At 34.8% G+C, this 235,041-nt stretch overlaps 4 protein-coding genes and 1 long non-coding RNA gene across 9 annotated transcripts; 4 read left to right on the forward strand and 1 right to left on the reverse strand.

Annotated features, from left to right (window-relative positions):
• The first annotated feature begins 13,473 nt into the window (after nt 1–13,473).
• On the forward strand, nt 13,474–49,490 carry LOC149784722 (solute carrier family 22 member 18-like). 2 transcript variants are annotated; one of them, XM_089932752.1, is made up of 10 exons: nt 13,474–13,547; nt 16,152–16,440; nt 21,678–21,921; nt 24,125–24,257; nt 31,570–31,673; nt 36,092–36,196; nt 37,823–37,935; nt 39,870–39,971; nt 45,693–45,813; nt 46,676–49,490. In XM_089932752.1, exons 2-10 carry the CDS (start codon nt 16,210–16,212, stop codon nt 46,840–46,842), a joined length of 1,320 nt encoding a protein of 439 aa, XP_089788878.1. In that variant the 5' UTR covers nt 13,474–13,547; nt 16,152–16,209; the 3' UTR covers nt 46,843–49,490. The 2 variants fall into 2 exon arrangements, with proteins under 2 accessions (XP_089788878.1, XP_089788879.1); XM_089932753.1 differs by lacking the exon at nt 13,474–13,547 and adding an exon at nt 13,576–13,997.
• Nucleotides 49,491–53,610: 4,120 nt separating this feature from the next.
• On the reverse strand, nt 53,611–102,170 carry LOC149784723 (phosphatidylinositol 4-kinase beta-like). The gene is made up of 14 exons (XM_089932751.1): nt 101,343–102,170; nt 93,331–93,448; nt 87,462–87,596; nt 84,173–84,303; nt 80,542–80,699; nt 78,605–78,695; nt 76,680–76,816; nt 73,709–73,939; nt 72,535–72,687; nt 67,882–68,064; nt 66,771–67,036; nt 65,281–65,416; nt 60,549–60,669; nt 53,611–59,680 (listed from the first exon to the last, which is right to left on the reverse strand). The coding sequence occupies exons 1-14, from the start codon at nt 102,154–102,156 to the stop codon at nt 59,496–59,498; spliced, it is 2,859 nt and encodes a 952-aa protein (XP_089788877.1). The 5' UTR covers nt 102,157–102,170; the 3' UTR covers nt 53,611–59,495.
• A 124-nt stretch (nt 102,171–102,294) lies between these two features.
• On the forward strand, nt 102,295–120,303 carry LOC149784724 (uncharacterized). The gene is made up of 2 exons (XR_016413943.1): nt 102,295–102,390; nt 120,030–120,303. It is a non-coding gene; the product is annotated as an uncharacterized LOC149784724 (long non-coding RNA).
• A 10,033-nt stretch (nt 120,304–130,336) lies between these two features.
• On the forward strand, nt 130,337–172,865 carry LOC149784725 (F-box only protein 9-like). 2 transcript variants are annotated; one of them, XR_016413942.1, is made up of 14 exons: nt 130,337–130,468; nt 134,810–135,016; nt 142,769–142,826; nt 144,381–144,467; nt 146,099–146,132; nt 150,234–150,324; nt 153,415–153,516; nt 153,991–154,052; nt 157,634–157,719; nt 158,320–158,433; nt 160,632–160,855; nt 162,549–162,631; nt 166,443–169,028; nt 169,491–172,865. XR_016413942.1 is itself a non-coding variant. In XM_089932754.1 (13 exons), exons 1-13 carry the CDS (start codon nt 130,466–130,468, stop codon nt 166,558–166,560), a joined length of 1,269 nt encoding a protein of 422 aa, XP_089788880.1. In that variant the 5' UTR covers nt 130,337–130,465; the 3' UTR covers nt 166,561–172,865. The 2 variants fall into 2 exon arrangements, 1 of the variants encoding a protein (XP_089788880.1); XM_089932754.1 differs by having other exon boundaries at nt 166,443–172,865.
• A 4,493-nt stretch (nt 172,866–177,358) lies between these two features.
• On the forward strand, nt 177,359–217,851 carry LOC149784726 (signal transducing adapter molecule 2-like). Of its 3 annotated transcripts, XR_016413945.1 has the most exons (17): nt 180,458–180,585; nt 184,045–184,129; nt 186,724–186,799; nt 188,912–189,010; nt 190,846–190,931; nt 192,917–192,983; nt 193,344–193,419; nt 195,631–195,758; nt 197,863–197,948; nt 200,801–200,895; nt 201,830–201,915; nt 204,242–204,332; nt 206,859–206,913; nt 208,473–208,635; nt 209,674–209,849; nt 210,312–217,550; nt 217,615–217,851. XR_016413945.1 is itself a non-coding variant. In XM_089932756.1 (16 exons), the coding sequence occupies exons 1-16, from the start codon at nt 177,400–177,402 to the stop codon at nt 210,523–210,525; spliced, it is 1,626 nt and encodes a 541-aa protein (XP_089788882.1). In that variant the 5' UTR covers nt 177,359–177,399; the 3' UTR covers nt 210,526–217,851. The 3 variants fall into 3 exon arrangements, 2 of the variants coding, with proteins under 2 accessions (XP_089788882.1, XP_089788881.1); XM_089932756.1 differs by lacking the exon at nt 180,458–180,585 and adding an exon at nt 177,359–177,442 and having other exon boundaries at nt 210,312–217,851; XM_089932755.1 differs by having other exon boundaries at nt 210,312–217,851.
• Nucleotides 217,852–235,041: the final 17,190 nt, after the last annotated feature.

A 235,041-nucleotide genomic window follows, 5' to 3' on the forward strand; every position in this document is an offset into this window, starting at 1 on the left:
GACATTTCGCTTATGGGTTAACATATGGCTGTTGTAAGGACAAACGGGAATTGACATTTCGCTTATGGGTTAACATGTGGCTGTTGTAAGGACAAACGGGAACTGACATTTCGCTTATGGGTTAACATGTGGCTGTTGTAAGGACAAACGGGAACTGACATTTCGCTTATGGGTTAACATGTGGCTGTTGTAGGGACAAACGGGAATTGACATTTCGCTTATGGGTTAACATGTGGCTGTTGTAGGGACAAACGGGAACTGACATTTCGCTTATGGGTTAACATGTGGCTGTTGTAGGGACAAACGGGAACTGACATTGCGCATATGGGTTAACATGTGGCTGTTGTAGGGACAAACGGGAATTGACATTTCGCTTATGGGTTAACATGTGGTTGTTGTAGGGACAAACAGGAACTGACATTGCGCATATGGATTAACATGTTGTAGTCTGTTTTGGGGACAAACGGGAAAATCCTATGTTTCAAATGGCCATATATACTTCACATGTCATCTTTGGGGAATGTAACCTTGTAACGCTCTGGCTCTGTTTGGCTAAGAAATGCAACATGATTGGTAGATCTGGTCACGAACGGAAACCCTGTTTAAAATGTCCACACGTTTAACATTGTGGGGCTACAAATGGACAAAGGGGAAATCCTGTTAAAAATTACCATAGGTTGAACAATGCATGCCTACCTATGGCATAATGGGAAATGTAACGTTAAAACCACACCTATAATCCAATACCTATTTTTGAGGTACTATCCAACACCTAACTTCGGTATACTATCAACAACTAATTTTGTTAAACTATCCAACACCAAATTTTTTATATACTATTGAACACGCCATTAGAGTGACCTAGATCCGTATAATAACTAACCAATGAGAACAGCAGGAATGCTTACACACGTTATACTTTTAGGCACATTAGAAGAGTGTGATTTAAAAAGAAGGTGAATGAAACATACAAACACAATCGAGAGCAGGAGTGCGTATGTTCACACGATATCCACAAACAAACATAAGAGCGGGTTTTAACTTTTAGTTGGTTGTAAACAAAGACATACACAAAGACACAGACAAATATTGGCAAGGACTGAATCATATTTTTATTTCTAAGAAAACTGGATAGCCCTTTAAAGAGCCTTTGGCGGTGATTAACCAAAGAGGGTTAACACAGGTGGCACCACTTGACTGTTCTTCTCTGCAAGTTTCTCCTTACAGTTGGTCGACTTATTAATCCTCGCTTGAGATATTTGCATCTTCAGATTCTAAATGCTCCTTGTTCTCTTTTTTTCTTGGGACACTGTGAGGACTTGGGTTCTTTTTCTTGAGACTGACAACGGGTATCTTTAGTTTTGTCTTTCTTGTCTCCTATATCGCAGGTTCCAGTGTTTTTCTTTTCTGACATTGTGGACATTCCGTAGCCCAGTGTCCTTTCTCTTGACGGAAATAACAATGAGCTTGACTTTTATCTTGAGAAGAAGAGTCAAAAGTCTCTTTGGAAACGTATTTTCGAATGACGAGAAGTGTCATCCGTTGTGACTCTTACGTCCTTGCATTTTTAAATCCTCGTATTATATAAAAATAGATTGCTCGCGGTATATAAGTATTATAATATATTCTTTGATTTTGACTTTGCACACCCACGCCATCTCCAATAATGGTTTGCTCCCCCACGCCATACGCCCATGTAAATGAGTTTACTCCCTTTAGGTGGATGGGTGGGGGGCTCTCTATATTCGGAGAGAATGTGTACACTAGTCAAACTAAAGTCTGAATCAACATGAAACAATCAGACCTTTACATATAGCAACCATAAGCTAATCGAAGACGACGACTCATACGCTGAGACAAGTGTTGGCAGAAGTTCTCGTAAGCGGTTTTGAGGAAGACACGAATGAGTCTGATTCAATACCATCTATCTCTACCACAAAGCCGAGAGTGCAAACATCAGCTAACAAATAAAGTCCTTCGGCAGTTCCTAACGATTATTTGCACATTCGAGAGACCGCAAAGGTGACTTCCAGAGGATTTACAACAGCTGCTTAAAAGTATGCTGTCAAATTTAAAACTTTTAAGCTCAAAGTGTCTGCTGAGTTATTGGACTCAATACTAAATGAACCGAAACGACAGTGTCAAGTTTATTTTCATGATCGTTGAAGACAACTCATCACTCACAATAATTTGAGATCTAGTGCGTGGATATAATGTAATTGATTTCTTCCAAAATCTTGGATAATATTCAACGCAACCAAAATACAAAAGATGAATATGACTAGAAAGATGGTAAAGACACTCTTCAAAATATGCAAGTTTCACTTCCGTGTGTAGCGGACAATGCACAATAGTATTATTGATGGTTTAATTTCGCACTAACAATCTTGAATTTTTCCGATGTCAAAATGCTGTCTATCCTTTTTTTTTTCTCCAATTTATTTGCTGTTTTCTGGATGGAAACACATTTGTCGTTCCTGCCAAAGACATCAACAACAACGACCGATCTTACAAATATTTTCGCCACCCTACCGAATAAGGTTTGTGTAATCCGATGTCGTTGAGTACAACGTCTTCGAGTACAGGGTTGTTGAAATAGCTGCCCCGTTGTTAAATCATTCCTTTCACACAAGATTTTGTCACAGCTCCTTACGTTTACCGAGAATTTGTACATCCTCGCTATCTTCATGTCCGTAAATTGTATAGACAGTGTGAATAATAGCATAAAAGGAAATCTGGAACTGACTATTATAGTCTTTAAATGAAATGTTACCCTTAAATACCCTCTCTGAAAACGAATCCAAACATAATTATAACAGGCCCTGTGCACCGAAGAGAAGCTCGCATGATGAGAACATTGTTTAGGACAGAGGTCTCCAACACGCGTCCCTCTGGCCGCATTCGGCCCATCAAGTCGTATCCTGTCGCCAGCAAAATGATTGATATCACAAGGTGTCATGAGAAATAACAAAGGTGGTACGGTCCTTGGGCCGTCGAACATGCCCTCATGAGGCCCTCAGGGTGGATTGAGTTTGAGACACCTGGTTTAGGTGATATGTTTCAATCAGCTCTTCGTACAGTAGTATCCATCTTAAAACATATGGTCGCTCGAGGACTGCATGCTTTTAAAAATGCAGCCTTGACGTAAGGAAAAGAATTCCTTCAAAACATAAAGATCAACAGTCGGAGAGTTGATTATTTAAAAAGAGAAAGAAAACAAACATGACGCTGCGAGATTCTTGTGAAATGTTCAAAGTTAGAACGAGACCTGTTTACCATGCCACAGACGATGTTGACAATGCTTTAATCCCAATGGGTAGATTTTCATCCCCTGTCGTCTTTGACTACTTCAGCTCCTCTCTAATTTGAAATCAAAGCAGAACCCGACGATCAGATTAATCTGAATGGCAGCTATTTGTTCCTGAAAGCCAACGTTTTCAAAAAGGATGGTACGAGTCCAGTGCCAGTTTAAGAGTAGCTCCAGTCAATAGTATCATGCATTTGTTATTTCACGAAATGGATTGAAACAACAAACTATTAGTAGCTGCATGGACACTTTATTCTGACCGAATTTACTCGGCATTCTCTTGACGTACGAAAACGAAGAAAAGAACATACATCTAGCATGGTGTGGAACCTCGACACTTTGAGCAACTTCAACGACACATCTTTGACTGCGGATGATGATACTCCCAATATTGGATTTAATGACCGTCAAAAGAAAATGAAACGATGACGTAGTTTAGACATGATGGTTGTTTTGCATTTGGATATGTGGTTGCAAGACAAGTATTTGTTGAATGGTGTATATGTAGTTCTGAGAGTGAATAGAAGTCGTACAAGGTTCCATTTGGGGGAAAATGCATAGAACGTACAACGAACATGGAAAAGCCAGACTCTACATAGAAATTGTGGAAGTCTTACCTAAATGTGAGACACGACGTTAGTAAAGTTATTAAAAGAGCGACAGTCAAGTATTCTCAACGACGATTAGATGTTAAAACATTGACTGTTGCCTCTTGGCTCTGATCCAAGATCGAAGATCATGTTTTCCGATGTGAACTGCCAAAACATGTACTAACTAGGACTGGCAGTGATGGAAGTAAAGATCAAAATACTTTCGAGTGCCAACTCGTCAACGTATCCAGTCTAGAAATCACTGGAGATGGCCAGACGTTTTGTACCGGACATTTTGATCCTTTGTCCAAAAACTTTAATTTTCATCTTACTGGACACTGTTTGAAGCAACATGACAATAAGGAACCAACAGTAACCACGACATTTCGTACTATGAGTATGCAGTAGGATATGCTTTGTGGGGATTTAATTTCACTCAAGAGCAAGCAACGAAGGGCATTTCCACACTGTAAAATCCGGTCAACTCCATGCGAAACTTAAGTTTAGTGTAACCTTGTACGGTGAATACATTGAACGTCGTCTTGTATGCAAATTCGAAATATTCTGGGAATCAATAGTGTAAAGGAAGTTGCCCAAGACTGTTAAAAACATGGAATACAAACCCATGCAGATCGGTAAGAATGGTGTTTTCTGTCCAGAACATCAGTCACAGACGAGAAGTGGGCAAGAGAATGATACAGTCATGATGCCACGATGGCCAGAACAAGAACAACAATTAATCTCGTTTTTTCTACTCATTTAGCTAACGGAATCACACTTCCAATCAAAGAACATTGTTACGGCTGTCTAACATATCACCCCTGTAAAGTGAAACATGAGCAGTGTTTGATGATGTTTCACGAAGAAAGGATGGCAGAGAAGTTGGCAGAGTATCTGAAGGAAACATGGACCCACATTTCAGAAATGAAGAGTCGTATGAAGAATGGCCAAAAGTGATATGAAGATGAAAGTGACAATTCCCTAATTCCAAAGACTCCTTTGAAGATGGAACATCATCAAAGCTCTCTCTCTACAACCTCCCGCTCATCGACTTACTTGACAGGTCTTTTTAAGGGAAAAGCAAGTGTGAATGCATTGCGTATCATTACCGGTAAACAATTAATACCTGGGAACTTCATTACCTTCTGTCTCACAGTTCATACACAGCTTCTTGGAATCCCTTGGTGTGAGCTAAAAATGAACTTCCTCGTGGAAAACCTAAAGACGTTCGAGCTTATGTCATCAGCACAAGCGACAGTTATCCTCCAAGATCCCATAAGACAGCTGTCTACTTTCCCAACGATCATAGTGTAGACTATTTTAATTCTTATAGATTACCTCCTCTGGAAGAAAATATTATCGACTTTATGAGAAAATGGTATTCAGTTTAATAATGTGAGATTATTAGGAACAGATTCGATAGTGTGGTGCATATTTTCTTCATCAGCGAAGTCTTGAATTTATTTCTATTTGAGCATATACTGTCTTATTTTAGAAGTGGTTTTTCTCTGACGAAGAGAAAATAGGAAAGTGGTTTTGTGAAGAGTATATGTATGTATGTATGTATGTATGTATGTATGTATGTATGTATCTATCTATCTATCAATCTATCTATGTATCTATCTATCCATGTATCTATCTAACTATGTATCTATCTAACTATGTATCTACGTATCTATCTTTCTATGTATATATCTATGTATCTATCTATATATCTATGTATCTATCTATCTATGTATCTATGTATGTATCTATCTATCTATGTATCTATCTATGTATCTATCTATCCATGTATCTATCTATGTATCTATCTAACTATGTATCTATGTATCTATCTATCTATGTATATATCTATGTATCTATGTATCATCTATATATCTATGTATCTATCTATCTATCTATGTATCTATCTATCTATCTATCTATGTATGTATCTATCTATCTATGTATCTATCTATCTATCTATGTATCTATCTATCTATGTATCTATCTAACTATGTATCTATGTATCTATCTATCTATGTATATATCTATGTATCTATCTATCTATGTATCTATCTATCTATGTATCTATCTATCTATGTATCTATGTATCTATCTATCTATCTATCTATCTATGTATCTATCTATTTATGTATGTATGTATGTATCTGTCTATGTATCTATCTATCTATCTATCTATCTATCTGTGTGTGTGTGTGTGTGTGTGTGTGTGTGTTTTAAATACAGAAACGTAATGTCTATCGATGGCAAAATGACTGTACTAATTCTGTGGAAGTCTAGTCTTATTCTCCAGCGATGCCATCCGTATAAATATTCCATGTTTAATATTTATTTGTTGCTCTACATAAAGAGGAACGGATTATCCAATTTTTTCTCTGTATTTATTGATGTTTGAATTGGCGGGGCTTATTAAAATAATGTTGATTTTAAAAACAAATAATGTTAGCTTGTTTGTTGCTTTTTTGTTTATTGTTTTTAAAAAAAAACACTTCCAAACAGATCTTTTGACATATTCGATCATATTCTTTCTGTCTGTTTTTGTTTCTAAGAAGATTGATTGATTGATTGATTCTTTAAATAAAAGTGGCGTGCGCACAATTGTGCATATGCCATTGGTTAATGCATGGACCGCAGGCTGTTAATTATTCCTGGGGGAAGGAATCAGAGCCACACACCCCTTGGGTTAATGCACTCAGAGAGTGCTGTTAATGAAGCCGTCAGGTAGCTAAACAAGGAATTCCATGCTACCTAAATGATAGGCTATCATGAGTAGGAATAGATCAAACACACAATTATGTTTCATTCCGCCTCTCTCAAGTTTAGTAGATGAAGGGGAGTAGTACCAGCACTCACTCATATATTTCGTTGTAGAGGTTTTCTTTTGGTATAATATTTATGCGCGCATTGCACGCTGATTAATTGGTGTCCGGCCGAGACATGGGAGGATGTAGGGCAGAAGGCGGCTTTGACTCCAGGGTGTTGTCCTAAAAATTATATCTTGCACGAATTTTGAATATAGAATTGCCGAAAATTTACTGAGAATTTTGAAAAACTCTATGCTGTTTTGTGTTTGTTAGTTAAGAGGTGATACCTTGGATGACAACCATTTGTGTGCTATTTAAATTTCTGGTTTGTCACCTTGTCTTGGACTTGGACCACCTCATATGAGCTAAAGTTTTGGGGTCTTACATAACCTATTGTGGTTGGCCCCGATGGTCTTGGGTGTTCGGACCACCTTATAACATTAGGTTTTGGGATCGAGAAATTTCATAGTGAGGTGGCTGTCATCTTTTAATTGAGAACTGTTAATATGGTAGGTTTAGAGTAATTAGTTAGCAGGTTAATTGAGATAAATAAGGTAGAGAAGATTTTTTTTTGGTAATTTTTTATACTTGGTTTAGCAAAGGTTTATGTGGTGCGTTTTATGGAGAGGAATTATTGTGGACTTTGATTTTTGATTAAATATAGTTATTGTTTCTATTTAGTAGTTTTCCTATTTAGAGGCGGGTATCTTTGCTGAGTAAACAAGTCTCTTATGACATATCAAAGACACCCGTTCCTCGGCTATTGTATTCCCGCTTAATGCCTGACAGGTTAGTGTGTTATATTTTTTCCTTGAGCCCAGTTTCGTCCAGGAAGTTTAAGGTGTTTTGGTATGTTATATTTATGTTGGGGTTGTTATCATCAATGATTTCCGGGTATGTGATAGGGGACCAAATTCCTTTTTGTGCTCGTTGGAATTTAATTCCTGCCAACTGATATTTAGTACAACTATTGACTATATGATGGAGGTCTTATATGGTATGGCAATGGTAGCAGTTTATGTTCGATGGTTTGGGTCCTAAATGTTTACCAAAACTGCCAGCTAATTTTGTGTTGCCTATCATAATACGATTAATGACTTTTTGGTCCGAGCTGTTTATTTTAGGTGGTTTAATGGACCTGTTAACGTCCTTCAGGGTGGAGTATAGCTTTCTACCGATATGCTATACTTAGGTGTGGCAGGGTTTGGATCTCCTAATTTGCTTTTGGCGACTTTATCAGCTTGTTCATTACCTAAGATTCCTATATGCGATAGTACTCCTTTTAAATTCAACTATCTGATTTCTAGTCGATAATTCTTTTAGCAGGTGATAGGTCTTAGTAAGGAAATTTTCTCTTGATTTAGTGTTATGGGCTTTTATTGATGTAATTGCACTAGCAGAGTCGCTGATGATTACTGATTTTTGGATGTTGTTATCTTTAATCCAGGTTAATGATTCAATAATAGCCCGGAATTTTGTTTTGAATATAAAGCAATGATCTAGTAGCCTGGTTCCCATTTGAATATTATATTCTGGGATTACTTCTTCAGCTGCTGTTATGGGTGGTTCAGGTGTTTTGGATCCATCAGTATATATTTTTACGAAACCAGGGTAGGTGTCTTGTATGTCCATTGCAATGATGGGTTTTAGTTTTAATTCTTGTTCCAGTTTGTTTCCATATTCGGTGGCGTTAGTGTTTATCTTTGGTTTAGAGTTTATCCAAGGGGACTGATCAGGTTTTTTGTGTATTCCTCCTATTGATCTAAGATTTTGAGATTTTTCCTTTGTTCTAAAATTTGTTTACCACATGGTGTGTTTGGAACTAGTTTGCGACTAATAGTTGTGCTGCATTTGCTGATAATTTATGTGGGATGCGTATTGGGGTGTTTAGTTAGTCGAATTGAATATCTGAGGAACATTTGTAAAATAATCGCTATGATATGGAAAGATTGTAAATAACAGCAACATCAGCACTAAGAGTTCATCATTCCGATGGACGTGGATTGGGAAAATGAGGATAGCCATCCTCACTTAACTCTACCTAGCCATTCATCCTCGGTCTAGGGATAGTGGCAGCAGTAGATGTGATGCTTGGGAAGCCAGACCCGGAAGGAGCAGTTACTTAAGTCAAGTGCGGCAAAAAATCAAACGGACCTTTTAAGGGCCTGACAGTTGTCTTGGAAATAGAAATGATATTTGTCATTGCCAATATTTGCTTGTATGTATGAGTATGTCTTGTTCACAAACAACTATACCTTAACGCCACTCATATATTTGTGTGTATAGTGTGTATATAAACATTCTGACTCTTGTTTCTTTGTGACCATGTGTGTAGATTTAATCCCCTTTTACATCCAACTCCTTTTGAGTGAAAATATGTTCGTGTGTTTATAAGTAGAGTGTTGGAATGTATGCAAACACTCTTAACTTTATTTTTGGTTAGGATCAGTGCGGGCCTTTGTTACTCTCACGACGGGGTGGATAATGGATGTAGTTTTAACATTACATTTCCCTTTACTTTCTCGTTCGTCTCCATTTATACCAGGCATGTCGGTTAAGCGATCTTTAAAGCCACCCGTTATGACGTAAATAAGCGTATAAAACCAGATCGCGATATAGGTCCGGTCTGCGGGCCCTATGTTGCGCACGCATGATGTACGTCCCACAAGGTTAAACCTATGTACATATTTAACATAGGGTTTCCTGTTAACTGCCAGACAGACCCACCATGTTACAAATGTTACATTTCTCCGCCAAACAGATCCATAATGTTACATTTACCCAAAGATGGGTGGGACATAATTCTACATGTCTGCAGCAAGACGTCCCCAGTGCAAGACATTATTATAAACAGCCAAACTGCAGACGTCGTAGCAATATGACTGAAAAATTGTTAAGGCTACCTTAAAAATCAAGATCACAAACACACACAATCTAAATGTATCAGTCAGAAAGAATTATGAAAGGTGAATTTAGTTGCATACAAGCTTATAGTCCATCCACCCTGCTTCGCCGTCAGCTAAGAAAGTACACAGTCGTTTCGAAACTTTTGGTGAATGCCTTTTTTGACATCATTTATATTATAACTGCATAGTATTTATGATATCAATACTGTCTCAAGAGATGTGATAATATGAATCCCGCGTGATGTAATCGAATTGCAAAGGGTTACGTTTTTGTTAGTTTAATAGCAGACAGATAAATACACATTCTCTATGCAGTCTGTTAAGTCCAGACGAACGTGTCCCCATGAAAGCTTTACAAAACAGACATGTGGTCCCGGGTGGTCGCGTGGTACGAAAAGCTTGTACAGGTCACTCACAGGTGTCATCTCTGTCTGCGCGAGTTAGAGTCTTGGCTTGACCAACATGAATATGTCAAAAAGCTTGCCAGTAGCTTCCCGGGGTTCTGCGTTTCTTCCCGGGTTCTTCCTCCACTAAAATATAAGTCAATGAAAATTGGCGTTAAAACCCAATAACCACCCCAAACCCCTCCCCAAAAAAAACCCCCACAATGCTTCGTTTATTTAAAACAACGACGGAGTAGCAGTTGACACTTCTCTGTAATCTACGTATCATACCTCTAAGGCATATTTTTGTTTCGCAAAAGTAGACAAGGTTATTCGAATGCCAGTAATTCTACCCAACCCCACCTTGCAGAGCTATAATTTGCGTCACCCCGCCTTCTTCGGCTTTCATTGTTATGAAAAGGATGCCAAGACAGGAGTTGGAAAAATATAAAAGTGAAAACAAAACAAATGCATATCAGACTTTTGGGTGCTAGACAGTACTAATGAGTGTTTCTTAAGGCAAAATACATTTTTATAATGTGAAATTAATCGTGACTGTTCACTGTTTTAAGACACAAAAGAAAAAATTATACTAGTTATGAATGTTGTATGATCAATTTCTTTGTATTTAAACAATACTTTTCACGCCATGATTTTAACGCCTGCTCAAGAGATGAGATGAAAATTATAATCTTATGAAAAAATAAAATTGGCAAAATGGTGACAAATTTTGAACTATTTGCCTCCAGATTGAGACCGGTTGTTCTTGAATACAGTCTGGTCAGATCACAAGCGGAAATAAACTATGCCTGAACGAGGATTTCCCATACTTTGCAAACGCGATATGATTGGCTAGTAAGATAAAGAGACGCAATAGGACTATTTTACATTCGGATAATTTGAAGTGGTGACGTGAAAACTATTGATCCTTCAAAAAGTCATCAAGTTTAAGGGCCCTATTTTTCAGTCATTCTATTATACTCTTAGTTGTTATGCACTAATGATGCTATTATACTCTTAGTTGTTATGTAGTAATGATGCTATTATGCTCTTAGTTGTTATGCAGTCATGACGCTATTATACTATTAGTTGTTATGTAGTAATGAAGCTATTATGCTCTTAGTTGTTATTTAGTAATAAAGCTGTTACGATCTTAGTTGTTATGTAGTAATGAAGCTATTATGCTATTAGTTGTTATGTAGTAATGAAGTTATTATGCTCTTAGTTGTTATGCAGTCGTGACGCTATTATGCTTATACTCGGACCCTCGTAAGGCGAAGATCTCACAGCGCCGTCACTACTTTATTTTCAGTGCAAAGCATCATTAATGGACGGTTTTTACTTCCGTGTATTTTGACCTTATTCCCCATTCGCTTGGTATGAAAAGTTGGTCTTTATAATTATTTCCGTCCTTATGACCTTATTTGCAGTACATGCCTTGTTATTACTGTATTAATGTCCTCTCCCGAGTGAACTGCATTTCTCCTTTTGTATCACTGATGTCATACGATGTGGGCACGCGGCAAACGTACCCGTGGAACTGATGACGAAATTTCTATTTGACATTTCAGATAAAATGTTTGAAAAGAAGATTACACGGCGATGTTCACACTGGATAAAAAGATTGTTTAGCGATATACGTCTTTAGTGATATATGAGCCAACTATTACTGACCTCATTTTCTTTTAAAGACTGGTTAGACACGCATGGAAATTGATGAAGTAAAGTGACACTATTTTTTTCAACCAAAAAAAAACAACAAAAAACCCAACAAAAAACAAACAAGAAACAACTAAACGATATGATAAGGTTTTCTGAAACGTATGTACTCGTCACTTTTAACCTTTACTCTCATACAAACAAGTGTGCAAGCGCACACAGATTCACAATAATATACCCATCGGGGTTTAACAAGATAAACCGGGTTGGGGTCAGATTACAATGAAGACACTATGTGTGTGTGTGACTTATATTTTTAACTTAGCTTTAACAATTTTTCAGTCATATCGCTACGATGTCTGCAGTGTGACGCTTTATAGCAGAGGTGGGCAAACTTTCCAGGGCAAGTGTCGCATACACAAATTTACACCTTGTCGCGGGCCGCATAGCTCATTAAGTAAAATAATTAATATTTGAAATAGCAAAAACAAAAGGTTTTTCTAAATAACATCATAATTAATTTTCAGTTAATATGTCGTTAATATTTTATAAATGAAACTTCAAAAGAAGCACATTTATTTGATAAACAGAGTAACATAAACAGAGTCAGTGCGAATGATGACTTGTTCCTAGGCCGCATGAAAACCCTTGGCGGGCCGCATGAAAGCCCTTGGCGGGCCGCATGCAGCCCGCGGGCCGTAGTTTGCCTACCCTTGGTTTATAGTGATGTCTAGCACTGGGGCATCATGCCGCAAACATGTAGCATGATGTCCCACCCGGTCACATTATCCTGACAACAGGCCGACCAGTCATAACACTAATCTCTTAAGGCTGAGCGCCAAGCGAGGCAGCTGTTAGTACCATTTTTTGTAAGTCTTTGGTATGACTCGGCCGGGGTTCGAACTCGCGACCTCCCGCGTAACTCTGTACACGGAAAAGAAACCCGAGTATATTGTATTTGTTCCAAGCAATACATGTGCACAATTCCGTGACACAGGGTACCCTGAATCGTCGGTTAAAACATTTTAGTGTTGCGTTGCTTTTGTATGCAGTGTAGATCATTTCGTTTGACAACAGAAGTCATCTTCACCTTTTTCTCCAGGACTGTGGTTACTGGAGTAAAGCCATTGTGTACATGCCCAACAATTGTCACAAAATGATTTAGGATCCTTCCATTCCCACTTGGGTTTCCCTCGTGAATTTAAGTTTATACGGTCGGATTCCTCTGTATTAGTCCACATTATTGTTATTAATCATTTTTCGAGGTCTGAAAAGGGTTGAAGGTCGTGTTCATGTACTCTTAATACATAACACTTAGATACATAGATACATAGTACGTACTGTTTGCTTGTAGATCCAAAATGTCATGAAAATGTTTGCTATAAAAATGCATTGGTCACTGTTTTTTTTTAATTATCTTTTATTTTAAAAAAAATCGTTTAATTTGATAAAGACATAGAGAAAATACGAGTTCTTTTCACACTTGTTTCTTCTTTTCGCAAACCAATTTACATACCGCCGTACATACTGACTGGCACAGGCACTTGATTCTGTGTAAACTAATGTGTACACTCACCATATAACACTGGTGAGTGTACACATTAGTTTCCACATAATCAAGTGCCTGTGATTGATCAGTGTGTTTTGTTATCGAGTTTCATTTAGAAAATGAACATGCTGATGAATTTGATAAAGACGAAATGAAAATATGAATTTTTTTATCGCACTTATTTCTTCGTTTCAAGTAAAGCTGCTCTTGTCTTTTAGTACACCGGTAGGATAATATCTTTTATATGAATAAAAATAGCTGACGCCGGTTATGGTCATACTCGTAATACTTCTAATTTCGCGCACCTGTCAACAAAGAGGGTTAAGAACGTGTACAACGAATTTCAGTCCGTAAAATGCCAGAAAGATTGATTATAATAAGAAATGCATTTTTTTTTATTGTTTATACATATCTGTCCAAACAAATAATTAGATACGCATTGTTAACAGAATGTTTAAGTTTGTTTCGGCCTGAAAGGCATGATTGATGCAATGTTGGGTTGCTGACGACACGTTGACATTTAGAATGCATATTGTTACGTACTATTTGCCAATAGGATTACATCTGAGAATTATTTGTTGATCTTAGATATCACTCGGCTGAGGTGAAGACTCAGCCCTTATCCTCATAGCATACAAATTTGCGACACAGGTGCTCGACGCGAGCTTAAAGTTTGAAGAAAGCAAGAACCTAAAGGGAGACCAAAAAATCATACCAAGTGACAAAATTTCCTCATATTATACCCATGACCCGTTCTGATATAGGACTATGTCTATCATACTATGAAAGAGACAAGGTAAATAACTTCTTTGTTTTTTTTTAAAATCGTTCTACGCCTTACCCTCGATCAGCTGCTGTTTTCGTCTCTTGTATATTATGATAGGGTCCTATACCATGGGCACCTGTGGTTTACGATTTGTCATATGGTATAAGACGTCGTCGTCTACCCTGATAATGCTTAATGGGAGTGGGTGGGTGGGTTATCTTACAGCCTGAACAATCTGTGCAGTATAGCTTGTTTCCAGGTTAGAATTTCTCACATGGCTGGCAACCCATATTGATACTGTTGCGCAGCTTGAAAAGTCGAAATGCTTTAGTTGTACTATGCGCTAGCACCAATACAATTTTCTTTACTAATATACTATACCCACTTAAAAGTTACATCCAGCAGCAAAAAAAACCCAAACAAAAACAGACTTGATCATGATCTGCCATCACATAATGTGCAGGCAAATCAGGGTCAGAGTTTGTTTTAATACTGATATTAATACCCCTACTTCATGGATGAGATGCAGAAGTCATTTGATGTATGGGTTAATTTTCTTTAATGAAACAAATATGACTTACCACATTTGTCCCAATGTTATCAGACATATTAAAGAAAATATATCAGAAGTTAACCGACATTGTCATTCCTTTGTTACCATTGCTTTTGGCTGCTTGATATGTCGTTGAACAGAGTTTGAAAAAACTTGATTATGCATGAAATATACTTGAGTGTAAACATATATCAACTGTCCTTTAATATTCTTCCAAAAATAACTTGAACAACAATTAAATAATGCAAAAGATCCAAATACCTGCTTTAGTGTTTCTGGCACAATCGTTTTTGGTCAATCTCTCCTCTTTATCTCACCTCTGGCAAAGGTCAGCAGAATTTTATAAAAAGGCTTGAAAGCCATCATACACCACCTTTGATCACTTTATTATTTATAACACATAAAACATCCTACATTTAACTTCTCCAGATTACAGCTGTAAGGTAATTAATTTATATAACAACTTGTTGTGTGCATATGTTAGCCTTCATAATCTTATTCCTCAGCCACACATGATTGCATCAGAATAAAATTTCTGGTCCCCAGAAGTTTGTTTGCCACTGGTTTCTGTAATGTGCAGATAGAATGCACAATTATACAGATTTGTTTGCAAAAGAAATCTTTTATTATTAAAAAATGCAGCCATAAAATGGTATTACGAAATTTACAGTAGATGGCCTTTAAAACAGTGGCAAGGTATTGAACCTGTGGTTCATGAATTGTTAGTCCAGTACTCTGCCAACATATAAAGGAGGTTGAAGGGCATTGGGCAATACAGGAAAATAAATGCTGCATAAAGTTCTGCATATTATTCAGTATCATTGTAGGAAAGTAAAGCATCATTTGAGAAATAATAAACTTGATGTTTGATGAGTTCCCAGAAAACTAAAGCATTATATGCAACAATTGAGATTTGATAGACTTGAGGTTCAATGAATTCCATGGAAAGAAAAAGCAAACAAATAAATATCCTGAAAAGAAAAAATATAAAGGCATAAATTAGAAAGTCCATTTTAAATGTTTTGTTGATTAGCCATTTAATTTTTTTTGTAAAATATGTGCAAACATAGGCTTGAAGAAGACAGGCATGATGGTATGTTCTTTACAGAGTAGCAATGAAAGTGATAGACTTGTAACAAAACACCATTTCTCTGTATTTTCTCAAACAATTTTGGTTGGTGGGTGGTTGGTTTCTTTAATAGTACTTTCGCTACTTTTTTTTTTACTATCACAGACAGAAGTTTGAGCTAAGTGCCTTTCCCAAGGAGACACTGAGATAGCCAACCTGGGCTGGCGGGGAAGGTATAATAAAAAAAGTGGCCTTGTTGCTTGTTCTTGACAACTGACTGGAATATATTTACAAGTGAATGTTTCATGTAGGGGCTTGTTGAGATCTCATTAGCTGGTGGCAAGGTTGGGAATTGGGTTTCACTTCTACCAGGGGTGGATATGGGTATGGGGTGATGATTGTAATGGCTGTTGTATAAAAGGTCGTGTAATAATCAGTCTTGCATGATATGTACACCTGACGGTGAGACATACAAATCCACTTTGATTTCTGAACATGATTATGAGAATTTATCTACTTCCTGTTATACAAGTAAAAATATTTGTTTCTTTTGTTCTTGCAGCCATTCAAATACCAGAAGTATGGTTTGTCTTGGAATACAAGTTTATTGATATAATAATATGACTAAAAAGAGAAATTTCATGGCTGATGGAAAAAATGGATCTAATCACTTGCAATCTGTCATGGAGAAGGCGAGGGAGGACAATGGGCAACAAAGCACAGATTTGCCATTAAGAACTGTGCATAAGATCCGACTATTTGGTAGAGACTTCAATAAAATAATTCTGGTGACACATATCAACATTTTCCTGTATGCAACATGTTTCTGGATTCAAACAGGAACATTACCAGTAAGTTTTGTATTTTCTCAATTGTAAAGTAGTAAACGTTTAAAGATGAAAATGGGTACAAACAAAACTGGTGGCCAGGATCAAAATCTAATGTTAGAGGAAACATTGTGCTGCCATGCAAATCAAGAAGTGAAACCAATAACGTTTACTCCAGAACATTAGTGATCACTCCATTTCTAATGGGCTTGTACACCAATACATATCATGAGAAAGAGAAGAGCAGTGAGATTGTATTTTTAGGAATAAAACATCTGAATAATTTTTTACAGAAATAGACATGATTTTTCTCCATTTTAAAAGCGGAATTCCACATTTCTCCTGACTTGAATCCGATTTGTCTTGATATAGTCTGTCTTTTTATATCATTTCTGATTTGGTTTTTAAAAAACGGTCTGTCCAATCCCATTCTGCAACAATCCTTGCAAATTGTTTGTTTCATATATTAGTTAACACACGACTCTCATAAAGAGTATTCTGATTGGTCAAAGATTCAAATTCATCCAATGAATCTTCATGTAATGGAAACTGATGGCAATGGAAAGAAGAAGCATGCTTGCAAAACATGGTCTCCTAAGTTGCTGAGAGAGCCCATGACATGAAAAGTTTAGATAAGGGTTTAAAAAAAATGTATGGAAATGGGAATGGTTGGAGCAAAAAGTCAGCAGACATTTAGTTGGTCAGTTTATAAGAAAACTAAATGCTAGAGGACTGGCATTTTGTGACCTCTGCAAGAAAGATCAGTATTATAGTAATCACAGTTGGAAGAGCTTGGAACAGCACCAAAAAGAAGCTGCATACAGACAAATTGAAGCTCAGAAGGCATCTGGAAAAAGTGCATTTAATTACTATAAGAAGAAAGCTTTCTTGCATGAGAGAACAGGTGTAGCCCTGTCAGAATATGTGCACTGCATGTCGCCAATACAAACACCAGCTTGAAAGGATAAAGGCTCTCATTGAGAAGGAAAAGAAATGATTGCACATTGAGTAAAAAATGTCAGTGGTGACAAAAAGGAGTTTAAATGCGTTTTTGGGCCTTTAGCCCCCAGGATTCCCAGATTGGGGGTGCTGCCCCTCGATACCCAATCGGGGGAGGACTCCCAAACCCCCATTACAATTGTTTTAGCTTTTTTTATGGAACACCAAAATCATATCTGAAGAAAAAATAACATCACAAAAGAAAGTAAATGTAGACAAGTAAAATGGCATTTATGAAGTCTTAGTTTACATATCACTTATCTGCCCAGTTACCTGATGTCCTTACCTTAGATTGTTCTGGTTGGTCTTGAGTTTTTGGTTTATCATACATGTATAAGGAAACTTAATTTGAGTGAAATTTAATAGGTTTTCCAAATCAGACTGCAGTTTTAAAATTCTATCATGAAATGTCCTGTGATTGACACTGAAAATTGTCCTGTGATTGACAGGAGTCTTGGTAGGATTTTAAAACAGGAGTCCATGACTCCTATTTTGGGAAAAATAGGTGTCCCACCAGCAAAAATTGCAGTCCACTCCCGGAAGCATATTGGGTATACCTGAAGTGGCTAAATTTCCAGATGAGAAGAACCATTGGTTGCCATTGAACTAAATTTTCTAATTCTTTACACCACTGACATATAGCTCTTGTTTGTCCCTTAGAGTGAGACTAAATTATGTCAGGCGAAGGATTGGTCTTATTCTATGGACACACTTTCTTAGATCTGGCTAGTGTTCCATGTGAACTTAGCAGTTCTAGCAACTTTAGCAATCTTCTGAATCTCATTACAATTTTCATCAATTTGCCGTTTAACCCCAAAATAATTATCCAGATTCGCAACAGCGTTTTGTCTAAGTCTTAATGTATCATGATTTTGAGGTCATATGCACTACATATTCAGTTACACTTGGAAAGGAACACAGTAATGAAAGCTAAAGTTGTTCATTTGATGTACTGTTATAATGGCCACATGTACATCACTGGCTCTTTCTTCCTTTGAATTCAGTCCTTGTAAATATCACCACAATTTCTCACTAAGAAGCAGCTAGTCAAAGTCTTTGAACTTGCCACCCAGCAATTATATCATGTTTTTCGGATGTACTCTTACAATGTCTAAGCATTTCCGAGACACTTGATTGACACTTTGGATGATTACGTGTGAATCAGTCAAGAATTTATCTGCATGAAAACTTATGTTTTGCAGTGACTAATGGTCAGTCATCCAAAATCACTTAAAAATGCAGAGGTTTATGCGCTTAATTGGTTGACCATCTATCTGCATGAAGTGTCGTTATATAAAAAGGTATAGGACAAAATTAGCCTAATTGTTTATAAGATAACACTTTATACAGAGATCACTAGGTTTTAATGACCATTCTATTTTCTGTTAAATTTCCTATATAAAAGTCGTGTACTGGTATGTAATGGTCACCTGTTGTACATGTGTACATGATCAGTACCAAGGTGTCTCTTAGCCAGATGTTTTCTCACTGCCTTAAATTGTCATTGGAGTGTATCAACAGTAACCATTCTCTGTATGCAGATGAAACATTTGTTTCATGAGGAAGTTGATAAAGGAATGTCATGTGAATCGATGTGTACACATTCTTATCTCACATATACTCACTGTACTCAAGTCGCTAGTGCAAGTGTATAAAATCTCATTTGGAGTAGCAACCCAAGTCTGATATTGAAATAACTGCAAACACTTGATTTCTTCATATAGACCTGTTTAACAGCATTCCAAAATAGTTTAATTTTTTAAAATATCTCTATTAGAAATAAAGTTATGTAATTTTTAAGTTCCAAAATATTTACAAATTTCTAGAGTTTCTGTCTTACATAAATGTATTTGGCTTATGTGGGAGTCATGAAAATGAAGAAAAATGTTCTTTCCATGAAAAATGATTGCATTTTTCCTGCTGAATTCTTTTCTTTTTTTAAAATCTGTTGTCCAACTTCAGTATTTTCACCTATAAATGAAAAGCATGTAAACATTTCATAACTTTTATGACATTTAATTTAATACAAATATATCGCATTAGCAATAGTTCATATGCATGTAAAACAACTTCGAAAAAAAATGCAATGTTTATTCATAATTGTCATTGAAACAATGTTGTAAGACCTAATTTCATGAATTGGATTCAAGTATGTTTCATCTTCTAATTCCTGTCATGTTATATTTAGGTCCTTGCAGAATGGACCAGGAAATGCTGCCATCTTTCACTTGAAACTAATGTTTCAATATCATACACCTGCAAAATAATTTATCACTTTTAGACTGTATTTTTTTGTATTGTATTTTGAAAACATTATTAATCCTATCAAATGTTTTCAATGCAGTGGGAATTTAAGAACCCACTTTAAGTATGCGTGTGGTTACTTTGCTACACTCGTCAAAGGAAAAAAATTGTCATACTGAAACTTTGCATTTGTCTGATAGTGATGCTTTTTTTTTCATTATTGCTTCAGACAATATCCCATTACAAAATTTAAATGAATGCAGTAACATAATGAATATAAGGTTGAACATATTTTAAAACCAATGACTGTTTGTCAGTTCAGATATTTACAGCATCGACAACTTGAGCCTATTTGTAGTGGACAAAATCTATGCTTTGTGTGTTCATTTTGCGACTGTACATTGTACAAGCATTAATACGATAAAATCTATATAAAAAAATCATCTTAGCATGTTTTTCTGGCACACCAGTTTTGTTCAAAATTAATAATAAGTTTAGTTTTGGAACATCAGTTGTGGAAAAGTTGACACCGTTATCAGCTGTTAGAAAATTCAAATATGGCGGACAATGCCGACATGGGGAAATTCATATGTTTTACAAATCCAGTGCTTGTTGCGGTTAATTTATAAACATTTCTGATTTATACATTTGGTAGCAACATATAGCATGGAATATGCCAATTTTGATGATATATGATGAATTTATAACATTTGTTCAAATCTGCATAAAGTTTGAGGGATTATTTCTTTGTGTAGGAATATCATAGGAACATGCTACAACCACTGACTGAATTGTTAACATCTCCTCTGATTGGATTGAAAATTCCATGAATATTCATGAAAGTTTAATAACCTGCATTTTGCAACAAAGAAGAAGGGTGTCACATGACTATGGCATGATCAATGCTTATTTCCAATGACACGGGAAATCTGTTACTTTCGATGATTATAAAGTACTGTAATAATTCCATTAATGTAGCCGCAAATATAAAAAGAAAACTTATATCAAATGTGTTGCAATCAGATGACATGTATCGATGCTGCAATGAAAATTCTACACTTGGTGATCAGTTTCATCAGATTTCCGGGTAAATTGCCATCTTGTCTGTGGTTGATATTTGGAGCTTTTAGTGTTGCAGCAATGATTTTAACGAATGTTATAATGATGATGTTACAGGATGACATCTTTTCAAGCTGTGTAAGGTATGATGATTTTACAAGAGCAGACAACCACTCTGGTGTCCTAGTGGTTAGAGCATCCGCCTCAGGTGCGGGAGGTCGTGGGTTTGAACCCTGGCCGAGTCATACCAAAGACTTATTTTAAAAAATGGTACTAACAGCTGCCTCACTAGTTGCTCAGCATTAAGAGGTTAGTGTTAGGACTGGTCAGCCTGGTGTCAGGATAATGTGACTGGATGGAACATCATGCTACATGTCTACAGCATGATGCCCCAGTGCTAGACATGACTATTAACTGCCACACTGCAGACATCATAGCAATATGACTGAAATTTTTTTAAAGCTGCATTAAAAATCCAAATCACACACACACACACAAGAGCAGACTACCTTAAATCACATATGACTTCAGTTTCAAGGAAGATTTTGCAGCCAAACGGTCCCTGTGTAAACATCCCATTTGATGAGTGACCTGGGATGTAAATACTGGACATGTTGAGAAAAAAAATCAAATTTTAGGTACTTTTGATTTTCACATAGTACAGTTTGTTTAAGAAGTCCAACATTATAGTAGCTTTTAAAGAGATCTCTGTAATATTGAAAATAAAATGCCAAGGCCATATTTTTCAAAAACCTGAAAATTCAGTAGATAATACAAAACTCTAATTTTTATAAACACGGCCTTTGAATAATCACAAATTATCTCAACACATAGCTGCTGCAAGCACGTGTTGCTGTTGTATTTGAAAGCGATACATTTTTTAAATTTGCCTACCATCACCAATAAACCATCTCCAACTAATTTTTTGCTTACATCCAATATTGATTTATATTCTGCAGTACCTTTCCAAGAAGCTTGGCGTGAATCCCGTCATGTTTGGATACCTTCAGACAACATTTGCCATTGTTCAGTTAGCAGGGGGGCCACTGTTTGGAAGATTTGGTGACATTTTTGGAGGCCGAGCTGCCATGACCCTAGCATTTTCTGCATCGGCATTAACCTATCTCCTTCTTAGCCTGTCATCAACTGTTCCGCTTCTCTTCCTGTCACGGCTTCCATCGGTTTTCATGCATGCTATGCAAGGTAAGTGATATATTGCTAGGACAGTGATTTTTATATTGACTGATATATACATAATATCCAATACCATGTTGCCACTAAAAGATTATGTATATGTATATATATTAATAATATTTAATTAAGAACTAATACTGATGTAAAGGAAGCTGTTTTTACATGAGTTTAATAATTATAATTATCTATAATATGTTTGACCTCTAATATAATTTTGTATTATTATTAATATGGTATAGCTTTTTGTCTATAATCCATTGTCAATTGTGTTTTTTTGTCAATCCTTTTTTCCAGAGGTTATGTCAATGTCATATTTCTTATCAGATTTTTATAAGCTGTGGTATGTTACAGCTTATATTAGCATGATCTTGGTTGAATTGTTCATGATTTACCTCCATGCATATTAATGATGTGATCTTACTTCCAATTGGCTAGGCTTGTGGATAGTCTAGGGAGCATATTTAAATCATTGAGGTCATGTATTGTTTCGGTTAAGAGCAACATCCATGCATGTTAATGAGATGATCCTGCATCTGATTGGATGAGCTAGAGGCAATATTTATAATCCATTTTGATATTTACAGAACAGCTAATGTGATTGTTTTGTTTCTCCATATATTGCTTTGGGGTTGGAAAGAGTGCAGAGAAGAATAAGAGAATGTCCCTTCACCATTTTCCTATTTGTCCTGACAGTTATCATGATTTCTTGCAGAAAACAGTTCTGCGCATCACACTTTGCTGACCACCACTGCAGAGTGTAATGTTATTTTGCGAGGACATTAACAGGACTATGCATGCTATGTTATTTTGTGAGGACATCAGCATGACTATATAGTAATGTTAGTTTGTGAGGACATCAGCATGACTATATGCTATGTTATTTTATGAGGACATCAACAAGATTATGAGTAATGTGTTATTTTGTAAGGACATCAACAAGCCTATATGTGTTATTTTGTGAGGACATCAACACGATTATATTTAATGTGTTACTTTGTGAGGACATCAACAGGACTATATATAATGTGTTACTTTGTGAGGACATCAACAAGACTACATATAATGTGTTATTTTTTAGGACATCAACAAGACTATACATAATGTGTTATTTTGTGAGGACATCAACAAGACTACATAATGTGTTATTTTGTGAGGACATCAACAAGACTATACATAATGTGTTTTTTTGTGAGGACATCAACAAGACTATACATAATGTGTTATTTTGTGAGGACATCAACAAGACTATACATAATGTGTTATTTTGTGAGGACGTCAACAAGACTATACATAAGCAATAAGAATAGGCAAGAATAGCATTAAGGTGCCTAAGGCTGTTGTCCAGAACATATATAGAACTCTGGTGGCCTAATTCTAATGTCAGCAGTGATAAAACTCGCATTTCATGTTACATTTTTGTTGGAAATATTTGTCGGGATTATAAAGCATGTAATAATAATGACTGAAAACATACACCGTACCTATCCAGACATTGTGATATATACCAAATTTATCAGAACATTGTGTGACGTAGACTTAGACTTAACCTGCCAGTAAACTGTGACAAAGTCCGAATCTGCCAGTGCACTTTGTGACAGAGATCTAATCTATCAGCATATTATGACATTTATCTAATCTACCAGCACACAATGTAACATAGACCTAATTTGCTAGCACAGAATGTAACATTCACCTAATTTGCCAGCACACAATGTAACAGAGACCTAATCTGCTAGCACACAATGTAACAGAGACCTAATCTGCCAGCACACAGTGTAACATAGACCTAATTTGCCAGCACACAGTGTAACATAGACCTAATTTGCCAGCACACAATGTAACATAGACCTAATTTGTCAGCACACATTGTAACATAGACCTAATTTGTCAGCACACATTGTAACATAGACCTAATTTGCCAGCACACAATGTAACATAGACCTAATTTGCCAGCACACATTGTAACATAGACCTAATCTGCTAGCACACAATGTAACATTCACATAATTTGCCAGCACAGTGTAACATAGATCTAATCTGCTAGCACACAACATAACACAAACTAATCTGCCAGGATACAGTGTAACATAGATCTAATCTGCCTTCACATTAAGGGATTATAGATCTTGTTTATCATGGTTTGCATCTGGATATCATTTATACATGGGTAAATATGAGATTGATTGATTGATTTATTGATTGATTTTCCCAGGAGGTCAGATGATAGTGACAGACCTTGGTGAGGAGGGTAAGAGAGCGGATTCTCTGGGAAAGCTGGGATTATCCTACGGAGTAGGGATGGTTGTTGGTCCGGCTGTCGGCGGCCTGATAACCAAGCATCTAGGGTAAGTAATGTGCCTTTGTCTAGGCTAAATATGCTGACATTTGTTTTCATACAATATTATCATTATACATTTTTACAAATGCATTATTTTTAATTCTGCGTCAGGAAGCCAGTGCCGTATTTTTAGAATACTATACAATTCCACTAAGAGTTGGTAAATGTGACCTAAATTTTATATTCATGTGACCTTTTGTTTAGGTCAATTTCACAAGCATATTTGATGAAGGGAAAAGCTCTTCCCAACCTTTCCTGTTACCTCTCCTCACCAGGGCTAGGTGCCTGTGGTTCTTTACCAGCTTTTAGCTTGACTGGTACAGTATACATCATATATATTATATCTTAAAGAATCTTAGCTAATCTTGTGTATTATTGAACATTCATCAACAAATAAATCAATATAGTATTGAATTTACAGGTATTCCCTACAATAAAGTCCACATGGTAATGAATGTAAAGGCATGAACTACAACAAAGTCCGTATGAATGTAAAGAATTATTTACATGTTACAATCATTATTTTGCTAAAGTTGTTGATATTACGTGAATTTTACACAGTTGTTGAGCACTTTTTTTTACCTTGTGTTCCATCATGGTGTCATTGGTGCTCATTATTAGTTGTTTATTTACACGTTTTGTAATTTTGGTTGTTTAAATAACAGTTCCGGTTATTATTATATATGAACACTTTAAGTTTGCCATTTTGAGCTTTTTCATCATTTTGTTTCTTTTCCCATTAATAATTAACATAAAATAAGCTATGCACATGATTTCAAGTTGACAGAGTCTATAAATATGTGCATTATTTGCATCTTCTTGCACAAACTTTTCTTCTAGTGTCGTTCTTGTTGTATGTGAACACTTTAGGGTTGCTATTTCTCTTTTTTGTTGTTGTTCTTGTTATTTGATATTAAACATTGGGATGCTATGTGCCAGTGTTAATTGTTGTTGTTGTAGGGTTTAACGCCATTTTCCAGCACAAGATAGGCTGTACATGGTGGCCAGTATAGATGGTGGAGGAAGAACCCGGGAAAATCCCAGAAAGAAAGACTGTCCCATGAGAAGCTACTGGCAAGCTTCCTCATGTGCCCACGTTAGCCGAACCCAAGACTCAAACCCACACAGACAGAGGTGAGATGGCAGTGATCCGTAACGGTGAGAGCTTTAGACCAGTCAGCCACTTGTGGCCCCTGTCACTGTTAATATTGATGCACATAATCATCAGTGTATGTGCGAAGTGGTTAGAAGAAATTTGATTTTTTGAAAAGGCTTGAAGAGTCAAGTCTAGGGCAGTGGAAAGCAATATAATCTCCAGTTTGAGTTGTACAGTGAGTGGCATTTCATATTTCATTAGTTCCGTCTGCATGTTTGAAGATGACTTTAGGGTCTTTAAGTCCTGGCACATGATATATTTTTAGAATGTGGATGATCTGTTATGAATCCAGGCCATATATTGCTGTTTCGGTCCAGCTGTCCAGGCAGCCATACTTAATAATTAGTGAGCTGGAATCTGTGACTATAAACTGCTTGGTCAACACACTGACATTTCAAACTGGTAAAAGCAAACAATGACACTTACCTGGCCATGGGTGCAACACACTGACATTTCACACTGGTAAAAGCAAACAATGACACTTACCTGGCCATGGAAGCAACACAGATGTTGTTACATTTAGATGGCTTAAATCTTGATGGCCTATTCTTTTATGGAGATATCAAACTATATACAGGGATGATAGCTCAGCCTCTTCACTATCACCCTAGATGTTTTATTTAGAATTGATGGAGTGCCTAATGTTGACAACCTCACACTGAGTGTGGAGACAGCTGTGACACCTTACTGAACTCAGATCCTTCATTGGCTAAAGAAATCTTGGACTGCCTAACGGATAAAATACAGGATCCAGGTAATTCCAAGGTGTTCTTTTCAGAAAATCTGCTACCACTGTATTTCTCTCCATGCTGATATGGTACACATTCAAAAATGTTCATTTCTGAGCTGATGTCTTTGGACAAAAAGTATGATGCAGTCAGTATGACCAGCCCTCAGTTTTAGAGCAAACATGATCACTACCTCCTTGATGCTAGATTTAGCTTTCCTAGCATATTTTTTACTTCAATAAAGCAAGAATTCACTGCTCACATTACCAAGGTGACTATCAGAATCACACATCACAAAGTGTCCAAACAACTTTGGCCAGCCAGGATTTCATGAGATGAGATGCCTGCTCACACTTGTCCACCCTAAAGCTGCATCATGTCATGCCTTGGCCTAATGGTCAGCACCATTTGGTATACCATTGCTTTTGACAGAAAGTCTGATGAAGCTCACAGGCGGGCATCATAAGAAGTGCCTCTTCAGTTTGCTGCTTGCACCAACTTTCAGTCCAAGCCAGTCTCAGCTGCAGCAAAGAGACTGTCAGTGCCAAAAGGAAGCTGAACAATCCTACTTCAGGCAGCAACAGGCAACTCATTTCTAAAGGCAGTCAAATAAAGGGAATTGGAAACTAGTTTTCCCCTTTCCCAAGCCTTCTAACAGCAAACATTGACTTGCCACTCTAATTGCCCGCAGACACTCCTTCATATTTTAACCACATGGATCAGCCTGTTTCCAGCGAATTAATCCGATCTGTTGGAGGGTCTTTGGAATTAATTTATACAGCATGTTCTACTGTTTGACTATCCATGATGGAATTGCTGTCCATTCTGGAGAAGGCAGGAATTTGATAGTAGCAGCTCTGGTTGTAACTTGATGATTCGTCAGTGAAGATATGATTTTACTCCAGGCTATTTCTAGTACCATAGACCAATGGGGATCTCAGACCAGTCATAGACCTCAATGGGAATCTCTGACCAGTCACAGACCTCAATTGGCTCAACAAGTACATAGCTGTGTGGAGGTTTAAAACAGATATAGCAAGGTCAGTATGACTGTAGCTGGGTCAATATGACTGTAGGTAAAATGGATGAATTTGCATTCAGTTTGAACTTAACTGATTTATACTTTAACAGCCCTGTACACACTCATCCTCATGCAAGTTCCTTTGGTTTGGTTTCCAGGAAACCATTATCTACTTTAATGCTCTCCAGTTCAGCCTCAGTATTGGCTACTGATCTTTTACCAAGACCGTAAACTCTGTAATCTCTCTTCTTCAGTTGACCTCGTTGGCAGTGATGATGGCATATATCGACAACATCCTATAAAAATACATGGTTTAATTTATTTTTAGTGAAGGCATAAATAATACTTCTCTAGGGTACTTGATCAGTTTGGACAACTCAGACCTTACTCTATCACAGCATTTTGTCCACCTGGGTATGGAATTGTTTAGAAATCCCAATCTTGTTTACCTTCCTTAAATTTTACGTGGTATGGATTACTGAATTTACAGTTTATTTTCAACAGGATGAGGATCTCAAAGAAATTTTGTAACACCTTGGCCTGCTCAATCCAGTGGCAGATTTGATTTTCTTCATTTGCCATTTCCTTTACTTTCTGCTATTTGACAGACCAGTGGCATCCCATTTTCTGGTAGACTGTATCAACAAATTATGACCATGGTAAAGGTAGGATGCATAGCATTGCCTCCTTCTGTTACCTTATCTACTAATGTTAGTGTGATCAGGGAATGTATTCAAAGGAGAAAGCAAATATTCTAGCAATTTATGTTTCTCTCAGAATACTTATTTGATCCCATTATACCTCCTCAGAATATTTATTTGATCCCATTATACCTCCTCAGAATACTTATTTGATCCCATTATTGTTAAACCCTCCCACACCTCCTCACAAATGTGAGAATCCTCATTGAGATATCACTCAAGCATGGTGATGGGAGGTAAAGGGGAGAGTTGACAAGAGTTTCTTCTGTTCATCTATATAGAATATAAACAGGAAAGACAGATGTTTTGTATATCAATTGCAGGTTTTGAGAGGGAGCAGAACTTCTTCCTAATGTTAATGTGAGTGGGTAAGTATCTTCAGAGAAACATTAATTTACTAAAATGTTTGCTATTTCAGACTCATTGATAGGTTTTGGTATGTAGATACAGATTGACAAAAGTAAATCAACCATACCAAAATGATGTCATTGTGACCCAGTTTTCATGCTGTAGTGACTTTTGTATTTTCAGCTTTCTGTTTGTTACAACAGCATTGTCATGGTATGCTATTTCTTATGAAAATTGGTATGTGATTGTGTCTGGAGTCTAAAGTTAACTTTTTCCTTGTACTAGCATTTTTGTCACTTGCATGTTGAATGCAATTTATATTCAAATACATAATAATAAGAAATTGTCATCAAAGTTATTTTTTAAAGCTATCAATTTAGTAATTTTGATTAGCATATTGCAGGCTTCCTTTCTTCAGTTTTTAACCCTAGCATCTCAAGGAAAGAGACAAAGTTATGAAAACTATGTCAGTTTGACACAGTTTTCATGCTTGAATGACTTGCATTGTTAGCTGTTTGGTCATTACATCATCAGCATCTTGGACTTTATTTCACCTACACTCCATTTCACCTACACTCCTGAAAATTTATAGTAGATACATCTTGATTAGAGTAGTTCAGCTAGGTCATTATGATCTTGACTTTTGTGTGTTCAGTTGTTTGTTACACCTCCTATATCTTGGACCTTATTTCACTTCCATTTATGAATATTGGTATGTGATTTCATCTTGATGACAGTAACTTGACCATACCAATACTACTTCAGTTTAACCCAATTTTCACATACTAGTTTCTTACGTATTTCCAGCTGTTCATTTGTTACACCCTCAATATCTTGATCTCCATTTCGCCAACAGTAATTAAGTTATAGGGATACATCTCAGTAAAGTAACTCAACCACACCAAAACTAGGTCATTAGGACCTAATATTCATGAGGGACATTTGTAGTTTAAGCTTTCAGTTTGTTATAGCCTCAGACTATATCTTGGACTTTTTTTCACCAACAGTCATGAAAATTGTTATGTGATTGCATATCATGGAAAGGAACTTATCTATACCCATAACTAGGTCATTGTGATGTAATTTCAAATTCTTAAGTCATTTTGAAATTTCTAGTGATTTATTCATTAAAGCTTCAGTATCTTGAATCCTATTCACCTACATGGTGGATGTGTGTGTGATTTGGATTTGTAATGTAGCTTTAACAATTTTTCAGTCAAATCACTATGATGTCTGTAGTGTGGCAGTTTATAGTGATGTCTAGCACTGGGGCATCATGCCGCAGACATGTAGCATGATGTCTCACCCAGTCACATTATCCTGACACCAGGCCAACCTGTCCTAACACTAACCTCTTAATGCTGAGTTCCTAGCGAGGCATTTGTTAGTACCATTTTTGTAAGTCTTTGGTATGACTGTATCTTGGGTCTTAACATTGTAAACAAACCAACACAAAGTCATACTCTAGTGACTTTTATTTCACCTTCACTTATGAAAATTGCAATATGGATGCATGTTGAGGTTATGAATGCTACCACATAAAAACTAGATAATTTTCACAATTGAGTATAATTTGTGTTAGTTTGCTATATATTCAAAACTTGATAAGTGCAGTTATCAGAAGAAAAAGATTAGTTGAGCATAACCAAAATGAGGTCAGCATAGCCTGTTATAATCTAATTTTCATGTGCATATTGCAATGTGGATGCATATCTGGGTGGGTAACCAAACAAAAAATGTAGGTCACTGTGACCAGATATTTGTGATTATGCAACTTCTGTGCACACTCAGCTGTACGTTTATTTTGTATTTTCAGCTATCAGTTCATTACATCTTTGATATTTTGATTCCAATTTCACCGTGACTCAGCATTAAGAGGTTAGTGTAAGGACTGCTCGGCCTGGTGTCAGGATAATGTGACTGGGTGGTTCGTCATGCCATATGTCTGTGGTATGATTCCCCAGTGCTAGACGTCACTATAAACTGCCACACTGCAGACATCCTAGCAATATGACTGAAAATGTTTTAAAGTTACATTAAAAATCCAAAAACACACACCAGTCTATATTTTGTTGGCTGTTTCAGATATGTTTCCATCGTCATTGTAATAAGTAAACACCCTTTCATGTTAAAGACAATTGGATTGTTTAATTTCTGCTAGAAATGCCAATGTGGATAGGGTTATAAACCTAAGATTTTCTTTCACTGTGTAGCATGGACGTTGTTATTACCTTTCTATTGCATTGTTGTTGTTGTTCCATCTACAATAAATTTGACATTTAGTTCATGTTCTCTTACACTGTTGTATCCACAGTTGTAAAATCTAAAAATTGTATTCATCATGGAGTTTACTGATCATTCATTACAGGCAGAGTTGATCACAGTAACCTGGTTTTCTTGCTTCATTAATTATGTTAGTTTTTGCATGTTACTCAGTTTCTCAGACACTTGCATGTATTGTCACAACACCTGATGGGTGCCACAGCAAAGCAGTTGAGACATAGCATTTATTCAGAATATTGTCTCTAAAAATTCTCCAATCCTATGGCATTAAAATACCGATAAATCTTTTTTTCCATATAAATAAATTATATATTATATATGATTAAACTTTGCATCACTTCAAAAGCTAGGTTTGTGAAAAATAATATTCCAGTATTGTGGGATTTAATGTGCATTTATTATAAATATGACATGATGACATCCAAAACAGCAGTTGGACCAGTCATTTATAAATATGACATCCAAAACAGCAATTGAGCTAGTTATTTATAAATATGACATACAAAACAGCAATTGAACCAGTCATTTATAAATATGACATTCAAAACAGCAGTTGTACCAGAAATTTATAAATGAATCTAACACAGCATTGTACCAGTCATTCATAAATATGACGTCCATTTCATTTTGAGTTGAACCTAAGGTGCTGATGAAATTTCAAGGAAACTTTTATCAAATAAACTAGAAGTGAACATTTTATATTGTGGCTGTATAGTTCTGGACTTGTTCCAAATGAATACTCCAATTATATGTCAGTGAATTTTTTAAAATTATACATGTAAAGGGTAATGCAGAAATAGAACATAAAGTGGAATGGTGCAATTTCTTTTGTGTGTCCTTTTTCATGACATTTATAAGCACTCCCCTTATTTTTGTTTAGATTAGTCTCACATTTTTCTGCTGTGAGTACTTATCCCAGCACAATACAAATGTGGAATTTACACAATTATTGGTGAGTGCAATAAATTTTGCTAATTGTAATCTCTATTTGCTACTTCTTTGCCTTTGGGTAAGTTGACTAAAAGATTGGGTGGTGGGGCATTTGTGTCGTTTCTGAATTTTTTACATTTGATTTCTCCTAGGGAAGAAGCCTCAGCATTTACAGCCTTCCTTGGTTCCATCCTCAGTATTTTATTGGTACTTAAGTTCATTCCCATTTATAAGAAGAAAGCACACCAGTCTGATGGTAAGTCAGAGGCAGGTAATTCATTTTTATAGTGCGATCATTTAAATAATGTTCCATAATTAACTACATGGGTGGGTTTGTTGGGTGTGGTTGGGTTGGGTAAATGGTTTTAAAAGACACCATCACTCATCAAAATTTTAATTGGTGATTTAAAACAATCTCGATTAACCCCACCTACACACTTCCACAAGCCTCCTCCTTTGTGTTTAATTCTGGAATGGCCCTAACTAGGCTGGTCAATCGAATCCAGAATCCATATTGATTTTAAGTCTGATTCTATAAATATTTGTTCTGGTGTTTTACTATTATATGGAAGGAAAGATGACCAAACGGTCACTTTCTAACTAACACTTTTGAGCTACTCAAGTGTTCTCAACTAACTTGATTCATTTTAAGAATTTATAGTAGTCACTCACTACAAGGAGTCAGTTCGTAACATGAGGTCATTGACTCCATTCTGGGATGAATGTAGTTAGGAGATTGAGCATACTCAATGAGACTGAATGTACTCAATGAGACTGGATGTACTCAATGAAACTGGATGTACTCAGTGAGACTGAATGTACTCAATGAGACTGGATATACTCAGTGAGACTGGATGTACTCGATGGTAAATAAAGACTACAAAGAAGAATTAAAGTCCCACTTCCATGAGTGGTATGCTAAACAGGTCACGGACGCCATTACAGAAAAAGATGTTACTGGTGACAACCAGTGCACAGTATTAGTAAACCTTGCAACCTCATTAATCAAGCCAATCACACTGAATGGATAATTGCAGCTCACAAGACAATGAGTGAAAGATCGGACCTAATTATCAATGGTTTTGAGAAAGCTGGACTTGTTTAATTTGGGGATTATTTACTTGAGAAGCATTTGTGAGTACCATGAGACTTGATTGACGCAATGTTGATACAGTAGCTTTGTTCAAAAATCTGTGAAGTGTGAGCTTTAATTCTCTGCTCTAACTAGTGTATATACGTAGTGTTTCATTAATAATAGTTTTTGAAGAAATAGATATAGTTTTTGTAGTTGATTGTTGTTTTTTTGGATTAAAAATGCATGGATAAAATTAAATATGCTTTCAGAAAGATTTAAACATTTCAACAATAGTTGTACTCGAATGAAGGATCAATTTGAATAAGTATTAAATTTAATTTTCATATACTGTTATTTTGTGTTATGTTTTCCTTTCATTTTTAGTATTACTATAATTTGAATACCTTATGCTTTTTCTCTATTTTCTCTCTAACCTTACTTACCTCACATATTAAGTTAAGGTGGTGAGTGTAAAATTACAGCTGTCAGATACCTTATTAAATGTTTGCATTGAAATAATATAAAATGATTTATAATTCTTGCCTCAAATGGTTACAATAAAAATAAAAGAAACATAAAAACTAATATTTAATTACCAGATCACAGTATTGACCATGATTTATCAGATACTAGTAACTGTGTTAATCTCTAGGAATGAAACACGGTAAGAAAATGGTGGGGGGCATCTACCTGTGTGGTTCATTTTTTGTTGGAGATTTAAAATTCGTGGTTTGGGACAATAACAAAAACCACAAAAATTGGTCCCCCATGAAAATTGATGATACTACAGTACTCAGTGAGATTGTACTGAATGCACTTGACTAGACTAAGTGTACTCAGTGAGACTGAATATACTCAGTGAGACTACTGAATGCACTCAAAGAGACTGAATATACTCAGTGAGACTACTGAATGCACTCAAAGAGACTGAGTGTACTCAATGAGACTACTGAATGTACTCAATGAGACTTCTGAATGTATTCAAAGAGACTGAGTGTACTCAATGAGACTACTGAATGTACTCAATGAGACTTCTGAATGTACTCAAACAGACTGAGTGTACTCAGTGAGACTTCTGAATGTACTCAAACAGGCTGAGTGTACTCAGTGAGACTATGATGAATGTACTAAGTGAGACTAAGTGTACTCAAGATAAAGTGACCTCATTTAAAACATAGCAGACATTTTTGAATCACCTTAACAGAAAATGGAGGAAAACACCATTAGGCAATATGTTGGATTATATCATAAGATTCTACCCTGAATATAACACTTTGTCTCTGAAAAATACAATGAAAAGAACTTTCTAAATGCATGGACAGAATGCCTTGGAATTCCCAGCCTCCAATGATGGAATACCTACACAGTTATCACATCAAATAACTGTATTGTGGAACTGATTGGAATCCCATACCCCATTGGTGGAGTTGTTGTGGTTATCAAACTATGTAAACATGTGGTTGGAAATGCTTGGAATCCACACTGTCCCCCCCCCCCCCCCCCCGACGATAGAAAGCCTACAGTTTTTGCAGCATGTAACTGTATTGTCAAATTGATTGGAATCCTCTACCCCATTGGTAGAACTCACATGGTTATCATACCATGTAAACACATAGTTGGAAATGCTTGAAATCCCTGGTGCCCCCCACTGACAGAAAGCCTACACAATCATTGCAGAATGTAAACACATGGTTGGAACTGCTTGGAATACTCAGCCACCATTGGCAGAGAACTAACACAGTTGCCACAGCATGTAAACACATAGATAGAAAAACTTGGAATCAACTGGCAGCCCAGCTGGTGAATCGCCTTCACAGTTGTCACAGCATGTTTACAGTTTCCTGTCCCATTTTGAGGAGAGGCTTCACAGTAATACAAGTACATGGTTGGAACTGCTTGGAATCCCCATTTGCAAAGAGTCTGTATGGTTATTGCAACATGTGAATGTAAGATTAGGACAGTGAAGAGTTTATTGTTATTGCAGCATGGCTGGATCTGTTTTCAATTCCCAGCTTCTATTGGTGAAGAACTGAGTTATGAGGAATTAGTTTATGTACATTCTGTGCAGGAATCCTTGTTGTGACTGATTGCCCTATGGTGACCTTCATGTTTTGTAGTGCTTCAAGTGGTGACTAATTGCCCTTTCACGACCTTCAGAATTGTAATGTGGCAATTGGAAAATTGCATGAGCACTTCAGACTTCTAAGTGTATAAATTTTTATGCTGAAACATAATTCACAACATAATCTTTTCATTTGTAAGTAACTGTCTTTACATGTGTCGAGTCTGGCTTACAGGTTGTGAGTGACCAGTCTGTGATATGACCTATGTAGTCAACCTCAGTTAATGGTACAGTTCCAGAAACTGTGGACATAGATACAAATGCTTACTTGTAAGTCATTGTCTTGCCCTCGTGTGATGTAATACATGCTGGAAGTGAAACATTATCGTAGAGCTTTATCTTTACATTTGGGAGACTGCTCCGCTGGCATATCTGGTTAGATCAGCTGCCTCTGATGCCGGAGATCATAGGTTCAAACTTCTGCCGAGTTGTAACAGAGACTTATCAAAATGGTACTAGCAGCTGCTACTGCCACACTGCAGAAATTGTAGCAATATGACTGAAAAATTGTTAGAGCTACTTTAAAAATCCACACACACACACACGTTACATTGAGAGTGAAACATCGTTATAAATCTTTATGTTAACATCTGGAACTGAAAACATTGTAGATCTTTATGTTTATATTTTATGCCTGTTTGAATTCGGCAAATTTAACATAAAAGATTTCTTTGCCAAAACATATATAACTTTTTTATCAATTATTGTTTCTGGCATATGGATCAGATGCAGTGCTCGATTATTCAGATAATCATGTAAGCACTAGTTATAGCATTGAATGATGTAAATCCTTTCATGTTTGATGTGTCAGTATTCTTTAATTGTCACTAAAAGCATGTATTGAGTTCCTACTCTTGTTTTGTTCCCACATTTATGATAAGGCCAAAACAATCCATGTGTTTCCCCTGTTGCACTGGTTTTAAAATTAGGGTTGTAGTGATATGTAGTGATTTATAAAAAATTGTTTAACTTTCTTAACACACACACACACGCACACACACACACACACACACACACACACACACACACACACACACACACACATATATATGATACTAAGCACATAAAGTTCTGGGCTAAACTCAGTTAAATGCACAAATTAATTTTGTTTAAAAAAATAATTGTATTGAATTTTGTTTTAACCCAAGGGGTGTGTGCTAGGGTCAGCAGCAAAAATAGGGATGGTTGGTTGATCGGAAACACATATTATTTTTTTTCTATCAGTTTAATATATTTCTCTCATGTTTGGTTTAACAAAATGTAACTAAATAACAAAACAATCTGTAGAAAAACAGAAACAAAAACCCGCTTTGCTTATGTCTTACAGCAGTCATTACTGAATATAACTGTAATCCATTTATGAAAGCACATTGTGTATAACTGCATTATTTAAATGTTATGAAATTGCATAGTGTATAGTCAGAATTTTTTGTTTGAGGCTACACTGCGAAACTTCCTCCTCTTTTATTCATATTAGAAAGCAGCAGTAGCAGCAGCAGTGAGGTCTTCAGTCTTAGAAAGTGGCTTTCTCTGATCATGGCACCTGGAGCCTTCTTGTTGCTGGCGATTAGATTGGCATCAGGTATGCTTTTTGGTCAAAGATTATTTAGATGCATATTTTCTCTTACGGAAGATCAGGATTGTTAAATTAGTGTACTTTGACCCATCCATTGACTCATGATTGCCCCTGCATTTTCCCAAATTATTCATTACATAAACTTTAGATGACCTTTCATTTTATACAGTTCATTTATCCCATTAAAAAGCTGCCTTACTTAAAATTGCTCCTGTGGTAATGATGAAATATAATGGTTGTGATAGTATTATTAGTAGTCACTTTTGGTTACCATAAATACTTGCTTTTGACTCAAGTCCAACTGCATACTGCACAGACCCAGATCTGACATTGCATAATGTGTGGGCAGATCTGGGTCTGTGCAGTTTGTTATGAATAATCAGCAGATCAGACAGTGTAGACCATGGTTTGCTGTAACATTATGCTTTGTCAGATCTGGCGCTTTGGTTTTGCAGCCATTCCAGAGCTAATGCACAGTGACCTATTTGACAGTAAAATCAAGATTTTTTTATTTGTTTGTATGGTTTGGAATATACAAGTCTATCTATTCATATCTATTTCACATATAATGAGACAATGTTATGCCCTACCATGAATTTGGGAAGGGTATATAATTGCTCTTGTCTGTCCATTTGTATGTCTGTACCTCACATTTTTTATGTTTTGTGTTTGGGTAAGCTTCTTGGGAATTATAAATTCCAGAGTCATGCAACATACCAACCAAAAGGAGCAAATGTAACATAAATTTCACACTTCAGTTTTGTGCTCTGGTCAGTTTCCCAGAATCATGTAAGATTGGTATATAGATGCATCTTGTGGGTCTACATCACCATATTATAATGTAGATCAATGTGACCTCTATTTCATTCTTCATTGACTTTTGTTGTTTTATGTTTGGGTCAGTTTCTCAGATGCTAGCTTGAAGCATGCAACTTATGTACATGCATCATAGTGGACTGCTCTGATGGTCTAATGGTTAGAGCGTTCTCAGATGTAGGAGGTCATGGGTTTGAACCTCGGTTGAGTCATACCAAAGACTTATTTAAAAAAATGGTACTAGCAGCTACCTTGCTTGGCACTCAGCATTGATAGGTCAGTGTTAGGGTTGGTCGGCCTGGTGTCAGGATAATGCGGCTGGGTGGGACATGATGTTACATGTCTGTGACATGATGCTCCATTGCTAGACATCAATATAAATTGCCACATTGCAGACATTAACATTATGACTGAAAAGTTGTTAAATCTATGGTAAAAATCCAAATCACACACACACACCTTAGTGAATGCAATACAAATGTACTATAATAGTTCACTTTGATCTACATTTCTTTACTTCATTGACATCAGTTTGCATTTTCATTTTGCTCAGTTTCTCAGGCATGGTTTGAAGGTTACTGTGACATACATTTCAAGTTTCAGTGATCTGGGTTAAATTTTTTGTTTAGAATTCACTTGTTGTGCACATTTGATTCATGATCATATAAAGGGGATGTTGCAGGGTATTCATGTTTTTTTAATATATTTCGAAATTCCATTTATCTGAGTATATACAAGTCTGTATCTTTGAATTGTAAAAACTACATCTTTTAAGAGATTACATGTGCAAATTTAAAATCCTTGTTTTCATTACAGGTGTTCCTATAGGGGTTTTTGAGAGCATGTTTCAAGTTGTGGCCTTAGAAACCTTTAAATTACCTCCAGATCAAAATGGATACATTATGTCCTATATAGGGATCTTGACCATGGTAAGTAATTACATTATGCTCTACATAATTATGGTGACTGTAGTAAGTAATTACATTATTTTCTACTTAGAAATCTTGGCCATGTTAAGTAATTACATTATGTCCTACACAATTATCTTGGCCATGGTAAGTAATTACATTATGTCCTACACAATTATCTTGGCCATGGTAAGCAATTACATTATGTCCTACATAATTATCTTGGCCATGGTAAGTAATTACATTATGTCCTATATAGGGATCTTGGCCATGGTAAGTAATTACTTTATGTTCTACATAATTATCTTGGCCATGTTAAGTAGTTACATTATGTCCTATATAGGGATCTTGACCATGGTAAGTAATTACATTATGTCCTACATAATTATCTTGGCCATGATAAGTAATTACATTATGTCCTACACAATTATCTTGGCCATGGTAAGTAATTACATTATGTCCTACATAATTATCTTGACCATGGTAAGTAATTACATTATGTCCTATATAGGGATCTTGGCCATGGTAAGTAATTACTTTATGTTCTACATAATTATCTTGGCCATGTTAAGTAATTACATTATGTCCTATATAGGGATCTTGACCATGGTAAGTAATTACATTATGTCCTACATAATTATCTTGGCCATGGTAAGTAATTACATTATGTCCTATATAGGGATCTTGGCCATGGTAAGTAATTACATTATGTTCTACATAATTATCTTGGCCATGTTAAGTAATTACATTATGTCCTATATAGGGATCTTCACCATAGTAAATAATTACATTATGTCATACATAGGGATATAGACCATGATACCCAGAATGATTTATTTGCATGATCCAATGCTTTAATTTGACAGTTCTGACTAAGTATTCATGGGATCTAATATTTAGTTTTTCCCATACATTTCAGAACTTGAGATTTATCAGTGTAACATGACACCTCCACCAATATAATACAGTTGAAAGGCAATGTTGTCATTCTAAACAAGGACTATAACTCTGCAAAATTTAGAAGAAATTAATGATTATCAAACTTGATCCAGATCTTCTGAATGCAGACATTGTACCATAAATGGTTTAAATCCACAGTCGTTTTAAAGTTATTGATTGTAAATTAAATTTGGTTTAAATCCGTAGTTGCTTTGAAGTTATTGATTGTAATTTATATTTGGTTTAAAACCTTAGTCGTTTTGAAGTTATTGATTGTAAGTTATATTTGGTTTAAAACCTTAGTCATTTTGAAGTTATTGATTGTAATTTATATTTGGTTTAAGTTAATGTTGTACTTCCAGAAGTTATTGAGTATGTAATAAATTTGTTATTGGCAGGATTGGGCAGACAGACATGTCCTAAACCATAAGAAATGAACATGTCTGTGATATTGGCTTTATAAAGCACCCTTTTGCAGAATTATCAGCAGTGTAGTCTGCCAGTTAACAAACATGTAAACAGTGTAGTCTGCCATTTAACAGACATGTCAGCAATGTAGTCTGCCATCTAACAGACATGTAAACAATGTAGTCTACCATTTAGCAGATGTCTGCAAAAGAAGGTTCTGTATATATCAGTAAATTTCATAAGATTTAAAAAATAAAAATATTAAAATACAGTAAAATCTTAAAAACTGAAGACACTGTGGACAAAAGTTTTCATTTGTTTGAAATTTGTTGCAGACTGAATCTGAGCAGATCATCAGCGACTAATGTATGAGCCATTTAAAGTGTACTGCACAATCTGCAAGTTTAGATTTAAAAAAGTTAGCTTCAGTTGTGATACATATTAATTTCAATCTTTAGTTGTTATATTTATAGAATTTTGTTTGTATGATAAATTTGGTGTTGAGATCACAACTTTAGATATCTAAAATAAAAATAGAATAAATGTGGTATTTTAATAATAAATTTCCATATTTATCGAGCAGTTTGATTTTGTATTCTATATTTCAGATAGTACAGGGCCTTGGAGTTGGAGTTTTACTGAAGAAATTCTCAGAAAATTCAATTTTGAAATGGGCTTCATTTATATTGATCTGGTCATATCTTATGTTGGTAAGTCAACAATTTGTTTTACTCTTCACATGTATCCATCTTTTACTCTTAAACTTCACATTTATCCTTCCCTTACTCTTAAACTTCACATTTATCCTTCCCTTACTCTTAAACTTCACATTTATCTTTCGTTACTCTTAAAGTTGACAATGTATCCTTCCTTTGCTCTTAAACTTCATATTTATCATTTCATTACTCTTAAACTTGACAATGTGTCCTTCCGATACTCTTAAATTTCTTACATATCCTTCCTTTACTGTTCTTATTAGTCATCTACACTCAGAATTTGTCATTTCCTCTATGGAATATTAGGACAAATATATTTATATCTTATTCCCACACTTCAGTAAAGAGCATGTATATTGCCATTGCTTCTCTGTATCCATCTGTCCCACTTTAAATCTTTTCGTCCAAGACAATGTTTATCATTGCTCCTCCTCCCACACTATGCAGAGGATTTTAATTAAACTTTTTATGCTTTAAATATTGTTTGTATTGAAACACAAGGTTTTCCTTTTTTCCTATGGACCATTCTTGGGGAAATTTCTTGAAAAGTTGTCAGCAGGAGGGAGTTTGTTGTAAATGATTAGAAAAGTTAGCTCATCCTTGCTTTTTCCCTTGCATCACCAGCCGGGATATTTTATAAATTTCTTTGCTAGATATGCGATTGGTGTATATGTGCAATAAGGTTTTACTTCTTTCTGTTGGCCTCTTTTTGGATACCTTTAAAAACTGCATAAAAGGGAAGATGTGAATAACGTTATTATTGCCTTTCTTCCCTCACTGTTAAAGGGTCTTATTGCAACTTTTTGGATATGTATGTGATTGGGTAGATGTGCGACTATGTCTTCTGTCTTTTCTCTGGTCCATTTTGAGGAAAATATGGAATATTTTTGGTGAAAAACATGTTTTTGGGAATTCAGATCTTCATCATATCTCATCTCAACAGGACACAAATTGTATCTGCAAATGGAATACACTCCAGCCCAGTTGATCTATGTTGTGGTGTTCCACAGGGGTCTGTTCTTGAACCTGTTCTCTTCATTCTGTACACTCAGTTGCTCTCAAGTGTCATAGATCATCATCCAGTGTCTCACCAATTGTACGCTGATGACACCCAAATATACAAATCTAGCCACCAACTGAAGTTGATGCTACCATCCAAGGTGTAGAGAGGTGCATTTCTGATGTGAAATCATGGATGACATGTAACAAGCTGCAGATGAATGATGATAAAACTGAGGCCGTTCTGATCACAACACAAAGACTTTCTCATTCACATCCTTTTACCTCAAACAATAAATATCAGCAATTCCAACATTAAATTCACACAATCAGTACGAAACCTAGGTCTTACTCTGGACGGTACTCTCACACTGCACCAACATTTCATGAACATATGCAAGGTTGCATATCTTGAGCTGAGATGCGTCAGCTCCATTCGCAAATATCTTTCAGCTGATGCCACTAAAACACTTGTGTGTTCATTAGTACTTTCAAGACTGGACTATTGTAACTCAATTCTTTCTGGTTCATCTCAATATCTGCTCCAGAAACTTCAAAAAGTTCAAAACACAGCTGCTCGGATCATACTTAGAGTACCACGATCAGAGCACACCTCCCCGCTGCTCTGTACCCTACAATGGCTATCCATTTGATCCAGAATCAAACACAAAATTTGTTCCCTGTGCTACGTTTCACTGTCGGACTCCAATCCAACATACCCATCTGACTTCACCCATGTGTACACACCAGCAAGATACTTATACTATTCATTATTCCCACTATGAAAACAAAGTCATATGGACAGCATTCTTTTGCATACCAGGGCCCAGCAACGTGCAATGAATTGCCTACTGAACTCAGACACAAAGACACAGTGATCACATTCAAGAGTGCTCTCAAAACTCACTTATTTCGATTGCAAGAACAAACTTAAAGACTGAATAATGTTTCCTACCTTAATCATTCTCAGCATGTTTTTCAATGTTTTCTAATTTCATGGTATTTGTTTTTGTAATCATAGCATTATATGTTTTTTATCTTATAGGTGTTGTCTAATGTTGTAAAGCGCTTAGAGCTTCTAAAGATTAGGCGCTATACAAAGTCCTCATTATTATTATTGAACGTTGTTTGGATGATTTAATTGAAACTTTGTAGGCTGGATATATGGTTGGTGTAGTTGTGGAATAAGATTTTACCATTTATTCTTTGGTCTATTTTTGAAATATTTCTTGTAAAATAATAGAGTGTTTTGGGAATCGAGTTTGATATAGCTTCCTTTCTCACACTGCTCGGAGGATTTTTGAAACTGTAATTTAGATACTTGTGTGGCTCATGTAAATGTGCAGTAAAGTTTCACTTTTTGGGAAATGTTTTGGAAAAAGTGTCTAAAATGAGAGTTTTCTAAATATAAAATGTCATTGCTTCCCAACCTAAAATGCTTGAATAATTTTATTATTCCTGCACTTCATGGAAGAGTGGAGATATGGTCACTGCCTCCATGTTTCATACTGTCCATCTGTTTATCCTCCTGTCCATCCAATGATCTGTCCATGCATTCGTCTGTCCATCCATTGGTTTGTCCCTCACATCAATTATAAGATTTTAATGAAACTTTAAGGACTAGATACATGTTGATCTAGATGTGCGATAAAATTTTACTTTGGTCTCCATTTTTACATTGTTTGAAATATTGTCATAAATAGTGTATTTTGAAAATTCAGTTCATCTGCACTTGCTCACTAAGTAGATGACTTAACTAAAACTTTGTATGGTGTTGATGTGCATAAAGGTTTTACGTTTTCTTGTTTTTAAAGAAGGGGCCTTGAGTAGTTGAGTGGTCTAAGATGCTTGTCTTTACAGATCACGGACCTTGCATGTGTAAGTCATGGTTTGACCATTGTGGGTATGTAAGAAATCTTGCCCACACAGGTCTGAATCATGGATTGACCATTGTGGGTATGTAAGAAATCTTGCCCACATAGGTTTGAATCATGGATTGACCTTTGTGGGTATGTAAGAAAGCTTGCCCACATAGGTCTGAATCATGGATTGACCATTGTGGGTATGTAAGAAAACTTGCCAGTAGCTTCCTATTGAAATGACAGTCTTTCAGACATGAAACTGCCGGTCAAGAAATGCAACATCTATTCTGGTATCACGGTGCCAATTGTTTTTCCGTAGACCTCAATGCTAATGTTTTGTAAAATAAATATACTTTCATACCTCAGCATGCATGTCACACATTGTCATAGAGAACAATGCTAGATTGTCAATTTGACAAGGACAAAACCAGGTAATCCGTTGCATTTAAGAGAGATACCTCTACTGGAACTAGACAGGGGTAAGAATTATTTAGTCGCACCAGACACATTTTCAGCCATGTGCACCACATTTGAACAAATCATAAAAAATACAAAATATGATCAAGATAGGAATTAACATAATCTCACATGTTGCCAACAGACTCAACTTTTTTTAAGCCTAACAGAAAGTACAACTCTTACATAATGTACCAATCACAGCTAGTGTTGTTCTTTATTTTTGAATACAATGTTCCCTACATCTTAAGCTCCGCACACCTGGGGGTTGTACAGTTGGTACTGTTATATCTTCTTCATGTTAGCTTATAATGTAATGTTCAAACAAAAAAGGAAATCATAAAATTGGATTTAAAATAAATGTACCTTGGTGACTGAAACTATCATATGAAAGCTTTTTTGCACCAAAATGATCTGAATTTACCAAACAAATAAAATCTTAAAAATAAATTATTAATTTGTAGGACTGAATAGGACAACTATAATGAATGCAGCATAAATATTGTTAACCTGAGTTTGCATCAAGGGCAGTTCCAATATATGGAAAAGTAACTCATGATTTTGAAGGGCAGAATAAAATCTTTCATTTAAAAGCTGTCAAGACTGAATAATTTCCCTCCAAAACTAAGAATAAAACAAAGTGAGTAGTTTGACTGTTTTATTCTGGGTGATTGAACAGTTACAGTCCAGTTATATATAAACCTTGATGGTTGGTAATATAGCACCGTGACAGTGTGGTACTCTATTACCTTGGACAAGTAACCATCTATCACTACTGTGGAACTTGGTGGAAGAATGATTTTTTTTGTCTTCTTTTTGGCTAATTCCTATTCACTTAAAGGAAAGTAGAGAATGGCTAAGTACCAGAATGTAAACAAGTAAACAGTGTAAAAATCTTTCCCTATTTTGACTCTTGCTCATCTCCATGTAGTGCTGAGGTACATTGGTACCCAGCAAAACTGGTACAGTGGCATTATGCCTGCATTTGGGAATGACAAGTATTAACAATATTTGACTTGCTAGTCTTCTAAACCATGAGTGGCAAGGGTCACTTGTGTTTAACCCAGGTTGGGCAAAATCTGGCGTTCTACTCATTCTTTGTCAAGAATATTTTTCAGGGTTGACGAGGTGAATTGGACAAATGTATTTAAATTTTTTTTGGACTAAATGTGTTCACTTTGGAGTCTGTATCAAGCAGAGCTTTTATCAAGAAACCACTGATGTCAGTATTTGCCTCATTGCTATAGCCACTAACCTAGCAGCTAAATTCTTCTTAGTGTAATTTCCGTAAACATTTTTATAGTGACTTGTATTAAATGAAAAGCCTATGGATGGCATACCATAAACAGATTGCTGTAAAACTTTTGGCAATGATTCAGACCGACATGGCATACCATAAACACATTGCTTTAAAACTTTTGAAATGATTCAGACCAACATGGTATACCGTAAACAGATTGTTGTAAAACTTTTGGGAATGATTCAGACCGACATGGCAGTCATAAACACATTGCTGTAAAACTTTTGGGAATGATTCAGACCGACATGGCATACCATAAACACATTGCTGTAAAACATTTGGCAATGATTCAGACCGACATGGCATACCATAAACTCATTGCTGTAAAACTTTTGGCAATGATTCAGACTGACATGGCATACCATAAACACATTGCTTTAAAACTTTTGGCAATGATTGAGATCGACATGGCATACCATAAACACATTGCTGTAAAACTTTTGGCAATGATTCAGACCGACATGGCATACCATAAACAGATTGCTGTAAAACTTTTGGCAATGATTCAGACCAACATGGCAGCCAAATATGGGCAACAGTGGCAAATGGTCAGTACCTGTTTTGTCATGGCCTCGAGATTTTTGTTAACAGCAAAATTGAAACTGTCTAGGGATATCTGGGATTTGCTTTTGTGTTTCTGTTGGCCAAGTTTTCAGTGTGGAAACTTCAGTTGATATTCGGGCAATCATTCCTTTTATATGCATGGTATTGGACTTAATAGTCATCCTTATGGCTGGTTCTGTCTTCTCAACATTTCATGGTAATACTCAAATAAAAACATTTGCAGATAAATTACGCTAATTAAACTTTATGAGCTCACTTTACCAGATGGAATGAAATAGCATATATGAATTATGCACAAATTAAGTTGACATCAATAGATAAAAATTTCCTTTTGTTTCTGCAGCTCTAACTTTATTTTATACAAAATGAAAAGATGTCTGAAAATTAATAATGTTAATAATTGGTTTGATTTGTGATTGTTTTCGTTTGACTTGTTACTTCACAACCTGGTATTTTTTTTATTACATCAAGCATCAAATTATAGAAAACTTACACTTTGTTATATGATGTTGTATGTTTCCACTTCTCTTCCAGTCTTATGTGACCAATGTGTGGCAGCTTTATTTGGTGATGGCCCCACTGGTGACAGGTTTAGCTTCACAAAACATTGTGATAAGTAGTGCTCTTACCAAAACAGTGGAACATACAGATACAGGTAAAACATAATGTACAGGTAAAACATGTAACATACAGGTATAACATGTAATGTACAAGTATAACATGTAGTATACAAGTAAAACATGTAATGTACAGGTATAACATGTAATGAACAGGTATAACATGTAATATACAGGTAAAACATGTAATATACAGGTGAAACTTATAATATACAAGTACCTTGTACTTGTGTATAAATCTTAGCCATCTGCTAGCTACATAGACCCAGATCTATGTCATCTGTTGGGATTAACTGAACAACAAGAATGCTGATCTGCTGGTAGATTATTTGACAGCAGATCAGGGTCTTTGTTTGTTTGTAGTTGAACTTGACTTTTATGTGAGGATATACAGTATGACACAGAGTGCATGAAAGTTTTGAAAAAGATGAAATCATTGATTGTACAAATATACAGTAAGTATAAGTAATTGAATTTTAACTGATCTATATTGCACATTCTATTCCTAATATAGTTTTATCACATTTGACTGTTATTTTGAATTTAGAAATTTACAAAGTCAATAATATAATCACATTTTTGTGCCATTTTTGAATAGCCTTTATCAAATATGTACAGTTATCATGCAGGAGTAAATATTCTGACCATTTAGTCAAAAGTACATTCATTTGTATTAAGTGGAGATCAGGTCACACCTGATATTGTACATGTCTTGCACTTGATATTGTACATGTCTTGCACCTGATATTGTACATGTCTTCCATTTACAGATGTTTGTCCATGACATATATTTTTCTTTGGTGAAATAGAAAAGAAAATATCATTAGTAACAAAATTGTGCCAAGAATTTTCTATGCGGATGATTATAATAAATGTATCATATTTCTCTTTCTCTTTCAGGTGCCATGTTGGGGTTAAACATGGCTGTCAATTCTCTCATTCGAACAATGTCTCCCACAGTTGGAGGAATCATGCTTTCAAGTTATGGATTTCCCGTTTTTGGTTATTTTGGATTTGGCATTTCCATCCTTGTCACATCTGTACTATTTGGAAAACTGAGAGATTGAGATAATTTTAACATTGATGTTTGTTTCATTTTACTAGACTGTATTATGTTATCCATGAAATGCAATTTTTATTTAACATTTCAATGCTGATAAATCTTTACAAGATTTTTTTTTGGATATAAACAAGACCACTGTGGCATGGAGTCTGCTTCCTTGTAATAGTACACTTGGATAACACAAAACACACTTATAATATGCAGTCAGATGTGACTCACATTTTCTTATTGAAAGTACCAAAGGAATTGGCCACTATTTGTCAAACGTGATGAAAATTGTGATAAAAATTAGTAAATTAAACCTTGACAGAATGTATTTTATCATCAGACATGGTGGTTAGGGCCTGGAAATTCAGAATCAGTATCATGAAATTCACAAGATTTCTTTTTTAGAAAATTAATATTTTGTTACATTTTCTGGGCAAAAATATATTCTCAATAAACTCGGTGTGTGTGTGATAAGGATTTTTAATGTAGCTTTAAAAACATTTTAGTCATATTGCTACGATGTCTGCAGTATGGCAGTTTATAGTAATGTCTAGCATGTCTAGCACTGGGGCTTCATGCTGCAGACATGTAGCATCATGTCCCACCCAGTCACATTATCCTAGCACCAGGCCAACCAGTCCTAACACTAACCTCTTAATGCTGAGCGCCTAGTGAGGAAGGTGTTAGTAGCATTTTTGTAAGCCTTTGGGACGACTTGGCTGGGGTTCGAGCCCATGACCTCCTGCTTCCGAGGCGGATGCTCTAACCACTAGGCCAACGGAGCGGTCCAATAATAAACTGTAAGTAGGAATATATGGGGAAATATTAATCAATAAAAAATTTTGGTTAATGCTAGCAGTTGGCAACACAATAAGAAATTAACATGAACTAAAGATGTCAGGTGAATTTTGTGTTCCAATCTAATCTTTTAACTACAATCATGATATGATATCTTCTGTTAAAACTTATAAAGAGTCTGCTGAAAAAAGTGAACACTTATGTGAGAACCTAATTAAGTGACAAGTGTGGTTTGATTTGCAGCTTGTGGAAGTGCTTGTTGCATTGTAACAGTTGATTAAAATAGACCTGTTTTGTGTTATGTAGTTAATTATGTATTTTGTATCAAATCAAGTAAGGGAGGTAACAAAACGTTCACAGTCATGCAGATCCTACATTCATAAGCTCTTGTGAACACTATTGTCTCAAAAAAGTTCATTTCATTTGACCAATCAAACATAGTTTCAGATTGTATGTAATTAACATCTTAAATGAGAATGTGTGTGTGTGTGTGTGTATATATATACATCAGTAATCTATCCATTTGTAAATGAGATCATTAAGAAAAGGGTACCAAGCAAAAGGCATTATAACATGAGTGAAAAGTTTAGTGTCATAGATAGAATTCATAATGGAGAGAGAGACTGAAGGTTTGTACTGAAATTAAACATTTGGAGTTGACACAAAGATGAGTAAAAATTTTGGGATTACATTATGCCGATTCTGATGATGGGCTTCAATGGAAATAAGCATGGACTGCAAATGATATAAAATTAGATGATGCTGTGTATACATCTAGTTCACAAAGCAGCATGAATAGTTCTCAAAGCCCAGAGAGAGAACATGTCAAAAACTATCAATAATGACTCCAATTTCATGGCAAACAATGGATGGCTTTGGGGATTCCAGTTCACTGTATGGAGAGATATGCTGAGTAAAAACAGCATTCAGTTAACCTATGCAGCTTGGATAGGTAGTCAACTGCAAGGATATGCAGAAAATGAAGTTTACAATTGGGATGAGGCTGGTCCATGTTATTGTACAAAACTCTAGCTCCCAAAGATGATACACATAAGGAGGACTTTTAGTAGAAGAAAGATGGAACCAGTGTCAATACTTGGAGAGGTTTTTCAAAAAATGATCATCCCAGATGTCAGAAACTACCTACGATTTTGAATCTGTTGTATAATTGCTCTGCCATGCTGTTTGACTCATAATGAGATAGACAGATCCAGGTAGAATATATCTCTAAAAACATAACATCTTTGATCCAGCCTTTGGATCAGGAAATAATTAGTACTTTTAAAGCAGATCTACCATCAGTGTTATATCAGTCAATGCAGAGGATATTTGGGACAAATCTGCAAAGATCCATGGTTCTGAGATGGGTCTTATGTTGAGGAGGGGTATGTGTGGTGACGAAGACGGTTCCATGGTTAAATATGTGTCAGAAGAACAAATTGTCAATCTGGGAAGAAAAAGATTCTCAAAGGAGGTCGATTCCAACTGGAGCACCACTAGTGTTGAGAGTAATTCATACATTGCTTCTACTCCATCTCCACACAGAAAGCACTTAAATTTTTCAATACTGCCATGTGGTGGCTGGAGATCCAGAGGTTTGGTTGTGTAAAAAAATCATGTAGTTACCAATCTGAGACTTTACACAGCAGTGTAGAAATAAAGGATATCACAAAGAAAATTACCTGATTTCAAAATGTGAAGTAATATTTGTTTAGTGTACAAAAAACTGTAAATATTATTGTGTATTAATTCATGTGGGTATTTTTTTTCTTTCATTTACGTTATCTTTGCATTTGTTATTTGAAACATTGTAACTAAATTGATCTTTTATCTATTTAATAATAAAAAAATAAATATTGAAAATGATGCAAGTTTTGATGTTGTTTTTGTCAAATACATTATCCAAACACAACATTAAGAATTACTTTCTGCTACTTTTAGAAACCAGACAGACAGAACAAGCTTTGCAGACTGATGGTACTAATTCAGTTCCCTTAGTAAACCTATGCAAACACCATGAAAATAAAAATTCAATAACTTAAAATTTTTGAGTGCCCATTATCAAACTTATATTTATCAGTATAGATGAAACCTAGATGTCAGCTTCTGTGGAGAGAAAAGGATATGAGCGTGGCATTTTCTGGACCTACGTGTTTGAAACCTGTGCTTTCAATTCTGCACGAAAGAGTCCAGTGCTAATTTCAGTAATGAGTGTTCCAAACTCAAGACTGTTAAAGGACTGAAATTACATCAACAAAACAATGTCTATTTTTTTTCATTTACAACTAAGATAAGCTCTCATAAGATTCTTTTTCCTAAAAAATAACTTGCATTATTAACCAATCCTGGCAAGCTAAACACATAAAAACTCTATTTTATGTTTCCCCATTTCCAGGCTGGTTCCAATTTTTCTTTACAATAAGTACTGTGTGCTATGTCCACCCTTGATTTTCTTGACAGCCCCAGGAATAGTAAGTAGTTCAATACATAAGCAAGCAATGTGCATAGTTCTGTTTGTCAAAGATTACATTAGTGAATATTAAATTATATTGCAAATTCATGTTTATCTATATAGCAAAGGTGAATTGCAGGGAACATTTTAAGTATTTGTGCTTTAAGAAAATCAAAAAATATTAAAATAAAGCTAATAAGAGTCACCTTTTTTAATATCACCATTTAATCTCATTTCAATTTGATACTGAAATGTATTACCAGCCTTGTCATATTATATAATTAATGAGTAAACGGGCACGGTGACCATCTAAATGTACATGTATTATTACAGAGGAGATTTAAATGACAAAAATTAAAAATAATCCTCCCATAAGACATAATTTAAAACTAATAAAGGTAGACATAAGTCCATTAAAATGCAAAATATGAAGTTTCAAAACATTCACTAAAAGAAATTAGTGGGATGCAAAAGTCATGAGAGGTCATCATCATTAAGCATGGTGGAAGAGACCCAAGTGATCATGTCAATAGCAATGTGTTTCAAAACACAACTAGGAAATATAATGTGTAGATATAAGCCAAAGTGTAAAATACTCCAGCAAATTTACACACTGTACCCCCTCCCCCCTTGGCAACATATACATATAGACCATGGGAAGAAACTCTTCTAAATTATCTCCCCTGATTCCAGGTAGGTGGACACGTGATCAGGATTTGGTACTTTATGGCATAGAAACACAAGTGGGTTATTTTGTGCCAGAGCAGTTGGAGTAAAGTGAATTGCTGAAGGACACACCATCACAGCTGACTCAGGCTGGTCTGATGGTAGGATTCAAACTTTGTGCTAAGTATTTTACACCATCCATAGTGGTGAAGCAAGTTAAAATATTTATACAACTAGTATAATCAGCAATTTTGCATTTGACGGGGAATTTATTTGTGCTCCCAACCCTCCAAATCTGACAATCTGGCATCTGTGCAGATGGTGATGTCTGGTTCTGGGGCTTCTGAAGGTATTTCTGCCACCTGTCACTCTGCCTTGTCATGGTAGGAATTGTTTGAACTCAGCTGATATTGAGATTTGGTGGTTTAAAGAACCCGAAAATGGGTGCCTATGTACCAGAAAGGACATCTTCATAAGGCATACATAAGGTGGATGACATGCAAGAGATCCTCTGACGCATCAAACAAACCAGAGTTGAATAAACTCCCTTGCAAAAATAGATGAAGCTTGATTCACACCACAGATGCATTACCAAGGTTATGGTGTAAATCTTCCCATGGGATAGTTATAAATTAAGGAAGTTCTTGGGCAAATTACATCTCTAAGTTTTCAAGAAACGACTATGCATAATTTTCAAACAGATTAAGGTACATGAGCTGCGGGAAAGTCACGGCTCATGGCACCCGCAATGCTGTAAAAATAAGCACAGAGGCACAAACTGTTTGTTATTTTTTCATCATAAATTACTTTAAAATGAAAGCACATATATTGAATTGGCATAAATTGGTGTCATATGTAACCTGAAAGAGGTCATTTCCATACAATAAGCTGTTTTCTTGATGCATCAGGGAGGAAGATGGACATGGTTGATATAAGTATAAAACTCCATACCCAAGTGAATAAAATTCATTGGTGTAGTGCTAAATAAAGAAGTGAGAAAGTGAAAAATGAAGCAAGGGAACGCACATGACTCTGTTGCCAGAGGGGTAGGTGGAGAACGGTACATCCAAAACAGTAAGAGAATGACACTGACATTCCCACAGCACTTCACCTCATAAAAGGTATTAAAAAAAACCCAGACCAGTTCTGATTTTGGATACCGACTATCCATCCTAAACCGTGAATTATGTAGAGAAATTTGTTTATATGGTGGACCAAAGCCAAACTGGTACACTGAGTAGAATATCCAGAAGTTGGATATGGTGTTCTGCAATGCTTTGGTGAAATCCCAAGGGCTAAGAGTGAGACAATGGAAGGGCACAGAACTGGTAAACCGCCCCAAGATAGTTGAGGTGAAGGTATTTACATGAAATTATGTGGATTGGAATATGGAAAATACATGCTGGCCAAATCTAGACTGATTGCATATTCACTGCATAGGACAAACAGATGGATGGACCTAGCAGTCTCCATAATGAACTTTAACGCAATAATAAATTGGTTAAGTCTGTTCAGGTCTCTTACAGGTCTGACTTTTCCATTGGCTTTCTTGACCAACTTTGTGACCAAAAGGGTGTGAGTTTGAGTCCAACACAGAAGCCATAGTGGTTCCATAGTTAGCATGCCAACTTTGTGACCAAAAGGTGTGAGTTCAAGTCCAACACAGAAGCCATAGTGGTTCCATAGTTAGCATACCAACTTTGTGACCAAAAGTGTGTAAGTTCGAGTTCAACGCAATGTGGAATGATCCCAATATCTGATCTATCCTTCACTGAAAACGAAACTGGCAAAACATTCAATAGAGCAAACCAACTGGACATGGTCCACTCATAAGCAACTGCTGGCAAAGTAAAATGTGGGCCACATGATCTCACTTTCCCAAAATCACTACAAAAATATATGATCCAGTACAAACCTGACTTAATATCATGCACTATGATATCACAATGAAAGCTGCTTGTGTTGTGAAAAAATTCATACTACCTTGTTATTTGTTACAATGGATACTTGACCCAGTCTCAGCCACCACTGTAAAGTTTAAAGTGATCAGTAATTTTCATCTAATTTTTCGGATGACATTTAAGGTGCCGAGCATTCAACAATCAGGACTGAATAGACTAAAATATTATTCAATATCTGAACAACTATTAAATTTGAGGACCGCTCCGGTGGCCTAGTGGTTAGAGCATCTGCCTCGGATGCGGGAGGTCGTGGGATTGATCCCCGACCCAGTCATACCAAAGACTTATAAAAATGGTACTAACAGCTGCCTTGCTTGGCGCTCAACATTAAGAGGTTAGTATTAGGACTGGTCGGCCTGGTGTCTGGGTGGGACATCATGCTACATGTCTGCGGCATGATGTTCCAGTGCTAGACATCACTATAAACTGCCACATTGCAAACATAGCGATATGACTGAAAAATTGTTAAAGCTACATTAAAAATCCAAATCACACATACACATTAAATTTGAGGAAATGCACCTACATGACCATGTTGACATGTGGTATACTCTGTAACACTGGAATAATTATTCAATTCTATTTTTGTAACACTGGAACAATTACAATAATCAATTCTACTTTAGTTTTTAACACTGGAGACTACTTTAGTCTGTAACATATGACACTACTTTAGTTTTTAACACTGGAGACTACTTTAGTCTGTAACATATGACACTACTTTAGTTTGTAACACTGGAGACTACTTTAGTCTGTAACATATGACACTAGTTTGTAACACTGGAGACTACTTTAGTCTGTAATATATGACACTACTTTAGTTTATAACACTGTAATTATTACAACAGTCAACAATGAAGTTATACAATAATAAACACTTCATGAGAAATAAAACACAAATAAAATCTTATGTTTATTATAATTTATTTCTGTAGACTGTATTGTGTGACACAGGATACAATAGACTGTATTGTGTGATACACAATACAATAGGCTGCATTGTGTGACATGCATGATACAACAGGCAAGCACTAAAAACTGGCACCATCAGCAAAAAAATAAAACTATTGAAGGATTATGGTAGAATTTTGATGTATGTATATGTAATACCTTACTGAAAAATAATGCATTGATCATTGCTTTTGGAACCATCAAATTTCAGTGAATTTCCATCTCCTGTCTAACACAATGAAGTCACAAAGTTCACAATAGTGAAACCTATGACTTTTAAGAATAAGCTGTAAAGACAGTACAAGCAATCAAGCCCTGTCTTGATAAGCATTATAAAAGTTAAGAAAAAAGGGTTAAAAACAATAATCAGTGACTTTGACCTCGAAGAAAAAACCTGTTTGTTTTCTTGGTCTTAATGGCACTTTTAACACAATATCAGTGACATCATACCAAGGACACACCAAGAAAGCTGATGTGGGCTGACCTGTTAAGGGATTGAACCTGCAACCCCTGGATTATGAGCTCTAGCAAGCTACCATGGTTCCCTGATAAAAATCCTTGACTGATACATGAGATGCTGATGAACTAAGTGTACCATGGTTTGTCGCTGTACAGCAAACGGCTTTAGTGATATAAAGCAGAAACAAAAGAACTTTAAAATATTGACCTATGACCCTGACCTTGAGTATCAAAGCTCCAACATGCGATGCAACACATCTTCTAGTGGCAATATATAAGAATACCAAGATTCATCCTTTCTACAGAACCACCCGTAAGGATGAGGTAGTCATTGCAAGAATTAGAATTGATCATACTTATATAACCCAATCCTATATATTAATGGGTGTGTCTTTTGCAATAATCACTTCACTGTGAAGTGTGTTATGATAGATTGTTTCAATGTCTAACCTACACACGATCGTTACTACAAAGTTCAGCATATGAAGGAACGGTAAATGTGAGGTATATTTTAAATCTCTTGAAGGAAGTTAACATCGATTCAAACGTTTTAATAAAAAAAATTGTACAGTTAATCATCATTATTTAATTTTTCGTTATCTTTTTACAATTTTCAAAAAAAATTTATTTACATCCCCTGTTGATTGGGAACCCTCATCTAATTTCACCATTTCATCCTTGTATTTTTGTGATTTTATCACTCTTATAATAGACCATTTTGTGTATTCGTTCTCCTCATAGAACTTTTTGGTGGCATTAAATAGAAATGCTGCTAACTTAGAAAGCACTTCAAATGTGACTGAAACAAAACTATTGTCCTGTGACCTTGACATTGAAAACAGGACCCTAATGTAGTATGCATCACATTTTAGAATGGTACGTAGTAATAACAAGTTTCATAACTGAATCTCAAATGGCTTCAAAAGGTATGGAGAAGATGGGAAAGTGTGATAAAAAGTGTATAATATTGAGATATTACCTTGACCTTGAATGATCTCCAAAGTGAAACATGTCACATCCTCTAGTGAAAAAGCATACCAATTTTCATCCCTTAATATCAAATGGCTTTAAAGGTATAGAGTGTAAGGAAAAATGACCATGACCCTGAAGACAGGATCCACACTGTAAGTGTGTGATACACCTAGTGAGGATACGTATGCATGCTGTAGTGATGATACATAAGCATGCTGTATTTCATCCCATAATACCAAAAGGATTTAAAGGTCAACTGACACTTGAATAATTAATCGATACTTTATTCTGTAATACTGGAATAATTATTCAATTCTAATTTGTAACACTGGAATAATTACCATAATCAATTCTACTTTAGCAGACTGAAAGGAGAAGTATGATGGATGGGCAGACAGACAAGCAGACATTTGGACAGATGGGCATACGGACGTGCAGACATTTGGACAGATGGGCATATGGATGTGCAGACATTTGGACAGATGGGCATACGGACGTGCAGACATCTGGACAGATGGGCATATGGACGTGCAGACATTTGGACAGATGGGCATATGGGATGTGCAGACATTTGGACAGATGGGTATACAGATGTACAGACATCATATCCCTCGCTTTTCTTTGAAAGACAGGGAACCAATACAAGAATTGTTTTCTTCTAATGCCTATCAAATCAACTGATATTAAATTTAAAGTCAACTAAAATCCGGGTCATTTTTTTAAAAATATGGCTCATCCGGTATTTTTTAGACCATTTCACTTGATAATCGCTTCACACCATGCACGATAAAGTCATTGATTCGCCTGAACATGTGAACCTGGTGTTGCGGAAAAGGATTATTTCTTTATGCTTACTACAGTATGAACCTTTTTCTATAACTTAAATTGTTTGCACTGACGTCCTCCAAACAGTTATTGCATTTATGGCGTTTATCACGAAGACTATTCTGTAGTGCAATATCATAAATGTGATATTAGCAATACAATAAAAATTAGGTTTACACTCATGATCACTAAATACATATAAACAAATCATTTACAAGCTAATTAATAATTAGTAGGAGTTAAAACGTATATAAGGAGATTGCTTTACAACACCAATCTATCCGGCACCAATTTACATCTTCGGAATTGTACGAGTATTAGCAAATTAATAACTAGCACGAGTTAAAACTTATACAAGGAGATTGCTTTACAATAAAACCAGTACCAACTTACAATTTTGAATGATGATTATAAAGATAATTCTACATAATGGGTTTCCTCTGTTTAGCCAGCGATTTCATAATTATGAAAAAAATTCAATGAAAAATCGTAATATTTTTCTTATGCTGTTAAATATCTACAGCCAGTGAATTCAGTGTTTCTGCAGGGTAACAATTTTGCAAGTGTAGTACAGATATTAATGTATCACCAAGTTACATGCAAATAAGTTTGTCTTTTTTCATTACATTTATGTGGTTTATGGTCACAAAATTTAACATTGTAACAATGTTTGTAATTACAATACAAGAAATCTCAGCACACACCATTGTCTAAAAATATTAACATTTCTCACTCTCCTGCTCCCTCTCTCTGTCACATAATGATTACCATACAGCATTTTAACATTAAACGTTATAACATCTGAATCTGTCTTGCATTTTTAGTTGCTGATAAAATATAAATAGAATGTGGTACGGAATTTCAAGCACACAATGCGATGCATTAATAATATACAAATATAAATTATCAATTTACATACTTGAGTGTTTTTACACCAATATGTCTTCTTGTAATCAAGCATACAACACAGAAATGGACACGGATAAAATTACATGAGTGGGGAACAAACAATAATACTATCCTATTAAAAATACCCTGAATATGTCAATAATATTTCAATAGTACAATACTTTGCCCGGCAGCCCAGTACATGTTAAAAGTTTTGCTTGGCAGTTAAAATTTTATACAACTTATCAAGAATTTTGTAAAACTTTAAAAATACATGAATTCTGTTGAGTTATTTCATGAAAATCTTTAAAATATTTAAAGTGTTTGCAGCATTATAAGGTAATAAGGGCTGTTCCATTTAAATATACATGGCAACCTAGGGAAGGCAGTTTTTAAAAAAGATATGCCAGGGAACTTTGATTTCACAGTGTTCATATTAAAACAATAAGACAATTATAAATTGCACATATGGGTGATTACCCCACTTTAAAAGTGCCTTTCCTTGGTCCCATGTACGTTTTTGTGGAACAGCCCTAAAAATATTTGCTGGAAATTGGACCTTTTTATTTGAACAGGCAAAGGTCTTATGCTTGTTCTATAACATTAAAGAAAAACTGGATTTTAAACTAAGAATTTAATAACCACATTTCACCTACATTTTGATCTTTCATTAAAATGATTCTGTTATTCAGGCAACAATATGGAGGCATGCATACCTCATAAAAAGATGGGGGTTGGGTAATATACAATGCAGTGCTTGACATACATCAGCCTGAATCAAATTTATAAAAGTATATATTATTTTTGGTAACTGCATTTTTACAAGCTTCAGGAAAACAACAATTTCAAGTCATTAGGAAACTGATAGGAGATATGTCAAAGTGAGATATTTAGGAAGAGAACTGACGTGGAAACTGGAAAAGACGTGGAAACAAACATGTCACTAACTTTATATGCAAAGCAATTATTATTAAAAAATCAATTTTATACAGGTTTATAAGTTATCACAAACTTTAAGTTGAAAATGTACACAAACATTTTTTGTTACAATATATGACGACTTAAAAAGAATACTGACAAAGTTAATGTCATGTGAAGGAATTGTCTGAAATATCTTACAAGTACATTTCGCATATTACAATCAATGACACAAACACAACACTTTCAGTGTCTCATTAACAAAGTCATTAAATTTCAATGATCACTTTTCTAACAAAATTTAATTTCTCTCAAAATACGTGCCTTATGTATCATCACATTTTCCTGGAAAGAAACAGGCAAAACATCTGGTAAATTTTCCAAATGTTCTGCAAGTAGTTCCACAGCTGTGATTTCAAAATCTATTTACTTCTTGCAAAAAAAATTTATTTTTAAAAAAATGAACAGCTAATTATAACCTCCACTAAATCAGTTGACCAACTTAAGAAAAAAGTGAATTGCACCATGATTAGCAATATGGGACTGGCCTATTCTATTATTGTTAATCGGTGATTGCTCTATTAATCCGTGCAAATAGTTCTTTACCATATGAATTTCTCTCGGACGAAATATCAAGTTGACTGATACAACTTTTACGTAAAAATTTCATGAAACTGGATAAGAAATGTTGCAGTTCAAATGATCAAAACTGTAAATGAAAGAAAGTGTTGATTCCACCTCCAGTTAGCCCCTATACACTAGCCTAAGGAGTGAAATATTAACTATGAAAGTACAAGTTGGCCATATTTAAAACAATGGCACTGGCCATCTGTAATATGGTGTTGTCCTTATTTAATAACATGGTGATGGCCATAGTTAATACCATGGTGTTAGCCATATGTCATACCAAGGTGATGACCAGTGTTAATACCATTGTTGCTGGCCATATGTAACACCATGGTGTTTGCATATGTAATACTATGGTAAAGGCCATGTATAATACTATAGAGTTGGACATATTTAATACTATGGTGTTGGCCATATTTAGTACCATGGTGTTGGCCATAAAAACAGTGGTGTTGGCCATATGTAATACCATGATGTTGGCAATATGTAATACTATGGTGGTGGCCATATTTATTACCATGGTAATGAAGCTCATGATGATCAGTTTCAATGGCTGACTGAAATGTTTCATTGATTCTAATTAACTTTGGTACCAAGTGGGCACACAGTCAATGGTCATAGGTAGAAAATGTAAAGAAAAGTCTTCAGCAAAAATCCTTCTGCATTTATTTCCAAGGAAGGAAAAATGTTGACTTTTGTCCATAAATGAAATTCTTATGGGGGATAATTCCCATTACAGAGGCTCCTAGCAAGGAAGACTGAACATGAAATGTCTTTTAAATTTCACTAAAACAAAAGAAACTGGATATATGCCCTCTAAATAACCCCGCATTCTGATCTGGTCATGGCCCTTTGAAACCCACTTTCTCACAAGCTGGAATGAATAATATAAAATCTCATTTGGTAAATTACAGACTTTCAAAACGAGTAGCTGTGGTTCTACTCAACCCTTTATTCAACGACCATTTATTGGCTTCCAAAGAATGCTGAGGCACACTATTTTCATTCCTTGTAAATAAAAAACTCTCACAAAATTGTGTCGATGAATTACTGAAACCTGTCAAGTTATCACTGAGTTCAATGACAAACTGAGTTTCAGCTTAACAATACAAAACTTGAGTGCATTTTTTTCACTCTCTCTTTGAAAAGTTCTCATAGGATTCCATTGGTAAAGTACTGAAAACCATCATAAAGTTTTGTGGTGAGTGAGTTGAGACTGGACTCCACTAGTTGGTCCACCTGAAGCTGCAGTTGTTCCTCAGTAAGATTCATATGGAACCTGTCCTTCAACGCCCGAATGGTACTAACACCCTTGCAGAAACATGGCAAGTGGGAACCTAGAAATGAAAATAGTACAAATCAAAACTGTAGCTTCATCACATTTTTTAAGATTTAGGCAATTAAAGCAGCGCAAAAGATAAAGAGTTACCTGGATACTTCTAATGACAACGAAACTAATTAATTTTTAATTAATGTACCTGTGACCCTGCAGTAAAGTACGGTCAAATTGGGAACATATCATTTTCATTTACCAGATGTATAATTAGTCATGGAATGTAAAATTTGATCCTGTAAACTGTCTATTATATTTCAATTAATAAAACATAACTATGATTTTTAAAACACTTCTTAGAATTCTTAGAGAAAATGTACTGGCATAATAATGTTTTCAATGATTTCATACAATAATAATAAATAACAATCTCTCCTCATTCATAAAAAACAATACTGGTGAAGTTAACTATTGATTTAAATTCATCTTCGCACAGATCTTAATGAATCTTGACTGGCATGGTTTTTGTTGGTTGAACGCCATTATTCAGCACAAGACAGGCTACAGGGAACTAGTATAGATGGCAGAGGAAAACCCAGGGAAGACTTGACCAGCCCATGGGAAGCTAGTGGCAAATTTTCTCAAATACCCATACTGACCAAGTCTGAAACTTAAATCCACATGTACAGTGATGAGATGGCAGGATCTTTAAAGGCAAACACCTTACAACGCATGCCCACCTGAAGCCCCACCCTTTTGAAGTGAAAGGCCTATAATAAAAATTTACCTACTTGTAAAAAAAAATAATTCATTAAGTACTTCTCAATTAATCATCCATTTGCAATTTTCCAAACTGCTAAATGTCTAGCTTTATACCCTTTACACCAACTTGAAGGAAAAAAAAATGATTGTGATGGCTGCAATCAACCTACCTGTCTGCATAATTTCCACCAAGGGTACAATCTTGTCCATGTGTTTCCTTGCAGCCACAAGACCTTGCAGAATCAAAATCTTGAAGTACTCAAACATGTCACTTCCCTCTCCTCCCATCACCTAAAAAAATAACCCAAAACATTCAATTCCACGTCAACTTGAAATCAAACACTATTCTGATAATGTTTTCCTTCATTTTTATTAGTCATGCACGAACATGAAATTCAAACTGTAATGTAAATGGCTGTAAAATAATGGGGAACTACAGTATAATGTCTCTCATAAACTGCTAAAATGAAGGATTTTATGAGGGGGATGAAACAAATTTGACATATCTACCTTATACTATTATAATATCTACCTGATACCATTGCATTTCTTTCCTTTTCTGTGAGTCTAATCCATAGTTCAAACTAATTAGTACTGAAGCAACAAAACTGAAAAAGAACATGGTCCAATTCTGACTCCTTAATAAAATTAAAATCAATTTACCTCCCTGACCCAACAAACTGACCACTCCTGTAGGCTAGTAGTTCGACAGCCTGCCTCTAATGTGGAAGGTCATGAGCTAAAGCTCCAGCTGAGTCATACCAAAGACTTGTAAAAATGGTACTAGCAGCTGCCTTGCTTGGCGCTCAGCATTAAGAGGTTAGTGTTAGGACTGATCGACCTGGTGTCAGAATAATTTGACTACATAGGACATGATGCTACATGTCTGTGGCATGATGCCTCAGTGCTAGACATGACTATAAACTGTCACACTGCAGACATCATAGCGATATGACTGAAATTTTTTAAAAGCTAAGTTAAAAATCCACACACACACACAAACTAGATCTTAAAAATGAATCTGGTATAGACAATTAGCATTCTGCCTTTACAGTAAGAGTGCTCTCATTGTTGTTGTTGTTGTGGGGTTTAACGCCACTTTTGAGCACACAATAGGCTATACATGGCGGCCAGTATTAATGGTGGAGGAAGAACCTGGGAAAACCCCGAAAAGAACCACCGACCCACGAGAAGCTACTGGCAAGCTTTCTCACATACCCACATTGGCCGAATCCAAGACTCGAACCTACGCAGACAGAGGTGAGACAGCAGTGATCCGTAACGGAGAGCGCTTTAGACCACTCGCCCACTCGGGGCCCCACTGTACACTGTACTACAGACTATTAGTGCTAAATAATATACACTAAAAAATAATGCAGACAAGGGAAAGTTAAGATTTAAGTCAATACAAATCATTCATTTAGTTTCTAATAGTATTGTGGTCCTTGTAGTAATTAAAATGTATGTATGTATGTATGTACATACAAACAGGGCAAAGATGTAAAAGTTGCCCAAACTTCACAGACTTTAATTCTCATGAAAGAAAGATCCCTCTGTGAAGGGATTGATAATCCCTCTTGATTTTGAGCATAATCCCACCTTGACACAGTGACTGCCAAATATCAAAGGAATCCATTAGAGGGAGAAGGAACCTTTCAAACCCTTCCTTTTCCCTTTAAAAGCCATAAAAGAAACATTATGACCCTAACTGGGCAAAGGAGCCTGTCTTGCATCTTAAAAAGCTGCTTTATAGCACTAAACATTCTCTGCATTAACTTAAGAAGATTAGAACTTTGCTTCTTGGACTCTGGAAGCAGACTGCCTCCAAACCTGGATGATGCAATCAGCAACACTGCTCAAAAACTGGTTTATCTCTTGAGAGGAGTCAAGTGGAATGGTGAAGAATAAGTGAGAGAGAGAGAGAGAGAGACCTTCTGTGCTGCAACAACAGGTCCCTGCTCTGTGGTAATCTCCAGAGTTTGTCTACAAACAGGTCTAGTAGGTCACTGAACCACAACTGCTGGGGTCAAAGAGGGACTACCAGGATAAGTCAAGCAGTGGAGATCCTGACTTGGTTGAGCACCTGCAGAATTATTTTGAAAGGTGGGCATATATATGCATACAGATGATCCCACTTACTCATAAGATGTTTACTGCCCAGACCCTCTTATCTGATACTGGATCAAAATTAAAGGCAATCTTGACCCGTCTCAGGACAACTCCGGTGGCCTAGTGGTTAAAGTGTCCCCCTCAGATGTGGGAGGTTGTGGGTTTGAACACTGGCCAAATCATACCAAAGACTTACAAAAATGGTACTAGCAGCTGCCTCACTTGGTACTCAGCATTAAGAGGTTAGTGTTAGGATTGGTCGGCCTGGTGTCAGGATAATATTACTGGGTGGGACATCATGTTACATGTCTGTGGCATGATGCCTCAGTGCTAGACATCACTATAAACTGTCACAATACAGACATCGTAACAATATGACTGAAATTTTTTTAAAGCTACGTTAAAAATATAAAAAAATCACACACACGCATGTTCCATCCCACTGCAAACAAGTCCATCACTGGTCTCTTATCTTGTTAGAAAAGTGACTCATTGCCTCATGCCCAGTGACTGGTCTCGTGTTCCCACATCATATTTATCTAACAAAATAGCTGCTCTTCCCTTTAAAAAGGTGAGATTTACTGATTTCATTCATATGGACACCAACCTTAAGAAGGCAATGCAAGCCCCTAAGCAGGAGGCATAACCTACTCTCAGGTGTTTTTCCTCCCTTAGGAGTGTCCCAGGATCAATCCCACATTAGCACTGATGGCTTCATAATGAACATCAGGGTCCTTGGTCCTGATGATTTCTAAACCACAGGCTGCATAATTTTCTTGCCCCACAAGACAGTGGTCTTTCTCAACCTTGAAATGGATACAGACTTCTCCTGGAAATGAGGTGGTGGTGGTGGATAGAAACATAATTCCAATGAATGGGCACTTCCACCTGTCCTTGTTAGTGCAGTGACTTTCTGCAAAGTTTCACACCTGGTCAGACCAAAGGTAACAAACTGGACAGCCATCCATGTATACACACCTTGTGCATGCTAAGCAGGTGAGGTGAGTGTCCTATGTGGCCTTCCTATGCTCACACTTAACTACACTTTGCAACACTAGAAGCTCTAAAAGACAGTTTCATACAAAAGAGAAAGATCTGGAACCAAATAAGGGTAGATACTACTTATTAATACTTACCTAAGCATCAGAAAGGGGAGACAATTTAATGAAGCAACTTTGCTAAAAATGTGCACCCCCCCACCCCTGAATTAAAAAAGCATACCAACCCTAAAATGTACAAAATATAGAGACAAGACTCAGCTGAAGCCAGGACTGAGAACACTGGATTGAAACAAATTGGTTGGTGTAATGCCAAAAATATGTTACAAGATGAAAAATAAGGCAAATTTCAAAGAGAATTATAGCATGTGTAACACATGCATAGGAAAAACACAGGAAGGGTTTCTGTACATTGGTTGTGACTAGTAAATCAGACTGGTGATTATGTTCTTCTTAATCTTGGTCCTTCAATACTATTTTTTGGAGGGACTAGAATTTTAGAAACGTGTAATCAATACATTACATCCACATACTGTACTCAATGCACTACATTCACATATTGTACTCAATGTATTACATCCACATACTGTATACAATGCACTATATTCACATACTGTACTCAATGTATTACATCCACATACTGTACTCAATGTATTACATCCACATACTGTACTCAATGCACTACATTCACATACTATACACAATGTATTACATCTATATACTGTAATTAATACTACATTCACATAATGTACTCAATGTATTACATCCACATAGTGTACTCAATACATTACATCCACATACTGTACTCAATACACTACATTCATATACTGTATTCAATGCATTACATTCACATAATGTACTCAATGCAATACATCCACATACTGTACTCAATGCACTACATTCACATACTCTACTCAAATGTATTACATCCACATACATTCACTACATCAATGCACTATATTCACATACTGTACTTAATGTATTACATCTATATACTGTAATTAATACTACATTCACATAATGTACTCAATGTATTACATCCACATAGTGTACTCAATACATTACATCCACATACTGTACTCAATGTATTACATCCACATACTGTACTCATTACATTACATCCACATACTGTACTCCTCACATTACATCAACATACTGTACTCATTACATTACATCAACATACTGTACTCATTGTATTACATTCAGATACTGTACTCAATGCACTATATACTGTACTCAATGCACTACATTCATATACTGTACTCAGTGCATTATATCCACAGACTGTACTCAATGTATTACATCCACATACTGTACTCAGTGTATCCTTACACTGTAATCATTGTGTCCAACATACATGTGACAGAACCAGGACATCAAACCCGTAGATTTACACATTTTGATCAGTATACTGACTTCTAAACAAGATGTTTTACTTACATAATTGGTATGTGTTTAATGGGGAATGAAAAGAAAACTAGTGGATTGCATGGAAACGGGGAAATGACAAATATCTCAACAGCTCTGAAAAACATTTTATAAAATTTTCCAAGTGATACAGATCATACACTAACGCCAAACAAAAAATTATACCCTTGTCTTTATACTTTGTCAAAAAGACGGGAATTTCATGTGGATTCTGAAAATAATAATCCTAGATCTATACCCAAAAGAGCAACTTTTCTTCTTAAAACACAAAACGGTATAAGGAATATTGAAAGACTAACAGACTTTCAAAAAGGAAAACAGAAAATCACAACAATTCCAGATAAATTAAATTCACGAAGAAAATTACCTCCACAAATTCGTGTGTTAATTTGAAAGCCGAGTTTTCAAATCCCAAGTTCTTGCCGGGTGATGTGGACAAGATGAATCCGAAGTCAATGTGGATAATGTGCCCCTCGGAGTCGAGAAGTATGTTACCGTTATGTCTAAAAAACATTGAAATGTTTAAATAAATAAACAAAAACATCTTATAAAATTCAGGTTGCTACAAAAACAAATATCAAGAACTGATATTTAATTGATCACTGTAAGATATCATTTCAATACACAACACAAATGTTCTAATGTTTAATTGATCTTTATAAGATATAATTTCAATACACAACACAATTATACTAATGTTTAAGTGATCTTTATTTGATGTAATTTCAATACACAACACAAATGTACTAATGTTTAATTGATCTTTATAGGATGTACTTTCAATACACAGCAAAACTGTTCTGAAATTCTTCAAATCTGTAGTGTGTGAGTGGTCAAGCAGATTGAATAGGAATTTACAGGCCTAAACACATGAATGAGACAATGAATATATAAATAAATGGCTGAATAGGTACTCTGTATGTGTTACAGGTATTGATGTCAAGAGGCAAACAGGCATATTCCAGTCTTTGCAGTCCATACAGAAATATTTATAAGATGTATAAACAAATTAAAATTACAAGTTCATAATATACAAACTATGTGAAATTACATCCCCTTTGCTATTGATGATTCTTAAAAAATTACATTTTTATTCGCTGAGTGTTGATTACTGCATACATGACTGCATATGGTTCTAAAGAAATGTCATTCATCCCTGTAATGTCACCAAGCTAATGAAATGTGAAACAATGTTTTCCCAATTTTTCAGCAATCTGAATCATCCAATGGAACTTGTCCAGACTACTTCCAATGATAATCAAGCTATTTCCCAGTTATCTAAAAGTAGCATTAGTCTGGATTTTTGTCTTCCCACTACAGTTGTACATAACATAAAATTCTTCTAAAATGATGTTTGAAAAATACATGGTACGAAAATATGATTGTAGCAACAAAAATGGTGCCAATAAAAAGTGTCTGAAAACATACAGAAAATATGACAACTTAAATATAACCATTAGGAAGTGATGGGGGAGCATTCCATCAAGTAAACACGTAAGTAATGGAATGGAAAATATGAACTCTTAAGTCATTATTGGAATGGAAAATATAACTCCTGTGTCATTAATGGAATGGAAACTATGAACTTCTGTCATTACTGCAATGGAAAATATGAACTCCTACGTCATTAACGGAATGGAAACATGAACTCCAGTATCATTAAACATCTAACTTCATAAAAACAGAGAGTTAATATCAGCACAAATTTCAAAGTGTCCATGCTTTTGGGTGTTCCCAAGAATTATCAATTACTTTTACCTGCTTTAGGTAGCACAAGACATGAATTATCAATTACTTTTACATGTCTTTAGCCTGCACTAGGTAGCACAGAAGACATGAATTATCGATTACTTTTACCTGTCTTTAACCTGCATTAGGTAGCACACAAGACAATATGCTGCACAGCTTTGCACAAAGTTTTTCTGAGCTGTCAAAAACTCCTCACTATTCAATGGTCCAAACTCTGTCTTGAAATATTCCAGGAGGGACATTTTACTGTGCTTCTTTATTTGGTGGATGGATACTGCATTCAGAACTGGCTGGATCATACCGCTGTCTTTAGAAGTCACTACAATGTTGTATGGCTTGATCCACAGGGGGGCATGCTCATGTTTCCATATAATCTGCAGGAAAATTGTCAAATAAAGTCAGAAGAAACATTCTCTGCAGTTTGGATTTTGTTACACCCCTAAGCTGACTCTTCAATCATATTGAAAATGAATAGCCATTAATGCTGAAATTCTGTGACCTTGACCATTGGCCCTTTAACATATATACTGCAATGGAGCTTTAAAATTTTGATGAACTGTTAACCACTAACAACCTTGACATTTGCATGCAATGCTAACCACTCCATTACACCTACATGAAGCACTAACCACGCACGGATACCCACATGAAATGAAGTGCTAACAACTCTTGACACCTACATGAAGTACTAACCAGTGACACCTACATGAAGTGCTAACAACTCTGATACCTACATTAAGTGCTAACCACTCTGATATCTACATGAAGTGCTAACAATTCTGATATCTACATGAAGTGCTAACAACTCTGATATCTACAGGAAGTGCTAATGCTCTGACATCTACATGAAATGCTAACCGATCTGACACCCACATGAAGTGTTAACAAATTCTACACCCATGTGAAATGCTAACAATTCGGATACCTACAGGAAGTACAAACAACTGACACCTACATGAAATGTTGACCACTCTCTGACACTTACATGAAGTGTTAACAACTCTCTGACACCTACATGGAGTGCTAACAAATCTCTGACTCGTATATGAATAAATTAAAATGGCTGTAACTTCAATCCTGTTATAATATTTTTGTGAAATGTTTGCTATCAACCAAAACTCTAAAATAAATTGTTACAATTTTCCAAAACATAACTTGGGTTAAAAAAGTGAGAATTTACACCTGGCTTTGGTGATTCAATGATTATATAAAACCTCACCTGAAGTTGTTTTAGCACCTGGTAGACCATGAGTTCTTGTCTCAGATCATCACCACACTTTACAATGACTGACAAAAGTCTCCAGTTTGGAAGGTGACCATATGGTGATGACTCCTGAATTCGGTGCCTTTTTGCCTCCCAGGGTTCTTTCAGGGCTGCCGCTGATGGGTCTTCCGGGTCACGCTAGTTAAAGATTTAAAATGGTTACAAGAAATGGCATAGATGAATCTTTTTTTTCCCCTTCAGTTTAACATCTGAGCCTATCCCATCACTCCCACTCTGCCAACCACCCACATCCCTTAGTTCCTACACTAGTTTTAATAAATGCTGTACAACATTTATGCGCATTGAAAAAACACTCGAATTATCATCCCAAAACTTTTCCAAGATGGACTGTATTACCATATTTCACAATTTGCTCAAATATATATATAACCTCTCCCATGTCTACAAAAAAAAAGTGGAAAACATTTTCCGAAATATGAAAGTACAATGACTGGTCAACATGCCTTCTTCACTGATGATCATAAGTTTTATTAAAGTTTTATTCCCAAGGTTTTAGAAGAAATAAAATGTGGGATTATTCTGCCCTGCCATTCCGAACTTCCATGTATCCTATCCTTCCAATTGTCTCTTCCTTCAATAGTATTGTAGTGTCTCTCCTCTAATATGGTTAAAGATAATAATAATATTAATAATAATAATAATAATAATAATAATAATGAGGACTTTGTATAGTGCCTAATCTTTAGAAGCTCTAAGCGCTTTACAACATTAGACAATACCTATAAGATAAAAAACATATAATGATATGATTACAAAAACAAACACCATGAAATTAGAAAACATTAAAAAACATGCTGAGAATATTTAAAGTAGGAAACATTATTAGGTCTTTAAGTTTGTTCTTGCAGTCAAAATAAGTGACTTCTGAGAGCTCTCATGAATGTGATCACTGTGTCTTTGTGTCTAAGTTCGGTGGGCAATTCATTCCATGTTGCTGGACCCTGGTATGCAAAAGAACGCTGTCCATATGACTTTGTTTTCATAGTGGGAATAATGAGTATACGATTGTCAGAAGAAGAGCGTAAGTATCTTGCTGGTGTGTACACATGGATGAGGTCGGATAGGTATGTTGGACTAGAGTCCGACAGTGAAACGTAGCACAGAGAACAAATTTTGTGTTTGATTCTGGATCGAATGGATAGCCAGTGTAGGGTACAGAGCAGTGGGGAGGTGTGCTCTGATCGTGGTACTCTAAGTATGATCCGAGCAGCTGTGTTGTGAACTTTTTGAAGTTTCTGGAGCAGATATTGAGATGAACCAGACATAATTGAGTTACAATAGTCCAGTCTTAAAAGTGCTAATAAACACACAAGTGTTTTAGTGGCATCAACTGAAAGATATTTGTGAATTGAGCTGATACGTCTCAGCTCAAGATATGCAGCCTTGCATGTGTTTATGACATGTTGGTGCAATGTGAGAGTACTGTCCAGAGTAACACCTAGGTTTCGTAGTGATTGTGTGAATTTAATGTTGGTGCTGCTGGTATTTATTGTTTGAGGTAAAGGATGTGAATGAGAAAGTCTTTGTGTTGTGATCAGAATGGCCTCCGTTTTGTCATCATTCATCTGCAGCTTGTTACATGTCATCCATGATTTCACATCAGAAATGTACCTCTCTACACCTTGGATGGTAGCATCAACTTCAGTTGGGTGGCTAGATTTGTATATTTGGGTGTCATCAGTGAACAATTGGTGAGACACTGGATGATGATCTATGACACTTGAGAGCAACTAAGTGTACAGAATGAAGAGAACAGGTCCAACAACAGACCCCTGTGGAACACCACAACATAGATCAACTGGGCTGGAGTGTATTCCTTTTGCAGATACAATTTGTGTCCTGTTGACCAAGTAGGACTCGAACCACAGTAAGGCTGTATCATGAATGCCAAATACAAGCTGGAGATGGTGAAGTAATATATCATGGTCTATTGTGTCAAATGCTGCAGACAAATCAAGGAGGGTGAGGACTGTAATCTTTCCGCTATTCAACGCAGAGAGAATGCCATTAACTACTTTTAGAAGAGTAGTTTCAGTACTGTGGCAAGGGCGATATGCAGATTGTACATTGCTAAAAAGACTGTTTGAATTTAGATGAGATACAAGCTGGGATAGAACAACCTTTTTGAAAATTTTTTATATGAATGGGAGATTAGAAACTGGGCGGTAGTTCTTTAAATCATTATGGTCTAGTGTTGGTTTCTTCAGCAGAGGCTTTACAATGGCAGTTTTGAAAAATGATGGGAATTCCCCCGATGAGAGAGAGGTATTAATAACATCAGTTCGTGAAGGCAATACTGGATCTAAGCACTCAAGCAGCAGTGATGTTGGAATTGGATCAAGTTCACATAACTTTGGTGCACTCTTCATCACGATTGTACGTACAAAATCCATAGAGACAGGTTCAAATGCTGCTAATGGTTGCCGCTCAAATTCTGTATCCCAACTTTATGGTGACGACGAGTCAATTGAAATTGTGGTGTCAAGCTTATCTCTAATGGTTTGTATTTTGTCACGGAAGAAATTTGCAAACATGTCCAGAAGGTCGACTGGAGAGAAGGTAGTTGGAAGTGGTATAGATTTGTTCCTTGACGTTAGCTTGTTAGTAATCTCGAAGAGCTCTTTGCAGCTGGAACTTTCCATGATCTTAGTAGTGTAGTGGGCTGATTTCACTGCATGGACTATATTTGTGACATTCTTCTTAGAGGCTTCATAGATTTGCTTATGAATAGTGAGTCTGGTGGAAAGCCAAAGCCTCTCAGCTTTATGGTGAACTCTTTTAGCAGCGCAAAGCTGGTCCCTAACACTGCTATACCATGGAGAACACTTTTGAATTGATACTCTGCACTTGGTAGCTGGGGCATGTTTGTCAAGCAATGAACGCAGGCAGTTATTGAGTTGTTCTGCGGTAGGAGGTAAGCAAGTTGTTAAGTTAGCTTGGATGTCGTGCATTAGTTTGGTTCTATTTATCATACGGAGGTTTTTCTTAGTAGCAGATAAAGGTGGAGGGTTAGGGACTGATAAGTCAAGATGGCATATAATGCAGATACATATGTAAAACTCTATGCCTGGGGATGGTTAAAACTTACACATGAGAGATGACATAAAAATGTATTTTTAGGTCAGGAATGTTGTTTTAAGATAATTCACAAAGACTGTACACTAGCTTTTAAATTTAAAATAGGTCTTGATGAGTGGATGGATGTTATGCTGATCTTTCATTTTATGCAAATCCTTCAGCGAGTAAGACAAGTTTCAAATCATGGGCTACATGAATTCTATTGCATGGCTGCATACACTGGTACTTGAAAAATTTCATGACAAAATTAAAACTAGCTCTGTTGAAATGCACACTTTTCACCATTTGTGGTAGCAAATAAAACCCATACAAATCATACATGAATGCCATGAACAGTACATTAAATGTATGTTTAATAGCCCTGTATGCATGCACTAGTAGTACATGGTTTGTCCTTTAGACCCCTCACCCTCTCCAATATATACCTTTTTTCTTACCCAAAGTGCAAACCATCCATAAAGTTTGGTCAAGGAACTTACTATAAAACAGAAGTTGTTATATAAAACTAATTTTTCTTTGAGTCACAATGACTCTGACCTTTTGACCCCCAAATCAAAAGGCCTCTCATTATCTTAAGTGGTCAAGGTATGAGATGTTGAGCTGAACTTATTGTGCTAAATAACATTTGCTTCTTTCAGCCAATGTCCTTGACCTCTGGCTGTTTGATCTCAGAATAAATAAGGTTCTTTCTTGCCCAATGTATAAGCCATCAACAAACATTGCTGAGAACTGGAATTATTGTTCAAAGATGTTTCATTCTGCTGTCAGTTACCTTGACCTTTGACCTTCTTACTCCCAAATCAATTGGTATATTCCTTACTCCAAGTCAAGCAACCCAAAGTTTAATCCGTGTCATTGATGCAGTGTTTGAAATTGGTGTTAGTCTGCTAACCTGAGGCTAGTTAATTTCCTGTTGGACTTGCCATTTTTCTTCATTTTTATAGTCCAGTCGCTGGTCAAGTTTCAACTGTTACCAGTCAGTGCATATTTACACTATCCTATATTTTAAAGTCTAAAAGATTGGATATGTCTAGATTCTATCATAGTTAACTGCATAAATCCTACAGATTCAATTCCTCTCTAGAGGGTTAGAAGCAATGGGATATGATTCATCATATTTCCAAACAAGGCTCCATAAATCTTTACCACTTTTCTTATATTTACGAGGTAAAGTCATATGTCCAGGACTCTAAACTAGATCTGTGTACTTGTCAAACCAAAATGTGATTCTTCCTTACTTCAAGTGCAAGCGATTTGCAAAGTCTCTTCCAGATCTGTGATGCAAAACTATTGTTATTGTGCAGAAATATTTTTCTTTTTGCAGTCAGTTACTTCGACCTCTGAACTTTTGATAGAAAAATCTATAGGAATGTTTCTTACTCCAAGGTCAAGCCATCCAAAACATTTGGTGAAGGCAAAACAAGTTATTGTGCAAAAAAGGAAGACGGTAAACAGGTGAATGTTATATCTCTGCCTTCTTTTGATGTGCATATACAGACAGCCAAATACCTCAAACTTGCCCTTCGGGGCGGCAATGTGTTCTGATAGCCGTCTTCTGATGTCCCCTGCAGCTATATAAACAGGCTCTTTACTGTCTCCACTTGTGGAACTGTCTATGGAAAAGGTAGAAATTGTATCACATGGCTTGTTCTTGGTGCTGAACTGTAAGAAAAGAAACAAAAGAATTACTGATAGTTTTTCACAAGTTTTTCGCATCTCACATCAATTACATAAAATGTTCCCGCCCTTTAAGCACTAATCCCTCATGAAAAGCATCTCAGTATGTTGCAGTCTCTGTTGTAACACATGTACACTCAGGGATCCTACTGTTCTGGGTGAATTTTGAATTCTTTAAATCGCTTCCTAATTTATTTTACTTGAATTTCATTCTTGGCTTAACATATATACACATTTATGAGTCGATTCCAACAGGCAAACTGAATAGACTGAAACATGTTGCTGCATATTGCACTGGCAGATCTATGAGTAATCAGAAGAACAAACAACAGGGACCCTCACATGTCGGTGCATTATGTGATGGCAGGTCAGGCCCCGACACCTAAGTAATGTAGCTTTAGTGGTCATCATGACTGTAGTGACTGATGACAATCTGGGCACCTCTGTTACTGGGGAAACAGATTATCTATGGAAACCAACATCATCAATTAGTGGGCCACCTATTACACCTCCTGATGCCAAAAATGAAGACAGACCCCAAACTACAAAACTGCAGTGTGACTGCATGACTGGCGTACACTCTAGCCACCACAATGGTTGCTTTCACAATGAAAATTAAACTCAATGACTTTTAAAATTTTCTGCTTGCTAACAAGATTTATGATGATAACTGATCAATAAGATAACGCCTCTTTCTACTTGAGAATTTTAATTCATTGAAAAGCTCTGGATGAATCAATGAGTTTATTTTACGCTCTTCAAGCACTGGTTCTTACAAACTTATTTTGAATAGCAATAACTGCATGAAAGATTTGGTGTCAAGCATACAGAATGAACAATAAAAGAAAATACTATATTAAGTGCTTAGACAGATATATTTACAGACAATAGAGATAGCCTTCCCTTTATCTATATATAAACATTTTAAAAAAATAACATCCAATTTTTTTTTAAAGTTTATATTTTTTTTTATATCTGCATTGAAAAATAATAAATATTACAATACCTGAATAATTTCATCATTGTCTAGAGACCACACATCGGCATCATCAAAGTCCCCGATACTGCCATACATGCTGAGCTCTGTCTTGGGGGAGTAGCTTCCTTGCTGGTAAAATGTCACCAAATCTTCCTCAGACTTAGTAAAGCGCAATGTGTTCTCCAGAATTTTATTTGGTACCTGACTAGTAACTGGGTTATCACAGTCCAAAACCTCCACATAGATCAAGTATGGAGCCTGTTACAAAGAGACAAAGACAATAAGGACCAAAAAAATCTCTCAAAGAGACTGGCACTCTATTGGCTGAAAAGAATTTCAGTGAATCCAAAACAAGACCATGCTCTTTTATTCAACTACTGATTATCTGAGTATTAATGTAAAGCCAACATGCCAAGTTTGACATTTCTAAGAAACTGTGCTGTAAAACACCACACCAAAGCTAACATGCCAAGTTTGACATTCCTAAGAAACTGTGCTGTAAAACACCACACCAAAGCTAACATGCCAAGTTTGATATTCCTAAGAAACCGTGCTGTAAAACACAAAACCAAACCAAAGCCAACATACAAAGTTTGATATTCCTAAGAAACTGTGCTGTAAAACACCAAACCAAGCGAAAGCCAACATGCCAAGTTTGATATTCCTAAGAAACTGTGCTGTAAAACACCAAACCAAACCAAAGCCAACATGCCAAGTGTGATATTCCTAAGAAAATGTGCTGTAAAACACCAAACCAAGCGAAAGCCAACAAGCCAAGGTTGACAGTCCTAAGAAACTATGCTGTAAAACACCAAACCAAACCAAAGCCAACATGCCAAGTTTGATAGTCCTAAGAAACTGAAGCTAACATGCCAAGTTTGATATTCCTAAGAAACTGTGCTGTAAAACACCAAATAAAACCAAAGCCAACATGCCAAGTTTGATATTCCTAAGAAACTGTGCTGCAAAACACCAAACTAAAGCTAACATGCCAAGTTTGATATTCCTAAGAAATCGTGCTGTAAAACTCCAAACCAAACCAAAGCCAACATGCAAAAATTGATATTCCTAAGAAACTGTGCTATAAAACACCAAACCAAGCGAAAACCAACATGCTAAGTTTGATATTCCTAAGAAACTGTGCTGTAAAACACCACACCAAAGCTAACATGCCAAGTTTGATATTCCTAAGAAACTGTGCTGTAGAACACCAAACCAAACCAAAGCCAACATGCCAAGTGTGATATTCCTAAGAAAATGTGCTGTAAAACACCAAACCAAACCAAAGCCAACATGCCAAGTTTGATAGTCCTAAGAAACTGTGCTGTAAAACACCAAACCAAACCAAAAGCCAACATGCCAAGTTTGATAGTCCTAAGAAACCGAAGCTAACATGCCAATTTTGATATTCCTAAGAAACTGTAATGTAAAACACCAAACCAAACCAAAGACAACAAACCAAGTTTGATAACAAAAATACTTTCCTACATGCCAGAGTTAAAATGTTCACAAGATCCCCTAAGTGCATTAGTAAAAAATTTCTGTCATGGCCTTTGTCATTAAACCTGCTATCATGGACACAAAATCAGCAATCTTGTCATATACGATGTCAAGATATATTAAATGACAAGATGAGTTTGGTTAAATCTACAATTAATATTATTTGGGGGAAAAAGCATCACCATGTTACAAGTTAGTACAGCTAAAAGCCAGGGTCAAGACCTATGACCTTAAAATCAAATCAGCTTGCTGACTTATCAACCAACAAGACATCATAAAAGATCTGCAAGTGAAAACCCCACGAAAACCGCATGCCTCCATTATCAACTCTCTCAATGTTTTGGACATTTTTGTATCTTTAAAACCCAAAGGACATGTTTTTTCTTTCATATAATGAAATTTGATTCCATATGTAGCCTTCTGGATGGGTGTAAAATCACTGTCCAACATTAAACAGTCAAAGCACATGTGAAAGGTTTATAGAAACACTGCTGATTATTGTTCGCAGGTAAACACAAACATTGCAGAAATCTAATTTGAAAAATAAAACCAAAAACAAACAACCCAGTATATCATGAAAAAAACGCAAGTGAAATGACACATTCCAAATAATGGTTTGAAACTGATTATATGATACAAATTACCAGTGTGTGTGATTTGGATTTTTAACGTAGCTTTAACAATTTTTCAGTCATATCGCTATGATGTCTGCAGTGTGGCAGTTTATAGTGATGTCTAGCACTGAGACATCATGCCGGAGACATGTAGCATTGAATTACCGGAAAAAACTAGGAAGAAATGACACAAACTGTTCTGATTATAATGGCTCATTATATGCCGTAAACTGCTCTTAAGTCACAAATTACTATAATTGCAAGGAAAGGGCCAATAACTCTAGTTGTATGCCGGAAACATGATATCTTACAAATTACCATAAAGACAGGAAAGGGCCAGAAACTCTCTAGTTGTATGCCAGAATCTAATGATATCTTACAAATTATCATAAAGACAGGAAGGGGCCAAAAACTCTCTCACTGTATGCCGGAAACTGATATCTTACAAAATACCGCAAAAGACGTAAAAGGACTGAAAATACTCATATATGGCTTCTGTATTAAATGTCAGATTGGTACCATTTTCAATGGGGCACTGGGTGGCTGAGTGGCCTAAGGTGCTCTCTTTTTAAGGATGACCGTGTGTAATGTTTCATGGCAATCCTCCAAGTAACTTAGAATGAGGAGTGAAAACAAACCTTTGCTGACTGATGGACGATGGACAATGTACAAAGAGATTATAGACAAAAGACTATAGCAGTCTCTCTTTTCGTCCATGACAAATATAGCTTAAAAAAATGCAATTCAAAGAATTTACGTGGGATTGTGTTTCCTCCACATCTATAAAGAAAACCTATAACATTTTTAAAAAGCAACTTTAGTGAATAATTTGAAAAGAAAACTGCCAAAACTGAAATTGACCAAACTGCTGAAACAGCATGTACCTTTTCTTTCGAGTTGAGAACAACACCCTGTGTGTGTGGTATTCGCACAACATGGTGAGAGGCATCCTCCGTAGGTAACCAAACTCTGGCAGGCAGATTCAGGTTCAACATCGCCAGCTCTGCTATCAACCGAGATGCTGTGAACATGATATAAAAGATGGATTAGTTGATTACACGTTTATTTGTTATTCAAATCTAGTTCTGAAATGTTCATTAATACCATTCTTTATAATAGTTCTCACTCCAATTGAAATTCAAGATGTACGCCATTGTGAACATATACTCGTTAATTTGTAATTGCACTGGATAAATAATTCTCTGCAGTGGATATTTCTTAATATATATATATATATATATATATATATGAATGATATGCAGATATTTTGTCATTTCCTATTTTACAATTTTTATGGATCCAGATATAGTATTTTGTGACTATGTGACTGCTAAGTGCTGTATTAATTAGTATAAGAAACATTGGGGTATATTCAGTGATGTGCCACATCATATTGACAAAATAATTTATACCAACATAAACAAAGCCATCATGAGGAATTAACCAGTGTAAACATACTGATGAGTTCAGCTGGTATAGGTATAGCAAGCTCTGAATCTTTAATTAATATTTAACAGCTTTGGATGTGTTTCTAGTCAGGGTAACTTTCTTTGGACTGGATGCTGCACTGATATCTTTTGCACGAATGTAAAGGTGTTCATGCTAGGACTCTACCTAATGTTTTTGGGTCTGGTATAGTATAGTATAAACAGCTTTGAAAAGAAAGTTGTTTTGTATGTTGTTTTTAAATATTAGTAACAACAGATATACATGAGTGGATCATTTGTAGGTTCTCCACCTAGCTGCTATGGAATCCACACAACTGCCAGTGGAGCCAACCTGAACACAACTTTGATATAACATGTCTTAAGAAACACGCATGGAAATATTTCGATAAAAACTGGATTGGCCATTCTAAGATCAAAGAAGGCTTTCCACGTGTTTGATAGGTAAACGTCATTGACCACAATTTGGATTTGGATTTGGATTTTTTTTTTACATAGCTTTAACAATGTTTCAGTCATATCGCTACGATGTCTTCAGTGTGACAGTTTATAGTGATGTCTAGCACTGGGGCATCATGCCGCAGACATGTAGCATGATGTCCCACCCAGTCACATTATCCACACACCAGGCTGACCAGTCCTAACACTAACCTCTTAATGCTGAGCGCCAAGTGAGGTAGCTGTTAGTACCATTTTTGTAAGTCTTTGGTGTGACTTGGCCAGGGATTGAACCCACGACTTCCTGCATCCGAGGCGGACGCTCTAACCACTAGGTCACCGAAGCGGTCACACTTTGGATAGCACATGTTCTAAAAAACACTCAAATAAAGTTGGTTCAGAAAGTCAAACATGGCTTTTATTTACCTGGCTGTCATGGAAGTCACAACCATTGCTACTGGAGCCACCCTGGCCAAACTTTTGTCAGATAATGCTATGATGATATTACCAAGTTTGATCAAAATTGATTCAGCCATTCTAGAGAAGCAAAACATAGGCTTTCAAACCAGTTGATAGGGAAGACAACTGTTGCAAGGGCAGCCAATCTGGACGTAATATTTAAAGTATAAGAGACATTCCTATCAAGTTTGATTAAAATTGACTAAGTCATCGTGGATAAGATGTCAAAAACACAAGATTGTTAGGAAAGCTGCCTTGAACATTAATATGACACAGCATATCCTATAAAACAATTCTACCATGTGAACAGGTGATACATGATAGATGAAATTCCACTGGTCCACTTGACCTATGACAGGTGAGCTAAAAGTCAGTGCTTTTTGACTTCCATAGACAACAATAATCTTTTGTTTGCACAGCCTTTAGCTGAAATGTAAAAAATATGCTGCATTTAAGCCCTGCCTTACTTCTAAGTTCCTTTGTGGGTTGCTGTTGCAGTTTCTTGCCAATTGCCATCAAGGCCTTGATAAATTCTATCTGGGGTGTTAACCTTGGGGCCTGAAATGGAAAATGAGTAAAAATAAACAAGTTTAAACATGTAGAGATGATTATCTCTTTCCTAGATTCAGGATACATATACCCCAGGCTCCAGCAATCTCATTTTATTTACTACTTATATTAGTACATTACTGCTAAATGAGACTTAACACTTTAAAAGGCACATGAACATGTACGAGACAATGTTCATACCAAATTGCAAAAGCCCATTTATTGGCAGATGGTACATGCCAGTTTTCAATGCTTGTAACATTAATGACTGAGCAAATGTTTAAAGTAAACACTCCAAGAGAACAAGTCTAATATATGTTTGAATTGTTTCTGTGATATTTTACAGTTTTGGACATAGGTAAGCTCTGCCCAAGCAAATGCAGTCAACTGAAATCTGTGCCTAACATTTAGGGTAATGTTTACTCTCATGAAAATATAGGCTTCAGCTTCAGCCTGAATGTGTTGTATTTACATTCAGTGAGAGTGAGGGGAAACCAACTTCACAACCATTTGTCATTAACACATTAACCCCTGGAGGTTTTTGTCGTTTTTGCCTGAAATTCGAGTAGGAAACACATTTTGAAAGCTATTTCTAAATAAATTCTAATAAATCAACTTCCAGGTGATTTTCCAATAACATAATGCCTAGTTGTGTTAGAAACATCATTTTTCATTGGCTATTTGGCTCGCGCATGAGCAGAAGGGTAAAAGTTGGATTTTTTTATATAATGCTTAACGGACCCATTATTTCATTATTTTCGTATCAAGACCACTCTTTATTCCAAAGGCCCATCTTATCCTACCTTTTGCAAAGGTTCATCTATCTGTTTGCAGTTCATATCAGTCTGCCTTAGATCTGAGACCAAAAAGTCTAAAATCCTGACACAAAATCGGATTCCGACCACGGGCGAATTTTGGGTGGAAAAAAAATCGGGTCCAAAAAAATGAGGTTTTTCCCTCCGTATTTTGTAGTACAACTAGATTATTCGGTATCATTGTAGAGCTACATCTTTCTACCTCTCTATATTACCACCCACTTAAGTTTATCATACATGACCGTGACGCTACAGAGCTAAGGCTACTACTTCCTGCTATGTAAACTCGTACCAGGGGTTAATGTGGTAATTACCTCATATCTTATCACAGTTAATGAATTTGCCATCATGTTTCTTCCATTATATACTCAATAAGTTCATGTTCAAGATAACAAAGTTTATGGATTGTACCATTTTGGTATGTTCTTTAATGTTTTATATTTTTAATATTTTATATTAATTAAATTGTTACATGGTAAATTACATGCATATCTGTATGCATTTATATATAGATTAACTGGAAGTTTTCTTTAAAAAAAAAGAAACTTACAACAATGTTAATATGATACTGGAAACTAATAAAATGATGAAACAAATACAAAGCAGTCCTATGGGTGCAGGGAGAGACCCAGTGGCCAATGATAGCTGCATACATAGCTTTGCATTTTTATGATGAAAAAGTGTAAATGTGGTTACAGGATGGTAATCTCAGTGGTTTCCACGTTATAACCCAGAGGCTGGGCCACAGGGGTGGTAAGAACAGGCATGAAGGCAATGCTGATTTAAAAGTAAGTTCAATGTGAAATATTGCATATTTCCACGGACAAATCTAAAGAAAAATGCATGCATGCACTTTCATGAGAAAATGATAAGGTACCTAAACTCCCTCAGCATTAAGTGAAGCAAGTTTCATAAAATTCCTAAAGATAGTTTTAAAGTTAAGGGATTGCAAAAGACTAACACAAAGTTTATGCTGATGCTGACATCAGTACTGCTATGTCATGTATTTTGCTCTGTAAAAGGCGTAAAAAAATACTTACTCCACAATAGCAAATGGTTTCTCTGCCGGTAAGGTCATTCAGTAGGGCCTCAGAGCTCAGATGGCATGTGCAACCCGAATCAAACGCTCGTCCTGTTGCAAGGTCACCAGCACTGGAATGCAGGTTAGCTAAGGAACTGCTCTGCTTCATGTAAAGGCCTGAAATGTGGTAATCAACAAAGTAAAGGCCTGAAATGTGGTAATTTACAAAGTAAAGGCCTGAAATGTGGTAATTTACAAAGTAAAGGCCTGAAAGGTGGTAATTTACAAATTAAAATGAAATAAACTTTATCTGTTTACATCTATTCAAGTTTATCATGTCAACTTTATATTTATATATATCACATCTCATATCTAGTACTGTCGCAGCTCTGGCGCTGATGCTGGGTAGTCTTTGAGGTTTATGAAACAATACCAACTTTTAATGGAAGATCTTTTAATGGAAGATGACGTACAACTGCAAAAGTCTGAACAAGACATTGAATGTAGGCCAACACAGATGCAAAGCCAGTGTTTTACCACTGTGCAATAAAAGCAGCTGATGGATCAACAACTCTAATGAGAATCAATTTAGAAAACATATTTCCAAAAATATTACTCACAATTTTCCAACAGCGTGTAAAATGGGCTGGCCCAATACATTTGAAAATTCAGAGATCAATTTTTTGCCTTTTAATTATCATGTGAACCCTACCTTGTAATTTATTATTAGAACTATAACACACACTCAATAAACAAACATTCATTATAACGCTGTTCCTTTAATAAGGCCCTTAAATTATAACATTATTCCTGTTAAAAGGGCTTTATTTATAACACTATTAATGTCATTAATCCCTTCACTATAACCCTGTTCCTGTTATAAAGCCCTTCATTACAACACCATTCCTGTCATAAAGAGCTTCATTGTAACACTATTACTGTTATAAGGTCCTTCACTGTAACATTATTGCTGTTAAAAGGTCCTTCATTATAACAGTTACTGTTATAACGTCCTTCATTATAACAGTATAACTGTTATAAGGTCATTCATTATAACACTGATACTGTTATAAGGTCCTTCATTATAGCACTACTAGTTATAAGTCCATTTGTTATAATACTATTACTGTTATAAAGTCCTTCATTGTTGTTGTAGGGTTTAACGCCATTTTTCAGCAAATGATAGGCTATAGATGGCGGCCAGTATTAATGGTGGAGGAAGAACCTGGGAAAACCCAGGAAGGAACCACCGACCCACGAGAAGCTACTGGCAAGCTTTCTCACATATCCACATTGGCTGAAGCAGAGACTCGAATCCACGCAGACTGAGGTAAGATGGCAGTAATCCGTAATGAAGAGCGCTTTAGACCACTCGGGGCCCCCTGTTCACTTACGTATAAACTAACTAGGTACACAAATCTTTCCTTCATTATAATACTATTACTGTTATAAGGTCCTTCATTAAAACATAACTAGTTATAAGTCCATTCATTACAACACTGTTATAAGGTCATTCATTATAACATTACTATTTATAAGTCCATTCATTATAACACTATAATTGTTATAAGGTCCTTCATTATATTACTATTACTGTTATATGGCCCTTCATTATAACATTACTATTTATAAGTCCATTCATTATAACAGTATAACTGTTATAAGGTCATTCATTATATTACTATTACTGTTATATGGTCCTTCATTATAACATTACTATTTATAAGTCCATTCATTATAACACTATAATTGTTATAAGGTCCTTCATTATATTACTATTACTGTTGTATGGTCCTTCATTATAACATTACTATTTATAAGTCCATTCATTATAACAGTATAACTGTTAAAAGGTCATTCATCATAACAATAGTTATAAGTCCATTCATTATAACATTAGTTATAAGTCCATTCACTATAACACTATTACTGCTATAAGGTACTTCATTATAATACTATTACTGTTATAAGGTCCTTCATTATAACACTTACTGTTACAAGACCCTTCATTATAAAACCGTTCATACTATAAAGTGGGTATGGTATAGATCCCATTTCATTATAAAGTAGTACATTCAGTATATCTATCATTTATGGTAGTCTTACTATATGGCAGTATATTCTATGGCTCCCATAGTTACTTCACCAAAGCTTGGCAAGTACATCACTCATTATTATACTGTACATTATAATGGATGAGTACTGTATAATGCCAAACTTTTGTGAAATAAATTTAACCTGCAGTTTTTCAAACGCTTTATACGCAAACTAAAACACTGGCTAAAAATATACAAAATGTGTAACTCTTTATCTAAAGCAAACCTAAAACAACAAAACTTTCATAATTTTTTTCTGTTCTTATCGCTCACTAAATTTCAATTACATAGTTACTCAAAGTAAAATACCATGTCCTGCATTCCTCCATAAATGTAACTAACAACACACTTATGCCAAGGTAAAAGTCTCCAGATCTGATATAATTCTTGGATAACATACACAAAGTTGTAATTTGAAAGAAAGACAAATCTATAAAATTTAGCTTCAAGGAAGAAGACACCAAGCTTAATTTCATTTTAGAGACATTATAAAATACCACCATTTGTGCTGATATTCAAGATTGCATGGTCTTGTCTTACCATACCAATACAAAATTCATTCAACATTTAGATCACTGACTGTCCTAATAAACATTCTATGAACAGCAGTATCATCAAGAAAGTAAATTTATGAAAATACTTAGCTGGAGAAATTGTACAAATACAATGACATTTTAGTAATTGTGAAAGTATCATTATTAATTGTAACAGCATTTAACGTGACAGGGGACATACAGTATTTCAAATGAAAGGGAACATACAGTATTACAAGTGATAGGGGTCATACAATATTTAAAGTGAAACTACAGAATGTACAATTTAAGAGAGTGTGTGTGTTTGGGATTTTTAATGCAGTTTAAAAAATATTTCAGTCATATTGCTATGATGTCTGCAGTGTGACAGTTTATAGTGATGTCTAGCACTGGGGCATCATGCCGCAGACATGTAGCATGATGTCCCACCCAGTCACATTATCCTGACACCAGGCCAACCAGTCCTAACACTAACCTCTTAAATGCTGAGTGCCAAGTGAGGCAGCTGTTACTACCACTTTTGTAAGTCTTTGGTATGACTTGGCCGGGGATTGAACCCATGACCTCTCGCATCCGAGGCAGATGCTCTAACCACTAGGCCACCGGAGCAGTCAGTTCAAGTGAAAGGAAACAGTATTTCAAGTGAAAGGGAATGTACAGTATTTCAAGTGATAGGGGACATACAATATTGCAAGTGAAACTACAGAATGTACAGTAAGTATTTCATGTGAAAGGAAATATACATTATTACAAGTTATAGGAAACATACAACATTTAAAGTGAAACTATAGAACGTACATTATTTCAAGTGATAAGGGACATACACTATTTAAAGTGAAATAACAGAATGTACAGTAAGTATTTCAAGTGAAAGGAAACATACAGTATTACAAGTGATAAGGGACACGCAATATTTAAAGTCACACTACAGAATGTATAGTATTTCAAGTGAAAGGGGACAAAAACTATTAAAAGTGTAAGGAACATGACATTTAAGAGAAAGATAATATACAGTACATACCTGTAGCATCAGATCGTGATCGTGTGTGCCCAATCTTCTTATTTGGTGGTGACATTGACACGTGTACTAAGGGAGGATGTAAATGACTAATATTTGAGGAGTTCAAATGTTTCCAACGATGTTTACTGGGCCTAAGGAAAGTAAAATGAATATGGATTCACAGCTACTTTAAGCAAATTAATAGCACAAAATTCTGTGCCTCACCATGAAAAAGCTCAGTTGTTTTTGTATCAGACTCATAATTCAAGGTTTCATATGGACTAAGATAAACATCAGCTACAATAGTGTGTCCTTTGGAAAGGCACTTAGTTATTTTATCAGCATGAAATAGCCAAACAATGCTGAAAAGTGCCAACAAAACCAATCAAACAACAAACTTGCCTGCAAACTGTATTATGATAATTGTTACAGTTTTCTGGTAAAGTTGTTGTTGTTGTTGTAGGGTTTAATGCCATTTTACAGCACACGATAGGCTATACATGGCGGCCAGTATTAATGGTGGAGGAAGAACCTGGGAAAACCCCGGAAAGAACCACCCACCCACGAGAAGCTACTGGCAAGCTTTCTCACATGTCCACACTGGCCGAGCTCGAGACTTGAACCCATGCAGACAGAGGTGAGATGGCAATGATCCGTAACAGGGAGTGCTTTAGACCATTCGGCCACTCAAGGCCCCCTTTCTGGTAAAGAAGTCCTAGCATATCTTAGTTACAGTATAAGTAATACAGTACCAAAGTCCAAGAACATCTATATACACTGTATACGACTTTGATAAACTGTAATACACAATCTTAACAATGGTGATGTTAATGTACAGTAGCATTTACCACTGCCAACAAATAAATGATATTTACAGCTTAAACTTGTCAAAAGGTAAAGTTCAAATGCAAACACAGACCCTGATATGTTATTGCATAATGTGCCAGCAGATCAGGGTCAGTTGTTTGTTCTCCTCATTAATCCTAGCAAATGGCATGGATCCAGATCTGCAGGTACGTTATGCAATGCAGATCTTGGTCTACTGTTTGCTGCATGATCCAACTTATACTTGAGTTAATACAGTATGTTTTACCATTCCTAAATAATAAAATTTAAAGTTATTCAGTTAACTGCTATGAATTTTGAACAATGACAATTACCGCTTAACATCTGGTACAAATTTCATTAAAAATTTTTGTAAATAGAAGTCAAAGTTGACACCTTAAAATTATGGGCCAATATGTCTTGGGTTTTAAAACTAATATTAAATGAATTAGAAAATTTGTACTATCATTCATGCATTACAAAATAAACCAGAGCTATTCGTAATGGGAACCTCACAAAGGTCCCTACTTACTACAGACTGATGGCTTAAAATACTATACTGCATACCAAATGCATACATTTATTTGGCTAAACTATATTGCATACCCAATCTTGATAATGTGGACATTTATTCGGCTAACTTGTATTGCATACCCAAGCTTGATAATGCAGACATTTATTTAGCTAACTAATATTGCATAATTTACCCAATCTTGATAATGCAGACATTTATTTAGCTAACTTATATGGCATACCAAAGCTTGATAATCAGGATTTTTATCTGGCTTGTTATTGCATACCAAAGTATTTATTTAGCTAACTGACAATGCATACCAAAGCTTGATAATGCTGACATTCATCTGGCTCAGTTATATGGCATAACAATGTTATATTCCATATCCAAAGAGGGTGGAGAAAATATTATTGACATAAAGAAAAGTAAAAAACTTTGACATTGATGGGAATTGATGGTATGGATGGACATGTGTAGAGACAGATAGGTCTTAGGGGCACCATTTTCAAATAGAACCAACAAGACAGTGTAAGACTTTCAGTGGCAATCCCATGTTAATACAATCATTTATTCAGGAAAAGTGATAATAAGTTTTCAAGATAGCTGAGATATTGGCCATATTGTCTGACAGACTGCCACCATTTTTAACCAAGCTCATCTATAGATCATAAGAAATGTTTAAGTGTAAACCCCATGTTGATATATGACCATCTATTCAGAAGCAGCATCAATAACAAGATTCTACTACTGTTGGAGGGTATCATTTTCATTCAGGGCAAAGTGAATCTACTAAGCCTTTAAGCAAAAGCCAATCTCAATAAGATCAACCCTTCAGAAGCAGTGGCAATGAGAAGATTTTCAAGATGGCTACCAAGGCAATCATACTGAATTCAACCAGATCAGCAACATTTTCATTTAGGACTGACTAGACATCATAAGAAGCTATTGTATGAAAAGCCATGTTGATATGAACACCTTTTGAGGACAATGCTGGATAAAAAAAATTCAAGATGGTCACAGTTGTGGAAACCCCATTTTGTTAGGACCATGTGTTCAAGAGGAGAAACAATAAGCAGATTTTTAAGATAGCAGTGATGGCTGCTATGATGAGTGTCAGATCAACATCTTTTAATTTAGGACAAACTTGGCATCATAGGACATTGTTTAATGTAAACCTCATGTAGATAAACATGACCATCTATTCTGAAGTACTGTGGAGAACAAAATTGTACAGATGGACATACTGGATGTCTAAGGTGAACTTTACTCATTTATGCCCATTTGGAAATCATAAGTTTTTTTTAGTGAAAACCCCATCTCAAGAGTAGCTACTGTTGAATTTTCAAAAATGAACACAGTGGCAATTCAATTTAATATCAAAATGACCACAGTGGCAATTCAATTTAATATCAAAATGACCACAGTGGCAATTCATTTTAATATCAGATCAGCACCATTTTCATTCTGAACAACTAGATAACATAAAAAGGGTTTTATTGAAAATCTCATGCCCATATGACTGTCAACATGTCAAAATTTCATGCCTATATGACTGTCAACATGTCAAAATTTCATGCCTATATGACTGTCAACATGTCAAAATTTCATGCCCATATGACTGTCAACATATCAAAATTTCATGCCTATATGACTGTCAACATGTCTGTCTCTAAAATCAGCTGGTCTTGTCTTGGCAAATTATTGATAATGGTAATTTAAAGCTCTGGCATCACAACTTCACAACACAATCAAAATTTCTGCCAGTTCATACTGAATGTTACTCCCACAAATTCTGACATTTGTCAAATTAAAAAGTTTATTAGATTCAAAGAGGTGTTATCTAAAATGACTGTGCTCGTACAAAGTTGTATTTGATACATGCAACTGGCTAAACTGATACAAAGTTGTGTAATCTAATATATTTGTGTGATACATGCAATCAAATAAGATGGTACAAAGAAGTAACCTTACCGTAATTCTTCATTCAAAATCATATCCCGTAGTTTGACTCCTTGAGAGTTTTTCCAGTTTGGTTTCAGCACATCTGAGGAGTATGCGCTGAGCAGCCATGCCGCTTTGACCGGAAACTCAACATCATTACGACACCTATAAAAAATATAAATATACAGTCAAACCCATCAACAGTGGCCACATATGGAAAAAGACACAACTGATCATTGTACACTTAACACAGGCTCACCTTTTAATTTTTTTTTTTATAGAAATAACAATGATCATTAGTATTAGTATTATTATTACATTATCAAAATTGTTTTATGTGCACTATTCAACAAAATCATAAAATATGTACATGTACCGAAATAATATGTTGTACTACCTCAAAATTAGCACAAAATCACTTTATTCTTCTCACTTTAATCCACTCAATAAATTAAATCATCACTGACTTATAATAATCACTGATCGTTTTGAACCACAACAAAATAACAATTGTGAAGACCAACTCTTTCATGGGCCAACTTGTATAAGTTTCACTTGGAAACATCTGTTCATGCTTTGAAAATAGTATCTGAACAAGACAGTTGCTCAACTCACCACTGTCAAAAGTGGGCTTATGAGAAAAGTCGTCTTTGATGAACAGGAAGCTGCATATGGCTATTCTTTGTGACCCATGAACCAAAACTTCACCCAACTTTACACACAAGTTTTAAATACTGAATGAACCTTGACCCTAATGAAAAGAGATGTAACTTGTATCTCTTCTCAGATCTACATATTTTCTTCAGAAATAGCTTTAATTCACTGGCAAATAGATGAAGATATCGAACCAGGTACAATAGCATACTTCAGTTGTGACAGAATGATTACTTCTCCCAGCATCCCGCCAGTGAATTGCGTTCACTCTCCTAATGATAAAAACTGTCTTGTTTTGGAATCTGACATATTGCCACCTTTGAGTTACACTGTGAACGTGATTAGAGTTACAAATACAAGGGAGATAAGAAAGTTTTACATAAATTCATCTGATAGTCATTTACAGTATCAAAACACTTTCCTCATTAAACATAAATTCAGTGTTGCATAGACTGAGTGGTAACCAGATACCCTCCAATGACAGCTTATGGCAGAAAGAAACCATTGCTTGGTTAGGAAATACCTGGCCAATGGCCTGAGCAAGTGACTATTAATTACAGGACATTCATACCGGAAATCTGCCAGAGGGAAATTTGAATGTCCTTTGTGAAGTGACTACTGAGTAAATCTGACCATCATCTGCCCTTGGACAGTGGGATTGTTGCCAAAAACCAACAAGTAAGAATAAGGATTAAGTAAGGATTTTGTGATATAGTGATTTTTCTATATTCCTAATGTATTATCATCAGGAAAAATACCTGAAGAGGAAACATTTAAATAGACAAACTTTTTACATTTTATACGCTATTCCACATTTATGGATCAAATGATGGGCAATATATTTATGGAATGACAGATTGGCAACATATTTATAGTTCAAGAGATGGCAACATATTTATCGATTGACAGAAGAGCAATATATTTATAGTTCAACAGATGGGTAATATATTTATGGAATGACAGATTGGAAATATATTTATAGTTCAACAGATGGTAAATATATTTTTGGAATGACATATTGGCAATATATTTATAGTTCAACAGATGGGCAACATATTTATGGATTGACAGAAGAGCAATATATTTATAGTTCAACAGATGGGTAATATATTTATGGAATGACAGATTGGCAATATATTTATAGTTCAACAGATGGGCAACATATTTATGGATTGACAGAAGAGCAATATATTTATAGTTCAACAGATGGGTAATATATTTATGGAATGACAGATTGGAAATATATTTATAGTTCAACAGATGGTAAATATATTTTTGGAATGACATATTGGCAATATATTTATAGTTCAACAGATGGGCAACATATTTATGGATTGACAGAAGAGCAATATATTTATAGTTCAACAGATGGGTAATATATTTATGGAATGACAGATTGGCAATATATTTATAGTTCAACAGATGGGCAACATATTTATGGATTGACAGAAGAGCAATATATTTATAGTTCAACAGATGGGTAATATATTTATGGAATGATAGATTGGTAATATATTTATAGTTCAACAGATGGGCAACATATTTATGGATTGACAGAAGAGTAATATATTTATAGTTCAACAGATGGGTAATATATTTATGGAATAACAGATTGGTAATATATTTATAGTTCAACAGATGGGCAACATATTTATGGAATGACAGATTGGTAATATATTTATAGTTCAACAGATGGGCAACATATGTATGGATTGACAGAAGAACAATATATTTATAGTTCAACAGACGGGTAACATATTTATGGAATGACAGATTGGCAATATATTTATTGTTCAACAGATGGGCAACATATTTATGGATTGACAGAAGAGCAATATATTTATAGTTCAACAGATGGGCAACATATTTATGGATTGACAGAAGAGCAATATATTTATAGTTCAACAGATGGGTAATATATTTATGGAATGACAGAAGAGCAATATATTTATAGTTCAACAGATGGGTAATATATTTATGGAATGACAGATTGGCAATATATTTATAGTTCAACAGATGGGCAACATATTTATGGATTGACAGAAGAGCAATATATTTATAGTTCAACAGATGGGTAATATATTTATGGAATGACAGATTGGCAATATATTTATAGTTCAACAGATGGGTAACATATTTATGGAATGACAGATTGGCAATATATTTATAGTTCAACAGATGGGCAACATATTTATGGATTGACAGAAGAGCAATATATTTGCCAATCAAAGGAAGGGAAATAGATGCATCAACTGATGGGCAATACATCTGCTCATCATTGAAAAAATATACAGTTTTAGAGGTCTAAATGACCACAGACAAATTAAAGACAAATAACTCCTTGACACAGAATACTAAGTGCCTCAATACGAATTTGTGTCCATCAGTAAAAAAGCTAACTAGAGACGTGTTTGCCATTATTACTTTCTTCTCCAAATTCATACAGATACATTAGCATTTGTTTACAAAGTGATGCTAAATTGTATTTTTTAAAGCCAACCTGAATGATTGCAGAAGGTATGTTTAAAAAATATTTACAAAGAGTGATATGTTCTTAAAGATTCACTTCTAAACTGTTGGAGCTAAACAGCTGTCAGTAACAGAAAAGCATTTTACCAGCGTATCTTGCAGCAGAGATCAGACAGTCATGTGAGAGGTCTGGCTAAAGGAGACTAGGTATCTATAGACAGATTTCAGTTCCAGTCTGATTTGCTTCCCTTGGATATAACATCATTATAATGCTGAGATCTTACAGAGCCATATGAGAGGTCTTTGCTGAATGTGATTAGATATCTACATACATGTTTCAGGTTCAGTTAGATTTACCTCCCTTGGAAATAATCATTCCCCCCCCCCCTCGTATTATCATGTTTCTGTGTGTATGTGAGATTTAGATTTTTAACATAGCTTTAACAATTTTTCAGTCATACTACTACAATGTCTGTGGTGTGGCATTTTATAGTGATGCCTAGCACCGGGGCATTATGTAGCAGACATGTAGCATGATGTCCCACCCAGTCACATTATCCTGACACCAGGTTGACCAGCCCTAACACTAGCCTATTAATGCTGAGTGCCAAGCAAGGCAGCAGTTAGTATCATTTTTTTATAAGTCTGTGATATGACTCGGCTGGGAATCAAACCCATGACCTCCCGCATCTGAGGCGGATGCTCTAACCACTAGGCCACCGGAGCGGTCAGTATTATCATTGACAAGGACATTTTGTTAAGAAGAAGAACGACACCACAGAAACGAGATTTATCATGTGTGTGTATGCATGCATTGTAGATTTTAGATGTAGCTTTAACAATTTGAGTCATATCACTACGATGTCTGCAGTACATAAGCTTTATAGTGATGTTTAGCACTGAGGCATCATGCCACATACATGTAGCATCAAGTTCCACCCAGTTTCTTTATCCTGACACCAAGCTGACCAGTTCTAACATGAACTTCCTAATGATGAGTGCGAAGTGAGACTAATACCATTTTTATAAGTCTTTGGTATGACTCGGTCAGGGTTGAAACCCTCAAACTCCCCTACTTAGTCCACTGGAGCAGCTGAAATTTATCTCACAGCTATTATATTACCATAATTAACAACAGCTGACAGCTTGAAATTTACAAACTTTTTAAGGAATGATTGAACCCCTGCAAAAATTATATTGCTACTGTACTAGCAATTATTTTTATTTTGGACCTACTACCTATATGGCAATCAATCCTATATGGTAATCAATCCTATACAGCAATCAGTCCTATATGGCAATCAGTCCTATATGGTAATCAATCCTATACAGCAATCAGTCCTGTATGGTAATCAATCCCATACAGCAATCAGTCCTGTATGGCAATCAGTCCTATATGGTAATCAATCCTATACAGCAATCAGTCCTGTATGGCAATCAATCCTATACAGCAATCAGTCCTGTATGGCAATCAATCCTATACAGCAATCAGTCCTGTATGGCAATCAGTCCTATATGGTAATCAATCCTATACAGCAATCAGTCCTATATGGCAATCAGTCCTATATGGTAATCAATCCTATACAGCAATCAGTCCTGTATGGCAATCAATCCTATATGGTAATCAATCCTATACAGCAATCAGTCCTGTATGGCAATCAGTCCTATATGGTAATCAATCCTATACAGCAATCAGTCCTCTATGGCAATCAGTCCTATATGGTAATCAATCCTATACAGCAATCAGTCCTGTATGGCAATCAGTCCTATACAGTATTCAATCCTATACAGCAATCAGTCCTGTATGGCAATCAATCCTATATGGCAATCAATGAGCCTGGGAATGAGTAGACACTACAATACTGCTATAATAATTTTAACTTTTATTTTCAATTTCAATATTTAGAAAAAATTTTTACATCATCTGTAACAGAGCCCTATTGTTTTTCTTCTCTATAATTGGTTTGATTTATACACACCATCAAATTTAATATTTTGCTCTATGTATGGTTCATAAACAATCAACCTCACAAAGACTAAACAAGAATATTAGGGACAACCATTTCTTTTTTAAGGGACACTGTGGAGAAATATCTATGTTCTGCCATCTGTAATAAAAAAAGACTAGCAGAGCATGTCAATAAATGAGATGATGTGGCAGATTTTTACATAAATGATGACAATATTGGAGAAATATTTCAGGAGTTGCTAATGAAATGGCTATTCATGAAACAGATGTCCTATTTATACATGAAAACACAATGGCCTTTCTCTAGTTCAATATGTGTTAGAGTAGGTAAATATTTAAACAAAATATCAGACTACATGCTATATCACATGGTAGAGACTACAGTGCTAAAATAAAATCTTTTATGTTTAAAAATTACTTTGCTGGGCTTGCATACATTATGGAATTTTAATAATGATTTGTTGTACATCACTGAACAATTTAGTACCTGCAAAGAGATGCAAGAACTCAAAATCAAACTCAACATTTTCTCCATTTTATGAGTATGTGTGCATTAAATTCAAGTCATGTCAAGATTCTTTCCATAATCTCCAACAGCTCTAAACTTATAAAGTGAAAAAGAATGTGTGTTAGAAAAGTTAACCTATGACCTTGACTTTGAAGATAGGAAGTCAAACTCTTAAAGCAACAGATAAGGGAGGTAACTCTGTTGGTAACTTTCTCTAAGTGTATGCAGTAGTGTTTAATGACACCTTGGCACATTAGTGGCCATATGGTGCCATTCTTGTTAACTTTGACAAAACTTACCTATGTACAACGTAGGGATGAATAGCCTCTGCCACATCATGCATGTGTATATACATATTAAACAGCTGGGGGAGGTAGAAATCAACTTCTTTCTCATCGAAACTGAACATTTTGTTTCCTAAAGAAGAATAAAAAAACATTAGAAATGTAGATGAAGAGACATCCATGTTTTTGTAAGCAAAATCATATACCATAAAGTTTTTCACCATCATCCAAAGCCTGGTACAACTAAAAATGAATGCCAGGCACCAGATTTTTCCCAATGTCAAAGACCATGTGGGCCACCAAAACTATTAACAAAAATGACCATGTTAAAAATTATCATGGCATTATATATATATGTATTGTCAGCAATAAACATTTGATCGTCATTAACTTTTCCCTCTGGGTACCCACAAGGAACCCAAATTACCCCAATATAATTCCTTAGTAAATTGTTGAGCTATTGCTATCCAACATAATTGGTAAGAAGCCACACAAATCCAAATGTGTCATCTATTCATTATCTGATTAAGCTATCAGTTAATACTACCAACCCCAAAAGGGGTGATCCTTTTTCACCATAACAATAAATGATAACAGTATCTTTAATCTCTTTCCTACAAATGATAACAGTATCTTTATTTCTTGCCAAAAAAATGATAACAGTATTTCTATCTTTTGCCAACAAATGATAACAGCATCTTTCTCTTGCCAACAAATGATAACAGTATCTTTATCTCTTGCCAACAAATAACAGTATCTTTATCTCTTGCCAACAAATGATAACAGTATTTCTATTATCTCTTAACAGCTAAACACTGAAAAACAGACTGATAAAAATGTAAAATATGGAGAAGTGTCTGGTCATGGGTGCCCAAATGCCAGAAAGCTGATGGACATCAAGACACCCTCAAAAAATTAAACTGTTTAACTTTCATTTGCTTAACTCAAAATCGATTAAATAAATATGCAAACTTGTGTGACACTTTCCAATAGTAGCTTTGATAATGAGCTATAAGCATTGCATACAATTTGGAATACTTACAAATGTGACAAAGTTGCTGAATCTATTACATCAATCATAGGCAACTGCATTGACTGACCTATCACCACTTGTCAATCATGCTGATTGATTAACCAACAAATCTTGCAATGGTTTGTGTGTGTGATTTGGATTTTTAACGTAGCTTTAACAATTTTTCAGTCATATCACTATGATGTCTGCAGTGTGGCAGTTTACAGTGATGTCTAGCACTGGGGCATCATGCCACAAACATGTAGCATGATGTCCTACCCAGTCACATTATCCTTACACCAGGCCAACCAGTCCTAACTCTAACCTCTTAATGCTGAGTGCCAAGCGAGGCAGCTGTTAGTACCATTTTTGTAAGTCTTTGGTACGACTCAGCTGGGGATTGAACCACGACCTCCTGCATCCGAGGCAGATGCTCTTACCACTAGGCTGCAATGGTTTGTAGATTTCTTGATCAATAACGGTGAAAAGCTAAAACTTGGGCAGATAAAGACTAATGGTTGCATGTACAATCAGCTGAATATAGACACAGGTAAAGGCAATGTTTGTATAAAAGTATGTAGAAAAGCATGGCCCATCTACAGTTTGTTGAAAAAAAAACAAATGAAATAGAAACTGAAAAATATATATGTAAAAATAAACATGTCTTGAATATGGGTGGAGACCTAACTTTTGGGCTTTATGATGTATTTTTTTCCTTCTGTTGAATGCACTGAAACCTAGATTGCATTTTTTTTTAAAGTTTGAAAATTTACACTTTGTCTTTGGTTTGTCCCAGAAATAAGGTTTCTAATATTTATCCTTAGTATGTTATGCATGCAGTTACATGTTTACATCAAAAGACATCAGTAATCAAAATTCCATCTCATGAAGGGATTAGAACTTTAAAATTATTATGCACAACAGTATATTTCTAAACAGTAATTATTTACAATTTTGTTATATATTTTTTAATTCATTTACTTCTATGGCAGCATAAACATAAGTCAGATAAAATGAATAAAGATAATATTACATACTAAATACGTCAACACTTTTGGGAGCCAATTTTCTTTTACATGAATATATTCTCAAGCATTTTTAAAATTGATTTTATTATTTACTGAAATAAAATGCGAGTATTACTACATGAACTTGAAATACAAATATAAATATTGTCTACTGCAATATAATTTATGCAACTTGATAATTTTACATTTTTAAGAATAATACAAATGACTCTTAATATGCATTATCACTTAAACTGAAATATATATCTACCCCATACACTACATTTGTCGGAGGTAAACAGGGAGTCAAGTCACGTGATCTGGTAGGCAGAGAAATCTGTCATCTTGCCTAAGGTTACTTTAACAAGCAACCAAAAAAACTGACTTTGCAACAAAATTTTCAAAGCGAGCTGCCCAGGGACAATGGATTTTCAAAATTGGTGTACCCTGTAGCTAATTAATTATACCATACAAAGCAGATACGTTTTATGTACTGTTATTTTGATGTATTTTTGCATATCTCTTCTTTCTGTAAAAATTAATTACATCAAAATTAACACTGTATTATTATCCATTACTAGTGGATCTCTAAACAAAACACATCAATATTAACATTTACATGTATTATAATTCATTACTAGTGAATCTCTAAATAAAACACATCAATATTAACATTTACATGTATTATAATTCATTACAACTAGATCTGTAAATAAAACTTTACATGAATTAACATTTTACCATAATCCATTACAAGTGGACTTACACTGCATATTAATCCATTACAAGTGGACTTACACTGCATTTTAATCCATTTCAAAGTGGACCTATACTGCATTTTAATCCATTACATGTTGACTTACACTGCATTTTAATCCATTTTAAAGTGGACTTACACTGCATTTTAATTCATTTTAAAGTGGACTTGCACTGCATTTTAATCCATTTCAAAGTGGATCTATATTGCATTTTAATCCATTACAAGTGGACTTACACTGCATTTTAATCCATTTCAAAGTGAACCTATATTGCATTTTAATCCATTACAAGTGGACTTACACTGCATTTTAATCCATTACAAGTGGACTTGTACTGCATTTTAATCCATTTTAAAGTGGACTTATATTGCATTTTAATCCATTACATGTGGACTTACACTGCATTTTAATCCATTACAAGTGGACTTACACTGCATTTTAATCCATTACAAGTGGACTTAAACTGCATTTTAATCCATTTCAAAGTGGACCTATATTGCATTTTAATCCATTACAAGTGGACTTACACTGCATTTTAATCCATTACAAGTTGACTTACACTGCATTTTAATCCATTTTAAAGTGGACTTAACACTGCATTTTAATCCATTTTAAAGTGGACTTACACTGCATTTTAATCCATTACAAGTGGACTTACACTGCATTTTAATCCATTTCAAAGTGGACCTAAATTGCATTTTAATCCATTACAAGTGGACTTACACTGCATTTTAATCCATTTCAAAGTGGACCTATATTGCATTTTAATCCATTACAAGTGGACTTACATTGCACCACAAGTGGACTTACATTGCATCTTAAATCTAATCATAAACATTAAATTAAGTCAAATCATTACTGAAAGGTCCACCTCTCCCTGCCATAGGTAAATGAACATGTTTACTGATAATTCACACATTAGGACCTATGCAAACTAAATTGTTATCATGTATACTGCAACCTGACACAGTTTAACTCACTTAATAATGTTTGTTCTTCAGTATCAAACACTAGCATAAAATATGAAATAAAAGTTCTACATATCTGAACATGTAACTTGGGCATGGCTGTCACATGTGTGCCATATTCATTATTCAACACATGGATCCACACATGCATTCTGATTTGGAACACTTTACAATGTTTGATCTGGGATCAATAAAACCTCTGTTGACATAAAGGCCTAGGTAAGGATCCAGGATTTTTAAATGGGGGCGGTGTTAACAAAGTTAGATATTTATACGGGGGTGGGTGGGGATGAAATGTCTTTAAATAAACATTTGCCCTGTTGGGAAAGTACTGAAATGTATGATTATCCCATGTTAGTCACTTCACTGACAGTGTAGATGATATTATGTTTACGATATCATCAATGTCTACAATATTTCTTGCATTTTTGGCACTAAAAGGAAGCATTTTTGCTTGCTTTGCAAACAGTAATCTTTGCTTACAATAAATTCTTGGTAGTAAACTGAACTTTTGGGGGCCCTTTCTAAATGATGTAATTCTGATAGAAAATAATCTGTATTTTTAATGTCATTTTTGCACAAAAATACTCCATATTTCTAACGATGTCATTGTTATACAAAATTTGCAGCAAAGACTCCATATTTCTAAGTAATTATTTTAAAAAATGCAGAAAATATTCTATATTTCTAATGATATCATTTTTGTACACAATGTTCAATATTTCTAATACATGTACTGTCAATGTTTGTAGAAAATATTCTATATTTTTAATAAAGTCATTTTTTTTTTTACAAATGCAGAAAATAACCTGTATTTCTAATGATGTCATTTTGCCAAATTCAATACCAATGAGTTGCCATCTTTGTCAAAAATACTTCCTGGTGAGAAAAAGAGAAAATAATCCATCATATGCATTAGCCGCAAATCTGAATTCAGACATTTGAATGCTGTAATAGTGGCTAAGGTGGCTAATGAGATTTGTATAAAGCCTTCAGGCGGTGATTATTCAAATAAGGACACAGTTCTGCTGATAATGCAGTTTTCAATCCAGGACTGAACTATTCTGGAAATGTCAGTCTAGATCATTTGCGGTAGGAATGAACTAAAAACCCCACAGACACAACCACCTTTCCTGGCACAGCAAAATCGGATGGGTTGGGGGGGTGCTGGTTCTGCTGGATCCACCACGTAATAGCGTGATATTTCTAATTTAAGAACACAGTCAAGACTTTGTATTTTCAGATAAGCCAAACAACCAATCAAAAAGCAACTTTAAACCTGCCAACCTAAAAAAGATCTCAGTAAGGTGGCTGTTATTTTTCACCAATGTTCAGCTGATCAGTAAGGTGTAACAAAATATCACATACTGCTGAAGCTGACTTGGAAAATGTGCATTGGAAAAGTTTTGAAGTGTGGTCTGATGCCTCGATGAGGCAACATTACATTAAAAAAGAAATCCTATTACGGTGAAGTAAAAAACATAAGTATGGTCCTGCAGTTAAACTGAAAGCAAATCAAAACAAAACATGAGGATAGTTAGGTTGGTGCAAACGTTTTTAGTTGGTCCCAGTGGATTCTATCTAAATCAGATCTCCCGTGTCCTATGTGAAGATCTGGCAGTGACCGCTGGGTTCATGTTCTGGTAGCCTATGTTATTATCATAACCACTAATTTTATCAGCTAATCAGATGGAGTCATCTTTGCATTTGGGAGACTGAGCAGTGTGGCTGAAGTACATCAAATGTGTGCCAAACGATTTGTTCCACTTTAAAAATTTTGAGAGCTGCATTTCCATTGGCTAATTCAAAGGTTACCAGAACATAACTCCTACACAGTCACTGTCAGATCTTCATGTATGACAGTGGAAATCTGATTTTAATTAGATTGGGATGGACTTAAATGAAGCAAAACTTGAAAATAAGCATCATTTGCATACTGATTTTAACCTCTATTGTGGATTCATTCAATTACTAATTGCTTTCTCCCAGAATTTTTTTTTTTTTTTTTCCAATCCCCCCATAGGGTTTATAGGAAACTATAGGGAAGGCTGGATATTAACCAGAACCATACATTTTTTTATTTGGTCTAAGCACACCTCCATTTTAAACAAGTTAACGATCTCCACTTACGTTTCATAAAAAGCAGTTCCAAATCTAATTAAAGCCAAAGACTTCTCGGTAGATCTCACGACCTGATTGAAATCTTTATAATTTATTTTATAATTAATGTGCTGGCATCAGTCATATCTCTTGCAATGGGCAATACTCAAATCAAGATGATGATGCGCCCAATAAATAGAATTGTGATGTTAGAGGGTCTGCGTGTGTCTGTGTGTGTGATTTGGATTTTTAAAACTGTTTCAGTCATAGTGTTATGATGTCTGCAGTAAGGCAGTTTATAGTGATGTCTAGCACTGGGGCATCATGTTGCACCCAGCCACATTATCCTGACACCAGGACGATCAGTCCTAACACTAACCTCTTAATGCTGAGCACAATGCGAGGCAGCTGCTAGTACCATTTTTATAAGTCTTCAGTATTATCGGCCGGGGTTTGAACCAGCCCTAACCACCTAGGCCACCAGAGAGGTCTTAAAGGCTTTGCAGCTTAGATACTGGTTTGTATTCCAGTGAAAAGTTAGCTTTACAGCTTAGATACTGGTTTGTATTAAAGTGAAAAGTTAAGCTAACAGGTCATCCCTGTCAGCCAAAAATAACGTGAATAGCATCTCTATTGTTAGTCATGATAAACAATGACAGCAGTTTTAGCCTGTGGAAATTTTATCAGCTAAGTTTAGCACTGTTTCATTAGGTTTTAGCAAAGATCATGCTGATGTCAATTAATAAAACAGCTACCAGTGAATTCATCACAGTTTCAAATGGATGTTGATGTTATAAGATCCTGTACATGTCAATAAACAAAACAGCCACCTGTGAAGTGAGCCCATTTTGAAACGGATGTTGATATTACACAATGGAATGGAACAATAAACCTTAAATTCCATCTGATGCTGCATGGTAAATAATGGCTGCACATCCAAATCTTTATTAGTGCTAAAAATATTCACCTAAACAAAACAATGGATTTCAAACATTGGTACATATCTTCCTATGTATAACTAATGATATCATCATATATCAACATCACGGTCATTGGATTCATAATGACATCATCACATATCACCATCATGGTCATTGGATTCATAATGATGTCATCATATATCACTATCATGGTCATCAGATTTATAATGATGTCCTCATATATCACCGACATCATCATCAGATTCATAATGATATCATACAACACTATCATTGTCATTGTATTCATAATGATGTCATCATATATCACTATCATTGTCATCAGATTCATAATGATGGCCTCATATATCACGAACATCATCATCAGATTCATAATGGTATCATACAACACTACCATGGTCATCAGATTCATAATGATGTCATATAACACTATCATGGTCATCAGATTCATAATGATGTCATATAACACTATCATGGTCATCAGACTTATGATGATTTCATATAACACTATCATGGTCATCAGATTCATAATGATGTCATATAACACTATCATGGTCATCAGATTCATAATGATGTCATATAACACTATCATGGTCATCAGATTCATAATGATGTCATATAACACTATCATGGTCATCAGATTCATAATGATGTCATATAACACTATCATGGTCATCAGACTTATGATGATTTCATATAACATTATCATGGTCATCAGATTCATAATGATGTCATATAACACTATCATGGTCATCAGATTCATAATGATGTCATATAACACTATCATGGTCATCAGACTTACGATATTTCATCATACATCACCATCATGGTCAGTGCCATAAGAATATCAACAAAGAAAATAAATATATGCCATATTACAAGAAACACTGTAGACATTCGTGTGTCATAATATGCACATATCAAAGATATCATAAACACTGATACATTACATGCATGTACATACAAGTAGGCAGTTCCTTAACTCTTCACTCAATATTTTAGTACTTAATAAAAACATAACAAAGATCTGTTTTTGAGACTCAGTTAATTCACAAATTGGTAATGATACACCGGACATGCATGTTAGTAAATTCTTAGAAAATCATGATTCTTCTGACATATTACAGAAACCACCATTACACATGGCTAAGAGACAAGTTTTGACTAAAAATGGCGTGTGTGTACTGTAAGGCATGTGCATGCATTATTCTAAATATGTCCAAGTATCTATCTAAATAACTTACCTAGGTATGTTTGGACACCTGGCTCTTTTGAATTGAATAGATAAGACACAGCAATAGACATATTAAAGAGTTTTGATTCAAACAGCCGCAGCAGCCATGACGACTGTTTCCCTGATGATGTTGACGATCGTTTTGATTTTATATTTGGTAACTGATGTGTTCCTATATGAGCTATGTTATCATCGGGACTTGTAATTGTGTCATCAACAGCACACTGACTAGATGCTGTTTGCTTACTTGAATCACAGATTTCGGGTTCACCTCCACCTTGGTCATTTGACCTTTGCAAGCCTTCATGCTGAGTCTGAGCACTTGACCTTGAAGATTCCCTCTTCATAAATTCATGTCTGAATCTCTCTAAAATTGAGCATGACACACTTCTATCAAGCAGATGTGCTGGGAGAGAATCTGCTGACATTCTATGTACATCATCAACAGAGAGCGAGTGAACACCTGCATTATTTTGTGAACATCCATTGTGAATATTTTCATCATTTTCAGAACACCTTTTACGAAGATCTGTAACATTTTGGGAGCAAGTACATCCTCTATCCTGTGAATTTTGCAAGTCACTTTTAGTGAATTCTCCACAATTACTACAAGATTCAGAAGTAGGACTGTGTGATCCAATTCCATTAGAGATTTGTTCTGATGTACATTCTCCCTTCTGAATGCATTGTTCCCTGTCTGTTTGATAGTTTCCATTTATTTCAACACTTAACTCACTTTGTATTTTACCATTTCCAAATGGAAACATCCTATGCATCTTCGGTTGACTTGTGATAAGATTTACCTCCTTTTGTGTATCCGCCATTTTCTATGCATGTTATCAATCACTCCTCTAAATCTTAAGTCTGGTTGGAAGCATGACACGTACATGCAAAAATATTAAAGTATGATATGGACGGTACATTTTAACTTTCTAAATGATTTAGGAGCTCAGATGATTCCTCTTAAGTACAGCACACAAATCTGGACCTTCAAATTTTTATGTTCTTCAAGTCTTGCATTATAATTAAATGAGAAATCTAAAGATGGTCTCTCAAAGGTAAGTGTAAACATACATGTACATCTGTCACAGAGAGCCCTCCTCATTCAGGAGGAATGAAAGCTTCAGGCAAGATAGGTTATCTTGCCATAGCTAGATAATTTTACATAATTGACATCAAACATGTAATGAACAATTCCCAGGTAAATCTGCCAGCAGGTCACAGGTGGGAGTGAATATCACCTGGAAAAGAAAACAAGTTAGAGATAAGCAAAAGATGGAGCAAGATGACTTAAAAAGTATAATGGCTAACCATGCATTACTACCTACACATGAATTCATCTAATTCATCTTACTTGGTATGTCAAGCTACCTGTACAGGCAAAACCTGCTGACAAACATTGAGGTTTGGAGCTGTTTTTAAGGAGTAGCAAACTGAAACCAACAAGGAAGAGTGCCCTTGACCCTTTCATACAGAATGCTTCTGCTGGATATACTTGTTTATGAATTGGATCCAAATAATAATAATAATAATAGTAATAATATTAAGTGGTCTTAACCCAATGAACAGAGTAATAAAGAAAGGTCCTTATAGGACTCACGGTACTAATTCAGTTCCCATCATAAACCTATGCAAACATCATGATATAAAAAATTCAATAACTTAAAAATTTTGAGTGCTCATGATCAAACCTATATTTATCAGTATAGATGAAACCTGGATGTCAGCTTTTGTGTAGAGGAAAGGATATGAGCTGTGGCGTTTTCAGGACCTGCATGTGTTCGAAACATGTGCTTTCAATTCCGCATGAAAGAGTAAAGTGCTAATTTCAGTAATGAGTGTTCCAAACTCAAGACTGTTGAAGAACTGCACTTCCATCAATAAAACAATGTCTCTATTTTTTTCCTCACTTGCTAGGATAAGATCTCAAAAGATTCTTTTTCCTACAACATAACTTACATTATTAACCAATCCTGGTCGGCCTAACCCATATATACTCTATTTTATATTCACCCATTTCCAGGCTAGTTCCCATTTTTCCATACCATTAGTACCACGTGTCCTATAAATAGAACTGTGTTGTAATGAAGGGTCTTAAAACAGGAACTGTGCTAAAATAAATGGACTTATAACAGGAAATATGTTACCATAAATGACCTTATAACAGGACCTGTGAATTGATAAGGCCTTTTAACAGGAATTATATAATAATGAAGGGTATTATAACAGGAATTGTGTAATAATGAGGCCTTGTAACATGAATTGTGTAATAATGTGGGGCCTTGTAACTGGAATTGTGTAATAATGAAGGGCCTTATAACAAACTGTATTATAATAAAAGGCCTTGTAATAGGAATTGTATAATAATGAAGGGCCTTATAATAGGACTTGTCCAATAATGAAATGCATTGTAACAGGAATTGTGTAATAATGAGGGGTCTTGTAACTGAATTGTGTAATAATGAAGGGCCTTGTAACAAGAACTGTGTAAAAATGAAAGGCCATATAATGAGGAAATGCCATATAAATCTTTATTTACCATGGTTTTTGATTTTTAACAAGTAACATTAGCTGCTATCAGTTATGTTTGTTACTATGGTTACAAACAACAGTTCTAAGAAGTTGAGATTTGACAAAGTACCTTGCCCAAGGGTAACAAAAGAGCCAATTGACACAGAAGTTTGAACTCCAGCTGAACAATCTATCCACTGAGCTACCTGGTTCCTCAAGAAAACAGCCCACACAAGTGACATCAGCTCTCTGGTATATATGCACTTCATAAGATGGCATATTAGCTTACGCAAGACAAGCATGCACCCAAAGATTAAAAGGAAAGCCACTGTACAGTAGCTAATTCATAATCCAAGGGTCATGGCATAAACACACACCTAGGCCAGCATGGGTTGGCTGCCTTGATGCATCCATGCAAAAAGTACTTAACTCACATTCCTCCACACCGTATAGCCAATAATGCCTTACAAGTGGTATAATTACAACTGACAAAACCAACATCAAAAATATGTAATAACTGAATACTTCTGTATTAAAGTTTTAAAATTACAATTAAACAAAAATAGATATTTTTAATTAAATGGAAGAATAAATGACAAATCATCAAAGAAACATGTTTGTTTCATTTCAAATACAGATGACATCTCTTATGTCTGTTTCTTTTGAAAATTACAACAGATGCTGTGATGTGTTCAAGGTAACAAAGTATAAATAATTACATGTCCTTTGATATAAATTTGAAGCTAAAGATTTTTGTCAACAAATAAGAATACTTAAGCTATCTAAAACAGCTGTTAAGGACCATGCTACACTGATTAAATATGACCTGATTAAACGTTACGGTCAACTTATCTGTACTTCTGTCATGACAATCTACAAATAAACTTCTTTTTAACTCAACAATTACACCATTTTGACTTTTGTTTCCATTACAGCTTAAGAATTACATCATTCTGATTTTTGTTTTTATTTTAACTGCATTAGCTTTTTCTCTATCTCCAGCTCTCCTTGCATGCTTCAACTCCTGGGTTGCCCACATGGTTACTAATTAATTATAACAAGGAAACCGCTATGCACAGGTTTATCTATTGCTTTCTTTTCTCAATATCTCCTTTTAAGAATCCAATTTTGCACTGGATTACATCACATGAAGTTACAGCTGTTTTTATGAAATGCCTGAACGTATGTCACTTTTTAGCCATGATAGTGCTGACATATATATATATATATATATATATATATATATATATATATATATATATATATATATATATGTATATATATAGAGAGAGAGAGAGAGAGAGAGAGAGAGAGAGAGGGAGAGAGAGATAGGGGCCCCCGAGTGGTCTAAAGCACTCACTGTTGTGGATCACCACCATCTCATGTCTGTCTGTGTGGGTTCACGTCTCAGGCTTGGCCAATGTGGGTGCGTGAGAAAGATTTCCAGTAGCTTCTCATGGGTTGGTGGTTCTTTCCAGGGTTTGGTGGTTCTTTCCAGGGTTTTCCCAGGTTCTTCATCCACCAATTGTACTGGCTGCCATGTATATATCTTGTGCTGAAAAGTAGTGTTAAACCCTACAACAACAACAACTACAACTAATTAGATTTTACAGCGTTACATTACCTACCTGTGCACTATAAACCTGCAGGTCTGAATCTACACTGATTTCAACAGGTGCAAGTTATTCTGAGATGAGCAGAGTAACTCTTTCATTCCAGACGGACAAACTGTGACCAACACTTGTTCACACATTTCTTGTACATGTACTGAATTACCCTGGTTTAAGTAGTGTATTTGGCCAATGTATGAGGTAAGCAAAACTAACAAAATTATAGTCTGTCACACAAATTTAAATCTGACATCACTGTGGGCATTAGTTAGATGTACTGGGAGTATAAATAATACATCAAACTGATGAACTTTGTTAAGCCGGAGGCAAGACAAATGGAATCAAAACAAATGACATATACACTGTTATAAATAAACACACACACACACACTGTACAGTTATATATAAACACTGGAATTCTACTATATACCATACTTGTACTTGACCACTTATAAACAACTCAAAACACCACACTAACCTTGTATGCTACACTACATAATAGATCAACAGTTTGTACCTTCCCAGAAAGCTCTCAATGCCTTTCTGATTTTTTTTATTTTATGGATCTCATTAATTTTCAACAAGCATTTCTTTGTTATGAGAAACTCTGCTTTCAATATATCTCACTCTGTTTATATCGCTGCACACCAGCTGGTAACTACCCATGTTGTATACCAATTGTGTTCCATGTTATGAATTGGTCTACTCATTATTTTCGAAAAATACATTTCAAATGACAAAAAAATTATAAATTTTAGAGGTACTGTAGATTGTTCAGTTTTAACATTTTGTATTCAATTTGATATTCAGGTAGTTTTTTGCAAAAACTTCAAGGAGTCTATCAAGAACTTCAATGACATTTCAAGCATAAAATCACATTTTTCAAAATCCAAGGTGTTCAATGCAATTCTTTAAATTCAAAAAGGTTTCAGTCTTTTTACTACAAATATGATTTTAAATAAACACTACAGACCTGTTATGCCACTCTATTACAAAGACCCCTCTCTGTAAAGCACATCATTATAACACTGTCCTTTTTATAAGAAAGGTGTAGTCAGGGACCAAATACTTAACATTACAGTCCTTTTTATCAGGCAGGTATGGTACCATTGTCAGGCAAATTTGGAAGAAAAAAAAACAAAACAAATTTTATAGAGAAATAAAAAGCCCCAATACTAGACAGTAATGGATCACTGACAATGATGGATAATTTTTACATCTGTTGCTGATTACACCAGGATGATAGTGTACATACCTATATATAATTCAGCACACCTTTATGGCTGCCAAGAAGGGAGTACTGTACAACCAGCAAATACATGTAATTCAGCACACTTTTATGGATGCCAAGAAGGGAGTACTGTACAACCAGCAAATACATGTAATTCAGCACACTTTTATGGATGTCAAGAAGGGAGTACTGTACAACCAGCAAATACATGTAATTCAGCACACTTTAATGGCTGCCAAGAACAGTGCTATAGCAAGACAGTACTGTACAGCCAGCAAATACATGTAATTCAGCACACTTTAATGAACCTCTGTTTTTGGCACAAAATCAAAATACAGGATGAGGACACGAGTACAGAAAATTTAGACTCCAGTAAAATCACTGTCAAATTTACATAAGCTGCATGCCAGACTGATGACCAAAACAACATGGGTTCAAATCTGACCATCTGACCAGGCTGGGTGAGCTAGGACCGTGTACTTGGGCAAGGCACTTTACTCCAACTGCATTGGCATTAAATAACCTACTTGTGTTCCTGTGCCATAAAGCACAAAACCAAACCAAACGGTGAACAGCTAAATGTGGTAAAGGCTTTATTAACATAAACCATCATCGGAAGACAATGAAGATAAAAACCCTATCAGTAAATCAAAGGTCAAGCAATATGCAATGTTGTTTTGGAGAATACCATATACTGTACGATATTTTCCTATATGCTTTCAATTGGTAAAAATAATATGATTTTCCTATCCCTAACAATAAAAAATACTGCACTGTCCAAAAACAAAACAAAAAAACCAAAGCCTAAGCAAACAAAACCGTCTCAATAATATAAGGCTCCAAATAACATGATGCAGCAATGTATACATTAATGAATAAAATCCAACCTTACTTGTCTGGTTTTGTCTAATTTCAGTCCATAAGAAAATGAAAGCATACTGAAACACTTGACTTCACGTGTGGGGCAAATGAATCTGCTACGTTTTTAACCCCTAATATCACCTACAGACTACTGATGATCAAAAAGTGTATAAATACAACTTGGATTCATTGCAAAACTTGTCGTTAAATAAAACCAAAATGAAAATTTGATTGTAGCTCTCCAGATATTTAAAGCTATAGTGTACTTCAGTGAGAGAGGAGAAAATTGGTCCTGAATGTTATACAGTACTATATAATATAGTACAATAGATCTTAGCATGTAAGGTCCTGTATGAAACATACATAAGACTAACAGTAAATTCAATTCCAATACTTATAAATTAATAATAACAAATAGAACGTATGAAATAAGGATATTTTTTATTGATAGTTATATTTTTTACAAAAATGTATTAATCACTGAAAACGAAACTGACACCTTTACATGACCAGATGCAGGTTCAAGTATTATCCACAATGTAAGAATTATCCACAATACATGTACAGGTATTATCCACAATATAAGTGTTATCCACAATACATGTACAAGTATTATCCACAATGTAAGAATTATCCACAATACATGTACAGGTATTATCCACAATATAAGTGTTATCCACAATACATGTACAAGTATTATCCACAATATAAGTGTTATCCACAATACAAGTATTATCCACAATATAAGTGTTATCCACAATACATGTACAAGCATTATCCACAATGTAAGTGTTATCCACAATACATGTACAAGTATTATCCACAAAATAAGTGTTATCCACAATACAAGTATTATCCACAATATAAGTATTATCCACAATACAAGTGTTAGACTAAATATGCATGATAAAAATTTTGACTTGAAGAAAAGTTTTCCTTTCAATATGATTTATTTTTATCCCTATTTTTATGACAATTTTTTTCACTCTACATTTAAGTAAAATAGGTTTAAATAAATGTTATTCAATACAGTTAGCTAAAGAACAAAGATATGTTGTCAACTAAAAAAAACAACGGTGTGTTGTCTGTAAGCTAAAAAACAATGATATGCTGTCAGTTAGCTAAAAAACGACAATACATTATTCTCTCAATTTTTGAAAAGTTGAACAACTGAATCATACATGTAACTTGTCTGGGCTGTTTTTAATGACAAGCAAGCCTTTCTTCCGCTTTCTGGTAGCATGTCTCTATCTTTCTCTCTTATCTTACCAATGTAGAACAACAAATTATTGTGTCTGAAAGTACCAGTGCATATATAACAATGTTTTAAAATGATGGCAGAAAATGAAAGACTTAAAAAAATTATTTGACCAAAAATAATCTTATGTCCAAAAATAAATGTGTGAAGACACACTGAGAATATAATATTGAATTTTAACAACCCTCCTGAGAAAGCAGCAGATGTCTGTTGACAGCTATGTCATGTACGTATGCTTTGAAATAATCATACTTTTTTATAACTACTCAGTATGCCTATAACTAAATCCTTGACTTTTACATCAACTACCATTATGTCCCACTCAATTTCTGTTCTCAGTGTCTAGAGTGACAAATTATTAAAGCTTGGCAACTTAAAATTTACAATGCCATTAAAATAGGTAGCCTGATGGCTACTAAAATTTGACAGGCACTTGAGTGTTGCAATTTTTTTTAAACTATTTGCTTCCTGTTGCATAAAAAGGTGAGATTCGTAAGGTCTTACATTTAATTATTTCCCAATATCTGACTTATTTGTTACTTAATTTAGATTGATTTGTTGATTTATTGTTACTTACTTGCGACTTACTTGTTACCTGCTTGTAACTTGTTACTTGTTTATCAGTTGTGACTGAATTGTTACTTATTTGTGAGACTGTAACTTACTTAAGACTTATTTGTTACTATTTGCTACTTATTTATTACTTACTTATTTGTTACTTATGTTTTACTTATTACTTACTTGTGATATATTTATTATTTATGTATGTGTGTGTGTGATTTGGATTTTTAACATAGCATTAACAAATTTTTCAGTCATATCGCTACGAATTCTGCAGTTTGGCAGTTTATTGTGATGTCTAGCACTGGGGCATCATGCCGCAGACATGTAGCATGATGTCCCACCCAGTCACATTATCCTGACACCAGGCCGACCAGTCCTAACACTAACCTATGAATGCAGAGCGCCAAGTGTGGCAGCTGTTAGTACCATTTATGTAAGTCTTCGGTTTGACCCGGCCAGGTATCGAACCCACAACCTCCCGCATCCGAGGAGGACGTTCTTACCACTAGGCCATTACTTATTTGTAACTAGCTTGTGTCTGATTGGTTACTTATTTATCACGTGTGATTAATTTTCTATTTTTTATTACTTACTTTTGGCTTATTTGTTACATACATAAACAGATGATCTTACCTAATTCTTATTACAAACAAAATTTGTGAAACTTGCAGATTTTCTGTGTTGTGAGATAAAAATTATTTCAGGACTTTAATAAATTTCATTTTAAATGAGCAAGAAATGTAAGATTCATTTGAAGAAACCTCAGAATAACGAAGTAAATCAACTTTGAATTATGTCTGGAAAGGTTGGCCTTTGTCATCATGACTCCATTGTTGACATCAAGAAGTATTACTACAGGTGTTACATATAGACGATAGTATGGATATATCAACCAAAGTTGCACTGTAATCAAGCAATAAAATAATAGCACAATTAACAGTCTATCCATTATTTTCTTTTGTGGTATACTTTCCATAAAGGAAAGGTTTAACTTTGATATAAAGGGCTGTAACTGGTGATCATTAACTTCACTGTAATTCTGTTGTCAAATGAGGATAAAGTCACATGAATTGATTAAGATAAGACCTTACTGTGTCACAATAGTTATGTACACAATACAACTGTGAGGTCAATCACCTTACAACAAACTACTATACAAGCACTAGTTACCCACTTACCTCTTGTAGGTATGCCCTAGCATTAAAGGCAATTCAGCAAAATAATGAATACACGGTAGCAATTCAAAGTTCTAGAAATGTAAAAATAACGAATTCTACAATAAACTTTAGGCAGAAAATCCCTTTCAAATAAATGTGAATAGAAATACTTACCCGTGACTTAAAGAAAAACAACATTACAGTTGTAAATACAAGTTGTTACACTATTTTGATGACCCTGATAACTCTCAAAATATCCCCACTGTTATTACTTTATTACATACAGCAGATGTTATGCATCTCAGATTCTGGATGTTCTAATTGGCCTTAGATATGCCTTTTAAGGAAATATTTTTGCCACTTAACCCTGAACTCTGTATATTATTGTTTCCAATTTAATTGCTTACCCCTTGTTTACCTAGTTTATGGAACGGTCATATGGGAGTTTGCCTAGTTTATGTAACCATCATATGGGAGATTGACTGGTAATTAGTAAAATGAGTTGCATCTAATGTAAATAAGTTTATTATTATTATTATTATTATTATTTATTTATTTATTTATTTATTATTTCTATTATTATCATTATTATAGTCAAGTTAACTCATTTGGTTTTCTCGGCAATTAAGATCTCTTCTTTTTTCTGTGTTATTTCTAAATTGTCTGTTGTTTTTAAATTGTTAAGTCAGTTCAAGTGATTGTGTTGATATAAATTCTCGAACTAAACCAGGGATGAGCAAAAGAATTTTCAACCTTTCATATCAAAATGAAAATATGAAATGGACAAGATCTCTTAATGAAAGTACATGGTAGTTTCCACAAAACTATGCCTACTTTTGCCCCAGTTGGGGCATAACATGATCTGAAATAATAAAAAAATTAAACATGATTTCAGAAATCATGCAATGATTTAAAATTTTCTTACTTCATACTGTCTATAAGGAATAGTTTACAATTTTCATCCCAGCCACATCACTATACAAATAAACATGTAAATAAGGAAGACAAGATCTTACCTACGTCTCACACTGATCGAGTGGATAAAGGTTAACAATCCCAGGTCAGATAATATGAGTGTGAACTGAATGAAAGTCCAATAATTAAGTGTATTGACTTGATAACATCCTTTGTATGCATGTTAATGTCAAAGTATGGAAGCAGCTGCTGTTAATTTGCTCCTCTAGTACATAAATGTCCAATTCTCCTATAAGGAAACTGGGTCATCACAAAAAAATTGTGATGTGATAATTACAGTTTTGAATCTCATAATGATATGCTAATACATAATGAAACCTGCATTAGCAGTTACCTCCTTACAATGACATATGTTCATAATGAACAATATCCATTAACTAAATGAAACTTGTACAAGATCTAGTGGAAGTCTTTAGCAGATGATGACCTCCTATAGCTGGCCTCACCTCCTTTCCAATGCAGAAAACCCACATGATTTCAACAGCCAATCATACTGACAAAATGTCCATGCCAATACACCCCTTTTATTGTGCATTTGATGAGCACAGTCCAATAATAATCAACTTGTGCAAATTTTCATTTTTATTTAATTATAAGTTTTGCAATGAATCCAAGTTGTATTTATGCAGCTTTTGATCAACAGTAGTCTGTAGGCGATAGCAGAAGTTAAAAATGTGTGTGTGATTTGGATTTTAATGTAGCTTTAACAATTCTTCAGTCATATCGCTACGATGTCTGCAGTGAGGCAGTTTACAGTGATGTCTAGCACTGGGGCATCATGCCACAGACATGTGGCATTGTGTCCCACCCAGTCACATTATCCTGACACCAGGCTGACCAGTCCTAACACCAACCTTTTAATGCTGAGCACCAAGTGAGGCAGCTGCTATTACCATTATTATAAGGCTCTGGTATGGTTCAGTCAGGGTTCTAACCGGCAAACTCCCACATCCGAGATGGATGCTCTAACCACTAAAGCCACTGGAGCAGTTGTGCAAATTTGTGGCCAACTTGTAATGATGTATTTTACAGCATTCTTCTTCTATGTAATGACTCTTTGTTTTGAATAGATATTTAACTATATCTAGAACATGGAAGTGCACACCAACCATTTTCAAACTGTTAAAAACCACAGTGCTTCAAGCAATTTTCATTAATGACAACAATGTGTTCCCTATTATAGACAGGTCTTGATGTACATACATTTTTTTATTACAATGATTTAAAAAAATATTGTTTTTGTGAACAGAAACAATTTCTTGTGAAAGTGATCTTGACTTTTGCCACTGAAATCAATAGGCTTCTTCTCTGCCCTAAGTACAAGCCATCTATTTGATGCTGAACTAGTGTTACTGTACAGAAACCATTTTCTTCTTTCAGTCAGTGGTGATGATGTTTGACCTTTTAATCCCAAAATCAATAGCCCTTTACCTTATACCATAAGCAAGCCATTCATCAAGTTTGGCTGAGGCACATGTTAAGTCACTGTGGAAAAACCATTTTAAATTTCAGTCACAGTGTCCTTGACTTTTTGGCTATAAATCTACATGGTTCTTCCTTACCCAAAGTGCAAGCCATTCATAAAGTTTTCCAAGTGTTGACGGTTGTGAACTAGAGTTATTGTGTAGAAACCTCTTTTCTTCTTTCAGTCAATTACCATGGCCTTTGACCTTATGACCCTGAAATCACTACATGAAGGTATAAACTATCCACAAAGCTTGGTAAATGAAATAGTTGCAGTCACCTTGACCTAAAATCCATAGAGTTCTTCCTTACTAAAAATGCACACTATCCACAAGATTTGGTAACTGGAGAGCATGTGTTCTTGTGCATAAACCATTTTAATTCTTTCTGCAACTTACAGTGATTCTGACCAGAGAAGATTTTTTGGCCCGAAATCAAAGGATTTATCATTACCTCAAGGGCAAGCCATCAAGTTCGGGAAATGTGGATGATGGGCATTTAAAGTTATTAACCGCAAAACCAAATTGGTAACAGATGGAAAGACAGACAAACACCATAACTTAACAAGCTCTATCTTATGACTGGCACACAAAAAATATTTTGGTTTTATTTTGACTGTCTATGTATCTGTCATGGAAATTCCTGCTCCAGTTTTTAACAGAAACTTACTAACTCAAGCACTGATATCACTAACATAACAGCAGTCTATACTTAAATTTAAGCCAATGATGATGATGATGATGATGAGGATGAGGATGCTTTATTTAGACAGGGTGACTCATTCAGCCAAGGACTATTTTCAATAAACAATGTGCATCATACAGAGGCCAAAGTACATGTAATTAATGTTTTGTTTTACATGTCCTTAATATTGATATTATAAATACTAAATTCAAGAATTATCCATTAGCAGTACATACAAACTGAAATTTTATAATAATCCATTAGGAACAAAAAAATTGAAATTCTATAATAATCCATTAAGAACAGTAAAAACTAAAATTCTATAAAAATAATCCATTAAGAACAGTAAAAACTAGAATTCTATAATAATCCATTAGGAACAGTAAAAAGTGAAATTTTATAAAAATCTATTAGGAACAAATAAAAACTAAAATTCTATAATAATCCATTAGAAACAGTAAAAAGTGAAATTCTATAATAATCCATTAGGAACAGTAAAAACTAAAATTCTATAATAATCCATTCGCAACATACAAACTCAAATTGTATAATAATCAACTAGCAACACTTACAAAATCAAGTTCTATAATAACCAATTACCAACACATTTCCTGGGTTCTTCCTCCACTATTAATACTGGCCGCCATGTATAGCCTATCGTGTACTGAAAAATGGCGTTAAACCCAACAACAACAACAATCAACACATACAATCTCAGGATGCATTCTTAAATACTGTATTATTTTAGTCTGATTTTTTTTATGTCACAGAAACTTATTCCACAGACCAGGGCACTGGAAGCTTTTTCTTCTCTGAAATTACTGTACTTTGTTCATAGTTTCAGTGGATGAAAGTTTGTTGTTGATCTCAAATGGTAAAGTGTTGAATAAAGCCAGAATAAATTCTGTGACTAATCTAATGCATGCCCATGTACGCCTTGTGAAAACCAATCCTTTCATATACTGCATGCCAAGGTACATGTATTTCTGTAAATAATGCTTCTGACAAATAATCTATACTGGTAGATAAATATATTAAAAACATGAAAATAGACCAAACCACAACCCTGGTATGAAGTTTATAAGGTCTGTAAAGTTGAGGATCACCACACAGTTGAATAATAACAAAAGGTTGGAAGAATAAATGTAGTTTCGGCAGATAAATATTTCATATTTTAATAAGCAGGGCAATTTGGCATGACTGCTTTGCAAATATGGTCAATATGTTTATCCCATTGTAAATTATTATTACCCATAGATGCAACTAAACGTTTTCCATCTTTGACATTTCTAAATGACGATTATTTTTACCAATAAAATAACCTTCGGTTCCATATTCTTGCAGTTTTTGTGATGTCCTCAAAATTCTATATTTTCTTTTACCCTCATTTATTGCTAGTTTATTTTCTTGAGCACAACACTGAACTGTAATAAAGCCCCAAACTAGTTGTTTGGACAACCCTAATAAAGTCCCAAACTAGTTGCTTGGAAACCCTAATAAAGTCCCAAAGTAGCTGTTTGGACAACCCTAATAACAGTCGCAAACTAGTCATGTTTGGACAGATGCATTCAACTAGATGTATACAATGTTCCATCGTGTGCAAAAAATGTGTGACCTCATTACTTAATGGAAGATCATTTACATATAAAAGTAGATAGAGCCTAAAACTGCACCTTGAAAGACACCTGAATGAAAAAGTTGTATTGCCAATAGTTACTGAGACCTTTGATTTAGGTAAAAACTAAGCTACTGTAAAGAACAGTTGTCAAACAATTACAGTTCAGCTTTTGCAGCTGAATCTGATGATCAGCTGGGCCAAATATTTCTTAAGTCAAGAAAAACAGCCCCAGTCAAAGAACCACCATCCATTTCTTGTAACAACATATCCATTAAGCTGGCAAGAGTGATATTTCTCAATCCACGTTATCAATCAGAAAGTGAAGTTCAAAAAAAATATTCTTGGACCTGCTTAGCTATTATACATGCTTTAAATATAATTTTGATAATATTGGTTGAGGGGATACTGAACCAAGGTTCCTTGGATCATCATTTTGTTTTCAAGACAGATGCACTTTTGCACATTTCCAGGTACCTGGAAAGGTAATAGCTGTTATAGTTTATAATATACACAATATATCATTACTGGTGCAGGGCCCCGAATGGCCAATTGGTCTAAAGCGCTCTCTGTTACGGATCACTGCCATCTCACCTATGTCTGCATGGGTTCGAGTCTCCGATTCGACCAATGTGGGTATGTGAGAAAGCTTGCCAATAGCTTCTCGTGGGTCGGTGGTTCTTTCCGGGATTTTCCCTGCTCTTCCTCCACCATTAATACTGGCTGTCAGGTATGGCCTATCATGTGCTGAAAAATGGCATTAAACCCAACAACAACAACAATTCATTACTGGTGCAGCAAGTTTAAGAATTTAAGGATCAATGTTGTCCAGTCCCAAGAATTTATTAACACTCAAGTTATTAAGCATGTAAATGTACAAAAAACACACCAAAACAACCCAGCTTCACTAACATTAGCTGCTGACAAATATTGATCATTTATTATTTTAGCTCTTACAAATGATAAGCAGGCATCAACAGGACAAGCTCAAAGGGGTGTTAGCCTTGTTCTGCATAGTGACTGCCAAAAGGGGCATCAGCCTTATTTTGCATAGTGACTGCCAAAAGGGGTGTTAGCCTTGTTCTGCGTAGTGACTGCCAAAAGGGGCATCAGCCTTATTTTGCACAGTGACTGCCAAAAGGGGTGTTAGCCTTGTTCTGCATAGTGACTGCCATTGCTTGTTAAAAAATTATTTAACATTTAAACAGTTCTGTTCAAGTCTGGGAGAAATAACTGTTTTGTATGGGTCTTGTTCTGTACAGTGACTGCCAAAAGGGGTGTTAGCCTTGTTCTGCATAGTGACTGCCAATGCTTGTTAAAAAATTATTTAACATTTAAACAGTAGCCAAGATCTTGCATATGTCATCATTCTGTTCAAGTCTGGAAGAAAGAACTGTTTTGTATGGGTTCAGCTCTTTTTCAATGCTTCCATAATGTCTTGGTACTCTGACTTTTATCAACAACTTGTTTACAGTATTCAACTTTTGCCTTATCAATAATGTACTTAGCTTTAATCCTTCATTTTCTATAGCATTTCATGTTATCTTCTTGTAAAATCAATCCCTTTGATGCCAAGCTTTGTTGATCTCCATGATAATCCACTAGGTTTTAAATTGGTCTTTATCCTTTTCTATTGTTGATACATGCTTATCTCAGGCAATATATTATAATCTGTACCATATATATCTAAGGCAGTGTTGACATTAGCTGCCATTGTTGCAAGTCCAGTCCAAATGAAAACAACAAGGACTATGATGATGTGTCACCACATCTATCCATACCAGCTGTATACAGACAAGACAGTGGTCATTCCACTACCTACACTGGCACATTAATTCACTTACATGTTCAGTTTATCAATATAGACAGCATCAATGATAGAAACACTTCTACCTGTTACTCTAGCTGGAGTTTTCATTATCAGGATCAAGCTTCAAGTTTCAAAGCTACTTAACTGAGTTTTTTTTTTATGTAGTCAGTATTAATGCCACCTAAAATGATAGTTCCTAAATCTTTCTTTTGTACGGATTTATGAATTTTCTGCTCAAATCTACAGATCCAATGGAGACCACTCCGGTGGCCTAATCGTTAGAGTGTCTGCCTTGGATGTGGGAGGTCGCAGGTTCGAACCCTGGTTGAGTCATACCGAAGAGTTTTAAAAATGGTACCAACAGCTAACTTGCTTGGTACTCAGCATTAAGAGGTTCTTGTTGGGACTGGTCAGCCTGGTGTCAGAATAATGTGATTGGGTGGTCCAGCATGCTAGATGTCTGCGACAAGATGCCCATTTGCTAGGCATCACTATAATCTGCCACACTGCAGACATCATAGCAATATGACTGAAAAATTGTTAAAGTGATATTAAAAATCCAAATCACACACACATTCATTGAGCTGCATAGCTAGGTTGTCTAGTAAACTGAGTAAATCCATTAGATTTTAAAATGACACGCCTGTTATAAGTAATGGAAATATAAACATTGACAAGAACACCCACTCCCAAGGGTAGACACTATATATTTCAAGCCAAGCCCTTCTATTTGGAGTGTAAATTCATCAGTATTGTCAGATAGAATGGTCTCATATAGGCCTTCAATAATTACTGATTGATCTAGTCTGCAGTAATTTCTTTAATTTCAGGGAATATATAATGGCTATTTAGGTTTGGCTACCTGCAAATCTTTTTGAACAGGCCTAACACAGGACAGCTTTTTTCAACTGATTGACCAGGCCAAACACAATACAGTTTTTATTATTTGATTGACTAGGTTAAACACAGGACAGGTTTGATCATTTGACCAGGCCAAACACAGGGCAATTTTTGATCACTTGATCTATTTTTGGATGCAGCCCTATGTCAGAATGTATTATTGTTATACTTAGCATATTACTCATCCTCACCTTGAAAACTCTTTACATAAACATTTATACAATATAAAGGATCCAGCAATCTGACTGGCTACATTTTAAGTCTTATATAATCTGACCAATCAAATGTCTTCAATTATGACTTATATTGGTGAATTTGGGCCCTGATCAATCAATGGGAACATGGTGTAAACCACTAGTTTTGTTTCTAACTCATCCATCACCTCCCTACCCAGGCCCCGGGGAGAATAAAAGGATATATATATATATATATATATATATATATATATATATATATATATATATATATATATATATCAAACATACAAGTAAAATATAAAACATACAAGTACAATTTACTTCCACAATAATTTCTCATGAAATACCAAGGTTGTCTTTAGTGTTCTTTTTGTTCCTAAAAGTTTTCATTGTACTTTTTTTTTTTTCAATTTTACTGGGGATTTTCTCTGAACTTAAATGCAAATAATCACCACAGAATGCATGGGAGTACCACTGCTCCAAACAGTTGACTTAAAATTCATAAACCACACAGGAAGACAACAGCGCTTTACACGACCATTATACATTCTGAAAATATTTCAAAACATAATTTTGATGCTTGTAATGCTGGTCATGTGAACCTCATGCTCAACTTAGGTGGTAGAGTGATTAAAAGAAACCTGAGAAGCCTCAAAATGAAAACATGCGGAAGATATTCGTTTTCTTTCACATCCTCAATGTAACGTTAGTTTTGGACGACAAGCACGTCACTCAAGACCGGTTTACCACTAGATGCGTACCCTCGTTGTCATCATCATAATTTAAATTATAGACGTTTTCGCCCATACGGGCATGTACGTCTGTGCGTACTCTCTGGTTTTGATACTTGTTAAATGACCCATTTCTGATGCATGGAAATTCCAGCTAGTGCGTTTGTATGACGTACGTTAATTTGGGCCGGTTCATTAGTTATATATAATACCCTCGATTCGCTCTCTGGCACAATGCCTTGACTGAGCACGCGCTGTCCATAACAAAGTGCGTGTTTACGCCTTATGATTGGCCATTAATGTAACACCTAAGCAAAATCAATACAAACTGGACACAGTTAACAGATCATTGATGTCATGCTTGGGTGGGCATAACTAAATCAAAAGATTGTTTGGAGTTTATTTCTGACGTTTATGACTGGTAGCGGGAATCAATTTTGACTTGTAGGATTAACTTTTGATCTAAAAATCTGCATTTAATTGCTTGATGATCAAAACACGTGCGATTACATCAGCAAGCAGTTGGACAATATCATTTAAATGGCCGTCTGCAGCATATACGATTTCTAGTTGAAATCTTCTCTACCACGTTTAAAAAATTAAAAATTATTAATTTTTCTGTGCATCTATCCCTGCACTACAGAAATCCGCTGGAATTAGTCGAAAGAGAAACGGAATCTTGTACCGGTGCAGTCATGCGCGGCAGAATAACAGATTACGAAGGCCAGCATGTACACACACCTAGCTGCCAATTCGTTACATTTACTGTCGTTATCTCTTGAGTTCAAGACTAAATGCAGGATATTTAGGAGGGTGTTATTAGTAATAAAAGGATCAAAGGTGGTCATGGCTTTCAAGTCTTACGACCTTTGGCGGAGGAGATAAAAAGGTGGGATCGACCAAAATATGATTTCAGCACAAACACGCGAGTTGGCATTCTGTTTATATTACTGTTATTCATTTTTTTTACAGAAATATTGATGGGCAGTTGATACAAGTATTTGTCAAATTCATGTCAAAACATAAACGTTGTTCTAATGCTAAGAAAAAGAGCCCCATTGCTTAATAAATATGAAACTTTGTTTATGTCTGGTGTCTACCTTGTAAAACTTTCTTCTCTTTCTTGCAGGCTGAGTGTGGTTGTTCTGTCATTGCTACATTCTAATCACAGAGAGAAGACATTTTCCAATGTTTGCAAAATAAAGCTAATCAAGAGGAAATCTGGACCAGAAAACTATTAAAAGCATGTTAAGTGTGAAACGATAATCACAACTAACGTAATCAGTGGTCACCAATTAGTGATATTGTGCAAGAAACAAAATGTTTGTGACTTCTATAAATAAAAAAATCTTGCTGTGAAAAAATATATACTGGATATTAAATAATCACAATGACACAAATAAGTACATTTTCATTTTTGTGTAATAGGGACTTTTATATGATTTAACTGTTTTCCAATTTTCTAGTCTGGTACATAGTCATGTTGAATAGAATCCACATCTTCCAAAACAATACAAGCAGAATCTTTACAGCACACTCACCCCATGACCTTATGGACATTAATCATTTGGTTTGGTCTAGCTCTATGGTCTATATTGTAAGTGAGAACAGGCATTTGTGTTTATGCAAATTAATGATTATTTACAGGACTTACAATTAGTTTTAGATTTTGAAAATGCTGATGATATTAGAGACAAGATATTAGATTAAGTTTCTCTAATTAGCAAAAGTATCTCATATATAGATTTTAAAGAAATAGATATTTTATACTTGAACTCTGACAATCCTTGCCAACCTTTACACTTGAACTACATTTATTTAACATTTGTATTTTGAGGGAGAGGTTGAAAGTGAGTGTGAGTCTGATCAGATATGTAGCAATCATATATATGTTTTCAAATCAACTTCTAGACAACTCATTAGTGAGATATCAAATGTTTAGTTAAATGTAGGAAACAGATCTATGTACCAGAAACAATTCAAGCCAGTTACAGAAATACCATATCAGGATGTCTCCTGTGAAGTCCGCTCTAGGCTGATATATATATATGAGGCAGCACTGGTTAGGAGAGCTTTTGAATCTGAATTTAAAGAAATATGTAACATAGATGTTTGTTTGTTGGCTCTACCAGCTAATTCCCCGATGTAGCTGACACCTACCCCCCAAGTCAGCTACAACATTTGTCTCAGGCTCAGAGAAGACCTAAAAGACCTGCAGTGATAGTCATTCCGATTCTCAGACTCTAACAATAAAAAAGTCATAATTCTGAGGATAATAAATTTTGTAAAGTTGTAGGAAACCTTCAGCATCAGTGGGCTCTACGAATAAGGAACTACCCCTATTACATGCTCATGAATAAGGAACTACCCCCATTACATTCTCTATGAATAAGAAACTACCCCCATTACACGCTCATGAATAAAAAAAACAAATGGCTCTTGAGATTTTCATTTGGACTTGTGAGATTTTGGGGTCAAGGGTCAGAGGAGTCTTCATTACATTGCTTTGTTACAGTTAACATACAGAAAAAGGTGGCAATGTAATGGCATTGTTTTTCCATCTTACAATACAATATGAATATAATACAAAATGTACATAATGGCATCTGTACATGAGATAGATAAAAAATGCCAGCTTAAAAAAGGATTCAGACAAAAAATGCCACTAAGTGGCCATGTTTACATGTGACAAATCAGCTAAAACACAATTGTGCTTTTTGTCTGATCATACTACATGGGTGTTTTCTTCCTGAAGTGTAGCTGTTGTTTTTTCTTTACACAAATGACAACCATAGAAACATGAATTTGCAGAAACGAAAGACAAACTTGACTGCATCCAACACAGGTCATGTGTCAAGCTTTAAAGAAGTGTTGTTACAAGCCACAAATAAAAAGGTCACATGTTTGCAAATAAAAGATGTAAACAGTAAGGGACTTACATCAACACTGGTATTTACCAGATACCATATTTACTTACAATGAAGGACATGCAACACAATTCATTAACTGCCAGATCCTACAATGAGTGGTTATGTTACATGTGACAAATCTGGTTTACAGCCTGTAAACACCATTGTGCTTTAGTTTGTTTCTACTACAAACAAGAATAAATGCAAAATGCCTTTTGTTAAAAAATGAACTTCCTTCAAAAAAGTACCCATCTTCTTCTCCCATCTGTAATAAATTCTTAGATGGAACACTCCTTACAAAGCCACCAATTCAGCATAAAAAAGGTCTATCTATGAATCTGAACCCAGGCAATATTTAGTGGAAGAACAGTAAATGTAAAATCCAACGACTGGCCTGAAGTTGAAACAGATCACAAAATCTGACATTTCTGTCAGACAGATCTGTGCACAATGAAAAATAGCTTTATGCATTTTTCAAAATTTTTCTTTAATCTGCTTCAACTTGGGACTTAATTTGTGTCATCTTATTTTTTATGTTCCATGCTTGAGTGAGTCTTATTTTCAATATATGCGGTTAGAAAATAATAATGTTGTGTTGGCAACTTAAAATTTAAAATGGCCACTAACATTTTTGAGCAGGAAGCAACAAGGCTTTCAAAGTTTAACTGATAACTGAAGCACTGTTAGTCCACTTTAGTTATGCATCAAAACTTAGAAACTACTGAGACATACACCTTTTAAAAAAATCACAGAGAGAGAGAGAGAGAGAGGCAACAGCAGTGGTTCCTTTGAACGTCCTTGATATGTCCTTACCCCAAGGATTTAGCTTTTAGGCATTGACTTGCTAAGTAATAAGATCCCCATACCACAAGTCCTCTATAAAAGTACACCTACCAGATACAATGAATTGAGCAAACTGATAAGAACTTCATTTGGCTGAAAAGAAATTATGCTCAGAGTAATTACTGAGTTTCATACCTACATAATTTACCATATCCACCTTGTCATTATCTTTTTTACATTTAACAGTGTAGGTTGCCAATAAATAATGTGCAACCACAAAAGCACAGTCTGAAATAACAGAAAATACATGTATTGGCAGTTCAGCTTGAAAAGTATGTGGTAATTTAGCTGATGGTTGATTGATTGTAATTTAGCCAATGGATGGTTGATAGTAATTTAGCTGGTGGCTGGTTGAGAGTACTTTAGCATGTTGCTGATAAATAGTAATTTTAGCCAGTGGCAGATTGATAGTAATGTACCTGGTGGCTGATTGATAGTAATTTACTGGGTGGCTGGCTAATAGTAATTTAGCTGGTGGTTGGTTGAGAGTAATTTAGCGTGTTGCTGGTAAATAGTAATTTTAGCCAGTGGCAGATTGATAGTAATTTAGCCGGTGGCTGGTTGATAGTAATTTACTGGGTGGCTGGTTAATAGTAACTTGGCATGTTGCTGGTAAATAGTAATTTAAGCCAGTGGCAGACTGATAGTAATTTACCTAGTGGCTGGTTGATAGTACTTTACCTGGTGGCTGGTTAATAGTAATTTAGCTGGTGGCTGGCTAATAGTAAATTAGCCAGTGGCTGGTTGATAGTAATTTAGCTGGTGGTTGGTTGAGAGTAATATAGCATGTTGCTGGTAAATAGTAATTTAAGTCAGTAGCAGATTGATAGTAATTTACCTGGTAGTTGGTTGATAGTAATTTACCTGGTGGCTGGCTAATAGTATATTAGCTAATGGCTGGTTAATAGTAATTTAGCTGGTGGTTAGTTGAGAGTAATTTAGCATGTTGCTGGTAAATAGTAATTTAAGTCAGTGGCAGATTGATAGTAATTTACCTGGTGGCTGGCTAATAGTAAATTAGCCAGTGGCTGGTTAATAGTAATTCAGCTGGTTGATAATGAGAAGGATGCTTTATCATACACTGTGTACTTTAAAAAATGTTTAAATGTTACAAATGAGCTTTGAACTTCAAAAACATAAAAAACAGATGTATTATGTGCAAAAACTTGTTTCTTTGTTTACAAAACTGAGTGAATTGACAAGAAGAAACAATCTTTCCTTGTACTGAATATAGTGGTCTTTCAAAAGGAAACAGCAACGGCAAGCAATGTCATAAAAAAATTGACATTTTAACAAGATACACATTATGTGCCTCATTATTTTATAAAGAAGTGGCAGTATAGACGAAGGGTCCATGAAGGGGTGATTCATGTGAAACATTCACCCCCCCCCCCAATGCCTGTATTTTGCCCAAATGCATAGAAATAGAAAACTTAATGCCTTTTCTTAAACTGATTTCTTCACTGCCCTTTTTCCCACAGAAACACTTTCCTATTCTGAGCATAATATAAACTACAATTGTCTTTTCTGTTCCAGAAGACACTGGGCTTGTTGAAAAAATCAAATTTACCTGAGAAAACTTCGATTGCATTGATGAAAATGCAGGAATTTATTTTCATGATGTTGACCTGCCATAACACGACGTGTCATGCTAAAACAAGATTTTTACTGCCCAAAACACCAGACACATTCATTTTTGAAAAATACTATTTTCAGTAATCGTTGAAAATAGAACCCAAAACAATCCCACTTCAGTATATGTACCTGTTACATGTAGCATGTATAAATGGTATGCAGTAATGATTGGAACTGATGTAAAAATGTAAAACTATCCTTTGGGCAGTTTAAGGAAAGGCAATTAAAAAGCAAAGAGGTCAGGTATAAACAAAAATTGCACGGTTTACTTAACTGGCTAGTTAGTGTGGTACATTTAGGAACTGCAGTGGATGAGACCATTGTGCAAATCTGCATAGGTTAAAAAAATCATGAAGTGGAACAACCCAATATAGGTAAATCAAACAGATGCTAGGTGAACAAAGTTATTATATGTCACTGTCTTGAATGAGAATGCTTAAGGCATCTGTAATTAGATTAGTGACAAGTTTGCGAACAGTGTCAATGTTTTTTTGAAGTTAGATTTTACAGAATAGTGTTCAAGTGTGATTGATGCTTGAAAGCATTTTAGGAAGCAAAGCAAGTAAAAGTAAATTTCAGAACTCTTGGTTGACAAAATTTTACTTTGTGAAGCACGTCAGGAATGAAAAATGCGGGGGAGGCATTTAATTTTTGGCACATATGGCAAACAGCATATCGACATACGTCATTTCTGTGTATACCATGTCTGTCGAAATAGGAGACCAAGTGTATGTAACATAGTTGACATGCTGAATTGAACATTCCGATATACTTTTCAGTATGATTTTAGCTATCAAATAGATTGATTGATAGACAACAATAAACATATGCTTGGTTTTTACATATCTGTGTTGATAAAGCTTTACCACCTGTACTGGACAGAGGTGTTTAATTGAAGTCTGGGCTTGTGAAATTTGTGTTAGGGCTTGTGATTAATTTTGTACTCACCAGTCCTGGGTCTGTGTCTAAAAATGGTTTTGTTTAAGTGCTGCTAGTGCATACACTACAGTTATGAAGCTTTTTCTACGATATACCACCTAAGAAAATCTCAAAAAATTTCAAAAGAATCTGGTTTATCCAATATATAATTGACCTATATTTTAGGATATATATTTCAGCTTTAATCTTTTAAAGACCTTTTCAAGAATTTGAACATTTTTAGCTCCAATTACACCCCCCCCCCATGTTTGCTATTAAATCATTAACAAAAAAGAGGTATGTAGATAGGGATCTTCTTTTATTAATTCTTCTTATTAATGGAGGTTTGCTCAGTTGTTCATTATACAGGTAAATATACAGGTAATTTGATGTAGCCAATGAACTTTTGATCCACACTATCTAATTATGCAATTTCTTTATGGCAAGCATAGTATATACATTATTATGCACATAATAAATATGATCTCCATGTCTGGTTTTGTCTTGTATTAATATCTATGCTAATAACTGACACTTAAAATACTTTATTTACTTGAGTTGGGTTTCAGTCTGATTCTATTTATTTCCGAGCACAAACTATAACTCCCATTAACCATAAATGTTTTATCTGCTTAACATTTCATGTCCATTTTTCACTTCAAATATGCAATAGACTTCAGTTCCTTTCAGTTTACTTTTATTTTGTTTCAAAATATTTAATCAATAAAAGGATTTAAAAAACTGGAAAATAATGCAGTATGTTATTCAGCTCTTAAACAAGGTCTGTATCAAATTAGGATTCAAGGAGACAATATTAAGCTAGATCTCTGAGACAAGATTTTAAACACTTGTACCATCAATATATACCCAATAGTACAGTATTCAGTATAAGACAGTGCTGTACTGTACTATCAATATGCACAATATTCAGTATAAAGACATGCTGGTACTGTTGTATTAATATGTAGCGCAGTATTCAGTATAAAGACCGTGTTGGCACTGTACTATCAATATATAGTACAGTACTCAGTATAAAGACAGTGTTGATATTATTAATCTATAGTACAATATTTAATATAGTGTTGTTACTGTACTATTAACATATAGTACAACATTCAATATAGTATTGATACTGTACTATTAATATATAGTACAATATTCAATATAGTGTTGTTACTGTACTATTAATATATACTGGAAGCACAATATTCAGTATAAAGACAGTCTGCACATAAGATCACAATTTTCAGGGCTTTTTATCCTCCTCCCTTTAAATCTTTTAGAATGACAAATGAAAATGACGTTGCATAATGCTATAAATATAAGACAACCTTGTTTGCTTGAACAGTTTTTGCAACCATAACTTTGTCTGCACTGTACTATTATACTTTCCTTGAACAGTTACATTATTGCTCAAGTAACTTATGAAAACCTTATTGACTTAACCTGAAATGAGATGCACCATGGCATAGTCTGTTCGAAATAGTGCTCACTAAATTACCTATAGTGCACACAAATTACTTTTCTTTCCAAACCTAAAGATCATTAATTCATTGACAAATTGTGTCTTTGCATAAATTTAGTCTCTTTTGTCACATTCTTTCTCACTGTATGAGTGACTTCAGCATCAGAAAACATGTTAATACTAATGGTTATCAAACACTTTACATTGCAAGAAAGCTGACAATCACAAACTTTGAAAATTTTCATTGCCAGATATAATGTAATAAAAGACTTTTTCACTGCCATCTTAGTTTTATCACTTGAAGTGTTTTTGGACATTGCTGCCACAAACAGCGATGTGGGCAAACATCCACTAATGAAAAGCTGTGGTTTTTTTTTTCTTTCTTTCTTTCGACAAAAAAGCATTACCAGGAGAGTGCACAGTGTCAATGATTAATATTCAAGTCAGGGAACAGGACAAAAACAATCTGCAACCCCGTGTTGAATATGCAACACGGTGAAGATAAATTATGCATAATTCTAACAAAAGCTCAGTATACTGATCTGTTATCTATCTATATATATATATATATATATATATATATATATATATATATATATATATATATATATATATATATATGAAAACATTTATTGCATGGATTATTTTCACAACTGTTGGTTAGTGTGAATAATCTGGCTCATAAAATTAATTTATACAGTGAAGGCTTTCAAAACCAAAACCACTTAAGGACCAAATTGTTGTCCTAATTAGAGATGTTTTCAACTTAGTGAAGGTTCTGCAGATATGAAAAAGTTTCTTTGTGAGCATGTATGTGAATAGAGATAATGCTGTTGTGAGAGGATCAGTGTCTGTGTGTGTAAAAGTGCCCAAAATTATGAAAGCTGTTCTTTTTTTAACTTTATTTTAAATGCATGCATTTAATGAAGAATTAGCTAAGCAATATAAATTCCCATCAAAAACTCTATCCTGTCACATGAATAAATACATTCCCAACAAAAGCTGCATCATGTCACATAAATAAATATAGTTGCTCCACACAGAAATATGACAAGAAACAAATATGACAAGGAATGAGATACATATACATGACTTTTATAACTTTACTACAAGTCTGTTGGAATTATGAGTGATAATTAACATTTTAAATACTTAATATAATTCATAATATTTGCAGTTCAAGAGCCTGGCTGTGAAGGCATGGAGTGTTGTCTATTGTTTCTTACATCATTCTTTAGCTAACATTGTGTTAATGGTTCCAAATAATGGTCATACTTAGCAATATTTATGCTTTTAGTCTCTTTATAAGCTTAACAGTTTAGGGTGTGTTGTATCACTACCAGGAGGATCAGAACATATACTGTCTGCATAATCAATCAGGATAATGTAACTGGGTAGGACATCATACTACATGTCTGCAGCATGATGCCACAGTGCTAGACATCACTATAAACTGCCATGATACTGCAGACATCCAAGCGATATGACTGAAAAATGTGTTAAAGCTATGTTAAAAATCCAAATCACACACATGAAAAGAGAACATACTGTTAATATCACTAAAGTTGTAATATTATTACTCCAGAATTTCCATACTGATGGAAACTACTGATTAGAAGTACAGTGAAAATGTACTTTAGCATATACCACTGGGAAAAAAGTCCATTTTAAATCAGTATACCGATAATGCCATGTACTTCTGATGGTACCCTGACATACATGTACCATTATCAGTTGGGATTACACGATGCTATAAAGGAAAAGGAAGCTGTTTTATTAGTGTTTATTTGCTGATCTCAGATTAAATAAGTGAGTAAAAATGTGTGACACTTTCTTTTATCAGGACTGATGGTTAACTACAAGTATTGTATATATGACAAAAGTTGCTGAATAGTTTTTTTCACAGCAATGTTGGAGGGCATTGAAGTAATTTACTGGACTGTGAGTCAGAAAAACCTGCCAGACAAGCAGCTTTTCAAAGCTGCTTGCCCTGGAACAAAACTGGATGTTCCAAAAAAAAATATATCCCAGCAAAACATTTTGTCTTTCAGTATGATTTAGTCATCGTTAGACTTTGGAATTTAAATTGAGCTAGAATATAATGTGAAAAAGTTTGATATTTGCCGAAAAGACAACATGACTCCATTTAAAATCATTTGAATAGATCTGGCTTTTAGAATACTGCTTTGTCAGTCTTTGCCTCCATCAGCAAATCACCAAATGTCCACAGTAAATAACTCTGACATATCATCAAATAAACAATGATAGATTGATCATGTATACATATGAATAGCATCAATTACTATTAAATAATAAGCTGATATAGCCTTTCTCAAATGCCTGTTAACTATAATTATTCTGTTCCAGGTGTGTGTCAGGAATTTATCAGCTAACATTCCAATTCTTAACTGAATTTCAGTTCTACGAGATATTTTTAAGTAACAAATTGAAATTAGGGATTGAAATTTGCTTCAGTATTCAGAATTGAATAGTTCATGTATACTGGGGGAAAACTATGATATTAACGATGGAAAAAATTGGAACTATAAAAGATTCAATTATGAGAAGATTTCAATTTTTGGTTTTGTGATGTTTCACCTTATATTATGATTTTTGAGAACACAAATACAATACTATGCCCTAAATAAAGATTAGTAAAATATATTTAATCTGTTAACAGCATTCAGAAAGTTAAAAGAATATGGATGTATATTGCTGATGTTTGATATCATACTGAATTAAAAATTAAAGCAGACAATTCAGAGTAATCTAGTTTCATTTTTTGTCAAAAGGTTTCATTAGCATTATCAGTATACAGTATAATACAAGGGATACAGATAAACTCTATATAAATGCAATAAAAGCATTAACATACTCAGGCCAAAACAGATGTTTGTCCTTGCATTTGCTGTTTTCATGATTTGCTTCAGTGTTAGTAACTGCATTATTTCTCAATAAATCGCTATGAACATCTGAAAAGACTTCATATGGTCGCCGTGTATATAGTTTACATAGAACTATTTATATGCCATGTACATGATCTGCAAAAAATGCTCTTTGATGCAACTGATCACCATATTTGCAAATCATTGTTGTTATAAAAAAAAATTATATAATGCTACACTCATTTACCTAGAAAAAGAAATTTCTGAATAAATCTGGATGAAAACTAGCGCACTGTCACCACCTGATAAAACTTCCATTATTCATTCATAAAAATCAAAATTTCTTTTTAAACTGCAACAAGTATCCAATTAAATGATATATACTAGTTTGTAGAAATTTACGATTGGCTTTTAAAAAGTGCACAAATAAAAAGAAAACAGCTGATCTTTCAACATGAGACGACAAGTTATCTTTCATACAAAAAGGTGAGAGAAACACATTCTGATCCCATGACCCACACCCACCCTCTGCTCTGGTATTCTCTGCTGACACCGAATAGCTGCCTCAAGTCAAGGCAACAAAAAGATCAAAATTCTCAAGTTATTTCTATACAATATGATTTACCTGTTGGCGTATATCACATGGGGTACACGTCAAGAAAGCATGTAAGTTTGGTTTTGTCAAACTTGACAGCTACCGTCTTCTGCCATTGCCACTGGCCTCGTTCTGGAAATATATAATGGTCATGCCGATTCTGCTATTTCTACGATAAAGACCGAGAATAATCGGAAGCGTTTCCGGGAAAATGGCAGCTGTAGATCGTGCTAGAAAGTTTTCTAGCTGTGTGATTTGCTATACTTTTAGGGATCTAGTTAAGATTGTAATTTGAAAAGGGCTCAAGTAAACACTATGGTAAATATAGTTTTACAGCCCACAAATAAAATAAGATGGTATATCTTGAAATTATGATTTAGAAGCACTGACTTCCATAGAGCAAGGTGTTGCCAAAGTCCTCAGTAACCATCCCGTTATCAAATATTGACATTCTTGACTTCGCTTGTATAACAGTTGATAAAAACGTAGCGTATTGCTATAGTTTCAGATAAACGTCATTGAAAAGAATAATTCAGTCTCTAAAGATCACAAGCTGTCATCTCTACAATTTTGCCATCTTTCATGCAAAGATAGTCCTACATAGGTGCATACGCGAGCTTGATGTTGAGAAGGAAAATCCCCGATAATCTAAAGGAAAAAAATCATACAGAGTGACAAAAATACCTTAGATTACCCCCATGACCCGTTCTGACATAGGACCCTCTCTATCATAATATATAGGAGAGAAGGTATGGAACTTCCAAATACTTCGTTCCACCCATGACCCTCGATTTCCTTTTGCTATTTCCGTCTTTAAAGGCACACGTCCATACTGTATGGCATATTTTTTATTTTTTTTGACAAGTGCGTGCACATGTGAAAAGAGCCACATGTACCATGTTTTCAACTATATGGTGCATCCCTTCTTGAATTAGAAAACAGTGGTAGATGCAAAAGTAAGCTTATACTTACCATTAACTCAACTTTAGGAATCCTGTTTTCCATGCAAGAATAAGACATTGTCTTCTTCACTGCACATATATTGTATACATGCAACTCTATTTTCAAAATAGGTAAACTATGCAGTACACATGTCAATGCCGGTATATGATTGGCTCAAAAGGTTATACTTACTATCACATGAGCTTGGACTTGTCTCAGAGTAACAATTCTTGAAAATCGCATGTTTCAGAGCCCATAACTTCAGTTTGGTACAATGCAGAAAAGTCGATGATTGCTTGATGGATAGAAAAATATCTCAAGAGTAAAACAAGTCGTATAGTATGGATGTGTGCCTTTAAAGATGGAGCTTGATGTTGAGAAAAAAAACCCCAATAATCTAAAGGAAAAAAAATCATAGTTTTTTTTCGACATCAAGCTCGCATCAAGCACCTGTGGTCCTCCAGTGTAATTTGCTAGTTCAACACAATTTTCAAAATGTTAAAAAGCACTTATAAATCCTATATTTTTGGAAAGTTCATGTCTTTACAAGTAAAAATGTGAAATCCTTTTTAAAATATATGATTCTTTATTTAGAAAATGTTTGAAATTTGATCATAAAAACAAGGTGTCTGCCAAAATGTATGCATGAAATTTTTAAGGAAAGCAATGAAATTGTAAATAAAGTCCCAAACACATTTAAATATCTAAATGTATCAACTGGTTGCCTAGGTAGACCAACAAGTTGTTCTCTACCTTTTTTTTTTGACTGGTGGTGGAGACCAACGGTGGAATGCACTAATTGTGCTGAAGCGTCCACCTGTGTATAAGCCAGATGATTGGACCACATGATATTAATTAATAAAGTTATGCTGCAAGTGAATAACCTTGTTATAACTTACATGGCAAAATACCTGCTTGCATTACACTAATAGGTTTATGTTATGAACCAGTCATTGTTATAAAACAAATAATAATGAAATAATCGGTCTCATAATTGGTATCAGCAATTTTAATAATCGGCTATACACAGTATCAGCAAAACGTGGCATCGGTACAGGTTTATTTACATGAAACTATTGGGGCTTGGAAGGAGCATGCACTACACACAGTGTGGATTAGGCATTGCCCACTTAGTCCAATGGATGTGGACAAAAGGCCAACGGATAAAGTGCCTATAATGAGTAGTGGCTGACAACTCATTTTGGTGGAATTAACAAATACTTGTGGAAATCAACTTAATCTAGAGGAAGTCAGCATGGTTTTTTGATTACATGCATCATTTTCTTCAGCTAACTGACCTGGTTGCTTATAATACAGTTGGGTCCATAAAACAGTTGGGTTCTATGGCTCCCAACTACCGTGTTATAGAAGGGTCACACTGTACCATTACTGTCAATAGTATGTGCAAGAACTAATTTATTTTATTTGTTTTAAAATCTATGTACACTTAAATTTAAAAATGTAAAATGATTTTAGAGGTAATATTGTTTATATCCAATTGATTTTTTTATGGTAATGTCAGATTAATGGAAAAGTTTGAATTTAAGGTATTGAAAGTGAACAGTTCTTCTTATAATTAAGTTTTCCTCAGCTATAGACTATTAACACATTAACCATTAGCGACGAGTTAACGTGGCAGGAGGTAGTAACCTACTGCCGAGCTCTGTAGCATCATGGTCATGCATGATACACTGAAGTGGGTGGTATTATAGAAAGGTAGAAAGATGTAGCTCTACAATGAAACCAAATAATCTGGAATTTATAGTTGCACTTTAAAATACAGAGGGAAAAATCTAAATTTTGGAATCGATTTTTTTTCTATGCAAAATTGGCCTATGGTCGGAAACTGATTTTATGTCTGGATTTTAGACTTTTTGGTCTCAGATCTAAGGCAAACCAGTATGAACTGCAAACAGACAGATGAACCTTTGCAAAAAAAATAGGTCAAGATGGGCACCTGGAATAAAGAGTGGTCTTGATACAAAAATAATAGGTTTGTTTAGCAAAAAAAAAAGAAAAAAAACTTCAACTTTTACCCTTCTGCTTAAGTGCGAGCCAAATAGCCAATGAAAAACAATGTTTCTAACACAACTATGCAGTATGTTATTGAAAGATCACCTGGGATTTGGTGTTTTCTGGTGCATTCAGAAATAGCTTTCAAAATGTGTTTCCTACTCGAATTTCAGGCAAAAATGACAAAAACCTTCATGGGGATAAATGTGTTAATGGGGGCATTTTGATGATTTCACAACATTTGAATATTCCTTGCATATTTATTCACTTGTGCATCGACATTGCACATCAATAACAAATTTAACCATTCCCTGATGATTTGTAAAAAATTAAAAAATCCTTGTAACACATTAACCTCTAGCGACAAGTTAATGTGGCAGGAGGTAGTAGCCTATTGCCGAGCTCTGTAGTGTCATGGTCATGCATGATACACTAAAGTGGGTGGTATTATAGAAAGGTAGACAGATGTAGCTCTACAATGATACCAAATAATCTGGAATTTCTAGTTGCACTACAAAATACAGAGGAAAAAAACTCAGTTTTTGGAATAATTTTTTTTTCTATCCAAAAATTGCCTGTGGTCAGAATCTGATTTTGTGTCCGGATTTTAGCCTTTTTGGTCTCAGATCTAAGGCAAACCGGTATGAAATGCAAACAGACAGATGAACCTTTGCAAAAAGTAGGATAAGATAGGCATTTGGAATAAAGAGTGGTCTTGATACAAAAATAATGTCTCCATTTAGCAAAAAGAAAAAAGACAAAAGAACTCCAATTTTTACCCTTCTGCTCGTGCGCGAGTCAAATAGCCAATGAAAAACAATGTTTCTGACACAACTCTGCAGTATGTTATTGAAAGATCATCGGGGATTTGGTGTTTTTGGATCTATTCAGAAATAGCTTTCAAAATGTCTTTCCTACTCTATTTTCAGGCAAAAATGACAAAAACCTCCAGGGGTTAATGTGTTAAAGAGTGTTACCATGGTACACTGATGTCAAAACTATTACCATGGTGCACTGGTGTAAAAACTGTTATCATTTTACACTGATGTCAAAACTGTTACCATGGTACACTTATGTGAAAACTGTTACCATGATACACATGGGCATTCAGACAAATATAAGTTTTACTTAATTTAAATTAAAGTTACTTTTTGAATCAAACAATGGGCAATAAAAATCCCACAAATTTCATATTCCTTATAAGTATGGTAATGGAAACTTTAGTGGAGATCATTTTGATATCTTTGAATATTGTAATCAGTTTTAAATTTCTTCATTCAGGTAATTCATCAACTGAAACTAATAGGTATTATTACGTCTGCTTTTAAATCTGGCAGATTTAGATCCCCATTTCATTTCATTTCAGCTTATCTTTTAATGTTTTTTACATTAATATCTGTGTGCTTTTTTGAACAATTATGTTTCAAATTATTAACCCCTCCCAGCAGATTGAACACAGGAACCCCCCTCCATCCCACCCCACTTTCCAAATGGTGCGATATAAAATTATATCTTGAATGCCTGACCATAGACAAAAACTAGTTATTATGTACTGTATATAGCTATCGACCTTGGCTAAACGTGATAAAGAAAGGTATCTTTATCTTTGCAGATGTAAATGTTATTGATAATTTGTTTTAAAAAATGTGATCTTTTAAAAATAGTTTATGTACGTACATACTGTCAGAGTTTAATATTACACAGGAAAAAGAAAGCTCTGAGCCAGTTCTCTTTGATGACAAGGTGCCTGAAGAGAATGGAGATGATGAGTCACCTGACCTCGAAACACAGCTACAGCATTTCCGGGATCAGTGGCAGCAGGAGATACACCACAGTACTGCCCTTAGCAACAGTATCAACACTTATGCAGATGTGTTAAAGGCCACATCAGAGACAGAGACAGAGGCACAGGTATATATACAGGTCCTTGAAAACTTTGAAACTGCTTGAATTTTACGGAATAGGTATATACACATAGCTGCCAACCCTCATGAATTTGGCGTGAATTTCATGACTTTTTCAGCGATTCACGGATTCGTGCCGCAAGCCAAAAATTCATGAATTCTCCAATTCTCAATTATTTTAAATCTTTAAAAAAATTACTGATTTCCCGTTATGCGCTAGTCGTTATATTCGCAGTTGCCAAAATGGTCCGTTACTGCAGATCGCGATATTAGTTGAACTACAGCCAATTAGTACATTTGTCCCAGTAGCAAGCATTTTAGCCTATTTTAATCTATATGTATAAGAGTAGTTTTACAAATGTTTTTGAGAGAAACTGGGGCCTAACCGAAATTTTGCTCAACGCATACATCACCAACACTGATTTATCGTTCAGCATTGCATGTAAGATCTTGAAAATGTCTTCACCATCAAGGAAAAAGAAATGTATTGCTCAAAAAGTGAAGTTTAATTTGGAATATATCAAAAACTGGCTGTGCATTCTGCCATTAAACATTGATATACATCAATGCTTTTTGCACTCAGTGTGCCACAAATTGTAGTATTGTGCATGGTCGCAGAGATGATGTGAGGAAGCACATCGGTTGCAAAAAACACATAGAAGTTGGGAAAATTAAGAATTCACAGATTTCAGCTCTGGAATATTTTAAGCCATCGGTGGAAGACCTGCAAGCTACCAGTGCTGAAGCATTATTTGTGAGTTTTCTTGTTAAACACAATTTACCTTCATCAGCTGGAGACCATGCTAAACATTTGTTCCGACAAATTTTCCCGGACTCGAAAATCGCTTCCAAATTTTCCTGTGGAAGAACCAAAAGTGTTGCAGCTCCTGTGCATTCCTCATAGCAACAGTGACAGCAAAAGAGTATTTTCTCTAGTGAGGAAAAATAAGACAGACATTAGGGCCTCCTTAGTTGCAGAAAATTTGTCAACAATTTTAGTCACCAAGATCAACCAGCAGGCAAGAAGTCTGAACTGTTTAGAAAACAAATTTACGATCAAGCAGTTGAGGAAGTTCAAGTCTGCCACAGTATCATGTCTTGATAAATAAATATTTCTGCATATATGTAGTGTTTTAGTTTTATATTGCGATCTTGATATAGTGTAGTATTGATGGTCAGAGTGGATGGAGTTATTGTCATGGTATTTTTCACTAATTCATGTCCAAATTCACGACTTTTTATCCCTATTTTCACTAATTGTGAGCCTGGAAGGTTGGCAGCTATGTATACAGGTCCTTGAAAACTTTGAAAATGCTTGAATTTTATGGCATATGTGTATACATTTCCTTGAAAACTTTGAAAATGCTTGAATTTTACCATATATGTATATGTAGGTCCTATTAACTTTGAAAATGCTTGAATTTTACCATATATGTATATGTAGGTCCTATTAGCTTTGAAAATGCTTGAATTTTACCATATATGTATATGTAGGTCCTGTTAACTTTGAAAATGCTTGAATTTTATTATATCCAAGTCAAGGCCTATAAAGTGTTTATTCATGCATGGAAATAAGTTGTTTTCTTTTTTTGACAGGTGTCTTCTAATGTATTGGTCTTTCAAGCCAGGTTTTTTTCAGTGTACATTGGGAATATTCTACAATTGAAAATTGATGTGGAAAATTCCAAACTACATAAAAGAAAGAAAGTGAAATTTTTTGAATATATGAGATGTATTGCAGAAATATAAACAGAGCTTAAAAATGTGATATACAATTTTTGCATTCAGTTGGTATTTTTGTGCAATGTTTGAGAAAGGACCATTAGTATTACTCACTTATCCTAAAGACTACGGTAAGTACTTGCTTATAAGACAAGTCTAACTGCAAACTGCACAGACCCAGATCTGCTGTCATATTCACCAACAGATCTGGGTCTGTACAGTTAGAAGTAATCTGTAGAACAAACAGCATAGACACTGATATCTAAGGGGCAGTACTGTATTTACCATATATGTTGGGATACCATAAATTAATTTAAAAAGTAATTTTTATGTGAACTATATGTTCTGGAACACAACGTTTGTTTGAGTTGTTAGTTGAGGGACACCTTTTAAATCATTCAAAAATTACATGTTGGAAAATGCACTCAACTTAAATTTTTATTTAAAAAAATATAAAATTGTGTACTTGAGATAAAATTCTTTAATGCACTGCAGCAGCATCACTTCTGCAAATGTACGATCCATTCTTTTGGTGCAAGAATATTTTTTCTAGCTTTCTCCTCCTGTGAAGAATTATTGTTAGAGGCAACACATCACCAGAAGCGGAAACTGCAAGGACTGAAGTCAGATTTTTTCAAATCAGCATGTCTTGCTAATTCTCACACTTTTGAACCCATCTTATTTAAGTCCATCCAGGAATGAGATCAAAGTACACTTGAATTTAATCCATGTTAATGATCATATTGTCAGCAAAATCATCTGCTTCTTTTCTGGCCTTCATGAATTCATCAAATGATTTTATTTTCTCTAAATCTTCTGGGCATTGCTGGGTCATCAATGTCTGTGCATGAAGTACTATATTGTGTCACTTTAGAATTTGTTACATTGTTTCAATTTATTTTAAAAATTCCCATGAATACCTGTGAAAATTAATCAAAAGTTAGCATCCATATCTCTGCCATCTTTGTAGAATAAAACAAAAAAATAAATCGGCACATTTAAAAGAACTCAAAGTCGGCTTCAGAAGTTGGTTTGCATTGCAATAAAATAACTTTGTATTGATATCCTTTAAATAAAAAGAAAACCCAGCTTCAAAGTATCAAGAGTTTGCTTCTGAGGTCGGCTTATTTTGTAATAAAATTAACCTTTGTCTTTTGTGTCCTGTCAGTAAGTTCAAAGAATGAGTTTGCAGTTGTCTTTATTCACCACCTGGCTGTCTATGGGCTTGACATCTGTAGTTATAATTAATACAAATACAAACAATACAGTCTTCATCTGTAATACTTTTTCTATGGACAGTACTATAATCTGTACCCAGTGACTGTACTGTGACTAATGTACTATATAATCTGTTCCCAGTGAGTTACTGGTGCTTACAAAGGAATTGGTTTTGGTGGATAATGCAGATTTTGTTATTTGAAAAGCATCTTTTTGTGTTTTACATGTTCTTAATTTTTAATTTTTTAAAGTATTCTAATGTAATTTTGTTTGCTTTTATTCGTACAAAAGCTTGGGTACTGGTTTATTGGCTTGTATGTGATCAGGTACAGGTTTTAGTCTGATCCAAGATGGAGGTTGAAATTTTTAGTCAAAAAGCAGTAATAAATTACCTGCTCCTACTGCATTTCTTTCCTTATCCTGACCTCATAGTTCCCAGTCCAAGCTAATTATTCCATCCTCCAATTAGTACTGGAGGGCCAGAATTGAAAATAACCTGATGCCAGTTTGACTCCTTTGTCACAGCCAACACATATTCTTTTTCCTTACTGCTTTGGTGGCCTAAGTGGTTGGAGCATCTGCCTTGGATGCAGGAGATTGTGGGTTTGAACCCTGGCCAAGTCATACCAAAGACTGTGAAAATAGGTACTGGCAGCTGCTTCTCTTGGAGTACAGCATTAAGAGGTTAGTGTTAGGACTGGTCAGCCTGGTGTCAGGATAATGTGACTGGGTGGGACGATGCTACATGTCTGGGCAGGATGCCTCAGTGTTAAATATCACTGTAATCTGCAACACTGCAGACATACTGTTATGACTAAAATTGTTAAAGCTAAGTGAGAATTCTAAATCACACACAGTCTTTTTCCTTGGATGATGTAAATGTTACTTGTTATATCACTCACTGACATTTTATTTTTGGTTTTAAATACAAATTTTATGTTTTATCTATGTCTTTGCATTGATTAAGTGTTTGTCTTCTCAGTTGCATTATTTCAGAGTTAGCTGTGTTCTATTTTATAAATTGTAGAGGTTTTTGCACCCTGCTTAGCAAACAGCATTGCACTAAACATATCCCCATTCATTATTCCAGTGCTGGAGTAAATATTGTCTACCCAGTTTTGGTTCTCAATTATTTGTTTTGAGTGAAGTTTGATCTGTTAGAGTTTGTAATATAGCAACGTGTGAGCAAGTGCAAGCACAGGAAGGCCTTATGGGATGCTCATTCCCACTGCTTAGCATGCACAGGGTGTGTATACTCCAACAATTGTCCAGTTTGTTATTTTTGGTATGACCAGGCCATGGGTGACTGAAATTTGCAGCATATATAGTGGAGGAAGAACAAACGGGGTTGGGGGTGCCACTGATTCCCAAGGCAGTCTTCAAGGGATGGATATTTCAGTTTGTGTAGGAGGCCCACTAGGAGGGTTGATAATATCAAACAATGTGAGCAGCTTATAATGTGATGTGTCATTTCCATCACCAAAGAGATATCAATAGGATAGTCCTGTTTTAGCTCGGTTCTGGAACAGGTTCAGGAGAAAATCTGTATGTTCGATAAGGCAGTGAGCAAAGTGTATCACCACCATCTCCCAGACTTTTATCCTAAGCCGTTTTGTATTGATGACAAAATGATTCACTCAAATCTTGGTTAGACAGTCATCTGCAGCTCCTTGTCCATATCATGGTTGGGAGCTACATCGACGTTAGTCTTTTGACAAGAGTTTACCAAGGCAGCAAGAGAGGGTCTGTCCCCTCTTCATTGCTTTAGGGGTGCTCACCAGTTAATATGAACTTTTGAGAGAGTGACGTATGTAAGGTGAAGTAGTTCGCATTTAAAACATAAACAGTGGAGAGAATGTTGGCATACGTCTATGCTACATTAATGTAATGTGGATGATATTTCTTTGGATATTGTACTTTTGGAAATTTTACATGATTAAAGCACACTGCTAACTAAAATGACTGCTCCCTTGTGTTAAAAAATCAGCCTGAATTAGTCTAAAATACACTATACATAGCAGCTATTAAAATAGGGAAAATGAATTTTGCTAGACTAGAAAAATACCAGCTTCTGAAAGTGCAATGAATGAATAACCAAATATATAAAATGTAAAAAAAGTTATCGGCCCTTTTTTATACAATTTACCTCTGAAGTTCAGGAAGTGAAAATGACCAAGTAGAGCTAGCACTTTTTTGAAAGGTGCACATCTGAAGTAAGGCCAGGCTGTATACTCTATAACCCAAATTACACCCATCAATCATACACCAAAATAAAGGGAATTAAAGGTTCTTTGAATTATACCTAAGATATACAAGGTCTTTTTTAAATAGCCAGTATAACCAGTGAGGAAAGCCGGGGAAATTCTTTTTCTTTAAAATCCTGACCCTATGCAAAATACGAAACTGTAGAGCGCCACCTTAGTCACTTGTTTCTGTCTTAGGCTGTCAAGTCAGTTTGCTGGCTTGGCCCCATAAGCTCCCCTTCCTTGATACGGAGGGATCACAAGGATCCACTATCAATTTAGGTTTCCCTCAAAACTGTTTTTTGCCACCACTTGTATTGGTGGCTAATTGAGGCCAATGTGTGACTGGAGTTCTGACATGTCTGCCTGAACCCCATTCTATTCTGTACACTAACAAATCAGACCTGGGATGGGGTGCTCATCTGTATCATAGTAGCTGTTCATGTACCCAGTATAATGGAACATTTCTTGTATCATGGTTCACTTTTATGTACCCTAGTATAATCCAACCTGTCTTGTAGCAGGGTATACTTTCCTGTACCACAGTAAAATACAACTTGTCCTGTATCATGGTACAATTTTCATGTACCTCAGTATAACATAAACTGTCCTGTATCATGGTACACTTCAGTGTACCTCAGCATAAGAAATAGCTGTCCTATATCATCGTACACTTTCATGTACCCCAGTAAAATGCAACCTGGCCTGTATCATGGTAAACTTTAATGTACCCCAGCATAAGAAATACAACCTGTCCTACATCATTGTACTTTTATGTGCCCCAGTATAATGCAAACTGTCCTGTATCATGGTACACTTTTATGTACCCCAGTATAACACAACCAGTCTTGTATCGGGTACATTTTCATCCTTTTTCATTCAGCTTAAAATTTTCAACAAACATTATAGACTCTGATCTGCCTCATTAATATTCCTGCCACCAATTTAGCTTTTCATATTGTTATTGTAACTGATAAGGCCCATATACAAGCTATGCAATTTTATAACCCACCTCCCTGTGTAACAGCTCATTTAACATTTTATTTTAATATTTTGTTTGAAGCAAAGACTGACAAAAGTAATAAATTTAGATTGTTGTTATACAAAAAAATAATGCTGATGTGCACAAGAAATGGTCCCAAATTTTTTAAATGACTTTTTTCTGTAAATAAATATTTCATTGCCATGTAATTCCTGGTCAAGGTCATCATTGTTGATATAAATAGTAACACTGCTAAAATATCAACTGGTGGAAGTTGGTCTCACATTGCAAATACATATCATGTCAGTATTATAAAATATTTTTTTCAAAATACATGGAATTTTAAAATAATATCAAATGAGAATTATTTTCCACTTACATAGGATACATACAAGTAATTCATGAAAGATTAATAGTTGAAATTGTCTTCCTTTATTTAACCTAAATGTCATAAATATTTACATCATGGAAATTTGTAATCAATACACAGTTTGACAAGGCAATATGTTATTTAAAATTAATAAATATCACCATGACCTTGTTTTAGAACCAAATGCTTTCTCATGAAACAAAAGTGAAAGAAAACAGAAAAATATACATTTCTTTTTTTTTTCTTCGTCAGCATATTTTTTTGCTTGACCAATAAGGTATGTACCATTACTTATTCTGGTTTCAAATTTTTTTAAATGATGCCAGTCAGCCTTCAGTATGGTGTATGTTAATAAATTTGAGCAACCATTAAACAACTTCAGTCTGCTCAATAACTGCTCAACAAATTTGATAAAATTTGACAAAAGACATCCTGGGATGCAGTTTTTGTACAATCAATGCTCATCTGCACTCAGATATAGCCACCACTAATATAATTGTTTTCAATGATTTTGTCAGAAAAAGTACTTCTAATAATTTTACCAGATTTGATTGAAAGTTTTCCTGGCAGAAAGGCGTTACTGGTTTATGCAAATAATGCTGATTCGCCATCAGAGATAACACCAATTTTAAAAAAATGTAAATATTTTAAGTGATGTCTTAAATTGATTTAATTGCATTTGATTAAATTTGAGTGAAAGCATCCTGATTATGTATGGCTTTAAAGTTTATATAAATGATACCAGTCTGCCATCAAATATTTCTGCTCTTACAAAATTGCAGTCTTATTCTTTAAAAAGCAGCTTGACAGAATTTGACTAAATTTGACATTTCATATTTATATTCATTATCAGATATGGCCACTGCTGCTAAAAATAGAAAGAAAATCAATTATACCACTTTATCCTGGCTTGGACAGAAATGTTATAGAATGAGGGCTTTCATTGTGGGATGGTGATGCTGATGTGCCATATAACATATGCAATTGACAGCATTGGAAAAAATGTATACAGAAAGAATCCTGCTGTTCTAGATTTTTTGGGTCAGAAGCTCTTGCGTTTCAAATAGACAGATGTCAGCCAATTGAATGAGCTTGGTCCTTTTGGGAAGTTCTTGTTTATTGTTGAAATAAAGTCTATGTATTGAATTACAGCTTTATTAAAACTTTTTAAGTTAGGTTAGACATGCATTGCTGATTTATTTTACTTATTTATTTAAAAACCAGGCCAGAAGTTTTTTCATGATGGGGGCATCGGCAGAGGAGGCAGGTGCTCTTTATGAAGGTAAATGACCTTTTTCTTTCCTACATTTGTGTTACCATGGTGAAAGATATAGGTATCTTTATGATGTTATAGGTGTCCCATTTCTGGCAGTGTTGTCATTTTTAAGATGGCATATTCCATTTTAGTTTGCTCCTCTCATTTCTACTTGTATCAGAAGAAACGTACAATTTTCTACATCTTGATGATTGCGATGTAGTGACAGTGGCATGACATAATTGCAATGAAGACAGTTCAAAACAGGAAAATGAGGACTAGGAAGTAGAAAAGTGTCAAATTTTGTTGTTGAAGAAGGCAGAAAAGTTAAAAAATGCCAAAAGTTGAAAATGAGCCGACTTAAAATATTGGGAAAATGTACCTTGTTGTAACACCATTCATTGGGGGCCCCAAGTGGTAAGTGGTCTAAAGTGCTCAGCGTTACAGATCACTGCCATTTCACCTCTGTCTGCATGGCTTCAAATCTCAGGTTTGGCCAATGTGGGTATGTGAGAAAGTTTGCCAGTAGCTTCTCATGGGTTGGTGGTTCTTTCTGGGGTTTTCCTGGGTTCTTCCTCCACCATTTATACTGGCTGCCATATATAGCCTATCATGTGCTGAAAAATGGCATTAAATCTTGTGACAACAACACCACCACCATTCATTTATAATACAATTCTAATTGAAGATCTATTTCCTTGAGGATATTATGGTTGAATGTTAAAATTTGGCACTGAAAGTTTTGCAGAATAAATACTGAGTGGTATTTCAGGTGACATAATTATGTGAGAATCATGGAATGCATGCTCAAATATAATTATTTACCCAGGTGTTTTTATCTCCATAAAATAATTGTAATATATGGATGAATAGTGGAACCTGTCTTGAAAGACCACCCCTTCTGCCAAAACATAATGGTCTCTCATGACGGGTGATCTCTCATAAGAGGTTAGAACACTATATAATCTCTAAATCTGTATATGGAGAACATGGTCTCTCAGGACAGGTGGTCTCTCATAGCAGTGGTCTCACAAGACAGGTTTTTACTGTACTTTCAAAATCAATAATATACATAGAGGTGGCATGGGAAGACATCATCTTACACCATATCTGTGGACCATATAGCATTATCCCTGTCTGTCATATCAGGCCATATAGTATTATCCCTGTCTGTCATATCAGACCATATAGTATTATCCCTGTCTGTCATATCAGACCATATAGTATTATCCCTGTCTGTCATATCAGACCATATAGTATTATCCCTGTCTCTCATATCAGACCATATAGTATTATGCCAGTCTGTCATATCAGACCATATAGTATTATCCCTGGCTGTCATATCAGACCATCATTCAATTTACTTTTACTCAACAAGTTTTGAAGGACCACTTAGATTGAAATCAAATTTGATATTAGAATTAGGAAGGCTTTGATAAAGTTAAATTTTAATCATTTTCTGGCAGAATTTGACATTGCATCATGATAAACCCTTGTTTTTAGTTTTGCCTATTTGTTTATAACCAGATTTATTATCATAAACAATCAAACTATATGTTGTTATATTTTGTTTTCTTGCAGCCATACTGTATTACAGGAAGGCCATGCAGCTGGTACCAGACATCGAGTTCCGTATGAGCATCCGCCAAAAAAATGTTAGCCCCAGAGGTAAGCTGATGGAATTGGTGATTTAGAAACATCAGTGTAGGATGAAGAAGAGAAGAATTTCATCTATCAAATTTGTCTTATAGTAATATTTTTCTCAACTCATTCACCATTTTCTTTTATATGCCTGCCTAAAGTCAGACCACATTGTGCTATGAAGCCTGTCTGTTCGTCTGTTACCAGTTTTGTTTCCACACAATAACTCCTGTACTCTACCATGTACTATTACAAAACTTTACACTTGGGATAAAGAAAAACCTGATCTATTTGGGGTCAAAAGTCAAGAAAATAAAATAATTTTGCACAGTAAGTTTTCCAAGGATTGTGGATGGTTTTCACATATGGTAATGAATAACTGTATTGATTTTAGAGTCAGACTATCAAAGGTCAAGGTCACTGTGTCTGAATGCAGTCAAATGGATTTTGGGGTTTTCAGCATATATAATGAAGAAATCTATTGATTCTGTTATCTGAAGTTCAGAGGTTATGTCATGGTAAGTCAGATAAAAGAAATAATAGTTTCTGCACCTTGAGATTAGTTCCAAGCGGCATCTTTCAGACTCGTTGGTCAGTAATCTCCAGGATTAATGATCTTACTGTTGCTGACTTAAATATGGGGCATGCATAATGCAATGTTTGCAATACTTCTGTTATATCAGTCTAACTTGATGTAAGTTTTCATGAAAGTTTCAGTCCTAACTGTTTGCATTAATAACTGTAATGCAGCTTTATAGATACAAAAGCTCTGGTTCTAAACTTGAAGTACCTTGAATCTATCAGCATGATTTTTTCTTAAGAATTCCAAGATCAGCGAGTCATGAAGTTTATTTATGTTTTCTTGACAGTCTTTTTGTATGTTTTTAAAATTTATATTGATTTCCTTCCTCGTGGCTAGATTTGCTTCATATACTCTGAACTTTGGTATCTTTCAAGGTGTCCATAGAGCCAAAAGTCAGTGTCACTTATGTATAAACTAACTAGGTATACAAATCTTTCACTGAGATTTGTTCATTATGCCACCAATATCTTGCACCCTTTTTCACCACCACTAATGAAAATTGGTGTGTGGAAGCCTCTCAACCAAATAACTGTACCAAAACTTAGTTTAATCCAATTTTCTTATAATAGTAAACTTTATTTTCAGTTTTTTGTTTATTTCTCCCTTAATAGTTTGGACCCTATTTCACCAATATTCATGAAAATTGTATAGATAAACCTTAATGAACATAACTTGACCATATCAAAGCTTTGTCAGTATGATCCAATGTTCAATCGTGAGTGACATTTTAAAATTTTTTTAACTGTTTATTTGTTACACCCTCCATATCTTGTACACAATTTTACCTGCACTCATGAAATTTGTTATATGGATGCATCTCAATGATAGTTACATGACCCTACCAAACATAGGCCACAGTGACTTGATTTTCAGGCTTTCATGACTTATTTTTCTCTTTACCTGTCTGTACATTGTCAGCTACTTGAAATATGGTCTTGTTAGCAAGGGGGTCCTTGTTTGCATGTTAAGACGTTGTTTTCATGTTAAGACCTTGTTTCATGTGTTAATATGTGGTTTGGCAGTAGGGGATCAAATCTGCAGATCTAATCATTTAGCCTCTGATTTCTCATTTCAGACAGGACTGAAAGTGAAAGCTCTGTTGAGGATGGGTTAGTATTTCTTTTAGATCAGTTTGTTCTAGTTAAGTGTTGCACAGCACATGAATACAAGCAGATTAGTTAGTATTGAAGACTTACATGGAGATCGTGTTTGACTCCATGCTTGTATTGAGGACATGGAATCAGATCCTTTTTGATTCAGTGCTTGTATTGAGGACCTACATGGAAGCAGATCCTGTTTGATTCAGTGATTGTATTGAGGACTTACATGGAGATCCTGTTTGACTCCATGCTTGTATTGAGGACATGGAATCAGATCCTGTTTGATTCAGTGCTTGTATTGAGGACTTACTTGGAAGCAGATCCTGTTTGATTCAATGATTGTAATGAGGACGTACATGGAAGTAGATCCTGTTTGATTCAGTGATTGTAATGAGGACTTACAAGGAAGCAGATCCTGTTTGATTCAGTGCTTGTATTGAGGACATGGAAGCAGATCCTGTTTGATTCAGTGCTAGTATTCAAACACACATCCATTTGGTCATGACTCTAGCATATTAACCACTGGGTTGTGGCTACTGACTTTATTAACCACCTCTTATGACACGTAGGAGAGGACATAGCATTCCAAGCCAGCAAGGGTACCTGTCAAGGCACATGTCAAATTAATACATGCAGTAAAGAAAAATACAAATCTAAGAATTTACAGCTTTATCTAAAACATTCTGTAATTCCAAAAGAATTCCATTTCAACTTGAGTTGTTAATTATTTTGTAAATATGTATATATTTAGCTTTACTGATTGCAGACCAGGAGATCTTATGGGATGTTCTGTTTTTATTCGTCTTTTCATCAACATCACTGCAACAGATCTACTTGGAGGATGGCCATGAAACTTGATACACACACACACACACGCATTCATCCCATGGTGTAGTTGGTCCTAACACAAAATGGTGCTGCTCTGTCATTCCTTCTAAATGGATGGTCATATCAACATGGGGTTTTCAATGAAAGACTGATTATGATGTTTAGTTGTGTTATTTGATTTATATCTGATTTAATTGTTTGTAAGTTTTAAAATCTTTTTTTTTTTAAATGTCATATGTCAAAATAATGTATTTCTGTTTTCTAGGAACTTAATACATTTCTTTAGAAAATAGTTTGACCTTGACTGTTCATTTTAGTAAACACCAGGTGTTGACCTAGATCCTGACCTTGATTCAAAATTAGTAGCAATCACGTAAATAAGTTCTATTTTTATTTTAAAATGATTGGTTGTTGTCGAGGTCATGATGGGACTATGTGATTTAAGATGTATGCAATTTTTATTTATTTCTTAGAATAAAATGATTGGTTTTCATCAGGGTCATGTTAAGTGTATGTGATATAAACATGATCACATGAACACACACACACCCTTTCGATTTCGCAACTTTGGGAATTTTGAAAAAGTGTTTTAGAATACGATATAACCTTTGTTTTGGAGACTTAATCTCAGTTGGGCTTTTTCTTTACACTGGAAGGCGTTGTGTCATTTGAGTTATTTCAAATTACTTGGATTCAAAAGGATTAATTGTTTTTTTCTGGAAAATACTTGTGCTCATATGATATTCTTGAACAAAGACAGCTCTTATACAAATTTATTCAGATTTCCAAAACTGGAGTAATATTTCTTGTTTCTACAAGGAACTGTAGACTTCAACACTACAGGTTACAGCATACATCTTTGATTCTTTGTTGGGACTTAAACTTGAAATCATTAGAACATTTTATTATTAGGACTTCAAAAATTTTATTCATGGATTATTCTTGGATTATGTTTGGATTTGATTCTTAAAACCACTAAGTTCATATGTTTTAATTTTTACAGAATTTCTCCAGGGAAATAAATTATTGTATTTTTCAAGGCTTGTTGATTTCACTCTTTTTTGTATTACTGTTTATTCAAGCCTAAACACATAACATAAGAGTTGGTTCTAAATGAAAATGTTGCCATTCTGATATCCAATATTACTACCACAACTGTTATATCATTACCAGTCTTGAATGGATGGTCATATTGACATGGAGTTTTCACTAAAAGACTTCTTATGATGTCTAGTTGCTTGCAAATAAGTATAGTGCTAGTGTTTCTTCCCTGATGGCCAACTTGAAAATCCTGTTGTTTACTTCTCCATCATGGTTGTTCATATCAGTGTTGAACTTTCAGCAAAAGACTTATATAGTTAGTCCTAAATGGAATTGGTACCAGTCTAATATATCAATCACGGCCACCATTTTTAAATGTTATTATTATTTGAACAACACTGTAAGTCATGGGATTTTCACCAGGATACTTATGATATCTTATTGGTCCTAAAAGATGTATTGTTTCCTAAGTGAAATTGGTACCATTCTGACATTCTCAGAAGTTAATTTGAAGATCTTATTGCAGAAGAATATCAGAGATTGTTTCAGTACTCAGTGGGTAAAATGGTCCTTTTGACCAGTTGAGCATTAGTCCTTTCAAGGGACCACTCTGACATTCACAGAAATTAATTTGAAGATCTTCTTATTGCAGATTGTTTCAGTACTCAGTGATTAAAAAGAAGAAATGGTCTTTTTGACCAGTTGAGCATTGGTCCTTTCGAGGGACTCTTGTTATAACTACAGTACACTCTGCCCATATTGTTACAACACAATCAATTAAAATAAAAAATTTGAACTGATCAGTTGTCAGATGAAATGATTGGTTTGTGTTGGTGTTTTACAGCACATCGATACAAGGAGGTTGTTTAATGCCAACGCAGTTCAGATTAAGTGCCTTGACCATGGACACAATACATTAGTCAACCCAGGTTGTTCCATTGGTAGGATTCCAATCCGCACCCTTTCATTTGTGAGTTCAGCATACAATCTCACTGTCACTGTGGTTGTTGTTTCCTTTTATGATACGCTGTAGGACACATCAGGGCTTTTCTACATCCCAGATCTCATAGGGCAACCAAATATAACAATTTTTCAATTGACTTTTTAAAATAAATTGTTTGCATTTGACACCATGTAAAAAAAAAAAAAAAAACCAACATAATACTCAGTATGAACTTATATTTTTGAATGCTGTCTTGTAACTTACAGCACCATTTATGGTATACTAACATATGGTGAGGAACATCAGTGGCTCAGTAGTTAGTGTGCCAGACCTGTAGCTGAAATGATTTAAATCATATCCTCAGAGTAGTGCTGGTCTGCTACCATTATGTGGACAAGGCACATTACTTTAGTTGCTTCAACATTAAACCTATAATATTGCTGTGCTGTGAAACAACAAACCAAGCAAAATGACTACATTTGTATGAGAAGATTTCATGCTGTATATATAAATTTTTGACCCAGTCCCCATGCAGGTTTTAAAATACACAGTATCAGTTAGCAAATTTGCGTATGTTCTCATGCCTTTGACACATTCTGTAAAATTTACTGTTCATAGAAAGCTGTACCAACACATTTATCCTGGGAAGGACAAAGATAAAACTCAAGATGTGGATGCCTACATCAAAATGAAAGTAGCTAGATGTCTTCATTAATTCCTGAAATTTTCTATGAAGCACATTCATAGTAAGAATGAAGATGAGCATGTACTAATGAAAATGGTATTGTCAGAATTTTCCACATGACAAGGTCAGTAGTCTGATCTTGTTAGGCAAAAATGTTTGCCACTTGCCATTTTGCTGACATTAAAAAGTAGGTAGCAAATTATTATCCTCCTTTGGAATTTAAATCTGGGGTATGGGCTAGGAGTAAACTATAACCCCCACTCTTTAGGGAAATCTTGGATATGAGTCAGGAGCAAAATATTAACCTCCTTTGCAATGGAAATTTGGGGTATGGGCCAAGAGCAAAATATAACCCACATTGTAAAGGGAAATCTGAGGTATAGACCAGGAGCAAAATATTAGTCTCCTTTGGAATGGAAATCTGGGTTATGGGCCAGGAACAAAATATAACCCTCATTATTAAGGGAAGTTTGGGGTATGGGATAGGAGAAAAGTATAACCCTGCTTTGGAATGGAAATCAGATGTATAGCCTAGAAGTAAATGGATAATAACAACCTTAAGACATTTGTACTTCTTTGCATCAGAGCTGAACTTAACATTATTATATTGCAGTGGAATAGAAGAGGAAGATGACCTTGTAGCTAAGTTTCATAAACTCTGGACCAGTCAGCATGCATTATGCCAGATGGACAATCCTCAGAGAGTAAGTTTTTATGCCCAGCTTATCTACTGTGTTACTGATGTCCATCTATCATGTCTTATCCACCATGTTGCCTACATCTGTCCATCGTGTCTCTTCCATACATTGTTAACAACATTCATCCATTATGCTTCATCTGTACAGTGCTACCCATGTCCATACATTATGTCTCATCTGTTACCCATGTTCATCCATTGTGTCACATCTGTACAGTATTGCATATGTCCATTCATGCTATCTCATCTGTACAGTATTACCCATGTCCATCCATCCTGTCTCATCTGTACATTATTACCCCTGTTCATCCATATTGTCTGATCTGTACAGTATTGGCCATATCCATCCATCCTGTCACATCTGTACACTATTACCCATGTCCATCCATCCTGTCTCATCTGTACATTATTACCCATGTTCATCCATATTGTCTGATCTGTACACTATTTCCCATGTTCATCCATACTGTCTGATCTGTACATATTGCCTATCCATCCATCCTGTCACATCTGTACACGATTACCCATGTTCATCCATATTGTCTGATCTGTACAGTATTACCCATGTTCATCCATCTTGTCTCATCCATAGTCTTAGCCATATCAGTCCATCCTGCCTTGTCTGTGCATTGTTACTCGTGTCCATTCATCCTGTCTCATTTGTTTAGTCTTACACACTTCCATCCATCCTGTCTCCTCTGTTCAGTGTTACCCATGTCCAACCATCTTGTCTCCATATAGCCTTCCATCCATCCATTTTTTCATTCTTACAGCTTTACTCACCTCCATCCAACCTTTCTCATCCATAAAAGTGTTACTGGCATCTGTCCAACCTGTGTCATCCATACCAGGTTACACACACCTGTCCGACCAGTCTCATCCATACCGTGTTACCCACATCCTTCCATCCAGAGTGTTACTCAACTTTATCCAACCTATTTTGTTTGGTCTTGCTCACCTCCGTCTATCCTGTATCATCTGTAAAGTATTACCCATGTCCATCCATTCTGTCTCATCTGTTACTCAGGTCCATCCATCCTGTCTCATCTGTTACTCGGGTCCATCCATTCTGTCTCATCTGTAACTCAGGTCCATCCATCCAGTCTCATCGATAGTATTACCCACATCCATCCATCCTGTCTCATCTGTTACCCATGTCCATCCATCCTGTCTCATCTATAACTCAGGTCCATCCATCCTGTCTCATCTGTTACTCACATCCATCCATCCAGTCTCATTGATAGTATTACCCACATCCATCTATCTTGTCTCATCCTTAAAGTATCGAACTTTCTCTCAAACAGTGAATTCAAGGTATAGTGGGTTCCACCCTTTCTGTACAAGCAAGAGATGTGTGTGTTGCAATGGAGTATTTTTTTTATCACTCATTTCAACATTAAAATAAATAGCATTACCAAGTGTTTGGCTGCTGGTGTGGATTGCTACCTGTATGTTGATGACTTCCAAATATCAATCAGAGCATATGCATTTAATTGAAAGATAACTGCAACAAAATAGGAACAAAATTCCAAATTGGGCCAATGCCAATGGTTTCAAATTCTCAAAATCAAAAGCGGTATGCATGCATTTCTGTCAGTTATGAAGATGTCATGATAACCTAAACTCAAGCTGGATGAAACACATATACCGTCTGTTGAGGAAATGAAATTTTTAGGTATTTTCTTTGACCAAAAACTCGTCTTAATTCCAAACATAAAGAACTTGAAAGCTAAATTCTTGAAATATCTTGATTTATTTAAAGTAATAGCATGCACTGACTGGAGTACTGGTAGAAAAGTCATCCTCAATTTATGTAGAACTTTTATTTCAATCCAAACTGGACTATGGTTATGTTGTTTATGGTTCAGCCAGAAAGTCATACTTAATGATCCTTGACCCAATTCATAAACAAGGAATAAAACTTGCAATGGGAACATTTAGGACATCCCATATGAAAGCCTTCTTGCTGAAATGAATAAGCCACTTTTATCACACCATAGAGAAATGCTTTCAATACAAAAATATGTTCTCAAATTTAGATTGAACCCATTGAACCCTGCTTTTTTCAGCTGTATTTCAACCCAAATACAAAACATTATACCAATTGCCATACCTGCTTTGGCTTTTGAATATCATCCAGCCTTGACAATACAAAAATTGACCTTTCAAAAATCAAGAAGACATAAATTTCCAAAATACCTCCATGGCCTCTTCAACATCAAAAAGTACTCCTTGTGCTACATAGTGGAAATAAATCTGAGACAAACCCTTCCACAACTTTTATCAGGAACTCATCACTGAATTGATCAACTACACAAAAATTTACACTGATGACTCAAAGGATGAGGAAAAGGCTGCTGCAGCCTTTGTTAGTGGAAAAATCACACAAGAAAACTTAACTTGCCAGATGGTGCATCAATTTTTTTAAAGCCGAAATTAGACCAATAGACCTTGCACTGAAATATATCAAATTCTGATTCACGATCAGTACTTCAGTCACTACACATTAGGAAGCTGGAAAATCCAATAGTGCTTGATATTCTCATGAAACATACCGAAACTGTGTACCTACCAAAATATGTATATTATTACCCAGCTATGTCAGTACTGAAGGTAATGAAAAAGCAAATCGCGCTGCCAAAATGACCCTATCCCTTCAGCCATCTGAGTTTCAAATACCATACACTGATTTTAAACCTATCATAAAAAATTCTTTACTTAGTAAGTGGTGGGAATCACTGAATGATGCAGTAAATAAGAAACTACATATAATCAAACCAACTGTATGCAACTTGTCTCACCCCTACAGCAGCGAATTTGACAATCTTATTATTGCTAAAAGATATCAGAGATCATTTCAACACTCTGCAGTTAGGAAGAGGGAATGGTCTTAGCTTGAATTCCTAGAAATTCATTTTGGCCCCTAGAATGACAGTTCTTTTGAAGGACTCATATTTTCACATTCATGTAGGTCCTGGTCAATCATTTTGCTGAAAATCATAATGAATAAAAAGAAATTTAATTATTACATTATTATAATGATTTTTGATGCAAATAAAGTCATCAGTCAGGCTTCATATGTGTTTTTTATTTTCAGCTGACTCACATATCTGCCCTACCCATGGAAGTTATCATCTATATTTTCAAGTGGGTTGTGTCATGTGACCTAGATATGATCTCACTGGAGAATTTATCTGAGGTGTGTAGTTTTTTATGTGGGAAATTTAATTTCAGATTATTATTTCTGCTGCTTTATATATAAGCTTAAATACAGTGACAAGTATGATCTTTTTATTCTTTTTTTGTGTAAAGGATATATCAAGAACACATACCAATCAGGTTTCTAATCATTAAAGTGACAGAAGAATAGAGTACAAGGATGTCCACATCCTTAGAATATGAGTAATTGTCACCAAGTTCAACAGAATGCATTCTTTTTTGTATATATTATTATAATACATTGGACAGCAATTGTAATATATTGCATTATGTTAGTTTGTCCTTTGATTATAAAATATAAATTAATATAATGTTATTTAGGTTGGTTACAAGTTCTCCAAACGTGTATCTGAATCTATCACTTCTGTTCTCTCTCTCTCTCTACTATTGAATAACAAGTAAAATGAATGTTGAACTTGAAAGAACCATATTAATTTAAAGAATCTTAAACCAGGTTTGCAGAGGTTTCTACATGTGTGCCCGAGATGAGGAAATATGGAGACTGGCCTGCCTCAGGTGATAATATTTTATTGTCTCACCTATATGGCTCGACACAGCTATCACATTTCTAGCAGGTGATAATATTTTATTGTCACACCTATATGGCTAGACACAGCTGTCACATTTCTAGCAGGGAAGCAACATTAGCAACACTGTTCAAGTTTTAGTTTACCAGATCATAAGGCCGATTGAGCTTATGGTATGGTCCTTCCTTTGTTCATTGTGTGTTGTCCATTGACAAAATGCATTTGATTTGCAGAGGGCAGTCTGTCATCAGAGCCTTTCACATTTGTTCATTGGATACGAGTCTTTTATTCAAAGCAGCGAACATTGCTAAAAATAGAAAAATGACATCTGATGTGCATTCCAAAATGGTCACACTTATTAATATAAAACATTTAAAAGATATCTTATCAAAAACTGCTTGACAAGATTTAAAAAAAAATGTAATACTAGAAAACTAGCACACAGGGCTTTCAACTTTGTACAAATTATGCGACCAACAGTCAGTAATTGCTGCCATTACTAAAGATGGAAAATTCTTTAAATGTCTTTTTCCAGACAGAAATGAATAAAAAGTAATGCAGCATATATAAATGAATTTAAGATTAATAATTATAGGTTACTGCATTTGTATGGGAAAATATGAACAAGTTTTTTGGATGGAATACTGCATGACCTTGGGAGTGCAGTATATTCATCCGACAAAACGAATTCATATTTTGCCATACAAATGCAGTAACCTTTTTATTATATGCTCGTTTCTTATTCTACCATAGGCTTAATTATATAAATAAAATACACTACAAGAAACAACGTAAATGAACGTATGCCATATTCCAAACTAAATACACAGATGCAGATTCATCCTTGCAGAACAACAACATTATTAATGCGCACATAACTCCGTTCAGATAAATTTGAACTTGTCGCATGCTAGACATAAAGGAGACAGCTTATGCCTTTATAACTTGCATGGTATTTGTACGTACCAAGCAATTTTATGAAATCTGGCATCTGTCGTCAAAATCCGAAACATTATATCAAAAAAGTTAATGCGGAATGTAGCAAAGCAGCTGGTATGTGGCAGTCCACGAAACATCTGCTTTAGTTCATTCAGAAACAAATTTAATCAACCAAAACATAAAGCATCTGCTACACGAGAGTACATGATTTGTTTACAAAGTAGTTCCTAATACACTATTGGGCACACGTGTCCTGTGCATGAGTGCAATATGGTGTGCAGTATCGTAAAATACTGAACGATTCTGACAATGTAAAGTTAATGGAGAAAAAAATGAGCATATAATAATTGATAATTACTCTTGAATTGAGTGACAAAGTGAATACATGAATGAAATGTAAAGAACTAAGCAACTGATGATAGTCTGGATCATGATGACTAATTCAATAAAAAAGTGTTGATAATGATGACTGATTTGATTAAAAAGTGCTTATTATGATGACTAATTTGAGTAAAAAGTCCAGATAATAATGACTGGTGTTATACTGTACATATTATCTCTACAACTTCTCAGTAACTTTAACAGAATTGAATGACTTTAATAAAACATTCCAGCATTAATCACTTTCAGATTTGTACAAAAGATGTCATTTTGCCATCAAATTTAACAAAGCCCAGTCCTTTAATTGACTTCTGAATTTTTGACAGAAAGTGTCTTAGCTTGAAGCCCTTTAATATTTGTACAAATGATGATAATCCACCATCAGATATTGCTGCCATCAATACAAATAGAAAATATATTTATGTAACTTTATCTCATAAAAATGGTTAACAGAATTTGACCAGCTTTGGCAGAAAGCATTAAGGCATAGAGGTCTGTCAAGTTGATTCAAGTGATTTTGATGTGCTGTCAGATATGGTTGAAGATATCAAAACTGGAGAAAGCTTGAAATAATTGTTTTCATAATGTGGTGCACTGGAAGAAAGCCTCCTGCAGATCCATATTTCTTCTTGGCCAACTTATCTTATATTTTGCTATAAGACAGGTGTCAGCCAGATGAGCAATCTCAGGCTCACTTGGACCTCTTGTTGTTAATTTGTTCAGTTTCATATGGGTGCAGATTCAGGTGATGCATTGGACTCGACATGTAGAAAAGGTTTTGTCAGTTCCAATGAGAAGCTTCTCATGGTTCACAAAAACCTGAAGTTTTTTCCCCTTTCCACAGCGAAAAGTGATAAAGCATTGCAAAGGTATCCATTTGTATCCTTCTTCTAATCAAATTTTGAAAGGTAATTACATTGATATATTGGACAATAGACTTTGAAAGGTAATTACATCTGACATTAAAAGATCACTTTGAAAGGTAATTACATGATATATTAGACATTAGAAGATCACTTTGAAAGGTAATCACATTGGACGTTAGAAGATCACTTTCAAAGGTAATTATATTGATACATTGGACATTAGAAGATCACTTGGAAAGATAAATACGTTTGACATTAGAAGATTACTTTGAAAGGTAAATACATTAATACATTGGACATTGGACGATCACTTTTCAATAAAATGAAATGTGATTAATAATTATAGACATTTGAGTTGTTCTGCTGTTAAAAAAAAAGCAAGAATGTTCATTTCATTTATGGTATGTATGTATGATTTGGATTTTTAACATAGCTTTGACAATTTTTCCATCATATCACAATGATATCTACAGTGGGGTAGTTTGTAGTGATTTCTAGCTTTGGAGCATCATGCTGCAGACATGTAGCATGATGCCTCAACCAGTCCCATTATCCTGACACCAGGCTAACCAGTCCTAACTCTAACCTCTTAATGCTAAGCACCTTGCGAGGCAGCAGCTAGTACCATTTTTATGAGTCTTTGGTATGACTTGGCCAGGGTTTGAACCAGTGACCTCCCACATTTAATTTATGGTCCTTTTTAGTGTGGTAAACTCAGTGTGGCATTTGTTTTCAAAGAAAAATGTTCACAATGAATTCCATGTTTTATACTTTGGCATGAACCTAATAGCTGTGTTTAACTCACGTTTGGTAGATTTCATAACAGGTCAGATTAATGATAATGACAGTGATTCTTATGAAGACAGGATTTGCAAGGCATCATTTTAATACACAGAAAGTTGCCTATCACACATCATTTTGAGTTAGGACTGTCATAAGTTAACAGCCAGAGTGTTAAAATGTTGGGATTTTTCATCTGGTTAGTGTTATGCTGAAAAATACCATTGACTTGGGACAGACATTGGTTAATGAGAAATCAAAATAAATTAATTTGGACATTTTCGGGCTCCTAACTTCCCCCATATCTGTCTCATAATGATGTGTGATAGCCATTGAAAGGCCAAACTTCACATTAGAATGACGTCTAGGTTTCTGAAAAGTTGACACATTTTAGTATCAAGCTTGCATTATGTGCCTGTGAATATTTTAGTAAGTGTGTAAATATCAGAGTGGATAAGTGCTCTTTGTTGAGTAAAGTGATTGACAGTGACAAGTACCTGTTGTAGCTTGCTCATCCCAAGAGCATGTGGTTGGAAAATTTGCCCTCATAATTACTGTGATATTGTTATCTCTTTATTAATGATATTGTTGTCTGTATTTTCAGAGTCTGGGGTAACAACTGTATGAAAAAGAAGAAGTACATTACGTGGAGAAGCATGTTTATTGAAAGACCACGTATTCAGTTCAGTGGTAAATTCCATAACTTTTAATTTTTTATCTGATTTATTTTTTATATATAAGTACAGCAGAATTTTTAATTTTTTAACTTTTTCATTAATTTTGTAGTACATAAGATTTATGTTTATTTGGAAACATTTTTTTCAGTTTTGCTTCTGTACATCTGTAAAACTTAACTTTAAAAATATTGGCATAGTATAACTTGTTTTGTTCTGGTACATTGTTGAATGCCGCCAGTACATGCATACATACATACATATATACATACATACATACATACATACATACATACATACATACATGTGTAGATGGATACACATATACATACATGCATGTGTAGATGGATACACATATACATGCATGCATGTGTAGATGGATACACATATACATGCATGCATGCATCCATACATATGCACATATACAAATACATAGATACATACATGCATGTGATGATGGATACACATATACATGCATACATAAATGTATACATGTGTCCATGCATGCATACATACATACATACATACATACATACGTATGTACGTATGTACACACACATGCATATACATACATACATTCATTCATTCATTCATTTATTCATTGGTATTATTCCAGGCTGTTACATCAGCAAGACATCATATTCAAGACTAGGGGAGAAAAGCTTGGATAACTTCTATAGACCCTGGCATCAGGTGGAATACTTCAGATACGTCAGGTTCTTCTCCGATGGTAAAGAATGGCCTTTCTCACTTGCCTGATTATAAGGCCAAGCCGTTGTGTTTATACGCTGTTTGAGCAATAAAATATCACTCAGTATAACCTTGATTAGAATAAAGTTAAAGCTTCTTTATAATATTCTTATTCCTCTGTCAGTATGCTATGTTCCTTTATTTGGTATGTTCCTTTATTAATATGCTATGTAGGGATACTCTAAACATCAAGTCTTATTTGGTATGTTCATTTATTAATATGCTTTGTAGGGATACTCTAAACATCAAGTCTTATTTGGTATGTTCCTTTATTAATATGCTATATAGGCATACTCTAAACATCGAGTCTTATTTGGTATGTTCCTTTATTAATATGCTATGTAGGGATACTCTAAACATCAAGTCTTATTTGGTATGTTCCTTTATTAATATGCTATGTAGGGATACTCTAAACATGAAATCTCTTTTGGTATGTTCCTTTATTAATATGCTATGTAGGGATACGCTAAACATCAAGTCTTATTTAGTATGTTCCTTTATTAATATGCTGTGTAGGGATACTCTAAACATCAAGTCTTATTTGGTATGTTCCTTTATTAATATGCTATGTAGGCATACTCTGAACATCAAGTCTTATTTGGTATGTTCATTTATTAATATGCTATATAGGGATACTCTAAGCATCAAGTCTTTTTGGGAATGTTCATTTATTGATATGCTATGTAGGCATACTCTAAACATCAAGTCTTATTTGGTATGTTCCTTTATTAATATGCTATGTAGGCATACTCTAAACATCAAGTCTTATTTGGTTTGTTTCTTTATTAATATGCTATGTAGGGATACTCTAAACATCAAGTCTTATTTGGTTCGTTTCTTTATTAATATGCTATGTAGGGATACGCTAAACATCAAGTCTTATTTGGTATGTTCCTTTATTAATATGCTGTGTAGGGATACTCTAAACATCAAGTCTTATTTGGTATGTTTATTTATTAATATACTATGTAGGCATACTCTAAACATTAAGTCTTTTTTGGGGCTGTTCCTTTATTAATATGCATTGTAGGCATACTCTAAACATCAAGTCTTGGAATTGTATATTGTTATGCTACATTGGTATACTCTAAATGTCAAGTCTTGGGAGTGTACCTCAGTTAGTACGCTACATAGGCATGCATTAAACATCGAGTCTTATCTGGGCTTGTTCTGCTGTTTGTATGCTATGTAAGCATCAGCATTTGCTAGAGCTTTTACAAGTAAGATCCTCAGTTGAAAGGGTTTGGGTTCAAATCCTGCCAGTCAACCAGCCTAGGTCACATTATCCTGACACCAGGCCGACCAGTCCTAACACCATCTTCTTACTGCTGAGCGCTTGCCATTTTTATAAGTCTTTGGTATGACTCAGCTGGTGTTCAAACCTGCAACCTCCTGCATCCAAGGTGGATGCTCTAACCGCTAGGCCACTTGAGAGGTCATAAGGGGCCATCCATTTAGTATGTATGCATGAATTTTTTTTTAAAAACCCCAAATTCATACGCTTGCATATCGGGGTCTACTGGTAATGCATATGCGCATAGGAAACGGGGTTGGGGGGTGAAACCTCGATAATAATTTGTCTGATACATAACCTGTTCAACTGGGTTCAGTCGGCATTTGCATTTTAGCGGACACTAGACAAACTTTTTAAAGTTACGCAGCTTATTTCTTTGATGTAGGCAGACATTCAACATTGGTGGACTATCTTTTATTAAACACGTTAATATTATTAATCCTCGATCGTTTCTGCATGGATTAAATATAGGCCGTTCTATAGGATTCGGATGAGTGTGTCAGGCCTACATACGCATATGGGGTGTGTGTGTAAAAAAGTATGCATGTGTACAGGGAGGGGTGAAGGGTCAAGCTTTGCCAGATTTTTTTGCGTACATACTAAATGGATGGCCCCTAACATAATCATTAGATGATTTTACACCCATTATCTCCACATTCATGGCTCACTTGCTGCTGTTAGTATCTTTTTTTATAAGTCGTTGATATGACTTCACTGGGGTTCAAACCTGTGACTTCCAGCATCCGAAGCAGACCCTCACACTACTTAGGCCACCAGAGCAGTTTCTTATCTAAGTAAAATGTGACAAATTATCAATGACATCATAATGTAATCATTTCAAACTACACAGTCAGCTGACTACCATGAACATTTGATTGTTGAAGGTATCGTCCTGATGATGACAAGTCCAGAGGATCCACAGATAACAGTTCCCAAGCTGAAATACAGAACATCTCGGAGTCAGGGCCTGCTGCAGGGCTTGTACAGATTGTCAGAAAACAGAGTGACCGCAGTTCTCAAACAGGTCAAGACAAATGAGACATCTGGGTACAAGTACAAAAGGAACAGAAATCAAAACCAGAATGAATCAGAACTGTCCTACCATGTGGTATGTTGGATTTGAATTAGTCTTGGCATATTAAGCAAAGTAGTTGTTGTTGTTGTGGGGTTTAACACCATTTTTCAGCACACGATAGGCTATGTATGGCGTCCAGTATTAATATTGGAAGAAGAACCCAGGAAGACCCTGTGAAGAACCACAGACCCACGAGAAGCTACTGGCAAGCTTTCTCACATACCTACCTTGGCTGAATCCTAGACTCGAACCCACGCAGACAGAAGTGAGATAGCAGTGATCCGTAATGGAGAGAACTTTAGACCACTCAGCCACTCTGGCCCTTTCAGTAAAGTATCATGCTGGATTCTTCAATACTGTTACAAAATGTCGTTTTCATGTACTATTTTCTATCTAATTACAGGACTCTTTCATATTATCGTGTACTACTTTCATACCTAATTACAGGACTCTTTCATATTACCATTTACTATTTTTCTTTCTGATTACAGGACTCATTCATATTATCATGTACTACTTTTGTACCTAATTACAGGACTAGGGGGCACTGAGTGGCCAAGTGGTCTAAAGCGCTGTCCATTACGGATCACTGCCATCTCACCTCTGTCTGCGTGGGTTCGAGTCTCAGATTCGGCCAGTGTGGGTATGTGAGAAAGCTTGCCAGTAGCTTCTCGAGAGTCGGTGGTTCTTTCCGGGGATTTCCCGTGTTCTTCCTCCACCATTAATACTGGCCGCCATGTATAGCCTATCGTGTGCTGAAAAATGGCATTAAACCCTACAACAACAACAACAACAGCAACAATTACAGGACTCTTTCATATTATCATGTACTATTTTTCTTCCTAATTATAGGACTCTTTCATATTATCATGTACTAGTTTTGTCAAATTAGAAGATTCTTTATCATTGCTCCATTTTTAAGTCTTTTTTTTAGTAAAGTTCCCCATCTGGATTGGCAGTTATTATTTGAATTGTAAGGTTTTATGACCAAATGGCTAGATTTTAGTATAAAGTGGGGTTTTTGTTTGCACTGAACCCCCCCCCCAATTTACATTTATTTCATGATTATGCATAGAACAAACCAAACTGTGGTGCTATAGAAGTTTTTTTGCAGTTCTTACGAATACAGAATCCATGAAAATTGGTGCCCCACAACAATTTTTGAGTTCAAACTAAGTAGTCAATATTTATTTTTTAGAGGAAGTTAGTGGCCATTTGCTTGTAAAACATAGGCTTTGCCTGAGTGCTTATGATCTGACTCGTGTCAAGAATAGTTTTAAATACTAGTCACACAGATATTACTGCACTGATATTAGTTTCTATGTAATGTTCACTGCTCCTGTGACTGTTGCCTATAATTGGGTTTGAATGGAAATAGATTAAGAAATACCAGAATAAAAAGAAATAGTGCTCCCACTTTGTAACATTGTTAATAACAGACACAAACATGACCTGTATAAACAAGGGAGAGAACCATGTACTGAGGTATGTTCTAACAAGAATGTTTCAAAATAGTGTATTAAAAATATAGGTATTTAATGATGCAAAATAACATTATAATTGGTTCTAATTAGCCCAAAACTGCAGTAATGTGAAATAACATTATAATTGGTTCTAATTAGCCCAAAACTGCAATAATGTGAAATAAAAATAGATCACAGGATTGAGTAGATCTTTGAGAAGAAGAATGGTTGATCAGAAGTTCATCTTTTGTTTATGCTTGCAGGACTTTGAGATTGCAGCTACAGGAAGGAAGAGAAGCAGTGCCAAACTGATATGGAAGCAGTACTTTCTCAGCACATACCATAGGTACGTGTTATTTTTATTTACATGGTAAATCTTTTTATATCATAACTATAACACATAACTTAATTTGCCAAAAGGAATCAGTGGTATCATCTACTCTGGTGATGCAAAATCAGTCAGTTCATACTATGGTATAGACTTGTCCATATCAAGCAACACGTTAAGTTCAAGTTTGTAGTGTGACAGTTGTATTTTCTTGGGCAGCTATAATGGCAGCAACAGCATGGTTAACTTTATTAAAGTTTTTTGTTAAAGTTTTTGCGATTAAGATGACTGAGGTATGCCTTGATGGACAAAGAAATTCAGTGGCTCAGTGGTTAGCATGTTGGACAACCAAAAGTGTGCAGATTTGAATCCTACCATCTGTCCAGCCTGGGTCATCTGCTATGGTGTATCCTTGATCAAGGCGCTTTACTCTAATTGCCTCAGCACTAAATAACCTACTTGTGTGACTGTGTCATAAAACACCAAACAAAAAATAAACTTAATGGACAGATGCATGTGGTTTTCAACATTGGGTTTTCCCTACAAGACTTGTAATGATGGCTGAATGGATGGCCCTGTCAACATGGGGTTTTCACTACAAGACTTGTAATGATGGCTGAATGGATGGCCCTGTCAACATTGGGTTTTCACTACAAGACTTGTAATGATGGCTACATGGATGGCCCTGTCAACATGGGGTTTTCACTACAAGACTTGTAATGATGGCTGAATGGATGGCCATGTCAACATGGGGTTTTCACTACAAAACTTGTAATGATGGCTATTGGTGCTGTGTAAAAATGTTGCCAACATTACATCCAATATGGCCACCATTGCAGCTATGTTGGAAATCCTGATTTTTTTACTCTTTCTGAACTAAAAGTCATATCAGCATGGTGTTTCAGCAGAAAGATTTCTTTATGATGCTAGTTGGACCTAAATGACCAATACGATGACCAGTATAACCTCCCCCGTTGTATATTGCCACTCAGTCATTGAATATGGCCACCATTGCAGCCATCTTGGAAATCTTATTGTTATACCTTCTGAACAGAAAATCATACCAGGATGTGGTTTTCACCTGAAGACCATCATATGGTGTCAAGTTGGTCTTACCCAAAATTTGTGCCATTCTAATCTAATATAGTTACCACATTGGCCATCTTGAAGACCTTATTGCTACTCCTGCTAGATGGAAAGGGATAATGATGTTGGCTTTTAGCAGAGGACATCTTTATGATGTCTAGTTGGTGCCAGATGAAAATGGTTAACATCCGGATGGCCACCATAATGGCCACCATAACATCATGTTATTGTTGCTCCATATTGTAAGTAATATTGACATGGAGTTTTAACCAGAAGATGAATTATGATACCAAGTTGGTCCTGAATGAAAATGGTGCCAATCTGACTTCCAATATGGCAGCCATCCTAACAATCTTGTTGCTACTCCTTCTAAATGGAAGGTCACATCAGAGACTTATCACCAGTAGACTTAAGATGCCTAGTTTGTCCTGAATGAAAATGATGCCAATCTGACTTCCAATATGGCAGCCATCCTAACAATCTTGTTGCTACTCCTTCTAAATGGAAGGTCACATCAGAGACTTATCACCAGTAGACTTAAGATGCCTAGTTTGTCCTGAATGAAAATGATGCCAATCTGACTTCCAATATGGCAGCCATCCTAACAATCTTGTTGCTACTCCTTCTAAATGGAAGGTCACATCAGAGACTTATCACCAAGTAGACTTAAGATGCCTAGTTTGTCCTGAATGAAAATGATGCCAATCTGACTTCCAATATGGCAGCCATCCTAACAATCTTGTTGCTACTCCTTCTAAATGGAAGGTCACATCAGAGACTTATCACCAGTAGACTTAAGATGCCTAGTTTGTCCTGAATGAAAATGATGCCAATCTGACTTCCAATATGGCAGCCATCCTAACATTCTTGTTGCTACTCCTTCTAAATGGAAGGTCACATCAGAGACTTATCACCAAGTAGACTTAAGATGCCTAGTTTGTCCTGAATGAAAATGATGCCAATCTGACTTCCAATATGGCAGCCATCCTAACAATCTTGTTGCTACTCCTTCTAAATGGAAGGTCACATCAGAGACTTATCACCAAGTAGACTTAAGATGCCTAGTTTGTCCTGAATGAAAATGATGCCAATCTGACTTCCAATATGGCAGCCATCCTAACAATCTTGTTGCTACTCCTTCTAAATGGAAGGTCACATCAGAGACTTATCACCAAGTAGACTTAAGATGCCTAGTTTGTCCTGAATGAAAATGATGCCAATCTGACTTCCAATATGGCAGCCATCCTAAAATTCTTGTTGCTACTCCTTCTAAATGGAAGGTCACATCAGAGACTTATCACCAAGTAGACTTAAGATGCCTAGTTTGTCCTGAATGAAAATGATGCCAATCTGACTTCCAATATGGCAGCCATCCTAACATTCTTGTTGCTACTCCTTCTAAATGGAAGGTCACATCAGAGACTTATCACCAAGTAGACTTAAGATGCCTAGTTTGTCCTGAATGAAAATGATGCCAATCTGACTTCCAATATGGCAGCCATCCTAACAATCTTGTTGCTACTCCTTCTAAATGGAAGGTCACATCAGAGACTTATCACCAGTAGACTTAAGATGCCTAGTTTGTCCTGAATGAAAATGATGCCAATCTGACTTCCAATATGGCAGCCATCCTAACAATCTTGTTGCTACTCCTTCTAAATGGAAGGTCACATCAGAGACTTATCACCAGTAGACTTAAGATGCCTAGTTTGTCCTGAATGAAAATGATGCCAATCTGACAATCTGACTTCTAATATGGCAGCCATCCTAACACTCTTGTTGCTACTCCTTCTAAATGGAAGGTCACATCAGAGACTTATCACCAAGTAGACTTAAGATGCCTAGTTGGTCCTGAATGAAAATGATGCCAATCTGACTTCCAATATGGCAGCCATCCTAACATTCTTGTTGCTACTATCAGAGACTTATCACCAGTAGACTTAAGATGCCTAATTTGTCCTGAATGAAAATTATGCCAATCTGGCATCCAGTATGACCACCATGGTGACCATCTGCAAAATCTTCTAATACTCCTGCAAAATTGATGGTTACATGGACATGGAGTTTTCACCAGAAGAATTCTTATGGTATCTGGTTGGTTCTAAAATTAACTTGAGGTTATTACCAAAAGTTTTTTAATGGTGTCTAGATTGTCCTGAATGAAAATGGTGCTGATCTTACATTCAATATGATTGCCGCAGTGGCTGATTTGGAAATCTTGTTGCTTAAGAATTTCTGAGATGGTTAGAGCACTCAGCAAATAAGAAATGGTGTCATCTTGAATTCATGGCAAGTGTTTTGGACCGATGTATTCATGCTTTATTAATGGAGTAGCAATTTTTTGTGAATTTCATTGTTTGTTATTCTATTCAGAACAATTAATAAGAGCCAAGAAATAATGATCTATCTTTGAAGACATTATGTTTTCATTGCCATCAGTGATTTAAATTAAGAAAGAAAATATAATTATCTGCAAAATGAAGAGATTTGATGCCAGTAGAAATAAATGAATTAAAAATTAAGATTTTGTAGCTCATGCGTGAGTCTCCAGACAAAAACGTGTCATATTTTTTATAGAGATATTCAGCATGTGTTATTGTGTAAGTTTTATAATATGTCTTTATTTGATTGTTTAAATTTTATTTTAAAATATAAGCTAAGCAAATCGAATCAATTAAAAATATTGCTTGATGGACAAAAATATTATAATTTGTTGTTTTTATTTTTGATTTCTTTACTTCAGGTCCACAGGTGAGGAAAGCATCACACACTTTGACATAAACAAGAGTTTTCCCCCTTTGTTATTCTCCAGAGTGAAGAGCTACAACCAGGGTGCACTTCGGCCTTTAGAGGCCCCATGATTTCAAGGCAGCTTTTGTGGAATATAATTTTTGCTTGTCAGTAATTTATTTGAATTTGAGTGGAATATATTATGTTTGTTTCAGATGCAGAAAGCTTTGTTTGGATTGATTATATTTTTCTTTTGTGATGAAATAATTTCCATGCTGACAAATCATTTAAATTATTAAGTTTATTTATAAAGTGGGCCATAGTTACAATGGTACATTTTGATCATTGTATCAAAGCTGCAATTAAATATTTACTGAAATAGGGATACATTTGCTTTCTTGTATTTGCACTCTTACCTTCTCTGACATGAGGAAAATAATTCATGTAGAAAAATGTTGTAAGATAATATGTTAGAGTGCACGTGTTTTAAAATCTTTTTTCCGATTCTTTGCTAGTATCTGAATACTGCTATTGATGATGGGAATGTAATATTCTGCCCTAAACTTGACAATATCAGAAATGTTTAGCAAATACTGTGCATCAGATGAGCTCTGAGAACAATACTTCAAGACTGAGTACTGGAATTGTAGATTGTTTGAAAGAGTGCACATTTGTGTGCGTGAGAGGAGCTACAGAAATTAATAGTCTAGACCAAGAAAAGGGAAGAATTTGTTTGAATATTTGACATTCTTCCAAGGAGATTTATCTGACAAGGTACTTTCAATCATAAATTTGAATATAACTTTAAACTACACATTATTAACCCAGTCATTGGATGTAATTATATCCCATATTAACAGTTTTCATTTTCTTCCCACTATTAGTAGACTTCATGACTTTAATATTCCAGTCTTGACACTAGTCCTCCAAATTTGTATGTAAACAAAGAAGTTTGTCATAGTGAATTGAATTATAATTTATGTACATTTTTGCCATTTTATTCTTGACTTTAAGAAATTTTAAAGTTTTATTTTAGTTGCTGTTTTATGGCACAGCTATACAAATTGGTTATTTAGTGCCAGAGTAATTGGAGAAAAATGCCTTTCCTTGGAACACACCATGGTAGCTGATCTGGATTGGTCCTATGGTAGGATTAGAACCTCCACCCATCAGGTCATGAGTTTGACATGCTATTTTCTTGGCCCCCATTAGTTAAGGCTTTCCATGAGTCCTGGAATCCTAGAAAGTTTTGGAATTTAAAAAATAATTTAAAAGACCTGGAATTTCTCAAAACCTTGCAAAATTTTGGAAGAGTAATGGAATTTCTGGCATTTTAGTTTTAAAAAATTGATAATTGTTTATTTCATACAGTGCAGAGCACTGATTCAGATAACTTGTTATGAACATAACACAGTTTTGATTGATAATGCAAGAAATTGTGGTCTGTGAGTTTTGTGAAATGGCCCCAGAAAAGCTTTGAAAGAGTTGTGGAATTTGTTTTGAGTCTGCAGGAGCCTTGTTAGTTGTCTCTTCCGGCATACATGCTGTCTAGACAGCATGTCACATCTCTTTCCTCTCTTTTTAATAGTACATAAAGTTTATTTCAGATAATAATAATAATAATAATTTACTTGCTTACAAATCATATATTTGCTGTAATTTGTTTCAGTTACTTATGATAGATGAATCATATTAACTTCATTTTGTGTAATGTTCAATCTGATTTGATGATCTTTATACAAAAGAGTTATAATGTGCTGATCTGTTCTTTTCCAAGAAAAATATCAGGAGTTTTAGAGATAAAATAAATATTGGATTTATGTCCATTTTGTCAGGTTACTTCAGTTTTTTACCAGTTAAGGTATACAGATAAATGAAAATAATCATGTAACTTAAACATCAATATTTTGATCCACCATTTCTCAGTAATGAGTTGGAATTCATGTATGCATATATTTCCTTTGTCTATGAATTGTGTATGCATTGCACTAACTAGTGTTAAACCATTAATCTAATATGAGTACCATACAAGTATTGTGAAACAGGAAGACTACAAAGCTTTCATAGAATTATTGTAAATGACTCAAATTATGAGAAAGTGAGTATTGATTACAAATGGATTCAGTCATGGTAACCCAGTTGATAGATTACTAGACCAATCCAAGGATCTCAGATTCCAAGGGTCATGGATTCAATATCCACTCAAGCCATCTGAGGTAGCTGCTTCTCTGTGTTCTTGGGTAAGGCACTTAGCTCCAGTTTTGTAGTCATTATATTTCCAATAATGAAAATGACATTAAATCCCAAAGACAAAGATAAATGGGGTATAGCATGAAAAACCTTTGTATCATTATCATTATTTTAAAAACATACGGAGTGCAAACAGATATTATGTTTGATTCAGCTGTGTTGTGCTTTATGTTGTCTCAGTGAAGAATGACAAGAAAAATTCACTACCATGTGGTAATGGAGTGTACATGCAGAATAAAGTGTTTATAAAATTAGTAACATAGGGAGTATCCATTTTCTTTAATTTTTGTCCATGAATGTCCATATCATTTATTAGTTGTTATGGTCCATGAATGTCCATGTCATATAGGTGTTATGGTCCATGAATGTCCATGTCATATAGGTGTTATGGTCCATGAATGTCCATGTCATATAGGTGTTATGGTCCATGAATGTCCATGTCATATTGGTGTTATGGTCCATGAATGTCCATGTCATATAGGTGTTATGGTCCATGAATGTCCATGTCATATTGTTGTTATGGTCCATGAATGTCCATGTCATATAGGTGTTATGGTCCATGAATGTCCATGTCATATTGGTGTTATGGTCCATGAATGTCCATGTCATATTGTTGTTATGGTCCATGAATGTCCATGTCATATAGGTGTTATGGTCCATGAATGTCCATGTCATATTGGTGTTATGGTCCATGAATGTCCATGTCATATTGGTGTTATGGTCCATGAATGTCCATGTCATATAGGTGTTATGGTCCATGAATGTCCATGTCATATAGGTGTTATGGTCCATGAATGTCCATGTCATATAGGTGTTATGGTCCATGAATGTCCATGTCATATTGGTGTTATGGTCCATGAATGTCAAAATCATTGATAGGTGTCATGGTCCATGAATGTCCATATCATTTATAGATGTCATGGTCCATGAATATCCATATCATTGATAGGTGTCATGGTCCGTGAATATCCATATCATTGATAGGTGTCATGGTCCATGAATATCCATATCATTGATAGGTGTCATGACCCATAAATGTCCATATCATTCACAGGTGTTTTGACCCATGAAATGTCCATCTTCACTTTGGTTCCCAACACAAATTGATCCATTTTCGGAGCAAGGTATAGTGAGTCAGGACCTTTGCAATGTACCATTCACCAAGAATTGTGCTAACAACGTTGTCCGTACTTAGAACTTATCAGGCCGTAACTAAGGCACTGTTTTCATCAGTAACATTTTCCATGTCTTTACCAGTCAAATATAGACATGATTCATGCAGCATTGAAAAATCCTTTAATAGGATGGTTGCTGTAAAATACTTAAATTTCAGTTGATTTCACTTTATCCTTGAATGTCAATGAATTTATTCATAATTTTCACAAAGTATTGAAACAAATCAATAAAAATAAGATAAAATAAAGAGACACAGAACACTGGCAGTTACTATATACTAATCAAATTTGTTATTGTGGCACACTGATTGCATTTGCAAATAGATGATGAATTCAGTAAGGAATGTGCTCCCAATTAGAAAGGAGCGATGTCTGCAGTTAAAAATGAAAATATGACTCATCTCTGAGTTTTAAAGAAAGCATTTAAGACAAACACAAAGCAACAAAGTTATCTATGTTTCCAGTATGTGAGAAAGTGCATTAAAATCACACATTAAATACTAAAAGCACAGGAGAACTACTTTGCATTAAAATCACACATTAAAAACTAAAAGCACAGGAGAATTACTTTGCATTAAAATTACACATTAAAAACTAAAAGCACAGGCGAATTACTTTGCTAAGTGTGTCAGCTGTCCATGTTTGAATTGATATTGTGTTTTCTTCTGCTTATGTAGTGATAAAATAACATTTGGATAAATGTTTAGTTTCTGTAAGAAAAATACTTCTTTCAAACATTTGGAATTTTTAAAAAGATCTCCAGGACTGTGCAAACCATAAATATTTTGTGAGCATGCAATATTAGTAAGGAAACGAAAACGATAAATATTGTATGAAAGAGAAAATGCATCATTAAATATTTACAAGCAATTATTTGTAAATTTATGTTTTATGAGTACACTGAAGGTATGGTGTTTAGAAAATTATATAGCACAACTACACAAATATTACAGTATTCATGATGTTACATATCATGAGTACAATGAAGTTTGAGTATTCACAAAATTATTTATCATGAGTACACTGAACCTTGAGTATTCACCAAATTATATATCATGAATACACTGAAGTTTGGGTATTCACAAAATTATATATCATGAATACACTGAAGTTTGAGTATTCACAAAATTATTTATCATGAGTACACTGAACTTTGAGTATTCACCAAATTATATATCATGAGTACACTGAAGTTTGGATATTCACAAAATTATATAGCACATATACACTGAAATTTGAGTATTCACAAAATTATGTAGCAAGAGTACCCTGAAGTTTGAGTATTCACAAAATTATGAGTACACTGAAGATGCAGTATTCAGAGAATTGTAAATCATAAATGCTCTTGTTTTTCATTATTTACAAAATCATATGTGAATACATTCAAGTTGGATTATTTACAAAATTATATACAAGTACATTAAAGTTGGAGAATACATGTACACTGAAGTTGGAGAAATCACATAATTATATACAGTACACGGAAGTTGTATTTGCATAATTATATACAGTACACTGAAGTTCTATTGACATAATTATATACAGTACACTGAAGTTGTATTCACATAATTATGTACAGTACATTGAAGTTGTATTCACATAATTATATACAGTACACTGAATTTGTATTCACATAATTATATACAGTACACTGAAGTTGTAATCCAGAAATAAAAATGTAACTCCAACTGGTCACAACTAAAAAAACAAAAAACTTACATCCAAGTGTTTAAAAGCCTGACTGAGATTATTTCTCAAAATATCAGTATTAAACCTGACTACTGCACAATTCCGGTAAAACCAGAATTTCAAAATAGAGGTTATTACGTGTAAAAAGTCACATATACCCAGCACAGCCTCAATTGCATCTTAAAATCCCACACTAAGAATGAATAAAAAAATGAAAAAAAAGAAGTTATTTACTTAAGCTGTTACTAATTTTTAATCAAGGTCAGGAACTAGGTCAGCATAAAGATACAGATTTCTAATTTTAGGTGTTTATGACAAAACAGTCGGGTCAAACTAATATTTGGAAAATGTCAAATTCCAGTAAACAAACAAACAATTAAATCAAATATAAATTAAATCAAATATACAGAACACTCACAAGATGGTGTATCATGATATGCTGAAGTTACAGTATTCAGAAAATTCTGATCATGAATACACTGAAGTTTGTATTCAAATAATTTTTTTTGTCTTCAAACTGTTTTGCTGATTGTTAGCGTATGTTCTAAATAGGTAATCAAAATTAAAAGGAAAGCCATAATTGTTACACAATGTCAAATGAAAGAACATACACATGAAGCTGCATGAGCAAGTAATGAGGATAAAAATCTTATCATAGAGAAAATTATTTTAAAATGTACGTTATATAGAGATTGTTTTCCTTTAATTGGAGAGTTATGTGGGTTTAAATATTAAGCACTTAATGATACAGATGAAAATGTAGAAATTTTATTTTTATTGACAGCATAATATCATTTTTTGTTGAAATTCCTTTATGAATAGTGCTTGTTAATTAACATACGGCCATATGTCATTAAACCACATTAAAAAAACACTATGGTCCGACAACCTCTACTGTTGCCAGGGAAAGTGTTTTTTTTAACCTGATTTACATTCTCACTGATGAGACATTCGTGCGTAATGTCCATCACCTGTCTGACTGCCTCTGTATATCATATACAAATTCAAATTTTTATGCCTTAAACATTTTTCAAGCATTTCCATGTAATGTTCTGTATGCACTGTAACATGTACACTAAATCACATGTAGTAAGTGTCAGCATAAATCGGATTTTGTGTGATGTGCTACAATAGTTAGATTATGTATGAACAGGTGTGTCACTGTTCTGGCAGTAGGTCAGATGAAGTTATCAAAAGGGATGAGCACATCCTTGTAGAAATTTTAGGACAGTTTTCTTTGTGTATTGGTTATGTTCTTTACCTTTTAAACTCTTTTTAATGAATCCATTTTGTTTTCAATCAGAATAAAAGGAAAAATATAATTGTGTCTCTTATTATTGGAAAAAATGTGAAATGGCTTCATCTTAGAAACTCTCTGCACATCTCTCTCTCTCTCTCTCTCTCTCTCTCAGACTAATAATCTTTTTTTAAAAAAAGATGTCATTTACATAACTGCTTGTTTAATTGTTTATTCAGTAGTGCACACAATATATTACCAACATCTCTTGTCAACATATTGTAGTACAGATTTTCATATGGACCAACTTTCATGGTTGTTGCCCCAGACCATGAATTTAAAAATAATGAAATATTAACCATACATGTTGCTGACCCCCAGCCCTGCTCCATTTTTCATGCTGTGTTTCAATTCATATAGATTAACAAAGCTTCTAGTATCTGATAAATCATTATCAGTGCTCAATTCTAGTAATATTAGCTTTTGTTTTATTTTAACCCTTATATTACAAGACTACATTGTACAAGACTGCATTGTACTGACCACCTATTGTACAGGACTACATTAACAGTCCTGTACTATAAACCCCTACATAGCAGTACTAAGTTATTTAACACCTGAATAAGCTACTTGTTGCTGACAGTAATAATTTATTCATCACCTAAATTAACTACAGTCCTGTATTATAAGGCCCTACATTACAGTGCAGTTCTTCATGATAAGGCTGTATATTACAATGCACTCCTGTACTCTTAAGGCCATAATTACAATGCATTCATGAGTTATAAGGCTCTACATTACAATGTAGTCCAGTATTATAAGGCCCAAACTTAAAAATGCAATCCTGTATTATAACATCCTAACTTAAAATGCAGTCTTGTACTGTAAGGTATAATAAAGTGCAGTCTTCTACTATAAGGCCTACAGTACAATGCAGTCCTATACTATAAGGCCTACATTACAATGCAGTCATGTATTATATGGTCCTACATTACAATGCAGTCCTATACTATAAGGCCTACAGTACAGTGCAGTCCTATACTATAAGGCCTACAGCACAATGCAGTCCTATACTATACGGCCTACAGCACAATGCAGTCCTATACTGTAAGACCCTATAGTACAATGTAGTCTTATACTATAAGTCCTACATTACAATGCAGTACTGTACTATAAGGCCTACATTGCAATGCAGTCATATCCTATAAGGCCCTACAGTACAATGCAATCCTGTATAGTAAAGCTCTATATTACAATGCAGTCCACGGACTCCGAGTGGTCTATAGCGCTCTCTGTTATGGATCATTGCCATCTCATCTCTGTCCACATGGGGTTGAGTCTAGGATTCGAATAATGTGGGCATGTGAGAAAGCTTGCCAGTGTCTTCTCGTGGGTCAGTGATTCTTCCCGGGGTTTTCCTGGGTTCTTCATCCACCATTAATACTGGCCGCCTTGCATAGCCTATCGTGTGCTGAAAAATGGTGTTAAACCCAAAAATAACATAACGATGTAGTCCTGTATCATAAGGCTCTAAGTTACAATGCAGTACCTGTTGAAAGCGGAGCATGGTCATAGATCTTATTTTGTTAAGTGGTAGCAAATTTATGTGCACCATATATTTCATTATAACATCGTTCTTGTTGCAAGGTATGGTCATGGATTTCATTTCACTAAATAGTAGTCAATTTATGTGCATCATGTATTTCTTATTATAAAACAGTATACTCTTGCTTCCATGGACAGTGTTATAATGAAGGGGTATTGTTTCTTGATATGTTAAACAATATGTTTTGCAATATTAAACACCAACTCTTGTTCAGTCATTCAAAAAAGATAAAACACTGAATCATTTCAAGAGTTTACTTTTATATTTTGACTTTCAAATAGCTAAACCAAGTATTTATTAAATGTAAACAGCAATACGATCAAAAGCAGAAAACAAATGGTAAATGGCTGGTTTATAGCATAGATTGAAAATGATCAAGATAAATGGCTGATTTATAACATGAAATTGAATGGATAAACGACTTATTTTTGAATTGGGTGAAATACAAATATATATTACACAGTAATGACACAATGATTTAAAGAGAGCCCTAAATCCTGCATGGAGCAAGTTTTGATCTAGAATCTTACGTAGCAGGAGTCGATGATAAAACAGTTTCTCTAATCTAATGTATAAAACGCATATAAACATTGCTAAATTAATCATCAGACTTTCACTAGTATCATTTTGTATAAAAGTCCTAAACTTTTCTGGAGTTGGATTTTTTTATACAAAAGTAGGTAAATATTTTCTTCATAATTCTCCATATAACAGATGAGCAGTAATGAAAGGGAAATCATTTTCGATATTAACGTTACAAATTTGACGATCTTTTTTTGTAACAAATATTTTCATATCTTCCTGTGTTACCTCTGATTGGCAAGTTAAAGTACCCCACTCTAAGGACAGTGATTATATAACAAAACTCTTCTAACAGTTCTAGGTATCTTTGACAAGTGAATTCTACTCCCAATGACCTATAGAAATGCAGTCTTTCCATCAACTTAATCCCAAAGTGTAGCTTTTGCCAAAAAATATCTTCACATCTCTGACTGAACAATCTAAGAAATGTATTTTCATTATTTAGGACACTAAACATTGCCAAATCCAAACGTAAATAAAAGCTTTTTAAAATTGTCAGCCAAGCAATCACAATTTTCCACACATCTTAGCTGTAAAATGTAGCATTGTTTAGGATGTCTTCCACAATTTATAGAATTCTTATTTCAGAATACATTTATATCTTATACACTGCATACTAATTCTTCCTTATTCATCATATATGAATGCATTTGGAGTAAACTTAAATTTGCCAAGAATATATTTACAAAATGACAATTGAACTTTTTTAAATCATTATAAAGCCCATAAACTTCAGCCCCATAGTTAAGGGTTAGATCTATCTTCAAGTAAAACAGATGAAGCAATCAAGTTTTGGGTAATTTGACAAACTTTGAAAGACTGCTTCAGTATATGCATAGCCTTCTGCATCTGCAAGGATAATTTTCTGACACATGTACCAGGAGTTTTTGAAGAAAATACACATCCTAGATACATGTATTTATAATATGATTCAGTCTTTACCTATGTAGGGCCATATTACCACTTTTCATACATTTCTGAGATAGCTACATCTGTGAAATATAATCACTTGGATTTTTTTTTGTATTCCTTTTAATTTCCACTTTAAGCAATATGTATGCAACCTATTGAGCATATTTTGCATCTGCTGAGCAGTGTCATCAAAGACAATTAGATCATCTGTGTCCAACAGTAAAAATAATTCTAAGGTTTTTACACTCACTCCACTGTTTACTTCAGTGAAAAAGGTTTTCAAATCATTCAAAAATAAAGAAGATAGTAAAGGCTATGAAACACAACCTTGACAGTTAAACTAAGCGGTAATAAGATTGTTGGACTTAGACATGGTTTTACATCAATATAAATTGCCCTAATGATTCTTAACATGTTTCCACTAATATTTTCACTAGCTAGCTTTTGATACAGTTAACATGTCTCTATCCTATTGAAGGTTTTTTCATAGTCTATAAATACTGCATAGAATCTACCCCTACATTTTCTTAAATATTCACAAATGAATGTATATAATATAAATATATTATCTGCTGTAGAATAGCATGAATGCTGCAATCATGTGCCCTTATATATATATATATATATATATATATATATACACACACACACACACACACACACGTGATATGTTTAGCAACCTTTGAGTGAATCCTTATGAACACTAATGCATTTTATTTATTTATTGGATATTTAAGTAAATTTACACAGTATAATTAAGGCAAAACTTTGTGTACATCTAGCATTCATTAAATTATTTCAGTTTTAATTGATCTCACCCTTGATTAATTGCATATTTCATAAAATCAAGCAAATGTTTATCCTATATGTAATGCAGTAGATTAATAGGTTCAAGGTTTATGTAAAAATGGGATCAGGACATCTATGAATGCTTCGGTAACTGAATATATTTATACTGTTTAATTTACCACCCAAATTTAAACATACCAATAATGTCTGTGTATATCAGTAAGATCAAATTTTTTAGTTTGTGTTGGTTTTAGTTTTACAAGGTTGACATTCTATGAACTGAGTTACCACAGTTACCAGATCAAAATATAATATATATATATATATATATATATATATATATATATATATATATATATATATATATATATATATATCTTCTTTAAAATTGAAACAAAAATAAATCTATACTATTTCTGCATAATTGTACTCACTCATCTATCTTAACTACAAGAATACACACAAACACACATTTGGTAATAATTCTTTTTTAAACGTTTTGTAAAATTGTTAAATAGGTTTTTGTTTTGTCTAGTCTATATTATTCTATAGTGTTTCTATACTATTATTTCTTTAGTATTTTTGTAACTGTCCGTTTTATTTATTTAATATTATGAGCCGAATGAAAATTATCTAGACTCCGGAATGATGTCATGCTTCCGGTCATGCGCGATAACTCATTAGAAGGCCATAATAACAAAAACGCGAAGATTTATCATTGCCGTACAAAATGCCGTTGTTTACCAGTACTACGCCGTTCGATGCCGACGTTGGTAAGATTTTCAGAAAAGATATACCTTCAGAATATAATTTTTTTGTTATCATAACGTGCTCATAGAATATAGCACATACAGTGATGCTATAATGACCAAGAACCTTCAAACGTCAAGACGGTTGACATTTCGATGCACATCATACGATCATTGGTCATGAGTTCTGTTTAAAGCCGTTGTGTCAGAAAATAGGGCTTTGGATTATATCATGGAGGAATATTTTTATTTTAATAAAATCTGTTAATTTAAAACTCGGCATTTAATCGAAAAGTTCAATGTTTTATATATCTGCGTATGCAAGAGAGGAAGTGAAGAAATGACGTAAATCTGATCACAACTCTTGTTTAATCATTGAAAAAAGATAAAACACTGAATCATTTCAAGAGTTTACTTTTATATTTTGACTTTCAAATAGCTAAACCAAGTATTTATTAAATGTAAACAGCAATACGATCAAAAGCAGAAAACAAATGGTAAATGGCTGGTTTATAGCATAGATTGAAAATGATCAAGATAAATGGCTGATTTATAACATGAAATTGAATGGATAAACGACTTATTTTTGAATTGGGTGAAATACAAATATATATTACACAGTAATGACACAATGATTTAAAGAGAGCCCTAAATCCTGCATGGAGCAAGTTTTGATCTAGAATCTTACGTAGCAGGAGTCGATGATAAAACAGTTTCTCTAATCTAATGTATAAAACGCATATAAACATTGCTAAATTAATCATCAGACTTTCACTAGTATCATTTTGTATAAAAGTCCTAAATTTTCTGGAGTTGGATTTTTTTATACAAAAGTAGGTAAATATTTTCTTCATAATTCTCCATATAACAGACAAGCAGTAATGAAAGGGAAATCATTTTCGATATTAACGTTACAAATTTGACAATCTTTTTTTGTAACAAATATTTTCATATCTTCCTGTGTTACCTCTGATTGGGAAGTTAAAGTACCCCACTCTAAGGACAGTGATTATATAACAAAAATCTTCTAACAGTTCTAGGTATCTTTGACAAGTGAATTCTACTCCCAATGACCTATAGAAATGCAGTCTTTCCATCAACTTAATCCCAAAGTGTAGCTTTTGCCAAAAAATATCTTCACATCTCTGACTGAACAATCTAAGAAATGTATTTTCATTATTTAGGACACTAAACATTGCCAAATCCAAATGTAAATAAAAGCTTTTTAAAATTGTCAGCCAAGCAATCACAATTTTCCACACATCTTAGCTGTAAAATGTAGCATTGTTTAGGATGTCTTCCACAATTTATAGAATTCTTATTTCAGAATACATTTATATCTTATACACTGCATACTAATTCTTCCTAATTCATCATATATGAATGCATTTGGAGTAAACTTAAATTTGCCAAGAATATATTTACAAAATGACAATTGAACTTTTTTAAATCATTATAAAGCCCATAAACTTCAGCCCCATAGTTAAGGGTTAGATCTATCTTCAAGTAAAACAGATGAAGCAATCAAGTTTTGGGTAATTTGACAAACTTTGAAAGACTGCTTCAGTATATGCATAGCCTTCTGCATCTGCAAGGATAATTTTCTGACACATGTACCAGGAGTTTTTGAAGAAAATACACATCCTAGATACATGTATTTATAATATGATTCAGTCTTTACCTATGTAGGGCCATATTACCACTTTTCATACATTTCTGAGATAGCTACATCTGTGAAATATAATCACTTGTTTTTCTTTTTGTATTCCTTTTAATTTCCACTTTAAGCAATGTGTATGCAACCTATTGAGCATATTTTGCATCTGCTGAGCAGTGTCATCAAAGACAATTAGATCATCTGTGTCCAACAGTAAAAATAATTCTAAGGTTTTTACACTCACTCCACTGTTTACTTCAGTGAAAAAGGTTTTCAAATCATTCAAAAATAAAGAAGATAGTAAAGGCTATGAAACACAACCTTGACAGTTAAACTAAGCGGTAATAAGATTGTTGGACTTAGACATGGTTTTACATCAATATAAATTGCCCTAATGATTCTTAACATGTTTCCACTAATATTTTCACTAGCTAGCTTTTGATACAGTTAACATGTCTCTATCCTATTGAAGGCTTTTTCATTGTCTATAAATACTGCATAGAATCTACCCCTACATTTTCTTAAATATTCACAAATGAATGTATATAATAATAGCATGAATGCTGCAATCATGTGCCCTTATATATATATATATATATATATATACACACACACACACGTGATATGTTTAGCAACCTTTGAGTGAATCCTTATGAACACTAATGCATTTTATTTATTTATTGGATATTTAAGTAAATTTACACAGTATAATTAAGGCAAAACTTTGTGTACATCTAGCATTCATTAAATTATTTCAGTTTTAATTGATCTCACCCTTGATTAATTGCATATTTCATAAAATCAAGCAAATGTTTATCCTATATGTAATGCAGTAGATTAATAGGTTCAAGGTTTATGTAAAAATGGGATCAGGACATCTATGAATGCTTCGGTAACTGAATATATTTATACTGTTTAATTTACCACCCAAATTTAAACATACCAATAATGTCTGTGTATATCAGTAAGATCAAATTTTTTAGTTTGTGTTGGTTTTAGTTTTACAAGGTTGACATTCTATGAACTGAGTTATCACAGTTACCAGATCAAAATATAATATATATATATATATATATATATATATATATATATATATATATATATATATATATATATATCTTCTTTAAAATTGAAACAAAAATAAATCTATACTATTTCTGCATAATTGTACTCACTCGTCTATCTTAACTACAAGAATACACGCAAACACACATTTGGTAATCTTTTTTAAACGTTTTGTAAAATTGTTAAATAGGTTTTTGTTTTGTCTAGTCTATATTATTCTATAGTGTTTCTATGCTATTATTTCTTTAGTATTTTTGTAACTGTCCGTTTTATTTATTTAATATTATGAGCCGAATGAAAATTATCTAGACTCTAGAATGATGTCATGCTTCCGGTCATGCGCGATAACTCATTAGAAGGCCATAATAACAAAAACGCGAAGATTTATCATTGCCGTACAAAATGCCATTGTTTACCAGTACTACGCCGTTCGATGCCGACGTTGGTAAGATTTTCAGAAAAGATATACCTTCAGAATATAATTTTTTGTTATCATAATGTGCTCATAGAATATAGCACATACAGTGATGCTGTAATGACCAAGAACCTTCAAACGTCAAGACAGTTGACATTTCGATGCACATCATACGATCATTGGTCATGAGTTCTATTTAAAGCCGTTGTGTCAGAAAATAGGGCTTTGGATTATATCATGGAGGAATATTTTTATTTTAATAAAATCTGTTAATTTAAAACTCGGCATTTAATCGAAAAGTTCAATGTTTTATATATCTGCGTATGCAAGAGAGGAAGTGAAGAAATGACGTAAATCTGATCACAGCTGCCAAACGCGTTTACGCGAATTGTTTCTTTTTTTTTATTTTATATTATTTATAAATGGAAATAGTCGCTAGTTTTTTTTAAAGCAAAATATTGTTTCTTTCGTTGGTTATATTGAGAGCAAATTTTTTTTGTACCCCTCATGGATGTCAAAGATTCAGTTACAAGAAAACCTAGTCCTACAACGTAAGACACTTCACCCGATATTTTTTTCTTCTGGGGGTGATGGGTCGTACTGCCTACCTAACGTCGCTGTGTAGCGTATTTTGATGTGGACTAACAGTGTAACAAAAGTCAAATTTTCATGAATATCGCACACAACTGGCAACCAATAATGACACTTTTCTGCAAAGGAAAGTTATCATGTTTTTGCCAGACTTTGCTTACCCTGATGTTTGTTCTCTAATAAATTCAAATTCTCACAAAAGAAATGGACCTGTTTTCAAGTTTTGTTGGCCGACATTTCAGTTGTCTGGAAAGTAATGAAAGCCGGGAATGCCGAAATCGGGTCAAGTTGAAATATTATTCTTTAACAAAATGAATACAAATATATTATGCCTATTGGAACCAGTGTTTCCCTTTATGCACATTTGTGCGACGGGGACACACGTTGGAGAAAATTGACACACACATTTTGTTGCCGTGCATTTTTTTTGACACAAAGGATTTTCATAATGTGATCAGGATTTATTTAATACCCAATGCATTGGACGATGGATGGCATCATATATACTTCGAGCATATGCACTGACTGGTTCCCCGCTTTGTTTGTTCCTTGCCTTGCGCTCCTCTATTCTTATAGCAGAAACAATGAACCAGACTAGCATAGGCAATGTTATGATGGAGTAGCTTGCCCTAATCTTGCGAGTGTCCACCTCAAATGAGGGAGACTTTGGCCTAGTGTCGGGATAATGTGACTGGGTGGGACTTGATGCTACATGTCTGCGGCATGAAGCCCCAGTGCTAGACATAACTATAAACTGCAGGCATTGTAGTGATATGACCTGAAATTTTTTTTTAAAAGCTACATTAAAAATCCAAATCACACAGGCACAAATACCTAGGTAGTCAACATATTCTGTAGGCCTTGTCTCAAAAGCCTGTTCAACACTCATTAGGCTTGTTGTCAAAGACCTAGTCAACACATTCTTTAGGCCTAATGTCAAAGACCTACCGTCTATACTCACTTAAAAGCCCGTTCGCTTATAAGCCGACCCCAAACTGAATAGGTATAAACATTAAAAAGTGCATGACCCGCATATAAGCTGACTTACAACTCTGAGGCATCTCAAGATGCATGAGGTAAGTTCTAAATGCATTTATTTAGGCAAACTTGTATTTAGAAAAATTACATGTATACTTATCTTGAGGTTGGTGTGCATGATTATTAAAAAGAAATGGTATAAACTTATTTGAAAAGTAATTTATTTGATTTTCTGTTTTCTTATAAAGTTTTGGAAATAATGCTTCAAAAATTATGCTAATACTGTAAAAGCTGAGTTGTAGTTTGCTTTGATGTAAGCGACCTTACAACATTCTTGTCATCTTTCATGCCATTGGGGAAAAACCTCCCGATTTTTGGGGTTGCTCCATGTCTACCTCCCAATTTCATAATAACTTCTGATTTTTGTAGAGAACTCCTGATTATTACATTATGTCTTCAATTTTCATTTCTTCTGAACAAGAAAAGTCCTACATGTTCTGTTGTATCACCTGTGAATTATTGTTATGACAAAATAATTATTTTAGTATAAAGCATTCACTTCTTCACTAAATAGAATGTTAAGTTTAAACATTATTCATGTAGATTAATGATTATTATTACCTCTACAGTAATACAAAAAAATAAAAATAATAAACCAGAACAAAAAGATAAACCAAAACAATAAAATCGCCCACAGTTCATTTCAATTTCAAGAATGATAACTACGAATGTTGTAACTCCATATGCTATAGCTCCATTCTCACGAGAGAAACTTGCACCAGTGAACACCTGGTATTTTTATAATGTATATACCAATGTTAAACTGGTATAGTTACCAGTCCCAATTCTCTCTTATCACAAGCCAGTTTCAGGGTTTTAATGATTAAGTGGCCTGTACTGCTGTCGCAAAACGAAAGACAAATTCGCCGACTATCAACATAGGAGACACCGAGACATCAAGCTTTCCACTGTGTTCAGCTAAAACACAAAACTAAAATTGATATTGTTCTTAGTTGATCTCTATGAGAATTTTAGCCTTTATTATTGCCACTCTTCTTGAACATGTAAATTATGATGGTTATGTGCCTTGTACAAATAAACGTGCATACATTTTTAAAAATGTTAACTCAGTTTATAGGATCGCTTACATCATTGAAAATGAGTAACTTGTGAGTGTGTGATTCAACATAAATGAAACAGTTATTAAGGACTAACTGAAATGTTATCTGGAAGAAGGCAATTTGGTCGAAACAATGAAAAAAGCAAAATCTGCATCTATGATTGGAATAAGTAAGGATTTAAGTGATGCTATGCACACTTTGAACTGTGTAAGTACTGTACATTATAGTTCAGCATAGTAAACTCAGTCGGCCCGTGAACTATGAAGTCTGTATTCACCTTTATTTAACTTCGTGTTGGAGAAATCAGAAAATATGCACATGCAAAATAATAACAGAATCAATCATTGTACTTCATAACAGTTAAATAATTGTCAGGTCACCGAAAGTTGTAATATTTGTTACATGTTTATGTCTTAGGACATGGAACTAATTATTGTTTCATGTCCCATGATTTACAGCCATTACAGTAGTCAACAAAAGATCTATAAACTGTTAAGTTTACACATTGGCCCGTGGATAAGCCGACCCTCTTCTTCCAGGCCTTTATTTTTTCCTAAATTGTTCGGCTTATACGCAAGTATATACGGTAGTAAAGACAGATTTAAAGAAGAGAACTGATGATCTATTTTTTGCAAGAAATGATTTTTGTTATATTTAGTTTGTTACAAGTAACAATAAAGGGGATAGGGTAATAAAGATGTGTTCTACTATTATGACTAGCAAAAGTTTGCCGAAGGATAGTTTATATAGATGCAACATATTTTTTACTGGTACACGATTTTTGTTGTTATGATTGCAGAAAAGGCCACCAGTGAGATGAACACCACAGAAAATTGGGCCCTGATATTGGAAATATGTGATAAAGTGCAGAGAACAACTAATGGGTATGTATACATGCATTTATTTGCTACAAGGTTTTGAAAAGAGATTTTTGGTTTAGATGGCAGAAAAACCTCGTGTTAGAAATGAGGCTGGCATTCCAAGTAGCTCTAAAGTGATCTACTTGAAAATTGTAGTGACCATATAAGATTTTGTGTTGTCAAATCAAAATAATTTGGTCACCTTAGATGTTGAGAGCAGAAATTTGTATATTGTGGAATTAATGATAGAAAACAACATAGAGTTAAAGTTTTAGGGAGATTAAAGATTAATTATAAAATGAGTTTATAGCATAAGTAAGGTTAGTTTTATATTTGACTGAACTGTTTAATCATCAAGCACTAAAAGTGTCTATTTGGACTCTAATTGCCTGGCCTCAAATTCATCTCTAAATTGTCATATTAATTGCTGTACCCACATTTACTGGAAGTGAGACATAGCAGTCCCTCAAAATTTGCTAAGGCTTCTGTTTAAGTTTTTCTCTTGCATAATTTACTAAAATTCTCATCATCCTTGACATGAATCATTATAAACCTGTGACATACGTGTTTGATCCTTTGACCTTGAGATAAAGGTCATAGGAATAGAAAATATGCATTGTGCTTTTGGTGAATAGAATTTTTTAATTTGCTTATATTTCCTGAACTTGCACTTGTCTCTTTGACATTAAGGTCAAGGTCGTAGTCATTGGATCCATAGCTGGGTGAAATTACTTTTTGCACACAGAATAGAGGACAAAGTTGGCAGAAGTAGTGGAAATGAGTGTAAAATAGTCACTTTAAACTTTGCGTTCTTTTTCATGTCATGTAATTCAAATACTGTCAATATATTGAACTTTATAAAAATGTGAAAAGTTTCTTATTTTTACGTCGCTTCATTTGTCTGACATAATTATGTCCATCTCAGAAATAGCTTACAGCTGAAAATTGACATGTTTCCATAGTAGAAGACATTTATTCATATATTAATAAATGCCGTGTTCAATAAAATTATTTTTTTATAAAGATTGTATATACTTTTTGCGGGAAATACATAGCAATAAAATTACTGGCATTTATGATTATCAGATTAGTACCAAAATTGGCTGCATAGGATAAAACATTTTTCTTTTTAACTTTCCAGTTTCTTTTTGAAGAAATACTTGTAACAAAAGCCTATAGTGTTGAAACATAAATGATATACTTGCTTGCCTGATTGACCTTGTGGTTAAGGTGATGGTCGTAGATAAAATGGTATTAAGGCTGTTTATTTGTTTGATTTCCTAAACTGCATGACTTGATTTCTTCATACTCCGGATGAATGATTATGAAGGTAAAATAATTGATTATGTGATATGCACACTTAACCATTTGTCTCCATGATGACATTTGTCTCAAGATCCATAATATCGGCAGTTTGATGCACACCCCATGTATTGTACTGATTGTCTGTAAGTCATGTATTGTACTGATTGCCTGTAAGTCATGTATTGTACTGATTGCCTGTAAGTCATGTATTCTACCGATTGCCTGTTAGTCATGTATTCTACTGATTGCCTGTAAGTCATGTATTCTACAGATTGCCTGTAAGTCATGTATTCTACTGATTGCCTGTAAGTCATGTATTGTACTGATTGCCTTCAAGTTAGAGAAGATACATGTGTAGGTGGTGAATTAATGTAACAAGTGGATGTCTCACAAGTGAAAAAGTATTATGATGTAAATAGAATTTTATTGGCAAATGTTTGTTTGCAAACAGTGTTGTGTATACTTGTCATGTGTTTATCATTTTCTGCTTACTGCATTATGATTCTAAAAGGCATCCACTGGACAGTTTTCATCTGACAATCCTGAATTTGAAGTTGCAGGTGATATCATTTTAATCACAAGCTGGAGGATGCATACTAGTCACTATGGACAGTGAATTTGAAGGGTTTCCTACTTTTAAGACAAAACAGGGTTCTATGCAACTTGGAATGCCTATTTATTTGTTCAAAATGTACTCTGGCAATCACCAGTAGCTTCTTGTGGGTTGGTGGTTTTTCCCGGGTTCTTCCTCCACCAATTATACTGGCTGCCATGTATAGCCTATATTGTGCTGAAAAATGGCGTTAAACCCTACAACAACAACAACAACAACTCTGGCAATCATAGATGAACATTGAAATGATGGTAAATTGTTGTTGTTTTTTTGTGTGCTGAACTCATGCTGCAGTTTCATGCAATATTATTTTGCAGCACTGAGTGCAGTTGTTTGCAGTATTGTTGAGCAGCAATGGTAGCACAGTGTTGTTTTGCTGAAGATTTATTGTTTAATGATTTATTGTTTAATACTTCAGTTGTATAGATTTTCATGCCATCTCACTTTCTGGTGCAAGCCCATGTCATAACCATTTTTTTTGCAATCATGAACTTGCAGAGCAAGTCTTATTGGAACAGATTATATGGATACCTGTGGTGAAGTTTAATTTTGGCACTATACCTAAATTTATGGACTAAAGGTCAGTCTAGAAAGTACCAAGCTGAGATGACAGTTAAAATAAAAGCAAAATAAAATACTTGTATGCATTTGAAGGCAGTTGTCAAGGCTGCATATTATTTAATGTTTTTTATCATTACAGGGCTCGTGACTGTTTGAGGTCCATTATCAAGAGATTGAACCACAAAGTTCCATATGTGGCAATGCAAGCGCTAACTGTAAGCTTTTCTTTTCTGATCGCAGATTTAAAGCTAGGGGTACTTTTATGGCAAGTGATTCGCACCTATTTTGTATCCGTCTCTCTCCACCCTTACCCCCCACTACCTTAACCTTATTTAAAGGGTCATAACCCAAAAATCAGTTATATATGTTATTTGTGCTTTGCATGTTTAAATTTTGGTCAAGAAATGTAAATAAAATTGACTAACTGCAGGTCAAAAAATGTAAATAAAATTGACTAACTGCAGTTTGTATATTTTTTACCTTTGATTCATTTTAGGGGACTATATTTCTTCGTACACATGGTTATCATATGGGCAACCCGTGTACCAATTTTTTTGAATTTCCACTCAGGTGGGTTTAAGAGTCGATAGAATTGTGGAGAGTATCAACAGCATACTATGTTTAGCTGCTCATAACTTACCTACCTAATATGCTGTTTGCTGTGTTGTTGTTGTTGTGGGGTTTAACGCTATTTTTCAGCACACGATAGGCTATGCATGGCAGCCAGTATTAATGGTGGAGGAAGAACCAGGGAAAACCCCGGAAAGAACCACTGACCCACGAGAAGCTACTGGCAAGCTTTCTCACATACCCACATCGGCTGAATTCGAGACTCGAACCGACACAGACAGAAGTGAGATGGCAGTCACTCTGGGCCCCCTGTTTGCTGTGATAATGTGCATTGATTTTGTATGTGTACTGGGTGCCATGATTTAGAATTAACTGAATATAAAAATGATGGAAAACCTTGAGAATCATTTGCCAAATTCACTTTGAGATGGAGAACTTTAAAAATGTTAATGAATTAGATTCTTCAGGCATATTTGATTAACTTTGTTGACTGTTTGGAAATTTGCAATGAATTTCATGGAATAATATGATGTCTGCAGTGTTCAGTTTATGATGCTGTCTAGCATTGGGGAATCAAGCCGCAGACATGTCCCATCCAGTCACATTATCCAGACACCAGGCCAGCCAGTCCTAACACTAACCTCTTAATGTTGAGTGCTAGGTGAGGCAGCTGCTAGTACCATTTTTATAAGTCTTTGGTTTGATTCAGCTGTGGTTTGAACCCGCTGCCTCCTGTATCCGAGGTGGATGTTCTAACTACTTAGGCCACTGGAGCGGTGGCATTGAAATAATTTAAAGTTAAATAAAAACCAAGCTGTCACTAACCCATGTGATCCTTGTGGCTATGTACTGTAGAGGACTGTCTAACTGTGAGAGCTAGAGCACTACTTGGCTGTAAGAGATAGAGCACTAACTAGCTGTGAGGGATGGAGGACTAAATGGCTGTAAAAGGTAGACCACTATGTAGCTGTGAGAGGTAGGGCATGACCTAGCAGTTTGCCATAGAGGATAATTGGTTTAATGAATTTAATGGTTAATTACGAAATTCATTTTATATCAAGAGCAGCAGTACATACAATTTATAGAAGATATAAGCTGTAACATTGTCTTTATAGAAGATATAAGCTTAACATTGTAAAAAAAAATATTTTTTTTGCTAATAAGATGTTATATTGGATGAAGTATTCTAGAACTGTGATACAGCATGTTTCAAGGAACAGGTATATTATATGCAGGATTCTAAAGATATAAGCATGTCCATGATGCTTGAGCTTAATTAGCTTGTCAAACTGTCCTTGTGTTATGTCGGTTTTTATCATTCTTTCTCTTTGTTTTAATGGATAAAAACAGTTGCAAAATGGGTCTTGCTTAATTTGCGTATTGCACATTAAAATTTGGGACATTATTAATTTATTCTGAATTGTGATCATACAGGTATGCATAAAAGCTATAATGTCAGTTTAGTATCATATATAATTGCTTATTCGTCCAGTCCAACCATGAACATCACATACGCAGATCAACTGTTGCAGTTTGGTAGGAGTAATTTTTTGAAAAACAATATGGATCCAAATCGACCAGCATATTATGAGATGGCAGATAATGGTCTGTTTTATTTGTGATTGGATTTGTAAACAAATACATACAGTAGGTTTAGTAAGTCATTATCCAAGAAATTCCTTAAATTAATTCATACTTTTTGTTTAGACCATAGAATTATCATGATGAAAGTCCAATATTTGTTCTCTTTTCTTCAGCTGCTGGATGCATGTATCAGTAATTGCGGAAGAGAATTTCATTTAGAAGTATGTTCACGGGATTTTGTCTCAGAATGCAGAACTTTGATTGGTCAGAAGGTGAGTCACATTGGCTGATTCAGAGATGTTTTTATCCCACTTTAGTATATTTTATGTAAAAAAATTGACCCAGTATTTCAAGGACTTATTTTTATCATTGTCTTTTAATTTGTGTACTTTTATAGAATTTTATCTTAGTTTTTATCTTTTATCTTGTTTTAGTATATGTTTGCTCATTTTCCTGCATAGATGCTACTCCTTTTTATATTTGGTCAGTGGGGGGCCAATAATAATAATAATAATAATGAGGACTTTGTATAGCACCTAATCTTTAGAAGCTCTGAGCGCTTTACAACATTAGACAACACCTATATAAGATAAAAAACATATATAATGATATGATTACAAACACAAACACCATGAAATTAGAAAACATAGAAAAAACATGCTGAGAATATTTAAGGTAGGAAACATTATTAGGTCTTTAAGTTTGTTCTTGCAGTTAAAATAAGTGAGTTTTGAGAGCACTCTTGAATGTGATCACTGTGTCTTTGTGTCTAAGTTCAGTGGGCAATTCATTCCACATTGCTGGGCCCTGGTATGCAAAAGAAATCCGTGGTATAGCTAAATGCTGGACCTCAGTTAACAGACACTGAGTCAGCGTGACTTAATAACTGTTCATCCTTATCACTGAAATTTCCTTCTGAAGGCTGTTCTGACATGACATCAGAGGTATGGATGTTCTGTTGAGTATTTATATATTGTTGTAAGAGTGCTGAAATTTAATTGGTGATGACACACAAATACAGATTAGCTTTCTTAGAGTTTGATTTTGACAATATTATCAAATCATTGATATGTTATAATAATAACTTCTATTTAAATGCATGTGATTTAGGGCACCTCATTATCAGTAGAAACTTTTTCAGAGAGTGCAGAAAAATATTTCACCTAGTAAAACTGATCCTGCGAGATCTGTTTTCATTTTTTGGTATGTGGACTTGGGATGAAAATCTTAATAATGCCAGCATAGGGCAAAAATAGGTGAAAGTTCCATTTGACAAGTAATATTTGAGTACCGATGTCTGACAATAGTCATATCTGCAACCTCAAGTTATCTAGGTACCATTATATTACCACGGTTGATCCATCTTTTCTGTAGAGCCCTTCCTATTCTTTGGAAAGTGAGGGACTTTAAAATTTATGTCAGGGACTCTTAGAAGGTGGTTGCTACTGAGTTCCATAAGTGAAGAGTCCATGAGTCCTCATTCTGAAACTCTCTTGAGAGCTATGGGTGGGGATCTATGTGGTTTCAAAGTTTTTGACAAAGAGCTAACATGTAGGTAGGGATTGACCCTAGGGTCTATGTCAGTTTTATGTATGAATTTGCTTTTTCTTGCCTCATAAGTGTGTATATGGTTATTTGCTATGGATATTGAAAGTATTGTGTTTTGGCCAGGAGTTAAGTTTCTGGGGTTGGAGAAGATCACAGGGGGTGGCACTCTGTGTTGACACTTGGTTGTTGATCACACATGCCAGTTCTTCAACATGTAAAACACAGAAACTCTTGAGATATTAGCAAGTTATAACACTTCACCTGTATACCCCCCACTCCTCATACCCATTTCCAGGGACATAATCAAAATATACAAGGGAGGGCACAGTTTACACCCATATGGCTGTCATTGTTCAACGATTCAGGTGTTTATTTTTTATGGTATCGATGGAGTAAAATACTACCACATGTCTACATATGCTTTATCATAGACTATATTATTATAAACCCATGCTTTTTTAAAACAGGAGGATAGTTTAGCTGAAAAATAGTCATGAAGTCGGTATTCATTTGACCAAAATGTACTGTGTTAATTGAGAGAAACATATGTATTTTGCAGGCACATCCAAAAGTGGCCCAAAGATTGAGATTTTTGATAAAGAAATGGGCAGAGATGACGGACTTTAAAGATGAACCAGCTATGAAGTAAGTTTGTTAGCTCATGTAATTGCACACTTTGCATATTTTCCTGTTTAGTATACAGTCATCGTCATACTTTTCCAAATTCGTTGTTCATATCACACTGCCATATCTACTGTCCATAATTTAGTAGTAAATCAGGACTGAAAATTATGTTCAAATTCTTCAGTTGAAGAATATGATTGACTTTTAATAAATAAAGTATTGTGATTCGCAGAAGAGAAATTTATACAGACACCATTCATTGACCTTGGGACGTACTGATCCATAAATGTGCATTATCTTCCGTCATGTAATTTTGCTATTTTTTCACCGAATTCAGACAGGTAATAATCTGTGACAAAATTAATGAACATTTTAAAGCTGCATGCATATTTTCAATGGAATTGCATTTATTGTGGACTCACTGCATGTGATGAGATTGGCAGATAAGTACATGGTGTTGATATTCTATTCATGCTATACATTAGACTATATATATAAACAGTACAAAAATATTGGTGCTCTGCGATGTATTAACAGCTCATCTCAGGCATATTATGCATTTTGAATTGGAGTTGAAGGTTTGGGTGTTCACTGTTCATGTTTGGTTCAACATTGGTCACATTTGTTTTTACACTGTTCACATGTACACTCTTCCTACTTGGTTCTACACTTTGGGTGCAACAGTGGATTTTAATACCTGAGACAGATAAATTGTTTATGGGCAGTCCATTTAGTATGTATGCAAAAGATCAGCCCACCCCCCGACCCCTTGCTGCAGTGTACTTTTTCTACCTCTTCCCCGTGTGAAAATATGTTTTTGCTTTGTCCTCCCTCCCTCCGCAAACACTGTCATCTTGTTGGTATTTTGAATCAAATGGGAGTTTCTTTAGTAACATGGTCACTGTATTTGCATATGCTAGTATCTGTTTTCAGGTAACAGATATGATTCAGTATTTTCAGAAACTTTGGAGATATATCTCTTTGAAAAAATGTGTACAAGAGTTCCTTCTTTTTTGTCCAGTTCTCTTTTTAGAAATATTAAAACTGGACATTGCAAATATTGGACAGAGACACAGTTTTGACTGTAATGAGTTGTTTGGGAAACCAGAAATGTATTGTTGCTTATAATTTACCTATCAATCATAGATGGACTATAAAAAAAAAACCCTACAAGGTAGGACAGTTCTCTTCCTTCTAACGCGATCTATTTAAGAGTCATTGCTGATATTTCAAGCTACATTTGGAGTGGTATAATAAATTTGGACCAATGTTTAGCTGAAGCATTTGACTTTGTATGCCTATCCAATGTTTGGCTTACTTTCATACCATTAAGGAATGCCAGACCATTTTCCCCATGCTACTGCTCGACATGGTCATGATAATGACCGCTTAATATACAGGTGCAGAATGATGTACTGCACCTATTTATAACTTGTTTTCTTGTTGCTTTTCATTTTTAAAATCAGTAGAGGGTTACAAACACATTGGAAGGTGTGCAGATACTATAGGTTTGTTATTGGCTAAGGCAAATGGGTTTTACTCGTAGTAGCAATAATACAGTTTGTGTTATTATGTGCATACATACTACCTGGTCTTACTCCCCTTCCTCACCATATGCACACATATACAAACTTTAAACCCTCCCCCCTTCTGTGCGTACATACTAAACAGAATAGTCCCATTGGTAGTATTATAATTAAAAAGAGCTTGGATTATTTGTGCGATACTTTCCAGTTTCTTGTGAGCTTTGGACTTGGAACCTAATGTAGTGTGACTTTCACTATAAATAAGACTGCTTTGGAATCTGAAAGGTACTATGAAGTGTCCTTCAGTTGATTTTCCTGTTGGTATTGGTTTTGACTTTTGTCAACTGAAGCATCAAGAGCATATATCTTTTAACTTGTTATTGTTATTTACAGTACATTACTTTATTTTTGATTTAATCAAACACTTATAGTAAAATGGTAGGTATATAAATTTAACTTGTCACTTTTCTACTGTTTCAGTATTCTGCCATCATTTTATGAAAGTTTGAAGAAAGAGGGCTGTGATTTTAATGATCCAGATGCATCTGTGAGTACAGATTTCTTCGTATTAAATGTAGTAATCATTAATTAAAAATATTAATTCCGTTTCCCCCCCCCCCTTTAAAATCAAAATCATTCCCCCTAGAGCAATACCATTCCTGAAGACATAAATAATTTTAAATATTTAATATTTTCATTTAAAATTCATAAGGTATTTATGGGATCAGTGGGGTCAAATTAGATCATTGTTATTTAACATAATTGCAAATAAGAGTAAGATTTTTTTCTGTGGGTGTGATTCTTTTCATCATGAACTGAATCTGTCATGAATATTCTAATAGTAGGTCCAATCATCACGCCACTTCTGGATAACTGTACATAATCAAATTTAATTTTGTATTTTCAGGTAAAAAAAACAACAACTTTAAGCAAAGATCCCAATGTTGTCCAGACACAACAAGAAGAAGATGATATTGCTAAAGGTATTTTCTTTTGAAGTTAACATTTTACTTGGACATTATTTTAATGTGCATGTATTTGTTGATAGTTGTCATTTTTCACTGCCTTAAATTGGTAGGTTGTGAGGTCACTAAGGATAAAGGATAATGAGAAAAGGCATAAGGTATTCCGACACTAGTATTACTGAAGATGATGAAGGAAAGAATAATAACTCATACTGGTGAATGAAAATTAGATCCTTTAGTCAAATGAAACTTTTCATCCAAAATTTTAATCCTCCTGAAATTGTGGTAAAATAAACTATTTAATGAAGCATAACTACTTATGAAAGACTTTGTATATACACTAATTACTTACAAGCATTGTGTATATACACTAATTACTTACCAAGCATTGTGTATATACACTAATTACTTACCAAGCATTGTGTATATACACTAATTACTTACCAAGCATTGTGTATATACACTAATTACTTACCAAGCATTGTGTATATACACTAATTACTTACCAAACACTGTGTATGTACACTAATTACTTACCAAGCATTGTGTTATACACTAATTACTTACCAAACACTGTGTATATACACTAATTACTTACCAAGCACTGTGTATATACACTAATTACTTACTAAACATTGTTTATATACATTAATTACTTACCAGGCACTATGTATATACACTAATTACTTACCAAACATTGTGTATCTACACTAATTACCAAGCATTGTTTATATACTGATTTCCAAATTCTGGGTATATACACTAATTACAACAAAGTAGTGAAGCTCACACTTCTCTAATACTGTATACTGATCTTCACTAATACTGTACACTGATCTTCACTAATACTGTACACTGATCTCCATTAATACTGTACAGTGATCTTCACTAATACTGTACACTTATCTTCACTAGTTGTTGTTTAATTTTCATTATGGTCCCTATCACCTTTTTAATATGTCATTTGTGGAAGTGTGATTTTAATTCTTCTTGGTAATACTTAAGAACCACTGAACCCAGTTTTACCAAATTTTACCAGTGGTTTCAGAAAGCATCCTGTATTGAAGAGCTTTGAAACTTTTGCAAGTGATGCCAACATTTTTGTCATTACTAAAAATAGAAAACATTAAAATAACTTCTTCAGAAAAACTGCTTGAAATTTAATCAAAGCTTTCTGGCAGGAATGATGTTGCTATTCCAGAATATGGGAAAAAAATTTAACAGAATTTTTAAAAATATCATTCAGACAGAATTTTATCAGATTTGAATGAATGAATGCCGTTCAGATTTATATAAATGATGCTCTACCATTAGATAAATGGCTGCCATTATTAAAAATGGACTAACTTTTAAAATTCTTTTAAGAAACTGTAAATAGAATTTGATGAAGTTTGACAGAATGAATCCTGTCATCAAGGACTTTCATATTTGTAAAAATAATCCTGATTCACTATCAGTTATGGCTGCCATTGTGAAAATTAGAAAAACCTTTGTTTAACTTTTCAAAAACTGCTGATGATCTCTGAGTGGTCGAGTGGTCTGAAGCGCTTACTGTTATGGATCACAGCCATCTCATCTCTGTCTGTGGGGGTTTCAAGTCTTGGGTTTGGCCGGTGTGGGAATGTGAGAAACCTTGCCAGTAGCTTCTCATTTGGCAGTGGTTCTTTCCGGGGTTTTCCTGGGTTCTTTCTCCACCATTTATACTGGCCTCCATGTATAGCCTATTATGTGCTGAAAAATGGCATTCAACCCTACAACATCTACAGCAACAACAAAAACTGCCAACCACAATTTAATCAAAGTTGACAGCAGGCATCATGACTTGAAGTTCAAGTAATGCTGATCTGCTTCCAATAACAGCTGATCTTCAGGAAAATTAAACTTCTGAATTGGATCAGATATGCCTCCCATTACTAAAAGAAGAAAAAAGTTTATTAAAAAACTTTATATAAATAAAAGCATTGAACATAAATTTAGCAACTTTGATAGAAATGATCACATCATTAATGCCTGTCAGTATTGGACAAATTATGCTGATGTGCCATGCAACATGGATGAAGATATAAAAAACATAGGGAATTTGAAACAATTATTTTCACAATGTTTAATTAAAAACATCAGACGTTTCCACAGAAGCATTCTCCTGACCTAGATTTCTTGAAGGACAGGGTCTTGTCGCTACTTGGTATTCATTGTTGACAATAATGCAATTTCTTTCTGCATTTTTAGCAATTGCCCTGTCCCTTCATGAAGCTGAGAAGTCTACTAGTGTTAAGACAACCAGTCTGTATCCCACTACTCTGACATCCATGCCAGCATCCTCTGCGTCTAGCACCAAGCCTAAGGAAGTCAGAAAGGTCTGTGTAATTATAGTATCTTAGAGTTACCTCCCTTGTGCAACTTAACAGATGCCTTCCCTTTTTGTAAAAGTTTTAAACTTAATAGATATGAAGGTTCAGATGGTAATGATTGTTTTAATTCATGAAATAAAGATGTTTTAATTTCTTAACATAAAAAGAAGTAATTTGTATTGATTTTGCATCTTTAATATATACCATAATTTCAGTTTTTGAAAAGCAACATGAAAGATATATTTTTTTGCCTAGAGACTTTTAGTATATATGGTAATCTTTGTAAGTTATATGTACATGAAAACTAAACTCATTAAATAAGAGTATTGTTATATAGAAGATTTAAATATTAAATAAAAAAATACAACCGCACCAGTGGCCTAGTGGTTAGCACATCCATCTTGGATACAGGTGGTCATGGGTTCCAAACCTGGCCTAGTCATACCAAAAGCTATGTTAAAAATCCAAGTCACACAGACACACATAACAAAGATACAGTCATTACATGAGTTTTCATTTCACTCTTGAGACATATAAAGTTTACATGTATCATAATTTGGCTGTAACTTTTGTTGACGTGTACATTTTTGTAATAAAATTTATTTCTGAGCTAATATTCACCATAACCAATGTGATCAGTCTTCAACATATTTTCAGAAAGGTAATGAATTAGCGACATGTTGCATGAAAGAGATTAACAAAGTGATGTGTCTTAAGGAGTACTAGGTGACAACTTGTAAAGTTGCATAGGAATCGCTTTATTTCCAACAGACCCTGCTACTGTTTTGTAGTATTAATTCATATACACATTTAGTCCTTCTGCAGAATTAATTGTGGCTAAGTCTTTTCTGTTTTCATGCTGTTGCATACAGAATTTTCGAAAAATGGCAGCCGACAAGCGATACATGTTAAAAAATGTGAAACATGAAATCTTTGCATCACTATAGCAGTATAAATGCAAATGATCTCCAGCATATAAGTTGTCTTCCATACTCAACAAGAACTCTACAATAGCACAGATTCTGCAATAAGTAGTCACCCATTTATGTTAATGTCAACAACTGGAATGATATTTCTTCTGTCCTACTCAGTACTGTATTTCTGGTGAATGTCTGTGGTTGAATCAACATACTTTTTGGTGTAGGTGTTGTCAACCATCGCATTGAAATCAATGTATATCGCAACCAGTATTCAGCTGACCTGACCCAAGTGAATTATGACATCACACATGCATTTCCATCAGAGATCCAGTATTGAAAAATGATGTCCATGTCAAATGTTCTGTTGATTTGGAAGGACAGGTGACACTTTTTGATTGATTATTTGTAAAATAAATGCACTCCTAAATGTTACCAGTTATCAAATTGTGCAGTATTGCTTCATCTTGCATCTATAACTATTGAGCAAGAATTGAAAGGTGCAGTTATAGGGCATAATTGAATGAAATGCAGAAAATCATTTTCTTTTTCTATCTGGATTCTTTACACTGAAAAAAACATACACAGAATCTCAAATGGGATTTGATTGAATATTGAATGTATGAAACTTAATGAATAAATTCAATAATCAGTCATTACCCATTTGAGATCCTCAGTTTCTCACATGATGTATTATTATTACAATGCCTTTGGTATATAAAATTGATGAAATAGAATATAACATGGCTTATATGGCACATGTCCATGGTATGTTAGAACAATAAATCCAAATTGTAACATGGTTAATATGGCATTTGCCCATGGTATGTTGGAATTAGAAATCAAATGACATTCTTAAAATTTGAAATGCATGTTCAGTTAGTTATATAGTAACGATTAGGGCCATGACAAGATTAGTCCTTTATAGATGAAATAATTAAAGTCTTTATTGCAAATAAAGTAACAAATCATGTATACTTGCTTGTAAGGCAAGCCCCACTTTGTACTGCACAAACCCAGATCTGTCGCCAGATCATGAACTGACAGACCTGGTCTTGGCAGTTTGTCAGGAGTAGTAGAACAATCAACATAGACCATGATATGCTGGCACATCATGCAGTGGCAGATCAAGTTCCATCTTTTTTTGCAATTGATCTTGACTTATTAATAAGTATACATGTTGCATGTTACAGGTCCGAGCACTATATGACTTTGAGGCTGCAGAAGATAATGAACTCACCTTCAAGGCAGGAGACTTTATTAGTGTTTTAGATGATAGGTAGGTACTTTGATTTTGAATTTGTCTTCTTTTATATATATATATATATATATATATATATATATATATATATATATATATATATATATATGTATATATATACTGTGCTTGTGAATACATGGATCATTTTACGCAGATCTTAGAAAATTTGAAAAGATTTACTTTTCAAGTTGAACAGTGGAAAATAAGTCAGATATGTCTAACATCCACCCAGTCCTCCTGGTGATTTGGGGATGCATGTTGTCTTTTTTGACCTGGATGAACCCCATGATGACATTCATGTTGAGAAGGTGTAGGACTTTTAGAGCTAGCATTATGTTGAAAAATTTTGGCTGATTCTATGATGCAGTTGCGGGATTTGTATTTATGTCTTTTGAAAAAACCACACTAAGAAAATTATATTTTTCAAGCTGTATCTTAATTTCATCCTGAAATCCTTTATATACCAAACTGATTCTCCCATTATTTATCTGCCCACTTTATGGCAGTGTATTAATTTGTGTTGATTTTCATAATGTCCATCCATCTAAAACCAATTTCATTTCTTTACATAAATCCGAGTTGTCCACAGTTTGCATTTAACAAAAATTGTGTCATGGTTGATGGAGTGCACTAGAGCAAGGTAGTACCCTGTTGATTTCAGGGTTAAAAACTGAAAGGTTAAGATAGCTATAACTGAAATAGGAAAAATGACTTCTGCACAATAAATAGTTTTCTCTCTGATGTCAGAGGTTACCAGACTTTGTGATAGGATTGCATTTGGGGCAGTGAAGGACACTGATTTCAGGGTCATGATCGAAGGTCAGTACCGCTGTGGTTGGAAGGAGAAGCCTGGTTTCTCCACAATAACTCCATCATCTACGTTTACCTTATTTCAAGGATTGATTGTATTGGGATAAGGAAGTTACCTGTGGATTTCAGTGTCAAAAGATCACAGGTTAAGATTACTGAGACTGAAAAAAATATTGATTTCAAACACTAACATTATCATTGATGCTGCCAAGACATGTGAAAGTAGGAATTCTGCAAAATTTGTATGAATTCACACACTTAGAAAGTAGTGATGCTCAAGAACTCATGCAAATTAGCTTAAAGTCGTGTATATAAAAATGTATTCTGCACACTATACAATTTTCATTTAACTGTTAACCCTTAAAGTGCTTGTTGTGACTAGTCACACAGCCAGTAGTGATTTGTCACAAAATCTGTTGCTTTTCAGGTAGACAACTGTTTACACGTCAGTGTTATTGGGTTCACATGGATAGTTAAACTAAATTTGATTGGCATGTTTGGCCCTGGAACAAGCATTTTGTAGTAGTTTCAACCTTGCATCGTAGAAGTTTTACAAATTTGTGTTTAAAAATGTGCTATCTATAACACCAAACTGGCCGATTCCCAGTGTTGTTCATGTTCAGACAACCAGTTTGTTAGGCAAGTACTGGCTGGTGACTATGACATCATTCTTAAAGTCATGAACTGTATCAGGTTATTGGAGTCAGAAAAGTGTTAATGAAGACACCAGTGTGTGATTTTGAACCCAAAAATGAGGTTGAATATGAGTCCATGTACCATCTGGATGAACAAAAACAGACTGTATGCAGCTCAACAACTTTTTCAGTGTGCTTTTCGAAATTAAATATACAAAAGGCAGAATGCAAAACCAAATTAAAATACAGACAATTTAAGAGTGCAGGTTTCATTTCTTATTTCAAACAATATAGTTCTGCTTGATCTTGTGCTACAAAGCTATCCAGTCCTATAAAGGTTTCATGTAAATTGAATAAGAAAATATCTCTGTCTTGAAAAGGTCACTTTGATGGACTCGAAACCCTAATATACATGTTATATACAGTTTTCCACAGCTCAGAGACAAGGGGATGGTCATCTTTCAGTTCATTATAACAAGATGATTATTGCTACTCTGCATAAAGAATTTGGACCATGTACATGCAACTTTACATACACATTCATCCCAAGGTCTAGTTTATATGAGATGATAATGGTGCTGAATGGACATCATGTACGGCCATCACAATTGGCATCCTGAAAATAATATTGCCACTCTTACTGACCAGATGGTCAGATAAGCATGAGGTTTTCACCTAAAGACTTCTTATGAAGTGTCCTTGGTCTAAAATAAAATTTAACATAAGCATCTGTACGATCCTGAAAATATTTATACTGCTTCACCTCAGTATTGACAGTGTTTTTCACTGGAAGACTTTCTGTGATTTCTAAGTGGTCCTCAGTGAAACTGTTACTGATATTATTTATGTTATGGCTGCCACAATGGTCGTCATGAAAATTCTGTTATCATTATTCCTACTGAATGGAATGTTAGCGCTGTGGTAGCTCATTTAGTAGAGAATTGGACTCGTAATCAGAGGATTGTGGGTTTGATGCCCATCTACGCCTGACTGGGTTATCTGCCTGATTGTGTTCTCCTAAATGGGACTTAGTTATTCCTTGAATTAAGCCAGTGATGTACTATTAAAAACACCAAAAAGCAAAACAGGGCAACAAAAAGAAAATTAATATAAAAGGTTTTCACCCAAATCTTTTAATATATCTATTTGGTTCTAAATTAGAATGGTGTAGGATCCCATTTGAAAAGGTTTTTTATCATTAAAAAATATTAGAGGTGATATGAATACTCCTCAGTTCAGAAGAAGTAACCTGATTACTGTGGAACTTTTTCAGTCTGTCGTGTGCCAGTCCAATCTAGGAACTCTTGTTTTGTAATATTAAGTCTGTTATTATTCGCTTCTGATGAACTTTTTTCTCTAACATGTAAAAAGTCGTATCATTCAACCTTCATTAAGACATCTGTTAATCCTCATTGTGTTTTGCAGTGATGCTAATTGGTGGAAAGGATTTAACAGCCGTGGAGAAGGGTTGTTTCCAGCAAATTTTGTAACTGCAGATCTATCAGTTGAACCTGAAGAAGGTAAGTCTTGCATTTGTACTTAACTTTATTTGAGATGTGCAACTTGATATCTTATTGTACATATTTGATAACTATCATTGAAAGGGAGAAATTACATGTGGAAAAGCAAAATTTTCAAGAGATAAAGCAGCAGAAATAATACATTGAACAACATTTTTTATAATCAGCATTAGCTCAGTGTTGAACTCCTTTGAAAACATAACTCCAAAGCTAGTAATAAAGATTAAATAAACCTGCTATATTTAATATTTAGAGTGGGGTTTGCATTTGTTTTATCATGAGAGTGTGTCTCACCCCATTATAGATGTGGGGTAGGTGGGGCGCATCAAGATCACCCCATAATTTCTAAATATTTGCCATAATGAGTGAATCTGACTTCAGAATTCATCCTTGGGATATTGCATAAATACAGAGTTGTTTGTTTTAAAACAGTATTACCCCAGGATCATGCATCTTTTCCCTCTGTGGCTTGACATGGGTCATATTTACCCTGGAAACTGTTCATTGCCTCCACCCACCCACCCCCGAGTAAATATGCAATTGGTATTATGGGAAGAACAAAATAATGCAGTCATTGTAGGTTTCAGGGTATCTTTTTACTACCTAGAGGTCCTGCCTCTATGGTCTTAACTTGAAAAACCATCCAGATTTCCACTCTATAACCATATATATAATTTCTTTTAATTTATGCAGCCAGAATATGACCCTGATTATCAACTACTCAGTTGTATCAGAATCATTTATTGTAACCAATAGAAAGACATTGGGAATCTTAGTACAGTTTTCTTCATGGTTTGTACTGTATATTCTGATGATGTACAGTTAAAACTCGGTTTTTGTTGGCGACTTCCATGAGTTTAGGACTGGTGTAATTTGGAGAACATATTGTACCTAGATAGGAAGACTCAAAACTTAATGATGCATATAATTTCAGCTCATCCAAAGAAAGTGACATTTAGTGATGAGGTGCAAGTCAAGGTGTCAGTTGAGACATCCCCAGAGGAAGTTGAAATAGATGAGGTAACTAGCTTACTGTATTTGTACACAGATCTGAGTACACATAAGCATTCTGTCAGAACATAAACATTTATACAAACAAAACATGGAATGATGTGCACAGAAAGTGGTCAACCTTGCTGTATCAATAACTAATGCTTATAATTTTGTGTTCCCTATTTGGATTATATATATATAAAAAGAATACAAATCATATGGCGAATAACAGTTATCTCAGGTGCACTGGATGCAGCAACTGATCACGTGTGCGGAATTGATCAAGATAAATGCAATAAATTGACAACGAACAGTGGAAAAACTAGTATCTAACTAGCCTGAGTGTTTTTGACTCTTAATGAGTCTATTTCAAAGGTAGATACAAAAAAAACAGACAAGAACTGAGTTCTTTCAAGTGGATAATGGTGGGGAGAAATATACATAAGGGACATTTTTATTAATAAATTAAATCGAGCTTCAGAATGTAAAAGAAGGTACTGAACAAGCAACCAGACAGTTATACTTCACATAGGTGAAAAATGGCAGCAGAAAAATGCAGGAGACAATTTATGAGAAAACTGATATTTATGGTTATTGATTTTTCCAGTAGTATCAAAGGAATTCAAGCGTTTATGATTGGAGGTATTATTGGTCTCAGGTTATTAATTGTTAATGAATCTTGTTCAGTATCTGTATCTTTTTTATTTTATTGAATATTTTTACTTTTTTAAACAAATCTTGTATCAATTCCAATAGACTTCCTAGATTCTCTAAAATATACACAAATATTCTGATAAGCATGTTAATATATTCTAGCATGGTTTGTGTGCATGTGTGTATTCAGGTATACTCTGCTTAATGTCAGGGATATTTGCATCAAAAATACAACATATAGTGAAAATATGTATAGTTAAGCAGCAGTTATTGCCATAATGTACATTGTATTAGTAGGGGATATGTGCATATAGGCAAAAATTCAAGGGTTGACAAAAACAGCTGAGTTTTTATACATTTAATTGCAGTTGAAAACATGCAGTACATACCCCACCCCCCCAACAGTTTGTAACATTTTTAGTGCAATTGAATGGTATGAAAATATTATTAAGGTATTTTATAGACATTAAAATGGGGCCTCGAGTGGCCGAGTGGTCTAACATGCTCTCTGTTACGGATCACTGCCATCTCACCTCTGTCTGTGTGGGTTCGAGTCTCAGATTCAGCCAATGTGGGTATGTACGAAAGCTTGCCAGTAGCTTCTTGTGGGTCAGTGGTTCTTTCCGGGGGCTTTCTCTGGTTCTTCTTCCACCAATAATACTGGCCGCCATGTATAGCCTGTTGTTGCTGAAAAATGGCATAAAACACAACAACAACACATTTGTTCAATCCACACTGTTGAGTAAAAGAGGAGAGAGAGGAAATATCTCAGAGCAGATATATTTCTGAAATAGGAAAAGAAAGTGTTTCTAGAAGTGCTGACACCACAGTAGATGTGCAGTTTTTAAAAAGTTCTTGACAAAAGGGAAATTTAAGAATTCAGATTGTTATCACTTCTTTCCCCACCCTTTTTCAGTGTTTCTGCACTGGACTGGAAATCTTGAAAAGGTCTAATTTGAAAATTGCTTTTTCAGGTCTTGAAAATGTCTGGAGAAAAAATGAAAAATGACTAAAAAGTCTTGAAAAAGTCTTAAGCTTTCATTATTTTGGAAACCAGTGTTGTGACTTTGTTTGTGTTTGGAAGAAGTTATTGTATACCAATAGAATCTTGTAGTGTAGATTTATACTTCATCATCTCTTCACATTTTACTTACAATTTTAAGTATTCTAGCCTCATTAAGTCAATAAACCTTTCAAATTCTTTGGTCTGAATTTTTTTTATGGGGTCTGGAGAAGGTCTGGAATATTTGTTTTAGATTATAGAAGGAACCTTTTTTAATTGAAACTTTGTAGTCTATATCATTATTTCATCAACATGTATGTACAGTCAAATATATTATTTTCTTTTTGCCTGTTTCTGAGGTAATTTCTTGACAAAAGATTTGAAAAGATGGAAATTTTTGAGAATTTAGTTAGCCTATTTAATATTTATGCAACACAGTCCAGTGTTAGTGCCTAACATTTAATGATGTGCAGGAAACATTCTGACCTTTAATAGCTTCAGTGTTCTTGAGTGAGAGGGGAAATATTGTTTGCTGTATAAGAAAACATGTTCAAAGAACATGACTGAAGTGTGGAGTTATGCATGACTGCATTTAGATTTTGCTTTGTTTAATGTACTAGTTGTAGATCCTGTGTGCAGTAAAGAGGAGTTGCACTTTATAATAGTTATGAATGTATGCTTCTTTTATTATTTCAGAGTAAAATAGATAACGTATTGCAAATGATACAAAATGCAGATCCAACTGGTGAGATTCATCCAGATAGTACAGAAATGCTACAGTTAGAAGGTGAGTTGGATTAACATCTACCTACACCATACAATTAGAAGGTGAGTTGGATTAACATCTACCTACACCATACAATTAGAAGGTGAGTTGGATTAACATCTACCTACACCATACAATTAGAAGGTGAGTTGGATTAACATCTACCTGCACCATACAATTAGAAGGTGAGTTGGATTAACATCTACCTACACCATACAATTAGAAGGTGTGTTGGATTAACATCTACCTACACCATGTTCATCACAATGAACTTCAATGTATTTTTTAAACAGCATAGATTAATAATATTTCAATATTCAATGGATGTAGGATTTCAGATGCAAAACTCTACAGACATTATTTGAAATGAATATGGTTTGATTGTTTTGTGAAGTTGAAGAAATGGTATTTACGTTGTTACATGATGTCCAGCATACATGATGTCTATTTATCCTTCATTCCATCATGTTCAGCACACATGAGGTCTGTTTATCCTTGGTTACATCATGTCTGGTAAACATGAGGTCAGTTTATCCTTGCTTACATCATGTCTGGCACATGAGGTCTGTTTGTCCTTGGTTACATCATGTCCGGCACACATGAGGTCTGTTTATCCATCATTACATAATGTCCAACACACGTGGAATCTCTTTATCCTTGGTTGCATCATGTCCAACACACATGATATCTCTTTATTCTTGGTTACATCATGTCCAACACACATGGAATCTCTTTATCCTTGGTTACATCATTTCCAACACATGTGACCTGTTTATCCTTGGTTACATCATGTCCAGCGCACATGAGGTCTGTTTATCCTTGCTTACATCATGTCCAGCACACATGACGTCTGTTTATCCTTGGTTACATCATGTCCGGCACGCATGAGGTATGTTTATCCTTGGTTACATCATGTCTGGCACACATGAGGTCTGTTTATCCTTGGTTACATCATGTCCAGCACACGAGGTCTGTTTATCCTTGGTTACATCATGTCTGGCACACATGAGGTATGTTTATCCTTGGTTACATCATGTCCAATATACATGGAGTCTGTTTATCCTTGGTTACATCATGTCTGGCACACACAAGGTATGTTTATCCTTGGTTACATCATGTCCAGTATACATGGAGTCTGTTTATCCTTGGTTACATCTTGTCCATCTCACATGGGATATATTTATCCTTGGTTCCATCATGCCCAACACACATGGAATCTGTTTATCCTTGGTTACATCATGTCCAACACACATGGAATCTGTTTATCCTTGGTTACATCATGTTCAGCACACATGAAATCTGTTTATCCTTGATTCCATCATGTCCAACACACATGGAATCTGTTTTTCCTTGGTTACATCATTTCCAACACACATGGGACCTGTTTATCCATGGTTACATCTTGTCCAGCACACATGGGATATATTTATCCTTGGTTATGTCATGTCCAACACACATGGAATCTGTTTATTCCTTGGTTACATCATGTCCAACACACATGGAATATGTCTATCCTTGGTTACATTATGTCCAACACACATGGAATCTGTTTGTCCTTGGTTACATCATGTCCAACACACATGGAATCTGTTTATCCTTGGTTACATCATGTTCAGCACACATGAAATCTGTTTATCCTTGGTTACATCATGTCCAACACACATGGAATATGTCTATCCTTGGTTACATTATGTCCAACATACATGGAATCTGTTTATCCTTGGTTACATCATGTCCAACACACATGGAATCTGTTTATCCTTGGTTACATCTTCTCCACCACACATGGGATATATTTATCCTTGGTTATATCATGTCCAACACACATGGAATCTGTTTATCCTTGGTTACATCATGTCCAACACACATGGAATCAGTTTATCCTTGGTTACATCTTCTCCACCACAAATGGGATCTGTCTTGAACAGTTATATTAGAGAATAAAATTATTTTTCATGCTATGATTGTGATTGGTTTAATAATTAATCATATTTCCTAGGTGTCAATTGTCTTTAAAAATTCTGACCTGTTAGATGGGATCAAGCGGATATCTGAGCTCTGGGGTGAGTGTGGGTCAAATTTGATACATGGACCAATACATGCACTCTTTTTACAAGCAACAATACACTCAGCTCAGTATTAAAAAAGAAATTGTAACGTAAGAAATAATATTTGCAATCTTTAATATTTTCCCTGTATCTAACAAGGGCATGGTAGTCATTTTCCCACTTGAAACATATTCACTTCAAAGGGATTTAGCACCAGTTAGTAGCAGTAGTACCACCTGCTTTAGTAGTAACTGCAGTAGTAGTAGTAGTAGCATTGCTCTTATAGTAGAGAGCAACAGAATGGTGGGAACTCAAAATTGACATAGGGGCAGCATTGTGCCAGGGAATAACCATAGAAAGGGAATGATAGGCAGGAAAAAAAACTGGTATCCATGTGAAAGGACATAGCACCGAAAGAGAAAAACACTCTGCCATGCCATGCTAAAAATGACTTGCAGAAGCACTAATGTTGTGTATTTCACATTTTGATCTGTTACAGAGCAGTGTAAAGCAATGGGACCACTGATAGATGCAGAGCTAGAGAAAATTGATAGGTAAGTCATCAATACATAGCTTTATATTTTTGGGTGGTGGGGTTTTCAGTAGCAGAAAACATTTGTTTACATACTCATTTCTCCTTTATGTTCAGGGCTGGAAAATCCTAAAAGAACTGTGTGTCCAATTTCATGATGTTAATGAAAACCATAATTTCTACATCATATTCTGTAAAATAATGTGGGCAAAAGAAAGTTTTACTTGCCCAGCAAAATGTTTAACTTGCCTTGAACTGTCAGCATTGTTTTTTTTTTCTTCCTCTGTGTGTGTGTGTGTTTGTGTATATATATATATATATATATATATATATATATATATATATATATATATATATATATATATATATATCACATTGTTTACATATCCGTTCATGAGTTCTATTGTTTATGAAATTTACCTTTTAGGTCATTTAAAGTGTTTTATTCAACCAGTAATTGAGTTGTGCTTGTTCGTTTGGCAGAACATTGGACTTTTAACCAAGTTTCTTTGGTTTGATACCCATCCAGGCCAACTGTCATGGCATGTTCATGGGAAAGGCACATAGGTCCCTACACCTGATTTAACCATTAATGTGTTGAAAGTACTGCTAAAGACCAACCAACATCATATTAAGCAATTGCATCTCCAGGAAAAATGATTATTCACAGTTTACTGTGTTGACACAATTTTCAGAATTTTTCTCGAACTCTTCTTCTGTGACCTGTTTATATAGCTGTGGTAGCTCAGTTGGTATAACATCAGTCTTAAATCCAGAGGAGGTCTTGGGTTCATCACCCACCCAGGCCAGCTTGGGTACTAAACTGTTTAGCCATCTCCTTGGGAACGGCATTTAACACACATTTTCTGGGCATGATATAGCAAATGATGTGTTGAATATGCCGTTAAAATCAACGTCCATTCACTCCACAGCGGTCACTAATGTTACAGATAAGCTACCTCAACTTTACATGTGAATTAAATGTGAATCTTTTGGAATGTAATTTTTTGGTGAAGTTTATAAATTAGAAGATTTAAATTGCCTGTTCTAGTGGCATTTGATAAACTATTTATAACTATTTGCTTTTCTGTAATTACAATCATGTTATTTATTATGCCTTCCTGTAATTACAATGATATTATTTACTATGCCTTTTTGTAATTTAATAATGTAATTTAGCTACTCATTTCATTTAAAATTAATTACAGTGTGTAATTTATAATGTGCTCATATGAGGTCATATGGCCCAAAGACAAGGTACATAAGCCAAGAATTGAATACATACCTAAGTAAGGGATCAAACATTTAACAACATCAAAACTTCAGCATCTAATTTCATTGCTGCAGATAAAACATTACTTTAGCTCTTTGTCAATGATAAATGAGCTGACAATAACATTTCCTGATTTGAGAAATTTTTATTGCTCACATGCAACTTCATTTTGTCATTTTAGCAAGCACATTTTGTAACCCATAATGATTAATTTAGAACACAAGAGAAAGTGCATGTCTTTATCGTTTAATGTTTATAATGGTCTAATATGAAGTAGTTATCTCATATATACAGATTATGTTTTTCAGAAAACATGCTAGTTTGTGTGAATTAAACAAAAAAGTGATGGATGCTCTACAGATGTACCACAACTTAATGAAGGAGACACCATTACCATATGGCTACAAGAGTCAAATGACCTTTAACCCCCAAATGGGAATGGGAATTGCACAACAATCAATGATGAACCAGGTAACAATTTATACCTGTTGTCTTGACCCAAACTTTTGATCAGGATATCATACTGTTTGATGATGCCATTGTACTGTTTGACAAGGCTATAATACAGTTTAATGAGGCCCTGATAATGTTTCATGAGGCTGTTGTTTTGCTTGATGATGCTGTTGTACTGTTTGATGATGCCATTGTACTGTTTGACAAGCTGTTATACTGTTTAATGAGGCCATGATAATGTTATATGAGTGTTGTTTTGCTTGATGATGCTGTTGTACTGTTTGATGAAAATATTGTACTAATCAGTGAGGGTGTAACTTTCAATGGTTTTGCAAAAACTTAATGGCTGATATTTCTTAAATTAAAATTATGGATTTGGAATTGTGCACTATTGTCTCTACAGATAGATTTTGCATTTGGACATTGTGTACTGTTGTTCCACAGATAGATGATGGGAAATTGTGCTCTGTTGTCTCCACAGTTAGATCATCGATTTAGACATTATGTACTTTTGTCTCCACGGAGATAAATCACAGATTTGAAAATTGTGCACTATTGTCTCCACAGATCAGGGATTTGGAAATGGTGTACTGTTGTCTCCATGGATAGATCATGGATTTAGACATTGTGTACCATCGTCTCCATGGATAGATCATGGATTTATAAATTGTGTACCATCATCTCCATGGATAGATCATGGATTTATAAATTGTGTACCATTGTCTCCATAGATAAATCATGAATTTAGACATTGTGTACCATCATCTCCATGGATAGATCATGGATTTATAAATTGTGTACCATTGTCTCCATGGATTGATTATGGATTTATAAATTGTGTATTGTGTTCTCAACAGGTGGATCATTATTTGGTCTTAATATTTTTTGTTGCAGGAATGGATTTGAGAGTTTTCATGATGTGATTGCTTTTAATGCATAATAACTACTAACTGTATTAAATTTGTTTATATATTAATTCTTCATCATTGTTGTCATTATCAATTATTTATTTTATTAAAACCATTGTTTATTATTATTATTATTATTATTATTCAGCAACCAATGTACAATGGCCAGCAACAGTACATGATGCCAGGCCAAGGTCAAGGTCAGATGCCTTCAGTAAATCAAGGCCAAGGTGCAATGATGCCCCCTCCTTCAATTCAGCAAGGTCCTCAGCAGCCACAAGTACAACAAATGTACAGTGGATCAAATCAAAACTTCGCAAATAAGTAAGTTTGTTTTTTATTTGTCTGTCATTAGGAAGGTATTTGTGAAATCCTGTACTCTGCATATGTATGGATGGATGGCATGAATAATTTAGTTCTTGGAATGAATACTTGGGTTGTTCGATCTGTAATTCTATGTTATTGTTTATTTTGCTCTTTAAAAGATTTAATGTATTATGAAAATTATCAGTATATAAAATAAGACATAATGCATAATGAAAGCAATAACATTTAAGTAGATGGTTATACATCTTTAGTAAAGAAAGCTTAAAAAGCACAAATTAAAATATTAGCTGTTGGGTGAAGAGAGCGAGAGACCAGGAGAGAAAATATTTGATTGGATAAAGTATATTTTCAAGACCAAAAAAATATGCATTACAAGAGTGACATATATGAATCTAAGATGTGGGAATAGGAATGATGTCCAGTGTTATAATACATGCTTATGTCGTTTACATTTTTCAGCATACCGGGGCCAACTGGTTATCTCTCCCACATACCGCAGAATCCAAGTGTGAGTCAGACTGTACCACCAATGTCACAGAACATGTTGCCCCAGTCTACATCACATAGTATACCTGTTACAAGTTTACCTAGTGAATATGGGGCCTACAGTATGACTATTGGGGGTCAACAGCCTGTGTATCAACCCCAGATGCAGCAACAGCCATTGTTGTGAATAAACTTGGCAGTGTGTTCAGAATGATTCTTCATTGTGGTGAATGTGATTAGGACAGTGGGAATCCAGAGGCAGAGAGGAACAGAAGAGAATTGAAGTTGTCTCTTAAATAATTTGGATGTATATCAGAACGAGTATGCCAGGAAGTGTTTATCCCATCTAACCCCACCCCATAACGGTGGTTAATGTTTGAGCAGAGAAAGAGTGAATATAATGTTCTGTTTAGGACTGTGTGTATGTATGCTAATAGATGATGCTGTTTGTCTAAGCAGAGCTTAATTTGAAGAGCTTGTTTTTCTGTTCTGTAATGATTGTGATGATTGTTACTGGTTATATTTTACAGATATTTGTCATTAAGCTAGATTTGTTGTCATGTGTAAATTTGTGTCAGGCAATACTAGTATTACATTGTTTATTGGCAATCATAAAACCAAAATCTTGTGCACCAGCCAGAAGAGCAGTCGGTGTTTTTTGATGGTGCATGTGATCAGTGTAAACTGCTTTTGGTACAAGTTCTGGGTGTTTTGTGTTTATTTGAATTGATAATCCAGTGGATTCCACTTACTTGCATATATTGGATATTTGAATACAGTTGCTGGGCATCAATCCTTTTCTTATTGATAATAAAATATGACTGTATGCATGCTTGTTATTTGAATATTTAAACCTTCAGTAAAGTGCAACAGTCTTGTTCTGAATCTGTAACTGGAGTTAAAAAGTGGAATGTTTTCCCTGAAGAATCACAAATCGAAAAGAAGAAAGAAAAAAAACAGTAATTCAGGCAGTATGTCACCTCAGAATTATTTGTCACATTTTCCTGTAGCAGAAGACATATATTTCTTTTTTGTCTACATATGTGTTATATTATTTGCATCATTTATATCTAATTGTTTAGGACATATTTACAGCAGAATGAAAAGATCTGTTAAAAAGCAAATTGTAAATTTCACACAGAATTTATTAAATGGGTGTGTGATTTTTTTATGCCCAGATGCAAATGTGGTATGGAAATATCATGTTACTTGGAAGTCTAGAGAAACATTATTCTAATTACGCAAAACAACTAAATTTTATACATTTTGATGACAATCTTGCATAAGAGTTGTCTCCCATGCCAAGTGCATATCAACAACAAAACTCAAATGGTTAAGGTCACTGCCCTACGGAAGAGTGATGAAGAAAATAGAAGAAGACATTATACATTGTTCTCATGTATTTGAATGCATTAAGTGATTATCTGTTTATCTCAATAATTAAGATTTTAGTTTCTTTTTTTATAATCAGTGAATTTATCAGCAAACTTGCTCTGTATACGAAGTGATTTTAAATAAATCAATCTTCATTTATTGTTACCCTTATGATTACCTCATGCAGCATTCAATGATGGTCATGCTTGCTTGAGATCTTGTTCCTGGGGGAGGGAGTCAAGATTACAAAATTAAGTTATTAAAAGGTATTTACCCTATGACTCTATTTTGTAAATTTATTTATTCATTGTTTTAAAAAATTCATCTGGATTTATAAACATTGATGGCCCATTACATATTTAAATACTTGATTAGGATGCTTGGCCATGATAGTCCACCATTGCCTTTGGTATATTGTCATGGGCCTTGCATCCTAAACCTTGCATTTGAGTAATGATATAATGCAATAACCAGCGTTATCTTAATTAGCAATTGTGGAACTTACCAGTTATTCCCATCATAAGCAAAGCCAGTGTTTTGTGATGGTCTATTTGATCATTAAAAACTGCACTCATGGCTCATTTCAGGTTATTGTACAGTGGACACTACTTATTTGCTTGTCTTGGATATTGTGTACAGTTTCAATGCACCATTTCTTTTCTTCTCTATTATAATAAAATGCACCAATCCTTTTCTTCTATATTATGATAAAATTTGACAGCTTATAATGCATACTTGTTACTTGCACATGTCAGAAAGGCAATGTCATGCTGCTTGCTGTGATGTATTATGTATTGTGATGTATTAGCATAGTTTGTATTGTAATAATCTGTTATCATCAATAATGGATGGACTCAAAATTCAAGGAGTTATTAGAGTGATTGAGAGATTTTATTTATTTTTGTATGACACGGCCCTGAGTTTATAGCTCCACTGGTCATTGACCAGAAGAGCTTATGGGATGGTCTTTTTCCATCATCTGTCCATTGTCCATCCATCCATTAGTATATGTTTGTTATTGCTACTCCTAAACTATTTAAATAGTGGCAATCCAGTATGGCCACCATGACGGTCATCTTTTAAATCTTGTTATGACAACTCTACCTCAACGTGATACTGACATCGCATTTTCTCCATTGACATCAAGTTTTCTCAAGAGGTCCAGTTGGTCATAAATGAAGATGGTCAAGATCTGACATTCAAAATGGCTGCTAGCCAGCGTAGTCTTAAAGATCATATAATTATTGCTACTCCTAAATGGTTGGACATATCAACATGAGGTTTATACTGAAATACTTTTTTTAATGATATTTAGTCGGTCTTAAATGAAATTCGCATTAATCTGGCATCTAGTTTAACTGACACAGTAGCCATCTTAAAAATCTTGTTATTGCTACTCCTCCTGAATGGAAAGTCAAATCTTTGACAATATGTTTAACTCTTTGCCTCCTAACTGGATGGCTGTACAACATGGGGTGTTTGTCAGTACCCATGTTGTGATATCTAGTTGGTCCTGAATGAAAATACTGCAAGATGTGTATCCATTTTTGACTGACAAGACAAATGCTTAAAAATCATCTTGTGACTGATCTTCCAGAGTGGACGATCATTATGTCTGTGGTTTTCACCAAAAGACTTCTAATGAAGTTTGCCTTGTTCTAAATAAAAATGGTGCCAAGTTAACATACTGTATGCACAATAGCAGCTAATTTGAAAATCATGTTATTGCTGAAGACTATCAGAGATTATTTCACCACTTCACAGTTAAAAGGAAGAAATGGCCTTACTTTGAATTACTGGAAATTCTGTTTGCTCAGTAGAGTGTCAGTCCCTTATAGGGACTCTTGTTTGAGTAATTAGTCATGTCAAATTTCATAGATGTGTTTTGTTTTAGTGTTGACTTGCATTCCCATGTTAATAATAAATACACTGCATGCTATATAGTCACTTTCTTTACTGTTGACGTATTTTGTATATTTCTTTAGAATATTCTAGCATTTAATAGATTTACAAAGTAATAAATGATCCAGCTCTACTTGTGTTCAGTTTAGTCCAAAGTTTTGTATTACATCATGACACTCAAAATGAGTATTACCACATGATTTTACCTTTATGGGGAAGATTTATTTGTTTGCCCAATTTAATGAATATTTTTATTATGAAACTTTATGCAAATAAGCAGGATGCACTGTACTTGATCACTATGAGAATGTTTGATCAGATATAGTCATATAACACAAATAAATTAGTCTTGTAATTACAATTCAGTCTGGTATTATAAGCTTTTATTTACAGTGTTTACAGTATACCTTGTAATATTTTTAGGAAACAAAATACATGTAGTTCGCCAGTAGCTTCTCGTGGGTAGGTGGTTCTTCCCTGGATTTTCCAGGGTTGTTATTCCACCAGTTATACTGGCCGCCATGTATAGCCTATTTTGTGCTGAAAAATGGCGTTAAACCCTAGAACAACAACGACAACAACAAAATAGTTGACAACCTGGCAGTGAAATTGCGAGTGTATTCCATCCTTATCTAGAACTATATTTTTTACTCTGTCCATGCAGTGTAATGTTAGTACAAGTCATTTGTTTGGTATTTTGGTAGATAATTCACCTTTTAAGAAAATATTTCTAGTTTGGTCTTTTGGTACAGAGATGGATTGATTGACTTACCGATCAATTTAAATAGTGTATGAGCTAACTATTGAAACAGAATGCTATTAGAATGGAACATGTACTATATGATATAAACTGTTACAAAAAGAAAAATTTCTTGTTTTATTTATATCTCCTAGAAAAAATAGATAACAAAGGTCTATATGCACAGTACATAAGTAAATGTTACACATGCTTGTTTTTAAATTCCACTTTAGAAAGAATATTACTCAATTACAAGATGATAGTTATTAATTCTATAGTGGTTTGAAAATATTTTCAAATAATACGGTATGTTTATTTTTATTCATTCTGGTGAATACTTTTTTCAACCCAGCCATTGATTTTATTTGTGTGCTTATTGCATAGATTTATTATTTACCTAACTCACCTAAAATTACTTAGGCGAAGTATTTTTAGTGTCTGAGAAGAATATTCAGTAAAGATGAAAAAAGACAAAAGGAAAGAAAATTTTTTATGCTATTATCATATATATCATGGTACAACACAGTTAGCTTCAGGTTGATTTTAATCAAGGGACAAGAGATACATCCTAAAGGAATGCACTTATTTACATTACATACAACTTTTACTGTACTAATGGATGTTTGATATCATTGTTAGGAATGTCCAAGCTTTTGATATTTTTGCTATGATTATCACAGATTTATTGAATCATTTTAATGTATCAAAACTATTCTCCGTAAACATATGAATGAAAGAAAGAACAAAAAGATCAGTTCATTCTGCATTTCAGCCTAGCCTACAACACGTTTCTGTAATGGTACAATGTTTATTGTGCAGACACTGACAATACCATCATGACACATTGTATCAAAGAAAGTTATTGTGATACAAAATTGTTAACAATACCCAGCTCAGTTCCTATACTCACATATATGACTTATAATTAAAGTGAATTGGCTTCAGTATGTTAATCAAGAGGCAAGAGATGCAGCTTAGAGGAGTGCTTGTGAATTGTTTGTACAGTTTCACTGATAGAGATAATTACATGTGAAATGTTGTACAGTATCATTGATAGGGACGATTGCTTGTGAATGTTTGCAGTTTTATTGATAGAGATGATCCCTTGTGAAATGAACAGTATCAATGATAGGACGATTCCTTGTGAAATGTTGTACAGTATCATCGACAGAGATAATTGCTTGTGAAATTTTATACAGTATCATCGATAGAGATGATTGCTTGTGAAATGTACACTATCATCAATAGGGATGATTCCTTGTGAAATGTCATACTGTATCATCGATAGGGATGATTCTCTGTGAAATGTACAGTATCATCATCATGGATCAGGATGATTCCTTGTGAAATGTACAGTATCATTGATAGGAATGATTGCTTGTGAAATGTTGTACAGTATCATCAATAGGGATGATTCCTTGCAAAAGGTTGTACAGTATAATGGATCAGGATGATTCCTTGAGAATTGTACACTATCATCAATAGGGATTATTGTTTTTGAAATATTGTACAGTATCACCAGTAGGGATGATTGCTTGTGAAATGCTGTACAGTATCAGCAATAGGCATGATTCCTTGCAAAAGGTTGTACAGTATAATGGATTAGGATGATTTCTTGAGAAATGTACACTATCATCAATAGGGATTATTGTTTTTGAAATATTGTACAGTATCACCAGTAGGGATGATTGCTTGTGAAATGCTGTACAGTATCAGCAATAGGGATGATTGCTTCTGAAATGTTGTACAGTATCATCAATAGGGATGATTGCTTGGGAAATGTTTGAGTATTTAAGTATTTAAGTTCATAAAATGTTTATATATTTACACAGCTGCAGGTTCCTTCAACTCCAGATCACAACAAAATTATAGCTCTGTGTGCTTTTCTTGTATTACTCTTAGTTGAATATCTATCCCCATGTAAGGGTCATTACACAGAAAAGTATAAATATCTGTTCCCATGTAAGGGTCATTACATAGAAAAGTACAAATATCTATCCCCATGTAAGGGTCATTACACAGAAAAGTATAAATATCTATTCCCATGTAAGGGTCATTACATAGAAAAGTAGGAATATCTGTCCCCAAATAATGGATAGGAAATAGTACTATGTCATTTCATTAACTATAACATGACAACTGAATGAATGTTGAAAAATTCATCACACCTTCATGGCTTTAAGACTGTTGACTTCTCTTTTCAAATACACAAAGTTAAGGGTCTGGAGATCAAATCTGTTTTCCACAAAAAAGATTGCTCAGTGGGTTTATAGCAGTCGGAAATAGCTAAAGATTTCCAAAAGATTCTTGTAATTTTGTTTTATTTCTTGTATTTTGTTTCACGGGACTCTCTTATTTAAATTATTAAAATTGTAGAAGAATTTTTCCTTTCCATTATTTTGCAGCAGGTAGAAGTCTCAATCATTTTATGCCCACTCTCCCATTCTTCATATTGTTGTGATACAACTTGGTGAAAAATGAGATTCTATTGGTGACATCACCTCAAGCTGGTCGTTGATTTTGCATACTGTAAATTGATTTATTTTAAAGGGTATACATTTCATATGTTGTTTAATAAGAAGACTTTTGTAGGTACTCGGGAACATTGTTGTTGAGTTTAATTCTTATATATAAATAAAATTACTTAAAAACCAATTTAATAAGAGTTGCCAAACTAACTTTAAGACTACATATAATTGTGCAGTGATATCAGTTGTTGTGTAAAAAAACTGATTTAACAGCAGTATTCTCGTTAACTCTTTGCTATTGCTTGTCATTATCAGTAAAAACTTTATCCTATAATATGATTATCATTTATCCAATATACAATTATTAACATATACATATGTATAACACAATCTACCAATTTACTGATGCATAACTTTTTTCTTTATTTGAGATGTATCTTTTTCTCCTCTTCCCACCACATTGTGATTAATTCCCGAGGAATTTCAGTATATTGTTTCAAAGGACTACTAATTATTGATCTTCTAAAAATATGATCTAGTAAATTTACTAGTCATGAATAATTCACTAGTAAAGAGTGAAATTTACTAGTAATGAGTCTAATTTAATAGTAATGAATCTAATTCAATAGTTATGAATTTATCTGTGGGCTTTATTGTCTTTAAAGTTAGCACCTTGCCCATTTCTCTGTTGATCAAAATCACAATTTGATGTCAGAACTTTGTCCTGAGGTGACATTGCCCATGTCTGTGTTGATCAAATTCACAATATGATATGTCGAAGCTTTGTCCTGAGGTGACATTGCCCATTTCTGTGTTGATCAAATTCACAATATGATATGTCGAAGCTTTGTCCTGAGGTGACATTGCCCATTTCTGTGTTTGGCAGTTTCAAGATATTTCTCTGTCAATTTCATGTATATAAATATTGGAAATTCATACTTGTGTTTTTATTTCTCTATATGATCTATTATTTATAATTGTCTAATGATCAATAAATTATTAACTGTAATAAACAGTTTTGTTATCAAAATCTCCTGTTAAAAGATTCTTTTCTTTAACATACCTCTGAGAAGTTTCTTGTGTTGTTCTTAGAGTGTGTCACACATGGACATGGGTACCAAGTCAGTGTGCTGTGACATGAATGGCATTTTGGGATCCTTGGGCGAGACAGGAGAACAATGTTTGTAATAAAAAAAATGATGCTTATGTAGTCTGAAGAAGAACTTCATTCTCATGACTAGGATATTTTCCACATCTGAAATGGGTGTGGACAAGAACAAAATAGTGGAACATACTTGTTGTTTTTTGCATAATAATTTTGAGAGGGTTTATTTTTTTTGTTTTGTTTTGAAATTATTTGTATTTGTTATGCTGAGCACACTCATTAACGTCTGAGAACATATTATTGGTGTTGAGGTAAATTTCCCAATTTTACCCAAACACCAAGAGCATGATATCAGACATTCATGAGTGTACTCCTTTTCTTTCAGCAAACGTTCAGTGACCATATGAAAAAATTCAATTCTAAAGATGCTCATTAAGTTATCCAGCATAGACAATTTAGAAGACGTGATAGAAGAGTGTATTACGGCCTTAATGGAAATTCATTTTGCATTGAATGAAAGGTGCATTTGAAACTCTCACTACAGTGCTATGTCATCTGATATCTTGTTAACACTGAATATTTTCAATCATGCTTAGGCATGGTATGTGTGTACATTACAGATGGGAGAGGGCTGCAGACAAGGTTTGGCCTCCATCTTGATAGTGTAATCCATACTTTTCACGCTATTACGATCCCCACTTAACACATGTATACAAGTTGCAGGATGTTGAATGGTTAATTCCTTGGCATGAAAAATAAACAACCGTGAAATCAGTTCTGTCCATAAGGAACATTAACCTCGAGTTTTTTCCCAATTATCCAAGATTCTGGTCTTGAGTTATTAACTCTGAAACTATATAAATCTGTAACCTAAGATCGAATAATTCATGTTGTGTTGATGATTTAGTTACATATAAACAAAGTCAGTGGATTAATACCGTAACTGTAATTACTGAAATTAGTGATTTTCATAATATAGCAATTACTCAGTTAAAAGTGCTGTGCATTCTGAAACCAAGACAAAAATCGTTTAAAATGTTTATTGATGTGATCTGCCAACTCTTTGTTACTGGTGAAAAAGTTCTGTTAAATGTTACAGACAAACATGCCCCAAAGAAAAATACATACCCACATAAAAAAAAAAATCTTTGTAAGAACGGAGAATTAAGGAAAGCTATATATGCTAAACATATGTTGTTTACAAAAGACACTCTCTACAGATCATGGAAAACCTGAGAAAACTATAGGTGTCAGAGAAATTTGGTAAACAAATTAAGGAATAAGTCTCAGAGAGCATATGCTTTAGAAAGATATACAGTGAGCACTATATCCAGAATTTTTAGTCAACTATTAACCTATGAGTTTTCGAATAGCTGCTCAGATGGTCAAGATAAGGTCATTCTTACTAAAGGTAAAAAAAATTGTAAACAATGACAGAAACTGTGAAATCTTCAATAATGTTTATGTAAATGTGGCATCAGACATCCAGGAAAGGCTGTTCCTTTTGACCCTTTAATCCGTCAGAGTATCAGGGAGGGCAATAATAACATGGATACAATGTTTGAATTTAAACAAGTTAACCACGAAGATATGTATAAAGTGCAAAGAGATTTGAATTTAAAAAAAGCCACTGGAGGAGATCAAATTCCTGATGAGCTATTAAATACTGGATCACCAATCCTTGTGGGCCATATTACAAATCCAATTAATATAATTTACAGTCAAATATTTTTCTGATTGTCTGAAGGAAGCCCAATTAGGTCCGATTGTCGGAGTAACTACATACATGTCAGCATTGTATCCATCAGATACTATTTCTTTTAGAGATCAATTGAAATCCAGTTAGCCTATTTTTTTGAGAATGTTTATAACAAACGTGTGTTTTTCAGAATAGTCATGAATGTCAGACACCATGTTACTTTTGCTTTAAGAGTGGAGGAGGGCTCTTGATGAGAACAAATATGTAGTTGAAGTTCTGGTGGATTTATCCAAGGTATTTGACTGTCTCCCTCTTTGTATTCTCATATGCAAGTTAAGGGCTTAGGGTATGTCAAATGGGTCAGTAGGGATTAGGGTATGTCAAAATGGATCAGTAGGACTCTTACTGAGCTCTCTGTGAAATGAAAAGTTGCAGTGTGTCTTGAATAGCTAGCGCTGACATTCAGAATGGGATTTCCCGGGGAACGATCCTTGGACCATTACTCATTAAATGTTTTATCGATATCTTCTATTACATATAACTCTCTCTATATATGTGTGTGTGTGTGTGTGTGTGTGTGTCTGTTATATGTATGTGTGTGTGTTCTTTTTCTTCATCAGATTTTGACACTCTGATTTACACACTTGAGGGTAGTCCTACAATGTAGGACATAGAACATGAACAAAAATATTGGGTGATGTGTCTTACTTTGTAGAACTAACTCGAGGGGGCAGGGGACAGTTTTTATGCATAAATTTAGTGTTGCGTACACCTGCCTAATATAAAAATTCATAAAAAATAAAATACATGAATGAGCTCAAAAAGGTCCATATTTTTGGATAGGTATAATAAAGCAACACATAAGAATATCATTCACTTGATCTGACAAGTCAATGTAAATTCATAGTCAAAAGTTGAAGCACCCCACCCCAAAATTATGCATGCATTTTCATGTCCGAAGGCCATTTTTGAGAACACGTGGTGCTCACAGTGCAAACACAAGACCTTTCCTTGGGTGATAATATTTTAAAACTTTTATGTACTTAACGGTTTGATGCTATTCAAAATAATTGTCATCCAATCAGTTTTTGAGATATTCTACTTGCCTTGAACCACAGCAGTCTGACGTTTTATCAATAAAGTACGGCGAAATCTCCGACAACATGAAATCACCTTGTCGGTAATATAAACTGTTCATTTATATTACCGATAAGGTGATTTCATGTTGTCAGAGATTTCGCCGTACTTTATTGACAAAACGTCAGACTCCTGTACTACAGCCAACGTGTCTACTGCTATAAATAGCTAGCTCTGCTTTCAAGCCGAATATTGGTATTTCACTGGCTACATACTGTGTACTGCCTAAATGAAGTGTACATGACTAACATCAGTTTCAAAATCAACACAAGCCGGAAAGACCATTTCGCGAATATGTCCATATCTTTAATTATTACACAATAATAGCTCAAAACGTCATACCATACCCTGGGCCAGTATTCAAAACCGTCCCTCCGCCACCTGAGCGGAGTCTAACATTCTGCTTGACTGGTTCCCTGCGACAGCCTTGAAAGGTTTTGTGTACATTTGCAATAACTTCAGATTGCAATCATTATATGTTTACCTGTATGTGCGTGTACGTCTGTGTGCCTATACGAGTAGACAACTACAAGTACTAACAGTATAATGGAATATATGTTTTAAAGTGACTGAGGACTCTACCACGAAATTTCATTAACAGTAAGACTTATAGTTAGACTATTAATCTTGTTTTTATTTAGACAGTTCATCTGTAGAAATTCAATGTATGATGGTGAAATGAGTGACACATGCTGCTTGCCAGTAGGAGGTATGTACAAATTAGTGTTTGTATGCACCTGATGATTGATATATTATATCAAAGATTGGTATGACGTGCTCTCTCTCTCTCTCTCTCTCTCTCTCTTGAAATTTTAAGTTCGTCGATGACGAATGAGGTCAGCGTTGGTTGCCATTTTAATTCAACGTACAGGAAAAATGTTTTTGAACGCGGGCACGTATTTACCATTCAAGGTAGCGGTGAATAATTTTACTTAACTCCAGGCAATACCATTGATTATTGACACGTAGCAACAATATTTTACTAATGGGACTATTTATGAAGTATACAATAAGCATGGATATATCCATGTGCTTTCCTACATTGGATTCTATTGTGTCAAATAGGTCATGTTAATTGAAAGAGTTAATACTTCTCTCTAGATAGATAGATAGATAGATAGATATACTATTAGCGATTTAGTGACATTTGTCTTTTTGGTAACTAGTTACCTAGGTTGTTTGGTGTATTTACAGTGGTAAAATCAATTTTATCGTTGTACAGCCTAGTCCAGTTCGAAGTCATGTTCTACATAAACGGGACAAATTAGACCAAAGTCACATTTCTTACAGTTTGCCTTAAACCCATTACTAGGATACCAAGAAAGTGGTTACACAGTTTAAGTCAGTATCAGTTAACTAATATAGTATACAAAAATGAATTACCAATTGTGGAGCAATAAATATATAGATGTGCATCATGTACAGACAGAAATGTGAGCAGAGAACATGAAAATAGTTCAAATTGTTAATTTACGGATCATCATAATGTTTGGGACTAAACGTTGTGTAATTAGTATTATTATCATAAAACATGCAGAGTTTTGGTTATTGTCTTCATCATAACATTGTGTAATTAGTATTATTACCATAAAACATGGAGAGTTTGTGTTATTGTCTTCATCATAATATTGTGCAATTAGTATTATTACCATAGTACATGAAGAGTTTGTGTTATTGTCGTCATCATAACATTGTGCAATTAGTATTATTACCATAAAACATGGAGAGTTTGTGTTATTGTCTTCATCATAACATTGTGTAATTAGTATTATTACCATAAAACATGGAGAGTTTGTGTTATTGTCTTCATCATAATATTGTGCAATTAGTATTATTACCATAGTACATGGAGAGTTTGTGTTATTGTCTTCATCATAACATTGTGTAATTAGTATTATTACCATAGTACATGGAGAATTTGTGTTATTGTCTTCATCATAACATTGTGCAATTAGTATTATTACCATAGTACATGGAGAGTTTGTGGAGAGTTTGTGTTATTGTCTTCATCATAACATTGTGCAATTAGTATTATTACCATAGTACATGGAGAGTTTGTGTTATTGTCTTCATCATAACATTGTGTAATTAGTATTATTACCATAGTACATGGAGAGTTTGTGTTATTGTCTTCATCATAACATTGTGTAATTAGTATTATTACCATAGTACATGGAGAGTTTGTGTTATTGTCGTCATCATAAGATTGTATAATTACTTTTATTACCATAGTACATGGAGAGTTTCTGTTATTGGCGTCATCATAACATGCTGATTATGGACCATGCTAGCCTTGTCTTAGGACCTACTGTCAAGGTTATACAGGACATTCCATAATCCATGTTATTTGCAAACAGTTTTTACCGAAACGCATGCTCAGTTTCACCAACTGTGTCCGTAACATTTCATTTTCACTACGTACAGACTGACTAATCATGTACATTGCACCAAAGGATGTGGATAAAAATGTATGAAATCTTTCTTACTATAAGTTATTCTTTCGCATACTCACTAATACGTGTTGCATGTTCTTACTGGAAGAAGTGGGATATCACTATTAAGATAATGTGTAACCATTTCTTGACAATCAGTGTGCCATTCCCCACCCTCCTGTACAGAATTATTAATGAGAAACCAATCCCTCCTGCCTCATTTCTAAAGTGCGCAACAAACCAACACAGTACTTTGTGGAATATATATTTTATGTAGAAAACCTTTGTGTCGTGTGGATTCAAGATTGCACTTATAATGAGTGGCTCTCCAGCCATAACTAGCTTAGAATGGGCACGTGTATTGAGATTTTCATAGTAATAATGTGTACACACAATGGATGTTCCAATTTTGCAATGTATCGTCATGCTCTGCCTCAAAGGAGATCAGACATATAGTGCTTCCCTTGTCCGTCCGTCCATCAGTCGGTCACACCTTTCCTAAATTTAGCGTCGACGTTATTTGAAGCACTGTGGCGGGTGAACCATTTTGCATGAGAGTATTTCTTGATACGTGTTTGGGTCTCACCTGATAAGCTTCTACCAAAGTCATTGTCACGATTTTATTCAGCACCTATCTACGATGAGGTTGATTATGAAAGGTTGGCTTGATTTTCACACACCGTTAATGGAAATAATTGAACATATTAAAAGAGTAAACACTGCAGAGGAAATGTTTGTCATGTGAATGCATTATTTCATAATTTACTCCTCACTCTTACAAATATGTTATGGAATTGTAGAATTGTAACATATTGCAGTCGCTGAGCTTTCATCTGACGTGGTAGATGATGATACATGGACCTTGCGCAGCACATTGTTGAGGGTTATAAAATAAATATAAACATTGTGTCCGGTTTATGATGTCACATGGGGCTTGTCAATCATACTGTTTGTTGCTAGGTAAATAAAGTAAAACCATGGTGTATGGTGGCACATTGGCCTTGTCCATAATAATGTTTGGTGCTAGGTAAACAAAGTGTAACCACGGTGTATGTAGCACGTGGACATTGTCCATGATACTGTAAGGTGCTAGGTAAATAAGGTGTAATTGCGGTATATGATGGCACATGGACCTTGTCGATGATACTCTTTGGTGATAGGTAAATAACATCCAATATTGCGTATAATGGCACATGGAAATTAACATATATGTGGTTTAGTGCTAGCTAAATATGAAATGTGAAAATATGAAATGATCACACAGAGGCCATGTTCATAATATCGTTTGTTGCTAAATAGATTGTAACAATGGTCCATGATGTCACGGGGACTTTGTTCATGATAACGTTTAGATCAAACTGTATAAGATATATGAAACAAGTTATAACTTTTCCTTTTGGCCTATTTATGTATAAACATGGTTGTCGAATATAAGACTAACCTGTTAATGTTTTTCTTGACCCGAATGTGGAAGAACGACATATTTCATTGGATTTTATTTGATGTGATATGGTTTTCTTTTATTCCACGATTTCATTCTCAGATATGTCGTTTTATGTTAGTTTTTAAATTCTGATTTTTTTCAATAAACTATATATACCTGACATTTTCAAATTTTATTACAAAGAAAAAATAATTATTACACTGAAGGAGATTGGCATACCTATCATAGTTTGAACAATACCGTACACTTGACAGAATTGCTTTTATGTTATGTACTCCCTAAACTTCATTCCCATACAATACCATAATTCGGCAATTGATCTTTTATGTTATGTGCTCCAAAATCTACAATCACATACGAAGTTTTGATAGACAAAGTATGATGTCAGTCAATACATTTTAAAAGAATAAGTCTTGCGGGCGATGTTTCAGTCGTTGTTTCTGTAGGCGATTCTTTTCAATCATAATAAAATATTGTCTTTTATTAGTCAGCTGTAGAAAGAATACAGACACGTGGTTCGTCAATCAGCTGTAGAAAGAATACAGACACGTGGTTCGTCAATGACATAAAACAATACCACAACAATCGTTTCGGCAAGTACCTTTTTTGTTTGTTTTGAATTGTTTTGACCAATACCGAAAACAACAGAACGCATATAAATGACGAATTAAAACAAAGAATAAGAAACGAAACATTAGGTTATAATTTCAAATGTGTCAGTCCTTTTGAATTCCCAAAGCATAAGAAGAGTGCTTCTGGAAAAGAGACCAGTACTATTGGAAAGTAGTTTTAGGGGACTGTATGGAGTCTCCGTTAAACAGTATGACACTTGGGGATCATATGGAAATTAACAGTAGCCATTGACTTACAAAAATGTGAAACTATGGGGTCTCAGTAAGAATTAGAATAATAAAGGAATCAGCATTTGAATATTATATTTAGGACCTTTGGGAAATCGAAGCTAAAATGTGAATAGGTTTTAACATAGATTATGGTATGTAGGGGATTTCATATTATGGGGCTCAATGGGGATATATGGCAATTTTAACATTGGGTTGAGGAGGTGTGAAAACGTAAGGGGCTTAAAAGTACTAGGCCACTACTGGAATGTATGACAATTTAGTGTTAGTGGTTTGGGACGGTATGGGACTAACAATATCACTACAGAGTTTGTATGAATACAATATGAGGTAATGTATATACACATACTTGCTATTGAACTCACTGTTACGTATACATAAAGGAAAACCAGTGGATAACTCATACTGTGGGGTGGAATTTTGGTTTGGCTATCGTTATATATGAGATGGCATACCACGGTGTTATTGTCCATATCGATAAAACTAGAAGTAACATATGCAATTAAAGGGATGGAATAACAGTACTGAACAGATATAGAAAAGAATAACACGAGCACCCGTGCGTAAAATACAACAAGTAGTCAATTACATAAGCAAAAATGACATGTGAATGACGTAAAAACAGGTGCACATACATATAAAAGTACTCCAAAAATGACAGTAATAACAATAATATAGACAAACATACGTGTACACAAAAGATGACAATCATGACCAAAATTCTTTTAATGAAGTGACTTTGAAAGGGACGTTGTGAAAAAGTGAAAAGAAAAAAAATCTTGTAAGAAAATTATACATCTGTAACGGCTGTGTTGGTGCTATCAGCAGTTAAAAACAAAAATGTAAAAGAAAAATTGAATCGGTGGTGTTTCTTTGAATATCAAGGAGGTGCTAATGGCAACAGGGGCCGTAGAGGTTGCATAAAAATAACGTACAGTAAATTTTAGAGTAAGGCCTATAAAGGCAGCATTAACAGCAGTATTGATCCTGATATTACTTGAGAAGCTGATTTCTGATTTTATTGTAGTGGTAGCAACAGCGGAAATAGTGGTAGTATCTGCAGTAGTATTCGTTGTTGTTGTAGTGATGGTGGTTGTGGTGGTGGTGGTGGTCTCATTAGTACGAGAAGGAAAAAAAGACAAAAAAAGGAGGAGGATTTCAATGTATAGCAGTAGTATCTGCCAGATGGACAACTAGATAGGTATATAGATGAGTAAATAGGTAGATAGACAGACAAAGAGACAGACATATCTAAATAGACAGACAGTCATACAAATATATATGTAGTAGGTAGATAGATATTTAAATATGTTGGAGAGAGGTGTATGCAAACAGGGAAGTTTTATTGTCATAATTTGATTCTAGTTCATTCTTTTATGCTATTGTATTGTTACTGCCTTCATGTTTGAACAAATCACAAACGACTAGGCAATGCATTTGATCCCTGGAGTGTCCTTGAACTAGTAGTTTCCAACGACACAATCAGCCAGGTACGGTGTAATCTTTTTGTTACCTAGCTTGCTGCTACATGCTTGAGAAATTTCCCGCGTTGATTACTGGACCTTGAACACATTATCATGATGCCAAGAAAATGGTTAGAAATTTAAACTCAATATTTTTAATTAACACAGTTTAGAACATTTAATTACTAATTGTCGAACAATAAATAAAGAGATTTACATCATGTACATACAGAAACGTGAGCAGAAAATATGAAACTATCCCAGATTGTTTATGTTTGGGATCATCTTAGTGTTTGGGACTGAAACTTGAGTACTTATTATTATTATTATTATTATTACCACAATACATGGAGAACATTTTTATTGTCATCGTCTCAGAATGCTGCTTATGGCCAATGCAGGCCATCCTACCTGTTTTAGGAACTACGGTCACGGTTGTTCACGACTGTCTAGAATCAATTTTATTTGCAAACAGTATGTGCAGAATCACAGTTCAAGTTCAATTTATAAAAAAATCTTTTTTTTCCTTGCCATTAAATGAATTATTCATAGGTATCAATGGCATTTCATTTTCTCTACATACATGCTCCATATTGCTGTAAGTTGTATCAAAATCTGTGGATAAATAGGTAATGAATTTTCTAATGATAAATTATAATTTCAAACACTCACTGTAAATGTTGCAGGATCCCTACTGAAAGAAATGGGACATCAGTATTACCATAATTTGTGTCCATTTCTTCACTATCATAGTAGCATACCCCACCCACCTACACTGAATTGTACATTATCGATAACACTTAAATCTATGCCAATATACCACGACCACATCCATCATTTATAAAGTGAGTAACTAACCAATACAGTGACTTGTTGAATATACATTAGGTGCAATAAAACCTCTTTATCATTTGGATTCAAGATCGCAGTTATAATGACCAGCTGTCTAAATTGGACCTGCTTTGAGATTTTCTCGCAGTGAAACAAATAATGGATGCCCCACCTTTGTATCTTCATGCTTTGCCACAAAGTATGTAAGGCACATGGTGCTTCCCTTTTCCTTCCGTCCATCAGTCGGTCACACCTTTTTTAAATGTTGTGATTAAATCATTCGAAACAATGTGTTTTATGTTTCCGTTTTCCATGTAGGTATTTCTTGATACGTACTTGGGTCTCGCTTGAAAAGCTTCTACTAAAGTCATCTGCACGATTTTCTTAGGTTCTTTTCTATGATGACATTGAAATAAACGTTTCAGTTATTCACTCACCGTTGAAGGAGATAGTTGAGAATATTTAAAGAGTAAACGATCCAGGGATAATCTATAATCCATGATAATTTATTCGTTTATCCCCATTCTTACAAATATATCACCTAGTTGCAGAATTGTGACAGATTGCTGTCGGTGACCTTTCTTCTGATTATGAGACATGGACCTTGTCCATGGTAATGTTTGCTGCTAGTCAAATGAAGTGTAACCATGGTGTATGATGATGGTTCATGGATCTTGTCCATTTAGATCACGTGAACTTTGTCCATGAAATGATAGCATGTGAACCTTGCACATGATACTGTTTGGCGCTAATTAAATAATGTGTAACAATGGTGCTTGATGGTTCATGTTTCTTAGCCTTGGTGCTGTTTACGGCTAAGTAAACATTAACCATATCGTTGATTCATGATAACTCATGTACCTTCACCATGATACTTTTTGTTACTAGCTCAATAGAGTGTAACATTGGTGCATGTCACGTGGACTTTGTTCATGATACTTTTTTTGCTAGCTTAATTGAGTGTAATACTGGTGCATGTCACATGGACTTTGTCCATGATACATTTTGTTGCTAGCTAAATAGAGTGTAACACTGGAGCATGATGTCACATGGACTTTGTCCATGATACTATTTAGATTAAGCGATATAAAGTATATCGTAAACAGTGTAAATGTTTCTTCTGATGTGTTTATATTAAATCATGTCTGTCGAATGTAAGACTAACACGTCATATACACCTAAATCCGGAAAAGCGGATTCCATTCGTGGTGTATTGTGAAAGTTACTTTTTCTGCGATTTCATTTTGTGATTAAGTCATTTAATGTAATTTTATAAGTTCTGCTATTTTTCATAAACTATACGACACGTGTATATGATTGATTGATTTTGAAATTTAAAGGTCATATTACAACTAGTTTTCTTGCTCTACACATGTGTATGTGTGTGTGTGTGTTGATGACTCGCGTTACCAAGGACAGCGGGACTTAAGCTTTATGCTCTAGGCAAGTGTGTGTGTGTGTGTGAGTGTGTGTTGATGGCTCGCGTTACCAAGGACTGCGGGACTTAAGCTTTATGCTCTAGGCAAGTGTGTGTGTGTGTGTGAGTGTGTGTTGATGGCTCGCGTTACCAAGGACTGCGGGACTTAAGCTTTATGCTCTAGGCAAGTGTGTGTGTGTGTGTGTGTGTTGATGGCTCGCGTTATCAAGCACAGCGGGACTTAAGCTTTATTCTCCGGACAAGTTGTTTGTGTATGTGTGTGTGTGTGAATTATAAAGTTTGTTTTGTACGATTTTGGGGCCCCGAGTGGTCTAAAGAGCTCTCCGTTACGGATCACTGCCATCTCACCTCTGTCTGCGTGAGTTCGAGTCTCAGGCTCGGCTAACTTTGGTAAGTGAGAAAGCCTGCTAGTAGCTTCTCGTGGGTCGGTGGTTTTCCCGGGGTTTTATACGGTTCTTCCTCCACCAATTTCACTGACCGCCATGTATAGCTAATCCTGTGCTGAAAAATGGCGTTAAACCCTACAACAACAGCTGCTAGATAACCCTGAACGCAATAATTTCAAGTGAGCTAGGTAATGTCTAAGACCCAGTATGTCAGAAGAGCCATGTCTATTTATAGTACATATGTTGTTGGTAGTCTTTTGAAGGATGATTAAATAAATAAAACGTGGGCATCAACTCTGGTGAATTGTATCTATTCTTATAGGTTTTTGCAATACATCAGAAAGCATTAGATGCGGATGTGTATCAGCAGCACAAACGAACTGCAACACCGTAAAACAAAAAACATAAGCTGTGGCGTTTGTATGATATCATGGAAGTGTTGATAGCAAGAGCAGTCGTAGAGATTGTATAAAAATAACATATAGTTAAGTTTGGAGTAAAAGCTAGAAATGCACTGGTTCCAGTGGTGACTTCAGTAGTATTAGTGTCATGTCTTAGTCATGGTGGTGGTGCTGGTGGTGGTGGTGGTGGTGGTAGCATTAGTAATGAGGAGAAAAGGAAAAGAAACAAAGGAGGATTCCAAATCACTGTGGTATTATTTGGCAGATGGACAAGCAGAAAGAAATGACGCGTGTGTGTGATTTGGATTTTTAACGTAACTTTAACAGTTTTTCAGACATATGGCTACGATGTCTGCAGTGTTGCAGTATATGGTGATGTCTAGTTCTGTGACTTCATACCGCAGACATGTAGTATCATGTTCCACCCAGTCACATTATCCTGATACCAGGCCGACCAGTCCTAATAATAACTCTTAATGATGAGCACCTAGAGAGGCAGCTGTTAGTACCATATTTAAAGGTATATGGTATGACTCGGCCGGGGTTTGAACCCGCAACCTCCCTCACACGAGGCGGACGCTCTAACCACTACGCCGTCGGAGCGGGGAACAAAAGAAAGAACGAAAGTAAGAAAACAAAAGAAACAGATAGACAGACAGATAAGAATAGATAGATATATAGATAGATAGATAGATGCAAATACTTTTGCTACGAAATTCAAATAAATAAACAGAAAGAAGTGTATGCAAAGGTCGAAGTTTTTATATAACTTTATCCTTGTTCATTGTTTAATGTTCTTTGTCACGTGATTTTATTTTAACAGATGTTATTTGTTTGAACAGAGCAAGCGACATAGATACATATCACTATATAATTCATTTCGATCCCTTAAATGTCTTTGGACTAATAGTTTCCAACAACACAAACAGCTAGGTATGCTGTTACCTACTCAATACCTTGCTTTCTTGTGCATAGTTCATGAATTTTCTGCATTGATTGGTGGGTTTGATTGTATGTAGCGACAGAACTTTGCCTGGGGAGGTATCAAAATAATTTTCGAAAGTGACATTCCAGGAAATTCAGGAATCTTCCAGTTTGAAGGATTTATATAAATCTTGGAAGTATCAGTTTTCTTTATGTGATTATAAAACTACATGAATGCCCATTCATAGTACATGTATTCACAGTGGGTGTTGGACAGTTATCAGCCAGTCTAACTGCATACAATTTTATTCAGAATTACGGTAAATTTTATTTAGTTATTGTATTGTTCAAATATCATTCTGACTACATAAATAGGTATTCATATTACCCGTGTTCACAATTACGGAAATTCATATCCAGGGAATGTATAAAATGCTATTGGAATGACATTACTAACGAGGGTATTTATTATCCACTATTGACATATATATATATATATATATATATATATATATATATATATATATATATATATATATATATATATATCATGGTTGGGTTCGGACTTTGAACAGTTCTTTAAGCATCCAATCGTTGTGGTAGAGACTTGAGTGGATGACGGTAATAATTATAATAACTCTCTAGTGGATACATTTTTTGAAATGGCATTAATGTTTTTAAGGTTTAATATTTTGTAGACAAATATGTTGAGACAGATATATCCTTGAAGTAATAGTTTGCAATACAATCAGCCAGGTATGGTGTAATCTATTCGTTACCGAGCTTGTTCATACATGCTTCATAAATTCTCTGCATTGATTGGTGGGTTGGTTTATAGCGTCACTGCTTTGCCTGGGAAGGAAGAAAAATACATGTTGTCGAATGTGACAACCCAGATAATTCAGGAAGCTTACATTTTGAAGGATCTAAACAAACTTTGTAAGTATCAGTCTTCTTTGTCCGATTACTAAACTACACAAATAGACATTCATATTACTTGTGTTCACACTGGGTGTAGGGCGTTACCAGCCAGTCTAACTACCCATACACCCAGTCATATTACCCGTACAGGTCCGGTAACTTCTATCTAGTCATTTTGAAAATATCTGTCGGGGGCCTCCAGTGGCCTTGTGCTATCAAGCGCTCTTTGTTTCAGATCATTGCCATCTCACCTGTCTGCGGGGGTTCGACTCTCGGGCTCTATAAAAACTATGGTCCATCACATTCATTATGCGGGTGTCTGAGTAGACCTTCTCCGTAAATTATAATGGCTATTATTTTCAAGTATACGAATTATGTTTATAGTAACTATCGTGTACGACACATTTTGTTGATTGCATTGTGGTACAGTTTATAGTGACTGTAATGTACGATACATTTCGTTGATAGCAATGTGGTATAGTTTATAGTGACTATTGTGTACGACACATTTCATTGATAGAAATGTGGCAGTTTATAGTGACTATAGTGTACAGCACATTTCGTTGATATCAATGTGGTATAGTTTCTTGTGACTATAGTGTACCACACATTTCATCGATAACATTGTGGCACATTTTATAGCGACTATAATGTACTCTACATTTCGTTGATAGCAATGTGGTATAGTTTATAGTGACTACTGTGTACGACACATTTCATTGATAGAAATGTGGCAGTTTATAGTGACTATAGTGTACAGCACATTTTTATTGTACTTTTGGAAATTTTACATGATTTAAGCACACTGCTAACTAAAATGACTGCTCCCTTGTGTTAAAAAATCAGCCTGAATTAGTCTAAAGTACACTATACATAGCAGCTATTAAAATAGGGAAAATGAATTTTGCCAGACTAGACAATACCAGCTTCTGAAAGTGCAATGAATGAATTACCAAATATATAAAATGTAAAAAAAGTTATCGGCTCTTTTTATACATTTTACCTCTGAAGTTCAGGAAGTGAAAATGACCAAGTAGAGCTAGCACATTTTTGAAAGATTCACATTTGAAGTAAGGCCAAACTGTGCACTCTATAACCCATAGTACACCCATCAATCATACATTAAAATAAAGGGAATTAAAGGTTCTTTTAATTATACCTAAGATATACAAGGTCTTTTTTAAATAGCCAGTATAACCAGTGAGGAAAGCCGGGGAAATTCTTTTTCTTTAAAATCCTAACCTATGCAAAATGCGAAACTGTATAGCGCCACCATATGTTGCTGGTAGTCTTTTGAAGGATGATTAAATAAATAAAACAGGGGCATCAACTCTGGTGAATTGTATCTATTCTTTTAGGTTTTTGTACTACATCAGCAAGAATCAGCTGCGGATGTGATGGTATCAGCAGCACAAAAAAACTGCAACATAGTAAAACAAAAAACATAAACTGTGGCGTTTGTATAATATCAAGGATATCAAGAGTCGTAGAGATTGTATAAAAATAACATATAATTAAGTTTGGAGTAAAAGCTAGAAACGTATTGGTTCCAGTGGTGGCTTCAGTAGTATTAGTGTCATGTCTTAGTCATGGTGGTGGTGCTGGTGGTGGTGCTGGTAGCATTAGTTATGAGGAGGAAAGGAAAAGAAACAGAGGAGGATTCCAAATCACTGTAGTATTATCTGGCAGATGGACAAGCAGAAAGAAAGAACGTGTGTGTGAGATTTGGATTTTTAACGTAACTTTAACAGTGTTTCAGACATATGGCTACGATGTCTGCAGTGTGGCAGTATATAGTGATGTCTAGTTCTGTGACATCATACCGCAGACATGTAGTATCATGTTCCACCCAGTCACATTGTCCTGACACCAGGCCGACCAGTCCTAACAATAACTCTTAATGCTGAGCACCTAGAGAGGCAGCTGTTAGTGCCATATTTAAAGGTCTATGGTATGACTCGGCCGGGGTTTGAACCCGCAACCTCCCTCACACGAGGCGGACGCTCTAACCACTAGGCCATCGGAGCGGGAAACAAAAGAAAGAAGGAAAGAAATAAAACAAAAGAAACAGATAGACAGACAGATAGATAGATAGATAGATAGATAGATAGATGCAAATATTTTTGTTATGAAATTCAAATAAATAAACAGAAAGAAGTGTATGCAAAGGTCGAAGTTTTTATATAACTTTATCCTTGTTCATTGTTTAATGTTCTTTTTTATGTTATTTTATTTTAACAGACTTTATTTGTTTGAACAGAGCAAGTGAGATATGGATACATATCACTATATAATTCATTTCGATCTCTTAAATGTCTTTGAACTAATAGTTTCCAACAACACAAACAGCTAGGTATGCTGTTACCTACTCAATACCTTGCTTTCTTGTGCATGCTTCATGAATTTTCTGCATCGACTGGTGGGTTTGATTGTATATAGCGACAGAACTTTGCCTGGGGAGGTATCAAAATAAATTTCGAAAGTGACATTCCAGGAAATTCAGGAATCTTCCAGTTTGAAGGATTTATATAAATCTTGGAAGTATCCGTTTTCTTTATATGATTATAAAACTACATGAATGCCCGTTCATAGTACATGTGTTCACAGTGGGTGTTGGACAGTTATCAGCCAGTCTAACTGCATACAAACTTAGTCATGTTACCCGTATTCAGAATTACGGTAAATTTTATGTAGTCATTGTATTTATTATTCAAACATTCTGACTACATAAATACGCATTCATATTACCCGTGTTCACAATTACGGAAATTCATATCCAGGGAATGTATAAAATGCTATTGGAGTGACATTACTAACGAGGATATTTATTATCCACTATTGACATATATACATATCATGGTTGGGTTCGGACTTTGAACAGTTCTTTAAACATCCAATCGTTGTGGTAGAGACTTGAGTGGATGACGGTAATAATTTTAATAACTCTCTAGTGGATACATTTTTTGAAATGGCATTAATGTTTTTAAGGTTTAATATTTTGTAGACAAATATGTTGAGACAGATATATCCTTGAAGTAATAGTTTGCAACACAATCAGCCAGGTATGGTGTAATCTATTCGTTACCGAGCTTGTTCATACGTGCTTCATAAATTATGTGCATTGATTGGTGGGTTGGTTTATAGCGTCATTGCTTTGCCTGGGAAGGAAGAAAAATACA

The sequence above is a fragment of the Sinohyriopsis cumingii genome, chromosome 14 (assembly GCF_028554795.1).
Source record: "Sinohyriopsis cumingii isolate HCF-2022 chromosome 14, ASM2855479v2, whole genome shotgun sequence".
NCBI lineage: Eukaryota > Metazoa > Mollusca > Bivalvia > Unionida > Unionidae > Sinohyriopsis > Sinohyriopsis cumingii.

Bases quoted from the DNA above. Each gene is read 5' to 3' on its own strand.
- LOC149784725 (XM_089932754.1), top strand. The intron at 144,468-146,098 runs GTAAGCTGATGG...TTCTCATTTCAG, and splicing joins AAAAAATGTTAGCCCCAGAG to ACAGGACTGAAAGTGAAAGC. The intron at 150,325-153,414 runs GTAAGTTTTTAT...TTTTATTTTCAG, and splicing joins AGATGGACAATCCTCAGAGA to CTGACTCACATATCTGCCCT.
- LOC149784723 (XM_089932751.1), bottom strand. From the start codon at position 102,156: ATGGCGGATACACAAAAGGAGGTAAATCTTATCACAAGTCAACCGAAG. The intron at 78,696-80,541 runs GTAAGTATTTTT...TTTCCATTTCAG, and splicing joins AAACCATTTGCTATTGTGGA to GCCCCAAGGTTAACACCCCA. The intron at 72,688-73,708 runs GTATTGTAATAT...CTTTTCTTACAG, and splicing joins ACAATGATGAAATTATTCAG to TTCAGCACCAAGAACAAGCC.
- LOC149784726 (XM_089932756.1), top strand. From the start codon at position 177,400: ATGCCGTTGTTTACCAGTACTACGCCGTTCGATGCCGACGTTG. The intron at 177,443-184,044 runs GTAAGATTTTCA...TTATGATTGCAG, and splicing joins GCCGTTCGATGCCGACGTTG to AAAAGGCCACCAGTGAGATG. The intron at 193,420-195,630 runs GTATTTTCTTTT...CTGCATTTTTAG, and splicing joins AGAAGATGATATTGCTAAAG to CAATTGCCCTGTCCCTTCAT.
- LOC149784722 (XM_089932752.1), top strand. From the start codon at position 16,210: ATGACTAAAAAGAGAAATTTCATGGCTGATGGAAAAAATGGATCTAAT. The intron at 36,197-37,822 runs GTATGCTTTTTG...TTTTCATTACAG, and splicing joins GGCGATTAGATTGGCATCAG to GTGTTCCTATAGGGGTTTTT. The intron at 39,972-45,692 runs GTAAGTCAACAA...CTTCTCTTCCAG, and splicing joins TCTGGTCATATCTTATGTTG to TCTTATGTGACCAATGTGTG.